This window comes from Xiphophorus couchianus, chromosome 5, assembly GCF_001444195.1.
Source record: "Xiphophorus couchianus chromosome 5, X_couchianus-1.0, whole genome shotgun sequence".
Taxonomy (NCBI): domain Eukaryota; kingdom Metazoa; phylum Chordata; class Actinopteri; order Cyprinodontiformes; family Poeciliidae; genus Xiphophorus; species Xiphophorus couchianus.
Window position 1 is genome coordinate 38,304,361 of NC_040232.1, and position 247,478 is coordinate 38,551,838.

The window sequence follows — 247,478 nt, forward strand, 5'->3', positions numbered from 1 at the left end:
GCACACAGCAAAAAACTTTACCACATCTTTTCAGACCATGTAAGGAATAATTAGGACTGGACAATATCGGAAAAGCCAGGCAATGAATATGAATTGTGATTAATAATAATAAAATAAAAAACTTATTAAAGTTTATTGCCTGTTCACAGCAAACATTGGTCACAGATAATGTCAATTATTTCCACCTCAAGTGTTGTGCCTCATGTATGTCTCATCACCACTTGAAATGAGCCATACATAAGTCGAAAGGCTGCCTTGCTTGATAAGTTCAGTGTTGTAATGTCAAACTAATTGGGTCTCCAATTGTTCCAGGTCTACTGGACTATTAGGTCCAATAGCAGACTGTGTCGTTTTAACACAAGAAGTTCTAGAGAAAAATCCACAAATTTATGCACAATACTGTGAGGTTTTGGTTGTTCTGTGTGTTTATTTAGGTTTCTGTGTTCTGTTGAGTCTCCATGTTGTCTCGTCTTTCCCCTGATTACCCTCCTTGTGTATTTAAGCCCACCTGTGGTCCTTGTCTACTGTCTTAGTGCTCTGTGTTTTCCCTAGTTGCTACCAACTCTGAGCTTCTAGCCTTCTGCTCATCTGTGCTTCCTGGAGTTTGGGTTTTGTGCATTATTTTTCATTTAACCATCATTTTTTCCACAACCTGGGTTCACTGTGTCTTCCTCACCATTTTACAACTGCAAATTCTGACAAATACAGTTCAGCTCTGCACTGACTTTCTTAAATCAGTGAAGCTGTAGGTTGTTTAATCATTCCTCCTTGGTGGACAGCAGTTCAAATTGTTAATATGACATGCATGCCTACGATGCACTTAATTACCACGGTGCTTAAGATATGCTAAGTGCAATTGCCATCATAGATAACTATGGAAAAATTCCCTGACGACGAGTATCGCATATGCTTCAAAAAACAATGTTATCCAGCTTTAATTTGCCACAAACATACAGAATTTCAGATGTTGGGAGGCTGAAGAAATCAAATTTTAAAATCACTTATTTTGATATGAATATATATGATCCAAGACACTAGGATCATTTTGTCTTGGACAGGGAAAAAAAACAAAAAAAACAAGAGCAGTTTCTATTTATATTCACTCTATTTTTAGCTTCAGTGGTGCCACAGAAACAGACAAATCGAAAAGCTCCACACGTGACAGACTTAGCCTCCACAGTTCGGTGCTTCCACCTACTCTCGTGCAACCTCTATCTTCCCCAGACCATCTAATTGAGGATTTTCTTCCTCGCTTTTTCTTCGTCCGCAACACGAATCATTCATTTTAGTCGCTCATTCTTCTTTCACCTGCCCTTTCATTCAAAGTCTGTTGCCGTCTTGCCCTGTGGATGTCTCCCGTGCTTCCTTCCATTCATTTGTGAAACACTGGCTACACAGTCACGTTTTGCTTCATACTTTGACAAACCCCTCAAGGCAAGCCATTTCAGGATGTTTCACCACTAAGCAACACACCAACTCCATCACTCTCATAGACGTGTGGAACTCTTTCTCTCTCACTCTCTCACACACGCATGCCCGCACACAGACACACATCGCCTAAACCCAAACACACTTTCTTTCTTCTGTTTTTTTTTTTTTTTGCTCCAACAGGTGAATCCTTAACCTGCCACAACTGATAGCGGTTTACCACACCACAACGTTTTCCGTGACATACTCAATTATGACAAGCAGCCACAAAAGCAAGGATGGGATTTGCTGAAGGCAAGATACAACATTTAAATAGATTCATGAATGTATGAATGCAGAAAAGCTAAAAATAACGACAGGTTTTATTTATTTATTTACCTCTCCCCCCCCAGCCCTCCGCCCACTCTTCTCATCCAGAATCATTCAGCTTCTGCTGTTGCTTCACTCTCTGAGGACATGTGCTAAAAATAGAGGTGTTTCCCATGCACGTTTTAGAATTATTTTCCTCAGCCTCTAATCCTGTCTCCCCCTCCTCTCCCTTTGCGTGCGCTCTATCCGCTCCGTTGCAGTCATGTGTCACATGAATACAAACGCAGCAATACACAGTTGGCTGCTAAATTTATTCTGCCACATGGACAGAAAATAATCATCTAATTTAAACAGAAATGTCACTGTTTCTATTTGCTCTTTGTTAAGAATTGGTTAATATTGTTTCAAATCCTGTGCCACAGAATCTACCTCAAAAGGGTGATAGAAGCTGGATGTTCAGCTTGGTTGTAATTCAGATAATTGAAATGACATTATAAACAATGGACAGTCTTTAAATTTTGCTTGGAAGGAAACAAAACTACTTAGTATTTTTTAATTCTTTGGCACGCTTGGTGTTATTTCTGTCGTGACTACCTGGTCATTTTTGTGACCATGCAGTCACAAAAACTGCCAGGTCGGTCATTTTTCTACAACTAAAAGTAAAGTTTAGTTAGAAAAGATGGCCAGTGTCCTATTCCATTGTCTATTACACAATGGAATAAAAACTTGGGAAATGTTAGCTCTGTAGGGAGCATATTTTCATTTATCAAAAATTATGTTAAGAACCTTTACTTTTAAGTACAAATGGGTAAAAGAAGTTAGAAACATTAAAAAAAATGAATGGTTAAATATTTGTATTTATTCTGAACAGCATTATCACAATTGCCACTTTTGGGGGCATGCAGTTCAGAGAATATACAGTATTTGTCAATAAAATGCATTCAGCTAAATTATTCAGAAGAATACATTTGTTTTCTCCATTTTGTTCTACATGTTGGTGGTTGAATTTTGAACAATACAAAGATGGATGTAAAGCGACTGCTGTTGTCTGAACTGTACACCTGTTAGCTTCACGATGTCCAATCATTTTCATGTCCTGTGTTAGCAGAGTCACTCTTCGGCACAGCATTCAACGTGGCAGCATGAGACTCACACGGGTTGTGGCTTTCGTGTTGAACCCCCTTTGCTTGAAGGACACACCCTTTATTGTACACGAGTGTCTTAAATTAGACAGGTCACGTGATGTGACACACAATAATGATAAAAATAACAACAAATGAGAGCACAAAAACATTCATACTGTCAACATCCTGCCACTCTGCTTCTGCTTCAAAATAACCCATCCATATTTTGTAAGTGAACTCTGGAGAAAGTTTGCGACTGCACCACAGTGCCCCCAGTGGAGAGCTCTGTTTTCTTCTCCTGTAGCATTTACCGTCAAAGTTACAGATTTTGTCCATTTCGCTGTCTTCTTCAAATGTTGTGGTGGTGATAACTTCTGAAATGTTCTGTTACAAAGCCTCTGTCGCGACTGGGACAGCCTCCGTGTATATGTTACCATAACAACACATTATAAAAGCCATGGTTTGGTGTGTGAGCATGGTTCAGTTTGGTCCATCTTTGTTCAACAGAAACGGAGCTCCTTAAATAAGTATCCATGATTTACCCAGCTTGTTGACCGAAATCCACAACAATACATGTGTGAACAGCCATTCAAATAACATATGCTAATACAGAGTTCTTACATGATGTCACACCATGTAACGGACAGCCATCTTGGCAGGCGGTTGTCAGGACAACAATAACTAAGCCACAAACTTAAAACTAGCTCCTGCCTTGTTCCTATTTAACTTATGAAGAATATAAGAAAACTAGAAAATGTCTGAAGAAATTTAAACGGGGCCTGCCAAAGTGTGCCTGTCGGTTGGCACACTTCGTGGGCGTTCTGATGCTACAAATTAGCATCAATGCTAAAGTAAGCTACAATGTACTCAATAGCATGTGGAGATTGACAAACATGTTGAGTAACATGGACTTATGTCATTCAGTATGTTGAAATTAGTGTACAAGTTAAAATGAGCCAAACTGCTAACAATAGCCAAAATGCTGTCAGTAGCACATGGAACATCACTCCATTCAGTGTACTAAGCATGGCTAATAAATAAGAAAAATAGCTAAAAGCTTCTTTTAGGGAAAAGGCTAATGCTAATGGGGGCAGTGAAATGCAAAGGTTTGTGCTAAGGTTAATTCACTGTCTTGTGCAGCAGGGCAGTGCAATAACCTGAGAGAAAAAAGATAGTAAAGGCTAATATTAGTTAGCACTACCCTGAGAGGAATATTTAGGCTTTTCGTTTGAAATTCTTTTACAAAACTTAACGCGGTGTCACTGTTGCTCCCCGTGATTAAGCTCATAATTACAATCCTCTGTACTGAATAGCTCTCTGATAGCAGACAGTGTCCATAAATAAGTTTACTAAATATTGTACAATAACTGAAAATAGAGATGTAACTTCTATCATGAATATAGATTAGCCAAAAACCCTCCAAATTACAATGAAATACTTCTACTTCTGGTGGGCGACGGAAGTAAGACCCTTAATCGTTTCCCCAGTAAGCCTCCCAGGAATAAGGTGGATAGAATGTTCAATTCCAATGGTATCAATGACATCAGCAGTTATGACGTCACTCTATGATACCACAAAGGAGTCTCTCTCTTGAATGTAGCTCGCAGACAGCATTTTCTCAGACCTGTTCGAAATTAATTGAAACAAGCGGGATATCGATTCCAGATATTACACGCCTTTCAGAGAAGCAAGAATTTACCACAATATAGACATGAAGCAACAACAGATTGTTTGTGAACATGAAGCTTTTCCAGCTGAGCTTTCATGGGTCGACATGATGGACCTCAACATCCAAGTCGACTACGACGCAGTCATTTCTTTTGAAGATGACAGCGACAGCCCCATTAAGCCGGAAGATGAATCAGTAGAGATCCAGGGGGAATCAGGTCCTTCTGGCAACTTTGAGAGTCCAACATCATTGGAAGTCAAGCAGGAAACAACTCCCTCTGCTGGCTTCGAGATTACCCCCTCAGTGGAAGTTGTGGGAGAAACAAGCCAACACGTCATCGATCTCACAAAGCAGGTAGACGATCTTAAAAAAGAGTTGCAGAGTAAGATTTTTGATCTCCATGAGGAAAGAGACCGAAGGATTGCATATCAGGCTGAAGTCAAATCACAGCAGGAGGAGATTCAAAAACTGCAAAATATGTTAGTAAAAGAACATCACCTGCGAGTCAAACGTGAACATGAAAGAAACGTGCCAGAGATTAAAGATGTGTCAAAGGTTTCTTACTCTTCCAAAGTTACAGCCGACAAGAGCATCCTTCAACAGCTGGAGTACTTCAAGAGGGAGGCTGAAAAATATGCCTTCCGCAACAAAGGCCTGATAGAAGTCATGGTTGAAGAATACAGAGTGAGACTTAAATATGAGGAGCAGCTCAAAAGTCACACAGAGCAAGCTTCCAAATTCAAAGCACAGGAGGAAACGGTGAAATCTCTGCAGGGTCAGGTTGCAGACCTGAAGGTGAAGTTAAAACTTGCTCTGGAAAACAACCGTCCTAGAGTCTCCACCCAACCAGAGCCCCCCCTGCAGACAGAAGGCTCCCTACAAACAGAGGAGTCCAAGGAAAGACAGACCTCCAATCAATCAGTGAGGTACGAGGAAAGACAGACCTCCAATCTATCAGGGAGGTCTAATGAAAGACAGACCTCCAATCAACCAGGGGTCTCCATGCATAGCGTGGCTCGGCCTTTGCACCGACCCACACCCAGGTTGCAATCAGAGGAGTCCACGCAAAGCCAAACCTCCACACAAACATGGAGGTCCGAGGAAAGACAGACGTCCATGCCACCAACCTCCACTGGTTGCATGAAAGGGCTTCATGTTGGCGTGAAGGCCAATCTATGCCCGGCTCGGCCTTTACGCCGACCCACACCCAGGTGGCACTAACCTAGGTCACTATCCAAACCCAGGTTTTGCTAACACTCGGCATTAATTGATTGATTAATTGATCTCTCTAAATTGTCCTAAGATGTGAATGTGTGTGTGCAAGGATAAGTGTGTTAGATGATGGATGGATGAATATTTGTTAAAAGTGTCTGGCAGTAGAATATGAAACAGAGAATCTGTGAAAATGCATCTAGCTCTGCTACTATCCAGAAACATCCAATCAAAACCAAAAGGCAAACTTTTGGTTCTGATTGGTTTCTAATGCGTTGAATGTGTCTCAGCACATTCAACACATTAGACTACTAGTGTACTGCAGCTACACAATTGGCAGAAAAACACCCTAATATTATATCATCATTGTTTATAATGATTTAGAAAACAAAATGCTGTACAGGTTTGTCAAAACTATTTCGACCCATATTAGAACTTTGCATTGATTTCCTTCATTTTAGTAGCTGCGATTTTGTCTAATCCACACATTTACAATAACCCTACACAATACTAGTTTATTCCTAACCCTAACCCTATCTAAAACTTAATTAACATCTTACCTCTAAATGTTACCCCTGACCCAAAGCAATGAGTCCATCATATTAGGACCAGGTTTTGGTCCTAATATGATGGAACTAATGCAGTGTTTCTCAATTCTGGTCCTCAGGCCCCCCTGCCCTGCATGTTTTAGTTGTTCCCCTTCTGACACACACCTGGATTGAATCTGTGGGTGATTAACAGGCTACTGCAGTACTTGATGACTGCAGAAGAGGTCATGCTGTTCTGGAACAGCTGTTCTGAAACAGAGACACATCTAAAACATGCAGAGCAGGGGGTGTAAGGACTGGAATTGAGAAACACTGACCTAATGTGACACTGGACATATAATGGTGTGTTCACACCAAATGCGTTTTGAGCATCAGGCGCAGCTGATTTGCATTCAAAGTCTATGTGGAGGCGCGTCGAGGGCTATTGCGTCGCGCTTCAAGCCTCTAGCGCGGCGCAATTTGAACCGTTTGGAGCTTTTGACAAATCTAGCGCATCCAACGCTTCACATAGACTTTGAATATAAACCAGACTCGCCTGATGCTCAAAACATGTTTGATGTTAATGCATCAGTAGAATGTTCAGTGCTACTGGTAACAATGATATCAGCAGTGATGACATCACTCTTTGATGCATCAAATGAATCTCTCTTGAGTGTAGCACACAGGCTGTTTTTTCAGACCTGTTCCTGTTTCAGAGTTATAAGTTATAAGTTATGAATCTTTTCTAGGAGTATTGTTAAAATTATTTGAAAGCACAGAATCAGCCCAGTACAGGTTCACATTCTCAGGTTAGAGAGACTCACCTGGTATAAAGTTAATTTTTTGGTGCTGGAATCACACCGAAGATAAATTAGTTTAATCAAAGTATGTCATGAATATGTGTTCATGTACTCCATCTTAAGTCCAGAGCACACTAAATTTTTGTTGCTTTTGCCACCACTTGATGATATGCATATAAGATATAACATAAACAGCAACATTCAGAGATGCAATGAGTTTATAGCAGTTGTTCCACCATGTCTGTAGTTCTGACGTTCTGCCATCACTGTAGTTCTAAAGAGCAGCTCAGAGAGGCAGACTAAATTCTATGTCTATTTTGAGTCTAACTGACACTATTTTGTGTCAGTTAGACTTTTGTTTTGAGTTAAATTTGGCTCGTTTTTTGTTAATCATGTCGCCACAGTTACTCGAAATGCCAACAAAAGTAATAGCTCCCCTCACGGGATTGAGCCGCACGTTTTGATATATATATTGTGAGGGGGCACGCAGCGGTACAAGCCACCACTTGATGCCACACACCTGGATTGTGGCATCAAGTGGTGCTGCATTAACGGTAGTAGGAGGCAGCAGTTATTTTGAGGTGTAGAACAATAGGGGCCTGCCCATAGCAATGGGTACTCTACTCACCTCTGTGTAACTCTAAGATGAACATCGGTGATATTCACTGTAGTACTGTACACTGGTGTCCAAAGTTGGTCCTCAAGGGCCGGGATCCTGCATGTTTTATTTTCTCTTTCTCTGTTTGTGCTCCGTCTGAGCCAAAAGTGGTGGAAACTTCTCACAAAACTGATTTTGTAAAATTCACTAATAATAATGTAACCGTAAAAACTGCTGTGTCAGTGGAATGGATATTACTGTTCTAAACTTTTGGCAATATCACCCAAAGTACCAAAGGAAAATGGTAAATCAGTCAAAACAATAGAATGTGTCTCATTTCTTAGATCTGCCTGACTCAGCATAGTTGTGGTCTCACAGTGGGAAACATAAAGATTAAAAAGTCAAATGACCTTTCTTGGTTTACTTGTGAAGTGTGTTCTGTACAGGAAATACAATCAGCAAAATATAGTGATGTATTTCTTTACATCCCCAAAAACATGGATTACTGATGTAAAAAAAGAAACAAATCTGTCAAATGACCTTTATAATTTTCCATTTAGAAGGTTATGTTCCTATTGTATTCATTTAACTTCCTCTGTCTCAGTGCTGCATACAGCCAACACTGATATCTCAGACCAGAATTGTACTAATTTGCATGAGAATTAGCCAAACAGCATAACAGGACAGAGTTAATCCACTCTTAGATAAAAGCAACAATAGCAATTTTCGATGCTGACCCCATTTGTTGCACAACACAATCTGTTTGTCACAGTCCCATTTTTTTTCTCTCAAACTCATTACGCTCAGACAATGAGATAAAGAACGGATATACTGCAAAGGACGCTCATAATTTCTAGACAGAGCAACTGATCTTCTTGTATTGGTTAAGAAGTGAGATTCCATTCTGAACGCGCCCTAGTTGTTTGATGTAGCGTGTCTATTAAACAGGAGAAGTTGACTTAGATAAATTGCTATGACCTCAAAAAATATGATGTGCAAGAATTTAAATTGACTAAATATATCACTGTTTGTGGATATAATAATAAGTCCATTAACTTTTTTGGGACTAAAGGAATAAATTCTCAGACTTGGTAAAGTCAAGCCAAGGAGTAGAGCACAGTATTTCTCACCCAATTGAAATTTTTCCGGGACAGCAGAGCGAGCATCGATCATATCCCAGAACTCATGGACTGGTGAGACCAGTCACCAGTCCATCGCATTGATAACACTGAGCCAGGCAGCCATTCTATTGCAAAATCTCAGTTATTTGTAATTGACAATTAAACCATAACACATATTGTATTGTCTCTTTATATCACAATGCCACAATGTGCTGGAAATTTTTAGCTTCTAAGCTAAGAATAGTTCTGTTTATGTCACGGTAGTAGAAATAAGACACTCAAGCAGACTTTGGTTCCGCTTTGCCTCCATTGAAGGCATTTAAGATATGAATGTATAAAAAATGTAAAATAACAAATGTTTGTTTTTTTTTCCTGTAAACACGTACAACATTGAATTAGTGCAAATATGTAGGTGTTAAATATGACCTAGACGGCCTGAGGCAAGAAATTGCCTGCAACAGATTTTTATTTCATATTTTACATGGCTCTGTTGTGTCTAAAGTCTAAATAGAGTAGAATAGAAACTTTATTGTCATTATCATATGGACAATACAATTAAATCAGTCACATACTGTGATTCTATACACCAGCAAGGGTCCTGGTGAAGGATAAGGTTTAGCAAATTGATATTCATAAGAGTTCAGCCAAATAAAGTAAAAGTGAGTCAAGGACACGAATGGGAAAATCGATAATTGCTTGTTATCTTAGCAAAATGGGAAAGAAACTAAAAGCTGATAATTTGTCAGTCAAGCCTGAGATTGTAATAGATATAGTCAGCAAATGAGGGGATTTGCAGAATGGAAATTAGACTCAGTTGCAGGCAGGGTTACAAATGGATATAGCAATGGGGGTCATATCTATACCACCCCAACGCATTACACACATATCCCATCCAACCAGAGTCTCCACCAGCCTGCCTCCACTATTAAAAGGTGTTTCTCATTAAAAGTCCAACAGGAGGTCAGGGACATCATGTCTGTAATCTCCCAGAACTGGAATGATAAGAACCCAGTTATTCATCTTTGACCAGTAGCAGCACCACAGTGAACTTGATACAGTGAGTTGTGTGTGCCCAGCTTCATCTACTCATTTATTCTCTGCACATGACACTAAAAAAAAGATGGGAGTTTTACAATTATGATAATTTTGTACCAGGGTGGGATCTCTTCAACTGGAGAAATGTTACAAACCAGTGTTTGGGTCCATCCTAATCAATGACTTCTAATAATGGTCATGTTGTAGATCCTACACATTTAAATGTTTAAAATGCTGGTCAGTAACAGCCATTAGCTCATTTTTGCTGCCAGTGAGATAGGACAATAGGACCTCACTGTTTTATAGTCATCCTGCAGGGTAAAAATTCAATGGACTTCCTTTAAAAAGAACATTTAAAACTTTGGTTAACGTTAAAAAGCATGCATCCAAAAAATGCTATCTACTTGGATTGTTGAGAGTGAAATGTTCTGTGGCATTGTTGTTTAGAGAGAAAAATATCCAATCTTTAATTTGAGAACATCTATGGAAAGGTTTCAATGTGAGATCACAAAAAATGGAGTTTCAGGATTTTTGAACTCCTTTGTGGGGGTCAGTGGGTGAAGTGAGTGCTGTGATATTCCAGACGGTGAACGTACTTTTGTAAATATTGTTTTATTTGAGGATTTCTTTTCACTCCTCTTTACAGATGAAGTTTCCTTTTCTTTTTTAAGTTGATTCACTCTGCCTATCTAACTTGTCGAATGTTTTCTGTTGTGTCGACTAATGAGCAAATTTCAGAAATATGGTCTTTGAGGGTCATTTTCATTATTCACACCTGATTACAAGGAAAAAAATGGAAATTGCTTCCGCCTCAACGAGACTTCATAGATCTGTTTGCTTATTAACATTTCACCTTGGGAAAAAAAATAAGATAAAAGAATTTGATGATCATTACCAAGTAATATAACAAAACTAAGCATGAGAAAAATGGTCAAACCTTTTCATTATAAATGTTTTTAAAGCACTTTTTTCCCTAAGGTCTCCTGTACATCTCACCACACACATCCATATCTTATCCTTTCTTCAGAGGGAAACCTACAATTACTTAAGCTTGCAGCTCAATGTTCAGTAAAGTAGGGCATGTAGTGAAGATGGTCAAATAAGTAACGTCAACTCTTAAAAATAACAGAATATGAGACGTATTCTGTTGTTTTTTAGTCTATATGTGTCTTTATGTGTTTGCTTGTTTGTTATTAAATACATATTACACAAACATTGTGCCAGACAGATTCATTCTAACACCAATCATCTCACACAGACTTCAGTCGGTTACTTTGTATGATTTTAACCATTACTGTCAAACAAATGCAGATGAAACCTTTCCTAGTCACTGAAATCACTCTGACATTTTCTTTCTCACCCTTGCATGAGCCATAATGCTGTTGCATATTTTACTGTAAACCGCGGTAAACAAGTATGGAAAGGTTACTGTAGAAATAAACACACAAAAAAACATAACTTGAAGACAGTGGTCATTTTTGCTTCTTTGCACTTAGGATAAAAAAAAAAAGAAAACCTTACACAAAGTCAGAGCAATCTGAAAAGAAACCGAAAAGGCTTGGTTTGACACAATCGTATGAGTCTTTGCACTGGCATGAAACAGAAGTCACAATCTCAGTAAATGTATTGACTTAAATCAGTCCTGTAAACATACTTGAATACACATGAACCCAGCAGGTCAATCAGGTTCTGCTCGATCCACTCTGGAATGCTCTCAAAGTGAATCTGATAATCTGTTTGTGAAGCTGCTGCTTGGTCCGCTGAACATCCTGATTCTTTGGAGCCGAGTCTGTCTCTGATCAGAACACCAGAATCATGAAAAACAATAATCATGAATGTCACATCACCTCTCAGTCTGGGCCCACTTCGTCTTTGTTGTTCATGTGAAAACACAGGATGGGGGATAGAGGCTGATCCACAGTTAATGCGTCTCTAAGCAAGTCGCAACAAAGCACAAACGGGAATGTAGGTGAGTGAAGTGGGAGAGTAGCTAGCAAAAAACTCAGGCAGCTTATTTTGTTTGGTTTAAAGCAGAAAAAGTGCATGATACAAAAATGTCAAACTTGGAACCAACACTAAGAAAAATACAGGATTTGAAGTTGCAGTAACCTTATTTTTATGTTATTTATTTAAAACAAAGGGTTATTTCAGTGTTTTTTCAACATTAGTGGAATATAGATTTGTAAAAGAAAAGAAGCTAGTGTCCCATTTACGGTACTAATCAAATGCAACTGTTTAGCCTCGATTTAAAGAAGCTCAATGTTTCGGCTGTTTTGCAGTTTTTTGGAAGTTTGTTCCAGATTTGTGGTTTATAGAAGCTAAATGCTGCTTCTCCTCGTTTGGTTCTGGGGATGCAGAGCAGAACCAGAACCAGGAGACCTGAAAGGTTCTGGAAGGTTGATAAACAGCAGATCTTTAATGTATTGTGGTGCTAAGCTGTTAGAATATATTATTTTATAGTCTGTTCTCCGAGCTACATCGAGCCAGTGGAAGGACTTTAGAACTAGATAGATAGATAGATAGATAGATAGATAGATAGATAGATAGATAGATAGATAGATAGATAGATAGATAGATAGATAGATAGATAGATAGATAGATAGATAGATGTGAGAATGTTTACGTCTATTCGTGCTAGCTCAGAAAACTCAGGCTGTATGTTGGGTTAGTGGAATAGCTTCCCTTTCATCTGTCAGTATGCATTAGAACGGCACCAGAACACTGGCTAGCTAAACAAGTTTGGCTCTCAGTGCGTCCCTCTCTCAATATGCAAATTGATCCCTTTGATGTTGAACCGGCAGCATGGGGACGGACAGACCGAGAAAAAGAGAAACACAGGGAGGAGGTGGAATAAGGAAGACGACAAGATGGGTTTGTTTTTAATCAGCAACATGTTCTAATGAGGACCAGTGTCAGCAAAACAACACTACTGTGCTCCTAACTGACCCAGCAGACTCTCAATTACTTTCCATAAGCTGCACTTTCCTTGCCGTCATTTTCAGGAGAGGCTGCCACACTTTGTTGTTGTTATCCGCAGTCCACAGGGACTGTTGAGGGAGAACTAGACCCCCCCCCCAGTTAACTGTAGAATATGCGCACACTCTAAAACATCCAATAAGCGTACTTTATAATTTAATTGAAAAAGTAACTAATTGCTTCAAAGTCATGAATCAGAAGCAGGGAAATGCAACACATCTTCAGACTTAGGAGTTTTTAGTTGAGTTTTCAGAATGTCCCTTCTATGAGGAAGTGTGTTATATATTAGAAAAAAAAATCTAATTGAACCTAACGGGTTAACTATGTATGACATTAAATTGCATTTCCATTTTGCACCGGCAGCTATAAGAGGCAACAGATATAACACAGTCAGGCTATCATAATATCATATCTCATAGTACATACTTGCAGTTTTATTTTAATTGAAATTTAGACTGGCTAGATTGAAAGTTGTTACTATGGAGGCAACTCATATAATGTAAGTAATTATATCTTACTGAAGGAATTAATGAAAGACGGAACTCATTTTCCACGTTAGGATATTGCATGCACCAGTAGAATATTTATTTCAGATGATTGTGACCAGCTAATGTAACACGGTATTATTTAAAAAGACAAGATGAACTGTGGAGATATCACAGGTCCAGCCGGTCCAACTGATCTGAATTAATCTAAATGCCTGTGTGTCCAAGTCCTATTTAGATCAGCATCGAAGTCCCATTACCTTAAAGGATCCAGACAGTCGAATTGCTCCATTTCAGGAAATTGAGTTGTCTGCTCATCAGCTTTTAGGGAGATGTCCGGACCATGAAATGACTGAAAGAATCTTTGAACAAATGAGAAAACTATTTAAAATTTGAATATTCCCCATTTCAGTTTCCATAAAAATCAGTTTGTTCATTAAGTGTGCATGCACAGCACGGATTCTTACTCTACTAGCGCTGTAGAGCAGAGCTCCTTTAAAAGAGAACTACTTTATCAACAGTAATAAGAAACATGCAGAAAAAAATGCTAATTACCAAACTGCAACATAATGTAAAAAAAAAATCTAATTATTAATAAGGCAAAGAGTCATCACTGAACACCAGGGGAAATATTCAACCTGAAATCTGCTGTTGCTAAAATAATTTAAAATATTTAAAGTTTTGAATGGATTCTTAGATCCCAGTTTGACTCAGTTTAAGACATGATTTTTAATAAATTCTTCATTTTAAAAAATTCTATTTATTTCACATCCACAACATCTTTTGGAAAAGCCAGCAGTGCCCATATTATAAACTACTGTACATTTTTAAAGCATCTTTTGGTCAAATGTTAATTAAAATAAACTATTTAGTTCGCTTATAAACGCATCTTTTTTTAAAAAAAAAAGACAAAGTCACTGTATCAGTAATATATACTGTAGGTGTGGGTTTCTTACTGAGCGGAGTCCCTACAGAATTATTGATGCTGGATCTTAGTATAGTGTGTTCTCTTTGTAGCTGGAAGTCAGATTCAAATGACCCCTGTAGTCAGAATCCAAACTTGCAAAAGCAAATATCACACAGCAGCCTTGATTTGAGGGTCCAAAATGGCATTCAAATCATGAGATTTCTATTCTTGTTTGCCGTCCATTTTATATAGTATCATGGCCATGCTATGGGAAAACAGAAAGCAAAAACGTATACATATTATAGAATCTTTCAGTGAAGATAAAATAGGTTAACTGGTTGAACTCACCTGATGATTTTGTCTTTTCCATGTTTTTTACTTTCCTATTTCAGTTGGTGTCTGGGGTATATTGCACCCACTTAGACAACCAGTAATTCAAAGTAATTTAATATAATCTACTTGAAGTCCACTCCATTGAAACATGGTTATATAACTCCAGTAAATAACATTTAAAAGCAGGAAGTTGCTCAGAGTTGTAATGGTTTGACCAGGGGTCAGATTCTGTAATTCTGCCCTAAAAGAAAAAACTGAACTACCAATAAAATGAGGATGTAGTGTAAATTGAAACTGTAAATTATTGAAGAGACTAAGCATTTTTAGGATCATTTATCTTCAATAATATCTATCAAAATACATCTTTGGAAACAAATGATTCTAAAGGCAACATAATGTAAGTAGAAAGGTAGAAATGTGTAAAAACAAAGGTGTGAGAAATGTGAATACGACCTGTCCGACGGTAAAAAAGGTTTCAGATTGAAACTTTTTTCAAATGTTTTTCTACATTGAAGTTTTTTTGTGGAATGCCGTTTTGTTCCAATTACAGCAGCTTGTCTTTTCTCCAGTCTATCCAGCTTATTCCAGCTGAGTGTCTGTAAACATACATTTCTGAACATAAATTTGAAGTCTTTGAAATTTCCTAGTTTGTTTACAACTTTTAAAATTTTGTTTCACACCTGGACGAAAACTAGAAATGAATCCAACACTTAATCCTCACTAGCAGCTTAACCAGACTGGAAAAGATGTGTTTATTCCTACTTAGTGGAACAGATGCAACGATTATGCAGATTATATCAGCTGTTAGAATAATATCTGGTATGAAAAATAGCCCTGGACACATTTTTCCCTTCGTCTGTAGCATATGAAGTTACAAAGACTGTTCATTTACATTACTTTGCAATAAGGCCATCCTCCAGCATCGACTGTCAACACGTACAACTGGGTGTGTGTGAACTTTCATCTTGCTTATCTTGTCAGAAATATATATTTTTAGAAGTTTCCAGCTTTTGTTCCATTTTCCAATAAGGCTGTGATCTCCTGCTGTTTGTAATTGAGTCGGCTGTGAACCCTGAACTTCAGGGGAATTAAAGTACAACGTTAGATGTTGTTTTCTTTCAACTTGAAGAAATCCTGGCATAAATAATTATTTTATTTTAGGTGTTAGAACGTCTAAATGTAGTTAGTCAGGGCAGATCCTAAATCCAGATGCAAAATTTAGCCCGGACCCATAAACGGATCTGGGGGCAGATCTGGATTACAGATCTGGGCCACAAGAAGTCCGCAGGTTGCATTATAATACTGCATTTGGCTCAGATGTGGAATTCTAGACCCAAATTGGGTTTTCTGGAGGGGTCAGGCAGGCTCACGATCAAGACCAAAGTCCATAAATGGGTTCATGCTGGTAATCGCTGTTTGAACAAAACGAGTATGAAAGTTAAAAAAACTATTTCAAGAAGAGAAAGCAACTGAAATGCAGATGGAAACAGTTCAGGGTAAGCATCTGCAAGGGGGTGGGGGCTGACAGGCTTTAATTTTGGGTAGCATTAATGAGGGGCAGTAGAACTCAATATAACTAATGAGGGTATTTTAATGGAACGGGTAAAAGGCAGATCAGAAAAATGGGGGGATAGTGACTAGTAAACACAGAATAAACAGAGATGGAGCTGAACCAGGGCTGTACGGTGACGCAGTTGGTAGAGCTGTTGCCTTGCAGCAAGAAGGTCCTGGGTTCGATTCCCAGCCCCGTGTCTTTCTGCATGGAGTTTGCATGTTCTCCCTGTGCATGCTGGGTTCTTGCCGGGTACTCCGGCTTCTTCTCACAGTCCAAAAACATGACTGTTGGTTAATTGGTCTCTGTAAATTTTGAAACATTTTCAAAATGTGTTGAAACAGAAAATGGATGGATGGATGGAGCTGAACCAGAATACAAAACAATCTAAAGACCACTACAGAAATAAGAGCCTAAAGCAAATATTTTAATAGAGCAAATTACAAGATTTGCTCTTGTAATTTACAGGTGAAGACCTTTCACTCCTTTGCAATTACAAAGGAGTGAAATGAGATGGAAAGGCATTGGCAATTATAATCAACCTAAAATAATCAAAATATGAGACAAGGCAGTTTTAGTTGAGCTGCACATTTTTAGCAACAAGGGAATTCAAAGTTTACTTGATTAGAAGGAATATATGTTATGCTGCAGCAAACATTGACTGCTGTGAATGCTAAGGCTAGCTAGCATTGCCACTGATGACAGCGGATAAACAGTTTTCCTGTAATAAGTTGTTTCACTGCTATTACCACATTTAGCAGCAAGTACATGAGTTTGATTGACAGTGCTAAGACCCTCCTCCTTGCTCTGATTGGTTGTTTTTCTGTTTCTTCAGATGGCAATAGTAGCACTGGGAGAAGGTGGATCAGATCGATCTTTTCACAGATTATCTGTCTCATAAATTGACACGAAATAGTGACATACTTAACAAATATGTAAAAAAAAAACCTTTTTTTCTGAAAGCTACATACTATAAGCATTTTTAACTACTGCTACGGGGTACTTGAATCAAATAAAGAAAATCACATTTAATAAATGAAATACCTAACATGTCTGTAAAACTGAATCTGCTCTGCCAACAAATACCTCTCTGTACTTTGGAAAAAGTTGCCAGTTTCTTTCATGTTTCATCACATCACATTGTTTCCCTGGTCCTGAAAGCAAGACACATAAAAAATGTAGAAAGAAAACCACAGCGCTCAAAAATACACACAGTTGTACGCTGTTTAACCCAGGTGGGATGGATGTTTACACTGACAGCTGCCAATTATTGCAATGTGTTGACAGTGCGAGGCTGTCACCTTCACAACACAGTTCACTGGCCATGACATTATCAGTTAGGCACATCCTGCACAGAGATGGAAAATAACACACAGATGCTAATGCGAGCTGTTGGGGGGAAAACACCAAAAAAAGGAGATAAGAAACAGAAAAAGGGCAAGAAGAGACATTTCTCAAAAGCAGTTTCAGTTGTCCCCGTTTTTATTGAAGGATGCCAATCAAAACTGTGTTGCTCTGGTTCCAGAATCAAAATAGCTTTTCCTACAATTTCAAGGCTACTCACATCAACCAATCTTTTGCTGACAGAGCAGCAGCAAAAACTGTCATTATTTCAGATTATTAAGGGTGTGCTTTTCTCTATTAACAGGAAAACACAATGTTTAGATTTGCTGTTTTACAACAACTAGGGATTAGTGGAAAAGCAGAAATGTTTTCAAAAGGTTACAGCAGCTCTGAGATTGAATGTCTGACAAAAGTGAAAACATGCTTGGTTTGAAAAAAAAGGAATTTTAAAGTAATGGTTTCCTGGTACAAAAAGCCACATGTACTGGACAGTATGTTAATCTAACATACTGTCCAGTATAGCCTGTACAGTCACCAGAGGCCAGAAGTCTCTGGTGATTCATACAAAGAATCTAAATCTTTTTGGTGAGTCTCACCAGAGACTCTGTTCCTGTGTTTGGGAACAAAGGATCTGTTTTGGGATCCTTTGTTCCCAAAATCTCTTCCTCCAATCAGAGCTTCCACATATGGAAATACAGTAAGTGGTTCAAACCAGGTTTGTAATATTTATGCAATCTGTTTGTTTCCAAGTTAAAAGTTGTTGAAGTGATTGGTGAGATGAGGATACATGTGGTAAGACCCAAGGTAAGGTGAGCTGATTAATGATGTCCAAAAACCAGTTGGCAGATCCAGATACAACAGGATGAAACACCAGGGACCAAAACACTCAGAGTGACTAAACAATGACTAAGGATCCAGCAGGGAACAGGCGACACAGATGAGATTAAACACACATGGGATAATCAGGGAACAAGAGAAAGCTGGAAACAATCGAGGGCAATACATGACAACACCAGGACTAAAATTAATCAAATTAAATTCACCAAAAATAAATACACAGAAAATCTGCATTCTCACAGTTGTAGTTTTCAATTGATCCAATTTATTTGTTTGGAACTGGAAAGTGAGGGAAAAAACTTGTCCTTACTATAATGATTCTGAAAGATGTCTACAAACTGGTGTCAAACCAACAAACCTCATTGCTTGAGTCATTCTGCAGCTCGATTCTGAATGTTAATTTCCAGTTCATTGGAATGCTATGCCAGTATATTTTTTTAGCATGCTCTTCAATGAATCATATTTACATTTACCCAGTTGAAACCTCTAATCATGTTTGCAGTGTTTTGGAGAAACAGTAGTTGGCAATTTTACAGAACTGTGACAGACTGGCGGCCTGTCCAGGGTGAACCCCGCCTCTCCTCTCGCCCGAAATGTTCGCTGGAGATAGGCACAGTACCCCTCCTGACCCTACTAGGGACAAGGGTGTAAAAAAATGGATGGATGGATTTTACAGAAGAGCTGTGTGTTCAACACATTAGAATAGCACATTTTTATGATGCTGTGGGAGTTCTGGTGGAGCCAGCTGCACTCCACCGCCCCCCAAAGTGGGATCAATTGAGTAAGGTACATTTGTATCCTAAGTTGGCATTTTCCAAAATCGATATTGTATAACTACTTCACATTTACAATGCTTTTGTCATGATTTGCAGGTGGTGAAGGTGAGGCAGACGCAGCGGACCCAGCTTGTTGAGAATGTATGAGGAATTTAATGAAGATGCGAGAGTTACAAAGTCCAAAATCCAGGCAGCACAGAATGAGCGGAAGGCTAAGGCTCGAAACTAATAGCAACTGGTATAAACAAATAACTAATGGCAGACAGAACTGGACAAGGCTAGACGAGGAACCGACAAAGAACAAGGAGCACAGGTGGGTTTAAATATACAGGGAGACAATCGGGAAGCATGGAACAGGTGTAACTAATCAAGGGGAAGACGGGACAACACAGAGACTCCACAGAACATAGAAACTAAACACCCATAAACCCAAATCCCTACAATTTTATTTTGGTAATGAAATGAAATAAGACTTAAATAGCACATTCAATGATGCTTTACATGAAATCAGTCATTCCCATTCCCGCTGAATGGTTGCCACGGGAGATACAAGAGTTTCTCCAACACGCATAAAAGAATCAAGACAACTCTCCAGGTATAATTTTGATGAGGGAATGGCATTATAACATATAATGGGAAAAGACTGCTGTTGTGTTCAAGTTATGCTAAAAGGAGTTAGCCTATCAGTGAAGCAATTCAAGCCTGAAATACAAAAAAATGCAATTAATTTGTTGAAACTTGTTAAAAAGTTGAATCCAATACCACCACCAATTAATATCAGTACCTTGGTTGGTGCAGTAGAAGCATTAGAAGCTATTACTATTAGATATCTCAGATATCTCAGAAAGTGAGATCTGATTGATACCTAAGAAACCTAGATTGTCCCATCTGTAATTTTATCTGAATAAGGGTGACATGAGATGACAAAAGTTTTAACTAGCACAGCATTACAATTTAGGGACTGACCTGCTTGTGTGTGTTTTTGTTACAAAATGATGATGAGACATCATTTTTGCCCCACATCTCAGATGCCTGTAGACAATCCTCAGTGTCCTTGGCCTAGGAACTAAGCCATGCTTTGCTAATACTGTGTCTTATGTGCCGCTTTTAAGCCACAGTGGATAACATTACTAAGTTATTAAAATATAAACATGTGGTAGAATTAATGTCACAGCTTAAGTCTCAGCCCATGAGGTTTAGTATTATGTCAGCTTGACTCAGAGGCGTCTGACATGACAGCAGCTCATCCTTTCTGTCCGAGCCAATGGTGTGTGACATTCATTCTTATTATTGCCCCTGAATCCTCACCTCAATCCATTGTTCATGATGCACTTCATGCGATGACAGTCGTAATGACCATTTGTCCGTCCCAAAGTCGTTCATGTTATGAGTCAGCAAACCACTGAGAATCAAGGTGACATGGGCTACAACAAGAGCATGCTAGCTGCTTTCAAAAGCAGGACTGCTGTACACAGGGTGATAAACCCGGGGTACCAAACTGCACCTCTACCTGGGTCAATAACAGTCTTACATGAGTGTCAGCCTCTACCGTCATTGAGAAGCAAACATGGATCCATTATTTTTATGATCACTTAATACCAATCAAATATTAGTGTTTCACAATGTTTATGGAAAAAATTATCATAGAATCTACTTCACAAGGTACTGGTACTACTACAAATGGCATTGTAGTTCAACCGGCCATGTAAGGACTACTAATCCCACAATGCACTGCAATAACCCACTTCTTCTTCCTGAAGGAAGAGGAGGAGTTTCAGACAAGCTGATACAACGATGAGATTGATGTCCCTCTGGTCTCAGTTGTGGACATGCTGCATCGGACAGAACAACATGCTTTTCTAACCCAGTTTCTTCTCCCTCCCTCTTTCCTGCGGGCAGAGATGGAAACCTTGCTTTTTGATCATCGAGGCTGCAATCGGCTACCACGCTGTGCATGGTAGGTGTGGTACCTACCATGCACAGGTAGGTACCACCTGTACCTGCTATTATTACACCCTAAGTAATAGTAGCTTAGGGTGAACATGTTTTGTGTTTTTGTGTAATTTAAAAATTCTGATATTCAGCTTATTCAATATAAAATGTTCTACCAAATTCACTCCACCTCTCAGAAAAAGCCTAAAATGGGTCGGGTTCATGTAGAAATTGTTCAGAAAATACACCACATACTTCATCCCATCATCACCACATATATTTATTTATTAGGAAACACCACAACATTTATTAATGACGTCCCAAATCCTAAACAACTACTTATATCTTTAACCATTGCCAAAAAGACAATGCTTTTTTTTTATTTGGGAAACAAGGACCACCATCAGTCTGACACATTGGAAAAATGTACTCACTGAACATATTTCAATGGAAAATAAGTAGGTCAGAGGTCATGTACCCGCCATAAGAAAGGAACTAAAACTACTGCTGAGCAAAAAGAACATTAAGGCTCATCATCTCAATGATCCCCAAGACTTTTCTGAAAACATCCTGTGGACTGACATTCTGGATGCTGGACCCAATAGCTGACCACTTCTGATAGGTGTGGCTGGTACCTAGGTCTGGATGGTGGAGCCAATTAGTCATAAGTCATTACTCTCTTAAACTTAGCATAAAACATAATAATGTCTCATCTGCTCATCTTTTATAAGTACTCCAGAGCAAACGGAACCACTAATTCTGTTAAAATAAATTTCTTAATGTTTGTGCTCATATCCTCAAGTTAAAATGTTTGTTTTTATTTTTTCTTTTACTCTGTGTTTCAGTGAAAATATGCAACTGCATCTCATGTGCCAAAGTGTGCGGGCGTTCAATGTAAGACTTCTCCAAGTAACTGACCAAAAGCTTTCAGATCTCTATTTTCTCAAAGCAATCTTTTCTCTCTCTCTCTTTTCTTTACTGTTTATTCTCTGAAATAAAACTGGACATAGTCAAACAAATGAATAATTTTCTCTTTTTTTCATATTTAGTTCAACCAATTAAATTGCTAATGTATTTGAATAAATATACAACATATCTCATGGTGCCAGGGCTCTGGCAGAGGACTTGGTATGGATCTACTCCTGATGGGACGCCCTGTTTAATAATTGTGTGTGTGTGGGTGTGTGTGTGGCAAGAATAAGGGGCCAATGCACAAAGCGGAACAGATAGAAACTTGGCTTTGTTTTTCTTTTTTTCTTTTTTTTGCTCTTCTGTGTGGGACTTTGAAGTCAATGCCATGGTTTTCTATTCAGTCAGAGACGTGTGTTCACACAATACCATCTTGCACTTTGATATTTACATAGTATTTGACAAATCCTACATATGCCTTGTGGGAAAGAAAGGAACATGTAAAATATCATTATTTTCTGACATCAAAGAGGTTTCTCTCATGTGTTTTTAGGTAGGTGGCTGAAGAAAGTCTGTCAAACAATAACCTTAATTTTTTGTTATTGTTTTTTGGGGGGAAAGTTGAGATACAGGGTTTTAAAGCACTTGCACCCTGATGGATTTCTGATTTTTTTTAATTTTTTCAGTGTTTCAGATCAACCAAATTGTAATGCCAGACAATAATCACCTGGGAAAATACAAAATAGAGGTTACAGGTGATGGTTTTATTTAGGAGGAAAGTCCTATGTGAAAAATCTAGTTGCACACTGAAGTCAACTGGTTGTGGCAACTTTGGGACAATAATTGCCATCAAGTGTTAAAACTGGGAATAAGTGATCTCAGTCAAAGGTAAATCTGGACTTTGACTAGGCCAACCTAGCGCCTATATTTATTTATTTTTTGTTTGTTTGTTTGTTTTGCTATTCAGGCATAAACATGCTGCTGTGCTTGGGTTGCCTGTTTTTCTGAATAACCCAAACGTTCTTGGTTTAACAGTTACAAACTGATAATAATTCTTGTAATGTGTTGCTTGTATAACAGCCAGTCTTGCAGTTCCTGAAACAGCCAAAAGGTCCCTCACCATTACGCTAACACAACCATCCCTGTTCCTTTTTTCTTCCTTTTTGTGTTAAATTTAACTGTCGGAATGCAGACGATCCAATTTAGTTTTGCCTGTCCACATATTATTTCCCTAAAAATCTCTGGGATTGTTGAGCAGAACGTTAAATTCAGTATGTCCCTTTTTCTTTTTTTCTTTTAAAATAATTAAGGGCTTTTGTATTTTTTTTTTGGCCAAATGTGTTTTTGAACTGCCCCAATGATTTAGTTTCAGTGAAACAAATACGTTTGCATATTCTGGACGCAACTGGGAAGTGTGAAGTGATACCAGCCCAACACAATGAAATATAGAAGCTGGGACACCACATCAAATGAAAACATTTGAGGAATATTGGGTATTTGACAAATGAGCTTAGAAATTCAAATTCCTGCCACAGCTAAAAAACTGTGGTTGTAACTGAAACAGGTTGAACAAAGATTTACTATTCGACTGACACAGAGGCAAACCGAGTTAGTTCCATACAGTAGAGCTCTCTGTTTCATGTGTTTGTCTCTATTGTAACATCCTGTAAATGTCAATGTGTGTCCTGCTTGAAAAAAAAAAGTAGAATGCACATTCATTTTCCTTCTTTGCAGCCATAGGGGCTTCTGACTCGTCTGTGTGGTTGCCACCTAAACACAAGTCAGAGCTGTTGTCGTGTCATCCCCAGTGCTTCAGTCCCTGTCACTGGCAGAGCTTCTTCTCCCTCTCCCTTGCCTCGTTCTCCTGTTCTTGTCCAGGCTGGTGATCTGAGCTCCGCCCAGCGACATGCCTTAAAGCTCGATCAATAGGTCACAGCTGGAAGAGGCTTTCCCCGTTTCCCAGCTGTCGTGTCGGTACTGGCAGATCGACTCAAAAAACATACAAGCCTGGTTGTGGCAAGATTTTTGTTTCTTCATGGTGGCGTGTCTGTCTTGATCTCCTCCCTCTTCAGTCTCTGTCCCAGTTTCTACTTTCTCCCTTTTCCTCACTCTTTCTTTCTCGGCTTGTTTCTAAGTGATAAAGCAGAACGAGAAGCTTAGGGGCATTATTCCTAAAGCTGTTCTTTGTTTGAGCTTCTGCTTTTTGTTGAAATAACTTTTCAAAGGTAAACAAGACGCAGTAATTGAATGACAGCACTGGAGAAAAAAATCAATGTTAAGCCAAAGAAAATTGAGAGTTAAATCAAACAACTGCCTTGGCAGCCACTGATAGAAAGCCTTACTTTGCTGAAGTAGTTTTGCTGTACTTTACCTTACTTTACCCTATAGTTACGTTCCCTGAACTTTTTAAACTGATGGTTTTTTTTATCAGATTCATACGAAAGCACAGCAAAGAGAAAAAACGCCAGATTCAAAGTTACCAAAACTGGTTGAAACTAAGAAATATTTGAGGATTTTTGAAAGTTGTGATGTTTTCACAAAGCTTTGTGAAGAAATTTGTTTAAAATTCACCTTAGTAGGCTTGAGTGGGAAGCTGCTTGACAGCTGGCACTTGCACCAAATTGGGCTGGTGCTTTTGGCAGGAAGTAGAGGGCAGACAGAGAGAACCACGAGTTGTCTTTGAGTTTTTTCTCACAGTGACTGTGCCTAACTTGTGCAAAGAAAAGGTTGTCCTCATTAAACCGCAGCTGTTCATGTTTGGTCATTCAAACAGACTAAACAGAGGCAGCTCAGCTGTATGTGCTTGCAAACAGCAGAGCTCTGTTGGTGAAGCAGCTGAATGACAGTCATTAGTTAGAGCAGCATGCTCTGTGATGCCAGCACTTCCTCACACATACACACACACGCCCACAAACGCCCACACACCATTTTGACACGGCGGCTACCCGAGTTGGTGGCTTTAAGTTAGTAGAAACAGAATGCTTTATTATTATTTCTGTTACAACAGCTCCATTTAATTTCATATATGAAAAATAAAATGCACATTTAAAGGAATCGCTAAAGAATGAAGAGACGATGGTTCAGATGGATTAAATAGAAATACTGCCAAAAATAAATAAATAAATCAAACAAAAGGATTGAAAATGGCGAGAGTTTTCTCTGGCATCAATTGGAGATAGAATGAGAAAATGGCCTTTGGCAAGAATCAGATGATTTTCAGCCTTATCTGAAAATCCGGCCAATCAGAACCTTCAAAATTCAACCTTTTACCAGTTAATGCTGCATTATGAGATGTACTAAAAATACTGTTTCAGTGCAAGTTAAGTGGATAGCTATTTTTACATATTTTTAAGTGAAGTCAGAAGAAAAGCCATGTTGTAAGAATCTTTTTTCATGTAAAATTGTGTTCTGGGGCGCTGGACTAAAGTCCCAGCATGATCTAGAGAAACTCATCTACACATTTATCTTTAGTTGCATTGATTCCTGCAACGGTGTCTTCACAGGTTTGCCTAAAGAAAGACTTTGAACTGCCTTGTTGCTGAAATACAAATAAACTCTGTGGACTGATTGGGAGGTTCAGTTGGTGGAGAATGGGTCCCAGGATCAGAGGCTGCAGTCCTCAATGAGGTTGTCCTCGGTTTGATTCCCGGTCTCGGGATGTCTTGCTCTTCTCTCTCCTCCTAATTTCTTTTTCTATTCGCTGATAAATAAAGGCAACTAGAAGGACACTAAAAATTGTGTTCTGGATGGAACCGCTAAGACATCTTAAGAGCTTCTTTGAGGTGCAGCCACACTTTAGGCTTTTCACTTGCTGTCACCTTCTGTTTCTCTGCCCATTGTATACTACTACTGTATGGTTATTCTTCCCATCATGTCTGGCTGTAGGTTTTGCATTTATCTCCTTATTAAGCTATCTTGTTTTGTAACATTTTATCTTACGTGAAAACGCCATAATGACAGTTTATTCTTTTATGCTTTCAAACCCCGACTGTTATTGAACATCCTGCATTTAAAAGTGTTGGCAGCCCTTAGGAAACCTGAAAGCTACGTATATGATCTAGATTCTTCAGGAACAAACAGAGACTGCAGTTATAATAAATGTGATCGATTCGTTACTAACACGAAGCTCCTCCCACTGCCTCAGTTTCTTACCCACAGCTTCTTTGAAAACATTTTGTTTGTCAAGATGTCTGATCTGATTCAAAAGGTAAACTCGTCGCTCTTGTGATGTTTTTTGCTTTTAAAAACAGCAATTATCAATGCAGAACAATCTGCAAAGTTACAGGCCTGTGTCTAACCCTGCATTCATCAGTAAGGACACTAACATTAACATAAATTCTTAAATTAGTGACTTGACTAATTTACATAAATACCATGTACCTCCAGCCCACAGTATAAATGGACAGTAAGCAGCCCAGGGGAGCTAAAGGGTTAAGGGTAATTAGGTACAGAGGGATAGAAGTTCAGCATAGCAGAGTGGAAGCACATTGTAAGACTCATCCCACTGTTAAACAGAGGACTCTGAAAATAAGAGTTATGTCTGAGGGACTGAGCAGAAAATGTTGAAAGGTGAGAAAGTACCATCAACTATTTCACTGTGGCTAAGATGAATTAGCCATCAGTATGTTCAGTTTTGATAAGGCAGATATGGTGTGAGGGGAAAAAAAGTCTAAAATCCTCCAGAGTAAGAAGGAATCCAGCATGAAAGGCAGGAGGACATCCACACTTCGGAAATTTTCCTCACTGGGCTGCAATATTTCAGTCGGTAAAAAGGCGAGACACAGTGAGACTACACTTGTTTCCCCAACAATTCCTAAATGACTTTAAAAAGATCAATACCGGTTTCATCTGTGTGCAACCAATTAACAGGTCCGGGTTGTGGTGTGCTGGCTCATGGGTTTATGGTGACAAATCCCTGTGGCCCAGCACATTAATGGACTGGTGCACAGTTACAAAAATCCATAACAGTTTTCCAGATCAATATCTCTTTACCAACCCCTTCTGTGTGCTTGAAAATCAAGGTTCACATGAGAAACAACTGCATGCATGTTTAGGGACAGTCCTCAGCGCCTCAATCATGCTCCATCAGCCAGGCTGAAGTCCAGGGAGGATTTTGATTTTATTTTCTTTCTTATTTTTTTATAAACCCCTGAGCCTAGGACGTTACAAGACAACCTCAAGAACCTGAATGTACAGTACTGCTCATAGCAGACTAACCAGTTTTATTCTCAGTGTAATAATATACTTATATGTCTATGGCATCTCAGATATAGACGTTTGTGAAAATCGGTTTTACAGATGCAGTGAAGTGGTGAATCAGTGCATAAGCAGTTTTAAACGTCTTCCTTGCCGCCCAGCAGGTCAGAAGAAAAACAAAACAATTCGTGGAACTGTGCCTCATATTTGGGTCGGTGTCCCCTGACGACGGGCCGAGGACGTCCGATACCTTTATCACCTCAGCAACTTTAGCAAAAGACTTGTCCAGTAATGAAACCTGGGAGATGCAGTTCGATCGGTCTGCTTTAGCAAGAATGGAGACTTAACAACTGCATGCAGCAATTTTTATCTTCAGTGCACCTTTGAAGAAAGACCTTATTTATTTACACTGAAGCTGTGTAAAAGCTCGAGATTAAATTTAATGAAGAGACATCAATAAACTCACCTCCTCACTCGGTTGAGTAATAAGAATCTAGGTTGGGTTCCTGAGGACCAAATTCCTCTTGTTCACACATTCTCACCTATACACATTAAAATAATACACTCCTGCTACCTCCAGCCATCTGATGAGGATTAGCAGTGAGAGGCTGAGGCGTGGGAACCTTTTCCTTTGCCAGTGTTTTCATGCTAAATCAGGCCTCCTGAGGGAAGTGACATTGTTCTACTTCAAAGAATATGTGCATTTGAATTATTTTAAGAATTTCAACTGGGGTTTTCCTCTAGAAGCCTCTTCAAACCTGAGGTGCATGTGTTTCATAACACGGGTATCCAAATCAATGGACGAAATGTGAATTTGACCAACTTATTTTTAACTTTGCTGGGAATAAAATCTGATGATTTTCTTCTCCATTATCTTTAACATGAAATCTTCCAGTATGGGCTTACCTTTTAAATAATAATAGAAAAAAATTGAAATATAAAACAAGTATCAAACTAGTTATTTGCACCCGAAATCATCCAGAATTAAACAGTGGTGCATTTAATTAATTTATTATGCATGTCATCCAGTTGGATTTGAAAAATGTATCAATTTCAGGATATTGGTAAAAAAAAGATGAATTCATAGATTACACAGTTAGGTTAAATGTATGCATTTATGTCTGTTATTCTTAATCAGTGGTGCCTGTTTTGCACGGGTTCATACCTCATACACTGAAGGTACCAAGTGACCGAGGGGAGACAAATCCTCCCCCCAAAAAACCTTGTGACATAACATATTTAAAATTAAAATGCACATTAATATATTGAAGCAATACAAAAGTAACCAAAAAGGAATCTCCTGCAGGCTCCTCTCTCTGGTCTCCTCCGCCGCCTCCAGCGGTCTGTTCGATTATGCCTCAATCTCAGGTTTGGCAGACACCTGTGTTTAGACATAACCTTGACTGAATGGCATGAAGACTTGTGGAGGAAGGGGAGAACAGAGACAGCGGGATGATGTTCACGTGTCGCTTGCACTCCCCCTTCTGTCCACCTCTCCTCCTCCTGTTGCAGCGCTGCGCTCAGAGCAGCCAGGCAGAGGCTCAGCAGCGGCTCAGAGGGACAAAAATAAATAAAAAGTAACATAGCAGAGCCACATTTTACCTCTAGGTGGTTATTTGTCAGTGAAGCAGCACTAAACTTCTTTGAATCAAAACTGATAAATACAAAAGCAATAAAGACCTCAGGAAAATCCCCTGAATTCCTTGCTTCAGTAATCATTTACATTAAACAGCAGTGCTCAAGTCTTTGCATCTAAAATGACATATGCTTAAACAACGGTCCAGTTATGGTGATAAATAAATTGCTATGAAGAAATGTGGTTTTCAGAATAAAATAAAACTTACCATAAAAGCAGATGGTTATGTTATTATCATTAAGGTGCTTGAAATGAAGTCAAAGCTATAAGAGTTGTAAGAAACTATTTGAAGTGAAAATTATTTTCTAGAACTTTCCAAAGGAGAGTCAGGCGAAGGTTTTTTGAAAGAAGCAATAAACATAATATTTTGTAAAATGCCATCCTCAAAATCACCAAGCAAATAAACATCAAATATGTTGTTCAATGTTTGATGACCTACTAATCAAAGGCGAATCTGAGCAGGTGAGTTTTTAAGTCTAGGTTTAAAGGCACTCAGTGTTTCTGCTGTTTTGCAGTTTTCTGGACGTTTGTTCCAGATTTGTGGTTCATAGAAGCTGAATTCTGATTCTGTGTGTTTGGTTCTGGTTCTGGGGATGCAGAGCAGAACCAGAGCCAGAAGACCTGAGAGGTTCTGGAAGGTTGATACAACAACGGAGATCTTTAATGTCTTGTGGTGCTAAACCGTTCAGTGATTTATAAACTAACAGTATTTTAAAGTCTATTCTCTCAGTGGAAGGACATTAGAACTGGGTGACTAAAATCATCCTGGTTTTAGTCAGAATGCCAGCAGCAGCGTTCTGGATCAGCTGCAGCTGGAGGATTTTGTTTTTCAAACAAACCTAAAAATCAAGGTGTCACAAACCTACATGAACTGAGATTTCTCTTAGCCTGTTTGTGACATATACAGCATTTTCATACCAACTGAAGTTGACATATAGTTATTTGACTATGCTATGAAATGGCCTTTTGTGCCTGCAGTTGACAGAACACATCTTAACTCCTCCCTCCCCTTTAAAAGAATCCAAATGTCTATAAAGTCAGGTAACAAGGAATTCCAAGGAAATAAACAGCAAGTACCTTTGAGTTAAAGGTTGCAAGACATATAGCAGAATTCCTGTTGAACTCGGATAAGGTGTTTTTGGTAAAGACATGACAACAGTTGAGTGTATCAAATGTTTCATGCTTGCACTAATCCTACTGAATGCTCTGCAGACTGACACAGAACCCATAAACAAAATGGCTGAACAAATAAAAACTGTCATTCATTTTTAGGTGAGTAGGAGAAAGCCAAGCAGACAGAGGAGTGGACGCAACCAGACTGAAAACGTTGGCTCATTTGATAGACATATATATATATATATATATATATATATATATATATATATATATATATATATGTATTCCCAGTTTCTTTAGCCATAAAAAGTCCATATGGGCTAATAATGGCCTCTCATAAAAAATGACAGCAGTCAAAAATGAGTGTGCACTCTGAAACAGCTTGAAGAAAATTGTGGGTCAGACAGCTGAGGATTAATTTATAATGCAATGTGACAGAATAAAAGAGCTGCCTCCTGGGTAAAGACTTGAAACAGTTCAGCAGTCAGAGTGTCGCAAAGCTGCTGGCTCACGTGTAGAACGGACGAGTGTTAAAATGATGGTGACAAGTGACTTTGATGACCTGTGTGAGCTATTTGAAGCCATTGCCTTCACTACAGTTACTAGAGTAATCCAGGTGTCCGGAAATTATGGAAAAAAAAAAAACATTTGGATTGTTAAAATTAGATCTTCGTTTTTACACTCCATCAAGTTTGATATTATTTTCCCTAAAGGCTGTCTATTCAAAAACAATCCACAATATGTTTCATGCGTAGCATTGTTTTGTGGAACAATTTGAAATAAAAGTTCTGATATTAAGGTGACTTAGTATTAAACTCTACAAGACCTGGTTTGGTTTAAAGCTATGAAAGATGAAGGTTTTGAATTTGATATGGAGAGTGGAAAATCCATCTGAACTGACTCGGGTCCAAACAGCAATCTGCTCGACCCGTTTATGACACGACCTTCACCTTAATGGGAGCAACGGAATCAATGATGTCTGAAATTTTAGATAAAATTGTAATAAGTCAAAATTCTAATATTAGTCGGAGTCTGAGATAAAAGTCAGATGTTTTTTTTTTTCTTCGTCAATAAAATAACAACATGAACTAATAATAATCATATTTTGATGACTGGTTGCCATCTGTGTGTCACAAGATGTTGGTTTGGTTCATGTAAGAATGTAAGAATCCTGAACTTGATGGAGTTCATGTAAGAATCCTACACAATGGAATCCTTTGTGTAGGATTCCATTGTGAATCCTACACAAAGGTTTAAGAAGATAGAATTTTAAAACCACAAAATAAATAGTGGTCATACTGTACCCAGAGTTAAAATTCCTTTAAAAAGAAAACCGATGCTTTGTTCAACTACATGCACAGTTAAAACGTCCAGCATGTTTTAACATTCTGAAGGACTCTGCTAATGAACCATCAACTCATTCCGATGTGTTGAACCAATAAAAGAACTAAAACAAGCAGCATGCCAGGCGTTTGGGACTGACTTTAGACGCCGGTGCCTGAAGTCACATAAAAACAAATCCTTCCTTAGGTGTTGCTGATGAAATATTCATAGATCTCATAGTTCAATGAATTTAGCTTTTCCATCTGTCATACTTATCAGTAGAAAGCCCATTCTGCGCTCCTTCACTGATTTTCTGCTTCTCCTAAATGAATAGCAGGTTCTGAGCTCACGGAATGCTGCAAAGCTTCCTGGTGTTTTTTATTTGTATTGGTTTTTTTTTGCCAGATAAGTCGAGACTTATTCAGAGGACATGGAGCTCATTTAAAGGAAGTTCTGTTCAAAAAAGGTCCAAATGCGAATGATGCGGATCGGGAAATATAAAGTTGTACAATTTTTTCTGAACCTATTTGCATAAAGAATAACTTAATTGCAACCATGAGGCATTAACAAGCTGGCCCTGACTGTTGGTCAATTATATCATTTGTTATTTATATAAAATAAAAGTAAATATCAGTGTCATAAAGTCTTAATGTCACTATCAAGAAAACACAAATATCCACAAATATCTTAAAAAGACTACAATTTTAGACATTTATAGAAAGCAGCTCATCATAATCATAATCTGCTGCATGGAAGGAAATTGTCAGAGTGCATAGCAATACCAGGGGTAGGTACATATGAATTAAAATTATGTGTTTAAGATTGTTTATGTTTTTATTAACTTAATTGTTTTAAGCTTGATAATGAATAACGCTCCAGAGAAAAGAATAGAAATATCCTTTATTGTCTCACAGTCACATTGAGGAGTGTAGGGTCACACAAAAATAAAAAATGTATTATAAGTGTATAAAAAAAAGTACGTGTAATATACTATACACTGAGGATGACGATATAACATAATAATACTACAGAAGTAATGTACTCTGATCCAGGGAATGTGCAACTGAGTTAGATCTAAAAAAAAAAGAAATGCTCCTTGTCCAAGCTGTTTTATTAGTAACCCTGAAATCATCAGGAACAAAAGTTTTCTGTAGCTGCTTTACTCAGTGGAAAGTTATAGCAACATGAATTAAAGTTATTCCAAGAAGAAAAGCATTATGATTTATTTAGTTTGTCCTAATTTGCTTCCAGTGGAAATGATGAAAAACATTTATCCTGGAGGAAAAATCGCCTCGGCCTGTTCTGTTCAGTTAGAATCCAGATCTACACTCTGACAGTAAACGATTTGCTGCAGGGAATCACAATTAACTCATTTTAGAACCGAACATGGCTGAAATATCAAAGGGCTGAAAAAGAGGGAAAAGAAATAAGAAAATTGTTTTCCAGGCAGTAGAATTAATAAAGTATTTTGGAAATAATTATTGTTGTCAACTCTACTTCCAAAGTTATTCATTGAGTAAAGCAACATAGCTGCAAAATACAATTTATAAATTCAAAAAAGATTATAAATACTTTCAGCTTGCTACAGTATTCATAACTGTACACAAGAAAAGGTATCCAACCAAATCTCAAGATGGTGATCAGGTCTCAGTTGTAATTTGGTCAAGTAGATAAAGTCGCCTCTGTGTGCTGGGATCAAGTATCAACCCATCGGTTACATACATCAGATGTGAATAAATCCCAGGATTTTTATGTCATTTCATCGCCCTACATTTTAGGAGTGAAATATGAGAAAACTGAACCCCATTAGCATCCATTGATTGTGCGAAATGCAAGCGCAGCATCAAACGGATGTTTCAGCACTTTGTCAAACGGTAGCGAAGGACATCAGCTGATAGAAAAGGTGGCGGCTAAGAATATGAGAGGATTGGATATTATAATGCCAGGATGACACTTCCTCATCAATCTGAAGGCTGTTTTTCCGTAGAGCTCAACTCAGTCGAGCAGCATCACAGAAATGCCTGCGTCGCTTCATGACCCGACAAAGGTCATGTGTTGGTACACTGCTCCCTCGCTTCCAGGTGAAAGTCTGTAAAGCTTCTATCATTTTAGCACTTGTGTCAAAAAGCTGCTTTCTCACTCTCATTATTGAACATAAGGGTGCTGTAATCTTTATGTAAAAGTTATATCAAATTTTCTTTCAAAGCAATTCCTGAAAAATGAGATTATTTTCCCCACTTCCCCTTATGAAATGCTCTGATGTAAGGGCTGCATGTTTAAGATGCCACATCACATCGCCATGAAGCCATGGGACAAAACAGATTGACAACCCTTAAACACAAGAACATTTGGAAGTGATGATCTTGTTACAAGTCCAGAAGAATAATACAGTATAGTGAACATGTGTGCTATAGAGGGGAACAAACGAAACAAAACACCACTTTTGAAAACAGTTGTTGCACAAAAGGGTGAAACTCCCAAAGAAATGTCACTTTAAATAAAAAAATAAAACTTTAGTTTTAAAAATAATGATTTGTTATATTTGTTGGGTTGCAATCATGAGATGGTTTTCCCACAAAAACCCACCAAACCGTATTGAGCATTTTCAAAAACCTGCACAGATTTTAGGCCTGCTGAGTTAAAATCAGAACCCAGCAGTTCGGTTTATATTGTATTATGTATATTGTATTAAAAAGACACATCAACTTTCTTGTGTTGGTCAGTTGGACAATGCAAATTCTTATTTTCAAAAGTCAGAATATTGAGAAAGGAATGATTTTGGAGATGTATTTTTAACAACAGGATTCACAACAGTTTAACTGGATATCGAAAAAGCAGATAATTATCAATCTGCTAAAATATTTGGAGGAGATTGTAAAGCATCTTCTGAAAAGCACTAAATAAGTCTGATGTCATTTCATTTCAAATATAGCATGAGAATATTCAACCATAGTGAGCAGACAACTTCTACGTCCCTTTCTTCTACGAGAATTTTTTTTTCTATTGTCTTTTTTTCTTAACTATATAAGCGATCTCAAAACAATTATAAGTGATTTTTTTAATTACTTTTCTTAAACAGATCTAAGAGTATTTATGAATGAAAATGATTCTTACTCATCACGTTTTAATTCCCCTGCGGCTCCAAGAGAAGTAAATTAATCTGCAAATTAACATGGAATTATCACACATATCATGACTGCAAAAGGAGAGAGGAATTAATGACAGCTGAGTCCGAGGATAAGAGTTCTCCTCTCTCTATCGCTAAAAGCCCATCAGACACGTCATGCACTAATCCTCCCTCCTTATTACTTCTTACAAGAAATCAGTGCTCTCTCCAGCTACGGCTTGCTCTGTGTATTATAAATCCCAGTGGCATGTGTGACATTTATAAGATAATTGCATTCCCCAGCTCTTTTAGCCTACTGGGAAAAGTGGTGGAGGAAACAATATGACCCGACCTCTGTTTTCCGAAGCATATCAAACTTAACCTCAGATCATCATTGCTCTAAAAAGGCTTTCTGAAATCCATCCCAGAGCAGCATGTAGAAACCAAAAAGTACATCTGTGTATAAAAGTGAAAAACTATTGAGAATATGAGATCGAATATAATAAACAAAGTCTTTCCAGAAAGAGACAGTGAAGGGGGCACCTCCAGAATAAATGGACTCCCTGAAATGGGCTCTTTGGGCCTGCACAGTGGCTCAGTTGGTAACACTGTTGCCTTGCAGCAAGAAGGTCCTGGGTTCAATTCCCGGCCGGGGTCTTTCTGCATGGAGTTTGCATGTTCTCCCTGTGCATGGTGGGTTCTCTCTGGGTACTCCGGCTTCCTCCCACAGTCCAAAAACATGGCTGTCAGGTTAATTGGTCTCTCTAAATTCTCCTTGTGTGGGCGTGTGTGTGTGTGTGTTTGTGTGTGCATGGTTGTCTGTCCTGTCTGTCTCTGTGTTGCCCTGCGACAGACTGGCGACCTGTCCAGGGTGACCCCGCCTCTCACCCGGAACGTTAGCTGGAGGTAGACACCAGCACCTCCCGCCGCCACTAGGGACACGGATGTTAGAAAATGGATGGATGAATGGAAATTGGCTCTTTGTCTCTTTTAGAAACTCCGACTCTTTCTGAAACTCTGTCCTCATGAAGTCATCAAAACATTGAAGTTTTTGCCAGCGTTGCACTGAGAAATAACTCATATTATGAACTCAGCAGATGCACAGTTCCACCAGATGTTTGCTAATTGCTGCTGGCTAGTCTGAAGGAGCTGATAGAGGGAGTCACAGGGGAGGGATTCCATGTGAGGTGGAAACTTGGAAGCTTAGAAACTGCAGCTCAGAGGAGGATCTGTGCCTCGAGGGCGCCGCTGGGATCACCCAGGCATATTACACAGTTGAATGGTTGCCATGGGAGACTAAAGGATTTATTTGGAACACGGATGAAAAAATCAAGACAACACTCCTGTTATGTTTTTGATGAGGGAATAACTTTATCACATGGTGTAAAGCTTAAAAAAAATTATTTTACGTAATACTGTCCCTTTAACAATGTTAATGTCAATTTATTTATTAGGCACTTTATAACAGCTATTAACATCACCAAAGCGTTGTGCAGCATTTTTAACATTCTTCAGATGGAGGATGATGTTTTGCTAAATTAATACACAGAAAAACCAAATCCTTACAGTATTATGAAAAGTCTCTTCAGATATACTTGACACCATCTAAAACATGTAATCATCGTCACCCCTGTTAAATTATGAACTAACAGCAATTCACAACATTTTTGGCAAGCTGTTCTAATTTCACAACCCAGGCCCAGTTAGGTTTCTGTGATCAGTTGAGTCTCTCTGTTGCCCGGTTCCCCCTTGATTGATCCCAGCTGTGTCCTGGTTCCTTGATTACTCCCTTGTGTTTCTTGGTCGGGTCTTTGACTATTCACCTGTCAGTTGTCTTCAAGTCGAGTCCTGTTGCTACCAGTGTGAGTTGCTGCCTCTGCTCACCTGTGCTGTCTGGCTTATTGAGCTTTTCATCATTAAATCATCATTACCTTCACTTCAACCTGGGTCTACTGCTTTTCTCCTCACCATCTACACCCCGTGTCTTGACAAATACATTAAATCTTCATTGGAGAAATGTGTGTTAGTTTACTCAAGGAGCTTTTGTTGAATAAGAAATTGTTTTTTTGTTTGTTTTTTGGGGGAGGGGCGCGGGGGGATAATCTGAAATATTAAATTATGACAAAAGTTTAGACAGAAATTTCTTTGGAGGACATTTTCACTGCATCCTATGTTATAGTAGAAAACTATAAATAAAGCATCGTTCAGGTCAGCTGGGTTCAAAGAGATTACCTATACTGGAAGAAGAAATTATGCATGTAAAAATTAAACCTTAAAAACATGAAGGTGTTCTAAAGGAGATACAAAATTTCCTTAAGATTAAAGGCTCTTGATTGTGACTCAACACAAGACATTGTGCTTGGCTTACCTTCTTTCTAGAAATAAATACTCTAAAATGCTCAAATAGAAAATGTAGAATAGAAAAATGTAACTAATTATTTTTGTTTTAGTTCAAAAATATATTTGATACAAAAAATACATCTAACCAATTATAGGTATGTCTTGAAGAGCCTTTCACTTCACCACTCTTCTGAATGAAGTTGATTTAAACAGGAATGTGATGACCAAAAGGCAAGCAGAGATTCACCCTACTGTGTTTTGAGTCTTCAGCCCATATGGAGCTGGACGTGCCATTCCCTCAGTCTTTAACCTTGGTAAAGCATTAGCCTTGGCCCTCATTTGTATGTCATGGGCAGCAGATTATTACACTACTACGCTTCTCTTAACACACTCCTCTGCCCTCGAAATGATAATCACTCGAAATTGTAATTCAGGGCCATTTTTGATGCTGGGCCATCTGTTCGATATGCAGTTCAACTCGTTTTTCTACTTTTTGAGGCAAGTGGGGCACCCAAGGGTCTTCTGAAGAAGTCAGTCATTCCTGTGAAAGCGCCACACCGTGATGAGATGCAGGCACTGAAAGGAGTTTAAAACACTCCTCTTTCACCCTTCATGCCTGGTTCTCATCTCCGTAATGGCTTTGTGAAGAAGGACAAAGGTCACCATTTGTACTTGGTCTTTTTGGCACATAGACTGACTGTAATAGTGTGTTTGACTGGCAGATATTCAGCTAAGGTTGTGGCACACGATAACTTCTTCTCAACATTTTTCTCTGAGAAATGCTAGTTATTAGAGAGAAAAAAAGAAGCCATGGACTGAAATGGAGCTATAACTTAAAATGTGGGGTTTTATTATCATGGTGTACTTTGTTTTATACAATTAGGCATTTTATTATGACCACCTACCTAATAACATGCTTGTACCATGATACATTTTACCCTTCTGAATAGTACGGCTCAACATGGTTTGTGTAATTTTCCATCACAGTTGAGTAATATCTCAAAGTGTGTGAGGCTGTCATAGCAAGGTGGAGCCCTAAGAGTAATGTGATGTGATCTGAATGCAACACAAACACAAGGCAACAATAGAGGAAACGTTGCCTCCATTGTTAGCAAACCTACATTTAACGAATTTTTGTCAGACTCAAAGAAAAACAAAAGAGCCAGAAAAGTCTGTGGGCAGCAACACGACGCGTAAAACCACACATCACGGGGTATCAAACGGAAGAGAAGCAGTGGAGCAAAAAGTGGATGTGCAGTGCAGCATTGGGTGTCGCGCCAGACGGGGCGCCAAAGTAATGGCGGAAAACTTTTTTGTAGTCCGCATTTTTTTGTATTTGACAGCTGTCTGTGCATCTGTACATTACATAATCAGAAACAGAGGCAGAGTGCTGATCAGGTGTCCCTCCACTCCTTCACTTCACCATGTTATCATCGGATGACAGAAAGCCAAAGACGGAAAGATAGCTCTTTGACCAAGAATCCCTGTGGTGAGATGTTCACGAATGAACAGTGGATGCAGAACTTCAGAATGTTTAAAGAAACATTCTATAAGAAAGTAAAGAAACGGTTACCTTTCTGTGCATCAAACTATGTCTAGTTTTGGATGGACATGATGCAACATTCAAGGAATGTGCGACGTTAAAGAAAAGAGTGGCTGTTGCACTGTGGAAACTGGCTGCTAGTTCAGAGTACAGGAGTTTTCAGATGTTTTTATTTGTTTGTTTTGTTTTTTTAATGATGAAGGGGCAGAAACATTGAAGCATGGACGGAAACCCTTCGAATGTAGAAAGAAATTCTGGAATGACAAAACATGCCAGGTAAAGTATCGCTCGCATGAGCGACACTTTAGCAGCTGCTGAAAGTAACTAAAAAAGTTACTTTTAATGTAACTTAGTTACTTTCCAAATCAAGTAGTCAGTAATCTAACTAAGTTACTTTTTCAAGGCGTAATCAGTAATCCAACTAAAGTTACTTTTTCAAAGTAACTATGCCATCACTAGTCGTATATGAGTATGGGTGTGATGCTGAAAGGTTGGGGAACGACATCTGTTCAGCTTGACCCACCTAAACTCATATCAATGGAGCAATTTACAGTAGAAATGAACCATTACATGTATATTTTCAGATGGTGAATAAAAGACAGAATGGCTTCGAAGAATTCCTACATTTCGCTGTCACCATGCAGTCAGCACTGAAACACCCAGCCAGGGCTTTTCTCTTCTCTACATTACATTTTCCAGACACACACTTTAGGTTATTTGATTAAGCTAGATTGTCCTGCTAAGTCTCAAAAACTTTTGTTTTAATTAAGGAGAGGTGAGTCAGCTGGTTCCTCTCTGCACTTTTGCTTTTAAGAATCAAGGCAGGCGGTGCCGGTTCCAACAAGGATCAGATGACGGCTGGAAAAGAAAATGTATGAAGAGCCTCGTCAAACAAGATTAAACTGCTGCGTTCACTCCATAGTTACTTAATGCACTAAATACATACATCACTGATTCATTACATAGAATCACAATGACAGAACTGGTAAGTTTTTAAAATATATATGTACTGATAGCACATTTAATCCCTGTTGTGATGATATTTCAGCACTTTTTAACATATTGGTATCAGTGTGATAAAACTGGACCAACACTAACTAATATTTATTTCCATCTTGTTGCTGGCAGTATTTATCTAAAACACTGGCCCACAGCGGATTTTTCACATATTTCTGTTCTTTTAAATTGGCATTTTAGAAATGTATTTTTATCCCTCTACAGGCATCTGGGACCTCATTGTAAATATTTTTATACCTCAGAAGTCTTTAGGTGTACGAGTGTATATTGGTGTCTGTCCTGCATGTCTGTGTGCTGGCACGGTGATAGACTGGTGACCTTTCCCTAATCTACCCAGAATGTGCTTATTGGCTCCTGGAGACGGGCACTAACCCCTCTCAGGGGTTGCTCCTCTCAGGATTGTTCAGGCTCAGGATTGAGTTGTAAAGTGATATTTAGTTCTGTCTGTAGATTTTTAATTGGATTTATGTTAGGTGATTGACTAACATCTTCATTTTTTTTTTCTTTAAAACTAATTCATATTTCTCTTGTGTCCATATTTGGGGTGACTGACTTAATGAAAGATTGTCCTTTATTTCATCTTTAGATTCTTATCAAGAATATCTCATTAAAATTCTTCAATCACCCTTCCTTCTGAGGAAGAGGCCGTACCATTCCCATCTCTAAGTGTTCCTGTTGGCTTTGTGTTTCTGTGATCCTTTGCAGTCATGTCTCTTCTACAGAGAGATGAATTTGTGCAATTACATCAAACAGTTTAATTTTGATGGCATCTTGCAGGAGTAGATCCTTCCAATGTTGTCTTGTCCAATTGCTCCTACATTTTTATATTTTCTTTAACAATGAAGTCTCGTACAGTAGACATGAATGGGAGTGAGTTCTTACTCTTCTCATTAAAAAGCTACGTCCATGTTTGTTTGTTTTATTCTGAATCTTGCACTGAGTAGTCTTTGGCTCTTTAAAAAGTTTTCTGTTTTTTTCCGTTTTACTCCTGTGTGTGTACAAATTTTTGCTGATCACTTTCTTTTAACTTCTAGTCTACGGCCCCAGCGGTACTTAATAAAACATTCAAAAGTTTAAAAATATGCCTGGGACTTAGTATGTTCTGCAAGAATAAGGATACAGAGATCTTTGCGAGAGCTCTTTGCTTTAACCTATCCTATCATGATATGCTTTTTTTTTAATGCAGCCTTCAGAATTTGAAACCTTTTGCAGGTCATATGTGAAGAAATAAAAACAACCGATATTTGTTTTGAACTAAAAGCATACTTGTTCATTTTAAACTACTAATTTTGTTAATAATTGCCTTAGGCCAGGACAAATATACCGCTGCACAACATGTATAAGCCCATTGGAACTACTGTATGTCTAATTAAGCAGCATGTTCCTGCTGTATCAGGTAGATGCACTTTCAAAAGAAAACAATGAAGCAGATATTCAGTTGACTCCGGCCTTTCTTTAGGATCTCACAGCTGCTCTCACCTGATTGTTGCTCTCTCTTTTTGGTTAATGAAAAAGGAACCTTGGAGTACTACAGAGTCAAAGTACAAAAGCAGCTAACGACTGATGTATTGAGCTGCAGTTGGATTTTTAAGACTTACCTGACTCTAATAAATTGGAGCCATGACCTACATTTCAAACAATTTGGCTGTGAGATTAGGTTTTCATGCACTTCAAAGAAAGTGAAGACTGCATAACGATAGGGAAGCAATGCAAGTCAGTTGACCTCAAAGTTAGATGCTAGCAATCTCGCCGGTTGCTATGGGAACAGAGAGAAACTAGGCATGGAGTTTGTTATAACTTTTAGTTTATGATCTGTTTTTGTGGAAATATTGCTCCTTGTTGATTTGCATTTTTAATTTCTCCTTCAGTCAAATTTTGGCTAGCGCAGTCTTACCAGAGTTTTATCAGGCTTCCTCCATCTTTTCCCGACCGACCTCATTGTCCCCTCTTCCCTCTGTGTATTCTCTCCATCCTCGTCTCCCTGCCTTGATCCTCGCTGGACGGCACGGTCGTGATTTTGAGTTGGGCTTCTTGAGGGGTGAAGGCATTAATTTAATGTGAAAATAGGATGGAGGCTGACGGAGAGGAGAGAGGGCTTAGAAAAGAGTGGGTGGTTTAAGTCTGAGTGCTGCAGCGGTGTTTAGCAGTGGTGTGTGTTTGTGCCTGCACACGTGTGTGGGAGAGTGAATAGAAGCAACCAACAGACATAGCAGTGTGTCATGAAGCTCCAGCATGGTGCTCGGTCAGATCTAGGGATACTGTCACATTCTATCCTCCTCAACAGCAATCTCTGCTCTGCGGGCCAGCAAGGTCTACAAGATGTAGATATAAATACTGCACCGTCCTCGCTACACCTTCTACTTGTGTCCTGAGGCAACTGCGGCTTGAGTTTGTACTGTACCTTATTGATCTTAAGGAATCATAAAACAAGGTTTTTGCATGGAGTTTAGAAAAAAACACAAGAAACTTTTTGGTCTTTCTTCGACTCTGTTTCTTGTATACAACCTACTATATTTATTAGACCATTTTGCTGTCACAGCAATGCACTATGTCTGCCGTGGGAAAAATAAAGGTCTCAATTCTGCAAATTTTCAGTTCTGTTCTGCATACAAGGATTAGATAAGGGATGCAACATGAAGTCACCAGTTCTATCCAACTCCATAAAATGTTTTCTTGGTAAAGTTTTTAATAACATCAGTTAGTATGTGTGTGGTCATATTGAGGTACTTCCTGAGCAACTGTAAGAGCTACAGAGTATGGAAAAGTTTAGTTTCATTTTTATTTTGTTTACCTGTATTGTTGTAAAAAGGTTGAAAAAAATAAGGAAGAACTGAATTTCTGTTCTCTGTTTAGTGAACCATAATGGTTAGATATGTCTTTTTAAGGCTCGATGTCATTCCTCCCACAGAAAACATGAATCTCTTTGATTTCTGGGCAAACAAACTTAAGTTTGATTGAAGTTGACTAAACAGGGCTGGTATGAATGCCCCCTATGAGTTTCTATCCCAGGGTCTGCTGTCAGTGGGATATTCCTGGTAAACCTCCAAAGAAAGGCCTGAGCCACCTCAGCTGACTCTTTTTTTAACGCAGAGAAACAGTGACTTTCCTCCAACCATCAGTCGTGAGTGAGACAAAATAATCCTTAAGTTCTTCTACTTGAGGCAGAGAACTCTCCTGTTGTCAAAGGTAGCAATCCAATGTTTTCTAGTCATGAACCATGGCTTGAAGACAACAACAAAACCACATCATCTGAAAAATGGTAAGACTGAAGTTGTTATATCAGATTTGCTCCTCTTACCACCTCGACATTCTGTCCAAGAACCCCATAAACAATATCATTGTCAAGGAAAAGCCCTGGTGTCATCTGACATTGGAAAAGGACCTGGCTGCCACAAAAAACCACCCTGAACCCCACACTACTGCAGCACCCCCACAAATCACTCTTAAGATTTGACCAAATCTACAAAATCATGTGCCCCATTCAGGTTCCATGTCTCCAAATTCTCTTGAAACATGTACCAACTATTACAAAAGTTTATCCATTATTTCCATTTATGCTCATCTTTTTCTTTTTTTTATTCTGAGCTGCTGCTAGAACATTCAGAGATCAGAGCAAAGCCCACCCACTCATCCTTTGACTGCATCTACTAAATCCTTACAGGGTGACAGGTTCTGTGTTCAGCAGTCATGCTGGGAGAGGTTGGACATTTCACCAACTGTCATTCAAACACGCTCACATCTAGTCTGCAGTTTATCTGACATGAGAGGCTAAAGTGAAGAGATTTGGGCTTCTGCAGCCTAAACTCCTGTAGTAACTAGGTGTGCTCCACTAGCATGTATGAAAACAGGAAGAGATCAAAAATCCATCCATCTGTCCATCCGTCCATCCATCCATCTGTCCGCCCGTCCGTCCATCATCTTACATACTTATCCAGTGGGGTCAGTAGGGGTGCTGGTGCCTATATCCAGAGGTCAACAGGCGAGAGGCGGGGTCACCCTGGACAGTTTCACCATTCCATCGCAGGAGTGCAAAAATGTTTGATCTTTTTTCATTCACTACTTTTGCTATTAGTTTTCAGTAAAAACTGATTTTATTTTTGTTGCTGATTCAGTAAAGTTTCTTTCGAGTTACGTCGTATGTTTTAGTCACCAATCTGCTGCTGCAGCTCTTAAGAGGCAAGAAAAGATATTGTTCTGACTTTACTCAGCAAAACCTTTACACTGCCAACAATTAAACTATTGTAAGTTCACTACCATTTTTTAGAGGAAGTTTTATGTGCCGTTTGTCATTTGCTTGTTTTAGTCTTAACACCTCAAAAAAAAAAAGGCCTATCATTGTATGAGCAAGTTGAAATAAAAAAGTGCAAGAGGCATTCTGCTGTTTTTGTTGTTTTCTCCTCCCCTGGTGTTTGTGATGTACATGCACTAGAAACATGCAGTCGGCAACCAGGCAGCTCTCTCTGCTGTGGCCATGTTCAGCTAAAGATACTCTACTGCCACTCTCAGGTCGTCGGATTCATCTGCAGTTAATCTACGTTTGAAAAGTTAGAGAGGAGTTAAATTATTCTCATTTTTGAAAGTCATCCCTCCTAATTCCTAAATTAGAAGACCTTGCTGTGTCCTTTGAACAGAAAGTTATATGTCTTTTAATACAGCGAGCTCAATTTCAATTTCAAAGAAAATGAGAAAATCAATCACCATATTTCTTTTCAAAAGGGCTTCATTCTATTTAATTCAAGAGCTCCAGAGGCTATACTGATGTCTCACTTGAAATTTACTCATATTAAAGACGGACCGAAGGCTTTTCATGCTGTTAATTCTTATTGCAGAGTTGTCATGCGTCCAGCAGTATGCATGAAAACGTGTTTTTCTCCTGCTTTTCTCATTCTTCACTCTGTATTATCATTCTGTTGTTTTTTTTTTTTTTTTTGGCATAACATGTAAAGAGTTTATTGGTATGAATGCAGCAAATTAAGGTCAGAATATCTCTAGTAACAGCATCTCAGAAAATTGCCCATAAACTCTTGGACAAAAATTGGTTAAGCCATTACTGATGCAAAATATTTATATCTATATTTCAATGTATCTAAACTGAAATATTTAATTTTAAATTAGCAACATTTCTGGAAGGTTGATACAACAACAGCAGATCTTTAATGTATTGTGGTGCCAACCCGTTTAGTGAATAATAAACTAACAGTATGTTAAAGTTTATTCTCTGAGCTCCACAGAGCCAGAGGAAGGTGATCTGCACCGACTGCAGTTTCATTGTCTTAATTCGGAATATTGTAAACAGTTAGAACATTCTTGCTTTCATAGCTGTCTGTAATAACTTTTGACATCTGGTTTGTTTGTGCTGTTACTTTATGTCATACTTGTTGATTACCATTTATTACACATATTTTGGCGATATAAAAATTAGTGTGTAGAATCTCTGATGTCACACAGTTTTTTTATTTTCACTTATTGTAATTATTTTAGTCTGCCATTTAATGCTCACATAGATATTTTGTTTGTTTTTAAATTTCATTTTTAAACAAACTGCAAAACCCTCGGATTGTGAGTCCTATATTTCTATCCCAGTAACGTCACAGTATTGTTCATGTTGTAATATATATATAAAGACTTTTGATAAACTTGTATGAACCTACTGTATATATCTGATATTGCTACTACAAACTTTGATTTATAATTTATCTCTTTAATAAGTTTGCTTAGGAGCTGGATAAACATTATAAACATTTAGAAACAATTTAAAACTGACACACACCATTCACTAAAGAGATATAAACCTTTTTTTAGAGGCTTTTTAGAAGTTCCTCAGAGGAATGAGCTCTTTCTGCTTAATTCAGAGATGAAGCACCTCACTTCTCTCTGGTCATTGATTGGAAATGTGTTCAATAATTCAAATAATAGCACTGGAAAATATCCCACAATCCATCATCAGTCAAGTCATTTCGGTGTTAGGCAATGACCCTTGCAGACACGCCCTTTAAATCATCCTGTGACATAATGAATGGGGTCATTTGTAAGTGTGTCATGCTATGATTACCCTTCCTCACAGTAGGGCCATCTGACCTCATTGTGATTCAGTTTCTCAAGATAAACCTCACTGTTGCTTCAAAAAGTTTCCCTGATTTGATCATATCTGTCTGATTATGATCAGTTTGTCTGTTAAAGGACCTTGGAACAACACTTGCTATGAATTGTCACAGCATAAATAAACTGAGGTGTATTGATCTGAATTGAAACTGATTTGTTGAAATCATTTTTGGACGTCCTATGCAGTGTTGAAAGCTGGAGGTCAAACATGGACTTTTTTGAGAATTAAAGTTCACCAAAAGGATCTCATGATGACAGTTTTTAGGAGCCCTGGTGTCTTAGTGAACTCTGTCTTGATGACAGCTGAGAGCTAACATGTTTGTCCCTTTTTACTTAGAATGTAGTTCAAGAACTGACCATGAAACACTTGATAACAAAGTTAGAAATTCTCACTACAGTAATTGTCTGGTTCAGGTTTAAGTGTCATGACCTGGAAACGTTTTTGAGCAGAGTCAGATTAGCGGTGTATCTTTCAAAAATATTCATAAACTCCTGAGCTTTTCCACATTTTGTCCCATTACCACTACCAACCTCGATGGATCTTACTGTAATTTAAGAGCTATAGACCAACACAAAATATAGGATAATTTAAAACTGTAGGAATCAGACAAAAAGCTTGGCATGCATATGATTGGCTGGGCATTTTTTCAAAGAAGAAAAGAAACCTACTGCGGCAATAAAACATATTCCCTAACTCTCCTTGGATGATTTACCTTATTATTTATTTTATCAGGATCAGCAATGCCTGGCTTTATGACAAACAAAAAAGGACATATAAATAAAAACATTTTACATAAAATAAGTGGCTCCATATAAATTTGAAGTTTAAAGTTACTGACCTAATTCAATAGAGGCCCAGTCAGATGGTGTCAGTAGTTGCACAATGACCAGAAAGGAGATTACCTGAGTGTAGTGAGTGTGTTTCAAGTGATGGTAGTATTACGATACCTGAGTCTGGAAGATCCAGTATTCCTGGTTGCCATGACAGTATGAAGACTAGAAAACAATCTAAGCAAATCAGAGAAAATATTATTGAAAAGTATAGGTAAGGGGATGGACACACTCTTTCCTCTTAAATGTTGATTAGGAAATCAATTTTAAATAAGAGACATTTTAAAACCTTTACAAAGTTTTAAACATAAGGTTATTGTTTTGACTCTTAAAAAAACAATCCTGTGTCTCTAGCAATGATTAAGATGTGTAAATTTTACTTCTTGTAGCATAAACGCAGCTCTTTTTCTATTTGGGTTCTTCCATGATTGTCACAGTTTTACACACAATTGCATCTACAGTAAAGCCCAAAACTTTTCCACATAGTAACTGTTTCCTCCTTTGAACTCACTAATGCCATCTGGTGGTTATTTTAACAAAATAAAGGCTCAAATTCCCTCTTTAGTTGATTTCAACTCTGAATCAGTGACATTATCTTAAGCTCTGTGATAGGGTTGCTCCACTTTCATATGCAGCATTTTATAGTGGCATTGAAAACATTGTGTCATTGAGAGCAGTTTCTGCAACATGCTCATTTTAAAAAATAGCATTGAAAATGATTTAAAGAATTCAGATTTTGGCAATTTTATTATTTACCTTTTCTGTTGCTATGGTTTAAAATATGTACAGAGATATTGCATCGTGTGATGATGACAGAAGACAAAGTGTAGAAACAAATGAGTTAACTGCAAAGATAAAACATATCACAACTACAGAATTAAACATCTTTTGGAGCTAGAAACCCCAGCATGGCCTGAACATTAAGACTCAGACTTTGTGCTCCATTCACATGCTAAGGTCACAAATTTATTATTGATTTAATACATTTTAGATGATTACTAGAAAGGCCAGTTCCACATGCAATAACAAGAAGGATTACAGCCATTCACAGTTACACCCTCAAGATGCAATGAACATACAAATACAGACTCTTTAAGACCAAGATATGATCTTAAAGGGGCAGGATTATGTGATTTCCAGACATATAGTGTCATTTTAGCTCAATCAAATTACAATGTTACCTTCATTTATTCTAGAAATACAATATCTATAAAATATGGCTGAAAATAATTTTTACTTCCTGATATAACTTCTTGAAATTGGGCCACTGTTTCTTTAAAAACTTCTGCTCTTTCTGAAACTCCGTCTTCCTGAGGTCATCACAAAATGGCTCCTCTATTAACCCTTTAACAACATTTGTACCAGCATTGCAATGAGAAGTAGCTCTTATAATGAGCCCAGCAGAGTCACAGTTCCTCCAGGTGTTTGCTAATTGCTGTTGGCTAGTCTGAAGGAGCCGAGTGAGGGACTCGCAGCGGAGGGCTGTTCTTTGACATGGAAAATCAGTAGCTTAGAAACTGCAGTTCTGAGGGGGAGCTGCGTCTCCATGGCGGCGCTAGCTCCACCCAGGAGCTGTGCACTGGTGAGTGGTTGCCAAGGGAGATTAAAGGACTTCTCAAACATGCATGAAAGAATCAAGCCAACACTCCAGCTATGTTTTTGATGAGCGAATAACATCATAACATGATTAATGAGCTCAAAAAAGTTGATTTTACATAATACCGCCTCTTTAGGTTTTTCATGCTACAAAAATGATAGAAGAATAATAAAATACCGTAGAAATGTAAAATTGTTTGTATTCATTTAGATTACAAATCAGTTTCAACAACTTTCAATTTATAAAGGTTACAAAATTAACATCATGAATAATTGAATGAATGCATGACAAGAATCTGAGTTATGAAGCTAGCGGCTCCCTCTTCTCCAGTTTGATCCAAATGCCGTTCTCTGGCCGCAGGATAAGCTCCCCTAACGGACGAAGCTCGTCACGTTTCTGACAGGCCTCCACGTTGAAGTTACGCAGAATGGACGCCAGGACCACCTTCTCCTCCATCAGCGCAAAACGTTGACCTGAACATCAGAATACCACACGAATAGCAGCAGGAGACATGGCACGCTAAAAAAAAAAGCGTGTGTGTGAAAAGACCAAAACCAGAATGTCCTTGTCTCACCTATGCAGTTGCGGAGTCCGGCGGAGAACGGGACATATGCGTACGGAGGCCTTCCAGCGGAATTCTCGGGAAAAAAGCGCTCCGGCCGGAACTCCTCCGGTTCTGGGAAGTACCGCGGATCACGGTGAAGAGTGTAGGTGATGATGATCGCATTCGCTCCTTTGGGGACTTTGAAACCATCTGAAAGCGAAAGTAAATACCAATTTATTTATTTATTTATTTTACTAATTACTACATGTGTAAGATCAAACAACAATTAACTACAGACTATTCCAGGTTGAAGTCAAATTTGCCAGCTTCTGTCAAATTTGGTGTTGGCCAAAATCAGTCTCTCTTACAGCAGAGCAGAAAAACAGTGACCGATTTTTAGATCTTTTCTGAAGTAGATAAGACCGGCTTCACATGTAAGTATTGGTGGATCACTGATCTCCCAAAACGAAAAAAAACTGGTGCCGATAAATTGGCTGACCGATAAATCGGTGCATGCTGCTGTAAACATTTGCCGTGTGCTTAGAGGAAGAACTAAGCTAAAGTGCTTCTGTTTCTCAATTTGTTTTAATTGGGAAGCACATGAGAAATGATGTGGTAGAAATTGACAGGCAACGTTTCTTAGTGACCACTTTTTACACATTTTGACAAAAGATGATATAAAGAAATTTTCTTTACCCAATCTTCTTTAGGGAATTGTGGCCTTGTGAAACCAGTTAGATCATGCAAATTTCCATATTTCCCGACATCAGCTGAGAGCCAGTATCATTGGAAATAAGATGTTTTATAATATCCTTATAAAACAATTTACATGTGGATCAAATTCTAAGTAAAATTTGAACTTAATTCTGGTTTCTTGTGGCTTTTTGTAAGCCACAGGTGTCAAGTGGTGATATAAAGTGATGAAGGGTGTACTGACCTGGAGCCCATAAGAACAATAAGACATGAAACAGAAACTATCATGATGCATCCACAGCTTCCCTTGACAATGTAATTTAAACATGTGTTGTTGAACAACTACCACAGTATGGAGATGTTAATCTGAGGTGTTCTTGTCGTGTGTGACTCACTCAGATTGCAGTCGTCACAGAGGCTTCGAGCGAAGAAAGGCACCGAGGGAAACAGCCGCAGAGCCTCCTTGATCACACATTCCAGGTACCTGAGCTTCTTCAGGTCCTCCGTGTTAATGGGTCGGCCCGACGTACCTTCACACAGCAACCAAGACAAAGCAAACTAAACAAATGCAGGTGTAAAAGCTCCATGTTTCTTCCCATCAGCTCTGAAACTCTGAACAGGTTCCATGTCCCTGCTGAAGAAAACCATCTCCACAGCATGAAGCTGCCACCACCGTGATTCGAGGTGTGAATAGTGTGTTCAGATTATCGATTGTCCACCAAACGCAGGCCAGAATGTTCTGTGGTTGTTTCTGTGTTGGCTTGTGATGGACTGGTGACCTTTGGACGGACGGGCGGATGGGTTGATAGAGGATGGATCCTTTTTCATTTCACTTTATAACTATGTTTTATGTTCTGTTGGAATTTCTCATAAAATCCCATTAAAATACACTTTTGTCGGTAGCTGAAACATGACAAAATGAGACAAAGTGAAGCAGGCGCTGGTGCGAGGCTCTGTATGCTGGATAAGGACGTTTGCTCTGGGTATAAAGAGGAAGTTGAGCTTTTCAGTACAAGATTTAATTATGGCTTAATTAACACTCCTGCACTTCGGGGCATCTTTAGTTCCTTCAGCTGCTACAAAATTAGCATTTACTGCAGCTCAAAGGCCTTCTTGCTCTAACTGCAGAGAACTGCATGGAAGCGTTGTACATTATTCCACACTGCAGAGACAATAGGTTTTAAAGAGGGGAGTCATATGTTAACAAAAGGTGGACATGGTTGTTAAATTTACGAGAGAACAATGAGTGTGAATAAAGACGATTCGAAATCCTTTGGGCTGTAATATTAACCAAGTTAATAAGTGAAGAAGAGAACGACAAGCCGTATTAATGTTACCAAACACTTCGTGCAGCTCTTGTTGAACTTTTCGCTGCACCTCCGGGTGGGTTCCCAGCAGGTGCAGGGCCCAGTTCATGGCGGCAGCCGTGGTGTCATGACCCTGGAAAAGAAAACATGCGTTTGCAGTTGTGATATTTTTTTTTTCTTTTTTAAAAATAACCTACTGGTCTCACCCCCGACCTCAAACATGAAAGTGTCCACTTCCTCTTGGATGTCCTGATGGCTCAGCTTGTTGCCGTCTTCATCCGTGGTTTTCAGGAGCATATCCAGAAAAGCCTGTCGCTTCCTCTTGCCGTGGTCAGAGTCGCTGTCTGATTCAATGTAGGACATGTTTTCAGACCTTTCCTTTATCACCTGCACACAGATGTTGTTAAGAACGACATTAAGCTGTTGAGCTGTCTGCTCAGTCCCTGGTTCAGTAACTCACCTTATAGGTGAAGGAATGGAGGATCTTCAGCGTCTTGTCGTGGTTCTTCCCCTCACCGAAGTAGTAGTAGATGAAGTCGGGCCAAAACCAGGGCTTCCTCTGTCTGTGGCTGATGATGTCACTCATCCTGAAGGCAGCACACGTTGCTGAGCTTTATCAGCAGGTACTATTTCAAAGATTTGATGTTTCATATTTGTCTGTGAGGAAGCTAAAAAGCATACCTGTATACACACTTGACATACTCTGACTCTGAGTCACTCTGTGCATAAATTTTCCTTCCCATCGCAGTTTCTGAACAGAGAGCAGAGAAGTTTTGCATATCAAGATATTTGTTCCTACATTATGGCACAAACACACACACACACATTTTTAGTCTATTATTTAATAAGAAATAAATGTATATTAAGTTGTACTTTGCGTACAGTTTTGAAGCCAAAGTAAAACGTGTCATAAAAAGGGAAAACATGTTCTGCAAAACAATTCAGATTAAATTTACTTGAAATTACTACAAAGACAAAACTTCAAGTGTATAGGAAACTGAAAGTTTAAATAATGCAGAGTCACTCAGATGAATGTGCAGAATGTGCTGTGGTATTATCTTACTGAATTAAGCAAAACCTCTCTGGCAAAGCAAACCATGGAGAGCAAGAAATCTTTCTGAAATACATTTACTTTGGGATTTTGTTTTATTAATATTCCACAAAGCATATGTGAACTCCAGCTTCAATAATAGCATAATTTATAAATTTAATTTTAGTCATATGTTTGAGAAAGACGGCAATTGTTTTCCCTACTGTAATATCAGTAAGTAAAGCATTATCTATTATTAAATGTAATCCCCCTTTAATCACTAAGACACTTTAGTGTGACAAAAGTGTTTCAAAATGCATGAATATAAATGATATCTTTAGCGTCTGGATAGAAGCATTTTCAGTTTGGGTGTTTTGAGATGACAATGTGTGGAATGGAAATACAAACAATAGCAAAAACATTGTAGAAATTCTTTTGTTTGTTTTTTGGCAGTTTATTGTCTGTGATATCTCTAAAAATATCTATTTTATGGCTATATAAGATTGACCCGTTTTTTTAATCTAATTTCTAAAAGGCGACTCTTTAAGGCCATAAATCCACCAAAATCCAACTTGTACAAAAATGTTGGAAGCTAGGCTTGGTTTGCCCATTTGAACAACTCCAACCAGTTTTCCACCATATATATAATTTTTGCTTTTTCATCCCAATTTCACATATCTAATGATTAGATTAATTTAAAGGGGCAATACTATGTAAAATGGACATTTTAGAGTTTTACGTCATTCTGTCATCAAAAGCATACCTGGAGTGTTGCTATGATTCTTTCATGCATGTTTGAGGAATCCTTTAATCTCCCGTGGCAACAATTCAGCTGTGCAAAATGCCTGGGTGGACCTAGCACCGCCTTCGAGGCGACTCCGTCATTCAGCTCCTTCAGACTAGCCAGCAGTAATTAGCAAACACCTGGTGTAACTGAGCATCTGCTGAGCTCATTATAGGAGCTACTTCTCATAGCAACGCTGGCAAAATGTTGTTAAAGGGTTAATAGAGGAGCCATGTTGGGACGACCTCCTGAAGGCGGAGTTTCAGAAAGAGCAGGAGTTTTTAAAGAGGCAGAGGCCCACTTTAATTAATTTGATATTTACAACACTTTTATAACAACTGTGTTTTATAACATAGTTATTTGATTGTGCTATAAAATAGCCCTTTGTACCTGGAAAATACATAATGTCGCAACTTTCATATCCTCTTTCCATTGCATAGTCAATACAGACATTTTCAGGAGGATAGTAAACATGAAGCATGTAGCATGTCACAATCACCATCAGTCTTTGAGAATATGACGGTTTTTTATTTTTTCTACAGCCATTTGAGCAGATTCTTTCATTAATTGTACATGTAATGTCTCATTATGGTATAGAAAAACTGATGCTGTTTGAGTGGCAGCAGTATAAACTACATGGGCAGTATCTCTGTTAGCTCTGACAAAACATCTGCAATTATATATTAAATCAGAACATCAGAAACCAAAAGAAACCAGGCTTGTTCTCTTACAGCAAATGATAAACCCAGCAAAGCTCTTTCTATTTTCTGCTGAACTGGTTGCCTTCAATTTTTAGTCTTTAATGTTAAATAAATCTCTGCTCTATTTCTCGTTTTTTTTTTTTTTTGGTTTTCTTTTTGTGACTTTTTTCCTGCATTCACGTTGTTTGATTTTGACCTTATCATGAGATGAGACTCCGTCAGAATATTGTCTTTTAGTTGTAAAAAACGCAGCATCTACTCACCGCAGATTATGTCCAGCGCACAGAGGGTGACGTCGCTGAAGCAGTTGAAAGAACCTTTCCCCGCCTTTTTCTCCAGCTTGTCCACCAGGATCTCCGCCTGTTCATTCATCACTTGCAGAAAGTCGGTGAGGATGGAGAAGTGGAAGGTTGGAGTCAGAATCTTTCTTCTCTGTCGCCACTTTTGCCCAGTGCTGAAAAAAAGACAAACTTTTTTCCATCTATGCCACGACTCCAAGCAATACCTACGACTATGTTGGTCAAAAGAATTGAATTTAATGTTAAAAGTTTAATTTATAAAATTATCTGTTGAGTTTTAGCAATGTCAATGTGCATCTCATATCAGACTGAGAAAGTGGTTTTGGTTTTTTTGTTGTTTTTTTAGTAACATCAGCCCTATCAAACTATGACAAGTTTGATAAGGCTTATCATAGGACCATTACATAGTAGAGACTATGTAATGGATTTTTTTTGCTTATGTGAACGTAACATCTGTACCTGGTCAAAAGGCCGGTTCCAAGCCAAGGATGGAGAAATTTGTAAGCAAAAGCCTTGGTGAGGTGAACAGGATTACCCAGAATCTTCTACAAAAGAGAGTTTTGTGATAAGAAGGTGATAAGAATTGGTCAGTCACAAAGGTAGAACATTTCAACCACAGTTATTAGAAATAACTTTCTGAAGACCATCTCAGAGTTCAGCCTAATGCATTCTCCGAAACTGGCTGCAGAAGCAGGTTTGAACTAGACAGAAGGTCATTGAGGTCATTACTGAGAGACTCTGTTACACTGTTTGATTCATCTCAGGATGAGAACGAAACGCATCATCATCAATGGGAAACTGGATAAAAGATCAAAGGAATCCCAAACACATGGTTAGATCTCAGTGCAGCTTCCCATCCATCCATCCATCCATCCATCCATCCATCCATGCATTTTCTAACACCCTTGTCCCTAGTGTGGTCAGGAGGGGTCAGTGCAGCTTCCACCTCATTACAAATATAAGAGTTTGGCTTGATTTTGGGTTTTTTTCTGTAAATAATTTTATCTAGCTATGTTAAAGTTACTAAATAATTCTAAAAACAAATTCAACATTTTCTCTTGTTTTCAGTTGGTGAGACTTACACTTTATTTATGCTGGTGCAACTCAGTAAATGAAAATGTTGAAGAGCACATTTCTGGGAGCAATTTAGCTCTGAGTGAAGTTTGTGCAACTTATAACACACAGAGTTATTCGTTTCAAGTGTTTGTTTCTGTTCATTTTGATGATCTTGGCTTGCCGTTAACTTGATTTGCAACCAAGTATTAAGTGCATGTTTTGTACGAGTATGGGACCTGAGTAAAGTTGGCCCCCCCACCTTCTTCAAATCAGATAAAATTGGTGTCAAACGTTGTGCTACGTTTGTGCAGCAAAAATGGTTGTTTGTGCTGCTTTGGCTTTGAAGATATTAATGAAAGGTTAAAGGTCAAAAGGTCAACCAGCCCCCCCAACTTTAATGAAATCAGACAAAATGGGTGTCAAACGTTTTGCACAAACATAGTCGAGTTAATTGACACCCATTTCGTCTGATTTGAGGAAGAAGGGGGGGGGGCTGGTTGACCTTTGATGACCTCTAGAAACATTTCTTTATATCTTTAAAATGATAGCAGCACAAACAAAAACTGTTGCTGCACAAATGTAGCACAAACGTTTGACACCAATTTTGTCTGATTAGAAGGGGGGGGGGGGTCAGCAAGGGACACATTTTCCAAGAGTTTGCTATTTCTGTTTTCAAAACAAGAGTCAAAATAAAAAAGAAGTAAGTACTTGATACATATTGCTATATGTGTAAAATAATTTCATGTAGTATATGATTTAAGTTTTGAACCTTTCAATGTAACTGTTCTCATTGTGAAGTGTCGGTTTGTTGTGTTGCTGCTGTACCTCAACATTTTCAGCATGAAAAAGGACAACAAAGGGAATTGGTCCAACCCAGATTTTAAACAGTGGTGCATCTCTGAACTCCTGTGTAAAACCCACAATCTGACTGAAGAAATCTGGAACAAGGTGCAGACAGAAACAGATTGCTCAGAAGGAAAATATACTTCACACTATGGTCCTCTGGCACATTTCTTACCTCCTGCGTCGGTTTTGAACATCAGTGCATCTCCAATGAAGGGGTACGAGAAACCCGTCCCTGGAATGGATTTCATTCCGAACCACTTATGGAGGTAACCGCTCAGCAGCTTGTAGGTGATGTAGGTCAGAGCTGCAATGAAGATGCTAGCTCCCAGAAATGGTAAACTGTAGCTTCCAAGTAAAACCGCCATGTTTTTATCCCGTCTGTCCAACTTGTTTGAATGCTCAGAAATGAGCACCAGCCTGTCCTGATGGGTCCTGGATATTAAGAGGAAGAGCCAAAGGCACTGCCCTCACTGCTCCTTCCCTCTTTGGCTGATCTGCCCATAGCTTACTGGGTGAAGGTTGACTTTATATTAGATTCGTTTGCCTTTAGGTAACCTGGTTTTTTTGGTTTGTTTTGTTTTTTTGTCATTAATACCTTAAAATAAACTGGTTATTCACAACAGTGGGCAGATTTACACTGATGTAATATGTTATTAAGTATGGTGTGTTTTATTTGCAGAGATGATGCAATAAAAGTGTTAATCATTCATACTGTACCAGCGCTGGCTGGCCCAGATCATGAACTTTGTTCGGCTCATTATCTCACTGAATAGCAGGAACGTCAACATTTTGCACAATGTCAAACCTGACTGGTTAATATGTAGCAGAGGTATCTCTGTCATTTATCTCTTATGAATTTGTTGTTTTTTGTGTGTTTACAGTTGATGGCTAATGCATCTGGATACATGCACAGTAAAATTCATCCGTCCCACAGCTCAACGAGCTTTGCTTTAATTTCACACAAAGAAAAAAACTGAACTTTCCAAAATGCAAAAATTAGGATTGTTGTCATTGAATCTTTCAAAATTCAAAAATACATTATTGATCCCAAAGGAAAATGAAATGTTGTTGTAACTCATACTAGTTGAAATTCCTTTAAAGAGTTATTCTAGAGCGTGATGGCTGTTGGCAGAAAAGATCTCTTGTAGCAGTCTGTACCGCAGCAAATTTGAAAAAAAAATACTTCTGACTGAAGACACTGTGTTCCATAGTTCTTCACATGTATTACTGCTTTAACCAGGAATTATATTAAACCAACACAACTTTAGAATCGGTTGGATATTTGCAACAGGCATGGCCTTGAAAAAATGTCAGCGGCAACAAGACAGAATAATCATAGAACTAGAATTTCACTGTGTTGTGTCTTTGTGCAACGACAATAAAATAAATCTAAGTCTAAGAATTATTGATCTTGGGATTTAAAAAATGGCACCTGAGTGAAGTTGGCTCCCAACCCTCACCTTCTCCAAATCAGACTAAATTGGTGTCAAAGGTTTGTCCTACGTTTGTGCGGCAAAAATATTAATTTGTGCCACTATCATTTTAAAGATACTAAGAAATGTTTCCAGAGGTCATGAAAGGTCAACCAGCCACGCTCACCTTCTTTAAATCATAAAACTGCTGTCAACCAACTCAGCTACGTTTGTGCTGGTTTGTGCAGCAAACATTTTTGTTTTGTGCTGCTTTGGCTTTGAAGATATTAATGAAAGTTTAAAGGTCAACCAGTCTCCCCACTTTTAGAAAATCAATCAAGATTTATGTCAAATGTTTGTGCTGGTTTGTACAACACAATTTTTTATTTGTGTCACTACGATTTTAAAGCGGCACAAACAAAAAATGTTGCTGCACAAACTAGCACAAATGTTTGAGATTTGTAACTTCACTCAGGTGAATTATTATCAATAAAAGAGGAATGATAAAAGGAGCAGGCATGGACAAAGTACCATCTGGACAGATAAGCTAACCTCTCACTGCTTCTGCAGAATCTAATCATTTTATTTTCTTCCTTTAAGCTGTATGTTGTATGTATTTGTATGCATTAAAATGCAACAGATTTAAGGATGTTTACTAGAGAGGTGCCATACTGCATGTTTTGGTATCGATTGATACAAAGGGCCAGTATCTCCAATACTGATACTGGTACCATTTTTTAAAAATTTAAGTTTGTTTTTCTTTGAATGAATTTGTTCATACCTAGGATAGCGTTTGTATAAAGTTTATAGGTGTCTACAAAATAGTTCAACAACACAGTAACATGACAAACAGTAGTGAAAAACATGTTACCATTTGAGAGGAAATGCAAATATTTTTGAGCTAGAGTTGAGAAATTTCAATACAAAAGTAAAATAACATTTTGAGAGAGAATCTGGTACTAAAATATCTATCTTATGCTACTATTGATCCCATACTAATATCAACTTGATATTTTGGTTCTCTCTGCCCGTCTCTGATGTTTACCTTCACATTTGTGGGACTTTAGTTGATTTTTTAAAAATGCACTAAGTTCAAGAAGACTTTCATAAAAATGTTTGCTGTCTTTGCATTCATTGTGCAGAAAAATATTCATATCTTATAATAGCACCCCATTGTGCTATGCTGTTGAACAAATTATCCAGAGATTATAAGATTTACTGGTTATAAAACCAGTAAATGCTGCAATAATGTCCAGTAACCACAAGATGTCAGGACCACACAGCTGATGCTGGGCTGTACAGTGCATTTCAATACATTATATCATCTTACTAATTAACTTAAAAATAAATATATAGTAATAATAATAATAATATCAATAATACGTTTTTAACACATTTTTTTATTACACACAGTGTTATATTTCAAGCATTTATTTCAGTTCATTTTGATGATTTTGGCTTGATAGCAGAAAAATATGTTTCTGAGAAAATTTGATTATAAAACAATGGAAAAAAAATAATATTACTATGTATTACAGAGGTCTTCAACTCCAGGCCTCGAGGGCCGGTGTCTACATGTGTCCCTGGTTCAGCACCTCAGATAGTTGGTCCAGAAGTGCATCAGCTAACTCCACCAGTCAGGAGGAGTTACAGAACAATGACCAGGAAATATTTCTGAAGATGAGCTACCAGTGTGTGTACTTTGTTTTTATTGAAAAGTTATGCATTTGTGTGGTTGCAAGCTGTGAAAAGAAGAAAAAGATATAGAAGTAAAGTTTAAGTATTCACATGTCATCATTACAATGTGGGTTTAGAAAACAGAGACAATGATTACAGTAGTCCAGGACAAAATGGGATTGATTTTCTTGCTTTAACATTACGCTAAGTTTTCATCCAGTCTGATTATTTACTATCAGGTCAGTCTCTATAATTAATAATTAATATAATTTCTATAATTTCTCCTATGGGATTAGTGAAGTATTGTTTTTTTTTTTTTACATAATCAGGCAAGCACTTGGCCTAGAGCGAGTGGGCTAGATTCCAGATAATTTGTTAAAAACATTTATCCAATACTGATCCCAAATACTTAAATAAAATCCCAAACTTTTCTTGCCCTGTTGGTAATAGAAGCCATGTCTTCCTTTTGGTAGGCCACTGTAATTTCTCTCCAAAAAGTTATAAACTGAATGATGTGGGGAAAGCTGCCAACCACTGATGCATTTTAACATTCCCCCATGCGTTGCCATAGTTATGCTCCTGGCATTCTGATGTCACAGAATGTGACATCATTCTGTTATGTGGTCAAGTTCTACATCACTGTTCAAGTACAACACAAATTCTACCCTTTGGTTGAGCAGGTCTTGTGCAAGCAGAATATCTAGGCGGAAAGCAGAAAATAGTGCATAAAGGTAACCATAATCGCATCGAAGCCAGTCAACAGTCACTCCTGCAGTCGATTAGTCATTCCCAGAGCAATGAGAAGCTTCTGGTTGAAGGCAGGGATCCTCTCCTTCTGCGGAGGCCAGTTGAGGACGCAGCTTGGACGCAGCATGCCTCTGCGGAGGAAAAGTGAGCGAGACAACTTGTAGTCGTGCACATCCTGCAGAAAAATCAGGACAACCGAGTCTCTGCTGGCTTCGATGACCTGTTGAAGTGCATGGTGGGCTTTAAATCTGAATAAGGGCAAGAAAAAAATCAAGTGGTGAAAAAGCTTTGAAGAGCGCAATTATAATTTTCACAAAAATGGATGTGCTTTAAAAGATACGTTATGAAATCAAGAAAGCGGTTCATACTTATTTTCTTCAAACAGTACTATGAGGTTGGTGTCAAAGTTTTCTAAATTTAGTCTGTGCTTAAACACACACCAATGACAAAGAGCAAGTTTTATTGAGCGTTAGAGAAATCCTGCAGGATTTGGCATCAAGCCAACACAGTGTTGGTCTGAACATAGTGGAGCCAGCTTACATGAGGCAAACAGAGTAAACTGACAAGAGTCTCTAAAGTTGCTACAGAAAACTGTTGTCATGTATGACTTTGCTACACTCCTTTATTTAATATATTTTTTGAAGGGGCAGTATTATGGGTTTTGCAGGCACATAGTGCCATTTTATAGCACAATCAAGTAAATATGTTAACTTCAGTTGTTCTAGAAATACTGTTTATATCAAATATGACTTAAAAGAAATTTGACTTTGATATTTAACACCTTCGTCTCTTTCAAAACTCTCTCTTTCTGAAACTCTGCCTTCAGGAGGTCATCACAACATGGCTCCTATTAACCCTTTAACAACACTTTACCAGTGCTGCACAGAGAAGTAGCTCCTATAATGAGCTCAGGAGATGTGCAGTTCCACCAGGTGTTTGCTAATTGCTGCTGGCTAGTCTGAAGGAGAAGATTGGGAGAGTAACAAGGGAGGCCTGAACTGTGAGGCAGTAGCTGAGAGACTGCAGCTCCAATGAAGAGTCCAACCTGGGCGTTTTGCACAGCTGACTGGTTGCCACGAGAGATTAAAAGATTTCTTAAACAGGCCTGAAAGGATCATAGCAACACTCTAGAAATAACATTATAACATGATGTAAAGCTCAAAAAGTCCATTTTACATGATACTGCCCCTTTAAATTCTTCTTCACATCAAATTTAGAAGATGAAGTTACTTTAAATAGCAAAGCTTTAGAATCTGTAGCTAGTTCCCCCAATGTGGCATAAATAAAAATGAGCAATGTGTGTTTGACTTACTGTCTACACCAGGGATCGTTGAGAAGACGCTCGGTCACCACAAACAAGATTTTTCTAGATTTTCTTATATTATTCACGATGGAGTCAGCCTGGAACATGCCGATGTCAGAATCTCGATCATCCAAGCAAAACCTGCAGGTTTCGTTCTCCAAAGGAACCAGTCGTCTCTCCACCCAGCGGGTGTCTTCCTCAGCGTGTATGACATAAGCGTCATATTCAAACTCTCTGCCCTCCTCCACTTTGGCGTCACTAAATCCTAATGTGCGATTGATCAATATGTTCCAGTAGAACAGGATCCTCCAGCCGTGGAATCGGTAAATAAGGGCAGTGAGAATCAGCATTAAAACGGCTGTGCTGTTCAGCACATAAAAGGCCTGGAATGGGGCCATGTCTTTGCAAGAAAGTTGGTCAAAGTCCATGATGGAGTGATTGAAGTAAAGTATGGGGGTGTTGCACATGTACTGGTCTCTGAGACCTGGCACACTAGCGTTAGTTTTGTTCAACCACGTGACAAACCACAGGATGCTCTCGCAGGTACAGTCGAACGGGTTTTTTCCCATGACAAGGACACTGAGGTTGCTCATGGGAGTTCTGAACACCTCTGGCCTGACAGAGGTGATAAAATTCTTCTCCAGACGTAAAACCTTAAGGGACGTAAGGTCGTCTAACACCGAGTCCCGTAAATTGTTCAAAAGATTGTTGCTAAAGTTAAGCTCTCTGAGTTGATTCAAATTCCTGAAAGCTTCTCTTGGGATCTCATCCATTCCATTGAAATCCATCTCAAAGCTTACCAGCCTCGGTGTGTGTTTGAGAAACAGGACAGGCCCACCAGGGTTTGCCGTCTTCCACAACCGGACTAAGTTGTTATGTTGGAGCTTCAGGACCTGGAGGTTCTCAAGCCCCTCTAACAAATTCTCTCTGATGTTCGCAATGTTGTTGTTGCTGAGATCCAATACAGTGAGGTTGGACAAAGGCCAAAACGGAGAGGAATCCTGGTTCAAGGTTTCGGCTTGCAGACTCTTTCCCAGCATCAGCACTCTAAGATCAGTCACACTGGCGAATGTCTGCGCGGTCAGATTAATTTGCTGGACGTTATTGCTTATGTGAAGCTCTTGTAACTGAGCAAGACCTTCCAATTCTTTGCCGCTGAATGTTTGACGAATATAATTGCGATCAAGAAGAAGAATGGAGAGACTTTTCAGACAGGAGAAGCTCCCGGGTTCAATTCCCACCAAAGCATTTCCTTCTAGGTTTAACTTTCTGAGGGGGGAATTGGCAAGAGAGACAAAAAACTTACTGGAGAGTTTTTTGCTTGTGAATATAGAATTGCTCCAGCTCAAGTCAAGATCTGTGAGACTCATCAGACCTTTGAAGGTATTCTCTGTGATGTTGACAAACGGAGTGTTTTGTAACACCAGGGTCTCAAGGTTGCTTAGTGGTTGAAACGTGAAATCCTCAATAACAGGGAGAGAGGGTTTCTGACTTTTCACCAGCGCTTTAGTCAGCTGTAGGTTTTTCAACATTTTTAAGCCTTTAAAAGTTTCTCGTGTCAGGTGCTTAATGCCGTTGCCAGTCAAGTTAAGAATCTGAAGTTCAGACAGCCACTGAAAGGAGCCATCTTCAATTATCTCAATGTTGTTGCCAGACAGGTCCAGAAGGGTTAGGTTTGTTTTCTTCAAACCTGAGAAGGTTTTGTTTGTCAGATGCGTCAGCCCGATGTTCCTCAGAGACATGGCACTGATCGCTGTTTCAGACAGCTCTGAACAGAGGTCAGATATGAACATGAAGCCCTTTCTGCTACCATTGAGGAATAACATACGCAGGCCTGGAATAGGCTTAAAGCAACCAGTCTCCAACTGCAAGGAACAAACAAAAACACACACACACACACCCCTTATGATGAGACAGGAATGGGGAAACAAAAGAGATAACTGAAATTTGAGTGCTACTACAACTACCAGTTCCAAATTTGACAACAGTATTTCAGTTCCCATTTCTGGGTAAACAACTTACTTTTTGTAGGGACACAGACGACATCAGGTTGATGACATGGAGGGGTGAATCCTTCAGGAAGGAGAAATCCTCACTTTTCAGAGTGTTGAAGTTATTGTGTTTGAGTTCTAAGGTTTCCAAGCTGGGCAGCTGAGGCTGTGAACCAAGACTGGCTGACTTCAGGTTGTTCATGGAGACGTCAAGATATTTCAGGTTCTGTTTGTCAGCAAAGGAGAAGAGAAACAGTAGATCATAAAATCTTATAAAACAAAAACCTGATGTTTTTATATAACGTTGGCGTATTTTAGCCTGGACCTAAGAAAACCTAAGACTGAATTAGGATTATTTTCCACCGCTGAATCCAAAAATGACATCCATTTTACTCAATCATGTCAGATTTTAATTCTAATTTCATTTTGAGAAATCTGATCTCCTGACTGAATTGATGACATTTTTGAACATTATCAGATAATTTCTGCTAATATTTCTCATCCAAAAAAGGTCTTAGAAGAAAAAAACAATTCCAACTGAGTGTATTAATTAAATGTTACAAACTTGTATTTCTGTAAATTGAATAATAAACACTGATAAGGGTAAGTACATGTGAATTGAACATTTCGTCTTCATTGTGTAAAATTCTCCGTCTCTTTTCTGTCTTGATGGAATCTCTCCTCCTGCTCATCACTCGTTGATCCAGATTCTCAGGAAACCGAAACATAAGTGAGAACAAGTCATGCATTTTGATGCTCATGTTGCTCCATAGTTCAGAAAGTTGAGCCGATTGAGTAAAATCAGTGTGACTTTTGGATTTTCACATCAACATGGCCCTAAAACAGTTGAAAAACTCCAGACAACTTTTTTGCTGTTGATGTATTAAGCTTCATTTTCTCTGAAATCTTAATATTACATACGACTGATGAAAAGGGATTTTTTAAAAATGCCTGTCTACAGGACAGTATGTCTATTTCTGCAAAGTTTCTGCACTCAGTACTTGGTCAGTGGGATGGAGAGAATTACCCGAAATAAGCAGTAGAAATGTATAATTGTTTGTCATGAGTCTGTGTATGACTTTCTTTGTTTCAACTAAAATAAACTGACTGGAAGTAAATTTGAGTTATTTCCATGGACCTGTACTTAACTGTGTAAGTTCTATTAATCTCCCATTTTATTTTTACCATCAACTATTAATAATCAAAACCTAAATCCGATGTACCTGAAGCAAGGAGAAGGGTTCTCCTTGCAGCTTTAACCGGTTGCTGGCCATATTCAGCCACGTTAGTTTGCTGCAGTATTTGAAATTCTCCTTTTGCAGTAAATGCACTTCATTATGCATCAAGTTCAGGGTCTGCAGCAGAGGGAGGTTCCTGCACAGGCCCTCATCCAGGGTTTTGATGCTGTTGTAGCTGATGCTGAGGTGCAAAAGTCCTGTGTATCTTTTGAATGAGTCTGGGGGAGCCGCTGTCATTCTGTTGTGAGACAAGTCCAGGGCGGTGATGTTGCCGGGAAGATCCTGAGGGACGGAGCTCAGGGTGAGGTGGCTGCAGTCTGCTCTGCCGTCTTGCACGCTGCAGGTAGCCTTCTGTATGGAGGCGGCACAGTAATACGGACTCACAGTGACGGTGCAAACAAGGATGACCCATGTCGGGATGCAGGATCGAGCTGCATGCAGCATTTCAAAGAAACTCTGAGGAAACAGAACAAGGCAGAGTGCAATGTGAAAAAGGTCCAGAAAGTGATTGAGAACATGAAATTACATTTAAAAAATAAAAATCTGTATAGAGTAGTGTTTTTTTTGTATGGTGCAATGTTATACAAATGCCATCTCAATGCATGTTCATAGATATATGCTACACAAAAATAACACATTTCCTCCAGAAAACAATGAAACTTTTCCAAGCTCAGATAATTGTTTAACTAAATGTGGAAGAAGTTCTGCAGACGTTAAGGATTTTCTGGTTTTTATTGTCCTCAGGGAAATAAAACCTGTCATAATTAAATAGGTCAGTAGCATTTATAAGGTCAGACCTTTTTATGTTTTTAGAGTGTTGTATTAACCAAGTGCAGCAAGTCTTGCTCTAACAACAGTTTATAGTACAAGTGCTGGTTCTGTATTAAACTGCATCTTGTTACATTTAGTTCATTGTACTTTCTGCAGAAGATACAGAACAATCAGAACAAGAACCAACCGTCTCAGAGACAGTTTCTACCCGATAGCAATAACAAAACTAAATGCAATCAAAAACAACCATTAATCATCATGAATGATGTATGTGAGAATGTGGCTGTTCTTATTTTTTAGTTTTTTTTGTTTTGTCTTTTTTTGTGTGTGTTTGTTTTTTTACCAGTTATTTGTTATTTCTTACATTGTGTGTGAATTGTGAGACAGTTATTTTTTGTTTTTAAGCATATGCACTGACTGACGGCACTTTTTAAATTTCGTTGTTCTTGTGACAATGACAATAAAGATTTATCTTATCTTATTTTACTTGTTTCCTTGTTTTAATCCTGTTGAAGTCTTTTGTCTTTGTGAGCATTAAATTTCCACCACCAAATAAGGAGAAATGTACAGCAGCGTATTAGGGTCATTGAAGTTAGAGGGAAAAAGCATTTTCACCAAAAGTGTTCTAGAAAAAAAAAAAAAGCTTGGATATTTCTGAGGTTGAAGAGTCAAAAATTTGCTAGAAAAAGCTCTGAAATTTTTAGGTTAATTTCAGTCATTTTCTAGAGAAAAAGATAGGAAATTTTGAATATTTCAATCTACAAGGGCCCTAGAAATAAATTAAAAAATTACAACATTTCTTGTTTTGGCAGAGGAGAAGGGGGCACCACAAAGCAAAATGCTGGGAACAGCCCTGGGTTCACCTCATATGAAGCTACACAGAATCCATTTCTCTGCAGATCAATTCTGCTTATAACAACACAAGATCACAACAGAACGAGACAGATACAAGACAATTCTAACTGTAAAGTTATGAGATCTTTATGAAACATCTAAAACTTCTGCAGTCTTCAGCTGAACTTTCCTGTTTACCAAAACTAATAACACAGCTTGAGTCATTGTTCTGGCTCCACCTGTGGTTTCAAAAGCGGTCTCACCAAATTTAAACCATCCTGACAATGTTCACATTGTCAGAACGATTCTAGTTTTAATCGATAGCCGCCTGCAGATCCTTACCGGTTTGTGTTTGTCTCGGTTTGTGACTTCAGACTGCTTCCTCCCTCACATCGTCGCCACGAATGTGCGCTGGATGCGTGCAGCGGCAATGCCTGAAAATAAGGAAATAGAAAAGGTCGGAATCCAGTTTCACTTCTATGCTTGTCTGGTGTCGTTTTTAACTATTTCGTGTCATAAAGTCCGAGTTATGGCTGGTCAGGTTGTTTTGCGTTCTAAATGTCCTCGTATTTGGTCAGGTTAGTTACAGCCGGTGTTCTGCGGTAGGTCAGAGTGGGACGTCCTGACAGAGAGGGCTGAACGTGGCTCAGGTTTTAGGATCCGTTTCCGATTGGAATAATAAAGGGCCATTCCGCTGCATTTCGCGACTCTAATCTACCCTTTTTCTGCTCTGGTTTGCAATTTAAAATATAATATAAATCTAAAATATCTTTTTCAAAAAGAAAAAAAAGTACTTTTAGGAGTAATTTTGCTGCACCATAATCTTTTTCCTTTTTAGTCAATGAATATTATTTGTAAAGCATTCTTTCTTTCTTTCTTTTTTTTTTTTACTTTTACTTGAGTAAAAATATATTGTAGTCATGATATTCTCACTTCACTACAGTTTTTTGGAACTCTGCTTAGAAGCCCAGGTACTTTAGCTCATAAATGTTTTTTGTTTTTTTTAAATCTTATTTATATTAATTCACTCTGTTGTACAAGAGCTTAAATATGACCACTGAAGTGAACGTAAAGGAGCAGTTTTCATTTACTCTGAAGAACAGCTGCTGCCCACAATCAGCTCAGTTCTTTCATGGCAGAGAAATGTTGTCCTGTGTGAACACATTCCTCAGCTGCGATGCACTTCTCGGCATAACACCGGGTTTGGACGCACCCAGATCTGCCACACCTTTCTGACTTTGTCTCTTAGTTTTTTTTAATTCTTTATTTGTTTCCTTGTTTTTTTTCTTTCTTTAAATAAAATATTTACCAATAAATTCATCTGTTTGTTTTCTGTTCATTTTTTTATATGCCGCATTGTCGTAAATGACTTAAAATATAGACATTAAAGGTCGAGTTTGCACTTGAGGAACCACTAGAGGGCGGCAAAGTACTACTTTAGCACCATACGGAATTTTTCAGTTTGAATGAGATGAACTTTGTTCTGCATCTGTATGTAACCATCTCTGTTACATACTGTTGGATGTTTTATCGTGGTGTGGTGACACAAATAACTGTCAGTAAAGAGAATGTTGCACTATTTTCTTAATTTTGCAGTTGGTTAAATTTTTCAACATTTTTGTTTCCTCGAAAGCAGCCATTGGAAACAAAAACCTTCATTTGGATGTTGTGGCAAACAGAAAACGTTTTAAAGATAAAGCTGCATGTCTGTCAACTTTACACATTTATGGACTGAAACCTTTACCCATTCTTTTTATTTTTCAGAATTGCTCAAGGTAAGTCAGAATGATATGTTTAAAAACATCAGCTTTCAGGCCTTGCCTCAAATTTCCAGTTGCATTTAGGTCTGGACTTTGACTAGGACTGTTGTGAAATGTGATTATGCTTCGATCTGTGCTCTTATAACTCTGCCTGGATGTTGGGGATTGTTGTTGTCCTGGAAGCTGAACAGTTTCACTGAAGAACGTAGCATGTTGCTGCCACAGCATGTTTCACTGTGGAGAGTAACGTATTCAGCTGAAGTTCAGTGTTCGTTTTCAACCACAAAGTTAAAAATATACTAAAGATGTTTAACCTGAACTCATCTGGCCAGAGTACCGACTTCCACATGTTTGCTGTGTCCCTTAAATTGCTTGAGCAAACTTTAAATGGGACGTCAGCTTTCTTCTTGCTGCTTTTCCACAAAGACCATGTTAGCTTGCTCTAGCATAAACTCTCACTTATAAGGACACTTAATGTGTTTTTAGTCCATCTCAACCATTACTTTATTCATGGCTCCGCATTATTATTCATAATGAAAATGTCAAATTAAATATTAAAAAAATACACAATAATGTGTATTCAGCAGTACATTGTTGACATGCTGACTTTAATTTCAATCTTCTTTGTGTGCAATCATTCATTGGCCAAGGTCATAATTTATCAGAAACCATTTTTACAGTGATGTATTGCATAGCCTAATAAAGGTTGTGAGTAAATGTGATGAACTAGATTTATTCTTCTCTGCATGTTGTCCTTGCAGTTTTAGGCTGTAAGTAAGTGCATTAGTGTTGACATTTAAAATAGTAATAAATCTGAACATAATGGAATTAGCAAGTCCATTTTGTAAGGTCAGCACTGATGGAACAGCAGAAATGATCTGCTGCTGGTGCGGAAGGCGTCCCAGTAATGTTTAGCCATCATGGATCAACGCAACCGTCCTGTTCTGTTCTATCACCATTAGCCTCCTGGATTGATGAGATTCTTCACCAGAAATGATAAGTCATTTTAGTTAGCTGTCCAAAAGGCAATTTAAATCACAGCAGGTAGCTAAGAATATCAGTTGCAATGCTGCAGAGTGGATATTCCATATTTCCAGAGTGTCATCAATCAAACCAGATCCTCCAAAGTTTAAAGTTGTAAAATCTCAAAGTCTGAATGAAACTAAGCATTTATTCAACAATCCCAATTTTAGTGTGTTTTTACTTTGTTTTATGCTGATTTCTCTTTATAGAAGAATTGACACGAATTATTTCAATGCCTTTTCAAACAGAACAAACAAAAATGGAACAAAATACCTGTTGCTATTTTTATTCTCACTCACAATCACAATCACACAGTTTAAGACAATGTAAACAGCATTTTAATGGGCTTCTGGCACAAGGCTCCGTACACCTCTTTCACGGAATTTCGAGCAGGGACTCCACCGTCCCTCACGGATTTTTGTGCAATTCTATGGTACCTGTTAGTGTCTAGAATTTACAGGGTTTGTGTTACGTGCAGTGACCCTCAGTCACTCGCCATTTTTCTTCCGGCACGGGGCTCCGTACACCTCTCACGGAATTTCGCTCTGGGACTCTGTCATCCCTCACGGATTTTTGTGCAATTTCAACATAGAATCAACAATCAAAACATGACATTAAGTCAGGTTCCATCATTAAATTTGTAATTGATTACATTTCAAATACAATCCTAAACAGGTGGGTTTTTAGTTGAGATTTAAACGAAGTCAGTGTTTCAGCTGTTTTACAGTTTTCTGGAAGTTTGTTCCAAATTTGTGGTGCATAGATTTTAATTAAAGCTGAAGGTAACAATTAGTTGTCTGTGCTATAAAATGGCACTATGTGCCTGGAAAATACACAATACTGCCCCTTTAAGAATTTTTAAAGATAATGTTTGTGTTTATTGTAATATAATCCTTCAGTTGTAAAATTAAAGCATGTACATTTACAATAATTAGAAAGTGCTTTCCACACATTTCCACCACACTAAGCTACATTAACACCTTCCAACCTTCTGTTTTTTCCCTTCCTCCCTCCCTCTGATAATCAGCAGGTTGTTGTTGGGGCAGATCTTAGGCCACCTGATTGGTTCATGCTGCCGCTAAGCTGAAGCAGCTTACATTACAAGGCTTTGTGCCAAAGACTGAACTACACAAGTCCTGTTAAAGGCAGGGCTAACTTCTACTGTCAGCTTTATGGCTGTGGTTGTATATGCAAACTCTATAGGACAGACAATGATAGTGAAATGAACTGAGATATAAATCACAAGCAGGAAATGATGCAGAGAGAGCTGGTGTGCCAGAAGACGTCCAGCTGAATCATACGGTGCTCTCAGAGACAGAAGGGGGAGAACTGAAGCGTGGAGGGTGACAGCAAGCAGGACAGGGCGAGACTCTCTACAGAATAACTTTGAATTTGGATGGAAGTGGATCAAGTAGGTGGCTCTGATCGATACGTTTCACCTACTGTAGCCAGTGTGTCCTGCCTGCCTGCCTGTGACTGAATGCACTCATGCAAAATGGATAAATGGAAGGAGGCAGCAGCCTCGTCAACAGGAGTGAGAGTGCCACATTCTTCATCCTACTGGACCGGGTGAAGCTCCTCTCCCTCATTTGTAGAGCGGATCTCTGGAGTGTTGGGATGCCTCGACACAAACAGTGAGTTTACCCTTCCAGTTACATAAAGACGTGTGTGAACCTAGATTATATAAGCAAGCACATTAACTCAGATAGAAACATTATTATCATCCTCACTGCATCCTGAGGAGTATTGCACACCGGTGAGCAGTGAAAGTACTTCTGGTTAGTGTTTTTTTTTATTTTTAGACTTTTGATTTGTCTGTTTTCACCCTAACATTAAATCTAATGCATGAAGTTGTGATTTCTTGATTTATATGAGTTCTGGGAGACAAACAAACACCACAAGATTTAATAAGAAATCAGAAAACACGTGAAAAAGCAGATTAAAACCTTTATTAGGTCCATCTTTTCAGACGATCTTCCTGGCTGGTGAAGCAGAACAAGCAGAGATGATCTGAGTGCAAACGCACATGGATAGCAGAGAAATGTAGCATGTTCCCTCAGTCCTCTGCAGAAAATAAAGCCCACTGCAGTATCTCTCCCCCTCCCCGCTATGCTAACCAATGATGTTTGGAGGTCAGAATCCCTGATCTGCCACTAGTGTGAGCTGCTGCCTCACAACATGTTTGGGAACAAAGTGCCTGTTACACTTCAGAGTGTAAAGGGAAGGGGAGGATGATGTTAATAAGTGAAACATCTGAGCATTTTTTTTTATTATTGCACTTGGACATTTGAGGGGATGCAGCAGCATACCTCTCTGTAGACAGCAGGAAGTGACATTTTCTCACATCCACCAAAATGACTAGCTGACGTTCGAGGTGTTGAAGATCCCCAAAGAGAGAAAATAAGAAAAACATTAATGAAATTAATATGAGCAACAACAGCTGTGATCAATCTTTTGTTTTCCTGAATCTCCTTTATTTATTTGTACATGTTGTGTGCTTTTCCTCAACGCCTGGAGGCTCGGTAAGTGCTGACTCCGGTCTCCTCTCGCTATAAGTGGCCTCTGGGGGCTGACAGGACATCAATAGTCAAGTGGAATCAGCAGCATGGATCTACTATGGTTCTGTTCACTCTCTGCGGTGCAGCTCAGTGAAACGCAAGGAGTGAGTAATGTAGTGGGTAAAGGGCGTACGGGGCTCTGAATGTGTCGGATCCAGTGTTGACCTCATCAGGGGTGCGACTCAGGCACCACAACGTAAAAACATGTTGCAGGAATTACTGCAGCGAAATGATGGGATGGGAAGAGAAACCTGTCTGTAGCTTTAGTTTTAGGCTAAAGCTACATAAATACATGAATTACACTCAGAGGCTTCAGCTTCTATCTAGCGAGGTGAGCAAATATAAGATTGGGTACATTGTGTTTCATATAAAAACTTCCAAATAAAGGAATCTTTTATTCTATTAATTTAATACCGCAGTGAAAATATGAGAAAAATCAAACTTCACTTTAATAAATTTAGGTTAGAGAATAAAGTAAGAAATTCCATCTTTCACAATGTGATCATCCTGCTGCTTTACTGGTGGTACCAGTAAACAGGCCCTGCACTGTAAAACACAGCAGCCGTAACATGTGAATTAATTCATTCTTCAACTACTTGTGGATATAAGAGCTGCAAGAGAGCAATCACAGTTACTCAACTGGACCACTTTCTTTATTTCACTAAAGAGGCTCAGTTATCTACGGATCTGAGCATCGGAAAGGAGCAAAGAAAACCAAACTTCAGAGCTTTTTTAATACTTACTGATTTTTTTTTTTTTTTTGGTCAGGATTCCTTTGATGATTGTTAGAACTTAGGAGCCCTGGTGTGGTTGGCACTGTGGCCTTGCAGCTTCGCAACAAACTGCAACTTGCTCTCATGTTGGTGTGTTTATCTAAAGTTACAAATCGGATGTGTGGGTGTGATACTTTATTCTCATCTTTGTGTGTGTGTGTGTGTGTGTGTGTGTGTGTGTGTGTGTTTGAATGGAGCTGGCAGTTAGGATACAGTTTGTCCAAGACAGACCGATACCCGTTCAAGACCTCAAGATACTTCAACTCTCTTACAGGTCTTTCATAGCGCACGTCAAACGAAGTAAAATTTAAGTTTGAAATAGTTTTGTTGATATGTTGCAAATGCAAAAAGAATGATCTAACTATTCATATGACTCAGTTACTGTGTCTTAGAGCAATAACTCAGAATCCACCAACACCAATACAAACATTTAATAAAAGTGCAATGGTCCTTTTACAAATCCTTACTAAAACAAAATTAAAATAATCGTATCAACAGATGAACACATTTATCATTGATGGGAATTTATTTTACTTGTTAGTTGTTTTGAATTCAAATATACATCCTCTTTAGCCAAATGCACCAATATTTATCTGGGTCAAACTGATTCAGTAAATCAAATTGTTTTGACGTAGCAGTGCCAAGCTGTTATCCAAAAAAGGAATAAGGATTGAAGGAGCTACATTCCATATAGAGGGAAAAAATGAAACTGATTTGTCTGGCCCTAAGAGAACAGAGGGAGGACAGGCAGAGAACGTACAAGCCGAGGAAAAAAGGAACATTTAGAGTTTGATAGGAGTGAAATTTTCCAAACCGTTTTCCAAACTGCTCAAAATCCTTTCAGCATTTTTTTATTTGACACAAACAGCTGGGCTTTTTGACATTTTTATTGCTCTTTAAATCATCCCACAGTGACTTAGTCTGTTTATTGTGCATACTTTTTCTAAATGTGAATGCCATTCTGTGTCACCACTGCTGTGTGTTCGATCTGTATTAATCTCTTCCTGTTTGGCTCCTGGTAAATGTCCCGGCTCGCTCTCTTGGGAGTGCAGGGATTTATTGAGCCATTACTTAATTAGAGGCCCCGAGAAGAATCTGAAATGAAATCTATGACTGGATTTACAGCCCATAAGTGTAATAAACAGAATTCTAAGGTACATATTTATCTTCATAGATGCTTTCCATGTTCAGTCTTGTTAGTATCTTGGTGATTTTATTGATGATGCCAATGCCAAATTATAGAACATCACAATTATTGTGTTATCATTATTTTTGGCATGATTTTATTATCTTGGTATTATGCATGCTTAATGCTCAGAGTCACAGGTCTGCCTAAAAAGTCAATCCTCCAGCTGCTGCTGGCATTCTGACTAAAACCAGGAAGATAGAGCACATCACCCAGCTCTACAGTCCTTCCACTGAGAGAATAGTCTGGACTATGGTGCAATAAGCACTCTTAAAGCATAATGACTGCATCATGATGTCTGACCATGGGGTTGGTGGATTCAGGATGATGTGCAGTGTTAGTTTTCCTTCACACCTTTTTCCATCAGTGTTGAAAATCTCTGCAGCTCCTCCAGAGTTATCAAGCTCACTAGAGTTTTAGTCTGGAGAAGATGAATTCTTTCCTCAAGTAAATTACAAGCCTACAATGACAGATTATTACAAAGAGTCAACTTTCTAGCTCTCCAAACAGTGAGCATTCATGGACATTTTTAAAACTTGCTCAGATATGAACTAGCTTTAGGTCGGAGGACAGCTCCACACTTTGGTGTTTCACAAGTCAGCAAGAGAAGCCCCACTGCTTTCTTGAGAAGCATGGTGGCAGACAATGCATCAGCAGCAGGTCGTGCAGCATTTCTTCAGTCACAACACTCACTCTATGTGAGCGAGGGCTCGGTCTGTTGAGCAGTCACTCACATAGAGGGGGGCTGGTGCACCCACAGCAAAGGGCACTGAGGAATATGAAGCGCAAAGTAATATTAGAAATAAATTCCATTATGCCTGAAACATGAAAGGGTAACCACATTGCAGGAAGCCCAATTCAATCTATTTTTCTTTCATTTCCTGATAAGGAGAGATATTGTGTGAGAAGTCAGAGTCAGAGTCAGTCCTTTACATTCAGAGAAGGGTAACAACAAATCATGTTTTAGGTCTCAGTACTGAGATGGCTGAGGAAGAACAGCCTCGAAAATTTATTATACATCTAAATACTATACATTTATTCTCTGTACGTATGTAATGTTCAAAATTGATCAGTCATCTTAGATAGTGAGTAGGTTTTAATATTTTCACTTTTAATTTACACCAAGAACAACTGGTGATATAAAAAAAAACTGCAATTATTTTAGGGAGATTGAATTATTTTTGTCATTGGTTGATGTTGAAATGTGTGATGGTTTTACTATGTTTCATTTATTGTCAATGCAAAAAATATAATCAGCAAAATCATCTCACTAGAGAATGATTTTCTAAACTGAATAACTGTTAATCCAATACTGAGTTAGTAATTCCAACATTATGTGAACCATTGATTATTGTCTTCCTGCTTTCGAAAACAATGGAGAGAGTTACTGTAATATATGCATTATACTTTAAAGATTTTTAGATTTTCTGTGTCTAAAACAGGAGACTTGTTGGCACTACTTTCTACCAAAAGAACATACTCAAGTTAGAATGACATCATAATAACAAAAACCTTGTCAATGTGTCTCACTTATTGTTTTATCTTTTGACTTTTTTGACTCTATTACCCTTCAATTTATCTCACCCTCCATTTTTTGGTCATTTGTCTCTTGTGTCATCATTTCATAGCCATGTGTCACAACACTGCTGCACCAGCTTTTCATATACTGAGTCATGGCTGACACAGGCATTTTTACAGGGCAGTGTCGACTCATTTGATTCATGTGGAAGGGCAGCGAGGGCCACAGTGCTGGGATTTTAAAGTGAGCTGCAACTTTGGGAATGAGTGACAGCTGCTGGACAACACTTGTCTGATCAGACCAAGTAAAGCAAATCCAAAAAGAAATTAAGATAGATATCAAAGAATGTGTGGTTGAGGATAAATCAATTGGAACTCTATTGTATCTGTTAATAGTTAATTTCAGCAATTAAATCGAAAATGTGAAACTTGTTTCTATATATATATGTTATATATGATTCTATTATATACAGTATATATGCTTAGATTAACTTATTCTTTATTCCTCTGGGCAATTACCTCAGTTGTGTTTCCATTACAAATGTGCATAAATCTTCATCAATACTCTGCTAATGTGAGAATTAAAAAAAAAAGCAATTGTGGTATTTCCATTATATAAGTAAAACATTTAAATGAGTTTATTCACACTATAAGTCATTAAAAACATGCTGCGCCATGATCCCCCGACTACTTCCTGTTGTATTCTTCACGGATTGTTCCAGTGGCAACATCTGGCTATTGATCATGTGACTCAGGTAATGTGAAAAAAATGTTTCCAATTTCGATATGGCCCAAAAACCACCTCTTCCTATCGCCAAAACTTTTGATCTAAAAGCAAGATATTTTTTTTCAGAAAATGGTTGATTTCCACTAAGCAAAATTAATTTTTGAAATGTCCAATTTCGCAATTATATGGAATGGAAATGCAGCTATTGACACTCTCCTCATGGGAAGTAAGCTAAAATGATTTTTGCCATATAAGCTTGTTGTTCAATGTGCTGAATTCAATATTATTATAGTTTAATTGAAGATAAATATGTGGCAGAACTGTAGAAATCCAAGAAAAACCAACCCAGATCGAGTATTGAGTACAAATATTATACAATACTTTCAAATTATTTAATCAGTTCTGTACTGAAAACATCTTAATTTTGTGAGAATCTGAACTGAGGATTTCAAAATTTAGAATTTGGGGATGAAAATAACAGCAATAAATGCATGAAATATATCAGTTAGAGTTGAAATTTTATGAAAAATAATCTATTATTGTTACATTCTAACTTACTGACATGAACATGTAGAATTGAGGACAACAGAATGTCAAAAATAACAGCAAATAATGTTAAATGAAGTAAATACCTTACCTTGTGGCAGTGCTAAACATAGAGGTGCTGAAGGGTCAAGCATCAGTCTCCTCCCTCAGATCTGCTTACACATTTCACCTGGACGGCCCTAAGAGATCAAAGCATGCCTGGAATGGAAGTGGGAGCACCATGATGTCATTGCCTGACAATGTTCTCCTGTAGTCAGATGCCAGCCACACATTCAGCACAGAAGTGCTTCTTCAACATTGACCAGACGAGTGGGCCTGGGTATCAGCTGTTCCAAATGCGGTTCACTTTGGAAGGCATCAGTGGAAAGATGTGAGAGAGTGCCACTGCTAAGATAAATAAGTTATTTTCTCACAAGCTCTATGTGCCAGACCACAGTGCTTAATTCTAGCGCTATTCTTGGAGTGTGCTTTGATAGGGTTGAACATTAGATAATTGCAGGCATGAAGTGGATCCTACCAAAGGGTCCTGTGGCTGAATTAAGGCCTTGCTCAGATACAGATACTCTGAGTGAACTATTAAGTTTTAGTGTCACATCCATGGTTAAACTGGGTGTATCTTGTATCCAAGGTCAGATTTTGGTGTCAACACTGGACTTCCCTAAATGAATGACGAATGACGGTGAGCCCTCCGTCCCTTTCTTGTCTGTAGAAAGATATTCCTGTGAGGTGGCCTAGCTAACCTGACTACTTTTCCAATAATGTACATGTGTATGGTCTTCTACTCTGCTGTCTGTATGTCTACACTTCTATCACCCACAGATCTCTGCATACCAGACATAATGTGTCATCATCATATACTCAGAATGCAACGCTGATAGCATGTCTACGGATAGCATACCAGCTATAAAAGGCATCCCTTTGACAAGTTTCAGTAAAGACCATATATTCTGCTCATAAGAGTCAGCGATGAAAGGCCAAATGCATGCAGGCATGTGTACATGGGCATTCAGAAAAACATGTGTGCACCTTCACCCCCCCCCTCCACTCACACGCAGATGTGGTCTTGGTGACACAACGCAAAAGGTCAACTATCAATAACGTTCTAAATTTGTGCACCTTTAAAGATGACATAGAAAAGGCTTCTTTATGGATATTATTGATTCTGCACATGATTAGGTTTAAACAGATATATGTAGTTTGTAAAAGTCTCAACTGGTCAGAGATTTTTTCTTTTTTGCCAAATTCTGATTTCCTGGTTTTGTAGAATTTTGACATCCCAACACTGATTTTATGCAATAAAAGTTTTCTTTAAAAAATGTAATTAACAACATTCAAAAAATATTTGTTTCTATCTTTACTACCATGGCTAGGCTGCAGTACTTGATATAAGAGCATAAGTGACAACACACTCTGTGTGTTAGAGAGGCGAAGCTATAAATCAAGGTTTTAATAAAGACTTTTTAAAGTAACTTTATCATCTTACTAGCCTAGTAGTAAGAAACCCTTTGTTTTACGTTTGCTTCATGTGGAAGGTCTGGACCCTTGGCTACTGAGAAATGGTTGCTTTCTGGAGGGGTTGACTCTGTTGAAGTTTTAAATTTTATCCAGTTGCTGTTGTTAGGTTGTGACGTATGTAATGCACCAGCTTAATCATGAACCTTCTGCCCAGTTGAAATCGAGGTCAATGGGACAAATCCGACGGTGCACAGAAGGGAGATGAGAATTAAGCAGAATTGCATAGGAAGACAAGGCCCATGCTAGCATCATGTATCTACCTTTACCAGAGTTAGCATTAAGTATAAATATCAATCTCTGTGTATTTCCTAAAACAGGGGTCATTAGTTATACAGTGTGATTTTCAAAAGGCTGCCACCCTTCCTAAATCTAGCATTTATATGATAGCATTTGGAAACTCAGAAACTTAAAACGGACCTACCCTGTAAAATAGCCATCCTTAAATTTGGACAATTCTGGATCAATTCTGCCCTTTGCCTGTTCAGTAAAACTTCCCTAAGGCAGGAAAGAATTGACTTCTTGTGGCAGACCTCCCATTCTGTACTCCAAAAATAATAATGGATATAATGGAATTAATGGAATTGATCAAAACAAAAAGTATGAAATGGCGAAGGAATAATGAATGAACAGCTTTAATGGCCCCATATATGTTTGCTTTTAAATGCCTTCTGAAATCTTTTGTATTTTTTCCTAATTTTTAAAATATCTTATTGACAATAAAACAGTTGAATTTTCTTGCTACCAACATCACTACTCGGTACTCGGTAATAAATAGATTATTTCATAGTTTGACTAGCTAGTCAAGGTAATATTGGTCCCTTCTGTTTACCCACAAGTTTTTTTTGTGAATTTCTAAAATTGATGTCGGTCAAATTATTATGCATATAAAATGGCAGGACAATGAATTGAAGTACTTTTACTTGGATTTGATGCTTAATATATCATTAAACTGAATGAACTACAATTTAACAAAAAATATAACAATATTAACAATAATTGGAGACCAAGATGTATGTTGATGTGTGACTGTGATACTATGTACAAATAATCACCCAAACAATTGAGAATTTTTCAAGTATTGGTACACAGCGCTGACAGTTATTGCATTCATCAAATATTTACAAAGGCTGAATCATGTCCTGCAGATCAGAATATTTCTTCTTTGACTTAATAGACAATTTCTGACATATATTTCCTATTTTAGAAACAGGCTTTCTTAGAAACACTTTGCATACAGTTTGAGTCATTTTGTCTCCACCATCACACAGAGAGTTTGTAGTAAGCTGGAAAAGAGAGAGAGAGAGAGACATAGACTGGTCACACAATATTATAGATATAAAAACTAAAAGTGCAATGTCTTTGAAGTGCAAAGGCTACATTTGCTGTCATAGCAGTAGGATATCTAGCCTTCTCTACACCCCTGGATCCAGTCTAAATATTTTTAAAATATTTATAGACTATAACTATAGAAGGATTAGTACTTTATAATCAAGATATTTAACATTTAATTCTGGGTCAGTTGGGTGATGAAAAATAAATGCAGTGTTCTCTGCAATTAAACAAAGGATTAAATTCGCAATTAAACACATATGCTATTAAACACAATGCTAATTTAACTTAGCATTTAGCTTGCATCGCAGGTTATAACAAGCTGTGGAAAACAAAGTATCTTTTTTTTTTTTTTACGAAGAGCTCGGATTTTTTGCGACAGTAGGCAGACAGGAAAGAGGGCGAGTAGAGGGGGAAGGACATGCGGCAAAGATCACCGGGACCGGGAGTCGAACCCGCAGCGTCCGTGTCGAGGACTGAGGCCTCCAAACGTGGGGCGTGCTAACCCCCTGCGCCACCACAGCAGGCCCCAAAACAAAGTATCTTAATATAAATCCATAACTTTTATCAATGAATTGTTATGGATCAGAGGCTATTAATGTACTGTAATTTGCATTAATAATAATAAAAAAATGTTTAGTGGACAGAGCATCAAAACTGGCCCCAGCCCAGGAGCCCACACCCTTGTAAATCCCTATCTATACGTTCAAAGCTAAGGATAATCTACAAAGCAAGACCTACTTTGTGTTGTTCCATCAAACACAAATGCATCAAAGTTTTGGTTGTAATGTGACAAAATGCAAAATATTTTTCAGGGTATTAAATGAACACTGATGCATTACTCACAAATGGGTGTGTTTAATAAGCTAACAGATGTTTCCTTGCTGTTGGGATTTGAATAACGTTTGAATCTTCCTAGCTGGTGTAAGGTGAACACAGTTCACTGACATACAAACCCAGCAGGAATCCTGGCATGCCTTTCAATAAAAAAAAAGACTCACAGCAATTCTCCAAGAGAATATTGGTAGACCAATGTGTAACAAACTATATTTTTACACTTCCTTTGAAATATGACAAGATCAGAAATGATAGCAGAATTGTTTCAAAGCATTTGTTTACTCCTAGCAACCCCCAACATTGTACTGATTATAATATTTTGTTAACCTCTACATAACCTCATACAAGTATGAGGTCAGCTGTTGTTTCTCCTTTGTGAGAATACAAAGCGAAGTGTTACTTTCCTGTCAGGGAGCCGCACACAGGCCTGTGTCCTTTGCCAGCACTGATTGAACCGCGGGCGTTGCCATGGCTACACGGTGGCCCAATGAGAGGCTCGCGGTTGTCAGCTGCTGAATGAAAATAACAGTGGCCATTTTGCGCATGAAGCCGCGGCATCATTCACTTAATAGCCAAACGGAAACGGAAGATTCTGACCATTTCTGGACGTAGGTGGTTCGGCAGAGTTTATCAGCACCGCGGTGCGACTGGCGCGCCTGTCGAGAAGAAAGAGAAGAGGAAGAGGAGGAGGAGGAGGAGGAGGAGGTATTGGGTGCAATACTGTCGCCACTCCGGCTGCTGTTGCGTTTGTTTGGTGAGAAAACGGACTAGGACAGGTTCCCCGCCTCACTTCCCTGGGCCTGTTGACCCCCCATGAGAGAGAGAGGGAATGAGAGAGGAAGCGGCGGAGAAGGAACTACTTTTTAGTTAGCTGAGCTGATCGATACCGAGCAGCGTTGAAAAACAGGTGTATGGTTTCATCACACGGATGCAGCACCGGCTCGCGCGTGTCGCCGAAGTGAGAACTTTTAATTACCTGGTTTCCTGCTCGTATCTAAGGTCGTTTTAAGGTAGGTGAGCACAATTTTCAACTATGTTGTTAACGCTCAAATAGGCAACGGACCAGCCTCGATGGAGGCTGAGCTGTATAGCAGGTAAACAGCTTAAACGGGACACTTCGTGTCCTTAAAAGCGTTACTGAGTGCAATACTGCCCTATTATAGACCCAATCCGAGGGACTCAGCTCAGTCGGGATGCGGTTGGTTGGCTGTTTCCATAAACGTGCATTCCGGTGGATTGCTGCTGCTGCTGCCTGTTCATCAAGGGAAGATGCGGTCAGGAAGATGGTGAAAGCTGCAAGCACAGGCTTCTAGGCATGTGGGCAGATAATTACCGAGTTTAAAATGTAAAAGAATGAGAGAAGGGCGTGAACCGAACAAGTCTGGTGATTGTAAACATGAACTGAAATATTCCCCTTTAACCCACACCACAGAGACCTGAGGGAAATCTCAGTTAATGTTAGCTTGGATTCACACAATGGTGCAGGCCATTAGTGTGGCAGGGGTAGCAGAGCTGGACTATAATCTCACTTTCTTACATGTACATTGCAAGTATGCAGTTATGTGCAAGATTATCTTGAGCTTTTTCTTAGCCAAAAAGGAAAGAGGGAAAACAAAACTAATATTATTTTGGATGGTAAATAAGGAAGATAAACATGTTACAATTCTAAAATCAACAATGCAGTTGTTTTCCACAAATTAGGTATAATTTCAGTATATTTTTGCTCAAACCTTATCGGAGAATGTTAAGTCTTTATAGAAGCAACATCAATTTATCATAAACAAATTAGCGTCTTTCATATAAAATGAGGGCAACACAAGTATTTTAAACCATACCAATGTGTATAAAACTAGACCATTTAAAAAAAAAAAGTTAGTGTTTTCAAATTTGCAAAAAATAAAGAAAAACTGTCACAGTGTTTAAAGTCATTTTAATAAAATTCCACATGGCTAAAAGAAGGCGGCCAACACTTTCTCCTTGCTAGCTGTGTGGAAATATGTTTGATCTTAAAAACATATGAAAAGTCATAGTGTGGCAACTACAGTTTGCAAGCTTATAGTCTTAAAGATACTTTCTGCACATTTAGCACTTCCAAAATGCTAAATTTAGCAGGAGTTTTATTCTATGTTTTTTCTAGAGTACGAAAATTGAAAATTAAAAAATAAACCTTATAGAATGCATTAGTATAAGAGACGCTAGAGATAATCATAGGACAATGAAAGCAAATGTCATAATTATGTAGGACTAAGACTAATGAGGATTTTATAGAGCATTAAAACAACTTACAATAAATCCTAAAAAAAAATGCAAAGACTTCAAAATACTTTAACTTTCCCCTTTTGCCCTTTGTCTCTTAAGTCAAACAGATGTAAAAAAAAGAAAAAAGAAAAAGGAAATTCCAGTTTCCTTCTGTTACCTGGTTTGAACTGATGATGTCATGAGGAAAAGATTGAAAAGGCCAGCGGTAGAGGCTGGTATCTGCAGGATCCATTTGAATGCCGTGTTACTAGGTAGAGTGGGGAGGTGTCCAGGGTGCACAATGTGTAACACTATCACTCAGGGAACCTCACCGCTCCCGGTGAGGCCTACCTGTGTGACTGCATGCTTTTCTCTTTGCTCTGTTCTGTTTTCAAAGTCGTACTTTATACTCGTTTGTGACCACATAGTCTGGCAGAGAGGAAGCAACACAGCAAGATGCAGCAATGAGCAACAGTTGGCAGTTGTCTGTCTCAGAAGGGGCTGCAGAACCAATAAACCTCTCAGAGGCCTAAATACACACTCCCACTGAGGAATCATAGCACTTTGACGTGATTAATGGTCAGTGAGGGGAAGTGTCCGTCAGCTTTAATTCACATCTGTCAGTTTAGGGTTACATAAAGAGAGAAAGTGTATTGTTCATATGGCAGAGGGAGAGAGTGATGGGAAGAAAGCTGATCAGTGCAGGCTAACTTGGAATAAAAAAAAAAAACATTTTGCTTTGAAATGACTTATTTATCATCTTGGTTCACAATCCATTGCATCATGTTTATATGACAGATCTAGTTTCTTATTTTGATTTTCTCCAAGGTTTAAGTATTTTGGAGTGACGCATATTTCGTCTGCTTTTTACTGCCACTTACTTAGCTGGAATGGCAGGGCCTTGCAGAAGCTGATAATGAATTGGGTGTTGAAACTGTATGGTGAGACCACGTCGACGCAGATACTGTAGTCTGGAGTGGTTCATAGGTCAAAGTGTCACTGCTTTTAAGTTTGTGTCAGTCACTACAAAAATAATCTCCTCTGGAATATTTTCAGATTCTTAAATTTGTTTATTTATTGTGAATAGTCAGTCTATACACAAAACCAGGTATTCTTCACTAAGGCTAAATTTACAACGTTTATGTAGATGTGATAGAGAAATGTATGTAGAGCCTCACTTATTGGTAGTTGTAAAGCAACGCTGATGTGAGATGATAAAGAGCAGGGTTGATGATGGGTTTTAGGTCAAGACTTCAGCGCAGGACTTTATTGGTCCCCTGACACAACGCTGATCTGTTCGGCTCCAGGGTTCAGTCATTAGCACCTGTCAGTTTTCAGCTTTTCACCATACCTCTGTGATCCGCGGCACATGACCGGAAGTTTCAAGGAGTCACGTGCTGGTTTGCCAGATGCAAGCTAGCTAAGTATTTCTTAAGTTTCAGTGTTAAATGTTGCTTAAGTCTCATTCATGAACATGTCAATGTGACTTTGACATTATCACACCCTCAGGGTCAAAAAGAAAGCAGACCCAGACAGAGCTGATCCAGGATTCATAAAAAAAGAAGCATCTCATGTCAGAAAAAATAATTAATAATTTGTTTTTGTTTGGTAAGTCACAGTGCAGGTTATTTTTTCCACCTACTTTTGATGTGGAAAGTAGATATACATTTGATATTTGTTTAATGGTTTCTGAAGGTTTTGTGCTCTCCCTGAACGAATTTATGACTCTGATTTTTGTGTCTTTTGTTTCTTGATTAAATCTGAGTTTAAAGAAGGAATGGGCATGAAGGGATTCTAAGGCTTAATAGTTTTAAACTGCCTGAGTGACTGGCGGTTTCTCTGACTGTATGGAAGATTGTACAATACAATGAAGTTTACTCTAGCCAGATTCCTGTGTATTTATATCAATGAACCTTTTTCTTACTTATACTACTATATACCACAATGGAAAGGCCACCTGCGAGTGAGTGAGGCAGAGCTGCACAATATATTGGATCTCTATCACCATCACAGTATCAGTGTGTGCAAAATCACAATTGAAAAATGAATAATTAGAATTAATATTAAAGAGAGCATAGCAAGCATCCATTCATTTTCTAACACACTCACACCTAGGGAGAACTTAGAGACCAATTAACCTAACTGTCATGTTTTTGGACTGTGGAAGGAAGCCAAAGTACCCAGAGAGAACCCACACATCCACAGGGAGAACATGCCAACTCTGTGCAGAAAGACCCCGGGCCAGGAATCGAACCCAGAACCTTCTTGCTGCAAGGCAACAGTGCTACAAACTGCACATCCCCATTGCAAGCATGATACACAAATATTCTGTACATATTTAGCATTTTGGGCAAGTTGGATAGACTGACTGCTGCCAAAATCCACACCTGATGTATGTTTTTAGTGGCTCAGATACTAAAGTTCACAGTGAACAGTCACAATGTATTGTGAATTTGTAAAGACAGAAGAGTCATGCAAATGGGGATTAATCATATTGAGTCATCTCAGTTATCAGCAGTAGTGTTGTGATTATTGTTCCTGATATCGTACAGTGACTGAAAATTTTTCCGACGACATTCTGCAGTTTGATTTTAAGATTTCTGTCACTGCTCAACAGCATATGGCTGCAGTTAGTTCCTGTCCAAAATCATTGTATAAATATAACAAACTGGGCCTTCAAGGAACACCATAGAAATCAAGTGTAAGCCTGTGACAATAAGAAACTAATCAATTAATTGCATGATCAATTAAAGTGAGCTGGATAATTTCCATTCTGATTGTTAATATGCTTTGAAAGGCAGTATTGTTTACAAAAACATCATAATCCAGTTTGTGCACAGTTTCAGTTGAGCGTTTTTTATTTTTGTTTCATTTGCTGTTTTTGGATGTTGTGTTTTATTTTGGATATTTAAATATATAACAGTTCAAGTATTAAGTATTCATTTTAAAATGAAAGTTTATTGGTCTTTGGCAGGGCGAACCTGCATTATTATGAATACATTACGTGAAAATGGTCCCAAAACAACAATATTGTTTTTTTTGGAATAACCTCCAAAACAATTGATCTTTGTTTTAGAGAAAACTGCACTGGCTGCAGTTTTCTGGTCAATCACCAGTCATGAATTAAAAACCCGAATCAAGAAAATCAAGACCGATTCATAGTTTTGTATTATTATTTTTTTCTGTCTTCACCCATTAACTGTCATGATGACACCGGTGTCCTCATGGACTCGTTGGATAACAGCAAGTGTTTTCAGGGTGACCGCTGAGGGATTTTAAAACACAAATAATTAATTTTTAAATTTTTTTATGGCTATTTCACTTTGTCCTAATTCAAAAATAAATCTTAGCAATAAATTTAGGATCAGCAAAATTTGCCTTAGTACAATTACGGTTGATCAGACTTAATCCTCACTTACAACAAATGAAGCTATATTCAATAACATAATAGGTCAAATTAAACTAGAAAATTGTAAGCATGTTATTTTAATAGAAATATGGGTAATTTTTCTGTTCAAATGAAAACAGTTGGTTTACAGTTTTCTTTTATATTTTTTGTGTGAATAACATGCTACCATAAAAATATGTTACTAATATGTTACAACCGTGAGAATCTCTTATTGACCCAAGCCTAGTTCGAAGGGGCAAAATAGCATGTTGCACAGTAGCTGTCTCACTGGTTTTAGGTATCCAGGCTCGAACTCGGTATGAGATGCTAATAGCAGTAGTTACATCATCATTCTGGGAATAGCAGGGAGTCTGTGGTCTAGAGGTGCTTCTGGCTGACCTCTTTCCTGTGTATATTCAGCCTGTGTGTGGTCATTTCCAAATATACATACCTGTATGGATTACACAGCGGGAGGATTAGAACTGACATGCTTTAGTTGACACGTATTAATGTTTACTGCTTTGTAATTATTTACTTATTTTGCCTTGTTGTTTTGATTAGAAAGAGGAGAAAATGCATATCACACATGTTTCTAGTGTGACATGTACTGTATTATATGTGATCTAAGATCACGTATATATTTGTCCAGGTAAGTTCTTCAGTCACTGGCAGTAAATCTGCTAGCAAAGACCTGAGAGAAGGAACAGGTTGACATTCCCAGCAGGGATTTTGAGCGGAAAAGGCCACCTCATATCCGGGCACTTCAAATCCCACTTCAAATCCCACAAAAAGACACAAATATGAAAGCACTCCAGGACACATCCGTGATTCCTGCTGGTTTGATTTTAACGTTTCAGAGGCACCCGGACCTGACGGGGTCTGTACCACAGAATAACCCCGTTATGTGTCTGAGTCTGATCGGACTGTATTCAAAGATGTGATTCAGTGTAATCACTTCATGTGAATACATATGTACATACGGTGAGGAGTGCACAATAATATATATGTCGGTGGTAAAATAGAGATAGTCAGCCCTGTCACTTAGCCATCCCCCTGCATCTGTATACGCTGAGGGGGTGAGGGAGGGGTGACTTTCCAGCCTTGTAGACGAGCATGCCTAAGTCTGAAAATAGCTGTATCTGATCACTGCTTCGCCCGAATGGGGAACTCTTCTTTTTTTCTTTTTTTTTACTCTGTCACTCCCTCCCTCTCTTTGGCTCTCTCCCTCCAACTTTCTCCTTCTCTGTTGTCTATGTGCTTCCCAGGCATTAAACGGGATACAGTCAGGGAATAAAGACGGACACCAGGAGACACTTAGCCTGAGAGGGGGAAAAACAGTGGAGGAAGGAATTATATCTCACCAGTCATCCTTATCTGACTTGTGATAGTTCCCAGACTTCTGGTTTTATGACGGTAAGAGTGACATTTTCTTTGCTTTGTGGATGTTTGCACCTGAGCTCTGCTGATATAAAAAATGTGTACTTATTTTTTTGTACTATTGTGTATTTTCATGCCAGAAAACCCCAAATGTTTTCAACTTTTGCAAATAAGTTAACATACCTAATTCATATAAACATTTTTAATTATATCTGGTTCAATTTCCCTCTTAAAAAAAGCATGTATACACACACACACCCACACCCACACCCACACACATATATATATATATATATATATATATATATATATATATATATATATATATATATACTCATAATAACAATGCTCCTTACCAGCTTTTATAGTTACTTGTTGTAAATCATATGATGTCTGTAACAGAATACAAATTAGGCGATCTGAATAGATTTTACAATCTATAAACCAGAAGGGAATTGTATTTATCTCCTCATTTCAAAGCCACAATTACAGAGCATGCTTTAGAGTTTTTGTTGTTTCTGACAGTTGACGAGGAAAAACAGTGCCGAATAAAAATAGTGCTTCCTTCCACAGCCACCTCAGGAATAGCATCGGAGAATAACTTTACTTTGGAAAGCTGCAAACAATCCAAGGTTTGATGAGCCGACACAATTTAGCTTTAAATTTAAGAATATGAATGGATTTGTTGTTAAGCAGTCCACACGACCATAGAGGGCAACAAGAATAGACTTGCTCAAGAAATAAAATATGACAACAGGAAGGAAGAAAGCAATAATATTAAAGACCAAAGCTGACGGAAAAGGTAGGTGTGGACATCAGCAAGGAAAATAAACACCTTTAGAGACTGTATTTCAGTAAATATTGTACATCACCTGTGTATATCTGCACATGGTTGTTCGTCAAAAATAAATATGAAAAGTAATGAATTGGTAAAGATGACAAAAAGGAAGCATATTTCAGCATATTTCCTGACCTCCTACCCGCTCATAGTTGTTCCATGTCGTCTCATTTTCACCCTGCCACTTCGACATACTTCCGTCTATTTTTTTACACTTTTCTTTTTCCTCATGCTCTCTTATTTTTCATTCAACAAAAGCCATGCACCGATCCCTCCATTAGACCAGTCTCAGAGGTGTTGTGGAATGTCACCTTGACCCCAGGGAACACAGTGAGGGGTGGTTCTCAGCCTCGCTTCAGAGCATGAACTCACCTGTGTGCCTCCGTTTGACAAACACTTTCTGCTCTGTAAACATCACTTGGATCTCCACTCTGCTCCCTGAGAAATATCTGTTGATTTTGCTGCTATTATCACAGATTCTGCCAGATCTATTGTGTCATATTCATTATGTATTTAGAACTTTTAAGATCAAATTTAAGTGAAATAAAATGTATGCATGTCATTGTTTATAACAAGATGTATAGAAATAAGGTTGAACCTCACTGCAGCTAAATATTTTTTAACATTTCTTGTTGAGGAGCAGCTGTTTTTTCTTTCTCTCTACAATTAGAATAAAGCTAAACCAGGAGCTCAGGATCATCAAGTCAATAAAAACCTCACTTTAGTTTACCTTTGCAGTTTAGATGTTCAGCTCTAAACACACATAATTCTGAAAACGTGTGTTGCATCTTCACATTTCAGAATTAAGTACTTCCTCCTTGCCGTTGTCTCTACAAAAAGTTTGTTGTTTTAAAAAGCTTGTAGTTATATTTCATTCACTTTGGGTTATTTTACAGGACTGTGTTTGCCCATGTTTGACATGAAACAGTGCCTAGTCTACAGGAGTCTGCTTGTGATGCTGTCTACCCCAGATAGATTATAAGAAAACAAGTGGATAAGGGCTTCGCCATCTTTGATTGTTCTCCCATTGTTTTCTACCTCGTGTTTTTCTATTTTCATTTAATTTTTCTATTTCTTCTTCTTTTGTTTTCCTCTCCATTAACATCAAAATCACATAAACTAACAACATTCTGGGTTCTATATTGGAATGGTAACATGATAAACCCTCAAATTGTCACATCCTATTCATTCACCCTACCCGCTGCCCTGACTTCGAGCAAGGGGAATTGTGTTATATAATTACATTAGTGCTCTCAGGCTGATGGCTCTGCTCGTTAGTGCAGTTGTGATGCAATCTGCAGAACACACGGCCCTCTGTTATTTGCAGTATGAGCAGTGAGTGTGCATGCAGGGTCAGCGTTTGACCCCCCATGTCCATTCATACAGCCAGAGGGGGGTCCGCTAATGAGTGGCAAGGTTGAACAAACAAGGCCGCTGGTTGAACAGTTACATTGCTCTCATAAAGCATTCCTTGTAAAGCGTCCTGCATCCCACAACAAGCAGCTTTGTGCTTGTGAGAGAGAGAGAGCATGAAATAATGTTTGGGATAAACTCTTGTGATATGTTTGTGTCTGTTGGCGCATTAAAGTAATTACAGCTTTTACTTTGATTCAACTGAATACTTAACATATTTCATACTTATTCAAGTGTGAAGCAGCTTAAAATTGAATTCCAGGCCAGGAGTTTATAGCGTTATGTAACAGAGATAGTTAGTGAACCTTTTGAAGCCAAACATTTACTTATTAAACTTGGTGGAAAATCTGTAAAATAATCATGAAATGTGACTAGGTTTCAGATTCAGTTCAATGCTCAAAAGATTCTTGCATCTGCATTCTTGTGTATAGAATTATGTGGATTAGATATTGATATTGATATCAAAATAAGTTTTATTTTCTGTTTATACACTTAGTGACTCATAATGTAAATTTTTTTTCCAGAGCACTAAGAAACCCTAGAAAAAAACCCATGTTTGACAGAAATACAGGTAACACATTTATATGTAGCAATATCTGTTTTTTGTAAAGTTTTGATATATAATATAAAAGAAGTGAAGGAAAAGGAATAAAAATATGTTTATTTAGCCTTTCTACCATGAGTGATCATTAATTATTGTATTGGGTGTAGAGTTGATCTCAAACTGAGGATGAAGAGTCGCTTTATTATTATTTCAAAACAAAGATGGAATAATAACAGAATTGACATTGTAATCTGATTTTAGCTTCTCTTACTGGTTTGAACACTTGGTATTTTAAAACCAGCAATCTCCCTATGTGTATTGTAGAAAGTGGACAGTTCCTTTTTAACAGTTTCTGTAATTTCTGTGCTTTTTTAAACATCTCACTGTTACTGAAAATAGCTAAATTTAAGTATTCTTGACTTCATCCACCAAAGAGTGTTGTTTCTCAAGCTGGGAGTGTTTTAGGTGTGGTGCATTCACTGAATGTCAGACCTTTCATTGGTTAGGGCTAATCAGTTTGGTCACTAGGCATCTCTACCTTTATTGTTGAAATAAATCTAGCCTTTCAGATTAAATAAATTCATCTAGCCAGACTTCTTCTCATTCCCTCTGGGGTTTTTTCTTTTCCCACAGCAACCCTTTACCCTCCTCATTTTACCACAAAAATGTACCACTAAAATAACTTGGCTCCAGTTCAGCGAATAAAGAATGCAGCAGTTCTACATTCTGCCTTCTTTTGGGCTTGCTTCTATCCATCCATCCATTTCAAACTAGATGTCTGGACTGAGATTTATGTCAGATCTCCTGGGAAGCTTTTTTCTATTAAAGGGGAATTTCTTCCCACATCTCAGCAGTTAGAGATTATAAATGGTGTTACTTTGCTCCCTGGAATTGAGTTTCTGAATCTGTGCCTGTTTGCATATGCTGTGCCATCGCTACAGAAAAAATGTTCACTAATGCTCGTAGATTTGTTTTGAACAGCTGACGGGCTTTTCTTCTTCTGTACAGGAAGGGATGATGAGAACATGTCTGTGTGATGACTTTAAAGTCTTTTAGGTCTTAAAATAGATTTTCTAAGGAGCTTAATCTGCTGACATGGTGTAAGTATCTGTCATTGCCAGAGTGACCACTCAGGGTCAGGGTCCTTGAGTGTTATCTCCAATAAGCAATTCCTATCTTCTGTTGTGTTACAAATAGTCACCAAAAAGGGATGTTTTGATAGTGTTGCAGTCCCTTCATTTTATGATTGAATCAACTTCATTTTGTCTTTCAAGGACCTGCCACAATTTATTTTCTTTTATCAAATTAAATTTTATAGTTAGTCACTCAAGGAAACCTGTAATTGACAGCTCCCATCTTGAAGAAATTCAGAATTCTGTATCAGTAAACATGATTGGTCTATTTATACATAAAAGTAAACATAATATAATGTGATGAGTTCAACATCACATTATATTGATGTTATAATGTGATGTGAAATAATAATTAAGATTATTTCACATCTTAATGCTGTTTCAGATAAGGTTTTATTAGTTTCAAAAGTGCTTATGTTTTGTTTTGTATCAAATGTTGCCCTTCCACAGCTTTAAGGGCAACCTTTTTCATAATATGCTAACTTTAGAAAAAGAAGCACATTGTTATATTCAACAGTTTTTTGAGTTGTTTCTGTCATCACTTCTTCGCCTTCCTAGCACATAAATAATTTCTAGTTGAGAAGTTGACGCCGGTCGGTCATGCAGCTCGGCTGAATGAGCACTGTGAAGGCGAAAGTTAGCGAGCTTGTTGAGTGTTTATGTTTTAAAGCAGAACCATATAAAGTGAATTTTGAATCCTACACTGAACTTCATTTTTCCTGTTCTGGAATATCTCTGCCACCTATTTCTGTACCAACATTTCAATCTTGACAAACCATTAATTGACAATTAATTTTAAGTTGATTAGTTTTTTTTTTTAATTCCCTGTAACCAGTTGCACATCAAATGCCACTTTCCTCTCCTACCTTTGGCTTTTAACAGTCCACAAACTGACTGAAGAGAGGCGCACAAATCATGTTTTTGCAACGATATATACAGTACATTATAAAGAGATTGCTTTTTTAATCATCTATAAGCAGCCTAACTGTTAGGGAACCAAGTACAGGTTGGAACTTGATCAAATTACCCTAATTAGCCTGGCTAATTAGTCAGCTGATATGCCCTAATATCATGACGCAGCGTGACAACTAACATAACATGCATTATTTTCTCAGTGCTAGCATGACTTCTTTATTACTGTGATATAGCCGAACACTATAAATGTCATACCCTTGAGCCCAGTATTCATGCACTATTCAGAACAGGAGTGCATGATAGTAACACACAGACCTCAAAGATGGTTTTTACAACAGCAGCAGAAAACAGAAAACACTGGCAGCAGTTTTAAAGACTACTGCTAATAATAAAGAGTAAATGTGCATCCCTCTTCCTCTTTACAAATGGAGGGGTTCACAGGAAAGGCAGGCTAATGCTAGTTTGCTTTTTTCCTAAGAATATCATAAATGACTATAATATTGAGCTACAAGAGTAGACACTAGATGAATGACACATATTACACAACTTGATGCATTGCTGCCCTCTATAAATCATCTGTCAAAACTAAAAGCTATTTTCCTGTTCATAAAATAGACCAACCACTGCGGCTTGTGGGCTTCATAAAAATACCTGAATTTGGACAGAGGCTGATGCTAAATACAACCTCTGTCTAAGATAAAAGATGCATATCACCATAAATTATTTCCTCTAGTGATGATCCTGATGATCATTAGTGGAAATGATCACTTTTACTACTGATCATTACATGATCACTAAAAAAAACTAAGAACACAAGGACTGATATCATTATTCATAGATGACAAGTGTCAGGAAACTGATACCATCTTTAGTCTGAACACTTTCTAACATTCTGACAAATTAATTTGATTCATTCTGAGAGGTTACCAATCATGAATGTTTTGAACCTCGTTTATTGTGATTCATCGTTTATTTTAGCATCTCTTCTAGTTTTGTGAGATGGCTAAATACAGAAATTCGTTCTATTATTAGATGTGTTTATACCATCTCTAATGCTACAGATCATGTAATGTGCATCGTGAGATTAGTTGAAATCAAAAACAAAAATTCCAATGGTTTTTAAAAAATAACCACATCTCTGTAGCAGGAAAACCTCAGGTATTAGGCTGTGGTGACTGCTAGGCACTAAAATATGTTTTTTTTTTCCTCCTGCATAGTTACTAAGAGGTCTGATACTGGAAGTTAAGCTTTTTAGTACAGACATATGCAGTCAGGTCTCAGCAGATTAATGGATCTTGATGGTTTGAGGTTGCACTTAACAGATTTCTTTGGCTTAAAGCTCCTACTTGTGTATTTGCAAACCCCTCTGCTATTACAGTCAGTAATTATATCCACACAAGTCTCCAGAGTGGCCCACCAATGTCTAAATTATAGACAGTGGAAAAACCAAGTAAGAAAATAAAAAATAACTTTCAGACATGGAAGTGGACCTACCAAATGCTTTGATCTTTGCAATTCCAAATGGATTTTGAGCAGCAAACTAGAAGGAATGAGTCTCTCATTAGAAAGTACATTTCATGTATCTTAAACTTAAAGTGGTAGAGAGTTTAATTTTGCTCTCAACACTCGTGTCTCCTTCGTTTCTTATAAATAATGCCATGAACATGTTGGCAATATATCAGCTGCATAATAATGAAACATTTATCCCACTCACTGATAAGCAAAATAAATTGTTTTGCACTTCAAAAAAACATCTTCCACTGACTCTATAAAAGGGTTGCACAGATTTTCTTGAAAGACTTTCAGAAGTTTGTGTGGACAAATGGAAAGCTCTCTAAAGCTGGACCGGTTCTTTCAAGTGTGCTGCCCGAACGTTACACCATGGTTGCAGCTGCTGTGTCGCCGTGGATCTGTCTCAAAGAAACATGATGCTGCTCATAATCTGACCATCATTTGGATGCAGACAGCCTGCGACGCCAGAGTCATGATTTACTCTTGTGTGTGTGACCGTGTGCGTGTATGTGGGTGTGTGTGGCTGAGGGTTGCTCATGTTGTGGGGACCTAAATCAATTACAGCCATGTTACGGAGACATATCTCCATTTTTTTGGTCAGAAGTAAAACGTAAATCATTCAAGTTTTGACTGTAAGGTTAGTGTGAGGGATTGGGTTTGGCAAGTGGTTAAGCTTAAAGTATGTGTCAAGGTGATGAATACAAGGTAGTATAATATCCCTTAAAGTCGAAATAGACTATATGTGTGTTTGGATGTTTTAGCATTTGTGAACTTGTAAACCCAATTTTTTCAGCAAATGCTACATTATGCTGTTGCTTATAAATCCCAAAATCTTGGCCCTGAAAAAGGAAGTGCTGTTTTAGGGTTACTCAGTTTTAGGATTAAGGTGTGAATTGAATTCAGGTCACATATAGGGTTTGGCATGTACTAGTAATAGTTAGACTAGAGGCTGTAGTCTTTGAATCCATTATTATCCTGGTCCAATTCCTGGCCTGTAGCAGTTTGCTGCTTGATTCATCTTCTCTTTCCTCCCTATTACCTGTCCAGTTGCTGCTAAATTAAGGCCACATGTGCCTAAAAAATCTTCAGAAAAAAAAACAAGTTGCCTCTGGAGTACTATTACTTTTTTCCTCACTATGTGACAGCTTCAAGATGCAATCAACACCCAGGTTAATGATGCTACATCTAGAAAAATTTTAGATCTCCATAAAGTCAGAAACAACAGGATATTCTCTGTCCTGGAAACCTGACTGTAACTCAGCCCAGTCAACTCCACAATAAAAAAAAAAAATATGGAAGAAACAAACTGCATATATGTGCATGCACACACATACAACCCTAACTGTCGTGCAACAGCTTGCAATATTGGAACTTCTCAGGGTTTCTTGTTGAGGTGACTTCGATGTTGTGAGCACCAGCCAGTTATGATCGGCATGACTTTGCCTGATGAAGTTGTAATAGAACTATTCTTAAATCAGCAGTTTGGCTGCATTTTTGCTTCCAGTAGAACCGATAAATGGCAACAGAGTGAAAGACACAAATAACATGCTAGCACTGCACGTTGTTCAGATGGTGAGAGATGTAGAAAGCATCACTGAACATCTTAGGAGTACATTGAACTACATCACTATTACAGCACATTCCATCAATAGCAACTGGGAAACAGTAAATATTACACTGCAAATCAGGCATAGTTGAATCATTGACCTAAGGTCTCAAGAAAAGGGGGGGGAAAAGAAAGACCTCAGTTTGTTGAGTTTATATTGATTTGAAAAAGTAATATTAAAATGTCATCCTGTCTCATTCACGTGACGTTGGTATCGTGTCTCGTTCCATAATGTGAGTTTTTGGTAATGTTACACCTCTTCTCTGCTCATGCTGTGGATGTTCTACCAACTGAACCATCTAGTGCCCACATGCTTTGTGATCCAGCTGCTCGTTTGCACGTTTCCAATGATCAGTGTGTCTTACACTGACACTTTTTGAAACCAGGTATGAGAGTGAAGCTTGCAAACACTCCCTGTGTGAAAGTATGAAAAGTATATAAAGCAATGTAAAGTAAGGAAATGTACAATTTAAAGAGGTGTTGTTAATTTTTCTGTTTTCATTCCAAGTGTAATATATAAATATACCTTATTGTTCTATCTTTCTGAGCTAGAAGGATAGAAGTCGTATCTCAGAAATGGCCCCTGTGTCTAATTGATGACAGTCTGGAAAGTTGTCATCCTGATCAAATAAATGAGAATAGTTTGCCATCCATCCAGTGCCACTCATCGCTGCAGCTTAATACATTCATGTCATGATACGTTTACATACCTGCTCCAAAATAAACACCAATGACAAGCGTGGTTATTAGCACTTTACTTGTCAAAGTGAAATTAGGCCCCAGGGTGTCATAGTGTTGCAGCAAAGTCTGGAAATACTTGTCATTCTTTGTCATAGAGTGTGTGCTGAGTACATTCTGTCATCATTACAGAAAATCCCTGCTGCTTCTATTTATTGGCATGGAGGTAATTTGTAGTGCAACATCACTATTATTTTCATGCACATCATGTCTCGGTATTGACTAATGGAAAGAAAATACGTGACGACAGTTTAAACGATTGTGTATCGGTTGTTCTTTAAAGTGTGCAAGCTCAAGCACAACATTAAAAAAATCTCTCTGCTCCACAATATATTTATTTAAAGGTCCAACATTACAACTGCAAATAATGTTTTGGAGAACCTGAAGTTATACACATTAACACTGGAAATTCCTTCATATGATCATGCACAAACATTACATCAATAATTGTGTTATTGTGTCAGGGTAATGCAATGTTAATAATCACTCCATGTTATTTACAGAAAGACATGCATGTTGGCAGCCGATAGAGTTGATGCTGCTTGTTTGTGCCCCAAACCCACATATGGGTTGTGACATATGATATGACATATCATATGTCATAATGATGACATTATGTATTATGTTCTCAGTCAGCAATGCAATGTGTGTTCTCGCCTTTAGCTTTTGAAGTATACCCTGCACACATTAATCATGTGCCTTTCAGCTACAGTTTAAGGAAAATAGCTTCATGAAGCTAGACCCAACATAGTAATCTACATCAATATTATTCCCAGTTAGGTTATATGTGTATCGGTTGTTCTTTAAACACTTTGCAGTGATTTTCACACTAAGTGGTGACTGTGGCTCAGGAGGCTTGGATTCATCCTGCAACTGGTGGGTTGCTGGTTCACCTCTGATTTACCATTCAGTATTCAGGACCTGGAATTAGGATTATTTCTCTCTTTAACCCGGTTCAGGTCAGACACTGGCAAATGCTCTGACTAATTCAGATGTGAGTAGGCAAGCTAAACAGTAACCATTCACACCTGGCATTAAGCTTCAGTTAATATTCACATCACAGCAAAGGATGGTGAGACATGCAAATAGTTTTAAAGATTGTGGAATTATCCTTCTGATGCTCGACAAAGTTGGATAATTTTTTTTTATTGTAAGATGTTTTTTGTTTTACTTTGCAAGCACAAATACTGTTACCAGTATGTATATAAAAATGTGTCCTGCATTACTTTCTGTAAAGATAAAAAAGACATCAAAGACATTATCTGCTTTCATTACATTTTAAAACACATTTAATCAGTTGTACTACTTTTTCATTCTGACATCAATATGGTAAATGTGTCTCTGCTTCAGATTTTTGTGGAGTTATTCTATCTGCAAAACATGATAAGCTTAGTTGTATGGGTAAACAAATGCAGTATGAGAGAGGTAAAAGAGTATGAAAGATAGGGACTTTAAACATCCCAGTTTGAGCACTCGGTCACTAAAATATAATGTTTGACTGTTTTTAGTTACTGTATTATGTATCTATCATATAAATCACTTTGAAATGTGTTATTCAAAAAATCTTGACTTGACCAAAGATGAAAGATTTTAACCCCTAATCCTTCTGATGGTAAATATCCTACACAAATAAAGATTTCTGAATAAATATTTTGGGCTTTTCCACAAAAAAGAAATTTTGTAAATAATATGTTGCATAGTGCAGAGAAAAATTGCTCACCCCCACAGTATCTGGTTTAAAAAAAATAAATGAATTGGGCGATTCAGCAAGTAAAAAAAAAGGCAACTAAAAAATAAACCTTATCTTTTGAGGATAACAGACGTCTGTTTAATTGTTTTAGACTAGCTGAGACTAGCTCAATGCTGTTTACAAAACCTTTTTGGTTTTTGTTGTTGCCGTTTCTCGGTAATGACTCTGCTGCTTGTTTTAGGATTTATTGAATTTATTGAATTCAAACTATGAAACAAAAATGCAAACTAATGTCCATGGCCATCTCTGAAGGTGGCCAGAGGGAAACAGTCATTGGTGCGTTAGGAGAGCATTCACACTTGTATTTAGGGCTGACGTTAATGCTGTGTGTTAATGATGTCTGTCTTGATTGAGATTTAGAAAGTACAGTGAATGGTTTAAATCACGTAAATCAAGCAACATTGTTTCCACTTTTTACATACAAATCGGCATTTGCCTATGAATACTCCACTCTGTAAAAAAACAGCCCTCATCATTCATATTTTCAGAAATTTGTAACTTTGAAACCCTAACGGGTTGTAGTAAATGTTGTAGAGCTACCACTTGTATCCTAAATAAATCCATATATTGAAAGCAGTAGTATGTAACTCTTATTAAAACAATGTTATGACAGGAGTAATGCACAGTATTTCTGGTTGATTGTGTCTTGCCAAAATCCAACTGTAAAAAGAAGAACCCAGAAGGCTGTACCTTTAAGAGCATCTATCAGTGTTTGGGGGTTTGACTCATGTTTTCTCTTTCTTGGTAAAGTTTATGACCATAAAATTCTTTGGCTTACCAAATTATTAAATTATAATATGATGGAGTTGATCCTTTGCTGTGACTGTGTGTCCGTAAAAAGAGACCAATGTTTTTCATGCTTCAAAATTATTTGTGTTGGGACTTTTTCCCTTAATAGTCTTGTTTGTTTTCCAGGACAGTGTGTCCCCCTGCAGTAGATCAGTAAGAAGTGCTCTTCAGTATGAATACAGGTATGAACACAAAAACAGACATGCAAATAGTTTTAAAGACTGTGGAATCAACCTACTGATGCTTGACAAAGTTGGATCAATATTTTTTTTATTGTGAGATGTTTTTTTGTTTTACTTTACAAGCATAAATATTGTTGTCAATATGAATATAAAAAAGTGTATTTTTTTTGTGCATTACTTTTTGTACGGCTTTTGTAAAGGCAGTCTGACACTAGTGAAAAGTTATGTTTTCAATATATAATAACTGTTCAAAGCTCTGTCAGCCACTAATCAGTAATCTATTAACTACACGTCTCAACATAACATGTATCTGTGTCTGCCTACCTGGGGCGCCTGACTCTGTTTATTAATGGACCGTTGTTAGTAGTGTAAAGGGTAACAGTAAAATAGCTTTGCACATAATGATTTTACAGAGAAAAAAATTACAATATCCATCTGTATTTGTAGGAAGTGAGGTTGTTTAACAGGAATGTAATTAGCAAAAATTAAAAGGTAACCTAGTATGTTTTAGCATGTAAAGATAAATATGTTTCTGTTTACGTACAGTAACTGTTTGAGAACTGTATTAGTATTATTAAGATCAAGATTTTTTCTAAGCACTCATTGAATATTGCTGACCTAATTTGGAAGGATCTGGGATCCCTGCATATAAACCAATCGTGTTCTTGAATTTATGTCCTGGCAAGTAAACAAAACCTAATAAACCAAAACAAACCGAAGGATGTTAAATCTTGCAAGAAATACTTACAGCAGAACCAAATAGCTGGCATGCATTGAAATAAAGTAAGCACTTCAAATGCATGTGCTTTGCTCTAACTGCAATTTTTTTTGTGTGTGTGTGCATATTTGTGTTTTGGTGTGTTGTTTTTGCGACCTTGCATGTGCATGTGTGCTTCTGCTTCTGCTTCTGGCTCATTGATCATGGGCCTGGCTGGGAATTCTCAGATAGCGGAGGAATTGCGAGAAAAAGCGTGGCCTTGTCACTCATACTCTCTCCAATGAAGAGGGTCCAGAGCTCACCAAATTTGGCCCCAGGTACTAACACTCGCAAACACACAGATGTTTAAATTTTGAGTGAGAAACTTTTTTGCTACACTATAAAACTAGCTTATTCAAGGGGTTGGAGTCAGCAAAAATATGTCTAAGATATTGCATGGTAGTTTGCTTAGATGTTTTTTATTGGCATGCTTGGCTTTCTAACTAAACTGTAATTCAAACTTTTATTACACATTTTTTAAAGTTGACTAAACTGGTCACATGGATCTACGTGTCTTGCTGGTGCAGTGTTCAATTTATTTGTAAAACACATTGTGTAATTTAAACAGAAATGTGCTAAATGTAATTATGTGCTACACTTCTAATAATAGTGGCCTGTGGCAGTTCTAATATTTGAAGCACTTTACAACCTCACCATAGCTTTTCAGACATGGTTGAATCATAGCAAATAGTAATACATTTTAAAAATCACAGTTTCTGCACTTCCACCATCAGTTTGTGCCCTTTTTTGAATCAGAAACACCATTATTATTAAAGGCCTATTTCTTTTGTTGTGTTTTTTTTCATTTTTTGAATGATTTGGTTGAACCACATCTCATAAGTAATGTCTGATTCTAATTGGTTATTTTTTTAGAATTTGTTTTTGTCTGTTCCAAGTTATTTCAGTGACCATTGTGTTTTTTCTTTTTCTTTCATTAGCAGAGAGTACCCACTATTTTGTCCATGTGTGAATATGGAAGGAGTTTAAGCTTAGTACTGGGTTGGAGAGTCTGGGTTGTTTATTGCAGCCACATGATGAGATCTAATCATAAATGTAATAATAAATACTAAATATAACTGTTAGCTTTTTCTGGCACTGGTAGATATTGCTCCTTAACCATAAAATTAATTAATTGAAAAACATTTATCAAATATGAGTAAGGTCTTTATTATTTACTGTCTATTTAGTCTAAAACTGTAAATAATAACTGTGTTTTCTGACAAGTCCAATTGTTTTCTATAAACATAGTACATCATCTTAACTTTGACTTCAGAAAATTCTTTCTGAATAATTTTTTTTAAACTTTGTTTAGTGGGGTAGAGTCTAACAGTGCTGCACAGCTGTAGGACAATGAGACTATTTACTAAAATCAGGAAATTAATGATATTTCCTTCATAATAAATTAAGTAAAATAAGTAATAAAAGTATTGTGGACAGTTTTGCATCCACAATTAACACTTAATTTTTGTTAGTTTAACCTGTTTTTTCTTTTTTTGGCGGTGTGGTTGCGAACATTAAAGGGCAGGATATGGGCTGCTCTAAAGACCATCCACATTCTACTTTATTTCTTGTATCGTGTTGTGGTCTTCATCCTGATGTGGAAATGTTAATGCATTGTATCTTTTGTAATTTAGGAATTTAAAAAACAGAAAAAGGAATTAACCAGATTTTTTGTTGGCGGGTGATGGGTTGTCTGTAGCAGATGAGGTTTTGCTTAAATGATATTCACATGAACTAAATTTCTCAAGTTATTGCAACTTTGTGATTGACCCCAAAACACTGAGTTTGGGTTCTGTGGTTTCTTGTTCCACAGAGATTTAAAGCAAACAGCAATTATAAAATAAAGTATTTGGTGTCAATTTTTAAAATTGTATTTATCATATATTGTGTTTTTAACCACCATAAAAAGCCAGAGGCAGATTTTCACATGTGGACAATACGATTATTATTAAGTATGTTATCCAAATTAAAATTTTATATCCAATACTGTCATATAGTCAACTGTATCACAATAGTAAAATTAGTGTAATATAAAATGAATTGATTTTCTGTTGTCTGTGGTATGTTCTGATATTACATCTCTTTGTTCACCACAGTGTGTGTCTATGAAGCACTCAACATTCTTGTAGTTTGTGAACTGATTGCTTATTTACGTGTCATTATATTTCATTCATCCACTGTTTTAGGGACGTAATGCAACCCAGCCACTCATAGAGACATTACTTATTATGTTTACTCTTCTCTGTTTCCCAGCTAATGATTCTCACTCAACAGAGTTTGGTAAGTGACTGGACTTTCTGGTGAAAACAATCTCATCAATGAACATGAGTAGGTCTGCACAATACTGGAAAAAAATATTGTAGTTTTTTTCTTTCTTTCCCTCTGCGATATATACAGAAATTTTCAAGAGATAACTTGAATTAGGGCTGGCTGAGAGGTTGAAAAACTTATAAGCATTTTATAGTCAATATTGATTATTTTTTGTTTTAAATATCAAAAATACTGCCAAACTGATGTGATTTTTCTTCTCTTGTGCACAATTTCTTCTTACGTTGTTGCATTCATTTTCTCCTTTCACTCTACCCTGTTCTTTTTTTATTTTTAGGCAGTTATGAGGGAGAGTGACGAAACATAAAACTGCTCCAACATACTCAGGGGTACAGTGTGTATTCTGTGATTGTCCACAAATGGTTGAAATTTTATTGTCAAGTGTAGCAATTCCCTACATTTACAGTGACAAATTCCTTCATTCAGACAATTCATGAGTGTTTCCCACAGAACTCCCAACCTGATGCATTACACCAATATAAAGACAACTGTTGTTGAGCAGTATAACTTAATTTGTCTTATCAGTCAAAGCAATGGAAACGCAGTTCTTCTAGTAGATGTTAGCTTGATATAGCTAAGTTGTGTAATAGGCTAATATGAAATTTCAGTTAAATTCACGTCTGTCCTATCTGTTCTTTTAGAACATTGGTGGTTCTGGCAGCAACAGGTTATGTCAGAGGCTGAAGATCAGCCCACAATTGAGCAGATATTTAAGAATCAAATCATTTATGCATTCACATCAAAGCAAGCTAAAGAAAATGCAAAATAATACATTTTAGAGCTGTAATCAAAAAAGCATGATACTGCAAAACCATGGCATTTTTACCTAAGGTTATCAGGTATTGTCATAATCCCTGATATTGTCATAATTCCACACCGACCCATATCTAGCCACCAACCTGGCCATAACGCCTGCTTTCTTTTTTCCTCTTGTTCGCATCTGTGCTTCCATTAGTCTGTGACCTTTAGCATTTTGGGCAAAATCGTTAGTGTCCAGGGTGAACATCTGCTGCTGTTAGACTCTGTCCAGCTGGCTTCAAACAGACCTTTATGATGTGAATGTTGCACACACTAATATTACGATGATAACATATTCCTAATACTGTATATTGTGCAGATCTAAACATGATCGAGGAAACTATTAAATGTCTCTAATATAACTAAACAGATGTAAAGTAAAGCACCCCCCAAAGCATGTTATTATAATCTGCAGATTCTTGGCGGTCCCGCAGTGTTACTGATGGTTTGAAGAATGGAGATGCCAGCAGTTCATCTCTTGCTGCCAAAGGATTTCGGAGTGTCAGACCCAACCTACAGGACAAAAAGTCTCCCACACAGGTAATCTGCTCATACTCTACGCTGGCTTTAGAAATATTTAACTTACTACAGTTTGTAAGAAAACCTTTTGTATTGTCTTTGACTCTTAGTGTTCTTGGGTGGTAAAAATCCATTATAGTTGAAAATGAGTAAATCCTGCAAAATCATTTTTGGATTCGTAAGCACATTCTTGAAACAACGTCATAATGGATTTAGTTGTGCTGATTATTTTTCCTATTCTTGTTGTTTGAACTTACGCCGGCTTCTGCTTCTGATTGGCTAACAAGGATGTCAGTCCCTTGCCACAGCCACCCCCCAGGAGAGAGAGCGTTAACCTCTTGTCCATTGGCACCAATCCACCGGAATTCAACTCAATCATTGATCTGGCTAATGACTTAAGTTCTAGAAGGCTAACATTCACAAAGAACGACAAAGCTGTATTAAAAGAATCCTACACGGTTAGCAGCACATCCTCTTACTCTTACTCGGAGACCAGTGGAAATTCAGTCCAGCAGGTTAATCAGTCCACAGCTGCAAATAATATGAGCAACCTCAGTGCCTCTGCCACTACCAGCACACAGAAACGTAAGGTTTCTTCACTTAAGCTAACCCCTGTCACTATCCCTGACCCCCCTGATCACTTTAACCCTCAATTTGAACCCCATTCCAAGATCCTGACCTCAGGCTCCCTCTCACTATCTTCTCCACCTCCACAAATGGTTTCAAACACACCCCAAACCCCATCACAGACTGCTTCAGTTTATGTCCACTTAAATGCAGAAAATCTAAAAAATCCAGCAGCTTTGGCTTCAAGTCCAAGAGTGGAGGTGAAGGTTCCAGATCAAGATCCAGATCAGACCTCAACACCAGCCCTAACGCAAGTGAAGATGACAATGCCTCCTCCTACTATTCCACCAAGACCTTCGCCTGCACAACTGTTGGTACATACCTGACTATGAAGTGTAATTAGAGCAAGATCCTCAGTGACTACTTAGTCTTTGCAGTCAAACACGAGTGTTTGGACGTTGGTAGCATCAAGAGTGACTAAATGGCTACACATTTGTTTGCATTAGATGATTTTACACAAAACGTGGTCAAGGTACCATTTGTCAGATACCAAATTTAGAGCCTATGTGATAAAGTAGAGATATCCTGATCAAGTATTATTGTCACTTATCGTGGTCCAAGTCATTTACGATTAGCCTTTTGCCAAAACCAGAGCCCCAAATAACACCATATTTCATCAGTATTATACCCATTGACTCAAGATGTGATGTTCTGAATAACACCATATCCTTTTAGCTTCTACAGTTAACAGCCTTAATGTGCTGCTCCAACATGGGGTTAAGTAAGCTGATCGAGATCTGACAAAACATGACAAAAAACATTCATAGCCTTACCATTATTTTTCTAAAGACTCAAGAAGTACACCAATTTTTCCTGCTGAGGACATTTTCGTATAGAGCTGTTTGTTGAATCACTGGGCTAATCTTAACATATAGCTCTGTTTTAATTTGACTTGTTAGTATTTTGCCTTTAAACAAAGTTCAAAATAAATTAGTCCTTTGAACATCATAAAAGCAGACATACCTTCACAGACATTGTAGCAACAGGTAACAGTAGTTTAACTCTGCCAAGGACTCTCAATACCAGTCAGTTGAACATGCCTAGATTGGGATCCTGATCCAGTACTTGAGCTCCGATCACTAGGTAAAAAGTCAACTTTTTTTCTTTTGACATTCTTTATAAATAAGTGGAATGTATTTTGATGGGTTTTGTATACAACTTGTCTGCTGTGCTTTAGTTGTCTAGTCTTGATGCTTCCATTTGGCCAACAAAACTGTGATATGTAATCATGTTTACTGTATGTGTGGCATAAACCAAATGTTTCTTTTATTAGATATTTATCTCATTGACAGGAAGAATCACTTGCTGTTCATCACTAAACTTATACTAATGATGCATCTTTAATTTACAGCCTTTTTTATGTTTTGAAAGACGCTGCTGCAGCTTGAATTTATCATCAGCCAACCGTGAATTGTTTTGCCACACCACCCTAAGCCTTTTGACTTCCTGGCTAATAAGTGATGTAACTAAGCGCTCGCCTCCTTTCCTCCTTTTCCCACCAATTTGTTCTTACTCCAACACCAGGGGCCTCCTTCCCCTGACCCTTCAGCACGGCACTCCCCCTGTCGCTGCCAGAGCTCCGAATCACTCGACTACCCATCCAGCTTAATGCCCAAGGCCTTATCATCACCCACCCCGTATGTTCCTAGCAGAGCTGTTATGAAAACTGGAGCAATCAGTGGGCAGAGCGTTGCCGCTTTCAGCAACATGAGCATTGGTAGCTGTGTGTCACCGGCGACTTCCCCCGTGACAGTGTCGGCGCTCAGCCACTACTCGTCATCCACGACGGGTCTACTTGATGAGCTTCAGATCTGTAGCCTGGATTCACCTGGCGCCTCACCCACGCCTTCGCCCACGCTCAGCCATGTCTCTACCTACATATCCACTGCTGGGCCTGATGATGTGCTAACAACCTCTGTGGGCTCTACTGCTGCAGCAGCTACTGTCACTAATGTAATTATCTGAACAAGCCACCTCTGTAACATTTCATTACATTAAAAAAGTGTCCCTTCTCTCCCACCTAATCATTTTAATGACTAAACTGAAAAATGTGTGTGATTGCTACATTTCTTTTTTCATTTTTATTTTACTTCCACTAACCATTAACTGCTCCTCACTTATTAGATGTCAACATTCAATTCAGTGTTGTTTCTTTATGCTTATGTGGATGTATTCATGTCGGCTTTAGGTTAATGTCAGCTTCAGCATCCTTTTTCTTTTGTCGTATTTCAGAATAAAATTAGCTCTATTTGGTGTGCAAGAGCACAACCACAGCAAGCTTGATGACAAAAAAAAATCAAAATGGGGTTAAAATTTAAATATGTGGGCGTGCCGCGGTGGCGTAGTGGTTAGCGCGACCCACATTTGGAGGCCTTGAGTTCTCGACGCGGCCATCGCGGGTTCGACTCCCGGACCAGACGACATTAGCCGCATGTCTTCCCCCCTCTCCTTCCCCGTTTCCTGTCAGCCCACTGTCATATAAGGGACACTAGAGCCCACAAAAAAAGACCCCCGGGAGGGGTAAAATAAAAAAATTTAAATATGTTTTTACAGGGTAAAATATGACATGGACATCAATGGTGTTAATCTGAATATTCAAAGCTGAAATTGTAAAACGTGTGTATGAAGTACAAAATATCCCTTGACAAGCAGCTTCAAAAAAAGTTAGATGGATCAAATGGCCGTCCCTCACTGACAGAGGCAAAAAGCATAACATATGTTTCAGGTGTTAATTTCTAACTTGGGTTTTAGATCCTGTGACTTGTAAAACATCAAGGAGACCATAATAGCATACAACGGATGTATTGTCTTCCTGGGTGGCTGAGTCACTTTTCTAAACTTAGCAGAGATTTCTGTCCTCTCATGCCATCTGTTCTGATTACTGAAATAATATTCTTTATTTGTCATTTATTGCATGGTTCTATTGATCATCCAATGGCAAACTAGTTAAAATGGTTTCACTCTGCAAGAGTGAGGATGAAAAACATTATCAGTAAGGAACACAAGGAGTTTCCTGATGATCTTTGACGAACCTTGAATTATGTACGGCCTGCCACGACACTGACATGAACTATTATCTTCCTCATAATGACCTAGGAGATGATCCACAGTGGTACTTAACAACTGCTTTTCTCCAGAGTTCGTCCCAGCTTGTAAACATAGCAGATGACTATGATGTGATGATTATCTCTGTGGTGATGTCAGCTGGCAAGTTGCCCAACATGATGATAATTCACCAAGCAAAACAGTTGCCCTTAGTAATTACTGTTTGTCTGGGGAAATATAACGTTTTGAGTCTAGCAAGAGACTAAGCCAAACAAAAGAGCATTGTATTGCATTGTGTTAACATAAAACCTCCACTGCAGGATCACATTACAGCTGTTGGAACTGAAGATAAAACATTTTTCACACTATTATTCAAATTGCAGAAGTCATTTTCTGTCCTGACAGTTTGATTCCTAAAAGATTGTTTAATAAAGCTCAACCAGAATGTTAATTTAAGAGCCTCTTGTTATTAATGTGCTACACTGACCTTTCCAATCAAGCAGATTGAAGCACTTTATTTTAAGCTGTTACCAGCAGATTGTTTTCAATAATTCTTTTTTTCAATGTCACATGCATGGAGTTAGTCACAAACTCAACTCACTTTCCTCACATTAAAATATTCTAGCCAATATTCTTACATTTATTGGCTTCAGTGTCCTGGTCATAAATTTGCAATATTTTGCTATGTTTTTTCTTCCTTTAATCCCTTCCAAAATCTACATATTGAGGAAACAAGATACAAAAAAAAAATACAAGTAAACTGATTGGACACAAAATTTGTAGTATTTAAAGAACCCAATTAGCTCAATTTTGTATCGATCAGAGCAGGGATGGTTTCTGATGCTGACAAGGGCGGCATCTTGTGGGGGGGCGTCTCACATCACACAATGAGCGGATCGCCTCTGGATCTCAGGCTATAACATCAAGTATAACACTGCTACACTGCTGCCTAACATCATAGGCAGCAGTGTAGCAGTGTACTATTGCCATTGCATGATTCTTTCAGTGTGACATAACGTTACTTCCAAAAACAGATTAATTTAATTCAGTTGACTTTAATTAGAGGTGCCAATAAATGTGCAGAGCTCTGTACGCAACATAAAACAGTCCGTTCATTTTACAGTCCTACAACAAAAGGCAGTTATTGAAACTCAACAGCCATTTTGATTTTAGCTTCATTACTTCATCTGACATTTCCCGAGCTATTATGTTTGCATCTATTGTGTGAGGTCAGAGTTGCAATGTGCCATCACTTGTAATTCTGAATCTCCTACTTGCAGCATCCATCAGGGTAATGAAGTGAGAATATCCACAGTGCTAACACATTTAGATTTCCTTCCACAAAGATCCAGATGAACAGAAGATAGTACTGAACAAGACTCAGTTGGTTTGAAACCCCAGCACTGTTACTTTAACTGCTCTATCTTTGCCAGATTAAATATTTTATTTCAATGTCTCTTTGAATGGGGGAGCACTTTTATTTATTTTAACCAAAGCCTCCCATTCTCCTCGGGCCATGTCTGCTGTCCTGCTTTCATTAACTCATTTATAATAGAGATGTTTGTGAATGAGTTGTCTTTGTTTACGGTTGGTGTTTTTATATTTCCTGTCATAAAATTCCAATAAATCAGACTTCCCTATCTAACAATAGCGAGTTACTGAATTAGTTATTTGTGTAAATAACTTTAGATCTAATTTCTTCTGTTGTTACTTGTCCAACTGTACTTGTGCAACGTGTTTTTTTCCTTTAGAGGTTATCTTTGTGTGTTTTACTCTTATTCTATGAGTTTAAACGTTTAATCAAATGTTTTACATTGCTGAGAATGTTTTTAATATGTTGCTTCTTTTTCTGGCTTATGGGTCACTCGTAGGGTCAAGTTCTTTCTCATGCAATGAATGGAAGTACCAGCTATCCACAGAGGCCCATGTCTCCACCGTCATATCCTCCTCCTCCTCCTCCTCCTCCATCACTCCACACAGGCCTCCAGAGACACAGCAGGAGCTCAGGTGAGTCACTGTTCTTTGGTCAGCTTCTTTTTATGTTTAGTCAGTTCACTTAAAGGTAAATTGATTCACCTAAATTTCTTCTGTCAGGCCTAAATCAGTGACTTCAGCTTAACACTTCCATCAGTGGAGTTGTAATTAGGCCTAAACAATGATCTGGATCTAGATAAATAATTAATCACTTGAATTTATTATTGATTGGTACTTCAGGAAGCCCATAAGCTTTATGTTGACCTGGTACCATCTTTGGGCTGTGTTTGGGTTCTTGGCCCCAATTCTTTATTTATGCTGCTGTATACCGAGTGGTTGGAAGTGAAATTGATGAATGTGGAGATCGTCTGCCGTTGTTCTATCCACCAGTATCACCGTTAGCAAAGCAGTCCCACTGCCTGATGTTGCTGCTACTATACTTAAAACATAGGATTGACTTGAGATCCTCACATTTTCTCCTCAAAACGTACCTGTTATTATTGAGGCCAAATAGCTCAGTGTAAGTTGACCATTAAATCTTTCTCTTGAAAGCATTTGGATCTAAAATGAGTATGTTTTGGAGAAGTCTCCCCTTTTTTTGGTCCATCAGTCTAATGAGTCCTTTTTAAGCCAGCAGAGAGAAACTGGCAGCTGCAGTCTACCACTCAGGAAAAGGAACCAGGTTTTGATTCTGTCAATTGAAGACATTGTATAACCTTTTGCCAAATTTATTGAAAGTAAACCTCTGTTTGAACCTGGGTTGATTAGAGGATATCCACATTATGTCCCTGATGAGTGCATGGAAAGTAAATATATTTGGTAGTAGAAGACTAAAACTACGGGTGGACCAATTTATCGGCCAGTGGATTTATTGGCGCCGATTTCCTCAATTTTGGGAGATCGGTGGTCAGCCGATACTTGTATATGAAGCCAATCTTATCCACCGATCTTTCCCGTGAGAGAGGTTTGACTGATTGACTGGCCCACCAGGTCATGTTTGCACAGCTGCAGTTAACAATAATCACCCTACTGTTACCCATCCAGGGATTTCTTGCTATCCTTAGTGACATTTCAGACAAAAAAGATGGTATTGGCAGGTCAGGCTTTATGAAGATTGGTAATTGGAGATCGGCCAAAAAACTGCTATCTGTGCACCCCTAACCAAAACACAAGAATTTTCTTCACTTTAACAAAGACTAATTTACGTGTCTGTCTTCTTTCCATTTTTGTAACCAGAGGGCAGTGAGTCGGTCACCAGGGAGTCTGTGGTTTCAGGTCATACCAGCATCAGCAGCACAGTGCCCCTCGCTCGCTTCTCAGAAGAAGAAAAGACGGTGTCCATCGTTAAAGCCCCGCATTACGAAGGCATTGGACCTGTGGATGAGTCTGGCATCCCTATTGCCATTCGCACGGTGAGGTCACATGACCAGAAAGCCTAAATACTATTTTACTCATGTCCAGAGACATAACCTTAGTTTCTTCTGACCCATTTTGGGCTGTCTTCATGTGATCAGCTAAAATAGAGAGGATTACTCTCAGCTGCCTGGAACTGCTGACCCCTTGTTAAAGGCCCCATCTGAGTCCAACTATCTTTGTTAAAGTATCTCTTACTCTTTCTCTGTGTGCTAGTTATGAAGATGAACTCACTCTGTTGCTCTTTACTTGTGAAAGAGTGTCCTCTCCATGCTTTCATGTTTTAACACTTCACGTCAGTTGTCAGCTTCTTGAGAAGAAGCATTGACCGCTGACATGCTGCACCACAGAGGTACAGAATGGAGAGTTGGAACAGTGATGAGGAAAAGAAGTTGGACAGAAAAAAACAACCAGATGCTCCTTGTGAGCAAGCAGACATTTTTGTGGCCACTCTGTTCGGTAACCGTGGAGAATGAAGCTGTAATTGGTCTGTTTCTTATCCTTGCCAATGCTACATGCGCCGCCTCCAGAATCCAGAACCAGGGCTCAGTGCTACTGAATAACGAAAGGATTAAGCCCCTTTGCCATTTGATAGCTCTTATTTGAAGAGGCTGTTGGATCTATAGTGTTTACACAAAGACAAGCATTTCTCCTGCCGAGTCCCGGCACAGCACCGGGAGCCCATTCTTTGCTTTTGTATCAACATCTTCTGAGGTTTTACTCTGTTGTGTAAAACTAAACCTGCTCACTCAGATTTATTGCATTTCAAGAAAACTATTGGCCACCCTGCAAGTGTCAAGAGGCATTGTTTATACCTCATCTGTATCTATTTGTACAGTTTATCAGCTTCTATCAAATTGTCTTTCACTCATAATTTATTAACTGACTTGAATATTTGAGAAATAAAAAAAACTGTTTATCTTTTTTTAGTTAAATGTTTCAGATTTTCAACTGCTGATTTTATTTATCAGCAGTTGTTTTTTTAGTTTTAAGTTTTGCTATAGACGTTGTTCTTGTTCTTGTTGTCTTGAAGTAATTTTTGTGGCCAGACCCATCATTTAAAGTTTGAAACTATTCTTTGTGTTCTCGACTTGTGGCTAATGCCAGTGTTGTGGTTCACTGGAGTCCCTTACCAGATTGATTGACGTCAGTTTGTTTATTGTCTGTTGTACATTTTTTTAGATCAAAGAATATTTTGTTGCTTTTGTGATCTTTTGCCCACTTCATGTGTCAGACTTTGTCTATTTAAGTAATTTCTTCACTGCTAATTCATGATTTAATAAGCGGGCAATTAAATTTCTATATTGTTCCAGATTGGTTTGGATACATTTCAACCTTTTATAAATTATTGACTCTTTGAAAACCACGTTTTGTAACTACTCTTTTTCTTTTGGTCAGATAATAATTTTTTTTTTAATATTGCTTAAAAGTTTGAACAAAATGTCATAGTATTTTTCAGCATTTTTAAAATAGTGGTTACATTCTGGTTCCTGAGGGGTTCCCATTGTACCTGCCACAGTATCAATTTATAGAAAGACAAAGATAAGGGTTTATATACTTAAATACCAAATAGCATTGATATCCATGTCAACAGCCAGATTTGTATATATAATACAAGAAAAGGAGAAATGTTAATTATCTTGATGTTTTTTAATCCATAATATGAAACAACATGGTCATACTGCAAGGATAAAGTAAAAAAAATGAATTGAAAAGGAAAACATTTTTTAAATTGTGGAAAATGTCATTTGTAGTCCTCAAATGCTTTATTTTTAAAGTCACTAGATATTCCACCAAGCAAGTGCAGCATTTTCATAAGCCTCACATTGGCATAATTTAGCTTTTCTGAATAATTTATCACGTTAAGTTTTTTCCTGGGATTCAACTGCCTGAAAATAATCAGCCTGCAGACTGACCTCATAATAAGCGTTTCAACTCTGTCAGGAATAACTTTATGTGTTGCTTACTTAAAGTTTACATTTGATTTTTTTTTTTCATTTAATAGCAAATTGTTTAAAATGTTTCTTGATGTTTTTCTCCACAGACAGTTGACAGGCCAAAAGATTGGTACAAAACTATGTTCAAACAGATTCACAAAGTTCACAAAGCAGGTATGTCCAAACCAGAGCAGCATGAAAGATGTCCCCATTATGTGCCTTGATCAGATGATTTGCCTGCTTGAACAGGAGTTGGTCATGTATGCATTCAGTTTGTAAGTGTGTGTGTGTGGGCGTGTGCATCTTTGTGCATCTTTGCCTGTCAGTTCCTGTTAAAACCAAAGACCTAAACAATCTCAGAGCCAGAACTCATTAGATTTGAGCAGGAAACTCTTGAACGGAGATGGGATAGCGAGAGCCCTCTAATAGACTCGGAGCTGTCCTGGGAAATCTGCTCTAATTTTCTGGGTCTGACAGAAAGACATAGTCAGCACAAGGCTTAATTGTTCTGAACTGCTCAGGCTTCTTTTATCACAGCACATAGAAAACGCACACATTCCCACTGTCTTCCAGTGGAGCTATGCCATTCACTTCTAAGTATCCTCTACAGTTTCATAATACATTTCTTCTACCACTTGACAGATCTCTGCCACTTCACAGTTCCTGCCACCCCTGCAAAAGATGCATCTTAGAAGACCGGAAAATAATGAATTCACTCTTCTGTTGCAGTAGCATCATCTCACAGAAAATTATAGAAAAACCCAGTCATTCATTTCAATACATTTATGCAAATCCCAAGTTAGAAAATATATTTTACTAGAACTCATGTGTAAATCAGTAAAATATTGAGTGATTGGGGAAGGCAGACGTGTTCATAAAGATGAATATGTCTGTTCATCCTCCCCATGAACAGACATGGTGTACATCATGTTTAAATTGGTACAGTAGTTGTCACTCTTGTTCTGCAAAACACAAACACTAGACATCACTGTGTTACTGTCATTGTGAAGCCTGCTAGTTACTCTTAGAGTTTATGCTTTACAATATGTGTTTGCATGTATCTCAATCCGTCTTTTTACCTTTTCTGCTCCAGATGATGACTACTCTGGCACATACAATGCAACATATGCTTTCATAAACAATGGTGAGACTTGTTCTCCAAGAAACAAAAAACTGTTTCATACTCTTATCGTTTCTTCCCGACCTGCATGTCTCCTCCTTTCTGCCTTACTGCCCTCCTTACCTCTCCCTCCACTGTCTCCTCCATTCTGTCCTCAGCCGATGACTACAGCACCACCATGGCCCACCCACCTCCTCGGACACACACATATAGACCTCTGTCCAAAAGCCCCTCAGACAACGGAGGGCAGCGGGTTCCTCGGGAGCCCTCACCTTCCCCAGTACCCCCACCACCTCCGCCAATGCCCTCCCTCCTGCAGCTTAGGGCCAGAGACAGCGACCGGGACAAAGATTCAACAGACATGTAAGAGAGATGTCCTCTTACTAAACACCTGGGTGTTACTGAGAAACTGGGTTGGATTTATTGCAGCAGTGTGAAATTGTCTGACTCACAGTCTTAAGCTTATTGTTGTAAAATATCCTTTCCATAACTGCATGCTAGGCATTGACATGCAGTGCATTAACTCCTGCCATGGCATTGCAAATCCACTACAATGTGTATGGTTGGTATCTGAGTCCTGGTCCTATGTAGACGAACTTGCTAGAAGCAGTGGTAACGTTTTCATAATGTGTGATCAGTGCACACCTGCATTACTTGCTCTGCAGTAAATTTGATGGACTAGCCTAGTTTCATCTCATTTCAATCTAATCATGGCAAATATTTCTAGATTAGCTCCACCAAATCAGTGATATTTAGTGCAAAAAATCACAAAAACGATCATGAAAACCTGGAGTGACTGAACAGTGTAAAAAGGTATTCAGGATCATTTAATCTTAAGAAATACTTATCTAATGAAGACACAGCTTTTTATTAATATTTTAACAGTTTATTAATGGGTTTTATCAATAAATTCTGGAACAACAGGCACTTTAAGAACATTCATTATCTTGATGTGGCCCAAAACAAGAATGTCTTTTATACTTCTGATCTATGGCATCAACCCCAAGCCCATCTTCTTTTCACCTTTGTCTTTACTGAAGTCTTAGGCTGTTTCCTGAGAGACACATTCCTCTTTTCTTTACACCAGGAATGAATGGGGTCCTCCAGACAGGAAAGTGGACACACGAAAGTACCGCGCAGAGCCCAAGAGTATTTTTGAGTATGAGCCTGGCAAGTCATCAATTCTGGAGCATGAAAGACCAGTGAGTCATTTTTCTAATGTCTCAAATTTTTCTCTAAAATATCTTATGCCGGCATCACAGAAATATGACGTGTACTGTGATCTTGGTATATGGAAGATTGAGTTGATCACAGGAAGCAACTTTATCTGCAAATCGCCATTTAACTTAAGCTACAGTACAACCAACATTCCAACAATCTCATCAACAACAATTATTCAGTTCTTTCTCAATGGTTTAATAGACATGATTATGTCATTTTTCCCCTCCACACATGTTAACACCCTGGTAAAAACATTCAATAATTTGACACCAAAAAATCCACCATTTAATTGAAACACATTTATGCCTTATGTGACAAAACTCACTTTCAGCAGTAAGAGAATTTTTTTAATAAATCATTCCAAATTATTGAAAAATTCTGCAGTTAATTCTACTGTATATTTTGTCGACAGCACAGCTCTTTTGCTTCTGTGACATGTGAGGTTGTAGCTCACAGAGGAAGATATTTGATCATTCCTATTTGCACAAACTCTCTTCTGTTCTCTGTTGTTCACCTTAGCCCACATTGTTTCTTTTGGGTTCAGGTTTGGAGACCGAGATGAAGGTTGATTATGTTTGGTGAATCATTTCTGTCTTGACGTGGTCATATATTTTGGATTATTATCTTCTCAAAATGATGCATTTTAAATTGTTTGGCACAAACCTTTAGATTATCAGCACTTTTGACTGCAACAAAATGTTAATATTACTTCTAGTCAGAAGAAATGTGTTGGTAAAATTAAAACATTACTGTAAACATCATTTACCAAAGGTAATAGTATGTGTTTGTACCAAAGAGTTCTGGTTCAACCCTTTCAGTTTGGTACACTAAGAGACCTGAACCTTTTACTTCAGGCCTAATCTGAGTACTGTAATTTAAACCTTTACAGTAATATTTTACGCAATGTTGTTCTGTATTTGACTGCAGAATGTTTGTGTCCAGACTTAAAGCTGTACCAAAAAATCCACAAAAGGGACTCTAGGTGTTACCACTGTGTGCCATTAAGCAACACCATAGTTTCTCATTTAGCTAAAGTGACAATAGAGAAAGAAAGGTGGACCAAACCAAAGATCTATGGTTGCATTTTTTTTACATTAACCAGATCAATAGGTAATTTTACTTACCTGAAACAACATGAAGGCAGATGTAAAGGTGACTATATGAAGAAAACTAGGCTGAAGAGAAAACCCATCTGCCTAAAGCTCATCCTAAAATATCAGCAGCAGATATGTGACCACACACCAGGCAGTACTGGAACAACAGAAGCATTGTAACTTATGTTTAGTATTATCTACATATTAAAACAAAGCCAAAGGGATTTAAAACATTTGTTATCTTTATTTATAAGTTTAACCTTAGTTTTGACTATTTTAAGTGATTTTATTGTCAGTTGTGTAACAGGATTCGCTCAGTTACGAGTTTATCATCACAAGCTTACACAGCTGGGCACATACCAGGTCTGATCTATTTTTGAAATCACACAATGTTTGTCAGGCTTTACCAAAGTACACTGTTCCAGTGAAAGTCCTTGTTCTTTGAAGGAAACTTTGAATGCATATGTTTATGAAGAATGGACAGAAATAGCTTTTAGCTAACATGCCTCCCAAACAACCTGTTTGATTGTACTTGACTCCTTACTATCTTGACAGAAAGTCATTGTTTCAACAGAAATGTCTGTAGGCACTCTTCAGAATTTAAAATGTCTTAGCTGAACAAATCTTTAGTAGGCATGCAACTGAGGTACCACTGATGTTTGTAAAGCAAATTATTAATTAGAATTTTTTTCTTCTCTGTGATTGTTTTTAAATTCATTTCAATGCTTAAAACGTATAATTTTTTGTCGTTAAGATTAAGTTACAGTAATAAATAGATGAGTTTAACTTAGGGCTTTTTACGCTGTGTTGTAGTACACCTGGTCAGTTAGAGCGAATATGGGCATCTAAATTCAAGGTTCCTATTCAATTTTCTCCTAGCAACACTCAGGATGCTGTCAGTTGTGAATGTCAGGGCAGACAGAAATGGCAATTGTAGATAGAGCTGGGTTAAAAATAATTATAACGGTGTTTGAGATTTGAACACCACAATGAGGAATGTTATAGATGCAGAGAGCCTTTTCAAAGAAATAAGTGAGAAGAAAAGAGACTTTAGAAAGGGTCTGACATTTAATGTGATGTCTGCAGAAAGCACTCCTGGGGCAATGATGTATGAGTCAGCTCCTGATAGCAGCAATAAAAGGCGAAAGCTGCAGACGCTGCCCACACTGACTGGATCTGCTGTCTGTTCACTGCCTCTGCTCTCCATTATACAAGGAAAAAACAGACATGAAAGATATTTCTAGGCAATGGGCCAAAGAGAAAATAGTACTCGTTAAGATTTTTGTTGTTAATGGTTATGTGAGTGTGCCCTGACATTCTCTACAAAAGGCTTTTTTTAATAGATTAGTCATATTTCTGAAAAGAAAAACAACTGTATTGAGAAAGAGAGCTGTAACTCCAACTACAGCAGCTATGAAGCATCTCTTGGCCATGTTTCATTTGGCAGCAAGACTCCTGTTGTTATGTGGGAGTAAGGTTAGAAAGAGCAGACAGAGCTGTTGGACAGCCAGGGTTTTTTTTGTACAGTATGATTGAACATAAAAAATAAAAAAATACCCTTCAAATTTTTACTTTCAGTATCTGAGTCCACTTTTGCATTATAGATAATTTATTATTGTTTACTTTGTTTAAAACATTTCTCCCAACCAAATATATGGGAACATAAACAATTATTTAAATGTAAAGAAAAAATGCAGATGCAAAACTACTGTATTCAATATTCAATATTCCAGATATCTGTTTATGTCTTTGCAGAGAAAAACATTGGGACGGGGGGGGGGTTATCCTGTTTTCAGTTAGCCACTACACTACCTGATTATGGAGACACACAAAGCATGTAAATGAAGCTACTCTGGTGCTAGGAGCAGCATGCTATGGGAGAAACTTTAACTTTAACAGGGAAGCCAGACTTTCACCTTACAGTAATACAACAACTCTAAACATACAGCCAAAACTGTGATGAAATGGTTTGACTTGGCCGCGTGTTAGAGTGGCCAAGTCAAAGTCCACACCTAAATCCAAAAGAGAAGCTATGGTAAGAACTGAAAATGAATTAATTTCTCTTATATTTTAGCTGTTCTTTGTGTGAGCCACTCCAGTCCTCCAGAGCTGTTGTCCTGCATGTTTTAGGTGTTCCCCTGACCCAACACAGAGTAAATGAATGGTTGATAACCTGGCCTCGTTTAGGAGTTAATTCAGCCATTAATTCAGCTATGTCAGAGCAAGGACAATACACCATGAAGGACAGCAGCCATCCCTGGTTTATCATGAGAATAGGTTGAAGCGTGGGGTCAGAGTGTTTCAAATGTTGAATAGTACCAGGGGTAGGAACACTTTTACAAGGCGCTATAGAACTGTCTTCAAAATGTTGACTTCATATTTAAATAGGATAAACTGAGCAGTCGGACTCTGAAAACATGCTTTCACTATAGTTTTGTAAAAAGAAACCAGAGATGGTTTTCTCCATTAGCACTTTTATTCCACATCTTCATCCTGTAATCATCTTCCTTTGCATACTCCTAACCATGGGGTCCATGTCTCTCTTTATGTGTGATTCCCCTCCACGCCTCCTTCCTTCTGTCTCTCTTCTATTTCTCCTCTCTGTCATGCTCTCTCAGACCTATGATGACATAGATTTAGAGAACGAGCCTTGGTATAAGTTCTTTTCCGAGCTGGAGTTTGGGCGGCCGGTAAGTTGGAGCTCGATGGCTCCCGCACCCACAACTCCACCGATAGATGTACACCTTCCATCTCCTCCCTCTCCCAGGACACTGTTGTTCTGGTTCCACCATCTGCCTGGGTGGGGCGAGTTGTTTGGGCATGTGGTATTTGTTTGGTGCAGTGACCCCTCCCTTCACACACACACACACAAACACAAAAATGTGACAGTGATATGTCTGTTATCCTGCTTTTAAATCCAGGTAGTAGTTTATTCATGAGTTTTTCTGGCTATGAGCAGGTTTGGAAAATACTTCTTTTGATTCACATTGTTAGCTTAAAGAAAAAATATTCCTTGTTATAAACACCTGATGTGAGGTAACATGCATATATTTCTTGCCATAAGTCTTACTTAAGCTTATTCAAGAATGTATTTATTCCTACCTGCTTGTAGTTTTGTTTTATAGTAGCTGAAAACGCTCAGGTTGTCTATGAGCTAAGCTCTTTAGTGGCCCCTGCTGTACGTAGGTGGTGTTTACATGACGGATGTTTATCTGAGATCACATTATTGTTAGCTCACTGATTTTTATTATCTGATGAGGACATGCCTCTATCTGATATGATTTCAGTGCATGACATCAGTTGTTCACTTTCAGGGGCTTTTGTTTTTTTAATGTTCAGGCGGTAATTTTGTCCGTGTATTGAGATTTTTTTTTCAAAGTTTCTTTGTGATCTAATAAGTCGTCATAATGGAAGGTTTTTCATGCGCCACTGACTGATCGTGCCAGCTGGACGCTTACTAAGATGCACTAAAATCACATGTTTGATTGCACAGTCCAATGCCTTCTGAGATAAACACTGCTGCCTGTGTTTTTATTTGCTTTCTGCACACAACCTTCACTCTGCATGTGTGTGATACTTCTGTGTGTTTGTGAAAAATAAAGCTAGACAGGCCTGCATTTGTGCTTTTGTTAGGTGCAGAAAATTAGCACAAATACAGAACTTTTTGGCATTTCTGGTAAAGATGTGTAAAAAGCCTGAACATAAATTTATTTTATACCAGTAGCATCATCTCCAAAAATCCAAGCTGTAATTCCACTACATAAATGTAGTTGTGGGCAATCCACATATTAATGTGAACTACGGCCACGTCTGCTGTTAACTGCTGCCAATAGAGCAGTATTCAGCCTGTTTGCTTAATATTTTAAGATGCAGGAACATATACTGTATATAGAGAGAGAATACAGAAAGGGACTCATCTACCTAAAAAATTGTTCTAATATTTGTAATATTCATTTTTGTTTGTAGTTAGGTATTTTTGTGAATTCTGACATACAGTAAAAAGTCAACATAACCTTAAATAAAGCCCAAGTCAGTTGTCAAAGCAGGTATGAACTCAGACACAGTCAGCTGATACTTTTCCTGGTGAAGGACTTGCTTGGTTGTAGATTTTTATTTAACACAATATCAGTTTTTCTGACAGAAGTCATTTTTTATAAATGTCTTGGTAATTCAGACGGTCAATGTCACCAGAGGCTTAGAGCAGACGTAGGCCCACAGCATCATAGATCCTCCACTGTACCCAACAGTGGGCAAGAAACGCATTTCAGCAAATGTTTCCATTGTTTCCTGCTAATTCTACCTGCAGTTTTAGGTGCTGAAAGGCTTAGACCTGCAGCACTGAATCACAGTACAGTTAAAGTCCAGTTGAAGTGTCTGGAAAACATTTTTATGTATTTATGTGACATAATTCCCAAATAACCTATTGGCATGTAGACAGGTTGCTATGGTTATGTTGCAGTTCTTTATTAGTGACTCTTATTTTCAGTTAAATATATTTTAAAGAGTTTTCTAGTGCTTGTACACCTGATAACAGTCTCTGCTGAAGTCAATTTAATTCAGAAATTCAAAGTATTTCAGTTTTAGGTGATGCTGCTGCAGTAAAAGATGGATTTATTTTAGGGTTTTTACACATCTTTAGCAGCAATGGGAGAACTTGCATAGGGCTTCCTGCGTGTAGACGTGTTAGTGTTTGACTGTGTGTACAGTAGGTGTGTGTGTGTGTGTGTGTGTGTGTGTGTGTGTGTGTTAGTGTATGTACATTGGCGCCCAGTTGTTCATTGTGTGAAAGAAGCTCATTTGCTCCAGTTTTAACTGGCTTGTCTCTGGTTCCTCAGACTCTCTAACAGGTTTTACTCTCTTCACATGTCTCCTGTGTTTTTGATTTCTCCCCATGATGTCACCGCCGCTTCTCCTCCTTCACCTCATCTTCACCTTCTTCCTTCTCCTCCTCCTCCTGCTGTCCTCCCCTACCTGCTTACTGCTGCTGCTGTTTGGGGTTGAAGCCTCCTAAAAAACGTCTGGATTATAATCCAGACATCTCCACCCGCCAGCGTATTGAGGTAATCTCCAATTCATCATTTGTCCATGAGTTGTTTTTTTTTTTTCTTCTATTTAGTTTTATTTTTTTTTACCATTTCTGTGTTACATGCATTGGATCAGTGCTTGGATGTGAAATGCATCCAGGCAAGGATCCGTTTCCATGTGTTTTGAGATGTCAGGTGACAAAGCAACATGGAGTATTGATAAATATAAGATGGAAGTTGAAACATACATGGTTTTCATTTAAACAAGATATACATTAAAGTTTGTAGTTGTAACGTGGAATTTCTGTAGGATAGCGTGTGACTGGATCACTTTTAGAAATACCGCTGCTTTGCTGGATTTATCGGAGCGTTACAGCCTTTCTTCCACATAATATCAAAATGCTGTTTGTTTGATTTTGGTTGAAGGAATATATACTGGTTTTTCTGTTCAAATTGTAAATATTCACTTTTTTTGTTGCTCAGAATGGGTGTTTTTAGTGGCATCATTCTCAAGAGTACCTTCAAGATCCATTCCAGTTGGTCCGTACCAGATTTTGCAGTAAATCATTTGCCCCCCACAGCCCTGAGCTGAGCTCATAACATCCTTTGCAATATCACCTTTGCCATCATTCTTCAGAGCAGTGGAGAAAAGGGATCAGAAATTCATCTGTGACTCGGTGCACCTGTCAGGCTTCTCTTGGCCAGGTGTGCCATGTGGAACCAGCATCCTGCCGAACCTTTGGTTGGGGGACTGTTTTGACTGTGGCACAGCTTCAGCTGCATGGAGGCTGTGCTTTGTAAGCTGCCCTGCCTGAAGTCTTTGTTTGTGCAGAGCTGACTTTTCTCTTTTGTCCTGCGCCTATTTCAGACAACCCTCCACATCGCCCCGGCTGACAAGGCTTCAGAGAGACCTGCAAGGTAACCGCTGTTTCTTTCTTTTCCTCCGCATCACCCCCATCGACCCCTCCCCCATCCTCTCACCAGCAGCCCCCCTTGTTGTGATTCAACGCAGTGTGAAAACTCTGACTCTGCTGGTGATATGTGGTGGCTTTCTTTAATGATCATCTGCTCAGATTAGCAGCATTCTTAATGTGATTTAGTTAATGATGTTTTAGGATGCTTCAACTGAGACTGAATAAATTAACTCTGCAAACCTATTGATTCTGCTATTCACCTTCTGTCCCTCCTTCACCCCCCTCTTCTCCTGCTTCCTTTCAACACTAGCCTGGTTATTCAGTCGCATTCTGCAGGCTGAACAGAAAGGGCAGAATAGGGATGTAATGAATAGTCTATTCATGCCAGTGACATTAAGTGTGTTCTATCGCAAAAGAAAGAAAGAGCCTTGGGTTTCTTTCTTTTCTAAGCCAGTTGGACATAAGAAGTTGCTAAACAAAATCTGTCTGAAGTGGGTATTTTTGCTGTGATAAACTTTATCTACAGTATATTCAATTTCACACCAATAACAAACTATCTGAGTCTACAAAATGCCATAGACTTTCAGTGGAGGATATATAAGGATATCACCTAAAGTTAGAACAAAATAGTCTTTTATTAACATCAGTATACTATATATTGTAAAAGAAAGTATGAGTGTGGAAAAAAAGAAAACTGTCTAGATTTATCATACATAATGTATTCTAAAGGATGACTTATTTTACTTACCTTTGAACAATCTTTATTTGAAATTTAAAGAACAAACAGATTCTGTATAGTTCTGAGATTAAGATTTTTTTCAATTAAAGATAATGAAATAAATAAATAATAACTTAAATGTAATATGTCCACATGTATGTTACATAGCATTAATCAGAGGTGTGGATAAAAAACCAAATCAACTGTATTTATACAAAATTAGACAAACAGAACAAAACATATGATGAAAACAAAACCGTTTATTACAATCAATTCTTGATGACTGGGTTTGGCGAGACTTCTCGTTGGTTCTGCTTCGTTTAACTGAGTCAAAACACAGACTTGATCAACCAGTCAGAAGTGGACAAGGGATAACACAAGTAATACAATATGTTTAGAAGCTAGTAAGAAATTGGAATCTACAAATCAGTTTGAACCTTTGTATTTGTATTTTAATAATGGACCAAACAGGTCTCTGATACCTGATTTATTTAAGTGCGCAAACCATATTAATTAATATTTACATAATATTTGAATTAAATTTAAATTGTCTTTTTATTTGTGTTTTGACTGTAAGTGTTTAGCGATTGTAGCTGCTGATATTGATAAAAAACAGGACCTTCATAGTCGGGAAAATTCCGTCTCTACTTCCACTCAGCATTCCTGGAGATGCAGTGTTCTGAAAGTAGCCGTCGATGTTTGTGTTGCAGTGCTGCCAGCGACTACAGGAAAAGAAGGAAGTCTGAGCCATCAAGTTCACAAGTGAATGCCCAGTCCCAGAGCAGAGCTGCAACCTCCCCTAGACCAGTGGATGACTACAGATCCAGCAGCAGTCTAAAGAAACCTTTCATTCGTTCCTCACCTTCCTCACCCTCCAGAGCCAAAGGTATTCCTTTTCACTGAAGCATCATGTTTTTGCCTTCCAATTTTGTTTTCTCTGTTTGTGTCTTTCTTCACATACACATGATTAATATTTCAAATTACAGAAACATTTTCTTGTGTTTTCACAATGAGTTTTTTCTGGTGATATCGTGAGTTTATCTGCTGGAAATCTGATTAAGAAAAATGAATCTAAAAAAATCTTTTCCACCTTTTCTTCCTTATTTATTCTGTTTTCCCATGAGCTTTCTCCCTCTTTCTGGCTATTCCTGCTTAACCGTCTTTCCTCATTCTTGTCTTTTACCATGCTGCTCTGATGGGACATCTAAAAGGTGGGGACGCATGCAACATGTTTTCAAACAGTATAAGCACCCCAGGTCCTTATGAGAGTACCTCTCTCCCTCCTCTCCTTTCTGACTCTGATCATTCCCATGAGGATGCCAGCCAGGAAGGCAGCACTTCCTCAAAACAGTCTGTCTTCTGCACAAACAACTGGCAGCCAAACAGCCAGGACGATAAAACATGGAGCAGTTCAGAGGAAGCACCACCCTCCTCTGGCAAGCTCAAATCCCGCAGTTGCGATGACTTGCTTAACGATGGACATTCTGGTTCTGGTGGCCAAAATGCCACTCGCTCAGAAAGCGCTGGGTCGCTGGTGTGTGATGGGAACATCCCTACGGTATCGTCCTCTACTCATTCACTGCCCCCTCTCCATCGGCGACGTGCGCACGATTCTCCAGGTTTCCTCCAGCTGTATCGTAAAATGCACCAGATTGACCGAGCTCAGCTCATCCCATCTGAAGTAATCCGTTCCGTCCGTGCTCGCATTCTGGAACTAGAGCGCCAGCCTCATCTGCATCGCCATCGCCTTTCTCCTTGGACACCCTCCTGGGGTGTGGAAGTGCCAAGGGACATGGTGCCAAACCGCATTTCTGAATACGAGCGTCTAATTCAGAAGTCCAAATCCATGCCTAACTTGGGTGACGGTGAGGTGCCTTCGGGCACAACAACACCGGGTGGCTCGTCATCTCGTGCTAGCAGCGGAGGTGGCGTGACTCCCAGTTTTCCAAAACGCCGTTTTTCCATTGAGTCATTACTAGAGGAAGATCCCAATAGCAACAATAGGACTGTACGTCACAGCATGGATCACATACCTCGTAGCCCACCTGAAGGGCAACCTCGTGTTGGACCCGAGCCCGGACGTGGGCAAACATTTTCGGCTCCTCCTGTTCCTCAAGGCCCGCAAGCAAATCCTGACTATTCTGATAGTGAACAAGACGCCATTGCATCTGATCTGAGTGACTTCATCCAGGTGGAGGGTTCCTCATTTTGCAGTGAGAGTGATTTTGACCATTGTTCCCTAACTTCCTCTGAAAGCTTGTATGGATCGGCCACCCTCCACCACCACCACCACCACCTTCGTCACCACCACCATCACCACCATCATCATCAAGGTCACCAAAGTCTAGGCCAGAGCCAGGGCTACCAACACCGCCACCTCATCAGCACTTGCAAGGGCCGCTGCCCAGCCTCATACACTCGTTTTACAACCATGCTTCGCCATGAGAGAGAGCGAGCACGACAAGAGAACCAGAGACAGCAGAGCCGCAACAGCCATTTCCAAATTCAGGGCTCGCAGTCTCAGCAAGCAATGTCCAAGCTGGCCTTCTTGGTCAGCCCAGTGCCTTTCCGCAGGAAAAAGGGCTCACCACCTACCGCTAGAAGAAGCAGCAGTGGTGGAGGAGGACGAGGTAGCAGACCCAAGTCCAAACAGGCCATTTATGAAGCACTTGATGCAGCCTTGAGAGACATTTATGAGCACATTCAAGCAGAGAGAGGCCACAGGAGCTCTAGGCCACCTGATGACAGTATTTTGAGAAGAATCCTGGCTGAACTGTTGCCAAGTGTGCCTGAAAGAAGCTCCTCTTTGCGAGAGCGGAGGGGTTGCTGGCATGGGGGTCACTCCTCCACATCTGTTTACCCAGAAGGAAGCCCGACTGGGTTTGCTTCATACAGAGGAGAACCATCCACACCAAGCCTACAGTCACCGAGGTTACAGTCGCCAATCAGTGCCTGCTATGGACGACATTTGGAGACCTCAAACAATAATGAATATGGGGAAGAGCAAGGCAACGGAAATGGTCTATGTTATTCAGGTGGAGATCAAATCCATACTACTTCAAATATGTAGTGTTCAGCACTGTATACTGTCATTAGATATAAGCACTATGTACAAAGATGAGAAATATAAATGTTAGCTATTGTCAGGTCTAAATACCTATTAAACAAACACAGGAAAGACAAGAGAGTTAGATTCTTTGTTTCTCGCGAGGAGAGCAGACAGAGATGTGCTTTCAGTTACAAATCTCCAACCGCTCTGCAACACATCTGTCTGTTCCTCTCTTTTATTGCTCTTAGGAACCCTCTCACACTGAGCACTGCAACTCTAAAGGGGTGGGGTCAAAGCATTTTAGTTGCAGTGCTAAAAGACAATCACTAAACTAAACACATGTTATCTACAATCTAAATCCTTCTTGCTCCAGGCACGGCGTCGAATAGGACACGTTGTATAGCTTCAAAGCAACAGCTTTGTAGCACAGAGCAGAGTTTATTGCAGGACTGTAAAACTCTGCTGGGAGCAACTAACACCTCTGTCTTGTAGGAAGTCCTGCAGGGCAACAGCTGCTGAGAGTAGCTGTCACCCCTATTTCCCAGGGAAGCCTCAGGATGGAATCAAAGTTATTTAACACACAGAAACATTATCTAAATGTAACTACAAGGCTACATGATACAACAAATATTTGATAATACTAAGAATACAATTTACCCAACAGCTATATATCTATGTCAGTTTGATTATTTGATAAATACATTAAAGCAAAACAGAAAAAACCCATAGCTGAGTTTAGTTGTGCTTTTTAGGTGTAATCTGCAAAATGTTGTGGTTGTTTTTCCTTTATACTTCAACACAACTAGAAGAGTTTTATATTGGCTTACTAGTTATTAGGGCTATGTTCTCTGATGGTCAGCCTGTAGCTGATAACAGTCCTGCTGCTACAGCTAACTAGCTGTAGCTTGAAAAAAGCAGTGTTCTAATAATAATGATGGATAGCACTGCTTTAGCTTCCTCACAATGTTTTTACATCACTAATAATATTTCCATGCAAATGTCTCTTTCTTGTATGTATTGGCACTGTGCAGTCATAGATATGCTCATCTCAGAATCAAACAGCTAAAGAAAAGTTGCTCCAGTATTTTCAATACTATCCCATTAATGGAAAGCACTGTGAAGAAAGATTTTTGTAAATTTTGAAACCAGAACTTTTAAAACCTTGCTGTACTTTCATCCTGAAACCAGCCCATGTCTATTCTCCCAGCCATGCCTCATTCAGTTGTGCTTCAACTTGAAGATTTTGTTGGTCCACAGCCATGTCCAATACTTACATTTTCTGTATACTTCAGATGTATACATTTTTGCTGTGAATTTTCAAGTTAAATATTTCTTATTCGCTGTTGGTACATTTCAGTTTTTCAAAAACCTAAATACTTTTGCAAATGTTTCATATTAAAGTTATGCTGGTAAAGTTAAAGAGTGGTCTTTGAACAAGTTTGAGAGTTGTAAAACTCTGCTTGGTATGTAGTTAAAGTGAGAACAGAATGTTGTTAGAATCCAAAAGGTGGTTCCACTGCAAGCAATTGACTTTGTTATGTTTTTAACAAAACTGAATTTACAATGCTGAACAGCAAATATTTGAGAATTTACTGTATATTAGTCTGGATGCAACTGTTTCCCAAAATCCCAAAGTCTTTACGACCAACTTTTATTTAACCATATTAATAATTCAAAATTTGTCTTGACATATTGTTAGATCACACCAGATTTATTTGTTTGTACAATAAATTGACATTTTCTGAATGGCAAGATCAATTTTTAGCAGGTTTTCGTGTCTGCTGTGTGACAGACTCAGTTTTGGTAAACAGGGTTGTGTATTAATGTCAACAAAAACATTTTTTGATTTGTTTTTTGGACAGATTATTATTTGGTAGCCATGTTCTTATTCATAATTATTTTACAATTTTATTGCAAATCATTGTCTTTATTTAAGCCATTTGCTTGTATGTTTATTTTTGATTTGCTCATGTTTCTGCTGGCCTGTATTCCCCTGGTTTCATCTTGTGTTTGTAGAATTGCATGTGTCTCATTTGTGCCACGTTGTGTTTAATTTCGCTCACTTTGTTTTCTTCCCTGTGTGTGATGGAAATAAAATACAAATATTATTGACCAAAGCTGTCAATCCCTGTGTTGCCCATCGGAATGGCATCATTCTGTGGTGTTCGGTGTTTTTTCCAGATCCCACTAATAAACTCAGGTTACATGGAAGTGATTGCTGCTGTAATTCTCGAACATTGATGTTTCTTTTCATCACAGACCAGGATGTATCGAGGAGTTATTCCACCATGGATGATCGACACACACCGCAGAGCAGAAGAGCAACTCCTGACAAAGAGGTATAACATTGAAACCAGTTTTTTTGTATAATTATTACACAAATAATGAAGATGTATTCGGAAAAACGATCAGTTAGGAGGGGAAAATATTAAAACTAGTTGTGTATTTTATATTGATGCTTTCCAGGTTAGAGTCACCGACTGAAAAGCTAAATAAAATCCTGTGTTTAGATGTCGGTATAGAATAGATATGCAATAGACAGTCTTGTGAAAAAGTTTTCATACCCTTGAACTTCTCTACATTTTGTCACATTTTACACATTCAGAAACAAAAAAATTGTCCATTTATCTTATTTATCTCAGTCAGTTTTTGGTGAGTTTTGATCTCACTTGTTTCATGGATCTCTTACTGTTTGTTTATCATTGTTGACCAGATGTAGGGTAAACCTCTGTCTCAATTTCATGTCTTTAGCAACTCCTGACAGGTTTTCTTCTAGAATTGCCCTGTGTTTCAATTCAGTTACCACAAGCTTTCTTACCTCTGCTGCAGACAAGCATCCCCACAGCATGACACGCCCAGCGTGGTCTGCCCTGGTCAGAACAGCTTGTTTCACATGTTTTCTGTGTCTCCTTACTGGCTTTTCACAAACTGCAAATGAAAATTTATATGTCTATTTTCTCTCAACTCTTCCAGAAAGGTCTGGTGCTGAGAGTGCAGGACTGATAGTAGTATAGTCTTGTTGTAGATCGCTGCAGCTCCTCCAGTTATGAGTATTTTCTGATTAATACTCTCTTAATTTAGATGGACAACTACATTTAGATATGTTTGCAGTTGCTAAATATTCTTTGCATTTTAACATGATGGATTGAACCGTTCTCTTTGAGGCATTCAAAGTTTGGTGTACGGTTTAAAATGTTTATGCCTAACCTGTCAATATTCCTTGGTGTTTAGTATTCTTCTTGGTTCATAAATATTCCACAGTGAAAATGTGCCCCACACTTTTCAGATTTGAAAGCATTGAGGTTCCTTGCTGTGATGTGACAAAACACGTGAAGAAGCTCAATGAGTAATCAAGCTTTTTCACACACTGTAAATGTGAGACGGGTGTCATGTTAAACCTGGTGATGGCTGTTGCCTCTCTTTCTCTCACTGCTCTTCCAGGTCTCCCATAAACAGATGACACAACTTATTCTGTTCTCTCTCCTCCATCAGAAACAGCCTGCAAGAGCAATTTATGATTTTAAGGCACAAACAGCAAAGTAAGTATCATACATTTAGCATGTGGGCGTAAAGAGGCCGACTCATTTGTTTTCAGCTGCATCCCCACTTCCCGCCATCTGCGAATCTCCTCCAGAACCTTTTTTTTATTCGCTCAATTCTTGCTTACATTATCTGCTGATTTCCAGTCTGATTACTGTCATCACAGCTAACCACATCTGGATGGCTTCAGATTAATATTTGACATTGTTTTAAATGCATGTGCGAATGAACCTGATGTTTTACTTCATTGTGCATTTCTGACTGTGCAAAAAAAGTCATCAATTTTTCTTTTTATTTCCTTTTGCGTTCATGTCTTTCCGCTTGAGTCGATGTGCATGCAGCGACACTTCACTGAGACATCTGTGTTACAGGGAGTTGACATTTAAAAAGGGCGACTCGGTCAACATCATCAGGCAAATAGATAACAACTGGTACGAAGGCGAGCACAGAGGCCGGGTGGGCATCTTCCCCATCGCATACGTTGAGGTAAATCTGCATCTGTTGTGTGCATCTCTCTCATGTTGTCTCGATTACTTCAGTCATGCATCTCTTCCTTGTTTGCACAAATTTTGCCACTCATGTAGAAGACGCCGTCGTCAGAGAAGCATCAGCCAATCCGTCCTCCTCCTCCAGCTCAGGTCAGGGAGATCGGCGAGGCTCTGGCACGCTATAACTTCAACGCTGACACTAACGTGGAGCTGTCACTAAGAAAGGTTGCTCTGCTGTGATATGATCAGATTAGAGATTTGCTAAATTTCACAACTCATGTTTTGTTGTGTTTTATATTAACGGTCGTGTTTTGAATGTGTTGCGTTTGTGCAGGGGGAGAGAGTTGTAGTGGTCAGGCAGGTGGACCAGAACTGGTATGAGGGGAAGATTCCGGGAACAACCAAGCAAGGCATCTTTCCGGTTTCCTATGTTGAAATTGTCAAGCACTCTCCATCCAAAAGCTCCTCCCATCATGTAGATCCACATGCTTACAGCCGGACACCAAGCTCCACCCCCATCAAGGTAAGAACGTGAGGGATGCACTACACCTTCTGAAGCATTTTGAGTTCTTTCATAAAACAATGCATTGCAAAAGTATTCATACCCCTTGAACATTGTCATATTTTGTTTTAAACACAAACTTCAGTGTATTACTTTCATATTTATGTGATAGACTGATATAAAGTGGCACAGAAAAATTATACAGAGTTTTCACATTTTTTCCTCATTTAAAGTTATTTTTATCATTCTTCTTTTTACACTGAAGGAAAATCCGGTACAACCAATAACCTAACTAGATTAATTATCTAGTCAGCAAACAGAGTTAAAAATGGTCTAATGAAGCTCTTCTTAGAGGTTGGTTAGAGAACATTAGAAATCACACAAAACCTTTGGGAAGGCTAAACCTGCACTTCCTTAAGGTTCCATCCTTGCCAGGTGATGGATAATGTTGGTGGGAACAGGGCTGGAGCTAAAATCAAGGAAATCCTTGAATAAAAAATAGCTGGAGGCGAAACTGAGTTTCACATTCCTGTATGATCTTCCTAGAGACACATGGCCAGAGCTACAGGTGCAGTAACACCACTGGTCCACACGCTGGCGCTCTCAAAGATTAATTGCTAGAAATGTTTTTTTGGAATGTGTAAAGGTCTAACAGACATAGGCCGCTCTCCACCCTGTAATAAATGAAAAGCCTATTAGATTCTTCCCCTTTAAAAAGTGGAAATGTGTAATATTTCTCAAATTTAAGAGTTATTGACTACTTTGTGTTTGTCTGGACATGGGCAATCTCAAGAAAATATATTTAAATTTGTGTTCCTGTTGAAGCAAAAAAAGGGAAAAAGCTCAGAGTATGAACACGTTAGCAAGGCACTGTGTGCTAGTTTACATCTGGCTTCTTTCCTCCCATTAAGTCCTTTTCCTCTCTGAACAGTTGACACCATGTTTTCTAATATTCACCTCTATCTTTTTCTTTCTCATTTTTACCTTCATGGAGTCCTTCTATCTCCTCCCTCCATCTCTTCCTTCCCCTCAACCCTCTGTGAGAACGCTCGACCTGCAGGCCATCACCAGCGAGTGGCTCTCGCTCACGCTGGACCCATCAGCCCCCACCTCAACCCCTTCATTCACAGCCACTCCTTTACCTCCCACACCACCCCCTCTCCCTGCTGACCTCGCCCCCCTCCTGACGGCACAGGAACCGACCTCAGCCTCACCCGCTGCCTCACATAAAGGTTTCTCCTTTTCACACCGGCCACCTTCCAGAAGTCCTGTTTCCTCCGACAGCAGAGCGGGTTCAGGTCACACCTCAGCTGCCCTTCGTCTCTCCCAGCCCTCCCCGCCACTGCCCCCTCCACTTCCTCCTCCTGTCTCTTCCTCATTCACCTCCACGCTGTCGGATAGTTTATCGACGCACAATGGGAAGCGGCTACAGGTTTCTGAGGCAGACAACGCTTTAAGCTTTACTAGGCCTCAACCTTTGACCTGCACCGAGTCAGTGACAGGAAAATTTTCCTCACATCTCCCAGAGCAGCAACTGTCTGCTCTTGCACACGAAAGCGGCAAACTGCCTGACATCGAGCTGCGTGTTAGAGACCCTTATGATGAGCTGCTGTCAGCAGCTCCAGATGAGTTCAGTGCAGATGATACTGACATTTCAAAAGAGCCTTCAGTAGAGTTCATATGTGCCAAGGTGAATGGTGAATCTCAGAGCAGATGGTTTCAGAACAATGTCCAACAACTCAGTCCTCTGGCAGCGGCTAGTGACTCACCTGGCACTGTTCACCTAAAACTGCAGTTTCACGAACCGTTAAGCGTGAAGCCGCTTTCTGTTTTCACTGAAGAGCAGCCAGTATCAGTAAATGAGGAGCTGGTCGAGCCTCACAGGCCACCGTCAGAACAAAAACACATATACACGGAGTTATTCATAGAGGAAGAAGACGAAGACATGGCAGACAAAGAGGAGAACATTAGAGAGTTAAATGGGCGAATAAGTCCACAGGTAGAGCATGGTGTGAGCAGTCTGCAGGTTCACTAGGCTCCCGGAAGGAACGTTGAAGTGAAAAAAAATCTACATCCACAGAAACTTCCAAATGAGGATAGGACAACATAGTAGAGGAGCCATGTAGTAATGACATCCTGAAGGCGGAGTTTCAGAAAGTGCGGGAGTTTCTTAAAGAAACAGAGGCCCAATTTTGAGATATTAAATTACAAAGTCAAATTTCGTTTTAAGTCCATTTTTCAAACATCAGACATGATTGAATCCAGATTGGATCCCTGTAATGAACAGCTGCTACCAGGAAAACCAAAAGGTTTGAAAAGAAATTCAACATTTAACATTTAATTGGTCAGATTTGGGACACTGATGTGCTCATCTTCCTTCCTTCCATGTTCTTTCTGGGGTTTATTAAAGTATCTGAAAGGCCGATTTCTGGTGGCTCCAGTATCTTTACCTGTGTTTTTGTTCCCGTAGGCTGAAGCCTCTTCCTCATCACAGCTACCTCACTGTGACCGCCTTCCCTTCATCACCCCATCACCCCCAGCATCCACTCTCCCTCCTTCTGTAATTTCTGCCTCCTCCACATCTTCCCGATCCCAACAACATGACTCTTCCTTTTCCCCTGTCCTTCCTCACTCCCCCCCATGCCTCCCTCACCTGACAACCTGTGGACTACCTGCAGTCTCTCGCAGCCCGTCTATTCCCTCACCTCCCTCTCACCTTTCGGACCCGTCTGCAGTCGTTCCTGTCTCCCAGCCCTCCACTTCTCCCTGTCCGCCCAGCCCAGTTACGTCCTGCCCTGTCTCAGAGTCAGTTTTCCCTCCCCCTACCCCGACTCCCCCTAAAACTGCCTCTCCTCCTCTCTCTAGTCCCCACTCCCCCAACACTGCCCCCGTTGTATCGCACGCAGGCCGTAGATCCCCCAAGGTGAAGGTAACGCTGGAATGTAGAGATGAAGATTATAAAGCAACCTCATCCCTCATCTAACTGAATCTTTGCTTAGCTGTAGTTTTTTGGTTTGAATTAAGCACATTTTTCTCTCTGGTTGGATATGGACTCCAACAATTTTAGGAAAAATGTTCAAAAATATTACATCTTGTTTGTTTTTGTGTAATTTATTAGTTAAAGCTGTAGCATGTAACTTTTATAAAAAAAATTCTAATTTTATTTTACATATTTGTTAAAATTGTCACCATGTTGTGACAGTATAAGACATCTATGAAAAGATTGATCTCCTCTCTTACGTACAATCACTGTCTGAAGAAATGCATCGCTCGCGACAAAAAGCAACCAGTCAGAGCCAGGAGGAGGGTCTTGGTACTGTCAATTATACTCATGTACTCGCTGCTAAATGTGCTAATGGCTGAGAAACCGTTTATCCACTGTCATTGGTCGCCATGCTATCTAGCCTTAGCACTCACGACAGGCTCTGCTAGCTGCAGCGAAACAGGGAGCACACAAGTTTGTGATTGACAGCGTTGAGACCCGCCTCCTGGCTCTGATTGGTTGTTTCTAGTTAGCACTGGGAGAAGATGTAAGAACTCAATTTTGTTCACAGATTCTCATACCAAGCTGTCATGACATAGTGACAGTTTCAACAAATATGTTAAAAATATATATTTCTTATAAAATGTACACACCGCAGCTTTGAATTGAGTGTGTTAGAGTTTCGGGCTGTTGGTTTTATTACGAGATTCTCTACAATTTTTCTCGATCGAGCTGTAAATACTAACTTGCCTGATGTATTAACCCAAAATAGAAGAAGAATGCTATAATGTTCCTGCGTGGGTCTGTGAAAGTGGCTTTGATTAGACCAGTTTTTGTGGACATCAGCATGTCGTTAAGAGTTTCACCCTGCTTGCTCAGCTCATCGTCAAGGTTGCTGACCTCCTCTGTGTTGGAGTTTATAAGTGTGTTGCCTCTGGTCTTTCTGCCCATTAAGCAGGATCCAGTTGTTGGTGGTAAACCCCCGCGTAGCCCCATCTTGTCCAGGAGGTCCTATCTGTCGCCAGTTAGAGGTCGAAGGGTAGGGGGACTGTAAACCCACTGTACTCTTGTTTCTGTGCAGGAAAGCAACATAATCACCTTGTTATTTATGACTGATTAAGACTGAGTTTGTTGCTGTTTAGTTAAGTTCAGCGCCATGTTCTACGTTAAGACTCCAACTTTTAGTGTCTGTGTATAAAATGCTTGTTTCATGGCTGAAAACTCAAAGGATGCACATAAAACCATATTTGAATCTAATTGTGTCTTCCTTTCTTTCTCCCTCTAACTCAGCGGTTGGTACAGGATGCACTCCATGGTGGAGGAGACCCGTAAGTACTACTTGGTGTTATTACTACTGTAAATAAATTATCCCATTTTTAAGTTAATCATTTCTGCCATTCATTAAAACGTATTGATTTACGTAAAGTATTTAACAGAAACAGACTTGAATTTATTTTATTAGGATTTTATGTGATAGACAAACACCAAATATTACCAGTTTGTCCAGCATGGTCACATGGTTTTCAACTTCTTACTAGTGGTAGGACTTGATTGCAAGGTCTGTAATGAATTCATCGCAATTAATCGCAGTTTAATAAAATATCATATATTGTCAAAAGAATCAACATTTTAAATCCAGAAACAATTTTCACTGCTAATTTACTGTTGACCTCAGTTATTGAGGTTCTTCAACCATCATATTGGTTCATTCCAGCCATTCCTATGAATTAACAGGAATTTTATTGTCTATTGTTTGCGAATGTTGCTTGTGCGTCAGATTTCTGGGTGTACAAGAAACGTAATACAAACGTTCTGGCTCGGGACTTTTCTATGTAAAAAATACAATTAATTGCATAGTTGCATTAAATTCATTAAAATATTTTATTAACAACAATTAACACATTAAAGTCACAGCCCTACTTCTTACAAATAAAATCTGAAAAGTGTTGCAATGATTTGTCTTCAGGCTTCATTATCTTGATACCAGTACAAACCTCTGCTCTTCTAAGTTACTTGAGTAATTCAGTTGGTTTGTGTGTAATTGTGACGGAGAACATTAGTGAACAAACACCAGGACACAATAGACTGGTCATGGATAAGTTTGGTTAGAAGTTTAAAACAGGGTTAGGGTTGAAAGGTTAAGAGGTTTGTTCATATCTACTGAGAAATGGCACACTCCAGGGTCATGCATCTGCATGGAGATAGAAAACACGGGGATTATTCACAGAAGTAGCCAAGATCCTGCTCTCTGGAGGAGCTTCAATGATCCAGATCCTGCGTTCAGGTGGAACTGGGTTACAAATCTCTGTCATGGAAAAGTCAAGTAGGGCGCAGTGGAAGGAGATACACTGGTCAGATGAGACTAAGTTAGATTTCATTTATGCTAAATGGAAGACCATTCTGACACATGAGCCTGATAAAACTCCATCACTGTGGTGAAGCATAGTGACGGCAGCATCATGATGTGTGGACGCTGTTGCATAAAATCCTAATAAAATTTAATGAAGGTTTGTGGCTGCAGAGTGACAAAGCTTTTTTTTTTTTCAAGCTATTTTTCTAAGCTAATTTCTGTAGCATATTAAAAGGAAGCTAAGATTAATATAGAAAATAATAATAATATATGCTAAAGAATGAAACCGCAGTAACACACATCTATAGCAGTGAGCTCCATGATGCGTCATGCACTGTGTTTCTGACGTGAGTGTTTAAACACAGGTACCAGGCTCTGTACAACTACACGCCTCGCAACGAGGACGAGCTGGAGCTGAAGGAGGGAGACATTGTGGACGTGATGGAGAAATGTGATGACGGCTGGTTTGTTGGTAGGTTTCAGTATTGTCTATCAAAACTGCAGTTCTTAGAAGTTTCATCAGTTTGTAAAAAAAAAAAGAGAAGGAAACAAAAGGTATGGTTTCTGAGTACGGCCACCAATGTGTCCCTTTCGTCTTTTGTCCTGGAGATAAATACACAGTGAGTCTCTCAGAACATCTCAGAGGTGAAAGACAAGCTGATCATTAGAACAATTCATAAAAGAATGCAGGAAGATAGCTGAATTATTAGACAGTTATGTGGATATGTTTTCAATGCAACAGAGTCATCTTTATTTGCAAAATCTGTCAGAGGATATGAAATAACTTTATACATTTAATTACTAAAGTGGAAGAAGAAGGTTGGGACATTGTCTGTTTTGTCCAGATGCATACTTTACCTTATTGTAATAACACCAGAACTCATTTGCGTGTGTGACCTTTATTATCTACTAATATTCCTCAAGGCGTCTAAGAGTTTCATGTGGATGGATTGGCCAGTTGGTGGCACTGTTGCTTTGTGGAGGTTCTGGATTCAAATCCCAGCCCAGACTCTCTGCATGCAGTGGTCATGTACTGTATGTCCCTGTGGTTGTGTTGGTTCTGTCCAGCTGCTTCCCACACTACAAAAACATGACCGTTTTATTACTTATTTTACATTATATTTCAAATTCCTAATTGCACTTCCTGAACAATTTGAAAGATGGTTTGTTGCAGTTTATTTTTACATGTTAGACCAACGTAGTCAACCTGTTGTTTTTGTCAGTTTCACTTTCTTTATTATTTATTTTACATTGGCTGTTCTACTCCTAACTGCACTGACTGAACAAATAAAAGTTGTAACACCTTTGTAACATGTTTGACCATGTTACAAAGATATTGGTTTATTTAAATGAGCTGTACTGGTGCAAAGTTACATAAATTAGTAATTCAGTACATTCATGAAAAAAAGAAGCATGTTTAAGTCAGTTCAGCACTGTTTCTCTGAATTGGAAACCTCAGATATTGGTCTGAGGATCGGAAGTAAAAAATGTGCATCCCTGAGAACTCGAGTAAAAATGAATCAAAATTTGTTTAACAAAATATTTAAGGTCATGCACACTTATACAACTAAGATATTTTTTTAAATTATAATTATATAGAATTTTTAATCAATTATGCAAAATATTTGTGGCACTGAATGTGGGGAAAGACTTCCAGTACCATTCTCTACTTACAAAAGAAAGTGATGGGTGGGGTTAACACAGTGGAGTTGCTATATATCACCTCTGTGATGCCTTTGAACACCGAGTTCCTTTAGTTGCTTCTTTTTGATCAACTGTTTGCTCCGTGTCAGAAATCCTCCCTGCTTCTCCAAACGGATGCTGCTGCTTCTGACGTTCCCCACTTATGCTTAACTGATAGAAAAATGTCACATGAGGAGATATTTTAGTGTATGATGTGCCTGCTGCTCCTGCTGCAGCCACCGGTTTCCATCTGAACACCTCCTTTTATTGCTTTCTTTATAAAGGGACGTCTCGAAGGAGCAAGCTCTTCGGAACCTTCCCGGGAAACTACGTGAAGCTGCTATAATGATGATTCCAGACTCCACTGTAGCTCCGCCCCCTTCTGTGACACGTTCATGGCCGTCAGCAGCACAGCCCCGCCACAGGATGTCAGCAGAGACCTGAGGCTGCAGCACACTTTGCAGACAGAATCTTAGCTTCAACTAGCCATCTTTAATGAAAGACTTCTACAAGATAATGCTGTTTTTTTAATCTTCTCTTTTTACCCTTATTTTTCTATTATGGACACTCGAAATTTGTGCTCCTTTAATGGTTGACGACGGGAGGAAGGATATCAAAGGGCCGCAGCAACACTTTCCTTTCTATTTGAGCTGTTTTAAGGGCAGTCAGAGCACCAGGATCAGTTACTGAAATGTTCAACACTTCAGCAGTTTATTTCAGTGTTCACTTACAGGAATCCCTGAGAAAATGAAGTGCAGAAAGTGTTAAGAAAGCAGTATTGTGTTAGACTCGTATTTTGGGGATTTTAACAAACATTTCACATTTACTATAGGCTGTGCAAATACAATACTATCAGGTGTGTAGGGGTTTAGTTTATCGCCAAGGCTCCCAGCAGAAATCATAAAACATTTTCAAGTTGTTGGTTTTTGTTTTGAACATTTTCCACTTTAGCGTTGATGCACTTTAACTTTATCTCCACACAAGCTTGTGTGCTTCCTTTCATTTCCCCCCTTCAGATTTATGACAGCGGTTCCTCAGACTGCAGCACTTCAGGAGGCAGTCGTCTGGAAAATGTTGGCAGGAAGGTTGTTCACCTTTCTAGGCATTTATTAGAAGACGAACTGTTGATCAAATGGTGTCAAGAGATGATGAACGTGATATTGTTTTCTTTTTTTGTAGAAGACATTTTGTAACACCAGATGTTTAAAGCATGGTTCTTTCATTGTCAAGGACCATTGTGCAGTTGGATTGTTAATGCTTGATGGAATATAATGAATTATCACATTTCTAATATGGATTTTATTTGAAGATGCAGGATGAGATCACGTATGTGTTGCTGTCAGAGTGAGTAGTAGTATCACTGTTCATGTGTGCATATTGTATGGAATATTTGCTATTTTCCATCTTAGCTAAGCTGTCACGCGAAGTGAACGCCACTTGTTTGTTTTTGTCGTTTTTTTTATTCCTCATTTATCATTTCACAACAGATGGACAGTGACAACAAAACCCATTGTTAAAGCACCTTAAGATATGTTATTCATCTTCGTCCTTCACGTCACTCCTTCCCATTCACTTCGCCAGCAGGTGTGAGAACACTTTGTGTTTGTTTGTTGTGTTTTTTGTAAGCCTTTTGTATGAGAGCTGCACTCCAGCCAGCATCCACATGCTTTATAAACTCAGCTGTTTTTCACCCACCATCACATTTGGTTCCTTCTCTTTTTTTCTCATTTTTTTGTCTTTCATCTGTAGGTGTGATGCGTATGGTTCGTTCGATTTGTACTCAGAAGTCAGAATTTCCCTAAAGTCGAAGTCGGAAAAATTGAATAGATCGTCTACTGTGGTCAAAATTCTCATGGTTTTCAAGTCAGGTTTATAAAACATAGTCAGAGTTGTAGGAATAAAAAGTTTACTTGCAATAAACTGCCTCATGAAAGGCAGTTTGTGCCTCATTGAAGGGGTTCAAGAATTTTTAAAATTTGCATAAATCTGGAAACAAAACTATGTATATTAAATATGGAAAAATATTTTGTTTTCCAGATTTTGTTCCTTATTCCAGCATCTGAACGATATAAGAATTTCTAAATCATTAAGGGCTGGTGACATTGACTTAATGGTGGACAATGTCCTTTATCTTTGATTCCCAACATCACAGCCTAGTTTTTAGACTGACTTGTTCATCTGTTTGGTATATGAATTAGTGATTGAACCCATAGATTAATACACACACAATCAAAGAAGACAAAAGCAGGCTGATTGCTATTTTTAGTTCAGAGACAGTTTTGGTTGTAGATCAGCGATTTGAAGTGGATCTGTGGCTCTAAATTGGATTGGTTTTAGATTAGAAGTCCTGCATTAAACCAGAAGCACCAAAGTACTGTAAAATCTTTGTCATGAATGAATGTAGTTATTCATTATGAATACATATTCATAATATATATTGTCTGTGACAGAGCGCTTGCTGTCACAGACATTGGAAACCATGACAACATGATTTGGTGACTGTATTTTAAGCTGTAGTTATCATCTTAAATTAGTAATCAATAGTTCTTCCAGCTACAAACAGTGATAGAACACACAGCTGAACCTTAATTCAGAGATTTTTAAAAAGCTCCCAATAAGTCTGAATCCAGTTCAAAAGGATGAAACAGCCAATTGGTTGTAACTAGTTCAGCCTTTTTGTTGTCAGCAGACAATGTAAGGCTTCTTGAATAAACTGCAAGCATACCTGGCTTATCTTAGACAATACAGTTTAATGTTTATGTTGTTCAAACATGTCACTGACACTAAGAATGTCTAGCTTTTGGTGTTCATTCAGCTGTAACAACTGCAAGACTTTTATTCCTGCAACCTGTTGGCAGTTAGCTATATTGCATGATGTCTGACTGATCAGCAATCCAGGGTGAACAAACTCAAAATGAGTCAACACACACGATTGGCATTTGTTAGCCTGTTCCTTTAATGTCTGCAAGAAAACCATTAGCTTGTGTTGCTAGTAGCTAGCACCATAAGAATAAGCAAAGAACTGTTTTTTGACAAGAATGTGTTCGACTCCATCGTTCACAGACCTGACTTCTGAGGCAAATCAAATTCAGTTTTAAACAGATGTATTTAAATAGAGTCAAGGAGGTTTTGATCAAGTTCCTGTAGGTTACGCTAAGGTGGGGATTGCTGCCTTATTTATGACTCACTACTTTAATAGCCATGTACATGTAAACCTCTTTTGTGATGCAAAAAATAATTTATGCGTATGTAGTGTAGAAAACGTAGAAATATGATAGCGTGCTGAGAAGATACAGTCTTCAGTGTTTAGGCCTCCTGTTTACCTTTGATAAGAGCAGAACAAATTTCTGCTCCAAACACATTAATTTCTGGTGTTTTCAGATGTAATAAAACAATAAATTGTATATGATGCTTAATTTAAGTATTTCTACAATATTGTAGCACATCTGGCTAATCATTTGAGCTGTATTACTGATAAAGTCCAGATGATGGATGACACCATTTTCACCCGTTAGCTTGATAGATCAGCTTTATTGCTGAGTGAAAAGAAAGCAGAGTATTTAATGGGTACTGATTTATAAAAGCTGACCATTATAGACACAAACATGATCTGATAAACATTTGCTCAATTTAATACAGTTTTGCATATCTAAAGGTTGTGTTTACCAGTAGACTAAAGAGGAAGCTTTTTTGGTAAGCAAGTTTTAAAAGCCTAGTGCCGTTGCTAGGTGATGTGTTACATTTTTATGGTGGAAATTACCTTTGTTTTGTTACTTGGCATCAAAAAGCTGGTGTTATCCTCACACAGTAGCTGGCTGTATCTTGGTCTATTAGACATGGAGATTAAGCTGGCTGGTGATATTTAACCCCGAATGAATAAAACGACATTTTTCAAGGCCTAATTTGAGTTTAATTGAATTATTTTCAGGTAAAAACGTTCAGTAACACAAAAGCATTGATCTGATCTCTTTACAGTCATTTTTCATCTGTGCACATTCTTTAAAGAGGCGATGCTATCTATTTTCAAAGAACGATTAGGTAACTATGTTACCTTCAGTTGTTAGAAATATTTATCAAATATGACCTAAAAAAATTTGACTGCATTTAACGCCTTGAAATTGGGCCTCTGTCTCCCGCTCTGTCCGACACGCCCCCTTCAGTACGTCATGACAACAACCTATATCCATTAGCCTTTCTTATGAGTGTTTTACTGAAAAGCAGTGCAGAAGAGCAGTTCCACCAGGTGTTTTTCTAGTTTCTGCTACCTCTAGTCTGGAGGAGCTGAGTGGGGGCGCTGCAGGGAGGGCTGGACTGTGAGGCGGCAGCTTGGCTGGTGAGACCAAGCTTTTGTTTCCCCCACTCCCTAATGGTTGCCATTGGAGATTAAAGGATTTCTCAAATTAGCATGAAAGAATCAAATCAACTCTCCAGATATGTTTTTGGTGAGGTATTAAGTTTATAACACAATGTAAAGCTCAAAAAAGTTGATTTTACATAATACCTGTTTACCTTCCTGACTAATGTCTCAGGTGTTGCTTCTATTTCCACATCATTTTATTCCCGAATAAAATTCCGTGAATCCATTTCATGAATTACACCAGTCCCTCCAATGTAAAACACCAATGTAAAAAAATTCCACCCCTGTAGTTCACAGTTAGGATGTTATCAGGCTTGTGAGCGTTACTCATTTTCCTCCAAATATAACAACGGTCTTTATGACCCAACAATAATATTTTAGTTTTGTCTGTTGGACACAGAAACTGTCCCATTATTTCACTGAACATGATTGCTGGACGTTCTCATCCTGTTCATATTGGTGTGTAAACATTAATATCCATGTGTATTCCCTGTAGAATGTAAATTCTTATATTAACTCTGACATTCAGCGTTTCCAAATCCAGAACTTTCCTGAGGTGGATTGTTGTTTGTTTACAGGAAAACTTTATGCACAAAAGCATTAGGGATTTCATTAATGATAAAAACATAAACAAATTCATGTAGGATGGTTCTAGAATGGGTTATTGAATACTGCAGGAGGCATTTTTTGAAAAGTTGAGTCAACATAAAAAAACATAATCTGATAACAGAAAAAAAAAAGAAATGAAAACAACTGTTAGTGAAAAACCCACATAAAAGTGATTTGTTATTAACGACGCAGGCTGAGAGGCTTCAGTCCCATCCAGATCCAAAGTGAGTGGAATGTTCCTGAGAGCCCTCCAGGACCTCAGAGAGCTTCGCCTTCAGAACCAAATAAGGACTGGAGCAGCTGGAGCCTTCAGAGCAGCAGCAGGCCTGCCAGACCTCCAGCATCTGTGGATGTAAACGCTGGCAGCCGGCGGCTTCTGATCGAGGCTGGGATACGTCTGCACTGTGTTTACAAGTCGCCCTGAAGGGGAAGAGACTCGGTTCAGAACCATAAATAATCAGACAACTGTCTTTAGTGAGGTAAAACTGTCTTTAGTGAGGTAAAACTGTCTTTAGTGAGGTAAAACTCTGACTTCTGTTGGGAGTGAAGAGGCTGCAAAAACAAAAGGAGAATTAAAAGTTCGTAGGCGAGCCTGACTTGTTGCAGACTAAGACTGTGTTCCTAAAATCTGACCGGTGACCTCACTGTGGGGGTGGGCTCTGTCCACTCCCCTCCCTCTGAGTCTCCCCTCAGCATGGTTCATAATCTCCATCACTTTGAAACGTCTCCGCTCTGGAAGCGTGACTGCAGCAGCGTGCTGTTGCCCCAACAGCTGGCAGATTTTAAAGGGCCATGCCACTCAACGTTGTCCTGGATGGACCCCCTCCCTGGGGGTTTCGGCTGACAGGAGGAAAGGACTTCAACCAGCCGCTGACCATCTCCAGGGTGAGTGATGGGATGTGATCAGAACGTTCATGTTAGGAGGTAAACATCAGATGGTTTGTGATCGGAGAAGTTGTCCATCTAGACCTGTGTTTCCTCCACCTAAGGAGGGGCAGGTGGTGGGGCGGGGTGGGGGTCGTCCCAGAGGGATCTCAGGTTGGTTTACTGTCAGCATTCTCTTTCTGGGACGATTCATTCCAGAAACATTCCTGAGTGGCTTGCAGCTTGCACCTGTGCCACAGTGGCTGCATGTGGTTTAGATACAAATAGCAGCCGACGTCACCGCCTGGCCCGACCGCATGTCAGGGTCTCTTTAAAAGTGTGGAAGATATTTGTGGAAATAAACTCTGATCTTTAGAAACAATGACAGCCTGATGGAAAACAGGAAAATGTGGAGTTCTCAACATGCAGCGTTCCTGGTCATGCTGGCAACTGAGGAAGGGCAGAAATTTTAAGGTTTGTAGTTAGATGGAGTGATAGCAAAGTGTTTTGTTATGTTAGTTATACCAACACTATTGAGCAGCTTACCATCATATTAGATGGAAATTCACTGACAAATTAGAAAATAATTCTTCTTTACGGAAAACTGTAACTTTGAAAAAGATTTCCACTGTTTTGCTTCTTTAAGGTTTCAACTCATCAAATACGAGAAATAAAACCAGAGTAAATGAGGATAAAGCTGTTTTTAAGTTGTGTAACTATTTATTAATTAAAAAAAACAATCCTGTGTTAAAAAATAATTGCCCTCTAACACCTGTTAACTGCTGATGGTGTGTGTGGCGGTGGCAGCTGCCATCACGCATCCGCAGCAACGGGACACGAGTCGTTTACATCACTGCGGAGGAACGTTGACTCTTCAGATCCATTCAGTCACATCAGAGGGTTTTCAAGCATCCATGGCTGTCATAAAGTCCTGATGGAATTATCTCAACTGCATTGAAATCCAGACTTTGACTAGACCCATCCAAGAGAGGTGGACTTCCTGGTGTTCTTGAGGTTTGCTCAAGGTTACAAAGAAATGTTTAGGTTTTCTCCTTTAGGATTTATTTGGTGGACAACAGAATTTGTGGTCCTATCAAATACAGTAGCTGAGCTTCCATTAAAAATGCACACAAGAGCACAAGACTGTTGATTTTGCAACTTCAGTGTTTCCATTAAATAAGAAACGTAATTAAAGACACGTGTTGATAAGTTTGTTCACCCAATAAGTCTTTGAAAAACATTCTCCTCTTACTTCCTGTTGTCTTTTCATGTGCTTTGTGTGATGCGACAAAAGTGTTTCAGTTTAGAGAAATGAACTAATTTGGATGCAGCTGAAAAACCGCCTCATCATGGCGCAAAACTTTTTAGTGAAAAACTTTGCCACATTTCCATTAAGCACATTTATTTTTGTAATTCCAATTTGCTCAAATGTACGGTCACTGGAAACACAGCTAGTGAGTCATGCAGGTCCTGAAGCAGCAGAGCAGCCCAGACCATCACACTGCCACCACCGTGTTTGAATGTCTCTGTGATCTTTTCACTGAAATGCTGTTAATTTTACAACAGATGTAACAAGGTGCAGACCTTCTGACAAGTTCCAAAACCATTTGAGAAAACGCCAAGAAATGCTTCATCTTCTAGAGCGATACCAAAGGAAAAACCTTGAGCCTGGTTACCAGACAATCTTCACCGGCATACTTAACCTTTTTCCACATCTGCGGACCACACAGGCAAACTGTCTGAATCAGAACGGCACCGTCTCCTCCTGTGTTTGGATTCATTTGCGAGGCTAATTCCCCAGAGCTACGGAGGCTAACATAAGAGATGAGTAATCCCAGGCTCTGTCGGGGTGAGTGTTCTTCTATATTTATGGAAAGACCTCAGGAACTAAATAAAAGTGTAGTTCTATGGCTGGCTGGACCCGGTGACCTCACACCTGTTGTGTCAGTGGACACTCAGAGCTCTGTGATGAGAGAGGAATGAGAGGTTAAGAAATGACAGAGGAGAGAGGAAAGCACGGAGGTCAGACGACACTTTAGAACTGAAACATCTCATAGAATCTGAAAGCGGCTGATTTAGAGTCGTGAAGCGAAGGAATTCTTCCTGCAGCAAACTGTCCAGCTTCAGTCAAACACGACTGAATGCAGCGTCTCCCCTCGCTGCCATGTTTGGTCAGGAACATCCTGCTCTGAGGGCCTCTCAGTTGCGGGTAGAAAGTAAACACAAGACGATAAGGATCTTTTTTCCCCCCAGCTAACTGCAACATCAGAACACACACACACACACGCGCCCACACACAGATCACATTCACTACAAACGCTGGATAGCTTTTTCCAACTATGAGACACGGTGAGGATAAGAGGGTCGACAGTGGATGGATACAGGAACATTTGAAATGTGTCTCAGAGAAAAAGTTGCTGGGAGTTCTGGAAAGCTCTATTAGTAATAATGGAGTTATTATTTGTAAAACAGCACTTTTAACTTTACCGCATGAACTCGAACTACTCTACTTTCAAAACCCATAAATGTAAAAGGTAAAGAAAAAAATTACAACTATTTAAATGTAAATGAACATTGATATTAATCCTGTGCTTGTGTGTGTGTTGGGGGTGTTTGGAGTTGTGAATGAACAGCCAAGCAGTGTGTATCTATAGTCTGGATTCACATCCAGTATTTTAGCAATGTTTAAAAAAAAACCTCAGGATGTTATAACTCACTCCATCCCTGTAACACACACATACACACACACCCTCGCAAACACGCACACGCACAAACACGCCGCAGTGTAGATCTGATGATGTCATGATCAGCCTTCCTCTCATTGAATACAATCTGTAAAGCACATGATCTTTTTCATTGTTAGTTTTCTAATGCATTTCTTGTTCATTTATGTTTCTTTTCTAACTTTATAATAGTAAAAACCTAAATCTGGACGGCTGGACCCAGAAAATCGAGGGAAAAAGTTATTACCACAACATGAAAACATGCCAGCTTTTATTAAAAAAGATGTTTCACAGGACTAAGTTGTAAAAATCATATCTGAACAGAAATAAAGTTTGCAGGTAATAAATCAGTGGAGATCTGACAGCAGACCTTCAACAGATCCTCTCTGCACTTTCATCCACGGTTATTTATAGTCAGATGACCAAGTCTTAGTTGAACGTAGCTCAACTTGCTACGTCCAGTAACACATTACGACAGAGAGCGGGGTCATGCTCCGGGTCGTATCCGTGGGAACGCTTGGCTGAGATCTTCTTTGATGCTGCTCTGGAAATAGTTTCTCATCTTCATCACTTCCTGGTTATCAGATTCCATATTCCATCTGTGTGCTGTCACAGCGAATGCTTTTGTTGTTGCCGTGACGAGTTCCTCTGGTTCCTCACGTGAAATCCCAGCAGGGCAGTGGAGTTCAGAAACGGGGCCGCTCCCTCTGCAGCATCCCGGTGAGACGCCTCTGCTTTGCTGACTGAACTGAAATGCAGATTGAGGTCATGAATAAATTGTCTTTGCTGTTATTCGTCTGAATAGTTGGGCTTTGTGGTGGAGTCTGGTTTTTGTATTTTAGAGACATATTTAGGCCAGGTGAAACTCGGAGAGAGAAAACCGTTCTCCCAGAAGGGAAAAGCCTCAGCCATCAACAACAGGGAAAAGTGATGATATAAAACTGATGAAGAACAGACAAAAGATCTCCTCCATCTTGAAGGAATTTAGAAAGAACAATATATATGAAGAACAATATAATCAGGAGGTTGGACATACAAACTGCTCAGAAGAACAGATCTGTGCTGCTGCAATATGGAGACAAAATCAGCCCAGTTCTCACTGTGAGCACAAGTTAGAATATACTATTAACCTAAAATGAATGTTTTTGAACAGCGTATGTGAAAAAAAACAAACAAAGTAAACATGTGCAGGAAGCAAAATAACAATATTCCTGCATCAAAAACAAAATCACAATAGCTGACAGACATCAGGAACACGGGCGCCGCTGAGATCAGAACCCAACATGGACCGGAAGGTTCTGATGTGTTCTGAAAGCGTTTGAGATTATGAGGCAAGACAATGATCATCATTTTCACTTCAAAAACTGAAAGGCGTTTTCATTTCACTTCCTCTCTACATCGTCCTGTTTACAGCAGGCAGGCATCAGATTTCAGCCCATAAAGTTTTAGTTAGGTTTTCTGTGACAGATCAAAACACGGCAGTAAAGAAAAGATGAATTTGAAGGAAAATTTCGATATGAATGTTTCTGAACTTCAATTCAAAAGGTTTTGCCACTGATTGGATCCTGATTGGATCCTTTCTTCCTTTTCCTTCTCCAAGCGCCAAAACGTTTTATCAAAAAACAGTTGGTTTTTTTTTGTGTGTTTAAACTGGTGTCTTTCTGTCAAGCAAATAAATTTTTATAAATGTCAAATTGCATAATTACATGTTGTGTTCATTGTTAGTTTAATGCATCAAACACTAACTTTTTTCACATGTTTGCTGTGTATCCAGAAACTGCTGTTGCCAATAAAGACCAGATTTGCAGGAAGCTCAACTGACTGTTATCGATTGGTCTTCCTGAGCCGTGGATCCTGTGAGCTCCTCCAGAGTTACCAACAGGCCTCTGAGCTCGTTCTCTGACCGATCTTTGTTGTGGACTGCCTAAGCTAATAACGTTCTTTGGGGGATGGGGAGATTGAGAGGGTGTGTAAAACATTAAAACCTCTGACACGAATAAGACTCAAAACAAAAAGAAATTCTGAATTTACTCCCAGCAACTCCTTCTGCTTTCCTCAATCAGACTTAAAACGGTCAGAGGTCACGGTCTTCTCATGACCCCTCCAACTCGTGACAGTCGCCACTTTTCTGAATGTCGTGGATTCTGTGTTTTGATTTGCAGTTGAAGCTTCAAATAGACTAGATTAATTGTTGTTGTTGGGTTTTATTGATATTGGTTGAAATGGATAAACTAAATAATCAGAAGATGAAGATTAGATTTAAAAGTTCTACTTCCTCAGAATACAGACTGCTGATATAATAATATACAGTTTTTAAGGCTTTTAAGATAAAAAGCAGTTTTGCTTCTCCTGGATGTTAGTTCACTAAAATCACTGACTTAATAATTTACACAAAATAACTATATTTATTGTTAGATCTGCATTTCCTGAGTCACTTGAATGATTTGTTCTGCAGAATAGTTTGAAAGAAATGATTATTTATAAACTGTTAATTCTGTTGATCTAACCAGCAAAGAGCCAGGATTCATCTTCATAAGATCAGAGTTTAGTTTAGAACAGCAAAATGTTTTCTGACTCATTTATATTCCGTTTTAACACCGACAGGTAGATGTACATAAAGTCACGTTTAACATACAATATCTACTCTGACTTTCTGTGTCTCTAATACATTAGAAAATCTGAAATAAAGTTCAGAAATGAGGCAAATTTTCATGAAATCTGCATTTGTCAAGTATTGTAAAGCATGATAAGGTTATGTAGCTTTTAAAAAAATGAAACCCTACACCCAGAATATCTGCTCTATATGCTGATATGATCCTTGATTATTTTATTTTGATTGTCGGATTCTTATAAATAATAGAAATAAATAAATAAGCCAAACCAAACACACACACACACATACTCGGGGTGTAGGGGTGTGTGTACACTCATACGGTGTGTTCTCCCCCCTTAGACTTAAAGTAATATTTGAATAAACATGTTTCTTCTGACTAGAAGCAATATTAACTTTTCTGAACCCTGACTTCCATCTTCTACAGGGAGCTAAAGGTTAGCATGATGGTAATGAGGTAATCACTAAAGAGCCAAACTAACGTACAAAACGTTGTTCCACGATTATAAGAAGGGTTTGTTCTGTAATGTTATAAATAATTTTTCAACTGACTATTTTGAAGAGTTATAACCTTTGACCTGACACATTTGATGTAAAACATTAACAACAGCAGATTTCTTGTCCAAATGGAAACTTCTTTTACATTGTTATTGAATCTGATTTCCTATCAGAAACAATCTTCCTGGTTGAATTAATTCATTTAAATCAAATTCTGACAGGATCACCAATGATAAAGCTATAACCATACATCTGCACTATGCAATGAATGAAAAACAAGGTGAAATATAAATTCTACCTGTTTTTCTTCTTCTTCTTCACATCCAGATCACTCCTGGCAGTAAAGCTTCCGGGGCCAAGTTATGTGCTGGGGACATCATCCTGGCCATCGAGGGGGCCCCGGCTGCAGACATGCTGCACTGTGAGGCCCAGAGCAAGATCAAGGAGTGTTTCAACCAGCTCTGCCTTACTGTGGAGAGGTGAGGGTCATGAGCACACACACACACACACACACACACACACACACACACACACACGAGTGTATATGCTGAAACTCTCTAAGTTAAATTTTATGTAATAGATTTATCAGCTGTTGCTGCAGCAAAAGTTCCATGTTCCATAAGGATTTATTTATAGTTTGTGGTAATGTCTTCTGCAATTCTTAATTAGAGTGTAAAAATGTTCAGTTGCCAATAGAATATGTTCAAACTGTGTTTTAAAGGTTCAAAGACGCTGGGCTCTGACAGTTTATTAAAACTCGTCAAAAACATGCCTGGGGAGTTGCTTCGATTCTTTCATGCATGTTTGAGAAATCTTTTAATCTCCATGGCAACCATTCAGCTGTGCAAAACCCCTGGGTAGACCAAGCTCCGCCTTTGAGACACAGCTCCTCCCCCTTCCTCCCCCACTCAGTGCCTTCAGCCTAGTTTGTATAGTGACCGCAAACATCTGCTACTATAGGAGCTACTTCTCACATCAACACAGGTAAAAATGTTGTTAAAGGGTTAATGGAGGAGCCATGTTGTGATGACTTCCTGAAGGCGGAGTTTGAGAAAGAGCAGGAGTTCTTAAGGAGACAGAGGCCCAATTTCAAGGTGTTAAATTACAAAGTCGTTGCCCTGCGACAGAGTGACTACCTGTCCAGGTTGAACCCCGCCTCTCGTCCGAAACGTTCACTGGAGATAGGCACCAGGGACCCCACTAGGGACAAGGGTGTTAGAAAATGGATGAATGGAAATTACAAAGTAAAATTTATTTTAAGTCATATTAGATATATAATGTATTTTGTATAACAATGGAACGTAGCATAGTTACTTAATTATACTACAAAATGGAATATGTGCCTGGAAAACAGACAATACTGCCTTTTCAAAACGTGTGTACTCTAAGGAGATCTGTGTGTAATTACCAGGAACGAATCAATGCTGTGGTCCCCGCGGGTGGTAGAGGATGGAAGAGCTCATCCGTTTAAACTCAACCTGGAATCAGAACAGCAGGTGTGTGAGTAATATTATCTCAGTGCAACAAAAGGAAAAGTCCGGCTTCAAACTGTTTTCCTTCCTGCAGGAATACAAGCCAATTGGAACTGCTCACAACCGGAAAGCTCAGCCATTTGTGGCAGCAGCAAACATTGACGACAAGCGGCAGGTGGTCAGCACGTCCTACAACACTCCCATCGGCCTGTACTCCTCCGGCAACATCCAGGACGCCATGCAGGGCCAGGTCCGAGGCCTGGTGCTTCCCAAGCCTGAGAGGTGCTCACAAATCATTTTCAACAGCCACTGAAGACAGTAAACAAAAAAAAAACAAAACAAAAAAAATAAATAATAATAATAATAATAATAATAATAAAAAGTTGGAGTAGTTCCACCAAAAATCCCAGAAAAACTCACAAAAAGTGGAAAATTTTCAACTTTTGAAACTCAGAAATTTCCATTTATTTTCTATAAAAAGACTTTTTGGCAGAAATTTCTTTTTTTTTTTTTTTTCCTTTATAAAGGCCTTAGGATGCTGTCGTATGAAACTGATGAGTCGAATAAAATTCCTCATTACTTACTTCATTCATTTTCCACAGACTAAACGCTACATTTAATTATTGATTTAGGTCAACATGTTATTTAATTAATCAACAACAAAATAAAGTTTCATAACAATAAAGGTGGTGCCCACAGTTTAAGATGTTGTGGCAGGATTATAACGTGCCGAGTGGGAGTCTGACCCTCTCATCTCAATCTGTCTCAGGTTAGAAGTGAAGCATCTGCATGATGCTCTTCTCATCCAGGATCACTTAAAAACACTCTTCATTCTTGGGTGTTTCTAGCTCCACATTCCTGGTCATTATTCTTTTGGTTGACCCTTGACCTGCCACCGAGGCTGAGCTTTCTGACTCCAGGATATCGTGGTAGTCTTTGGACGTCAGTCTGCCTTGAACAGATCCAAGTTTTTCCATCCCAGACGCAGTAAAGCAGAACCAAAACAAAAACTTCAAACCAAAACAAAAACTTGTCCTCTCTTCTGCAGAGTTGAAAAAAATCTCCTTGTGGAAACATGGAGCTGACGTGAGAGACCAAAATGCTGTGGTTTTGTCTCATCAGCTTATAGGACCTTGTTCCAGGAACTTTGGAGTGTGTCATTGTACATTTTGTTAAATTCCAGTTGTTTTTTTTCTGTCAGTAGCAGGTCTGGGTCTTATGGCTGAAGATGTTTGAAGGCGGTACGTTAAAAAAGAGACAAACCTTCACCGTGGAGTTAGCTGCAACTGAATCCTCTTTGCTTTCTCATCCTAGGATCTTAGCTTCATGATACTCTAAAAATAAATTATATTAACATATTATCACATTATATTTTTAATTGCATGTCTGAGGTTATCAAAACTGTTTGAAACTCAACTTGTAAGATTTTGGAAACGGCGTTGCTGTTGAAAAGAATCCAGAGTTCATTCCTTCTGTTTCAGACCTCAAAGTCTAGTGCTGAGTTCAGTCTCTATCACCCTTTAAAACTCTACATTTTAGAGTTTTAAAAGAGAAGAGCTTTTGCTCTCTGATTTTAATAGTAATTAATAAGCAAATAAATGAGCCAGTGTAGAGTCAAAATAGCTCATTTGTAAAGATGTAGACATATCTGCAGGCTGAGTTCCAGTTTAGACTTTATCTTTAGAAACTCATAAAATGAATTCTTTGAAGTTAAGCCACAGGTTATTTAAAGCTGCGTATAGCTGAGAGTTATTGTCTTTTGTTTCAGCGTTAAAACTTCTCTGCTTTGGTGCCACCTAGAGGACAAACTTTGCATTCCCATAACTTGAATAAAACAAAGAAAGAAAAATACTTTTTAAACCCAGTTTATAGTTTGTTGTTTTGTTTCATAATCCATCCATCCATCCATCCCTCCCTCCCCCCTTCTCTCTCTCTCTCTCTCTTTCTCTCTCTCTCTCTCTCTCTCTCTCTCTCTAGGACTAAGTCTGGTTAGTTGTATCAAACATGATGGATCATAATCCTCTCTTATAATGATGTTCCCCTCTGTTGATACTGTTGTCATTCAAATGCACTATATTTGTCCTCTATTATTACTCACATTGTAATACAGATTGTATCTGGTCATTTAGAATGTAACTGTGAGAATGTAACTGCAAATAGTAAGGAGTAGTTTAACATTTTCATATGTCAACTTCACATGGATAGCAGTGCATTCCTTTTTTACTAGCTTATTAGAGGAATTGATCAGAAAGAAAAACAATTAGAGATGTAATATAATATTTGAAATTTGCTCTGTCACATACAGAAAGTCAAATATTTATTAACTGACTAAATAATGTTCTATGTGTCCAGTTCAACACATCCTCCGTATTTGATTGAAGACTTTATATTGGTGCCTAAATCTCTGTCCCTGAATGTCTCTGAATGTCCCTGAATGTCCTGCTCAGTCCCAGGACTCTGACCAACATCGAGGAATCTGATGTGTACCGGATGCTGCAGAGGGACCAGGACGACCCCCCGGAGCCTCGGCAGTCCGGATCATTTAAAGCTCTGCAGGAGTTCATTGACAGCGATGGTGAGACGAGGCATTTCCTTCAAACATCAGCAACATTTCTTTTTCATTTGGAAGCTTTACTGCCACTCATTGTGGCGTGCAATAGGTTTCCTCAATGTGTTTTATTCAATTTATTGTTTATTATTCACTAGTTTGCTTTACAAGATCAGAACCTGGATCAGCTTTATTCACCAACTTGGTGCACACAGACAAAGATTATGACTTCAGCTCCACTTCGCTCTCAATAGAAACATTTACATAGAAATATATACAAAAGGCAAAATAAGAAATCATTTTTGGTTTGAAGATAATCATGTGTAACCGCCACACCACCATGCTGTCAGGCACCACAGCTGGGAGGAAGTAGACTGAGTCGTATTATAAACACTGTGTGAGCTTTCTAATATGCTAGACCTATTTTTGACTTTTGATCATTTTGTTGGATGTCTGTGGAAACCAATGTACATGTGATAAGCAGCTTCATTAACAAGTTTTGGGAGGAGTAGGTCCACCCAGTGCAGCCGAACAATCCGTCACCAAGACACACTCTAATGTGTTCCCCTTATTAATCAAGTGCTTTGCTCTTAACGTTGGATATTTTGTCAATACAAAAGCACTTCCCTGCACGTTTCCTTGGTTGCACAGAAAAATACAGTCCTGGTTGAACTTAAGTATGAAAATCCTTCAAGCCCCAAAGGAGGCATCAAATGGGATTGAAGGCATCGAGAGTCCCGCAGTGTGTGCTTTAAGTGTTTTGTTTTAATTCACGTGATCGGATCACGAGAGCTTGTTTTATTGAGAGGATTCTGTGTCATGCGTCCAGGCACTCGACCCATTGTGACTCGCACAGTGAAAGCCCCCACGACTAAACCTGCTGCGCCTTCAGGAAACCTGCAGAAGCTGCCTGTCTGCGACAAGTGTGGGAATGGCATTGTGTGAGTACAAAGAGAGCAGATCATCTGTGGTTCTCATTAAGATCCGACTGACGACAACACGAGCAAAAGGAATCGGCTGAATGTAAACCCGGCTGGGATAGAGATGAGCTTACACACACTTTTAATGGGGTTATTGCTATGCTTTGAGGAATTGTTTTAAATTTACCACGTATTTGATGAACAAAGTCAAGTTTATTGTCAAAATCTGCTACTTGTTCAGGACGTACATAGAAAGACCCATGGAGAAATAAGTATCTAAATAAACATGAACATTAAACATTAACAATGAAAAATACGATATGGACGTTCTACCAGTTTCTGTAGCGAGGAATCAGGAATGTATTTCGAGGGAAATCTGCCCATATTTGTGCACATCCAGGTCCTTTACAGCCAGGACAAACTCCTTGGGATCTTTGGTTTACATGGCACTTTTACTGCAAGTTGTCTGGAAAAAATACCATCTGCTGAAAGCTGAGTTGATTGTTGGCACATGAAATGAAAAACAAAATGATGACTGGGGGTGGGATGATTTCCTTCACTTCTGGCTTTCTGAAAAATTTGCTACAAATTATTCTTTTCTTTCTTTATTGGGTGCCTCATCTATCTCAGTTCATCTGAATATTTTAAACAAATAAAATAATAAAAATATTTTCATTTCTTTGACTACTTAAGTGCATCGTGATTTGTATTCTCTTATTGCTAAGTAAATGTAATTAATTAATTAGTCAGTTGGAGGGCTTAAAAGTGCAGGCATCAAAATTCTAACTTCTGTGAAGCTATTATATATTTTCATAACCTCCTCTTCTCTGTGTTTGATGCTGCAGTGGGACAGTGGTTAAAGCCAGAGACAAGTGTCGCCACCCTGGCTGCTTTGTGTGTGCTGACTGTGACGTCAACCTGAAACAGAAGGGCTATTTCTTCGTTGAGAGCCAGCTGTACTGTGAGATTCACGCTCGAGCCAGAATGAGACCACCAGAGGGCCACGATCTGGTCACCACATTTCCCTCTTCCTAGATCCCTGCCCTCACAAACGTCTCCTCTCAGGTCCTGCATCGGTTTCAGTTTTCTTCTGCCCTTTGTTTACGTTTGTGCAAAAATAACCGGAACTGTGTGAAGCCTTTTGATCAGTAAATCAGATTTTGCAGCTGACAACCGAACACTGTGTGGTGGTCATCACTGTAAATCCCACTATAAACCCTTTTTCCAATCTTCTGGTAAAGAGTTTTGTGTGTTCTGTAAAGGGAATCTGTGTCTCAAGGCGTCCATGTTGACACGTTTAGAGACAAAGCAAAGAATAATGCAATACAGCCAGGCTTTAAAGCTGCCAAACTAGCCAGTAAACTAAAAAAGCAACAAAAAAACATTTAAATTTATATTTAAAGTGATTGTATGTAATTTACAAATGTTCATGCTGTAAACCAAGATGAAAAGACTAACACAAAAGTAGGAAATAAATCCAAAGACACAGAGAACAAACACAATAAATTAAGGAACTAAATGCAAAAATGAACTGTAACACTTTATCTGAAGGGGTGTGCATAAGTCTGACATGACACGATCATAAACATGACATAACACCTGTTATGAACATGAAAGAATCTTCATGAACGTATATGACTATTGTCATTAAGTGTTATTTGGTAAATAATGACACTTTAAATGCAAAGTTGACACTTTTAATGAACTTTTATTCATGTTTTAATGTAACTTTGTTTTAAAATGTCATTTACCAAATACTGCAAATTCGACACTTTTTATGCAACTTAAAGTGTCATCATTTACGGAATGACACATCATACCAGTCATAACCATTCATAAATACTCCTTCATGTTTGTAACAAGTGTTATGTCAAAATACCATGTCAGCCTTGTGCACACCCCTACAAATAAAGTGTTACCAAATAAGCTAATATAGAAAGACTTATCGAGCATAAATGAACAAGGAAATGATCAAAACAAAATTTCATTAATTTTTCTGCTACTTTTGTTCTCAGTTTTCAGAATTTCACATTGTGGAATTCCATTATGGGCTTCGTGAATAAAATGTTCATTATAGATCTAATGTAAAAAAAAATCTCAAATTTATAGAGATTAATTTCTTTCACAATGCAGAAAGCCCTGAAATACACACTGATATTTCTAAACTGTGTTTCTTCATCCTTTCCACACTCATAGCAGTTGCAGAAGGTCTTCACGGTCTCTGAAAAATGATCTAAAACTATTCAGGGGTCAAGTTCTCACCATGCCTTTGCAACATGACCCCTTAATTAAACCAGCTGTGGTGAAGCAGGGATGAGTCTGCAACATGGGGAGCGTTGACCCTGATGGAACAGGTTCACAGAACTCTCCTACAGGATAAATCACCTCCTCCTCATACCTGTGAGGTCTCAAAATGTTTTCTCGGCCCACAGGTGAAGTCTGTTGTTGTTGCTGATTGGATTCCCCTTATTAATTGATTCAACCCAAGTGTTCTTGCTGCCCACACAACCCAAAACTCATTGAGCAGAAGGGAAAACAATGGAGTGTGTCCTCATCCCTGAACCTTTCATTTCCTTAATGAAACAACAAACTGACTTTGCATGTATCTTAAAGGGACATGCTTGACTGAGAGAGACGTAGTGACTCCTAAATGAACGGTCCTTAATGAAGCAAATATGACGCCAACATGGACAGTGTGTGTGTGCTTAAAGAGAAAGCCTCACCTGCTTGAAAATCAACACTGTCAATTTAAATTTGCAACTAATCGCATGGAGAAGCCAAACATTGTCTAACGCCACATTTTATGGAGGGATGAGAGAAAGTTTGATGTATTTGGCCACAATCACATGCTATAGGATGAACCATTTAGCTTTCAAAGCTAAGCGCATTGCACCAGCTGTAAAGCACGATGGTGGCAGCTTCATGCTGAGGGGCTCTTCCAGAACATTGCGCGAAGAAGAGGGACGACAGCTAAATTTGACTGCAACTGAAATTAGAAGGTAGCTGAAACGTGGACATTGCTGGAAAATCGATCCCAGACACACTACAGCTGGACGTCAGCAGACCGAGGCTGTGGATGTGTGGACTGTTCCACGTTCATGTCAGCTAACAAACCAATCTCAATGAGCTCCATCATTTCTGCCACGAAGGATGTTGCAGAGGAACAGGGTGGTACTCTCCATGATATTCACTGAGTTAAGAAAAGTATAAATATTACAAATCCCTACATATCAATATAAACTTTATCATTGCATATTAGGAGTTCACCAGTCTCTGTCTTCTTCCTCCTATCCTTTTGCTGCTTCTCTATCTCAAATCAATGTGCCTCTATTCTGCATCTGACTCCATCTCATTACTGTCAAAAGGAGGCGAATTAGATGCTACCACTTATGGGGCTGAAGGTCAAGGGAGTTTTTGGAGGACGACTTCAATCTATCTTTAAAAGCCAACAGACAAGACAATTAGTAAAGAAGGGTAAATTTACTTTACTTTCTAAGCTTTTGTTAATTTTACTCGAGCAGTGAGTGGACTGCTCCCATCCTGAGGGTTAGCTTGGTGTCAGGGGCAGCCGTTCAATAATGTCGGACAGCTAAAGAAACAATTATTGACTTGGTGCTGAATGCACTATCAATAGCTTTCTAAAAATGGAGACCTGGGCATCTAATGTCTCAATCCCTCAGCTCCTCACGTACATGCAAAGTTAATCAGTGAGGTCGTGGTCAACAGGAAGAGCTCTACAAAACCCGAAGACCGGCGTAATCACTGTAAAAGCCATTACAACGCTCAAACAAAGAGGGCAGGATAGAGGAAGGGCTGTGTTCCTCGGTTTTCCAAGAAAGCCTCTTAGAGGTTCTCTGCTTAACATGACCTTCCAATCCTGCACCCCACCACTGGGCCGAATGAATAAGCAGCTAGTGATTGGCTGAAACATAAGACGAAAAACACATTTGACAACTTTGAAGAATGTCATCAGTACAAATACATTTATTGAGCCTATGTGCAGAGACTCCTGGATGCCATGTCATTGCAACCCAACCAAAGCAAGACTTCTTTTAGTGGAGGACTTCACTCCGTTCACACACCTGGCCCCAGGTACATGGTGTTACTGTGAGGTGTTTAAGTAAAAAGTTTGCTAACCTGGCATTAGGCCCAACCCCCTGCTACGAAAACTGTCTGACCCATTAAGCCAAACAACCCAACCCTGAAATTGTTCTGTGGCGTCAACAACCAACACAGCAGCAAATCCTTTAACTCTAGCAGAATTCTGGGAAGGATTGGACTTGTTTGTCCCTGCAGATGGACAACAGGATGTCTATCAGAACTGAAATGAATTTTCTACACCAGGTTGAGGTTCAGTAGATAATCTGCCGGATCAAACCCCACAGGTTATTCTTCACTCCCTCAGAGAACCATGGCTTCCCAACACCCGTTATTGTTCTTTTCTTCTACCACTTTTTAGAAAAAAAAACACCTTTATAACATCTCTAAATATTGCTTAAATTGACATTTTCATAATCTGAAACTGTTGATGAGCTTCATATTATTGCACTAAGTTGCTTAGTAAATGATTGGTATTGGGTAATTTATCCACAATCATGAAATAACTGGGAGAAGTGTTTACACATTTTTATGCTAAATTTTTCCTTATTCAGATAAATCTTCTTTCATTTGAGATTTTCTGATAATCTAATGAAACAAAAGAAGCCATGATAAAATTTACAATATGAATTTTCATATTAAAATCCATACTTCATCAAAATAATACAAGCATATAAATCTTTTACTCCTCCAGCATTGAAAAAACATGAAATTAAATTGTATGCAAGCTTAGTTTAAATGATCAACAAAATGCATCAGAAATAATATTATTCATGTTTTTAGATATCAAAAGACTGAAGTTTTATTATTTTTATTCACATGAATTTTTACACAGTGTAGACCCTGAAGCACATTCATTATGAATTGACAAATTTAGCTACAATGACAGGAATAAAAAAATTTTAAAAAACAACAATTTAAACCTTCCACATTTGGAAATCTCTGAATCAGGAAATCAGGTTCTAAGATGACGCTCCCAAAACAAACAACAAAGCAAGTTTAAAGAACATGTATAAAACTTTTCGTAATCTTCAGAAAAAGGCATTTAACATAGTTGCATTTCTAATGTAATAAATAAAACGCACATTGTGACTCCTACTGCTAGTTTAACTGGAAAAAACATTGAGTGTTCATCTACCATTCAGCTGCTTCAAATACCCTCCAGATGACCGAGGCAGCAGAGATGCTGTTATAATATTTAACATACCTTGATTGTAACAAATCATTATTTGAGCTACTGTTGCTTTTCTGTCATCTCAAACCAGCCTGCACATTTTCTTCTAACTGTGACATCAAAAGGTATTTTAAGTTCTAGTCCTGAGTTTGATTCTTGATTTTCTCTTCTCTCGCCACCTTTTTCCAGTCAAACATTACAAGCCCCTCGTTCTTTAGAACTCCTTAATCCATCGATGCAATACGGTTTGTTGATTTGCTTTTGGAGCTAACAAGCAGGTGTTCCTAAAAAAAAAATATCGGCTACTGATTATGTTCTTTAATTATCTGAGCTGTATGCAGTTTATATTATTAAAATAATAAAAAAAAAAAACATTTTTTTTCCAATTTTCAATCAAACAGAACAAGACCTGTAACATAGCGTCACCTTCATAAGTAATTTTTTTTACTAGAAGTTTTTATTTTTTAATTTTTTTTCCTAAAACATCTTTTGGGAAAAAAAGCAGGTGGCGACTCCTAAAATAATGACTTATTATTTCAGTTAGGTGACGATAAGCAATCAGCAACAACATGCATTCAAAGGAAGTTCAAATAGGACACCCAATTGTTAAAAAGCTACATTTATTACAGACCACTCAAAGCAAACTGCATCATCAATGTGCAGGAAATTATGGGATTCAAAGCAAACTTTTATTTATGCAAACTCAAGAGAAAGCCTTGAAATGCCTGTGATCTTACCATGGAAATATGATCATTTGCTGATGACTTATGTGCAAGGTCAGCCTATGACGATAATGAACAGTTTCATAGTGTATTTGTTTTTGTGTTGGTTTTTTGTGTAGTATCTGTTGGCAGTGGAAGTTGCAAAAAGCTAACATTCAACCTTTTTTCTCCTTAGTTTGTGACATATTTAACATCTTAATATAATGGAAAGCAATTCTTAAAAAATCTAGACAAAATAAGAAAAGTTTCTAACTGAGAAAACTTGAGCTCTTTGTATGACAAACTCATTTTTATTGCCTATGAAGGAGCCAAAGGGTCATTGATCAATAACTTTTTCAAGCTTTCTGAAACTCTTTCAAAGGTTTTTTTTTTTTTTTTACCTTGCAGCTTTTCTTTTCTGTCCAATGCTTGTACCCGATGAAATTGTGCTCTGCAATTTGTACTCAAAGGAACATGCCAGGCTATACAATCTATCAACAGCACATGAACAGGAGGTCATATCTTTGGGAAATAGCATCGGTACAGACTGAATGATCGTCCTTCAGGAGCCCATCTACTAAACTGAAGTATTTGGTCGGTCAAATTCTGTCTTTATGCATTTTAAACGTTCTCCTTACATGATCAAGAGGTCTGAAGAAGTAAAGTAAAAAGGCAGTTTCTCTCCAAAAACAAAACTCTATTTCTTTTTGGAGAAATAGAGTTCTCCAAAAAGAACTCTATTCTTCTGTTAGAGAATAGAGCAGTTTAAAACTGCAGTCGTTTTAAACTGTAGTCCACATCACCTTGAAAGATTACAAACTTAAAATCCTCCTTGAAAGAAAAACACAAATATAATGTAAGATTTTTTGCAATAAGGCTATGTTCACACAGTCGGTCTCCATGTTCAATTCCAATTTTTCTGCTGAAATTTGATTTAGTTTTTTCTTTTCAATTAAATACTACAACTATGAGAGCAATGGGAGACAGCAGATAAGATCACACAAGACGAAGGAAGATGACAAAAAGAAAGCAGAACCAGTAACAACGGCCTTCAGAGGAGAGTTATCTGTAGAGGAGTCTGTTTGGCTGTCAGATCCAGGAGTGGTGGGATTGGGTCGATGTGCTTCACTAACAGACTTCCTTAATAATTTCATAATTATCATGTTCAGCCATTGTTTATGTCTGGATTTACCGTATATGGGACATGTTTCACATCAACGGCGTGAAAGTGGGCTAAAATGCAGCATGGCCGTTCAGACTGCAGACGCTTTGAAAACTATCAGATCTGTGTAAAATTTCGTACCACATACGGAAAAGGCACCAATGGGATTTTTATTTTTTGGGTGAAAAGAGCCAAATTCCGACTGCAGTAAGAAAGGTGGAGTTTGGTTGCATTTTCCAGATGTGTGAACTCAGCCTAATACCTACTAGAAAACCTCAGACAGCATCAACGATCCCACAATATGCATCCAAACATAACTGCAGACGGTCCACATAAACAATAGTTTTACCTAAAAACAAAAGACTCATTTTGTCCTATCATTAATGGTTACGATAAATTCATGCAAAATTTCATCTTAAACATTAAAAGCATTTTGAACCAGTTTTCATTGTAACATAATGACACACTTACAGTGCCCTGAATGTTTTCACACCCTTTGAACTTCTCCACAGTTTGTCATGTTATAACCACAAACTTACAGAATTTCATGTCACGTCAAAGATAGTAATTTTACAGAAGGAAAGTGATACATCATTTTCACGGTGCTCATTAGTTTTCCAGTTAAACCAGTTCTATCCCGTCTCCGGACAGGATGATGCTGCCACCATCATGTATCACTATGTGTTTAAGATGATGTTCAGTTATACAAGCCACAAAATTCACAGTTTGCTCTTATTTTGACCACAGCAGCTTCTTCCACCTTGGCTTTCTTTTAACACTATTTTCTTGCCACATTCAGTACAGCTACATCTTTGAAATGCACAACTAATAGTTGCCATAGCAACACATACTCCAATGTGAGACGTGGATCTCTGCAGCTCCTCCAGAGATACCATGGGCCTCTTCGTTGCGTCTTTGAATCTTTGTTTCCTTGCCCAGCCTCTGATTAGGTAGATTATGATGTTCTGGAAAGTGTGCAGCTATGCCATATTTTTGCGCATTTTAGAATGAACAGTGCTCTGTGAGATGCAGCTCTATTCACGCTGAAATAAACCAACACCATGACTCCTGTTACCTTTTGGCTCCACTGGATTTTTTTAGAGGCCTCAGAAGTTTGGAGGCTCAGTACAAACACACGCTTTACAGAATATGATTTGTAAGAAATTTGACTGTTTACTTCCTTATTGTGCATCTCTTTGCCTTGATCTATCCCAAATAAAAATACAGAAGCTTCTGACTGTAGCATGACAAATGTGTAAAAGTGACAAAAAAAAACAAAAACGTTACGAGGGACTGTGCGTTTTGAGTCGACAAATAAATACTCCCCCCTGTTCTCAGAGGTTTGTTGACCTGAAGTCAGTGCAGTCCCTATCGTCATCTTTTTCTTTCTCTCTGTTTTTGGAGGATCTATATCTGACACCAAGGGGCGGGTAACATTTGACCACAGACAAAAAGGCCGTCCTGTAGTTGTTGTTCATCCACCCGTACAGGATGGGATTGACGCAGGTCGAGCACATGGCCATGATGTGGAACACGGTGAAAACCAGCTTAAAGTCTTTCATATTCAGCACACTGTTGTCAATGTCTATAGCCAGTTGGAATGCGTGGAAGGGCAGCCAGCTCACAGCAAAGACCACCACCATGGTCAGCATCATCTTGGTGGTCTTCTTCCTTCGCTGGTTGTCATTGCGGCCGCATATCATGTGCTTCTTCAGTTTGTTCCATATGCGGATGTATGCAACAGAATTGATGAGCAGCGGTATGACAACCTGGACCACCAGCATGGAGAAGCTGTAGATTTTTCCATTCATGCTGCTCTCTGGCCACTTCTCCGTGCACACCTGCAGGGTCTCTTCGGTGGAAATGTTAAAGGACCCAAACTCCCTGAAAATGGCAAGCGGGCTAGCCAGTAAGGCGCTGAGGGCCCATGTGATGACGATGACCACGGCACACATGTCTCTGGACATCTTGGTCTCCATGTGGTGGACGATGCTCCTGTGGCGGTCCAGAGCGATGATGTTCAGAGTGATGGTGGAGACGTGTACAGCCATGCCTTGAGCGAAAGGCAGCAGGAAGCATAACACCTGACCGAACATCCAATCGTCATAGAGAAGGTAGACAAGAGTGAAAGGCAAACACAGCGTGTTCACCAGCAGGTCAGCCACAGCTAAGTTCACTATGAAGAAGTTGGTCACTGTGCGTAGGTTTTTGAATTTATAGACAGCATAAATCACCAAGGAGTTTCCAGTGACTCCAAATAAGATGATTGTGCTGTAAGAGAGGATGAGGACAACTTGAACTCCAACCAGCTTTGTGCTGTCATTCAATGTCCAGAGGTTCTCCTCAATACAGCAGTCGAAATGTTCATCTTCAAATGGAAAATGCTCCTTTTGAGTCATGTTTAGCTCATCCTCGTTCATGGCTAACAGCCAGCCTGCAGAATGAATATTGAAACATTAGTTGGACCAGTAAAGATTTCAATCCTTTTTTTTAATGAACATAGAGGCAAAAGTAGAATTCACTGTAAACCTGAACACTTGGAAGCTAAAATAACAGTAACTCACCAGATTTATTCATGCCTAAATAAAACATAATAAAGCTGTTGCAAGAATATGCAACTTTTCAAAAATCAGTTTCTTACATATTTTTTAAATCTGTCACTATGTCCTGACATAATGATCGGACATTTTCACAGATTATCAGACAGGTAATCTGTGAATAGATCAAGCTCCTCCACCTGCAATCTGCAAAAATGCTTCGCTTTCAGTCAAAAACAACCAATCAGAGCCAGGAGGGGGGGCTTAGCGCTGTCAATCACCCCATGCAGGCCCCTACATTAAACTTTTGTTGTTATGAAAGCTTTTTGGCCAAATGGGAAAAATACAAGATAAACATTTATTGTAAAACATTTGGAGCAGTGGAAATTTTTTCTGGTAACCTCATGGCCACCTTATGGCAGACTTTAATAAAAATGTATGAATATTTATACACAAGAAGTTACGCAAAGACTGCTGTGATTAGCTATCTGTATGCTATCTGTTTTAATAGTGGTTGTTAAGAACAGCTTAATGATGTTACCAACATATGCTTTTTCACTGTTTGGCAAAGGTTGTGAGCTGTTTTATGATTTTGTTAGAGTTAGGCTTATGAATAACATGTTTTTTGTCTCTAGTTAAAGAGGCTTTTCAGACCATTTTTGAAACATTTACCAAAAAGCTTTTGACAGCAGTAGTAACTGCTACCTTATTTAAAAAGTCAGGAAATATACAGATCTAGAAGCTCCATATAAAGGATTGTCTGAAACATTTGCAATTATTAGTCGGACAGAATTTGCATAGCTCACATGTATGTGGCATTTTGTATTCTTATGTGTTCACTTATAGCCCCGTGTTAAAAACAACACCAAATACTTTGGTGAAAGTGATTTTCTTTAGAAAATATTGGTGACCTGATATCAGGATTAGATCAGAACCTGAAAAATCCTGGATCTGAGCATCTCTAGTATAAACTGATCTGCATTATGACTGCAGTTCTGTTGGACACCAAAGGGCATTTAGTACAAACATTTCTGTTTTAGCTCATAACAACTGAGCAATGACAATGAAGAATATTCTGCTGCGTTTTAGCCAAAGAACAGCAGACTATTTTTTTCAAAATTACCAATTGTGTTTTTTTTTTGTTCTGTTTTGTTTTTACTTGTGGGGGATGAATAGTAAAATCTAAACACATTTTAAGGTGTATTATCACATAAAGCTGCTGACATTAAGGCAGCATTTAGTGTGAAAACCACTCTCCAGTGGCTTACTCTAAATTACTTCAGATAGAGAACTGTTGTCATTATGATAATTTTGTTGTTAAAAGAGCAAAAATGAGCAGTTAGGGATCTTTAAGCGTGTTTGGGTATGATTGTCTATTAATGGTCTCACATTTCATAGGAAGAAAAATTCTTGCACAAAATTAAGAATTGTTCAAACGATTTAAAAACCCAGAATTGTCTGTTCAACATCGTACTGGACAGCAACGAGTGTTTCTAGGTTGTCATTTAAACTCAATTAGGTCTAAATCACAGGCTGACAGCAATCTATGTGAGGAAAATGTACTTTAAAATCAATTATATTCCCACACCAAGTCCTCTAATAAATGATATAATCTATGGTCATATTACAATTAGCCCGTCAACAATTAGGTCAGGGCAGTTTATTTCCTGAATCAAGACGATTGATTCAGTTTCACAATTACACAGAATGCGCAAAGAAAATATCATTTTGCCCAATAAAGTTAAAGTATAGCCAAGTTTAAATACTGGAACTTATCCGCATAACAAAAGGTTTTCGCCGTAAACTAGTACATGAGTCATGTGGCCATTTGTTACAATGAACAAATAAATGACCTTACCTCAGTGAAGCGGTGGGTCTATTTAGATTCGGGCCATTGTTTGAGCTTCTTGTAAAACTTTTGTCTTAAAACCACAGCTGATAAAAACGCGAAGAAAACATTATAAGCCTGATTGACCAGCAACCGAGCCGCATCCGTCTTCCGAGGGTGGTCATGGTGCGCGCAGCAGCGCGGCGCGCAGCGTCGCCCCTGTGCGCACTGCGGTCCGGTTGGCATTGACAATGCCTTGACTGCTTTTTGTCGCTGAGAGGAAAAAGATGAGGCTGTCTGAATTACAAAGTGGGAACGAATGGAGAAATGGTAGTTCTTTGCATCACAAAGGGTCGTTTTCTATACGCTGCTCTTCGGGCAAAGTTGCAATATAAAAACTCTGAAGGGGAAGCTGATGCAAAGCTCTGTAAAACCCCATCAGGTTCAGAACATGACAATAAATGCAGAATATGAAATTTGAATGCTGCAGCGCGATATAATTGAAAATATGTCAGCCTGGCTCTGTGGTGGTAAAGTTTATTTAAAAGGCAAAGATGTTTTATTCAAGATTTGAAGTTCCCAACATTTAAAACAAAATGCCTGATTGTGCCATTTTTTTATTTGAATGAGAAATATTGAATCCCAGTTTAAGACTGAAAAGTTTCAAGAGTGTCTCTAATGAAGACTTGGTTTAAAAAAAAATCAATTTATTCTTCAGTTGCTGTCCATCATTCCCCTGAACCCAAAGGTTTAATATCTGTTTAATTTTATGTTCCATTTCAGAGAGTGCAACGTTATTGTTCCTCACAAACCTCCAAACCTGTATTAAAAATGATTTTATATTATTGGAGTATAATTGTATGTTTTTAATTGTGTGTGCGTCTAATTGTAAATATCATATTTTTATTAAATAATATTTACCAGTTCTTTAGAACAAGGAACTGGTTATCACCAGGCTACACCTGTTGAAAAACCTCCCAGGAAGTTTCAAAAGTTTAGAAATGCAGCTGGAGCCACAGCCAGAGGCAGGAGAAAATATTATATAAAACCTTTAATATTTAATGTAATATCTTCTACTATTTTTTATTCTACACAATTGTTACATGCCTGGCAGGCTGTTTGTTTCTTTTTCCCCTCCCCCTTTGTTTCTTCACAGGTACTAGGGAAAGCTGGTGTCAATCTCCCCTGATTGATCCTCATCAACTATGGGCCAATCAGCATGCAGGGAGGCCTTATTTAAGCAGCCCAGCTGGGGAGAGCGGAGGGCTGGCTTTGTTACCTGACGCATGTCTTGTTGCTCTTTGTGGGAAGGTTTGTGGTGGGAGTTAGAGGGCGAGGTAAGTTTGGGGTACCCTGTACATTTCATCACGTAGGTGTATTTTCTGTTAGATACACTAGGTAAGGAGGTGGGTGCCACCCATGTAAAGTTTTGGTGGAAACTTTTGTTAGATTAGATAAACAGGGTTTTTGTTTTCTTTTGTTTCTTTAGCTCAGACGGTAGTTAGGCCCTGTTTTGTTTTATTATTTTCTATGATTTGGCACCCCCCTAACCGCCCCTTTCTCCCCCACAGTTTGTGTGAGCCTTCCGGGATTTTCGTTATCAATAAATCCCTCCTTTTTATAACATTCACCTGGACTCTGTCAAATGATTGTGACTGTCGTGTTACTCCCCTCCTCATAAAAAAAGGGTGGGGGGCTGTAACACAATAATTATTTCATATTTGAAATCTTTTTATTTTTGATTTTTTAAGCATTTGTAAATATAAACATCCCTTATGTGTGTGTGAGAAAGAGCATGTTGCTTACATATTCTCAAATTTACCTATTTTATAGTTTGTGAAACTAGCTAACTAACCAAGCTATTTAACAATACTGTCTATATTTTATTATACCATGTATATCATCCATGTGTGTGTGTGTGTGCGTTTATTTGTCCATCCATCCATTTTCCGCTTATACGAAGTTGGGTCATGGAGGTAGCAGCCTAAGTAAGGAGGCCCAGACTTCCCTCTCCCCAGCCACTTGTTCCAGATCCTCTGGAGGAATCCCAGGGTGTTCCCAGGCCGGCAGAGGAACATCGTTTCTTCAGTGTGTCCCTGGTCTTCCGCGGGTTTTCCTCCCTCTAGGACATGCCTGGAACACCTCACCAGGAAGGCACCCAGGAGGAATCCTAACCAGGTGCCCTAGCCATCTCTAGATGTGAAAGAGCATCAGTTCTACTCTGAGTGCCTCCTGGATGACTGAGTTTCTCACCCTATCTCTAACAGAGAGCCCAGACACCCTAAAAACTCATTTCGGTTGCTTGTATCTGTGCCCTCTTTATTTTGGTCATGACCCAAAGCTCATGACCGTAGATGAATGTAGGAACGTTGATCAACCGGTAAGTTGAGAGCCTCGCTTTTTGACTCTTCACCAAGACAGATCAGCACATCACCGCTCCACTGCACACTCTGCACCAATCTGCCTGTCAATCTCCAGCTCCATCTTTCCCTCATTCCTGAACAAGATTCTGAGATACTTCAACTCCTCCACTTGGGGCAGGACATCCTCCTAGACCCAGAGAAGGCACTCTACCCATTTCTGGCTCATTTATTCATGCATTTACTTATATAGCTTTGAATTTTTATATTATTTATTGAAATACTAAAAGAAAGAACCTTGACATGCAACAGGTTTTGCATGTCATTCATCACATTCTCTTTCTTTCGGTTTTCTCGTCCAGGGTGTCAGACACACACAGCTCTCAGATTTTTACATGCATGTATGAGTTGGAAAAGTGGACAAATACAAAACTTAAATTTCTGCACATTTGTTGACTAACATTTACTAATTTAGATGTCTACGCATTCATTTTTAATTGACAGTAATCTTACCTCATAGATAACTCCTTGTGTTTCCATAGCAACTAAAACAAACAAGAACCTGACACAGGTTGTTTGACATCATCGTATCCATGAGAACCTCTGTGTGATGTCAGTGATGTCATAAATGTTCAGAGAGATACAAGAATTCTCAGTTTGCTTTTCAACTTGGTTGGAGGTAGATCGATCCCAGAGAGACGACTTCAAACTGACTTTACAAACCATTTTAACTGAACACCAAGTCAAGAGGATTTTTGCCTGTGATGGGACCTTGGATTTCTTGTTACGAAGGGAGTTGAAAAGTTGTTAGGATATATCACAAGAGGCAACAATGTCCTTGTAGAGAGCTCTGAGGACGAGAGATGAAAATACTTTGCTTTTGACATTGAACCCTGAAGACCAAAAGACATGGAAGATTCCTCTAAGGATGAGAAAGTTACCATCAAAACATGGAGAAAGAAGGAGACCATCTCTGGTTCATCAAGTCTGATCATGATGAGTTTCATTTTATCTGTGCTGCAAACTAAGAGCTGTGACTCAGTTTGTGTCTCAGTTTGTGAGTTATGGTAACCTTCATCAGGTGAAAACTTCACATCTTGTCTAGTATTGCTTTGCTCACAGAAAACCTTCTTTTTGACAATTTGAAATATTTAAAACATTTTTCTTTTCTTTTTCTTGTGTATTGTAGAAGTTTGCTGTAATTTCTGACACATTTGTGATTAGTGTAAATTTGACTCACAGCTTTAAATGTTTAACTAATGGAGTGTTTTATATGTTTTTTAATATTGAAATTACATTTTTTTGTTTCTTCTATAGTATATTATATATATTTTACTTTCATTGAAAAGTAAAAAAGAAAAGTAAAAGCTGTTTTCAGCCTCTGCTTATAAGTGTTTAAAGTTAGTCATATTGCTGTTGCAGACCTGGAGGGGTGTGGTTGGGAGGATCGGCCACCCTGATCTAAACCAGAGTGGTGTTCTGTTATTGGATCTCTGTGCTCTTCATGGATTGTCCATAACTATTTCAATTTGTTCATGAGTATCCTCATATGTACAATATCCCATTTTTACATGCATGTATGAGTTGGAAAATGAGACAAATACAAAACTTAAATTTCTGCACATTTGTTGACTAACATTTACTAATTTAGATGTCTACGCATGCATTTTTAATTGACAATAATCTTACGCCAGTCATAACTCCTTGTGTTTTCATAGCAACTAAAACAAACAAAACCCTGACACAGGTTATTTGACATCATCGTATCCATGAGAACCTCTGTGTGATGTCAGTGATGTCATAAATGTTCAGAGAGATACAAGAATTCTCAGTTTGCTTCTCAACTTGGTTGGAGGTAGATCGATTCCAGAGAGACGACTTCAAACTGACTTTACAAACCATTTTAACTGAACACCAAGTCAAGAGGATTTTTGCCTGTGATGGGACCTTGGATTTCTTGTTACGAAGGGAGTTGAAAAGTTGTTAGGATATAGCACAAGAGGCAACAATGTCCTTGTAGAGAGCTCTGAGGACGAGAGATGAAAATACTTTGCTTTTGACATTGAAACCTGAAGACCAAAAGGACATGGAAGATTCCTCTAAGGATGAGAAAGTTACCATCAAAACATGGAGAAAGAAGGAGACCATCTCTGGTTCATCAAGTCTGATCATGATGAGTTTCATTTTATCTGTGCTGCAAACTAAGAGCTGTGACTCAGTTTGTGTCTCAGTTTGTGAGTTATGGTAACCTTCATCAGGTGAAAACTTCACATCTTGTCTAGTATTGCTTTGCTCACAGAAAACCTTCTTTTTGACAATTTGAAATATTTAAAACATTTCTCTTTTCTTTTTCTTGTGTATTGTAGAAGTTTGCTGTAATTTCTGACACATTTGTGATTAGTGTAAATTTGACTCACAGCTTTAAATGTTTAACCAATTGGAGTGTTTAATGTGGTGGTGGTGGTTGGGGGGGGGGGAGTTAGCCCTCCAGGGGGTCTTTTTGTGGCTCTAGTGACCCTTATATGAAAGTAGGCTGACAGGAAAGGAGAGGGGGGAAGACATGCGGCAAATATCGTCGGGTCCAGGAGTCGAACCCGCGACGGCTGCATCGAGGACTCAAGGCCTCCAAACATGGGTCGCGCTAACCGCTACGCCAACACGGCACGCCCCGTTTTATGTGTTTTTTAATATTAAAAATGACTTATTTGTTTCTTCTATAATCTGCCATCAATAACATTTGCAACAGTAAGACTTTTTTGTGAAGGTCTTTTTGCTTTCAACAGTTGTGCCAATCAGTGTAGTACTTTAGTAATGTGAAACGTTTTTGAAGGTTGTGTTGTTCACCGGAAACGTCAGTTTATTTTCTTTTGGATTTTATTTGGTCAGCTAACATAATGAAGCACATTACTGGGAAGTAATAGGACAATACTACATTGCCTTCAAAATGTTAATCAAAAAATATTTCTGAAAGATGTGCCTGAGGTTAGCTGAGCGAGGCTGAAATCACCTGCACTACTTACTTACTGTATTTTAAAATATTTGTAAAAAAAAGTGAAACCCTATTTGTATAATATTCTTTCCATGACACAAAATTACAGACCGATTCAATAAATTAGAATATTGTTGAAAAGTCAATTTATTTCAAAAACTATGACTAAGTGAAACACATTATATAGATTAATTACACTCACAGGGCGATGTCTGATGTTAATTATGATGATTTTCCACTTAGTTATAGAAACATAACATTTAAAATGATAACATTACATCAGACCAATAAAACCATTTTTATTACAGAAATGTGAGCTTCATGAAATGTATGTTTAATATGTGTTTAAAGGTTGTCAGTTTTCAAAAGATATTTTTAATTTGACAAATTAGCCTTCTCAGAAAGTATTCTAATTTACTAAATATGACGGTAATATATTGAAAGTAAACTATGCCCTCATAGCAAGCAAAGGTATGTAAAAATGCACTTGGGAGTGAAACAAATCTTTACCACGTAGTCGGTGATGCATCATGCTTTTAATGAAAGTCGTTGTTTGAATGTTTGTGTGCTGAGCAGGTGTTGTTTCAGTCAAGTGACAGAGGCCTGTGCTTGTGCTCCTTCGCTCTTACAGAAACAGAAAATCTGATTTTCACAGACGAGATGAAAAAAAATGAAATTACCGTCTGCAAATCCACCTTGAAACTTAGGTGCCAATTTTGAAGGCCACCAAACTGAGTTACCTTCCAATCTCAGCAGGTACCATCAGCAGAGCGCACCTGCACTCTGCTTAAAGCAACTGGTGATGTAAAGACCAGACGTAAACCTCTTTAGGATCAATATAAACGCTGTTCCTCATGGTAAGTGTTGAATTATAAAGGCAAGCCTCATTAATATAGGTTTGTACATGTGTAACTACAAATCAACAAATATGATGTTTAAGTCGGATTATTAATCAATCTCACGCTATGATGGAATTTTTCAGAAATCCAATGATAGTCAGAACTTCACCTCTTTATAATTGCAGTTCAGGGTTTGTCATAGCTGGATATGAGTCAGTAATGATTGTGACCACAGGAGGACAGGCTGTCTCCAGTGAATGTCAACATTCAACACTTAAATGATGAGGTTAAAAGGATTATGTAAAATGTCAAGTTAAGCTGGTGCTCTTTCATTCCACCTACATCTGTTTTCTTGTTCACATTAATCATACACACTCATGAAAAACATTCTGTCCTTGTGTGTTTCAAACTCTTTCATATCCACTAAAGCTGAGTGAAGAGGGAACGCTGCTCCCATGCAGCTGAATCCTAACTGCTCCTAACTCTGCATTTTGCCATCCCTGTCTTAGAAAAATCAGGTTTATTTTTCAAATGAAGGTTTTCTTTAATTTTCCTGAACATGTTTCAATGGTTCACAAGGATGTTCAGGATTTGATGTTGTCATTGTGAACATACTGTACGTTTGACCAAAAAAAAAAAAAATTAAGTACTGTAACAACCATTTGTAAAGACATGAGATTTCTTTTATTTATAATTATGTTTTTAGAACATAACAAAATTACAATGGTACCATCAGTGTACTATTGAGGACACCTGCTGCAGCACATCCACTTTGATGTTTTCCTTTGTTTTTAAAACAATGTTTGACTATTATTTTTCTTTTTTTTTCCCTCTTCATTAGCAAAATTGTGGAAAGAAAAAACATAGATAAGGTGTTTTGTTTCCAAACATCCTGTAAGTATGTAGGGGTGTGAGGGTGTGTGTGTGTGTGTGTGTGTGTGTGTGTGTCTGTCTCACACTGTGCACACTGCACTGTTTCTCTGTGCCATGTGCATCAAACACGTGACCTGTATTTGTGTGGATTTGGTACATTGTGCTGGTTTTTGTGCCACATGCATGATAAAGTAAAAGTGGAGTTGCAGATTCCTTTGCAAAATGTCTGTATGTGTACAATAATTGGGAAGCAATTGTGCACAATTATTATGCAACAATATGGGGAAAACAATTGCTGGATTGTTCTTTTTTTTCCGTTTAGAAAAAAAATTCTCATCTCATTTTTTTCCATATAAGTGAAAATGATCAACAACTCAAGCTTTCCAATAAACATTTTTGACATTTTCCTTTTTGATCAATACAGCCACACTTCTTTTCAGTACCAGTGATCTATCTCACATTCATGGACTCTTCTCAGTTTCTTGATGAGTTGATGATCAACATTTTGTGCAGCAGCGACCACAGCCTCCCAGGCTCTGCTCAGACAGGTGGACTAGTTTGCTTCACATCACTTATGTAATTAATAACACGTGTAATCAATAATTTATTATTGTTCCAGAACAATGCAGCACATAATGTTCAGTGAAGAGTCGGGAAGCATGTGACACGTTCTGTTCACATTTACCACAATCACGTCACAAAAAGAATGCAGTCTAACAACATACTTCATGACAACCTGAAACATGTTTGATTATTGACTCTGAAAATAGGAAAAGTGATTTTGCTGACCCTTCCATTAACCTTCATCATGTACTAAAGTTGTTGTGACTTTATTTAATGGAAAGAAATCCAAAATCTGCGACCTGAAACCCATGAACATTTGAGCTGAATGCTTACACATTTAATTCAAAATACATTTAAAGCAGTACCAATTCTTATTGCAAATTATTATCCAGTCAGTACACAACAGTAAAAAAAAACAACTGAAGTCCAAACAAATGTAGAATAAACCTCTATCCCTGCTGTAATAGCAAGCAAAAAATTATAACCAGGAGTTCCTGATGCATATTGTTTAGATTTTGCTGGACATCATTTATAGTCTATTTCACACGATGAGCCTATGAAGCCATCCAGATGGTGAAGGAGATGAGCACGGTGAGGAGGACGGTCAGCGGCGTGACGCAGCTCAGGTACAGCATGAAGCTCACGCCGCACAGTGCCGTCAGGTAGGCGCTCATCCTGCTGAACACGATCTTACGTACCGAGGTGCAGAACTGTGCAAAACAGGAGACATGCAGATGACATGGGGTGAGTGCTGGGAAGAAGCAGTGGAGGTCAGGCTGACTATGATGGGACATGGATTAACACTAGATGGAGCTACTTGCATCATGAATGATTTCAGTTCATTTCACTTTAACTAACATAGCCGTACTAGGACATGTTAGCGAGTCAGATTTAAAGCATACATATTGTGAAATGTGAGTCCAGTGACGATGAGGACATTTGACATCAGTCTGTATTTGAATTGGCACATGACATGGTAGGATTACTGTCAAGTCACTGAGTCAAAGCAATAAGCAGGGTGATCCTAACAGAGAAGACGTTTTAAACAAGTTGGATAGTTTTGATTTTCTATTTGTGTGTAGAAACTGGATACTTTGAAGAAAGCCTTATGATATTAACAGTGATGATCTTCTGTGTAAATGAATTGCAAAGCTTCTTGGATCTTTTACAAGAATATTTTTGGCAAATTAATTTCCCGAATGCAAACATAAAGACACATGTAAGATGATTACAAACAGGATCAATTCATATTTGAAGGGAGATTTCAGGGAGTAGCAAACCACATTGCCAATATCAAAAAACACAAGTTAATATAAATTTCAAAATGTGTCCAAAAAATATCTGTTTCATAAGCAGTATTTTGGTTCGACCAGTCTAAATATTGTCGTCTTCCTCAAGTATTGGCCTAAGTAATTTTTTTTCCTAAATCACCTTTTGGTAATTTCTTTAAGTCAGCAGCCTGATTCAGAAAATGTCTCAAACCCCAAATATTTACTTAAATTAAAGATTTAGTTCTAAAAGCGTTGCCTTAGCTTGTTAGACTTGGCAGAACATCTTCCCTGCCAACAGCATCACCATATTCAATAACTCTTTGAAGAATCTAAATTGATGAGTTACAACAACATTTAATTTCCCTTTGGGATTAATAAAGTATTTTTGAATTTGAATGTAAAACTGGATGTACCTGGTATGTCTGGTAGCTGATGGCCATGCCATATCTGCAGTACATGACATAATGTTCACAGTTGTACCACAGCAAGCTGTAGGTGACGGATCCCAGCAGCTTCTCAGCCCTTCGTGCCACATCATCCCCATCCAGTGGAGGCTGGCTGCACACTTTGTCCATGTGGTTGATCAGGATGTCAGAGCCGTACGCAAAGTCCACCACAGAGTCCACTCTGACGCTGGCCACCTTGGTGACGACGCCCATCAACAGGCGGTTGTTTGTCACCATCTTGGCTATTGCAGATTTATCTTTAGTGATGGCAGGCAGGATGTCTGGAATGAGATGAGCCACCCGGTTGTCACCCAGGTAAATACCGAAATGTGTGAAGAGCGTCCGGGGCACCTCCAGCAAGTCTCCACGCTTGTACAGGGACAGGTCATACTTGGAGTCCTCCTCCTTTTTGGAGGCTGCAAAAAAAAAGTTGAGCAGCTGGTAAAGGAACATGATGGCAGTGTGAAGCAAGCATCCTGACACCAAAGCATTTATTAAAGTTGGAAAAGGGGAGGAGCTAGAGTGTTGAGTGTTGGTGGATTAAAGGCTGGTCAGTGTTGAGTGTCTTTGGTTTTGGAGGGTTGCAAAATAAGGAGCTTTCACTAATCACTTTTCAGTGTGGCTGTTTCAAAACTGAAGCATTTTTTGGACGTATTAAGGTCAAAGATCCTAATGAGAAGCTGACTGTGACCCTTTAAAGCCTCGTTTAAAAGGTTGCATACTTTTATCCTTTAGACCAAATAAAGACCCTTTGTTAGGGCTAGAATAGGGATATGTAACTGAATCTTGTCTTTGATTTTATTATTATTATTATTATTATTGTTTAGCCTTTTACAAAATACAAAAGTTATTTATACAAGAATAAATAACCTTTATATTTTGAATTAATTGCGGTAAAATGCTGCAAGTTTAGATCTTGAATTTATCCAGCTCTTTAGACACAGGCATATATTATTGCTTTAGATGTTGACATTTGTGCAAGTCTACAACAACACGCTGTCCCCTCATCCACAGAGGAAGGCGGTGGACAGATGCAGGTGGGTAAAAGTTTATTCTCAAATGGAAGAACGAACTTGAAGCCTGATTTCCACTGGTGAGTGAGAAAACAATCTGTTGGCTGCTTCAGGGAATCTGCTCTCTGATGAAGTGAAGCTGGAACCACACACACATTCCTGCACACAGCTGTGAGGGTGTGACAGTTCTCTGTAGTACATATTTATTTTGTGTGGTATAAATCCATTTTGGTGTATATTGAAGTTTGTAAGGTAATGCTAAGAATGTTTTACAAACTGTGCCTTCTCTGTTGTCCAGTTGTAGTGTATTGGCAGCTATTCCATGGGAGACTGTGAGAGAATGATCACCCATTATTCATCAGAGGAGACGTCTGCATCTTATTCTACTTTTTATGAACTGTGTGATTCTGGAAGAGCTCTGGTGGAGCCAGCTGCACACTGTCAAAAAAACAGAAACAACACAAACAAACAAAAAGAAACAATCCATTCACCTTTGTTGTTTTCATCAGTAGTCAAATCTGGTTGTTGATCATGCGACTCCTGTGATGAGTTTCCATCGCAGTTTTGCAATGTCCATCTATTTTGATACAATCAAGAAACCGTATCAAAATAGCGAAAGGACTTTTTATCAAAAATAATGTAGTTTTTTTTTTTTAATTGGTGAGTTTCCATTAGTCAAATTTATTTTCATAATTTCAGTTTGTGTAATTTTATGGCTACTGCCTTTCCATTGTCTGACTAACAATGTGCTGATTATGTAGGAGGAGGAAAGTTTGCACATGCAATATGAAACAGAAAGCAGAACCTTACTGCAACTTTTAATGCTGTACAGTATGAAAGGTGAAACGTTTGTTTATCGAGGTGGACTGAAGGATTCTGCTGAATAGCAAATTCGGATAGTCTCCTGTAAAAGATAATTATCATAATCATTGGCTGGTTGTGGATTTCCTCGGCTGTCTTCTCCTTTTCTCTGGTTCTGCTCACCTGTTTCAAATCATCTCATCAAGCATCAGATGTAAAGAAGGGCAAACATTTCCAATGTGACTGTAGGATCTCAGTTGCTGTGGTCCTTGTCTCTTACTCCAACACCTGTATGGTCCAGCAGGTTCATGTCAGTGGGACTTCTGTCACATCTTTTCCGAAATAGATGTGACATTGTAACAGCAGCCTTCAACTTACTGAAAGGATCTTTTGAAAATGTTTCTTTACGTTGTTCTAGTGAATGACAGATTTTTGCAGAAGCTCTCTTTATCTTCCCTCTCTGTCCTTCTTCAAGGTCAGATTAGAATGTGACCAGACTGAAAAAAGGCCGTGTTTTAAAGGAAGACTGAAAGCTGAAAGAAAATCATAAAATATGCTAGTTGTAATTTCTTTCTTTTTAAAGAAGTGTTCCGCCTCCCTACATATCTACTGACTATTTCAGGTCACTAGAACTGCAAATCTGGGAGAGACGAACCCTAAAAGACTAGCAGCTGAAACTGCAGCAAAATATTGACCCGGGGGGGGGGATACTTTTGCACACCGCACTTTTCAGTTTTGTATTTGTAAAAATGTTTTTAGTCATGTATAATTTTCTTTCTACTTCACAGTTGTATACCACACTGTGTTGGTCTTCCACATAAAAGTCAAATGTCATCTATTTATGTTTGTGGTTGTGACAAAATAAAGGAAGGGGTAGGGATACTATTGTGACCACTATGGTTTAAAATTGAGCTAATTTCTTTCTAATTGCTTTGTTAGTGAATTTCGATGAAATGCTTATCAGACCTTTAAGATGATCAGCATCTAGACAGTGAATCAGAGGAGGAGATTGTGGATGTACATCTTTTTAATCTAGTCCTCCTTCCTAAACAAACTAAAGCAGATAACACTTCTGTTAATCCTGCAGGATTCAATTACATGCTCATTGTTTCGTGTTTTGAGAAACACTGCTGCCTTTCTGAGGAGATCTTTGAAGCATTGGTTGCACTACACACTGTGTGCTGACCTAGATTTTACTAAATCCTTTCAAAAAGGATAAATAACTGCAAGAATTTGACTTCAGAGAGTTGCCTTTTCAGTCCGTGAGAAAGTCAGTTTGACTCACAAAGCATGCCTTACTTTTGAGGAACTGTGTGGGTGTGTGGGCGGATAACATGTAGGTCTATATAACACTGTGGAGCCCTTTATAAGATATAAAATTGATAAATTATAGACAAATAGCAGGCAGGTTATTCTCTATCCCTATTTATTTAGGAGGTATGCCAACAATTCTAAGACAAACAAAAACCTTCAATAAATGTGTCTATTGTTGAACTCTAATGGTTGTACTGGGCCTGCAGATGTTTCCATTGGATGTTTTTTTAGGTTGGTTCCTTTGAAAACTTGAGGATAAATAAGCAGTTGGAATTAGGATTTTTTACCATGTAAGTCATAACACCAACTAGGAATCCAACACATTTGAGAATGGGTCGAGGAATCTGTTTAATTATTGGTGCTGGAAAATCTGCCAATGTAAGACAGACATAGAACAAATATGTTCTAATTGTGTTTAAACATATAGACTTACAGTATCCAGATGCACATTTCTTAGTGCGCACAGAAAGTAAGAAATGTGCATGTTGTGACCTTTGGGTGAATACGATCCTGGATTCTCCGCAGGCCAACCAAACTCTTCCACACTCATCTATGTTTTTCTGGATCTTGCTTCATTCACTAATCCAGTCATGTTGAAACAGGAGGGGCAACACAAAACTGTTCCCACAAGGTTGGGAGCATAAAATAGACCAAAATGTCTCATTAGACTGAAGCATTAAGAGTTTCATTTGACTGGAACTGGGGAGCTGACTGCAACTCCTGAAAAACTGCCCTACACCATAATCCCTTGGCACCAAGCTGTACAATTCATGTAATTCAGTCAGTAAATAGTGTTTTTCCAGCCAAATCCAGACTTTGTTTACCAAAGAGGCATGAACATATCTTCACCTTTAGTGTTCACCTTTAGCTGTGTGCTTTACGCCACTGCTTTGCGTTGCACTTCGTGATTGTGAGGTTTGGATACAGCTGATTGATCGTGGAACATTATTACATGAGGTTGCCTTTACACTCTTATTGAGGTAACCTGAGGGCCACAGGCAATGTGTTGAGTCTCTACAAAGTTGGTAACCTCTACTCGCAACATCTGCTAAATATTTAGTTGTAAGAAAGTTTTCCAACCTAGCTTATTGCACAGGTGAGATCGTTACCACTATACCATGAGCATTGAGGTCATAAGAGTAACCCAAACTCTCATAACTGTAGAGACAGTCTGAATCCCAAAGTGCTGATTTTATTTACCACCAGCAATAGATATAGATGGAACACCTCAAATTCATTACTTCTGCAATATTGTGTATTTATAAAGTCTATTGTTACATTTTTTTAACTTCTAAGTAAGACTGAAAATATCGAGTTGTATTATTATGCTTCTTCCACAAAAGGGTTTAGCCTAAGATAAAGGAAGAACATTGTTCTTTCACAGAAGCAAAAATAGTAATGAGACACGAGCTCACATATTAATGTTCTGCAACCAGAAGTTGTGTGACTAAGAAGGCATTTAAATGTTGAAACACAACTTTTTCAATAACCTAGGCGATGAATGGAAGCTTTTTAACTGCTATTCTTTTTAACGCCTGGGGAACAATACCTGATATGCAGGATGAATTCACTATTTGTATCAGAAAACAATTAAAACTTTTTCTTAAAGAAAGTTGTGGATAAGATATCAACATAGCAGCAGGAAGAGCTGAATGGCTGTACAATGTCTTCTACGTTTTTGTGGTTCAGCATGCAGATTTGTGTCATTTTCTCCACATTGGTATTGATTGGTCACAGTGGTAATGGGCTTGATATTGATGCACAAATTGAGCCACTCATTTTCAGAGTTTTCTTAGTGAAAACGTTGGTGAATTCATTGCGTATGCTGGTGGAGTGTGGTTCAGATCCCACAGCCACAGGAGGGCTTGTAAATCTCTCAACCACGACAAGCAAGCCTCAGATATTATCAATGATTTTGTTAATAATTTCAGAGAAGAAGGATTCTCCTGCACCTTTCTACCTAATAAAGTGGCATATGTGTGTGAAGTCTCTTTGTAGATGACAGAGTGAACCTGGAGTTCAGTCCTTTGCTTTTTGGCTTTTTGAATCTCCATTTTTTCTCCTGCTACCATGAAGCATCCCCAAAGCAAGATGCCACTACCACCATGCCTCACAGTGGGGATGGCGTGTTTGTGGTGAAATGCAGTGTTTTCCAAACATATAGTGTCTTGTCTGATGGACAGAAATCTCCATTTTGGTCTCACCAGACCAAAGAACTTTCTTTGTCTTGACCCTATGAAGTCTCCCTCGTGCCTTTTGGCAAACTCTAGTCAAGCTTAAACAGTTGCTTTCTCATTGCCACTTTTACATAAAGTTTTGACTGGTGAAGAACCCAGGCAACATGTCTACAGAGTCTCTTATTGCTGCATGTGTTAGCCTGAATCACGCTACATTCACTCACCATCTGTGGCCTCAAGCTGAACCCTGATGTGGTAATAAAACAAACCTTTGCCCTGTGTGCTGGGGTAGAGGGCGGGGAAGCGGTCCGGGATTTACACCCCGCCAAACGGTTCTGGATCTATAGCCCAGGCTAATAAGGATCCTACAAAGGCTCTTTAGGTTTAATTTCTGGTCACACTCAAAGAAAACTGTGGAGACTTTGTTTTTAAAAAAAAAAAAAAAATCTGTTGTTTATGGACAAATTCTAATAAGTCTTTCCTAATTTATTGGATAAAGATTTTGGAATTAGAGGAAGCTGACACCTTTTTATTTTTTTTATTTTTTTTTTTTTACTGTAGTTTGCTTTTGCTCTGCTACTGGATATACTCCAATAATATATTCAGGTCTTTGACATGCTGTCCAGAAGAAATGTCTATGGCTGCACAGCAATGGGAGAATGAGAGAGACATTTCCCAACTGTCATTTCCACACTAATAGGGAAGTTCAGGGAAAGTTCAGCACTGTTTAGGTTTACGGGCCTGGCAGTTCAGTCTGAGGTCAGATGGTTTTATATCCATCCTGGTTCCACATAATAAAAGAAGGTAACTTAAGGTAACACTTATCAATTAATGTCAACACAGAGCCCACAGGTGATGCCTTATTAAGCTTTGTGAAGTCACACGTATCCTCACGGTTTGATTTGATCTCATAAAAAGATGTGTATTTTACCAAGAGGTGCCTGGAAGAATTACACCGGAACAACCCTTTAGCTTTAGCAGAATAAAATCTTGTTGAAACTCCACAGCATACAAACTGGTGGAAGAAAGAGGTCAGAGGAAGAATAAGTGTAGAATAAAATAAGCTGCAACATTCAAGCAGTGCAGACTCACAGTCTAACATGTGCAAAGGATTTACAACATGTGCAACAGTTCTGTAAAATAAGTTTCCCAGCCACGCTGCTGCATGTGGTGAAGCCTCATACAGATAAACCTCCATACACAAGTGTACTTATGTAATCCTGACAAATATTTGTGACAATCTTGCAAAGTTTTCCAGCAGTCGCAGTGGGTGGCAAAAACACATTGACTGAAAACAAAGCAAAAAAGAAAGACGGTGGTCAGGAACATTCTTGCTTTTCCAAATACCTGGAAAACAGGAATCCAGGACCAGAATTGTAAACTTTAAGTAGTTATATAAACATAACCATTACATGGTTATGTTTTATAGAATGGACTAATTATAGTACAAAAAGCTTCCATGATTTAAAAAAAAAAAAACAAAACTAAATGCAAAATTTAGAATTTATGTTTGATTTGTTTTTTTTTTTTTAAGTCACACAGGGTCAAAATTGTGCATATATGCTCAAAGATAAACATAAATCTCAACTAATATTGGTTAAATGTCTTTTATCAAGTTCCCTCTCTACCACTGACCTTTGGGAAGGTCATTCCAAAACATGAATGGAATCCAGTCCGTTATTCTTGTCATTATTTTTCTGTGAGAACGCCCAGCTGTGTCCAAGTTGTTGTTTTGAAGTGAAGTGGAAGAATTTGATGTTAGTTTTCACCTCTTGACCAACTGAAGCAAGTAACATTATACCTGTAGAACTCTATTTATAATATGAAGACTGACCAAACGTTTGGTCAGCAGCTTCCCTGCTGCCTAATAATCAAGCCAATCTTTCAGCTTCTTGGTGCAGAAAAGCAGGAATGCCTGCAGATTGCTGGAGGAAAATCTGCTGTAATCCTGTAGAGCATGTTCTAAACCTCCCCTGAACAAACACTAACATTCAATAACCATTCAAGAAGTGACGTACGTTTCTTGTGATTAAGTTAAATAATCTAAAATTGATATCGTTACAGGATTGTCAGCATGTATGTCGACAATCAGTAAAGTTAAGTACACAACAAGAATATTGTGTGTTCTTTTAAAAAAGCAGTAATGCATCCGGCCTTCATCAGTCTGCTTTTACAAAGAGACGTTTGGTAATCTCTTTACCGATCAGGCAGTTGAAGAACTTGGCTTGAAGCGGGGAAAAACCCCCCAACATGGTCGGATGGTTCTGAAACGGCTCTGACTTTCATCTCAGCTGTGATCTGATTGTGAAATGGATGGGAAGCGCCGAAAGAACCAACATCACAATGCATCACAACGTTCTGACGCATTTTGGTTTATTAGTCATATCAGATTGTATATTTGAGGACTGGAGAGTAGAATGTCTCAACACTTTGTTGTGAGATCTCCAAATCAATAATTGCTTCCCTTTTACAGGTTTTCCAGCCGCAGTACAGTATGTGTATGGACTAATGTCTATCTTATATTGTTCTTTTACTCCCACTAGTGGTTATAATGTATTAGAGCAGGAACCCTTTGAAAAAGTGTCCAGACAAAAACAGCTTCCATTCCTGAGAAACTCCAAAAACATCCTCCTTTTCTCTGTACTAAAGTTTTTTACGTAAAGATTAAAGGGGAAAAGAAACAGAAATCTATATTCAAATAGGAACATGATGCAAAAATCATTTGGCTTATAGGTCTCAGAGTTTCTGACGCTCAATGGTGACTTCCAGATTAAAGAATACATATATAAACAAAAATAAATTAAAGGGCTTTTTTAATTGTAATTGCAAATCAACACATCATTGTTCAGACTGATCAGCTTTTTGTTAAAAGGAAACCTTTATCCCAGAATGACTGAGCTGCCATTTGTCCACAAAGAGATCACTGAATAGTTTGAGAATAAAACAAAAACATGAGAAATAAATTCTGTTTTCTTTTCCAAATCACAAATCAGCTGTACCTCTGATTTTGATTTTTTACTTTTATTTTTTAAATCACAATTGTTAAAATGAAAATTGAGAAGTAGTTCCATTTGTTGAATGAATTTATGAACGACTGGAACGATGTTCTTCTGCGAGTGGCAAAACCATGACAATTAGTGGAATGTTAAAAACAGTAGCTAATATCATCAACTTATGTGTCTTAATTAGAATTCCATCCATCCATCCATCCATCCAACCCTCCATCCATCCATCCATCCATCCATTTGGCTGGATATAATATATTCCATAAAGCTGGGCTGGAATTCAAATTTTATACTTCCATACTCTTGTTCCTATAACATGTGGATTGTTCTGTTTTTTTGTTGTTGTTGTTGTTGTTTTTTTCAAAACATCTTGTTTTGCACAAATATTGTGGTGAACGATCATTGATTACTTTTATCAATAATGAGTCAGCAGAGTGGATTCAATGTGTTACAATCTTAACAGGAGAATGATGAGTATGACAGGCTGCTGAAATCAATCCAGAGTAAAAATGTGAGTCATCGTTCTCCTGCTTTGTGTTCACCAGCAGACATGGCAGAAAGCGGTGAACTTCATGTTCCTGATCTCCTGAGAGCCGCTGTCAGTCAGACAGCGTCACGTCTCAGAATTGGCAGCTGTCAGACATTTGAGTCACAGTTTGAGAACAACAAAGTGAGTGGGATGTTTGCACATGATCAAAGGCCGAACACAGGACCTTGTTCAGATAAATATCCCAGACTGCTGAGCAGTTCTTCACTTTCCCAGAACACCAAAACACACAACTGGTGGCCAGCTCAACATGGCTCTGCCACGCTTTACCACAGCAGGAGTTATTTTCCTACTTTTCTCCACCTCATCAGCTGTAAGTGTGGAATCTTATGTGGATCTATTTTCTTGCTACCTCAAAAAATTAGCTATGAGTAAAAAAGATCTAAAATTACTTTTTTTTTGATGTGCAGCAAATCAGAGGAGATAACATTGCAAAATGCAACATGAACGACGGCTTTGTAAGTATGATGCAGTTTCTCAATGATGCATGTTGCAGTCTCGCTTGTTTTATCTGAGTATAACTTTCTATAAACGCTGTGTATGAACAGGGAAAGTACTGCCCTACTACATGTGGAGTTGCTGATTACATGTTCAGATATTTGCCAGGCGTAAATGAAGACCTGACTTTAATGCAAGATCAACTGGAGACAATTGCCAATTTAACTGTTGGGGCTGATGAAAAAATTACATACATGAGAGACTCGACAACTTCAGCGCAAAAGTCTTCCCAGCCTGGTAACATCCATTTGTATTTTGTGTGTTATGATTGAGCTCCTGCTTTTGTTACAGACATGGCTCAGTCTCATGCTGATTTGTGTGTAACTTAAACCGTTTGACTTTGGATTTCAGATCCGTACTACAGGAAGTCCTCCAGCATGCTGGACGATGTTTTGCGTTTTGAAAAGACAATACTTGCACAAGAACAACAAATGATGTAAGTTACTGACAGCGTTTAAGCTTTGCTTCTAATAAACAGAGTTGAAAGAAATCCTCTTACTGGTAGTTTTGGTTCAATTAATACCTTTTATATAATTTTATTCAAATTTACTCTTATAGCTCTATTTATTTGGAGGCATCTTTAGGAAGTAGATCAGCATAGAATCACTGACATTAAGTCTAAAATAAGTTACATTTCTTCCATAATTACTTTCATGTGATAAATGATACAGTTATGAATACCTACTTTCATTGTAGGATTTATTTTGTATTTTTTAATTAATTTATATTTAAAATAATTAATTCCTGTGTATTTTTGTAATTCTTTTCATTCTTGGTTTCTTGTATTCATTTCCTAATTCTGTCGTACAATTTTTCACTGTATTTGTTATCACAATGAATTATCTTTTCATTTTAAATGGGTATATTTTGCACATATAAATGACTTCAAGCAAAACCCACTGGTTGTGCTTTTCTCAGTGAACTTCAGAACTTAATCTCGTCCAATGAGAGGAGTATGGGTGAATTGAAGAAACTGGCCCTTCAGCTGCAGCAGAAATGCAGTGAGCCCTGCAGAGACACGGTCGAAATCCAGCCTACCACAGGAACAGGTGAGAGAGAAAAAGACACTCTGACACTGCATGACCGTTGGAACATTCCTATTAAAACAGTTTCTCAATCTGGTCTCAGCAGAACAACATTTGCCCTGATTCAGTGTTTAGATAGACGGAAAAATTGATACGCTGCTTCATAGCAAAGAACATATGTTTACCCCGTCCAAAGCCTGTGATGCATTTTTAATTTTGTGACTTAAATCTCACCAAAGTTTTTCTTCTGGAATAATTTAGACCTGTTCACAGAGTTCATGGTGATATTTCTGTTTCTTTTTATCAGACTGCCAGGATATTGCAAACAAAGGCGCCACCACCAGCGGCCTTTACTATGTGAAGCCAACCAATGCACAGCCGCAGTTCTTAGTCTATTGTGAGATTGACAACTTTGGCCGTGGCTTCACTGTAATACAAAGGGTATGCACCCATAGAATTGCTGTTTTACGCTAATGTTCAGTCATTTGTGAACATTGTCTAAAAGAAATCTTGGACAGAATTGGCATTATCAGTCCTGAAACAAAGAGTAAAAGTCTTCACTCTTTAATTCTTTGCTGTTCACAGAGACGTGATGGCAGCGTGGACTTCTTCCGGGACTGGACCCAGTACAGGGAGGGCTTTGGGTACCTCTCCCCAGACGACACCACAGAATTTTGGCTCGGCAACGAGAAGATCCACCTGCTGACGACCAGCTCCACCATCCCTACCGTGTTGAGAATCGAGCTTGTTGACTGGGAGGGTAGCAAAAAGTACAAATGCACAACCACCCACACACTCATGTGTTATGTAAGGGGCAATGGCAAACATGACCCCCTTTGAGATTTGGCAAATTCAGTCATCAAACTGAGGCAACAAGAAGTTAAATACAAGGCTTGTTTGTCTGTAGATATGCCGATTACAACATGTTCCGTATCGGCTCGGAGGCTGACATGTACAGACTCACCTACGGTTACTACTTTGGTGGCGATGCTGGCGATGCCTTCGACGGCTTCGACCTTGGAGACGACGCCAGTGACAAGTTCCACACGTCACACAACGGCATGCAGTTCAGTACTCACGACAAAGACAACGACAAGTACTCAGGGAACTGTGCCCAGCAGGACGGCTCCGGCTGGTGGATGAACAGATGCCACGCGGCACATCTGAATGGAAAATACTACCAGGGTAAGGCCCTCTGACTAAAACCAGCTGCGATGCTGCAGCTGCAAATGCGAAAGAACAAAACCATTCCCTGGAACTTCAATCCGTTGAGTCATTTTGACAATTGAATTTTCTTTCCCGTGTCCTTCCAGGGGGCAGGTACACTGAAAAGGATGCTGGTGAGTACGGCTTTGACAACGGAATCACTTGGCTGACATGGCACAGTCGCTGGTACTCCCTGAAAGAAACCACCATGAAGCTCATTCCAGTGAGCCGGATCTCAGCGGGAGGCGGACAGCAGGCTGGGGTCAAACAGTTTGGAGGACTCGGAGATGCATAAACCAGAACGATCGTTTTGGTCTGCTTTCAACTCTTAAATTGACCCAGAATAAAATGCCTCCAATTATCTGATGTTTGCATATTTTCCTTATATTAATCTGATCTGATCACAATTTCTGAAGTTACGTTTTCTTTAGTTTACCTACTTAGTATAATAGGTGCTATTTTATATAAATTCCTTAGCGCTATATATCTACAAAAATAAGAATTTTTTAACTATACTGTTGACAAAAGAATATAAAAGCAAAAGCACATACATGAAATAAATGGTTACCATTGGATTTCTCTGTTTCAATTATTTTGCTGTTTGATGTCATCATTTCAAATCAAACATTTCTCACTGTTTAGATTATTAACAATCTTGTTTTTAATAACAATAGGTCTAAAACTATTCTAGTCCTTTACTGAAATAAAGCAATATCAGTAGATGGCCAGTAAAACAAAAAAAAAATCTGCTATCGACACAGCTTTCATAGTTCACATTTTTAATCGTTAAACAAGTTCCGTTGTTTAAACTTGACATTATATTTATTTCAATCAATAACAATGTCTGCTCTAATATATGAAGCAAAGCAAAACAGAAAACCGGTGTGGATAGCCACTCCTTCACTGCTTATATGTGATATATGAGGAAAGTAGGAATCATCTTCTGCCACTTACATTTACTTCACTCTCTCTCTATATATATATATATATGTATGATGTACAGTATATTGGCTATCACCTCTATAATAGCAGAGTGATCTGCAGCTAACAGCCCTATTCTAACTAGGCTACGAGACAGAAATACATCAGCATTGTTCTTTGAGAGGACTTTTTGCTGCCTATCTGGGTTGGGAGTGTTGTTTTGCCTTTTCCAAGCTATTTTGAGTCCAACTTGTAGAGGGAGAAATATTATTCACAAATAGAGAACATTTAAGACAGTTCTCAATTTTTAGAAGAATAGACCTCCCAATATATCTACCACACGATTAGGACCATACAATGCTCAAGGTGAATAGTTAAAAAAAAAACTACTGACACAAAAATTATTCCTTAGTCAAATATCCGCCTTGGCCCAAACTGTGACTTAACACAGGACAATGATCGCAAACACAGCAACCCCTCGACCACAGAATGTTCAAACAAATAAAATAATCAATGTGTGGCAATGATTCTTTTCAACAGGACAGAAATACTGTAGAGTGTAATTCAAAAGAGAAGGACATAAAGTAAGCCCTGAAGACTCAGACGACTGAAGTGAAAAGAATCCATGCAAAAGAGCTGTGGTAAAAAATGTCCCTTCAATGATGTGAGACTCATAAGGTCAGAGACACATTTGAAATAATAGCAACTAAAGGTGCTTTCACAAGTCATTGAATTATACAGTGTCTTTTTTTTTTTTGGCTCCAATCTTTTCATTATGCTCGAGTTCGAAAAGAGCTGCTTTATTTTCTTCTTTTGGTGTTTGACCTAACTTACAATGAAAATTGATTCTGTGTGTGCAGTCTGTTTCACCACCATGTTTTATACAACAGCCAAACTTTTAATCCTGCCAAGATCCACTATTGTGTATGATCAAAAATGCTGTCAAGTAAAGATACTAATGGAGAAGAATTTCAATGTAACTGAATGTTGAGTGCCTCTGTGTCCAACATTAGAGAGCTCTTGTCATTTGGTACCACTGTCAGTGAGTCAGCTGGAGTTTGGACTCTTCAAAAGGAACAAATACTACAGGTACAAAACCAGAGTAAATAAACAATGTTACTGAGTAAACAAACACATACTCTGACTACAAGTTCATTTCTTTGGACCGACATAATGAGTTATCACTCAAAATGGTTGCTTCTGTCAATCAGGTTGAAATTAAATCTGGTCATGTAAATATTATCAAATTCATATATATATATATATATATATATATATATATATATATATATATATATATATATATATATATATATATATATATATATATATATATATATATATACTCTCCGGTCATATATATATATATAAATATATAAATATAGTAGCCGTAAGAATGGTAAGCATGCAGAGTAAAAAACAAAACATATAGAGTGAGTATCTTTCATACTTTTTCATAAAAAAATAAAAAAATAAAAAATTTTAAAAAAGCAGAGATTTATGTGTTTATTTATTTCCTAACGATTTTTATAAGTATAAATACAATGAATTTTAATTTTATAACAGAAATAAAAATGACTCCTTGAGAAACTTGTACTCGTCACTTCACGTTACTAAAAAATATACATTAAAAAATCCCTCTGCCCTGGGAGTTGAATCCACCCCGCTGAGCCGGACATGACAAGTTCTCCGGTCATCCCGGCCGGTAGGTGGCGCCAATTGTATTCCCTCGACAGCTCGTATGTTTATTTCCGGGGTATCTGCGTTGCTTGTGTTAGTTCGCACACTTGTGTGTCGAATATTTGGACTAGCTACCGGGTTTAATTTCTAAGAAATAAGTCCATATTTTGCTGTATATTTATCACCACAATGACGGAGGTAAGACATGTTGGTGTTCATTACTGCTTTTCGTTATTCCTGTACCGTCGATAAGTTGCTACGGTACGCACATACCGTTGGGCCTGGCTAATAGCTGGAACAGTTAACATTTATTTTTTACACGTTTTAGACAAGTGTGTTTATTTAGAGAATTATGCTCTTTTTATAGATTTAATAGTTTTTTAAGCTAATGTTATATGCTTCCACAGGAAGTGCAGAAGCACTCTGTCCACACTCTGGTCTTCAGGTCTCTGAAAAGGACTCATGACATGTTTGTCTCTGACCATGCTAAGACCATCGCTCTGGATGAAGATAGGTAAAATCTCGCCTGAATTTGTATACCGGTAGCTCATAAAATGCTGAAAGTAACCACAGATTTACACCATCTTTAAGTTAATTAACGGTGCATGATGCTTGTGTCATTCTGTGATCTTGGTTTGCTCCTGTACTAACTGCGTTTATTGTGGGTTATTTGAAGAACACATCTGTTGGAATAGATGTAGGGTGGTATTTTATTATACAGTTGATTATCTAATAATCAGGAATATACGCTTGGAGAAACCTAACTCTGCTAAAAATCAGAATTTTGTGCTGTTGTTTTGTATTCAGCCTTCTTTACTACAACAGCCGTTATTTTTAATTATATCAGTTTTGGTCCGATATAGTTTTACCTTCCAGCTAAGCATACAGCTAGAGGAACAATGCAGTACTCTGATCAAAACATTCGAATGTATTAGAATGGTGACTCGGTGTCCAGACACTGAGTCACCAATAATTGAGAAATTTTGGCAAGACCTGGAAAGGCTTGTTTCCATAAATGTCTCATACAGTCTAAATTTCAGGTGTTTTGCAAAGAAGAGTGAACCAAAGTGTCACTTTTTACATGTACAAACCTAGTAAACACATACCAAGCATTTACATTTGTTACTCTTGTAAAATTAGGCTCCCTGAAGTAATGAGTCAGGGGGCTGAAATCAGCCACACTTTTAAGATTTTTAAATCTTTCATTTTACTCAACAGTTATTCAAATAAAATCCCAATAAAATATTGTATTTTATAAGTTTGCTGTAGTGACACTACAATGTATCGTAAAGCTGAAAGGTCATAAATACTGTTACGAAGCACTGTATTTGGTTGATAGTTTATTTAACCAGTTTAATGGACATTAAGTGTTGCAGGACTGAGTGACCTGCTTCCTAACAGTAAGACAGTAGTGGGGTTAATAATGGTGTAAGAGAGAAGTAGTGGGGTTAATAATGGTCTAAGAGAGAAGAAGTGTTGAGAAAATATGGTTTAATTGCAGTTTATAACTTTACTCAAATATTCCACAATAATATCTTAAATACATTTTCCTAATATTTTTCAGCCTAACCTCTTACTGCTTTCAGTGTCTTGTTCACCTCTCTTTCAGAACTGATTCCAAGTTGATATTTAACATAATCATTTATTAAAATAGACAAAGTGTGAATTAAAGTGAATGACATAAACTTTAATGCCTTTATGTTAAAACGCCTCATTGTTTCCTGACTTTACAGCCACAGAATGAAGATGGGCGTCAAGCTGAAAACAGAGTACGCTCCGGTTTTGCACATGCCTGTTGTGAAGGAGGGCAGAGCTTCACAGCTTTCAGCAGGCCAGGAGCTCCACCAGGGCTACGCCCATCCAGGTCAGGAACAAAGGACTCCATCACAGACCAGTGACCCCATTAATACAGTTTTAAGAGTATATTCTTTTGTAACATTTGTGGGAGGTGTTGTTTTTGAGGCTCTTTTGGTTTTCTTTTTTAACAAAATAATTTTAAGGAGATGAAGCAGAATATCTGATCACCGGGACACATGCTTATCCCTCGGGACCTGGTAAATATTCTTTTCTTATATAAACTTCCAGTATTTTCAGAGTTTTTTTGTTTTGTTGTAGTAAATGAAAGAGCATTACTTAATACCCGTATGAACAATTTCTGATCTTTAGGAATGGCTTTGACTGCAGACACAAAGATGCACAGGAATCCCAGTGAGGGAGGCGTCATCTCCATGGCGCTGGCATTGCCTCCCTCACAAGTCCGGTAACGTGTTCAGACAAATTAACACAAAATTCTGAAATTAACTGAGAAAAAAACACTTCTGGATTATAATTTGTCACCAAATTTTAGGCAAGAGGCAAGTCGGACTGCAGCCAGCGTTGCAGAAATCCATCGACACGCAGGAGGAGCGGACAGAGTTCACCCTCAGTCCACTGCTGTGGTTAGACAATCCCACATTTCCTCTCATGTTCAACATTTGTCTTCATTATGTTGCAGGAATTGCAAAGCTGATGAACTGTCTGTTTATATGGAGGCTACATGAAGATCTTTGCAGGAAATCAGTGTTTCATGATGGTTAAACCAACCTGGCAACGTTCAAAAACCTGCATTTTATCCCCATTTAGAATAATTGAGACCCAAATTTTAGACTTTGCCTGGATTTTATTAACTGTATGTTAGGAGCTTTAATTCTGCATCACTTTTTATGCTTCATGAAACTAAAGGTGGTTCACAGCAGCATGTTTTATAAATGACATCAGTGGAACAAATGATGATCCTTTTTTGTTTAGAGAAGTATTATATCTGTTTGTTTGTTTCAGTCCCTGCTGGAGGGTGGAGGCACCAGAAACTCTGCGCTCATGAGGAGAGCACCAACGATGCCCAAACCACAGTGGCATCCTCCATGGAAACTGTTTCGGGTACCTACAAACCATTTGAACAACAACTCATCGATTCATGCCTAAAATGATAACTGAGTGAGTGTGTGGTTATGTACTGTGGTGGGTGTGATCTGACAGGTCATCAGCGGTCACCTGGGCTGGGTGAGGTCCATAGCTGTGGAGCCTGGGAACCAGTGGTTTGTCACAGGATCTGCTGATAGAACTATAAAGGTAAGCTGTGCTCATCTCAACATCAGAGCTTCACACTTCAGAAACATTTCATTGTTTCTGAAGTGTGAGTATGTTCAGTTTTTTGACTTAAAACTATGAGTCCGTTATAATCCAAAAGTGGTTTTACTCACTTAATCATGAAAAGAATGAGGCTAAATGTTTCAGCATCTCTTCTAGATCATTATTGATTTCTTTCTTCATTCATATAATGTGAGTATTTTTATGGATGCAGTTGATCTAGAACAGTTTATATCAGCATCAATTCATTCCTGCTAAAAGGCTCCTTTGAGGATTCCAAGTAATATCCCAGACCCTCTGTTCAGCATCATTTCCAAGTGCCATCTGTTGTATAAATATTTTCTGGATGTGTGTGTGCTGACAGATCTGGGACCTGGCCAGCGGGAAGCTGAAGCTGTCGCTGACGGGCCACATCAGCACGGTGCGCGGCGTGGCGGTGAGCAGCCGCAGCCCCTATCTCTTCTCCTGCGGGGAGGATAAGCAGGTCAAATGCTGGGATCTGGAGTACAACAAGGTACACTGCTCACACAGGGTTATTGTCAGCGAGAGTTTTTTGGGGTTTTTTTTAAGATGGTTGTTTTAAACATGCTTTGATGTTTTGTTAAAAATTGTTTTGTTATGTATGGATGTTTTATTGTGTTATCTGTTTCCTAATTTTTTAGCTGCATCTTGACAGTATTATTTTGACCTGTAGGTGATCAGGCATTACCATGGACACCTCAGTGCCGTGTACGATTTGGATCTACACCCAACGATTGATGTGCTGGTGACATGCAGCAGAGACGCTTCAGCCAGGGTGAGCTCTCACTGAGCAGCGTCTCAAATCGATTAGCTCAGCAGTTCAAGCATCAGAGTAGAGAGTAAAGAAAGGTTTAACTCCCTTCGGTTTTCTTCAGTTTATAAACTAAGATTCTGTTTGACTGCAGCAGTCACGGCTCACCTCTGGAACCAGATGTTATTATTCAGTGAGCAACATTGGTTGTGTTTCCTCTGACTGTATAATTGCGGTCAAAGATCATTGCAAATGCAATTTGGCATTCTGAAAATAAATTTGCGTAATGGAAACACAGCAACTTTGAAAGAACTCTTGTCTGTCAATAGAAAGCTTCGGCCTTTGGATGAGATTTTTGTCTGTGTTGAAATCTGTGTATTTTGCAAAACTCCAAAGGAAACATTTTTTTTCACATCACAGGAGTCACATTAACAGCCATATATTTCTACTGGCGCAAACCACAAAGAAAAAGATGACAGGAAGTAGTTGGAGGATGATGGCGCGCCACGTTTCTAAATGACTTATTGTGTGAATATAAACGATGCCCTCTCTTCAATATACCTGCAGGTTTGGGACATCAGGACAAAAGCAAACGTTCACACACTCACTGGCCACACCAACACTGTCGCCACAGTGAGGTGTCAGGCTACTGAACCACAAATCATCACAGGTAAATATTAGCTTTAAAAACCCCATGCTAATGCAAGACAGCACCCTTTCAGTTTTTAAGCAAAATTATTGTCTTTCCTCTGGCTGTTTTTTGCAGGCAGCCATGATTCAACCATCAGACTGTGGGACCTGATCGCTGGAAAAACCAGAGCGACTTTGACAAACCATAAAAAGTCTGTCCGAACTCTGGTGCTGCACCCCAGGCAGTGAGTAGACTCATACCAGTAGTAGACTCGGTTTAATGTGCAGACAGGAAACGTCTGGGATTTGGTTGGAGTATTTTTTATTTTTTAATAAAACTGTGGAATAAAGGTTTCATTTTTAAGACTTTATTACCCATCTGATGCTCTAATTTCTTTCTTTCACTCTCTTTTCTTATTTACTTCCATTCTCCATTGTGCCATTACTCCTCACCATCCTCGTCTCTCCTTCGTTCTTTGTGACCTCTCCTTTCCTTGCTTCTGCTTGTCCTATTTTCTCTTCTTTCTCCTTCTTTTAAAACCTCTAAAATATCTTGAATATTTAGCATTCTAAAACATCTAGAATATGTCTTTATGATCCCTAAATGAACTTGGAGCTCTGGATTGTTTTTGACTCCTGTTTACTCGGTGTATGAAGGTTTTGGGGGGGGTTTTGTTGTTGTTTTTTAATGCAGCCATTTTGGAAATGACCTCTATTTAAAAAAGCAAAGGTGGAGTTTTATGTAATATTTGGTTCTTTATTCCTCCAGGTACACCTTTGCTTCAGGATCAGCTGATAACATCAAGCAGTGGATGTTCCCAGATGGCAGCTTCATCCAGAACCTCTCTGGCCACAACGCCATCATCAACACACTGGCTGTCAACTCTGATGGTGTTTTGGTGTCTGGAGGTGATTAAAAAAAAACTGTTTTTTTTCTCTCACCTTAACATGACTCATGATTACCTGATGATACATGTATCATGCGGTGACAGAGCATATAGATTTACACAGAATAATTTGCTTGTACCCTAGCTGACAACGGAACCATGCACATGTGGGATTGGAGGACAGGCTACAACTTCCAGCGGATCCACGCCGCCGTGCAGCCCGGCTCGCTGGATAGTGAGTCGGGAATCTTCGCCTGCATGTTCGACCACTCCGAGAGCCGGCTGATCACCGCCGAGGCTGACAAAACCATCAAGGTTTACAAAGAAGACGACACGGCTGTAAGTTATCCTGTTCCAGTTAGTGAGTTTAGAATCCGTCTGGAGGAAAATGGGCTAACGGTGTTTTCTGTTTTGCAGACTGAAGAAAGCCACCCGATCAACTGGAAACCAGAAATCCTCAAGAGAAAAAGATTCTGAAGATTTTGTTTTTTTTATTATTTCCCATCCATCAGATTTTGTTTTGGTTAGACAAACTGTTTCATTTGTGAGACTTTAACCAAACCAGTCCCATCTTGGCTTCCATTATTCTAGAAACCATGTACAGTCACCACTGAATGTTTCCAGACCAGTCAGAACATCCTGCTGGAGAGCCAGGAACTTCCAGAGTAGTTCCTGATGAGCGCTCGGTTCCGTCTCCTCCACTCTTCAGGTGTAAGCTTTATTCCCTCTGATGTGGCAGAAGCCAGGAAATGCTCAGTGCTGATTACTAGTTGTACATACATAAAAACTTTCCTTTGTTCCTACATGATCTGAGCTTTATTTTGCTCTGTTTCATTAAAGACTGTTTTTTTTTTTTTTACAAACATGTTTGCTTTTTAAATAAAGGTTCTCCACCTCCTGGGATAAAGTGTTCCTGAAGTATTTACATCTTTCCATCTGTGAGGTCGACACATTAAAACATCTGATTGTATTACAGAAATACTAGTCACTGATCAACATTTAATCATCATACCATATCGCAATTATTTAAATTCAGGCTTCTTACACAGTCTAGAAAAGGAATTTCTAGATTTAATTCCCTGATGGCCAGAGTCACTGCTGGAGAATCACCACATGAAACAGTTTGGGTGTAGAAACGGGACATTCTGTCAAATCGCCTAAACTGTATTCGGACATTTATACTTCCTTGTGGTATTCACAAGTGTTTCCAACCTGATCTCTTTATTCATAATTTACCCCCTCCCACCGCCAGGAGGCGGTACCCTGCTACAGAGCCGAGTCGGGCCGGTGGAAAAGCCGTCACTCCGAAGTAGAGCCGGTGGAAAGGGGGCAATTTTATATGCATATAAACAAATGAGGCAATGATTTATTTTTTTTAGTGAAGGCACGTTCATCACTGCTTCAATCTATGGGAAGATTAGGAGTTTTTCCAAAAGTTGAAGTAATGGTATATTTATAAGGTCATTGCTGATGTATTTGCAGTTCTGTGTTAAAACTCACTCCATCCAGAAGGTCAGCTGCAAAACTCCTGGTTTTATGGACAATGGAGTAGAAAAAACCTTTTTTGTGCCTCAGTGGGGACAGTTTTAGTGTACAAGTAAAGCAAATATATCTACACACACACACACAAAACGATTAAGAATAACTAATGTACAGTAAGGATAAATTTACAACATCTAAAACTGTGCCGTTACTAAAAAATGTCATGCTGTGATTTTAAAAGTGATGTGTAGCAAAGTAATTTTAAAAATTTACAAAATGTACGTGTAACATGCGTCCTCAAGTGAAAATAAAACTGGAGAATAAACTGCAGAGGAACAATATCAGAGATGAAGAAGATTACAGGCTTCAAGCTGAAGGAGGATCAGATAGATGGAAGTCTAGACAGGGTGGAGTGATTAGGAAGTCATTTTTTCCACATTTAGGTAAGAAAATAATGTACATTTTTTGCAGGGATGAATATGCACAGAGGTGCAGTTAACATCAGAGATGAAAAGACTTAAGTTTATTATACACTTTTTAAAGCATTTGTTTTGCGTTAAATCTGTTTCACGTTTCATTCATGTAAAATATATTAGTTGTGGCACTGAGACTTTAAAAATAAAAATTCAATTTAATTTATTTTTCACCAGCAGAGGGAGCTGCTTCAACACTCTTGCCAAAGCGAAACAGCTTGTTAAAACTATGTTAAAATATTCATAGTTTATTTATTGCCGCTCCTTTCACTTCAGTTGATAAAAGTAATCACAGATTTTCTCCATAACCTGTAGATTTACACGGCCTCTGTCTCTCTGGCCTCCTGTTTCTTTGTGATAACCGCAGTCTAGAACTAAAAGGCCACCTGCCAGCAGGGTAATCTGCTGTCCTAATTACATTTGAAGCAATCACGGCCACAGATGGGGCCGATCTCCGTGGGGTCCGGTGTTGCAGCCTGCAGGGAGGAGCTTTCAGTGCGCAGACTGGACTTTTGGATGTGCCGCATTGTGTGAGATGTTCCAGCGGAATTACGCAGCATCGTGCCAGAAGTTCAAGATTTCAGTTTTCCTGAAAAAAGCAACTCAAAGACAAATGGATATTTGCTGGAGTCTGCGAAAATACGAAATAAGTTCACCAGCTTTTGTTTTTAAAGTGGCTCTAAAACGCGACTGACGCGAGAAAGATGTAGTTTCTCTTCACCTTTTACTGAAAGGATCCCAAAGCCACGAGTGAAGGAGTCATGGGCGGAAGGAATGCGCCAGTTGCGCTCCTCCGGGTGTTCCTCCTGGCGCTGTTTAGCGCGCAGTCGCTCGGACGGGTCTTCAACCTGACGCTGTCCGTGAAGGAGGGCCTGCCCGCTAAAACCATCGTTGGAGATCTGGGAGCGGTCCTGAGCGCGCCGAGCACCGGCTTCTTCATCTCAGAGAGCAGAGACTCGTATGTGTTCAGAGACCTGGAGATAGACGCGGACACGGGCATCATCTCCACGGTGGCGGGCCTGGACAGAGAAAGCAGAGACCGGTACGAGTTCGTGGCAGCTACTCTCACTGGAGAGATGATACGGGTGAGGATAAAAGTGGAGGACGTGAACGACCACTCACCTGTGTTTGCCAGTAAGGAAGTGGAGCTGGGAATCTCAGAGCTGAGCCCCCCGGGGAGTCGCTTTCCGCTTGAAGGCGCAGCAGACCGGGATGAGGAGGAGTTCAGCACGCGGGGTTACAGGATCAGAGAGACCGAGATGGAAGAATTGTTCCACTTGGATTTTCGAATCGGATCTGAGACGCAGCACAGCCTGGATCTGGTCCTGAACAGCAGAGTAGACAGAGAAACGCAGGACTTCTACACTCTGACCATTGAGGCCTTTGATGGGGGAATCCCAGCCAGGACTGGGACAGTCCAGGTTGACATCCGAGTCCTAGATGAGAACGACAACCCTCCTGTGTTCAACCAGAGTGAATACCACAGCTCAGTACGTGAGGATGCTCCCATCGGGTCCATTGTCTCTCAGGTGCTGGCCAGCGACAGTGACCTGGGTGACAACAGCAGGATCACTTATGAGATCAATAGGCGGCAGAGTGACCCCAACCATGTGTTCTCCATTAACGAAACCACAGGATTTATTTATCTGAACAAGCCGCTGGATTTTGAAATTCAACCGTTTCACGAGCTGATTGTCAGAGCCAGAGACGACGGTGCTCAGCCTGAGTACAGCAGCACCTTTGTTGGTGTCAAGGTGCTTAACATCAACGACAACAGCCCCACCATCAGTGTGCTGTTCCTCAGTGAGACAGGAGAAGCTATGGTGTCAGAGGCAGCTGCCGTTGGGGAATATGTGGCCCGGATTTCTGTGTCAGACCCAGACCTGGAGGAGCACGGAATCACCGTCTCTCTTGCGGGAGGAGATGGGAAGTTTACCCTGAAGCAAACAGATGATTTTCTGTATGCGTTGTGTGTCAACTCTGAGCTGGACAGGGAAGAAAAGGATCTGTATGCGCTGAAGGTGCAAGCATCTGATACTGGAAGCCCCCCTCTGAGCAGTGAGACACTTCTCCTCCTGAAGGTGTCTGATGCCAACGACTACCAGCCGGTCTTTGAACAGGATGTGTACACGGTCAGCATCGCTGAGGATGCTCCTGAGGGCAGCTCCCTCATACGAACAAGGGCCCGGGACGCTGATGAAGGTGTCAACTCAAACATCAGATACTCCATCCTGAAGTCACACCAGGACGGCCTGGTCGCCATTGACCCGACCTCTGGCCTGGTTACCACGGCCGCAGGCCTCGACAGGGAGACTCAGATGGAGGTGTGGTTCCTGGTGCTGGCAGAGGATGGAGGGGAGCCATCTTTGTCGTCTACAGCTACAGTCACAGTGCTGGTGGAGGATGTGAATGACAACGAGCCGGTGTTCCAGCAGCAGCTGTACAACGTGTCCATACCTGAGCACATGGATGCTGGAAGCTGCTTCTTACAAGTATGCTCTAGCTAGCTATCTTGAAATTTGCATGTTCTAATTTTTAAATCTATATTCTCAGGTTCTCCGTTTTTTTGTTGTTTTTTACAAGATTTGTTGTTACTAAAATCCATCCATCCATCTTCTTCTGTTTATCCGGAGTCGGGTCGCCTAAGTAAGAGGCCATCATGGTGGACAAAGCTCATAATCATAGATGAGGGTAGGAACTTAGGTTGACTGGTAACTAAAATAAGCAGTCAAATAAACTTTAAGCTGAAGCCTTGAAACTAAGACGGCCCCAACTGCAGTTTTCTGGCCGATCACCAATCTTTAAGAAGCATGACCTGCCGATTCTGCTGATTTGATTTTGGCAAATACCGATTTTTAATTTTTTTTGTCTCAAATGTTGCTAAATATAGCAAGAAAGTCACTGAATTGGCAAAAGTGGGGTGACTATTAACTGCAAACTTGCAGACATGATCTGGTGGGCCGGTCTAACAGTCAAACCTATCACAGCAGAGCAGAAGAGGACAGTGGCTGATTTTTAGTCCTTTGTTGAGGTCGGTCAGATCGGCTTCACATGTAAGTATTGGCCGATCTCCCAAAATTGAGAGATTTATCAACTAGCCAATTTATCGGTGCACCCCTACTTAGAAACTACTTTTCTACCCTCACATTTTCATTAAAAAGAAGCTTCTAAATGAAAGCTAGAGATCCTCACAGTCGAGTCCTTTTTGTGCTGAGTGGATTTTGTTTCCAACTCTTGAGACAAAAGTAGCTCTTAGTCTGGCAACACAAAGGCATCAGTGTTGTTCCACCAACAACACACTCTACACCCCAGGCTTTCAGCTCAGCTTCGTGGCCTTCATATGACAGACGCGATGCTCCGTGCCACTCTCCTGCAGCCTGGCACCAACATATGCCAATTACAAAAGAAACCTCTCTAATCACGGCACAGGATTGATTATAGGAATTGACTATAGGTAATGTCTGTAGGGACAATTACATTGGGTGAGGACTAAGTAGTTCTGTTTCTATAAATGAATATAATGTTCCTTTAGTGAGTAAATGAATAAGTGAGACATCAGGTGTTTTTTCTCATATATTTACTCAAAAAGCCGAGTTGTATCAGTGTGTTGGTGATCAGTGCGCTTTACTCCACGTTTCATTAGACTCTGGCCTGGTGTCTGTAAAACGTCCCGTGATCAGAGTTCATTCATTCTGAGCCGTTATCTTCTTTATGGCCTGGAAAACGATCTGCCTCACTGTAAATCTGCCTCTTGTCATGAACGTAGGCGGACATGAAAGAAACTGTCAGTACTGAGGTGTTTCTTACTGTGCTGTGTTTGTTTCTTTGAACTACACAGCGATGGCACTCCTCGCCCTTTGACTTCCAAAGATTTTATTATTTTTTTTACAACTTTTATTATGTTGACCTTCACCAACAGAATGACTCATTTTATGATTCACAATTTCCAGAAATGTGGAGTTAAGACAGACTAGAACAACTAGGATTAGACGAGAACGCATTAAAACAAAACTAAGTAGCACTTTACAAATGGAAAAAGACGAGGCGGATTTTGTTATGATCAATTGAATTAATTAAATATACACTTTTAATTTTAAAAATAACTTACTTTACCAGTATTTTTTACCATTGTGATAGTAGTATGTGTTTTTCCTCATATATTTATTCATAAAGCCAAGTTGTATCAGTGTGCTAGTGATGATAAGACCTGGAGAGACGGTTGTTGTACTTAAACATCACCTGACTGATACAACCGTTTAGGACAGTTTTTTCTTAAATTGTTAAATCCTAATTTTTAATTTAAAAAAAAAACATCACAAATAAACATCAGACACATGTGATTTGTCTGAACCGATGTGTCTGTTATAATATTTTAAGAGTTTTGCCTTTACATTCTGGCACCACCGGCCCTTAGAGGGCATTAGAGCATTCATGATTCTGATGTGGCCCCAAATGAAAATAACTTTGACATCCCCATATATATATACATATAAATATATATATAAATGAAAATTGTGTTTATCTTTGCTTTAGGTTGTTGCCACGGACGCAGACAGCCCTGAGTTTGGTGCTCTGCTCTACTCTCTGTTGGATGGATTTGACAGTCAGGAAAGTCATCCTCTTTTCCAAATCAATCCACACACAGGAGAGCTGTGTGTCTCTCAGGATATTGATCGAGACGACGGGATGAGTGTCCATGACATTTTGATCAAAGCTGAAGATCCAGTGAGTGGAATCAGTACCGCGATTGTGAGATGATGTCAAAGTTTTCTTAAATTTTCTTAGTTCTAACTTTTTTTGTTTCTCGTTCAGGGAGGCCTGAGTGCTCAATCATATGTTCATATTGAGATACAAGACTTAAATGACAACCCTCCAGTGTTCAGCCCTGAGGAGTACACCGTGAGCGTCAGCAGCCACGCTCCGCCTGGTACCGAGGTTGTCAACGTTATCGCTACAGACCAGGACTCCGGCCGGTTCGGACAGATCAGCTACAAAATTCATCCAGGAGACTTGTCCAGTTTGTTTACACTGGATAGACACACAGGTGGAGTGTATTTATATTTTAAAACTGGAAAACTATTAGTTTTGACTGTAGTTTTGACACCCACCTCTGTCATCACTACACTGTTCACCAGTTCATTCCAGAAACGGTTTTAAAGTCATTGACTGCAGTCTTGAATGAACAAGTTATTTTTAATCTCAGATTTACTCTATTATCAATCCACCAGCCAAGTTTAATGTCAACAAGGGGACCAATCCTCTCATATAGTCACTATTGAACAATATGTTTGTTACTTAAATCTTGTTTATTGCTTAAAAAAAACACCTTTACTTAAATTGGACACTTGTATTGTGCTTTATGTTTCATTTTCAATTGATATAGTTTTGTCTTTGACTATTTAATCCAGCATTAGGACCAACATCAACATCTTAGCTCAACATTTTATGTTTATTTAACATTTTTATTTTGTTGAGCACTTTACAAATTTATCTAAAATAAATTATTTTAAATGAATTCCCACCTTATAAAGCTTGTTCTTCTAAGAAGCTCCTTTATTAACTTAGGGTTGCATATAAAATGTTATCAGAATGGCTTTCAAGCTTGATTTGTTGCACAGATTCACTTGTGTTTAAATAACCTGTTTGAGTGTCAGTTGTTTTCAGGGATAAACGCCTTGTTAGCTGCTCTAAATCCCCATGATATGATTCCAAGTGTCACCACTCAGCAGGGGTGAAGCACAAAGCTTAAAAGCTTTGGATCCCAGTGTGTCCGGGGGTAAAACCAGCTCTATGCACAGCTACAACAGAATTCAAAAGTTGTGAAAAAAGAAAATACATCATCAACTTGTGTTTAACAATGCTCTAAATGGCATTTTCTAACCTGAAGCGGTTGTTTTGACTGTTCTTCAGAGAACTAGATTAAAGAAATAAAAAACAACTAGAAAAATCTGTTATTTTTGCATCATCCTGGTTACATGAAAATACTAAGCAAACTCTACCTGATTTATTTCTTAATCTTTTTGTAGGAATGCTCTTTTTGAACTCTTCTCTGACACACTTGGGTGCAGCCAGCATGAAGCTCCTAATAACAGCGCAGGATGGAGAAGGCTTGTCTTCAGCCAGACCTGCAGAGGTCACAATCAACGTTGTCCAAAGTGGTCAGGCTCCAGCAGTGTTCCAGAAGTCGAGCTACGCCTTCACAGTGCCTGAAGACGCACCGCTGGGAACATCTGTGGGAACCGTGGAGGCCAGCAACCTGAGCGGTGAGTGGAGAAGGAAGCACCAGGTGTCTGTGAGCAGTAGTAATCAGATTACACTTACTTTAGTGCATGCTGAAAATCCAATTACACATACTGGACAGCAGTATTGCATTGCCTTTAGTGTTAATTGCATCTGCGATGTGCATCTAATCCTCCATGATTTATGAATAAAATGGACATGAATAGTATTTGCACCAAGCTGAGCTGAACTGCTCAGGCTTTGGGTGTTTTCTAGACAGCTTCTCCTGATGTGTGTACAAGCACTCACATGTCACAATATATCTGCAGCAAAAGTATGAACTAATATTATAAATCTAAATGATTTGTCAGTTAACACTGTGACTTGCATTGTTTTTATGTAGATTAAACAAAATAAATTAAGCTTAGCTGCCTTCCTGAACCCAAACACCTCAATGTTAAAGAGGCTGCATTATGTAAAATGTAACTTTTTTTAACTTTACATCATTGATTCCTTTATGCATGTTTGAGAAATCTTTTCATCTCCACAGCCACCATTCAACTGCGCAAAACGCCTAGCTCCCACTCAGCTCCTTCAGACTAGCTAGCAGAAATTAGCCAACACCTGGTGGAAATGTGCATCAGTTGAGGTCATTATAGGAGCTACTTCTCAGTGAAACGCTGGTAAAAAAAAGTTGTTAAAGGGTTAATAGAGGAGCCATGTTGTGACGACTCCCTGACAGTGGAGTTTCAGGAAGAGAGAGTTTTTAAAGAGACAGACGTCTATTGACCCAACTCAATAATAACTACTGAAGTTAATATGGTTACTTGATTGGGCTATAAAACGACACTATGTGCCTGGAAAACACAAAATACGGCCCCTTTAATAATCTATGATTAATGAATACAATATGCACCTGCTTAAAATGTCTGGTGCAACTGTTGTGCTGGCAGTGTATTTTTAAAAATACATGGAAAAAATACAGTACTATCAAATCAAAATGTAAAGCAAATCTTATTAGACACACACACAAAAACATAAAAACAAAACAATTAAGCATCATGTTGCAACTCTGAGGAGAGGTTCAGTTGGACATCATTTGGTTCTTCTACAGACCAGTAATGAGCAAACTGATTTTACTGGGCTTGTTCCCGTCCTACGGTAGTGAATTCTGGAAAACATTAATTTAGTTTTGTTCATCTCACGAGTCAGCTTTAACCAACGCAGTGATCCCAGGAGCAGGAAGCTCAGCCTGGGTTTTCTTCTGCCACCGTTCAGGGAACCAGACTGGGTTTCTGGACCTGTGGTTCTGGACCCTGAGACTCTCCACTTTGTGAATAAGGAATTCTTGACATGTCTGTTGAACCTCAGATACCAGCTGTTTACATCTGGTTCTGGCATTGGACGTCCGATGGCTCGTCTCCTTGGCATCCAGAACCAAAGTGTGAAACTTTTTAAATTAAACAATTTTAAAATGTTGCCTTACTGTTTTATTTATTTTTTACTGCAGGTGGAAGCAGGAAAAACTGTTTTTCTGGAAATTTAAAGATTAGACGTTGAAAGAAATGTTATGCAACTAAGTCTTTAAATGAATTATACTTTTCTTTGATTCTAATTGGGTTCTCCTTGTGGTTCTTGTTATGAGTTAATCTATTAGCATATCACATTTAGTGTGAGTCAGCACTGCTAGTCAGGCTCAGAGAAACTGCCCAGTGCCTATTCCCAACAGAGAGCTGTTAGGAACAAAATATGTTCTGCTATTTTTAAAATGCTGTGCTTTTGAGGATTACACAGAGAAAAAGAGAGATAAAATTCAAACTAAAATAGTACTGACTGGAGGTAGTTTGGTCCTTGAGGTTTATCAAGATCCATTGAAATATCCAATTAAGGAAAAGAGAAGTTTACATTTATTTCAGAAAACAATTCCAGAAGCATTGTCAGCAGGATTAAAGATGATACAAACACCAACTGGGGAACTGAAAAATCAAGCAAAACGAATAAATAATAATAAACATAATTTCACTGAAATAAGTAGGAGCACACTGAACTAAATGTGATTTACAATTCTTAAATAAATAAACAAGCCCAGAAAAACCCAAAACGACTGAAGATCCTGATTGTATAAAATAAATAGTCCATTTGAAGGGCAATTTTGGACGGTGACACAAAATGGGATTAGACTGGATTTGTCTTGTTTGTGACAAAAACAATTACAGAAATATCAGTGCAATTGACATCCAGAATAAAAAAAAAGAGTGAGAAATTTCTATTGTTTTCTTTGATCATACACACGTCAAATCGACATTATTTACCATGATGATAATATTATCATGAACATACAGTTATTAAACAGCTTATTATGTAAGATTTTTTGCTCTGTTTTATAAACATGCACATTTGAAGGTTTCCAGGATTATTCCTACATAGACATGCTGCTCCACACGAGTTAAAGCACTCAGCCACACACACCAGACAGTCATTTAAGGCTCTCTAATCAACTTACAGACTAACACTTCAGTCTAAAGTAGAAACAGCAGGGGCCGACCAGTGTTAAGCTCTATGCTTGTTTCAGTAGGTTGCAACTGAAGTTGAGATGCAACACACACACTGAGGAGATGATTGAGATTATTGGGATTTTCTGACCTTTAATGTAATTAATGTACTCTGTGTGGGGGGGGTGTCTTCCTGTGTGTGTGTGAGAGCTTACATTTGTTACACTGTAAGGACCATTTTCTTGTGCTGTGCTGTTTTGGGGTTATAGGTCAGGTTTAAGGCTAAGGCGTGAGCTGAGTTTAGGTTAGTTTTCAGGTTACTGGTAATGGTTAGTTTTACGGTAAAGGTCAGTGTTAGGCTGTAGAAATGAATTAGTCTTTGTAAAGATAGAGAAATATAATGTGTTTATATTCATAAGAAGTATGAATCCATGTTGGTGATCTGGTTGTACAGTACAGAGTCTGTATCTCGCAACATGTGACATCGTTTTTTTCTGATGGGATTGACCTCTGACCTCTGTCATCTGTCATTAAATTGTCAGAAAATGACAGATTTTGTTCAACATTATAAAACACCAACACTAGCACTCTAATACCTACCCCAATATTGATTTTATTTGTTATTTTTATTGTATTTTTCTCTTTTGTGACATTGTATTATTATTTTTTGCATGTTGTGTTCTTTGTTTCATGGGACTACGGACGGAAATTAGCATCTTGCTACATTGCCACATTGTATTTGTGACAATGTGGTACATTTATTAATATGCATTGTCCCATTCAAATAAAATCAGTTTAATTGAATACATTTTCTAAATTATTATGATTCTAAGTAGTTTTCATCATCAGGTCATTAGCAGGTATTTCAAAGGCTTTCTTTATATGGTGGATGTTTTATTTTTCCTCTTTTTCTCACCAGTTGTAGTTGGCCAAGAAAGAATTTATAAATTCATCTAGAAATGGGAACATATTGTGTCTTTGCCACAGATTGTTGGTAAAAGAAAAAAAAAAGCTCTGCTTTAATCCATTTTTTTCTCCTTCAGAAGCCCTTTAAAGCCTGAATAATTCCATAGTTTAGTAGCTTGACAAAAAATGGTCATGAAAAGTACTAAACAGAAATTTGTTGGATATTTTTCATGTTGAAACTAAAAAAGTCTAGATAAAACTCCAAAGTGTATTGAAAATCTTTTTTTCATGCCTTCCCAGATGCTACAGAGCCCGTTTCTTACCGAATCTCTTCTGGAAACGTTTACAGTTGGTTTTCTGTCCATCCAAAGTCTGGTGTGATCAATACCATTAAACCTCTGGACCATGAGTCTCAGCCTTATGCCCTGCTGTTCCTTCAGTCCTACACAGACACTTCTCCTATTTACAGCACCACCCAGGTCAACATTACCATCACTGATGTCAATGACAATGCCCCTGTGTTTCCCAAGAGGAGAGACACCATCACTGTTTCTCGAAGCACTCGGCCTGGAACAGTGCTGTTCATCGCTCACGCACATGACCATGACAGCGGTGCCAATGGCGTAGTGCAGTATCGTATGAAAAGCAGCAGAAATGAAGTATTTGCCATTGACTCAAACCTTGGAACGGTTAGACTTAATAAGAGCTTACAAGTGAGTCAGCAGCAAAGATACAACCTGGAAATCTTGGCGAAAGACGAAGGAAAACCTTCCCTGAGCTCCACCCTGACCCTTTCGGTTAACATTGACCACACAGCTGCAGATGACAGCCTGGCCTTTGAGACACTGGTCTACCAGGTGGAGATAGGGGAAGGCTATCGCAAAGACTCCCGCGTCATCCAGGTGAGGGCGCACCGCACCCGAGGGTCTCACACTTCAAACTCAGGTCTCACTTACTCCTTGGAAGCAGAAGCTGGATTCCCTCCGCCTCCTTTTCGCATCCACTCAAAGTCTGGATGGTTGTATCTCTCCAGCAATCTTGACTTTGAGACAGAGTCAAGATATCGTTTTCAGGTGTTGTCCACTTCCGGAGAGGCTTCACTGGCCAATGTCACAGCAACAGCAATGGTGACTGTACTGGTGCTGGACGTCAATGACAATCCCCCAGTGTTCAGCAGTGATGTGTACTACTTCACTGTATCAGAGGGGTCATCTCCACAAGGCCTGGTGGGAACAGTCAAAGCCAAGGATAAGGATTCTGGGAAGAACAGCCAGCTGTCCTACATCCTCCTCTCAGATGGGAAATACTTCCGCATCAATGCTAAAACAGGTAAAAATGGTTTTATTACCAGAATCAGCTCTGGTTTCCTTTGGTTGTTTACCAGAGGAAACAACTTGTTCTCTCTCAGTTGTTTCCTCTCCTCACTCGTTTCTCTCTTCTCTTTTTAAGGTGAAATCATCAACTGGGTGGCGCTGGACCGGGAGCAACACAGCCAGCACAGCCTGACCGTTATGGTGACAGACCAAGGTCACCCTCGTCTCAATGCCACCGCCAATGTTCATGTCCTGGTCACTGACATCAATGACAACACTCCACAGTTTAATCATCTGCCTTCCAGCAAAGAGCTGAATGTTCCTGTAAGAAATTTTACTTCGATGGCAGTATGAACGAACTGTGTTTGGAGAATCACAGCTTGGTTCTGATCAAAGTTAAAATGCTTTTACAGTGGTTTTTGTGCACCTTTATACTGAAATTATGTTAGCACTTGTGTTAAACCGAAGTGTGTGTTGCAATCTAGCAAAGAACACACAACGTGGATGTGAATCCCAACATAGGAAACTGTCTTTTTTCAGGTTACTTCAAATGGCCTTAAAAGGATCACAGATTTAGTCCCATAAAACTCATCATTGGGCTTCTAGTATCTCATTCCACAGTCAGTTCAATTCACAAAAACGTCATCTCGAGGCACTTTACAAAAAATTATTTCTATTTAAACACACATGTATATTCCAGTTGATTCGACTTATCAAACAGTACAGCATGCTCAATTAATTATTCAAAGTAGATTAAAAAGTTTCTACCTAAGGAAACCCAGCAGATTGCATCCAGTCATTAACTCTCCTCTCCAATTGCAATGAACACTGTTATAACTTGCAGAATTGCTCATTTAAATGCTCTATTTTCTGGTATTTGTGAGAGGAGTGATAAACATGTCTGCACTGTTTGCCCAATAAATCAGTTTTTTTTAATTGTCCATCTGTTGTGTTGCACTAGTTTGTATAAAAATGGCTAAAAATTACTTTTTGGGGTGTGTGTGGTGGTGCAGGGGGTTAGCACGCCCCACGTTTGGAGGCCTTAGTCCTCGACGTGGACGTCGCGGGTTCGACTCCCGGTCCTGGAGACCTTTGCCGCATGTCCTTCACCCTCTTTCCTGCCTGCCTACTGTCGCAAAAAATACGAGCCACAAGCGCCGCAAAAACTCTTCGGAGAAAAAAAAAAAGACTTTTTGGATAAATAACCATTTAGTGCAAAACTATCAATGATGTAAAAGTGAATAAAACCTTTGCTCGAACTGATTTAAAGTTTCAAGTAACAGAAAACCAGAGCAGAACCATCTCTAAATATGCATTCCTGTATGCAATATTCAAGTTTTGTCTGCATTGCAGATATGGGCAGGCGTACCTGCAGGATTCTTGGTGACCAACATGTTTGCCAAAGACTTGGATGCTGGAGAGAATGGAACGGTCACCCATTCATTAGTAACAGGTGAGTGTGAAACATAGTCTCTGCTGCCCAAAAACATGCCAGAGTCAGTGAGATCCTGAATGTTCTCGTTCTCTCTCAGTTGGATCAGAGGAGAATGGTCTCAGACACTTTGAGATTGACAGTAAAAATGGAGACATCAGAACCACGCAGCTCTTCAGTCAGAGAACTGAACCATCTTACACTCTGAAGATAACAGCCAGGGATGGTGGAGCCCCGTCTCTGGAGGACACAGCAGTGGTTCACATACAGGTACCTTCCATACACCACTATTTTTATTTTTTATTTTTGTTATGGCTATTTACAGTGCCTGCCATCCATCCATCCATTATCTCCTGCTCAATCAGAGGTGGGGTTGCAGAGGCAACAGCCTAAGCAGAGAGCTCAGAAGCTCACCCGTCCTGGGTCTTCCTCTAGGTCGCCTCCTGGTGGCGGGAGGCCTTAATAGAATAAAATCACAATTGGTTTCGTTTTGTTAGGTTACAAACATTATGTATTTTATTCAGATTCAGTGTTCTTTAGGTGGCTCTTGAAGGCATTTAGGTGCACTGGAGTTTATTTAGGGTTTTCAGAGTAAAGGGGGCTCAGTACAAATGTACATGCATTTTTATTGGTTTCAACCTTTTGAAAATGATTAATAATTATTCTTCTACTTTGGTATTCCACATAAGATGGAAATAAAATATATTTAGTTAGTGGTTGTAGCCTGAAATAGAAGACATCTTATTGGTATGAATGCTTTGCCACAGTAACTGTTTATTTTAGTCTTTGTCCAATTCGAAGTGATTTTCTTTCTTGTATTTACAAGAAAATACATTTAATTTGGTGCATTTCTGCTGCAGGTTTATGGGTTGGAGGATCAGTACGGCAACTCAGATCACCAAGCAGTGAGGCATTTCTCGGTTAGGGAGGACGCCGAGCCTGCAACGGTCATCGGCTCTGTCAGTGTTTCGGATAAAGGCAGGTTTCAGTATAGCATCGCCGAGGGAGACGGGAGCATTTTCTTTGGAATCGACGGCACGTCTGGCGACATCTACGTCAACCAGCTGCTGGACTACGAGTCTGCCAAGCAGTACTTCCTGGTGGCTCGAGTGGAAGACGTCGGTGCATCTGTTGGTTTGAACATTTCTGCGCTGGTGAGCGTCACAGTGGAGGACGTGAACGACCACGCCCCCTGGTTCCCCGATAAACTGCTGATGTTCGGTCTGAGGGAAGACGCCGCCGTTGGATCGCTGGCCTTTGCTTTTCATGCCAGAGACGCCGATGGGACTTTTGCAAACAGTGCCCTTTGCTACACTCTGACCTTTGACCCCGAAGTCAGTGGATCACCCCCACACTTCCCCTTTCACATGAACTCACACACAGGTGCAATGACGGTTGCAGCACCGTTAGACCGCGAGAGCACGCCGACGTTTGTTTTCGCTGTCACCGCCACAGACCAGGCAGAGAGGACGGATGAGCGTAAACAGACGTCAGTGATGGTTCAGCTCCTCCTGCTGGACGTGAACGATAACCGGCCTGTGTTCGTGTCTGCTCAGTCAGTGCAGCTGATGGAGGACACGGAGGTGGGCAGTCTGCTGCACCATTTTGTGGCAATAGATGGTGATCAGGGGGAGAATGGATTGATCTCCTACTCCATTATAAATGGAAACAGGAAGGGATTCTTCACACTGGAAGAGAAAACTGGTATTTGTTTGTTTTTGTCCATAAACTAGATGAGCATGAAACAAATAAGTTACATGTTTTTAAATATTATTCTTAACCCAAAGCAAAATGTATTGTTGATTTTTGATGGTATGAATTCCTCTGTTTCCACATTTTGACATGTTACAGCGACAAATAACGCATTTTTTTTTGGTATCATATGATGCTCCCAAAAAGCTGCACATATTAGTCAAATGGAAGCAAAATTACCTCTGAGAATAACAGCTGAGGTTTGAGAAGAGCTGCACTTAATAACAATATTAACTATTGGCAAAGAGAAAGCCACTGTTAAGGGAACGCTATCAGAAGTCAAGTGTAATATTGGGACTAGAAAAAAGGTTCTCAAGATAAATGAGACCAAACCTGAACTTTTTGGTCTACATCCAAATCACTGTTTGGCAGAAAAGTAATGCTGCTGCAGCCAAGGAAGAATAAATTTTATATTTAGCATTTCTATCATTATTTCTACCAGTAGTGATATTCCTTTACTACTGGAATATTATTTCCTCCGCTGACTGTTTAAACTCTCTTATCCTCTTTAGGCCTTCTGTTTCTCTCTGCCCCTTTGGACTATGAGACCCAGCGTGTCCACCGTCTGACTGTCCGAGCAGCGGACCAGGGCGTCCCCTCGCTGTCCTCCACCCAGACCCTGACAGTGGAGGTGGGAGATGTTAACGACCAGCCCCCCATCTTCAGTCAGACCACCTATGTTACCAGTGTGGTGGAGAATAAAGGCCCTGGAGAGCCACTGCTCAGAGTCTCTGCCTCTGACATGGATTCAGGTATTGATTATAAGTTAGTCACCTACATCTTTCCCTTTACATATTAATATTTTGATGATAACTAATAAATCCGTCCACACTTTTAATTGTTATTAACAGTATAAAAGGTGAAAAAAAAAACATTTTGATAACTTTTAATGCTTTTATTATTGTGGACATTATTTTTAATGTATGTCACATTTTACCAAGAGTATATTTGTTCTGCCTGACTAATGTAATTTTCTATGTAAATACAAAACTAATCAAAATACTTTTACTTTTTTTTTAGAAATGGATTTTCTTAAAGAAATTGTTAATCTAACAAAATCATCTACCTCTATTTTATTTTCCTCGCAATCAACATTTTTGAATATTTTTTAGATGAAAAACATAAGGAAACAACACTTTCACTTCTTAATTTCAAAGTCTAATGTTCTTATTGTCTGATTGTAAACATCTCACCAGAATGAGACATGAATCAGAGAAAACGTAAACAAGAAAAAAACAGAAGTCAGTCAGTTTTAAATAAATTAACTTTATGCAGTTTTTTTACAGCCTAACATCTAGCTCCAAAACAGTGCAAACAATGTAGGAAATATATGCAACATAAGCATAAATATGCTAATGTTTACAATGAAATATAGACATTTTACACACACAGACACATATTACCACCATATAATTAGTGCATGTTAGAGTTCAGGGTGTTGACGGTTTTTTGGAAGAAGCTGTTTTGAGTCTGTCCATTTGTATATCAAACATATTCCTTGTAATTAATTTACTTTAATACTTTTAACAGCTTTAAAGCCTGTCTGGCTGAAAATTGCAGTGTTTCTGTACCGTCCCTAGATGGCAGCATCTGCTTCTGGACTTAAAGCTTTACAACGTTACAGCAAGAAAACAAACAAACACACTAAGTTAAAATAAAACTCAAAGAGAACAAAATAAAGTTAAAAAATAATTCTTTTTGATTCTAGTTTCTGCAACTTTCTCAGTTTAGTAATTAATCATTTTGAGAAAGTTTATGCCAAAGGTGGTAAAATAACTAAAACTTTGCCATGTTTGCTTGACTGACAGCATAACAGTGAATTGAAGTTGTTTGCTTGATTTATAATAATCCTGTCAGCGTTGCAGTTGATCATAAAATTTATTCATGTGTCCTTTTATCAGCGTCCCTCTCAACCACAGTGCTTATTTTACATCCTGCTAAATTTCATTCATATGATCCTTATTTATAGTCCCTACTCCACACCTCTGTCCCGTTTATTTTAACACGTGGGCGCTCGCCCTCCAGAATCGCAGTCTGTCTCATGGCTCTGACAGTTGGAGTCTTTTTAAATGCTGGAGGTTGGAGGCTGTGCAGCAGAAGGTTCAGGAGGAGGGGAGGGGTTGACTTGAACCAACATTCCTGTGACTGAGAATTGTCCAAGAACAGCAAGCATACGGCTCCTCTGGGAGATCTGAGTCGTCGTCTCTCGTGATGATTGCGGTAATCCAAGCCATCTGTGCCAATAGGAGCTGTTTTTTTTTTTTTTTCGTTGTTTTTTTTTCTTCTCAGATTGCCTCAGCTCGCAGTTCTGGGCGCTCTCCCACCATCTTATTTGATTATCGTTGTGCTGCTGTTTTCCATAAGCTCCCACCAAAGACATCCATTGTTCTGTGCTTGTGATGATCTACTTTATCCACTTCATGCATGTTAAGCAGTGAATGGAGATTTTGAGTCTTAAAAAAAGGATGACAGTTTCATTGTGTGCTGTCTGGCACATTCACGCTTTGATCTTGATAGGAAATATTATGGGATTTAACTGGTAGCAGGTTGGTGGCAAAATGTGATTTGCATCTCAAGCTTATCATGCACACATCAAAAGTTACTTTAAGAAACAGTCTGTTATTAGATGTTTCTCTGAGCTCCAGTGAGCCAGTCGAAGATCTTTACAGTTGGGTGATGTTTTCTTGCTTCCTGGTTCTAAGGAGAACGCCAGCAGCAGAACGCTGTCAGCAACTCATAACTGCTTAATAACAAAGGATGCTGAGGACGATCATTAACAGAGGTTTCCTCAAGGCCGAAGACTTTTTGCATGTACAAACACCTTGACTGTTGTGTCTGCCATTCATCAGTCAATTACCACAATCAATCAATCAACTGTTAGATTGATTTGGTTACTGTGAGGTTACTCAGGTTACTCTGAGCCAGCTTTCTTGCCAGACAGGAAACTTTACATCACCTCAACAATATTCATAAAACAACAATTCAAAAGAGACCAGTGCTCAATACTTTGAAATATTAAAAACCATAAAAACTGTAGAAAATAAAAATAAAAAACTACATTTTCCTCATAAGGACTAGCTTAAACATTTTTATAAAACAAGATCAAATAAAACGATATTAAGGCTATGCTAAATTTTGCTAAATCGAAATAACCTGTTAAAGTCCTCGTGCTTTGTTCCTCCAACCAGAGGACAACGCCGTGGTGTGGTACAGCTTGCTGCCGGGCCCCGGCTATGAGCTGTTCAGCATCAACCCGTACACTGGTCTGATCACCACCACGACTCACCTGGACCGAGAACAGGAGCAACATTTCACCCTCAGAGGTACAACCCCCGACTACACCCAAACACTGATGAGTTTGTCTTTCAGATCCGACTGCAAGTTCCGGACAGAACCGGACCAGAACCTCTGAGTGAACATTTCTAACCGCCTTCCCACCGTGCAGCTCATTATTACATTTGTTTCCCTTCTAATCTTTTATTTTCAGGCAGATGATACTAAGGCTGAGTCTTTCAAATGATAATAACACAACCTGATTACATTTCAGTCTGTTTCTTATGTGAGGGTGAACTGATCCTGCAGGCTGATTTATATTGAAGGGTCTGACCAGTGTGCATGTCCAGCCTGGGCCGACTGCAGCCTTCTGTTTGCATTCACTCTCACGCGGCTGCACGCCGTGATTACGCTCACCACCCGTCCAGCGGTGGTTAGTGATTAAAAACGCTTTCAGATGTTTTATAACAATATTTGTACAGTCACCAGTAGGACGAACAATTAAATCTAATAATAAAATCTTAATGACAGGAAACCTTGAACGCGCTGAAGTCGAGCCAAAATCACACAGGAGTTTTTTGTCAGGAAATACTAAAATATGTGGTGACAATTATCCCAGCAGGTAGAATTTTCATAAAAAAAGGTATTTTAGACTGTGTATTAAAAGCTGTATGGGTACATTTATCTTTTCATCTATTTTTTTTTCTTTCTTGTAATTCTACTAAATAATAAGCAGCTAAGCTCAATTTCTTGGTCTGGAGGAGCAAACCCCAAATGTCCCTCTGAGCTCCGGGTTGTTTCTGTTGCATTCTGCCAGTCTGTCTTGTCTGCTAACTGTCAAAGTTTCCCTTATAAAGACTCATTTGTGATTTCTGTCTGCAGTCCAGGCTCGGGACAACGGTTTCCGTCCTCTGTCGGGGACAGCCACGGTCCTGTGTTCCATCCTGGACGACAACGACAACCCTCCAGAGTTTATGCAGCCACTGTTCCAGATCAGCCTGCCAGAAAATCTTTCTCCTGGAGTTATCCATACAGCTCTTGCCTCTGACCCTGATTTGGGAGAAAATGGCACTATTCACTACTCTGTACTAGGTAGGAAACCCACATATGGCTCAACCTGTTAAATTTAAAAAAAGAGAAAACCCCACCAAAGGGCTGCACAGTGGAACAATTGGTAGCACTGTTGCCTTGCAGCAAGAAGGTCCTGGGTTCGATTCCCGGCTCAGGGTCTTTCTGCATGGAGTTTGCATGTTCTCCCTGTGCATGCGTGGGTTCTCTTCAGGTACTCCGGCTTCCTCCCACAGTCCAAAACATGACAGTTAGGTTAATTGATTTCTCTAAATTCTCCTTAGGAGTGTGTGTGTGTGTGTGTGTGTGTGCATGGTTGTTTGTCTCTGTGTTGCCCTGTGACAGACTAGCGACCTGGCAGGGTGACCCCGCCTCTCGCCCAAAACGTTCGCTGGAGATTTTTTCTAGCAAATTTTTGACTTTTCGTAAATTTTTTGTATTTTTTCTTCTAAAAGATTCACAGCTTAATCTCAAAATTTCTTGTTTTTGATCAGAATTTTACTCCTCCTTTTCGATGTACACTGGCCCTAATACACCGTCGTAGAGAAGTCTGTAACTGTGAAATGTGGTTTTTCAGAAAAACATGTCTGAAAAGTGTGGCGTGCCTATGTATCCAGGCCCCTAAATCACCTTCCACTACAGTTAAAGCTGCAGATGTTGGGGGAGGAAGACTCTTCTTATCAGCTTTTCATATCCACTGCTCATTTTCCTAAGCAAAGTAGAACAATCTCATCTTTGAGCATCGATTTTCAGGCTTTTGCACATATTTTCAAATAAATGTAGTTCTGAACTTTGACTTTTCCACTGCAACAGATTGATATAACTTTGATATAACTACTCCATGGTAGCTCTGCCTGTATGGGGAACCTCCACTGCAGCCTGAAGTGTTTTCAAGCTTTTGCCTTGTTTTGCTCTGTAATTAACCTCCTTCATCTTAAGAATGCCATCTACACAGCATGATGCTGCCACAACAATGGTGTGGAGTGTTAGATTTCCAGCAGATAGAGTTTTGCTGGTAGGCCTCAAATTTCTCCAAACGCAGCCTTCTTACATTTACTATGCTGCTAAATAAATAAGAGAAATGCACAAAAACTGTTATTTTCCTTCCAGTTCACATTTTTGTACGACTTTGTGTTGGTGTGTCACCTAAAATCCCAATAAAACATTGCACTCTGTGGTCGTAATGTGACAATATATGAAAAAGTTTAAAGGATATGAATGTTTTTTTTTACGGTTTTGTGTTTGTTGTTTCCATTTTTCATTTGCTGTTTTTATAAAATGCTTACACGTCAATGGAATTTTATGATATCAATGTTTTATCTATTTGTAACAATAACACACTGTGAAAACCTGAAATGAACTGCACTCTTTTTTTCTTTTTTTTTAACGACTAGGTGAGGACTACGGAGGCCGATTCACAATCAACAGTGAGACCGGAGCGATCAGCACCATGCAGGCTCTGGATCGGGAGGAAATTCAGAACTACACTCTCACCCTTCAGGCTCAGGATTCGGGCCCCGCTCCTCTCAGCTCCACCACGCAGCTTCTCCTTTTCCTGCTAGACCTGAACGACAACGCCCCCTCCTTCAGTCCTGAGAGCTACCACACCTCCGTCAGTGAAGGCTTACCATCAGGGGCTGAGGTCTTGCAGCTGACCGCCTTCGATCCTGACGAGGGACCCAACGGAGAAGTGACCTACACCCTGACAGACGACAACAGCCACGGGGCTTTTTCGATGGACCCCTTCACCGGAGTGGTCCGCACCACCAGGTCTCTGGACAGAGAGAGCCGGGCTCTGTACACCCTGAAAGCCGTGGCCACAGACGGCTCCGCTCAGGGCCCGCTGACCTCTGTGGCTTCACTGACCATTCAGGTGGACGACGTCAACGATAACGTGCCCGTCTGCGACCAAAACCCACTTCATGCCTGGGTCTCCATGCGGACGCAACCAAATCAGATCGTGACCACAGTGGTTGCTACAGACGCTGACCAGGGTGAGAACGGGACGGTCCAGTTCACGTTTTCAGGCGAGGAGAGTCTGTTTGACATCAACTCCGCTTCAGGAGAGATTTCACTCAGGAGGCGAGTGAGAGCGGGTTTCTCTGGCAGAAAGCTGGAGGTCCTGGTCTCAGACCGAGGACGTCCTCCTCTGACCGCCACCTGCCTGGTGTTGGTCCATCTGAAGGGAGAGCTTGACGGGCTTCAGTTCACAAACAAAGTGCACAATGCTACCGTCAAGGAGAACAGCAGAGCAGGTGCGTCTCGTCGCCTCTGCTTCAAATGTTTTCAATAAGTAATACAAATGAACTGAGCAACATTTTCACGCTACGTTTCCCAAGGTACTTGGATTACAAAAGTGGAGGCCAGTGACGACACCAACAGCAGACAGAGGATAACTTACACGATATTTAGCGGCAACGAGAATGCAGCGTTCTCCATAAACCGCTACACAGGTACAGAGCGCATTGAAATTGTTTTATTCCTTTCTTTTTATTATAAAGCTGTTGCTGCCACCTTTAACATTAAAAGGTTAGTGTAGGTTACTGTAGTTGGATGTTGTAACATTTTGTCAAATTACACTTATAAACGTCAACTGTTTTTTTGTGATAAATCAACACAAAGTAGCTCATGAACAAAAAGCACATATGGTTCTAAAAAAAAATGATAATAGTCCAATGTTGGAGGATGTGTCCACCAGCTGTGCTCATCACGAAGTTTGGCCAGTTCTTAGTAAAACTGCTCAACCTCAGTCAGATTTAATAGGGAATGTATGAAAATCTCTGTTGTCTCTGAGTCTTAATTTGAATTCAAATTTCACTCCTGAAGGGAAAATGCTTCCCCTCCTGAAGAAAAGAATGATTTTCCTGTCTGATTGATTGTCTTACGTTCAGTATATGCTCTAAGCTGTTCGTCTGACTGAAAGTAGCTGAGCTAACAGAGTTTTTAATGGCTTTTGTTTTAGCAGCAGATTTCTTTTTCTTCACCGCCATTTTTTTGCGTCTTTGTTAGGTGAGATCCGAGTGCAGAAGGAAAACTCCCTGGACTTCGAGGCGAGCCCTCAGATCCAGCTGGTGGTTCTGGCCGACAGCGGGCTGCACACGGCCCACTGCAGAGTCTCTGTCACGCTGCTGGACGTCAACGATAACGCACCGCTGTTTGAACTGAGCAACTACAGAACGGCTGTTTGGGAGGGACAAGTTCGTAACACCTACGTCATGCAGGTACAGACACTTTATTCATCATGTGGACAGATCCAGTGGCAGTAGGGCTTTTCGATGACTCTTATTGTTTCCTGTCTTTTAAACAGGTGTTTGCCTCTGATGCTGACAGCGGTGAAAATGGACAGATTGAGTATTCCATCCTGTCAGGCAACATTAATGAAGCTTTCATTCTGGACTCTGTGAGAGGAATCCTTGCTACCAACGTTCTGCTGGACCGTGAAATAACTCCCTCTTACAGGTAAGAACAGCGTGCGTCAACGAGTGTTAAATAAACTCCTGCTGCTTCCAGTGCTTTAAAATAAAGCCAATTACATAGAGAAATATTGATACATTATTTATTTAATATTGAGTCAATAAAACAATCCAATTTCTCTAATCAGAACTTAGATTTTCGAGGTTAACGTGTGTGGTTACTTTCAGATTATTATAGAAATAAAATACCACTTCTTGCATGCATTTTAGATACATTTTTATGATATACTTAAGACACGCAGACCGTTTTTGCCTCATCTTACCTGAAAACATCATATTCACTGTATACATGTAGTATTTATTTAATATAAGAATTTTTTGAACAACTTGGGATTCATAGACAGAAGACATATTTACCATGAAAACAAATAATCAAAGATGTTCATGTTCAGAAGTCAAACGCAAAATGGAAACAATGCGGTTAATAGTAATAATTAAACATCCATTTACTCAACTCACAGCTCCATACAACAATATTAATATTTTGAGGTAATTTCATTTGAAATCATTTGAACATAAATGGGAATTATTAAAGGTTTTTGATGAGTAGTAGAGCAGTCCTGACTTTAAACTGCTGCAACTGCAGCATCATCTTCTAATCAGCATTTACTCTTGGTGTGCTCTGTATTCATTTCAAAGCTGGAAAAATGAAGTGAACCATCTGTCTGCATGTTGGAATATGTACTAGATTTTTAAAGCTTGAGATTTTGTTTACAATCTGTCCCTGCTTTTAACTTCACAACGACTTCATCCCTGATGTGACATGTTCCTTGGTCTTCATGATGCTGCTTTCTCTCACAAAACCTCTGACTCCTTCACAACACATCTGACTTTTTAATGAGGTTAATCTACACGTAGAATGGGTCTCTCTACTAGTTATGTGACTTCTGAAGGTTGCGCTGAATTTTATTTAGGAGCAGTCAAAGTGAAGGAGCTGAATCAAAATGCACCTTTCTGATCATTTTCCTTTGATTGCAGAATTATATGCAGCCTTGTGTTGGTGTATTTCCAAAAATCTCAGTAATGTTGATTGTAAAGGAAAAATTGTGAAAAATATCAAGGGATCCGAGTACTTTTGCAAGATACTCGTGAAATGTTGTCCAGAGAGGCATTATCTCAATCTTTCCACCATTATGTCCCAGGCTGATTCTGCAGGCAGCAGACAAGGGGAAGCCTCCACTGAGCAGCACTGCCACCGTCAGAGTCCAGGTGGTGGACGTCAACGACAACAGCCCGGCCATCCCACCCATGGAGCCCGTCTATATATATGAAAGTTAGTGTAGCATTTTTTTCATGGTAGAGAAGAATTAGAAAAGGATTCCACTTGTTATGAGATTTCTGTCTCTCTTTAGATCTACCAGCTGGTTATGTGGTCACCCAGGTGACTGCGAATGATGTGGACCTCGGTTCAACCATCAGCTACAGTTTTTCAAACAGCAGCATCACCAGCGACCCATTCGCTATTGACCGCTACACGGGTGTCATCACGCTGACCCGACCTCTAGACTACGAGGCCGAGACAGAGTTCACTCTGAGAGTGTCTGCGTCGGACTCGCTCCATCAAACCAGCGGACAGGTCACAGTTCAAGTTTTAGATGCCAACGACAACAGTCCAGTTTTCACCCAGGTGTCTTACCAGGTACAAATAAAAGACCAATAATTCAAGAGGCAAAACAGGTTCATAATTTACAAATGTGAATTATAACTCTGCTATAAGATTTTATTATGAATCTTCATTCCTTGATAACAACTTTTTGCACTCAATATATACTATAACTCACTCTCTAAAATTAAAATCAGAGAATGAAGCATTTTAACCGTATAAACTGCCTGTTATTGGCCTCTTGATGTTTTCCTTTTCATCCCACTTTTCCTGATTGCATCACTTCAACCTTCACTGAAAACTTTGGCCTTGACTTTAGAAAACTGACCAGTGAATTAATCAGAAAGTAATACAACTCACCATCTTTACATGAACATTCAGTGTCATGACCACAAATTTATTATAGTTATTAATGTTGTCATAGTATTGTCACAATGTTACTATTTTTAAGATGGACGACATTAGTTGTGTCAGTGAGATGATCTGTATAAATCAAGATATAATAAAGTAAAATCCAAGTAAAAATAAATCAACTTAAGCTATGGAAATGTTGCATTTTTTTAACAGTGATAGTAATTACAAGACGAAGTTCTGCACTGCTTAAAACATCTACAAGTGTTCTGCTATAGGTATATATACTGTATATATATGAGGAAGCCCAAAATGGAAGATTGTGGAAGGAAGGCTTTTTAATGATAGAAGAAGAAGAAATGAACAAAAGTCAGGCACAACTTTGAATAAACTTTCACAATAAAAGCCTTCAGGAATATATTGCTGAAGCCTGAATATTCTCTTAACCTGTAACAGGTGTCAAAGCTTATTGCAGCATCCTCTCCTCTAGTAAAAATACTGTGACTGCTGAGTGGATTGCTTCTTCAGGCTGAAGACTTTAATTTGTCCATGACATCATTTAATAAAATGATAGTTGAGAAATTAGTACATTTTGCTTATTTCTTTGTAAACACTAGAAATGACCTTTATCCTTGGTGTATATATAAACATAAACTCATACATTTTGTAAATCCTGTTGTATGATTTTTTTTTGTTGTTCCAGGTGGAAGTGTCAGAGCTGGTCTCAGCTGACACTTTAGTTGTGAATGTTGCTGCTACAGACAGAGATTCTGGGCTCAATGGGAAGATCAGCTACAGACTTCTTTCTTCTCCTCTTCATGCATTCTACATCCAGAAAGATAATGGTAAAAAGGAGATTATTTATGTGTGTGTCTGTTTATAGTGTGTGTCTATTTGGCAGTTTAATTTTTGTATTTGTCAAGGAAATTCTTTTCTAGCAAATGTTTTTATTTTCTTTCCTCATTCAGCACCAACGTTTACTAAGAGTTTGACTGCTGCCAGCAGCATATTAGCTAGTGTTTATATGTTCAAAGCTTGTGTAAGTTATTGAACCAGAAAAATGAGAGCACAAAGCAGTTGTGAGGCTATCGTATCTCAGAAAATCCATAGGTTTGGTCTTGTGCCACTTTAAAAAAGAAACTAAAAGCAAACCATTTCTCGACAGTCTTTATTAAATAAAAAGAGGATTTATCCTTCTGTATTAGGTTTCAGCCCTAAATTCAATATGCAGTGAAAATTATATGCATTCATTTGTGGAGAGGACCATGACAGGAAATGTGCTTGAACACTAACTAAAGGTTTATGACTACAATCCAAAAACGTAACACAGCCTTTCTGTGGCCCCAGGACTTTTTGTCTTTCTGTGTTCCTCAGTGGACGGTTCTGCTCCACATGCTCATCATGTACAGAGGTTTAAGTGGCAGTGAAGTGGAATAAGAAATTGTTTGGTGGAACTCTTTGATGCCATCCAAGAAGAAAATTGCTCCTGCAGTCCGCATGTGATATTCATTTAGAACGGTTTTCTCAGGACATGAGGTTGCTCTGCTGCATCTAATGACTTCTGCAACTTTAATGCAATTCCAGCAACACACGGCCTCATAATACCATCGTTATTCATGCAAAGCAAAATAAAACCCAGTCATAATTTGCATATTTGGTTAAATCAGATATTGAATTAGTTTTTAATGTGGGTGATTTTTCTCCCGTGAGAGCAAGTATGTGACTTCTGCTACTACTAGCTAGAGTTAGCTATTTTACTAAATACTAAATCATAGTAATAATCTGTAGTATGCTCTCAGATAATACAGTATGGAAATGCAAAGGCCAGCCAGAGTTTGAAGAAAGAGAAGCAACAGCCAATGTTTGAACTGACTACCTCACTCTGTTGCTGAATATGGCCACAACCCCACAAGAACTTATACATGTTTATTATGAATGCAGATAGCAAGTGGAAAGGGGAAAAAAAACATAATACTTTTGATGGCTTAAAAAACGTATTTTTTCTTTAACTCATAAAGAAAAACATTGTACAGCAATAATTTCTATACATTTTCAACTCAATGCTCACGCTACAACTTTTTGAATTTTTTGTTAATTGTATGAATAATTATACTAGAACTATACTAGATCCAGAATGAAGTCTGTTTAATAATACACACTCTCATTACAGGTTCTATTTTCACCAACAAGCCTTTAAAGACCATCACAAACAGCAACATGCTCCATCTTCTGGTTGAGGCAAGAGATGAGGGCGAACCCGTTCGATCCACAGTCACCTCTGTGGCCCTGGTGGTTGTAGATGCAAACGACCATAAACCTTTGTTTCACCAGGACATTTACACACTCACCACTGCTGAAGATACGCCCCCGGAAACCACCCTGCTCGCAATTTCTGCACAGGACGAAGATTGGAGCCCAGAAAACACTCATTTGGACTACGCCATCGTCGGCGGAAATGAAGAAAAGCGATTCTGTTTAGAAGTGAAAAAGATTCCCGTTGAAAATCAAATGAAAAATGTCGGAAGGCTGGTTTTATGTAATCCCTTGGACCGTGAGACAACTGAGTATTATGAATTGACAGTTAGCGTTTCTGATCGAGGAACGCCTCCCCTGAACAGCTCATCGATCATTAAAGTGACTGTTACTGACTGCAATGACAATGCTCCGGTCTTCTCCAGTGCACAGTATCATGCAGAGGTGAGTGAAAGCAGCCAGATAGGAACCAGCTTGGTCCACGTTAGTGCTCTGGATCCTGATCTTGGTGTCAATGGCCTTGTCCATTATGAAATTATTTCTGGGAACAGTAAAGGTCACCTCAAGCTGGACCCCCAGTCTGGCATTTTGATGGTCAACCAATCATTTGACTATGAGGAGGATTTAAGGTATATCCTCACCATCAGAGCTACCGATGGGGGCCAGGCATCAGAAAACCAAAACATGGCTTTTGCAGTCGTCTTTGTTAACATTCTGGATGAGAATGACAACACTCCATTCTTCATGTTCCCCTCAGTTACTTGCTCCGTGCTGGAAAACCTCCCAGCATTCACCCATACTTGTTCTGTCCATGCTGTTGACAAAGACGCTGGTCCCTATGGTCTGCTGACCTACTCAATTCTGTCCTCTTGCTTCATGGACTATGGCAGTGGAAGCCCAGAGAGGAAAGAGGCCTTTGCCATTGATGCCCTTAGTGGCGACATTCACACCAGACAAACATTTGACTATGAACGTGAGAGTGAGTACTGCTTTGTAGTGGAGGCCAAAGACAAAGGTGACAAATCAGCTACGGTAAGAGTCCAAGTAGCCATAAAGGGAGTTGATGAGTTCAGTCCCATCTTCACTCAGAAGCAGTACCACTTCCTTCTTCCAGAAAATCCCAAGACTGGTGAGACAGTCGGTTTTGTGATGGCAATGGACCATGATGGAGGAGTGGACGGGCTGGTAGAGTACTCACTTTTGACTCCAACAACATTTTTTTCAATTAACAAAACAATTGGAGCTATCTTGGTGTCCGGTCCCGTGTATCGCAGAAGAATCAGCCATGCAAGCGAGGATCTGGTGGAACTGGTCGTGTCTGCAGGTAGTCCCAGATTGGGTTCCAGAACAACAACTTGCTTGGTTTTTGTCAATATCTCCAGCTCAGCCGAAGCACTTATTGGAGTTCAGCTTGATTCCCACATATTTAGTCTGAGTGTGTCGCTGCTTTTGTTCCTCTTTGTCTTAGTTATCTTTGTGGGCTTGGTTCTCAGATGTAAAGTTAAAGAAGCTGTCCTGAAAAAGGCCTCTGCCATTGCTGCACAGTTGAACCATGGTACTGACTCATCCGGTGAATCGAACAGCCAGATTCACAGTGACGTTTCCTTGCAGGAGTTGACACAAGTCGGAGGTTTTGTTGCAAAGAGAGATGTCTCTAACCCATACACCCAGTCAGATTCAAGTGGCCGTGGATCAGCAGAGGGTGAGACAGCTGAGGATCAGGAAATCAAGTGGATCAATGAGTTTCCCTGTTATAAAAGAGAGGACGTCAACAAGCTTACCACAGAGATTCCCAACTCTATCATACCAGTTGATAAGATCTCCTGCCACTCTATTGACGTAGGGCCAGAACATATTTTATCGCTTACTAAATGTTTAGCACAGAGCATAGCAAGCACAGAAAGTCTCAACCATTTCAAAGAGGAGGGTGGAGGGGAAGGATTACTGCCTGAAATACTTAGAGTTAAAGATTTAGAGGATTCCATGGGGGTAAGAGGATATGCCCCTCTCTCCAAGGCTCAAGCTTCTGCAGATTCTCTGACTTCACTGGTGTGCCTTGAAGAGCCACTGGAGGGTAGCTACAGCTGGGATTTCCTTTTAGACTGGGAACCACCCTTTCACTCTCTGGCTGCTGTGTTCACTGATATAGGTATGCTTCCTGATGAGGAGCTTCAAGGAGGCCATGAGGACTTTGCTTCAGAGTCAAGTTCTCTCATGTACCCACCGCCTCTCATAACCAGAGTGGCTCAGCCAGGCATCCGGACTGTTCCTCCAAGAAAACCTGGACGAGTACCAACCCTGAGCAGGAAGCCTTCCTACCCCAAATATGCTTATTCTCCATTAGCCAGGAACACAGGACTCACCCCGTCAGCTATGACACCCACTTTCACCCCATCTCTGTCCTCTCTCACCATTAGGACCCCCAGCTCTTCACCAGTTGTCTCGGACACAGGAGTTGGGGGGATTAGACTCGATGCAGGGCCCCATACTGCAAGTCTTTTGGAGGCTGAAATCCAAGTGTAGGCATGGACCATTTTAAATGTAACAATGAATCCGGTGCTCCATAGATCACTTGAAATATTCTGGAGATATCCTGCACAGTTAGGTATTGACATTTTAAACTGTGCCTGATCATTTGTCCAGCATCATCTAAATGCCTGTTATCTGTAAAAGCTTTTCTTAGACCAAAAGTGGATTCCATGAGCCACGCAACAGAGGAAAAAGCGCAATCTGACCCCTTCCAGTGTAAACGTGCATGCAGCTCGGTGGCACCTGCGCACTTTGACTAAGCCCGCACTGCCAAAAGGCACAGGATATCTATGAAAGTGCTCCGGATTGTCATTCAGTGTATAAATAGAGTAAACCCCACAATGCTCTTTAAAATATAGCATCTCGCCACATTTCCTGACATTTCATTTTTTTGTCTCTCTACAGCATGGCCATTTTGTTGTTGTTTTTTTACTTATAAAATAACAGATTCATCATCCTACTTTTTTTTCCATGGCAGATAACATGTTATTTGTTTAAAAAAGTCTTGTGTTTAAAACGGTTTACTCCTACTGTTATAGCAAGCTGAGCACATGCTACCTTTGGTCTAAAATGTTTGATTTGAGTTAACATTTTGGGATTTTAATAATTTCTTTCTTCCACGGCAGCTGCCATTTTCTGGCCGCAGAACTTTATTTTGAGGCCAGCTGTTGTTGCAAGTCTAACCTCAAGGGGGAGATACTGACAACAGGGATTTAGTTAACATTTTAAGTTGTTTTCAGGACAGATCAATAGTAAATATGAACTTGAATGTTTAAAAAGTCTGAAATAAAACCTGCTTTCCATCACATTCTTTAAAAAATCCACAATTTAAATACAAGCAGATGGTCGTTTTAACCAATTATTGAATGTTTTACACAGACATTCAGAAAATGAAACACTTTTTATTGCTGTTCTACAGTTATGTTTTCATGACATCTTTAACTTTAACAGCCAAAGAAAAGCGGCATACTTTGTAATTATGTCTCTCTCTCTCTTTCTAATCAGAAAAATGGCGTCTTTCATGTTTTAATCAATTCTACCTAAGGGCAGTAAAAGAGTTGGTGTAGTCAAGGGCGTAAATCCCATCTCGTTATTGAGGGGGGACCATTAACAGAAAAATTTCTTAAGAGCAATTTTGGGGGCGTCGGCAAAGTTACAGTTAAATGTGGCCTGTTATCCCGCAATAGCTAGCCCCGCCCACTTCATCACAACCCTCCGGGGCTGACTACTGACCAGTTCTCTGTCTAACAGGTCCGGAAAATCTCTAAGACCTGGGTATTACCCTAAACGAGATCTATAAGAGATAATCTATTCAAACTGGTGTCGAAAGCGATTCATCTAGCTCTAACTACCTCCAATCCAGAAGCTACGACCCTTTTCAGTTAAGGAACAATCAGCTGAGTAGCCCTCACAGCTGCATAATTCCAATAACCACTTCTGTTAACGGTAGCTCGCTTTCTAAAATATAACTCGCTCTTGGAACCGGCTAGATTAAATTTAGTGACTTGGATGTAAGTCCCTGGGTCATTATTTTATTCTCATCAAAGGAAATTATGAAGCCTCCTCTTTACTAGAACCATGTACATTAGTTTTACCTTTATTAAAAGAACTGAAAAATGAATAAATGACTCAATTAATTCCAATGTCCACCAACCTCATTAGAATTTTAGAGTATGAATTTATTAAGCAAGCTTAAGCAGGGATATGTGACATACAAATCAATAATCAATTGTATATAATTCTAGAGCAGTATAATAAGATCCACATGTATAACCATACCATGCTGTCTCCTTTCCCTAACTTATGTCGCATATTCTAAGATAGATTTTTGGGGGCGAATTCAACTCACACCCAGTTGCTGATGGATCTTTAACAACAGGAACATCCAGGAGCCTTGGTCGGAATCTTTGTCCTTATACGGAAAAATCCTCCTTAGAATAGTAGCAAAGTAGAACGGGTTTAAATCCTTCAAAAACCCAGCTCTTTATCCCTCCGGGATCTTTGTCTTTTCTCCAAGTCTGTTGCAATATTTTTGGGTTGAGGCAAGACCGACGGCCGAATCAGGAACCCGGGCTTGGGCGTCCGGAACTTGTCCCTTCTTGGCGGCGCGGAGTCTCAAGTCTCCCGTGATTCCAGGGTGCGGTCCGTTGCTGTTTCCTCAATCTGCTTCCCCGTGTCGACTACATTCCAGCGCCGCGGACAAAGAACGAACACCTCCTTGTTTCAGTGCTCTTTTATACATTTGGCCCCCGTGTGTGTGTTGGTTTACATAACTTCCTGCCTTTGTGTGTGGAGGGTTTGGTCTATGTGACTTCCTGAACATCTGCTGCTTCTCCGGTGGAAAGTACCGGCCCCCATCCTGTTTACTGGGTCCAGCAAAAAAGTTCCTCCTTTTGCCTACTTGCGACATTTCCTGTCAGCCGGGCCTCACCCATCCTGCTGACTGTATTGTTCCAACTTCCTTCTTTTCTGTAACTGCCCGCTTTGTCTTGTTAACATTATCAACCATATTCAACTTAGTATTGAAATCATTTAAATCATCTCAGCTCTAATATTCATTAAAACTTACATCTCTTTCAGATTATAACTCATCAACCATCATTATTTGTTGTTATCATTACAGATCATTATTCATACCTTTCAGAATCATTCAGTGATTACTTATACACATACACATATTATCAATTGTACTAATACATGTTCAACATAATAAAATATGAATCAAAACACAAGATTGCTTTATTTCTCCTAAGCCTTTATGCCCTTTTTCTGCGTGTACCTGGAAAGATCTCAAACCCCATACCAGTTTTCTTGACAAATGTAACGTAAAATGTGGTTTAAAAAGTTTTTAACTGAGAACAAAAAAGTAGATAGAACTTAATATCTGGGGAGTATCATAACTGAAACGTAACGTTTAAAGCACCAGGGTTTATATAGAAAAATATTCAGATTTTATTTTGTGGTTTTAAAGGCTCTATGTTGAAGAAAGTGAGAAATAAAGGCATAACATACCCCCCAACCGGGATTTACGCCTATGGGCGTAGTCAACGCCACCTATCATAACAAAGTACACATTATACGTACAGATTTAAGAGTGAGATTTTATTTTATAGTCACTGTTCATAAACTAAGTCCAGATTTTTGCTCATGAATAGTAATGATCTGTTTGTTTCTCTACTGTTTGTGTGTGCTGGCCAAACAGCACTCATTTCTGTACATTATCATTTTTTGTTAACACCCAGCACTTTTTGTACAATGTGTAGATATTTTTTGACTTTGTATATTAACACATTTTCTAAGAAATTTCTAATAAAGATTCTTAATAAGTGAGGTGGGTGTGGTGAATGGTTGTTTTTAGCCATTTAAAATGAGTCAAACTAGAAATATGTACATCAGTGAGATAGAGCCTCATTTTAACAGACTATTTTATTCAGAACAAGCTTAATTTAGCCTGCTAGAAGTTCCAATCTGTCAAAAAACTTCGGTCATTATCATTTGATATGAAGTTATGTTATTCGTTCATATTAAGGAATAAACAAAATGATTTAATGTTGAAGCAATATACTTGTCTTACAACTTTTAAAAAGTAACAAATTGAGAATAACTCCATAAATACACAAGTTCACCTTTTGTCTGGTTGCACATTTTTAAAACTATTCCTCCAAATATACAAACAAGCAGTGCTGCCCTCTTCAACATTTATTTGTCCCCATATGTTTTCCAACTTAGATGTCATTGTAAATTGTCCAGAGGTTGTTTATGTTTATGGTTGTTGGCCCTAAGGGGCCCGAGGCCAGAAGCACTTTTCCTCTCAGTTCCCAAGACAGAACTGTTAAAACAAGATTTCTTTATTATTTTTGTGTCATGCTGAAAAACCCAACTAGACATAATAAAAATTCATGAAAGTGGAACTGGGCAACCCTCCAAATAAAGAAAAAAAAACAACTACAACAAGTACATCTTTGTGGTAAAGCAAACTGAAAACTGTCAGAAATTATTCACTTAACTGTGGAGTTTAGGTAGCTTAATGCATATCCCTGTTTTATTTCACAATACTTGTTTTCCTATTTGTGCAGCTGTTTTCCTTGTATCATTGTAGAAAAAAAATCATGTCATATACGCTATTAAAAAAACATAAAACATTGAAATTAGTTCAACGTTTAAAGCTATGAGTCAAATTTACACTAATCACAAATATGGCAGAAATTACAGCAAACTTCTACAATACACAAGAAAAAAAACAGAAATGTTTTAAATGGGGAATGACAGGACCAAGGTTACGAATAATACATGAAGACTTCTGACATTGTTCACAATAGTCATCTGTGTACAGCTCACAGTCTGTTAATGATATATTGGGCCAGATAGTGTTACATATAAAGCAAAAAGACTCCTGGCTTGTCCCAATGTGCTACATTATTTATCTTCAGTGTTTCAATTATTTCATTCTGAACTGCAAAGACTTCATCTGGGGGAAAATATCTTCCTGAAAGGTGGATTGTTGTAAAGAAAAACCTTGTAAACTATGACGTCTCTGTAAAAAGTCCAGATTCTGAGCCACAAACCTTCAGGTAATACTCAAGTTCATAATGTTGTGGCATTCGTCCAACAGTTGAAGATTGAGTTGGGAAATTTACAAAAGTACATGGTTGGCTCAAGATTAACATCCACACTGTTGAAATCATCTGTCATCTTGAATTTCTTTTCTTCTGCTGAAGAGGATTCTTCTAATGATGAATCCTCAGACATTTCTTCAATATTTGTCACAATTTCCTCTCTGTTAAAGCTTGGAGTCACATCCAGGTCCATTATGTTTTTGGGAAGACTGGTAAAGACATTTATTTTGTAATATCTGTGTTCACAAAGAGTTAAGTGTGGTTGTAAAGGTAACTCACTAAAACTGTGAGCAAGCAAACACATCCAGGTCCATTTGGTCATGAGGAACATTGACACTTTCAAAAGCAACAAAGTCTTCTGATGCCTTTACTGTCAAATCCATAGTTGTGGTTTTGATGGTAACTTTCTCATCCTTAGAGGAATCTTCCATGTTTTGGTCTTCAGGGTTCAATGTCAAAAGCAAAGTAGTTTGAGCTCTCCTCCTCAGAGCTCTCTACAAAAATGTCATTGCCTCTTGTGCTATATCCTAACAAATTTTCAACTCCCTTCGTAACAAGAAATCCAAGGTCCCATCACAGGCAAAAATCCTCTTGACTTGGTGTTCAGTTAAAATGGTTTGTAAAGTCAGTTTGAAGTCGTCTCTCTGGGATCGATCTACCTCCAACCAAGTTGAAAAGCAAACTGAGAATTCTTGTATCTCTCTGAACATTTATGACATCACTGACATCACACAGAGGTTCTCATGGATACGATGATGTCAAACAACCTGTGTCAGGGTTTTGTTTGTTTTAGTTGCTATGAAAACACAAGGAGTTATGACTGGCGTAAGATTATTGTCAATTAAAAATGCATGCGTAGACATCTAAATTAGTAAATGTTAGTCAACAAATGTGCAGAAATGTAAGTTTTGTATTTGTCTTGTTTTCCAACTCATACATGCAGGTAAAAATGGGATATTGTACATATGAGGATACTCATGAACAAATTTATATTGTTATGGACAATCCATGAAGAACACAGAGATCCAATAACAGAACACCACTCTGGTTTAGATCAGGGTGGCTGATCCTCCCAATCACACCCCTCCAGGTCTCACTGTCATTGCCCACGCGAGCGTTGAAATCTCAAAGCAGCATAAGGAAGTCCCCAGGAGGGCCACTCAACAGCACCTCTTCAACAATTGGAAAAAAGGTGGGTAATCTAACCTGCTGTTTGTCAGGTAAGTACAAGCAGCAAATGACTGAGGACAGATGGTACCACTGAGGTCCACTTTTTACAGGAATTTCAATGATTGGGTCAGGAATTGAAGGATATCTTAAATCGTCTGGACTGACTGACCATGGGAGTATCAGGGTCAACACATCGGTGTCACTGAAAAAGCATTTTCTCTTTATGTTGGAGTAGTGTGGTTGTAAAGGTAACTCACTAAAACTGAGCAAGCAAACACATCCAGGTCCATTTGGTCATGAGGAACATTGACACTTTCAAAAGCAACAAAGTTTTCTGATGCCTTTACTGTCAAATCCATAGTTGTGGTTTTGATGGTAACTTTCTCATCCTTAGAGGAATCTTCCATGTCCTTTTGGTCTTCAGGGTCCAATGTCAAAAGCAAAGTATTTTCATCTCTCGTCGTCAGAGCTCTCTACAAAAATGTCATTGCCTCTTGTGATATATCCTAACAAATTTTCAACTCCCTTCGTAACAAGAAATCCAAGGTCCCATCACAGGCAAAAATCCTCTTAACTTGGTGTTCAGTTAAAATGGTTTGTAAAGTCAGTTTGAAGTCGTCTCTCTGGGATCGATCTACCTCCAACCAAGTTGAAAAGCAAACAAAGTACCATGCTAAGAGGCAGAGTGTTGACAATGTTTTATGTTGCTTGGTTCAGTTAATGAGATCTAATGAAAACTAGCAATGTTTGTTTTTCTGCAACAGCAATATGACTAACTTTAAACACTTATAAGCAGAGGCTGAAAACAGCTTTTACTTTTATTTTGTACCTTTCAATGAAAGTAAAATATATGTAATATACTATAGAAGAAACAAAAAATTTAATTTGCATTATTAAAAAACATATAAAAAACTCCATTAGTTAAACATTTAAAGCTGTGAGTCAAATTTACACTAATCACAAATGTGTCCGAAATTACAGCAAACTTCTACAATACACAAGAAAAAGAAAAGAGAAATGTTTTAAATATTTCAAATTGTCAAAAAGAAGGTTTTCTGTGAGCAAAGCAATACTAGACAAGATGTGAAGTTTTCACCTGATGAAGGTTACCATAACTCACAAACTGAGACACAAACTGAGTCACAGCTCTTAGTTTGCAGCACAGATAAAATGAAACTCATCATGATCAGACTTGATGAACCAGAGATGGTCTCCTTCTTTCTCCATGTTTTGATGGTAACTTTCTCATCCTTAGAGGAATCTTCCATGTCCTTTTGGTCTTCAGGGTTCAATGTCAAAAGCAAAGTATTTTCATCTCTCGTCCTCAGAGCTCTCTACAAGGACATTGTTGCCTCTTGTGATATATCCTAACAACTTTTCAACTCCCTTCGTAACAAGAAATCCAAGGTCCCATCACAGGCAAAAATCCTCTTAACTTGGTGTTCAGTTAAAATGGTTTGTAAAGTCAGTTTGAAGTCGTCTCTCTGGAATCGATCTACCTCCAACCAAGTTGAGAAGCAAACTGAGAATTCTTGTATCTCTCTGAACATTTATGACATCACTGACATCACACAGAGGTTCTCATGGATACGATGATGTCAAACAACCTGTGTCAGGGTTTTGTTTGTTTTAGTTGCTATGGAAACACAAGGAGTTATGACTGGCGTAAGATTATTGTCAATTAAAAATGCATGCGTAGACATCTAAATTAGTAAATGTTAGTCAACAAATGTGCAGAAATGTAAGTTTTGTATTTGTCTTGTTTTCCAACTCATACATGCATGTAAAAATGGGATATTGTACATATGAGAATACTCATGAACAAATTTATATTGTTATGGACAATCCATGAAGAACACAGAGATCCAATAACAGAACACCACTCTGGTTTAGATCAGGGTGGCCGATCCTCCCAACCACACCCCTCCAGGTCTCACTGTCATTGCCCACGCGAGCGTTGAAATCTCAAAGCAGCATAAGGAAGTCCCCAGGAGGGCCACTCAACAGCAGCTCTTCAACAATTGGAAAAAAGGTGGGTAATCTAACCTGCTGTTTGTCAGGTAAGTACAAGCAGCAAATGACTGAGGACAGATGGTACCACTGAGGTCCACTTTTTACAGGAATTTCAATGATTGGGTCAGGAATTGAAGGATATCTTAAATCGTCTGGACTGACTGACCATGGGAGTATCAGGGTCAACACATCGGTGTCACTGAAAAAGCATTTTCTCTTTATGTTGGAGTAGGAGGTATTACACATACTGTATTACAGTTCCGAAGAGTAGTTGTATTGTCCTCTCGCTCACAGTCTGTTAATGATATATTGGGCCAGATAGTGTTACATATAAAGCAAAAAGACTCCTGGCTTGTCCCAATGTGCTACATTATTTATCTTCAGTGTTTCAATTATTTCATTCTGAACTGCAAAGACTTCATCTGGGGGAAAATATCTTCCTGAATGGTGGATTGTTGTAAAGAAAAACCTTGTAAACTATGACGTCTCTGTAAAAAGTCCAGATTCTGAGCCACAAACCTTCAGGTAATACTCAAGTTCATAATGTTGTGGCATTCGTCCAACAGTTGAAGATTGAGTTGGGAAATTTACAAAAGTACATGGTTGGCTCAAGATTAACATCCACACTGTTGAAATCATCTGTCATCTTGAATTTCTTTTCTTCTGCTGAAGAGGATTCTTCTAATGATGAATCCTCAGACATTTCTTCAATATTTGTCACAATTTCCTCTCTGTTAAAGCTTGGAGTCACATCCAGGTCCATTATGTTTTTGGGAAGACTGGTAAAGACATTTATTTTGTAATATCTGTGTTCACAAAGAGTTAAGTGTGGTTGTAAAGGTAACTCACTAAAACTGTGAGCAAGCAAACACATCCAGGTCCATTTGGTCATGAGGAACATTGACACTTTCAAAAGCAACAAAGTTTTCTGATGCCTTTACTGTCAAATCCATAGTTGTGGTTTGGGCCAGATCTGATTCAACCAAGTTGAATAGCAAACTGAGAATTCTTGTATCTCTCTGAACATTTATGACATCACTGATGAGTAGATAGAGGTTCTCAATGATATGATGATGTCAAGACCTGTTAGGTTTTTGTTTGTTTTAATTGCTATGGAAACACAAGGAGTTATGAATGGGGTAAGATTATTGTCAGTTAAAAATGTGTGTAGACATCTAAATTAGTAAGTCAATAAATGTGCAGAAATTTAAGTTTTGTATTTGTCCTGTTTTCCAACTCATTCTTGTAAATGTCTGAGTTTTTATTAGATTATTTTATTATTTGTGAAAAAAATAAATTAAAAGTACTTTTGATAGGATTTATAAATAGAGCAGGTATTTTTTCAGAAGTTAGACACACATTAGCTTGATCTTTTGAACTGTGTGTGAGGAGGATCCTCTTAAGCCTTTGATGTGTAAGTGGCTCTTTTTTGTCCAAGTTAAGTCATTTTTGTGCAATGTCTTTGTATTGAAAAGTTTTCTTCATTTCATATTCCAGGTATTCTACATATGTTAAAAAAATTAAAATATTTCAAATATGAAATAATTTTTGTGTGGAATAAAACACAGTAGGAAATATATTAAAAATTATGTATTACATTTTAAAAATTTTATATTTTCTATTTCTTTAGAAAATCGTTATTTTTGTATGTATACACATTCTTTGTTTCCTTTTCATCATATCTGTTCAGTTGGTTGATCAGATAAATAAACAAATCTGCTGATATCATGGCAGCAACAGGATGCATTTAGGCATCTAGAAGAGGTGAAGATGATTTGCTGAAGTTCAAACTGAACATCAGATGGAAGAATGGGATTTAAGTGACCTTGATCATGGCGCAGTAACTGGTGTGTGAGTGTGTCTGAAGCTGCTGATCAAGTGTAATTTTTCCTCAAAATCATTTCTCAGTCTTCCAGAAATTGTTCAGAAAAACAGTAAAATTTCAGAGCAGTTTTTGTGTGATAAAGAAACTTTTCTGATGTCTAGTCAAAGAAGGGAAAACAGATAGAAAGGCAACATCCCAAATAATTATTCATTATAACCAAGCATAAACACCATCAACATCAGGAGACCCTGTCAGCTCAAATGAAAACAAAGCAAACAGGCCTGCAACTTGTAGTTGTAGGAGCCCTTTACTTATCAGCATGTACTTGGTCAAAAACAGACGTGTGGTTTTTTTGTGTAGAAGTACGAAAGTGTCTTTGACTAAAGTGTCTGTCTGAGGGTTACTAGCGTCCACACCTCTAATAACCATGGGATCGCAGGCTGTGGAGAAACAGATGAATTCAACAGAAAAACCTCACTGAACTGCAACAGTTGGATTTCTCTCAAATACTTTATGTAGTTGCCAGGAAGGCTGCTGTAACATTAGAGCAAAAGTAATGTTCCACTGTTTTTAATATGTTGCAGATATTCCATCTGAATTTGTTTCATCAAAAGAATAAAGAAAAAAAATCGAAACAGTGCAGTACGACTTATTGGAAGAAAATAAATAGACTCTTGTTTCATCACCTTGTTTTTAGTGAATTGTGGAGCGCGGAAGTTGAAGCACTGAAGGAATTTCATTTACATCTGAAATTTGTTGCACATGAAGCCTCAGCCTGGGTAACAGCTGATTGGTAAACTGTTAGAAAACTGCTTTCAGTATCCCGAGTAAACCTCAAGCTTTTCATTTTGAAAAATGCAAAGTATAATTTAATATAATTAGAGCGGTTTGATGTTGGTTTTATTGCTTTTCTTGCCAAATACAACTTTGTAAGTTTATGGCACACGATTATAAATTCCATCTGTTGCTGTTAGAGCAGAGTGACTGTTCTGAAGCTCTCTTATGTGAAAGATGGTGGAGATTATGGGCTGAATAGAGATGGGGAAAAATGAAAACAATATGCTGGAAGAAATTATGCAACTTCAAAGGATGTTTTTTTCCATGTTTCACACACATTAATCTCTCTGAGGTAAGGAAAACAACATTTATTTTCATTTCACCAGCAGAAGTTTATCATTGTGCAAACGATTAAATTTTCTTTCAAAAATGTTGCTTCATTTTATAATGACTTGCCTTGATGAGCATATGTGCAGCATAAAAACCATGCATAACTACGCGTTGCTTTTGTCATTTTTGAGATGTTAGTAGAAAATCCATCCCAACACGAGCCTCGGAAAAATGTTATGATGCGGCATCACCACTGCTGAAGTCGTTCCCAAAAATCTCATTTTCTTCTTATGCAGTCTGTCATTGTGGTGGTCTTTATTTACTGGAATACATACTGTGAGCCAGTCAAACAGAGCATGCAGAGCTTTTTCATATTAATCCTGCAGACTTTTTTGTGAAACACATTAAAATAACAGCTCCTTCTTATGAGGCAGACTTACCATCATCATTCACTGGTAACCTTGTGCTTTGACACTTCACTGTGTCCTATAAACATGTTTTTTTTTGTTTTGTTTTGGTTTATTTTTTTACAACATTTAAATAACTCATTGAAATATTAGAATGAGGGTAAAGCTAGTTTCCTGTTCTTGATACAAAATCCACAAAACTCCCTCAACAACATTTTGTTAGTATGCTGTTTTATTAGACCAGGATGTAAGTTGTCATTACGTCTCATTGCACTGCAATGATGCCAAAGTCCAAACTAAACAGACCTAACAGGTCTGCTGTTCATCAGCGTTTCATGAGGCTTAATTCAGCTGAGGAATGTGATTCCTTTACTGTATAGCATTTCTTCTCCCTCCAGCTTTACATTGTTCATAATTTTCTTCTATTACTATCTGATAAAAATATGAAATGTAATTACATTCAACTCAGTTTTAATAAAAGGCAAAATTCCTGTATTACATAGATTAATTACATGTAAAGGTAACACTTTATTTGACAGGGTGTGCATAAGACTGACATGACGCTGTCATAAACATGGCATAACACCTGTCATGAACATAAAGGAGTGTTTATGAATGTCTATGACTGTTGTCATGAAGTGTCATTCGGTAAATAATGACAATTTTAATGCAAAGTCGGAACTTTTAATGGACTTTCAATGCAACTTTTAGAGCAGCTTTGCATTAAAAGGGGTTGGGTTGAATCACAGCAGGGAAGCAGGTGGATGATGATTAGGGATGATTGGCTGCAGCGGGAGGCAACTGGAGAATGCAGGCAGACTAGAGGCAGGCTCCCTATTTCCATTTATGTTCCATGCTTTATTTAGTGAAAAACTGTGTGCATGAGAAAACAAGATGACTCCATCGAACCTTCATGTCAATGCAGTCTGTCATCCGAAACAAGTACAGGACGACAGTGGAGAGGAAAAACTCTGCCTTTAGCTGGAAGAAATGTCCAGCAAAACCAGGCTCAGAGTGAACGGTCCTCTGCCTTCAGAGGTCAGAAAAAAGACTCCAACACAACAGAGAGACACTGGATTCATAGCGACTTTGTGGGAAAGAACGACAGAGAGACCAGCTAGTGGCAGCAAGGATGGTCAACTGTAGAGGATATAGGGGAAGAGGTCAGCATAGCTGTATGCTTTACCAGAGACTAAGACAGAACTGTGAGCTGGTTATATTTGGCTACTATGGGAATGTTTGTGATTAGAAAAAGACTAAATTGTTCATGGATTTTGGATTATTATTCATTTATTCATTGTAATTTGCAGTTTTGGAGTTTCTATGCACCTGGCTTCGATTTTTTGTTCTGGCTGTTTGCACGCTGTTTACTTGTTTACACCAGTCGGTTTTGCTTCCTGGTCTTCTACCGCACCTGGATCTGAGTCATCACACCTGTAATGTGTGTCTGGTTACCTTCCCTCAGGATTTAAAGCACTTGGTTTTCAGCTGCTCCTTATCTGATCGTTGTGTATGACTTTCTTCCCACGAATTCACTCCTCCTGTTCCATCCTGTCTATGTGATCTTGGGTTCTCTGGTTTTATGTTTTGGTCTTCATGTTTACTTTGTGTTAACTTCATCTGTTTTGGTGTCCTGTAGCTGGGTTGTCTTCTAACAAACAACCTTTTCCACAACATAGAGGCTTCATAACTGGTCCCACATTTCTTTCACATGACAAAACTGATTCCAAAAAGGGCCACAGTTCGACTTTAAAGAGTCATATTCAGTTAGGCTCTTGAAATGTAAGAGCCTGACAGAGCATGAAGAGATTAAAACAGTGCAGCAGGTCTGTAAGTTTATTAAATAAAGATGTTTCTGCTAAGTGTAACTTCAAGCAATGAAACAGACTGAAATGCACAATGAGGTCACAAGTTGTGTTACATTTGCAGCATGAAAACCAGTGTCAAACCAAATTGATGCAAATAAATAAAAGTTTTATAATCTGTCAGAAAAGCAATCTGAAGAATGAATTCTTCAGCAGTTGGGGGACTGGAACCGATCCAATAATCATAGGGTCAGAGGTCACCAGTCGACACAAAGCAACACAAAGGACAAAAACATTCGAGCAAACACCTATGGGCAGCTAAATAAGCAACAAATTAATGTATCACTTGTGTTTTTAGTGTCATGGTAGAGAGCTAATAATTACTTACTTTTATCCTACTTGATGGACCCAAAATGTCAGCAGTCCATTGATCTAAACTCATTTTAATTTGAGTCATATCAAAAATCTGGATGTTCTTAAAGGGCCGGTTGTGCCAGAATATATTGATAAAACCATTTAAACTGTTAAAATATACCGTAGCTGTTCCTAAAGAATTTTGCGATTGTTTTAGTGGAGAATTTTTTGCAATCAAAATTACAGATTTTGTGGTGACAATCTAGAAATGTTTTAAGGAATTTTTACGACATTCGCGCTAATGTACGATGTTATTACTCGTATCTATTACAGATTCTAAAATCAAGTAAGGCTGAGGCAGCAGTCACTTGAACAAAATTTTCTTGACCAATTTTGAGGAAAATTTGCAGTAAAATCTTTTTAAAAATGTGGGTATTTTTTGATTTTGTGTGAATTTTGCAGATTTGTGAAAAACTGGAAGGACTTATTGTGGTAATTTGGAGTCTAGAAGGCCACATAAAAGGCTACGGCGGGCCAGATTTGGGCCCCAGGCCTTGAGTTTGACACCTGTGCTCTAGACAAAATAGCTGTCTCATGACGGGGATAGTTTTAACATTCAAAATCTCAAAGGTCTATCATTGTGTAAAAAAAAAAAAAAAAAGAATAATTAAAAAGCAACAGTTCCATACAAATTAAACACAAGTGATTAACTCAACTAGAAGATTTTGAGCAAAAAACTCTTCAGACTTAAAAAGCATTCATATTTTCAGAGTTACAGATGGAACAGGCAGTTATTTTAATCAAGCTAAAAATAAACTAAACAACAAATTTATTCTGATTCAAAAGCCCAAAAAGGCCTCCTTTTTTTCTTTTTTTTAAAAAAAGGACATTTTGAAGAAACATGTAGGTGAAAGATCACACGTTATGATTTTTGTATGCTGCGTTTGTTTTTATTTTCAAACATTTTTGCTTATAATCTCTGTTGCTTAAAAGTTATCCCCACTCAAAAGCGAAACACGTTAACTTTACACATTTTCTCACATTGGGCCGTTTGCTTCACATGTCAAGAAGTGAAGCAGAAAAAGCTGAAGCGGGACATTTTCCCTCAGCCTTGTTCTCAGATTCTGTGTACATTTGATGAAAAAGATTATTTCAAACATAAACATTATCATCCATCTCTTTGCCTTTCAACTTCATGCAGTGAACATGTGACCGTGGTCCATACCCATATCCACAAATCTGTAGGTTCATCTAAACTGTGATGCTGAAAGCTTATACAAACACTGCCACACTGAGAGCAGGCTGCTTTGTTTTACAATCTGGAAACAATCATCTTTCTCTTTTCCTCCTTTCACCACGAACGCATCTGACAACATTACAGAGACGAGTTAAAAATCATTATTTATTGGTAATTGTAACATTTATTTATAATACAACCATCTCCCGCGGACACTTTTATTCTCAACAAAGAGACGAACAAGACGATTTCTGTAAACAATTACAAACAGAAGTGGAAAACCCAGCAATCTGACAAGAACCTCCATCTGTTTCTATCAGAACCATATGGAGAATCGTTTCTATATGACTCACGTTTGACAGTGAGTGGACGATATATCCCAGATATACGCCTGAGTCTGATGGAGATTAATACAAGCATGGTGTGGTTTAGCTCCAAAGCCTGGAACTCTACTTTGAAGAGTCGATGCATGGAGCATATGGAGGCAAGCTGTTTTATTTTTTATTTTTTGCTTTGATTTGCCAACTCTCAATACTTATTTTCTTATAACATATATATATTTTTATATGTTTACACATTAGAAACCCAACTTTTTTCAAATGCAAAACCAAAAGTTGAAAGTTGGCACATTGAGTCTATTAAAAAATGATGCTTTTGGTCATTTGAATCCACCAGCATCTCGTTAAAACACTGGTTTGGATTTGATGTGACAAGTTAAATTTTGTATTTTATTTGCATTTTTACTGAAGTTAAAATAAAAATCTGTTCAAACTTATAGAGAAAATACAAACTGCATACATAAAATCAACTATAGAAATATAATAAATAAATAAACATAATTCTATTTATATCATAAATGTTAAATAAAGAAAGAGTAAAACCTAAAGAAAAGACTATTTAAAAACTTTGGCACACAGGTTCTCATATCGAATTAGAATTGTGTTCCTCATCAAATTTAAGGATGTTTAAAACTCAGGCATTTTGTTCAGTAGATTTAATCTGAGATTCAAGATTCATCCTAACCACTTGTCCTTATTCCTCTCCTCTCCAAGCTGCATTTTTACTCTTATTTGAACAGTTAACTCTATATTGTATTCTTTTTCTCTCCACAGAATCTTCATCTGGTCTGGTCATTCTATTTAGCTGTAATTCTTTCCTGGTGGGGGGCATCGGCTAAGATGGCTTTGTACTTGTACAGCGCCTTATCAAAGCATTTTACACTACAGTCATTCACCCATTCACACATGATGATGATGGCACAGTAAGTGGGTGAAGTGTCTTGCCCAAGCACACAATGACAGAGGTGGAAGGAGCGGGGATCAAACCAACAACCCACCGATTGCAATCTCCTACCACCATCACAAGATAATGCTGCCAACAATTAAAACATTCTCCCTCTCCTGCTATTAACATTTAACTTTTCTCTAACATAGAACTACTCCTACATCAGTACCTCTGGTTCTTCTTTGACACTCTGTCTCCTCAACTGAGGTTTTTTTCCCGTTAAAGGGGAGTTTTTCCTCTCCAGTGTTGTTAACTACTCAAGCACTCAATGGGTTCAATAGGTTCCCTTAGATAGAAAACTTTTTTAACCAATTGGAATAATAAAGTGACTGTGTGATAGTGATAGGACTGCCTGTGGATGGAAGATTAAAGCAGCCTGTGAGTTTGGTAAGGGATTTAAAGAAATGTTGGAATATTTTGAAAATAGAATTCAAAACTGCCAACATACCCAGGTCTGGCCCTCCAAGAAAGTTCAACTGGGAAACAGACTGCAAGGTCCGAAACAAAGTCTCCAAAAATGTCCAAATGAAGCTACAGCAAAGAACCTACACCAACCTTTTGCAAAGGTTGGTGTGAAACTGCATGTTTTTGAAATTAGCAAAAGAACTGCATTATTTTACCTTTCATGGGAGATATGTTAGTTAGACTGAAGTTGAACCCAGACATCTGAAGTAACGTTCTTGGCAGATCAATCCAAGAAGAGAACTTCATACCAACTGTGAAGCATATGGGTGGAAGTGTCATGGTTTGGTAAAGTTTTGCTGCTGCATCCATCATGAATTCTACCGTATAAAAGATGGTGTGAGAAGAAAATATGAGACAATCTGAAAAGAAAATATAAACTGAAGCAGAACTAGACAAAATAAACCCACAAATCCAGTAATAAAAATGCTATTAAATTGAAACTCCTGGCCAGAGTTGAAGCAGAGATCTTTATCATTTGGAGATGTTGTGAAGTAACTTGAAGCAGGCTGTAAATACAAGAAATCCCTCAGACAGCTGAAAGCACAAAGAGCAGGCCGATCTTTATTTAGACTGATACTGGAGACTGGCAGATGGACACAAGCAGGGTCAGACTGACATTATTTGAACTGAAGGGGGTAAGCCTAGCTTTCAATGAGCTAACTTTTTTTCTCAGCTACAAAGCCTTTAATGTATAAAACAAGGTTGCAATTTAACAACCTTAAACAACCAATTTAACAACCTCTTACCTTACCTCTGGTAAGATCACTTTTTCTTACCAGAGATAAATAAAAAGTAAGATTAGACATCAACAGATAAATATTTCTACATCAAAAGAAACAGAGGAAATGTGTGTGTCCTCATTTCCTCAAACACCATTTTCAGTTTGCCAGTGTTTTGTTTCTTATTGCTGCGTCAAAAGCCTCACACATCAACCGTTTCCACTACAGGCAAGCTGTCTCTGACATTTTAAGTCTGTTGTTGCTACTTGATTATTAAATTCTTAAAAACATCTTGGATACATTTTATGCTTTCCACCTATTCATACATACCAGTAGCCACGGAGACGGGCCTAGAGGTCTACCGCCCATTCAACCAGGCCAGTGGGGGGAGAGAGGAGAGGAGGTTAGTTGTTAGGGAGCAGAAGGAAGGTCAAACAGCCTTTGGATGTCTGAACAAGCCTTAAGCGTTACATTTGGCTCCGATCAATTCTGGGATCTTTTTTTGGCCACAATATGTAAAACAGATGGACTAAAAATGAGGGGTGCACCACACCGGGGGTGTGACCGAAAAGGATCATTTGATCCTTTTCTTTTTTTACGCCCGTGACTTGTGCCTTGCAACTTCTTCTTCCTCGAGTTTGAAATTAGGTTGTTGTCTTTGTTCTTTCCATGGACTCTACTGGTGATTATTGTACTGGAGCTTGTGTGGCCGTCCGTTGACTTTATATTTCAGCCTCTGACCTGCCAGTAATTTGAGCTCTTTTGGCCAGAGGGCAGAGTGTGAATGTCACATTACGAGATCGTCTGTGAACATGCAGCATCGTCTCGCACCCTCTAACCTCTCAGAGAAGCTGTGGGAGGTGGATGGAGAAGTTTGTGGGGGGCCACGTTCTCCCCACTGAGGCCACTGCCCCCCATTTAAAGGGAGCTCTGGTTCCCTTGTGATGTATGGGCCTGAGATGCCAGGCTCCTCTGGGGCAGAGTCCAGAGAAGGGGGATGCACCATCTGGGAAAGGAATGCCTCAGCTGACCTTAGGACAGAGATTTATGTCCCGTTACAGATTTGAATGGCTGCGTCTGACACCACACAGACAAGGTGTCCAGGACGGCTTCCCCTCACTGGTTATCAAAAAGGGCTCAATGTATTTTTGACTTAGTGAATATCAAAAGGGAAACATTGTGCTCAAAATCTCATTTCTTTCACTGTTTTTCAGCACAAACAAGTAAGACGAGCGCAGCTGGGACGCATGATGAGGTCATCCCTGACCCATACGTCACCGTCAACACATTTCCGCTACGAATGTAATGGAAATCAAATCTTTGTCTATATTCTGCTAATGTAAAAAAAAAAAAAAAAAAAAACATTTTTGCAATTGTGGTGTGTCCATTGAATAAGAAATGAAATTAATATATTTGTATTTCATCCATGGTGCTAGCACAAATAGGTACAAGCATCTCTCATGGCCCCACCAGGGTTAAGCATGTCAGAAATGTTTCTTTTATTGAAGAAGCACTGAAAATTCTAGTAAATCAAACTGAACCACAAGTTTGAGTCCTTCACCTATTAGCACAGTCTTATTTAGCCTCTAGCACAGCATTTAGTCATCTCCTGTGTTATTTCACAAGGTTAGAGATGAGAGGCATCTTTGACCATGTTTTGTTGCACAGTCTCTCTGGATCATCCACAGTCTTGGGCCCTTCTCATGCTTTCTTCTGTCCCCTCAGGGTTTTTATGAAAGACAGAGGATTTTGTGTCTGTGAAACATTGCTGTGTTGATTTTGGACATATGTTTTGGATCATCATCCTGATGAAAAACTCTAAGATGACCTACTTTCAGTTTTCTGACAGAGGCTGATAAATATATATTCAAGATGCGAAAGCATCCCTGATGCCATGCACTCTATCACGGTTCCCAGAGCCTTTAGAAGAGCGTCACAAATCCATCACTATACCTGTCATAAATATGGACTTCTTTTTCATATGTACATCTTTTGGTAGGATACAGCAGTTCTTTTCCTAGCATGACTTTCAAAACAACCATCCAACATCTGTTGGTTTAAATAAGGATTTTGTGACCCCTACTTGTCACCCTTCACAGATTTAGAAGTATTTTTTCTACCTTCCTCAATCCTTTTCTTTGTGCCAAATAGACTTGCCTCTATGTCCAGCCTTGTTTGTCACATCTCTAGTTGTTTTAAGCTGTTCAGAGAATGGACAGGTTTAGACGAGGAACTGTTTGTTTTTGCTGTCATTTCCTGACTTATGAAGAACCTGAATTTCCCCTGTGAGGAACAATAAAGGATATTTCTGCTATCCTCCATGGCAAAGCAGCAAGTGGGTTTTGAATTGAAAATGTTGCTTATTTTTATAGAGTTTTTCATTAAAATGTAGTTAATTGCAATCAACTCAATTAAAAAATTGTATTGCGTCCCACCACTAATTAACATAGGTTGTTAAAAATATATATATAAATTGTCTGACACTACTGCTAAACAGCCCTCTCATCTCCCATAGTAACCAAAATTAGTACAAATTTTACACAACATGCAAACCTGGCAGCCAGCAGTTCAATCCAGACCACAGAGTTAAGCTTTTCTGTTCATGAAAAATCAGAGCGCAGTTTTGGTTGTTATTCTCCTCCTTTATTACTTTATTTCCATATTCATGTCATATTTTTGATCTTTCTTTAAAAAATGTCCAAAATATTTAACTAGTGTCAAAGTCTTCTTATAAGGTAAAAATACAGAAAGCAATGAAAAGAGGTTCAAAACCACCAATTTGGCGGTTTGCACAAAGTAGAAATAGCTTTCCTATGAAGTCATCAAAAAAAACACGGAGTAAATTATATCCAGATCACAATGCAACTTTCTAACTAAATATTTCTTCAAGGACTTGAAAATCTTTTGTATGCTCATTAGACCAAAAAAAAAAAGAGGAAAAGGGATTCTCTACAAATGATGCAAATAAATTTGCCTCATTAAGGCGAGGCTGAACAGGTTTATTACAACTTTCTGGTAGTTATGAAGGCATCGTGCTTGGGATAAATGAAGCCTTGTTGTATACTGAATGTGTCATCCGAAGGCGCACGTGCCATTCCTGGCAGCATGACGTCCGAAAGCAGCAATGTGTTCATCTCTAAAATCTGACATCACCCCGATAGATGCTAGGAATGTCAGGCAAAATCTCACTGGATATTTAATGAAGCACAAAACTGGAAGAAGAGTCAATCTGCAATTTATTTTGTTGATGTACAAAGACGCCTTGTTTGGCTGCAGCAGTGATGGAGTCTGAAGCACTCCAGCAGGAGCACGTCGGCGGAGGGTTTTCACTGCAGGTTCGAGGTTGGAAAAGCCCTCAGCTTTAAAAGGAGCCATCATTTAGTTAATGTGAGGCCGATGTTTAAGTATGTGTGCAGTGATGTCTACCCCAAAGAAATGAAGATAAATGCGAGTCCTTCCCTTCTCCTCTCAGCGTGACTCTGAAGGTTTACTATGCGCTGCCCGAGGCTTGTTCCATCTACGTGCAAAAACCATCAGACAGAAACAAAAACAAACACTCACTCTCTGAGCTGATTACGCTCAATTCGTATTGCTATACCATATTTACAGAGAGGATTGAGAAATGAAAGGATGAGAGTAATAGTGCTTTTTTTTTATTGCTCCATAATCAAAAAGAGAAAGTTCTGCTTTTAGAGTTATCTTATTCACGTTTAGACAGCAAATAAGCAAGGATTTTATTGATGAGTTTACATTACAAGTATATTAATTCTGTTAGAGAATAAATGTGTACATTCTGGACTGTTATGCCACAAAAGCAAATTGACAAATTTACCACAGAGATTTAATGCATCAAAAATGTATTTGTTTCTATTGCCCACCAGTTGGCTAAAAACACTACTGTGTAAGTTTGCAATTGAAAAGAACTAATAAGTCAAAGTTTAGCTCACACAGCTTCAAGTGGAATTATATCAAGATCATAACTGAACACCTGAAATATCTGAGCTCAGTTTTCAAATGATAAGATTAAAAAAAAAGTTATACTTAGGTATGACTGTGTGGTTGTTTGCCATGAGTGTCTTTGTGTTGCCTAGTGATGGACTGGTGCCCTATCTATCTAGTGTGTACTTTGCCTCTTGCCCAATGACTGCTGGAGAAAGACGCTGCCTGGATAAGCAGGCATAGACAACAGCTGGATGGTTTGGGTTCTTGTACAATCTGCCACATGGCCACACTTGATTCTCGTCGACCTTTACCATCAAAGGAAATTATTTCAGACTCCACAAATGACACGTTAAGAAGCTGTTTTCTATAAGTTTCAGTTTGCAACAACCTTTCACCTACAAATAAAACACTATTTAGTGCCACTTATTTGAATTTGTTCATGTGCACTAAAGCTGGAGATAACATTCAAGTCAGTTGATTAGTGTGCTGCTACTTTACATGCAGTGTGATCTTAAAAGAATAAAGTCTAATTCATATTCAGTAATATAGAATCCAAATCAGTATGAACTGAATTTAGTTAATTGCAATGTAATCCAGTCACAGAGTCAGATTTAAAACCAGTTAGTGAAGCATAGAAGTGAGAATGCCCTCACAAAAGACTCCAAACCTGGAGAAGCAGCATTCAGCTTCGATGCATCACAAATCTGGAACAAACTTCCAGAAAACTGCAAAACACTGATTTCCTTTAAATCTAGACTAAAAATTTGTTTGTTCAGAGCTGCTTTTGAACCACAATAAATGGAACATTGACCAACATACAGTATATGATGTGTATGATGGCACTTGTCAAAATGTAACGTTGCTGTGTTTTTATGACTTTTTATATTTGTGTTTTTATGACGTAAAGTACTTTGAACTGCTTTGCTGCTAAAATATGCTATACAGATCAACTTGATTAATTGATTGATTGATTGATTGATTGATTGATTGATTGATTGATTGATTGATTGATTGATTGATTGATTGATTGATTGATTGATTGATTGATTATTAGCCTTCCAGACCACTCAACTCCTCATCAAACACCTCTTCCATCTCCATGGTATCCCAGTTGAAGTTCTGCTTGACCGTGACTCCCAGTTCATATCCCAATGCCAAAGTCTTTCTCACCTCTGGTTACCAGTCAGTCAGACACAACGTCTGAACCAGGAGCTCAAATCCACCCTCACATGTCTCACATCCACATCTTTTAGAATGGAGCAAATTCCTTCCATGGGTTCAATACGCCAACAACTCCCCCATATCAGCAGCTACTGGTCTGTCTCTTTTTGAAATCTCCCTCAGCTACCAATATCCTCTCTTCCCAGCAGATGAAAGTAATATTTCAGTCACTACAGTCAACCTCCACATCCACCGCCACAAGCACATCTGGTCCAACACTGTTTCCGCACTCCAAACACCTGTAACACACTCCAGCACCCCAGTGACGTTCCCTTTCCATCAGTCTCCAAGAACCTCGGCCCTCGTTACATCGGTCCCTACATCATTGGATTTGCCATCAGTCTCAGAGTCCGTCTCCCATCCAGTCTCCGACAGGACTGGATGGGAGACATTTCACATCTTCCAGATAAAACCAGGCCTAAAACAGCACATTGTTAGGGACTGCACATTAGACATCGCAGGTAATCATGTGCACATCTCCTAAAACAATGGCAATGAAAGTTTTTTTTATTTTCATCTGCGATGTTTGTCATTTGTCAAAAATGGAACATTTGCTTGCTTCCTTTTTGTAGAAAATTATTTGCAGTTTACATTTCAGAATCTCCTCTGAAGAGATTCTTCTGAGTTTAAGATGATCTTGACTCAAACCCAGTTCGTTTTCAGGATGGTGACCTTCTCAGCTGCAGCTACACACAACATGTGTCCTTGTCGGGGTGTCACTGCTGTGATTGAACACCAAACCTTTATTTACTCTCGAGACTGTGTCTGGTATTCTGCGGGTCAGTGTGGGTCACTTGTTAAACAACTGCTGCCTTCGCTAAAATTAGAAGTGTTTGTTTGCTGTTAGTTTGGTCTGAATGGTAGAAGATACTACTTTGATTTTCTTATTTTTTTCTTTTTTTTTTTACTGACATTACTACCTCAGTAAAATATAACTGATATAAAATAATTGAGAATTACTGACTAAGGATTTGCAAATAATCTATATACTTTTAAGAAAGATGTGTTCTTCAGTGTAATGAATTTATGCTGTTTTACCTGGAACACAGTGAATAGTGTGGAATGCGTTTGCATTGGTCTGCTCAGATTATCAACAGATTTATTTTCCAAAATGTGTTTTTATTTAGTGTATTTCGTAGCTGCATGTTACAATGAGGTTGTGTTTAACTGGTGTCCAGCTTTAAGAAAATCTGTGGCGCATCGATCATGAGGCTCAAACGGAACGGAGTCGCAGATGGTCCAGTGTGTCTGACCAACGGTGTCTCTTCTTCCCACTCAGCTATAATGAGAACCTGCTGGGGTGATGCTGGCCACAGGCCCAGGATCAGTTTACCTCTTCTCTGACCTCCGACCTTAACTGTCTGTGAAATTGTATAAGGTGACACAGAGAGTATGTTAGGGGACAAAAGTCTTAAAACCAGTTCGACTCACTCTTGTTTTACTTATCCCTATTCATGTTCATGTTAGTCTATAAATTCTTTATTAGCAATAAAACTTGACAACAAGTAACAAGTCAAACTTCTTAAGCTGGTGGCCAGTTTTATTTATTTCCTCTAAAATTATGTCCTTAGGCTGCTGGAGGACAGTAACTTATGAATTATATATATATACATACATATATATCATATCCACACCTACATATCTAATTGTGGTTAGCTGAACAGGTTAGCTGGATATTTTTCTAGCTAATTTTCTAACTTTGTTTGTAGGTTACCATAGATACTTGGGTAGCTAGCTTCATTACTGTAAACTTTGAACTGCCTTGTTGCTGAAATCTGCTGTAAAAATAAACTTGACATTACTTGATTACGTTCTTATAATGCATCTTAGGTTCATTTATGAGTAAGGAAACTTCATGAAAATCTAATACACATGGAGTTCTGTAAACCCTTTATAGGTCTCTCCATCAGGAAGAGGAAAAAAGTGAAGTAGCACCTCAAGACAAAATCCCCTCTGTTTTAATAAATAAATAAACAGAAGCACCCAGACTTATAAACTTTAATGGCTTGGGTAATTCAGAGTAGATAAACAACCTGTGTTTTCAATTTACACATGTTTCAAGCAATAAAAATGTGCTTTCCAAGAGTTATACTGAAAGTCAGAGGTAGACGTTTATACACTTGACAAGTTTTTTGGGGGGGAAATTAATTCTCATCAGTTTATTATTGCAGGAAAAACATTTTTTCTTTCACTGTAGACGTGATTTCTGCACGTAATTATTCTGCGGCGGCAGCAGGCGTCTGAACACATACCAAAAAAAAAAACTCTTTATGGAAAAGCAACATTCCGTAAAGTGGAAGGGGCAACAATCCACAAGGGGCAAGTAGGAAGATTCAGGTGAGCTGACCCTTTCTGGAAGGAATTCCACATGTCCGATGTTAAAACATCTGAAGCCTGAGAGGAAACGCTGCGGTGTAACGCAGGTCACGGGGGTCTCAGAGGGGATAGGAGCCAG

The 247,478-nt window shown here is 38.8% G+C and overlaps 9 protein-coding genes across 13 annotated transcripts; 5 read left to right on the forward strand and 4 right to left on the reverse strand.

The window, feature by feature from the left end:
* Positions 1 to 46,812: 46,812 nt before the first annotated feature.
* cyp4v2a (cytochrome P450, family 4, subfamily V, member 2a) lies at positions 46,813 to 55,559 on the reverse strand. The gene is made up of 11 exons (XM_028019286.1): positions 55,114 to 55,559; positions 54,921 to 55,033; positions 53,499 to 53,584; positions 53,004 to 53,194; positions 50,907 to 50,976; positions 50,686 to 50,812; positions 50,439 to 50,612; positions 50,256 to 50,358; positions 49,314 to 49,448; positions 48,256 to 48,435; positions 46,813 to 48,154 (listed from the first exon to the last, which is right to left on the reverse strand). Exons 1-11 carry the CDS (start codon positions 55,304 to 55,306, stop codon positions 47,982 to 47,984), a joined length of 1,545 nt encoding a protein of 514 aa, XP_027875087.1. The 5' UTR covers positions 55,307 to 55,559; the 3' UTR covers positions 46,813 to 47,981.
* Positions 55,560 to 58,307: 2,748 nt separating this feature from the next.
* On the reverse strand, positions 58,308 to 65,644 carry tlr3 (toll-like receptor 3). 2 transcript variants are annotated; one of them, XM_028018676.1, is made up of 5 exons: positions 65,257 to 65,640; positions 63,295 to 63,765; positions 62,103 to 62,297; positions 60,090 to 61,945; positions 58,308 to 59,025 (listed from the first exon to the last, which is right to left on the reverse strand). In XM_028018676.1, the coding sequence occupies exons 2-5, from the start codon at positions 63,751 to 63,753 to the stop codon at positions 58,794 to 58,796; spliced, it is 2,742 nt and encodes a 913-aa protein (XP_027874477.1). In that variant the 5' UTR covers positions 63,754 to 63,765; positions 65,257 to 65,640; the 3' UTR covers positions 58,308 to 58,793. The 2 variants fall into 2 exon arrangements, with proteins under 2 accessions (XP_027874477.1, XP_027874478.1); XM_028018677.1 differs by lacking the exon at positions 58,308 to 59,025 and adding an exon at positions 59,033 to 60,030 and having other exon boundaries at positions 65,257 to 65,644.
* Positions 65,645 to 79,219: 13,575 nt separating this feature from the next.
* sorbs2a (sorbin and SH3 domain containing 2a) lies at positions 79,220 to 139,092 on the forward strand. 4 transcript variants are annotated; one of them, XM_028016643.1, is made up of 29 exons: positions 79,220 to 79,696; positions 85,578 to 85,725; positions 97,054 to 97,109; positions 98,055 to 98,144; positions 100,120 to 100,146; positions 101,408 to 101,532; positions 103,663 to 104,091; positions 107,055 to 107,190; positions 108,394 to 108,569; positions 110,615 to 110,681; positions 111,601 to 111,651; positions 111,786 to 111,990; positions 112,715 to 112,829; positions 116,561 to 116,632; positions 118,946 to 119,002; positions 119,835 to 119,884; positions 121,309 to 121,484; positions 121,810 to 123,633; positions 125,907 to 125,986; positions 127,089 to 127,186; positions 127,559 to 127,673; positions 127,772 to 127,900; positions 128,010 to 128,198; positions 129,172 to 130,176; positions 130,648 to 131,106; positions 132,116 to 132,199; positions 132,451 to 132,488; positions 133,876 to 133,982; positions 135,478 to 139,092. In XM_028016643.1, exons 3-29 carry the CDS (start codon positions 97,100 to 97,102, stop codon positions 135,537 to 135,539), a joined length of 5,976 nt encoding a protein of 1,991 aa, XP_027872444.1. In that variant the 5' UTR covers positions 79,220 to 79,696; positions 85,578 to 85,725; positions 97,054 to 97,099; the 3' UTR covers positions 135,540 to 139,092. The 4 variants fall into 4 exon arrangements, with proteins under 4 accessions (XP_027872444.1, XP_027872445.1, XP_027872446.1 ...); XM_028016644.1 differs by lacking the exons at positions 103,663 to 104,091; positions 129,172 to 130,176; positions 130,648 to 131,106 and adding an exon at positions 101,799 to 102,452 and having other exon boundaries at positions 79,224 to 79,696; XM_028016645.1 differs by lacking the exons at positions 103,663 to 104,091; positions 129,172 to 130,176; positions 130,648 to 131,106 and adding an exon at positions 101,799 to 102,452 and having other exon boundaries at positions 79,224 to 79,696; positions 132,119 to 132,199.
* A 1,765-nt stretch (positions 139,093 to 140,857) lies between these two features.
* LOC114144135 (PDZ and LIM domain protein 3) lies at positions 140,858 to 153,030 on the forward strand. The gene is made up of 7 exons (XM_028016647.1): positions 140,858 to 141,044; positions 147,183 to 147,334; positions 148,267 to 148,351; positions 148,422 to 148,609; positions 150,775 to 150,902; positions 151,705 to 151,816; positions 152,641 to 153,030. The coding sequence occupies exons 1-7, from the start codon at positions 140,952 to 140,954 to the stop codon at positions 152,828 to 152,830; spliced, it is 948 nt and encodes a 315-aa protein (XP_027872448.1). The 5' UTR covers positions 140,858 to 140,951; the 3' UTR covers positions 152,831 to 153,030.
* A 5,132-nt stretch (positions 153,031 to 158,162) lies between these two features.
* Positions 158,163 to 163,510, reverse strand: npy2r (neuropeptide Y receptor Y2). Its single transcript, XM_028016422.1, has 2 exons — positions 163,326 to 163,510; positions 158,163 to 161,364 (listed from the first exon to the last, which is right to left on the reverse strand). The coding sequence occupies exon 2, from the start codon at positions 161,348 to 161,350 to the stop codon at positions 160,265 to 160,267; it is 1,086 nt and encodes a 361-aa protein (XP_027872223.1). The 5' UTR covers positions 161,351 to 161,364; positions 163,326 to 163,510; the 3' UTR covers positions 158,163 to 160,264.
* Positions 163,511 to 170,947: 7,437 nt separating this feature from the next.
* On the reverse strand, positions 170,948 to 173,095 carry LOC114144069 (lecithin retinol acyltransferase). The gene is made up of 2 exons (XM_028016536.1): positions 172,605 to 173,095; positions 170,948 to 171,630 (listed from the first exon to the last, which is right to left on the reverse strand). Exons 1-2 carry the CDS (start codon positions 173,088 to 173,090, stop codon positions 171,475 to 171,477), a joined length of 642 nt encoding a protein of 213 aa, XP_027872337.1. The 5' UTR covers positions 173,091 to 173,095; the 3' UTR covers positions 170,948 to 171,474.
* An 8,552-nt stretch (positions 173,096 to 181,647) lies between these two features.
* On the forward strand, positions 181,648 to 184,586 carry fgg (fibrinogen gamma chain). The gene is made up of 9 exons (XM_028016306.1): positions 181,648 to 181,807; positions 181,905 to 181,952; positions 182,043 to 182,229; positions 182,344 to 182,428; positions 182,911 to 183,041; positions 183,325 to 183,458; positions 183,603 to 183,787; positions 183,925 to 184,202; positions 184,331 to 184,586. The coding sequence occupies exons 1-9, from the start codon at positions 181,745 to 181,747 to the stop codon at positions 184,516 to 184,518; spliced, it is 1,299 nt and encodes a 432-aa protein (XP_027872107.1). The 5' UTR covers positions 181,648 to 181,744; the 3' UTR covers positions 184,519 to 184,586.
* A 2,278-nt stretch (positions 184,587 to 186,864) lies between these two features.
* Positions 186,865 to 193,149, forward strand: plrg1 (pleiotropic regulator 1). The gene is made up of 15 exons (XM_028019068.1): positions 186,865 to 187,022; positions 187,232 to 187,338; positions 188,558 to 188,688; positions 188,825 to 188,878; positions 188,991 to 189,084; positions 189,172 to 189,262; positions 189,642 to 189,740; positions 189,840 to 189,932; positions 190,315 to 190,464; positions 190,645 to 190,746; positions 191,290 to 191,392; positions 191,489 to 191,597; positions 192,122 to 192,261; positions 192,385 to 192,578; positions 192,657 to 193,149. Exons 1-15 carry the CDS (start codon positions 187,014 to 187,016, stop codon positions 192,714 to 192,716), a joined length of 1,536 nt encoding a protein of 511 aa, XP_027874869.1. The 5' UTR covers positions 186,865 to 187,013; the 3' UTR covers positions 192,717 to 193,149.
* A 1,018-nt stretch (positions 193,150 to 194,167) lies between these two features.
* dchs2 (dachsous cadherin-related 2) lies at positions 194,168 to 224,019 on the forward strand. The gene is made up of 20 exons (XM_028019187.1): positions 194,168 to 196,686; positions 198,728 to 198,919; positions 199,007 to 199,238; positions 200,221 to 200,457; positions 204,112 to 205,140; positions 205,261 to 205,448; positions 206,478 to 206,577; positions 206,657 to 206,826; positions 207,417 to 208,260; positions 208,821 to 209,060; positions 211,497 to 211,631; positions 212,464 to 212,673; positions 214,044 to 214,904; positions 214,989 to 215,102; positions 215,659 to 215,870; positions 215,957 to 216,108; positions 217,265 to 217,395; positions 217,475 to 217,761; positions 218,780 to 218,921; positions 220,247 to 224,019. Exons 1-20 carry the CDS (start codon positions 194,956 to 194,958, stop codon positions 222,850 to 222,852), a joined length of 9,813 nt encoding a protein of 3,270 aa, XP_027874988.1. The 5' UTR covers positions 194,168 to 194,955; the 3' UTR covers positions 222,853 to 224,019.
* Positions 224,020 to 247,478: the final 23,459 nt, after the last annotated feature.

Bases quoted from the DNA above. Each gene is read 5' to 3' on its own strand.
- sorbs2a (XM_028016643.1), top strand. The intron at 127,674-127,771 runs GTAAATCTGCAT...CCACTCATGTAG, and splicing joins TCCCCATCGCATACGTTGAG to AAGACGCCGTCGTCAGAGAA. The intron at 132,200-132,450 runs GTAGGGGGACTG...CCTCTAACTCAG, and splicing joins CGCCAGTTAGAGGTCGAAGG to CGGTTGGTACAGGATGCACT.
- npy2r (XM_028016422.1), bottom strand. From the start codon at position 161,350: ATGAACGAGGATGAGCTAAACATGACTCAAAAGGAGCATTTTCCATTT.
- LOC114144069 (XM_028016536.1), bottom strand. From the start codon at position 173,090: ATGTTCCTTTACCAGCTGCTCAACTTTTTTTTTGCAGCCTCCAAAAAG. The intron at 171,631-172,604 runs GTACATCCAGTT...TGTTTTGCACAG, and splicing joins TCAGCTACCAGACATACCAG to TTCTGCACCTCGGTACGTAA.
- dchs2 (XM_028019187.1), top strand. From the start codon at position 194,956: ATGGGCGGAAGGAATGCGCCAGTTGCGCTCCTCCGGGTGTTCCTCCTG. The intron at 216,109-217,264 runs GTAAGAACAGCG...ATTATGTCCCAG, and splicing joins GAAATAACTCCCTCTTACAG to GCTGATTCTGCAGGCAGCAG. The intron at 217,396-217,474 runs GTTAGTGTAGCA...GTCTCTCTTTAG, and splicing joins GCCCGTCTATATATATGAAA to ATCTACCAGCTGGTTATGTG.
- cyp4v2a (XM_028019286.1), bottom strand. From the start codon at position 55,306: ATGGCGGTTTTACTTGGAAGCTACAGTTTACCATTTCTGGGAGCTAGC. The intron at 55,034-55,113 runs GTAAGAAATGTG...ACCTTGTTCCAG, and splicing joins GTTCAAAACCGACGCAGGAG to ATTTCTTCAGTCAGATTGTG. The intron at 48,436-49,313 runs GTGAGTCACACA...TTTCGCTTTCAG, and splicing joins CTGTGACGACTGCAATCTGA to ATGGTTTCAAAGTCCCCAAA.
- LOC114144135 (XM_028016647.1), top strand. From the start codon at position 140,952: ATGCCACTCAACGTTGTCCTGGATGGACCCCCTCCCTGGGGGTTTCGG. The intron at 147,335-148,266 runs GTGAGGGTCATG...TGTAATTACCAG, and splicing joins CTCTGCCTTACTGTGGAGAG to GAACGAATCAATGCTGTGGT. The intron at 148,352-148,421 runs GTGTGTGAGTAA...TCCTTCCTGCAG, and splicing joins ACCTGGAATCAGAACAGCAG to GAATACAAGCCAATTGGAAC.
- tlr3 (XM_028018676.1), bottom strand. From the start codon at position 63,753: ATGCTGCATGCAGCTCGATCCTGCATCCCGACATGGGTCATCCTTGTT. The intron at 62,298-63,294 runs GTACATCGGATT...GCTGACAAACAG, and splicing joins AACCCTTCTCCTTGCTTCAG to AACCTGAAATATCTTGACGT. The intron at 59,026-60,089 runs GTAAGTCAAACA...GCCCTTATTCAG, and splicing joins AACGATCCCTGGTGTAGACA to ATTTAAAGCCCACCATGCAC.
- fgg (XM_028016306.1), top strand. From the start codon at position 181,745: ATGGCTCTGCCACGCTTTACCACAGCAGGAGTTATTTTCCTACTTTTC. The intron at 181,808-181,904 runs GTAAGTGTGGAA...TTTGATGTGCAG, and splicing joins TTTTCTCCACCTCATCAGCT to CAAATCAGAGGAGATAACAT. The intron at 182,429-182,910 runs GTAAGTTACTGA...TGCTTTTCTCAG, and splicing joins GCACAAGAACAACAAATGAT to TGAACTTCAGAACTTAATCT.
- plrg1 (XM_028019068.1), top strand. The intron at 188,879-188,990 runs GTAAATATTCTT...TCTGATCTTTAG, and splicing joins TGCTTATCCCTCGGGACCTG to GAATGGCTTTGACTGCAGAC. The intron at 189,263-189,641 runs GTTAGACAATCC...TGTTTGTTTCAG, and splicing joins ACCCTCAGTCCACTGCTGTG to TCCCTGCTGGAGGGTGGAGG.